The 288,358-nt window shown below is 43.2% G+C and overlaps 1 protein-coding gene and 1 pseudogene across 50 annotated transcripts; both read left to right on the top strand.

Annotated features, from left to right (window-relative positions):
* The first annotated feature begins 38,129 nt into the window (after positions 1 to 38,129).
* Positions 38,130 to 225,195, top strand: LOC126202976 (collagen alpha-2(IV) chain-like). 50 transcript variants are annotated; one of them, XM_049937169.1, is made up of 16 exons: positions 38,130 to 38,344; positions 161,215 to 161,350; positions 168,927 to 169,182; positions 173,428 to 175,661; positions 175,824 to 176,099; positions 181,542 to 181,604; positions 195,459 to 195,527; positions 198,573 to 198,662; positions 201,276 to 201,398; positions 203,601 to 204,320; positions 204,576 to 205,523; positions 206,034 to 206,132; positions 215,322 to 215,552; positions 216,762 to 216,842; positions 217,449 to 218,462; positions 223,158 to 225,195. In XM_049937169.1, exons 1-16 carry the CDS (start codon positions 38,312 to 38,314, stop codon positions 223,661 to 223,663), a joined length of 6,879 nt encoding a protein of 2,292 aa, XP_049793126.1. In that variant the 5' UTR covers positions 38,130 to 38,311; the 3' UTR covers positions 223,664 to 225,195. The 50 variants fall into 50 exon arrangements, with proteins under 50 accessions (XP_049793126.1, XP_049793127.1, XP_049793078.1 ...); XM_049937170.1 differs by lacking the exon at positions 216,762 to 216,842 and adding an exon at positions 217,065 to 217,145; XM_049937153.1 differs by having other exon boundaries at positions 38,131 to 38,344; positions 204,576 to 204,668; positions 204,924 to 205,013; positions 205,278 to 205,523; positions 215,322 to 218,462.
* LOC126204848 (5S ribosomal RNA) lies at positions 85,941 to 86,058 on the top strand (annotated as a pseudogene).
* Positions 225,196 to 288,358: the final 63,163 nt, after the last annotated feature.

Genomic DNA, 288,358 nt, shown 5'->3' on the forward strand with positions numbered 1-288,358 from the left:
AGCGTACTGGTCGACCTGCTGAGTGCAATGCAGCAGCGATTCTGAGTCGCATGGGCTCAAGAAGTCATTGGTAGGATTCAGGGGATGTGTGGGATCAGTTGTCTACAGGTCAAGCACAACCAGTAAACTCTTTTGTGGGTCGCGTGCACGGAATTGGCTCCTGATAGTGTTACGGCGTAAAGTCAGCGCAGGCACGCTAGTCGGGAACGATAGAGAAGGGATGGCTGTGAGAAGAGGTCAGCCAATCGCACGCTGACCGACCTCCCTCCAGGATGACAACGCGACAGCAGCGACCCATAGGTGAAGAGGACATAGCGCCGCGCCCAACTGGTGGCAGCCCACTTCGATAGCAGCTTCAACGTTAGCCACTTCGTTAGTTATCTCTATGTAGCACGGACTTGTGTTTGTCTATTCTGAATAAGACTGATTATTTTGCATGTCGCCCTTTGCTTGCGAGACATAACAAAGTTAAGTAATTGTACACTACTGGCCATTAAAATTGCTACACCAAGAAGAAAAGCAGATGATAAACGAGTACTCATTGGACAAATATATTATACTAGAACTGACATGTGATTACAATTTCACGCAGTTTGGGTGCATAGATCCTGAGAAATCAGTACCCAAAACAACCACCTCTGGCCGTAATAACGGCCTTGATACTCCTGGGCATTGAGTCAAACAGAGCTTGGATGGCGTGTACAGGTACAGCTGTCCATGCAGATTCAGCACGATACCACAGTTCATCAAGAGTAGTGACTGGCGTATTGTGACGAGCCAGTTGCTCGGCCACCATTGACCAGACGTTTTCAGTTGGTGAGAGATCTGGAGAATGTGCTGGTCAGGGCAGCAGTCGAACGTTTTCTGTATCCAGAAGATTATGATTCACTGTAATGTGTAAACGGTGGTGGGAACGAATTACTAACATCTGCCTGTTTTTAATTAAAAAACTTAAAAACTAATAAATGATCAGCATGGAGCCATATTTACAAAAAAAATGATGTCGATATGTAATGACCCATTCCATATCATTACGATTTATCGTGTAAGTGATCCATGGAACATGAAACTAAATAGCTAACTATTTGTATATTACAACGCATGGTACTGACTTACATACTTTGAAAGCCTCAGAATGAAATTCAAAAGTAAAATCAAGCATATGACCTCAGATGGTCATAGTAGACGCCCATTCCAGTTGTGCTATGTTTGGTTTTACTGAAAACCTGACAGTGCTACTGGCGAGAAATATTCCGGGAAAAGAAGCAAATAGGCTAGTGTAGGAAAGGTTGGCCTAATCTTACACAGGATGGGCTAGCATTACTAAAAACTTATGCATAACTTGTTAAAGCAAAATATCCATTTTAAGGGGTCTTAAGCGTTTGACACCACCCCCTTAATCACATTTATAGCATTCCACAAAGCTGTAAGATATTTAAAAAATTAGATTTCTTTTTTTCCGTGTAAGTTACTAATATTGGCCACACACTGAATGACGTATCGTAGGTAGGATTTCAAAGTGAGAAGAAGGGTGAACTACAGTGAGACTAATGCACTGACAATCTAATAAATCAAGAACTCTATTCTGCATGGAGGTATACCTCTGTGCAGTTCTGTTTCTTTGACATTTCAACGATCATATTCACTTCGTTGACGTGCACAAGTTAAAATAGCATGCTTTGCTTCTTTCATCATCGCAACCGTTTATGTGCTAGCAAGGAACACGTTGGTAAGTTTTCTGCAAACGTGAACACTAAAAATGTTGTGCATAAGAGCTGAAGGCTGAAAATGTTACGAAGAAGAAGCAATACCGATATCAGTAAACGAACAAGCTTTGGTTTCGGAGTTCCAGTTTCGTTTGCTATTGATACAAATACAGTAAAAGTGGATTTTACTTGATTATGAAAGCATTCCTTTCACACCACATCCTTCTCTTCTTGGTAACTCTAAATAAATCAACAAAAACTAGGTTCATTGCTGAGGCCAAATGTGTCGTATTACTAGAGGAACTACGCATTCAAGAACAGAAAAATATTAGAATTTGCCTTGTGGGGACTATGTTATTCATCTAAGCTCTATAATTTTAAGTATTTAAAACAACCGTTACGCGCACAGGGCAGAAATAATGAACAAGAAGCAATCGTAAACAGCAGTCTGTTGATGTTCTGGGCTGCTTAAAATGGCTGCAGGACCCGCCCACTCTGGCTTCAAAACAACAAACAGAGTAAGTCCGCAGTGCAACCTCCGTTCTTTTTTTACCTCCATGGTATTGCCCGTGGAGGTAAAAAAATAAAGTAGATGGCGCTGTAGAATTACGGTGTACGTTGTTTCGAAGGCAGAGAAGGCGGGACCATCTGCCATCTTAAATAGCTCAACACATTAGTAGACTGCCCCTACGATTGCTTCTTGTTCGTTATTTCTGTCGTGTGCACACAGCAGCTGTTTTAAATACTAAAAATTACAGTGCTTACATGAATATCATTGTGTCAAGAAAGTAGCTTAGATCGTTTTTCTCTTCTTAAAATGCATATTTACTCTAATAATACGACACATTTAGCCTCATTAATGAACTTGTTTTTTGTTGACATATTTACAATAACCAAGAAAAGAAGGATGTGGAGTGAAAGGAATGCTTTCATAATCAAGTTAAATCCACTTTTACTCTATTCATATCGATAGCAAATGAAACTGGAACTGCGAAACCAAAGCTTGTTTGCTTACTGGTACAGCGTTTTCCGTAATACTCGCTATTGAAACTGATGTTGTGTTCCCGAAAATGTTGTAAACATATTTTGTTAAATCTAGTTGGTTTCCAACTTCTCTTCTGAGAGCGTTTGCCCAGAGCGCTTTAAGAGTTGGACTGATAGGAAATCTAAACTCAAATGACAAAAATAAAAGCTCTACAGCGGAAACAAACAGAGCAATCATAATTCACATGCACGAAAGAGAACATTGCTTGAATGGTTCCACTTACGAATGAAATGTGATTTCATTAAACTTGAGTTTACTATCAGAACGATTAGTACGCCCATAAACAACGCAAGCTACTATTTTTTATGAAATAACTGCGTCTCCACAAAATCAAAGGGTCAGATGCTATTTGGGATATGGCCACGAAAGTCGAAAGAAATCTTCAACGGTCTAAACTGGGCATGGGCATATCAGAGGACGTCACGGGAAGGTATCACCGCGATGGACCATGGAAGTATAATTGCGTGAAACCAACTTTTTAGACAGTGTAAGATGATGGACGTCGCCTTCAAGTCTGTGACGTAGTGGCAACTCCCTTCTTCTTTTTACCTCCATGGTTTTGCCCACGTAATCTCCAATCAGTCTCGCAGCATTAGGATCTGTCTGACTAACTTCGTATTCTGTTGGATGGATTCAGGAGGTTAAAATAAAGGAGACACGGCGTTATCTGTGTCAAGCACACACGTGAGTAGAGGCCTGTCCGTCGTCTTGGAGAGTCTTAGAAGACTGTTTCTCCGTTAAAGCCCTCTGATAAACCCAGCCTCTCAGTGTTAGTGCACTGCATTTCGATTATGTACTTTTAAACACCATACTTTCGTGGATGAGTACTCATCACCCAACTTATACAGTATTTTAAATTCCAGTTTCCATTCATCGAGCGTGGTGTACATCACGGCAAAAAATCCGAACGTTTTATTTCTGTTTTAACTGAGATCGAAGACTAGCACTGCAACACCAATCCTGCACCAAGACTCGCCATTGAGGGTGAATCAGACTTCACTACTACGCACTAATACGACGTAAGAGCGTCTAAACTGTTCTGTAACCTCTTTGGATGGATTCAGACGTTAGTTCATGTTGAGACTAAGTATTGTTAACGTCTATTGTTTTATCATCTGATATATATATATATATATATATATATATATATATATATATATATATATATATACTCCTGGAAATGGAAAAAAGAACACATTGACACCAGTGTGTCAGACCCACCATACTTGCTCCGGACACTGCGAGAGGGCTGTACAAGCAATGATCACACGCACGGCACAGCGGACACACCAGGAACCGCGGTGTTGGCCGTCGAATGGCGCTAGCTGCGCAGCATTTGTGCACCGCCGCCGTCAGTGTCAGCCAGTTTGCCGTGGCATACGGAGCTCCATCGCAGTCTTTAACACTGGTAGCATGCCGCGACAGCGTGGACGTGAACCGTATGTGCAGTTGACGGACTTTGAGCGAGGGCGTATAGTGGGCATGCGGGAGGCCGGGTGGACGTACCGCCGAATTGCTCAACACGTGGGGCGTGAGGTCTCCACAGTACATCGATGTTGTCGCCAGTGGTCGGCGGAAGGTGCACGTGCCCGTCGACCTGGGACCGGACCGCAGCGACGCACGGATGCACGCCAAGACCGTAGGATCCTACGCAGTGCCGTAGGGGACCGCACCGCCACTTCCCAGCAAATTAGGGACACTGTTACTCCTGGGGTATCGGCGAGGACCATTCGCAACCGTCTCCATGAAGCTGGGCTACGGTCCCGTACACCGTTAGGCCGTCTTCCGCTCACGCCCCAACATCGTGCAGCCCGCCTCCAGTGGTGTCGCGACAGGCGTGAATGGAGGGACGAATGGAGACGTGTCGTCTTCAGCGATGAGAGTCGCTTCTGCCTTGGTGCCAATGATGGTCGTATGCGTGTTTGGCGCATGCAGGTGAGCGCCACAATCAGGACTGCATACGACCGAGGCATACAGGGCCAACACCCGGCATCATGGTGTGGGGAGCGATCTCCTACACTGGCCGTACACCACTGGTGATCGTCGAGGGGACACTGAATAGTGCACGGTTCATCCAAACCGTCATCGAACCCATCGTTCTACCATTCCTAGACCGGCAAGGGAACTTGCTGTTCCAACAGGACAATGCACGTCCGCATGTATCCCGTGCCACCCAACGTGCTCTAGAAGGTGTAAGTCAACTACCCTGGCCAGCAAGATCTCCGGATCTGTCCCCCATTGAGCATGTTTGGGACTGGATGAAGCGTCGTCTCACGCGGTCTGCACGTCCAACACGAACGCTGGTCCAACTGAGGCGCCAGGTGGAAATGGCATGGCAAGCCGTTCCACAGGACTACATCCAGCATCTCTACGATCGTCTCCATGGGAGAATAGCAGCCTGCATTGCTGCGAAAGGTGGATGTACACTGTACTAGTGCCGACATTGTGCATGCTCTGTTGCCTGTGTCTATGTGCCTGTGGTTCTGTCAATGTGATCATGTGATGTATCTGACCCCAGGAATGTGTCAATAAAGTTTCCCCTTCCTGGGACAATGAATTCACGGTGTTCTTATTTCAATTTCCAGGAGTGTATATATGTGTGTGTGTGTGTCTGTATGTGTATTAACAATAGTTTTATTATCTGATAATAGTGAACTTATTATTGACAAGGCGAAAATAATTTTTAATCGAATCATGAATTTTGTATTTACGAAGCAAAGTAGTTGGTAGAGGCATGTACAACGTATTTTAAGCAGCTTATTTAAGCGTCTTAATATATTTTCTTGTGAGTCAATAATTTCGTTTACTGCTTTTGTGGAGCTGCATATGCAATGTCTTTGTCGTTCAGTGTCGGATAACTGAATTTATTGATGGAAATTAAATTGAAGCACCTAATTACCGTAGTCATCCCTGCTATTATTCTAAAGTATTTTCTGCTCGTCTTGCAGTAAGAGAAATTGCAATATCAGTTTTCAAATTATCCCTTTGATTCAGTAATACGAGTATATGTATATCGAAGCCTGGAAGTATGTTACACCCAACTTGTTTGCCAAGAGACTACGTGGGATTATAGATATTCATTCCAATAACACCACAACTGAAGAGGCTAACATGAAATCGCAAAATCAGCTTTTTATTCCTTTCAATTTGTTTATGAAATTGTTTTTTGTGAGTCGTTAAAAATACCATCAACTTGTCTTCTAAGGTTTATAACAGGGGTGTTTTGGAGACTTTTCTTTATCATAAATAATTATAAAATAATTAAAAAAAATAGTTCCCAATGAAAGTCTGTGCAATGTCCAGGATTCTTTGGCAAATAAATTTATTGCCTTTTCTCTTACTTATTAAATATGGACTATGCCTTTAATCGGCAGAAGATTGTGTATAGCCTAACTGGTGACACTTTCATCACATACGTATTATTGTACCTCGGTCGAGAAACGCTGCTGTCTGCGGAGGTTAAGGGTAAAACTATTTGATGTGGTTATTTTATCTTCATTAACGTCACCTCCAGTTGGAAGTGTGTTGCCAGAAACTACGCTAAAGACGTGCTGTCGGCAGGACAATTACTTCGTACAAGGACGCCCCTGACAGTCGGGAGACGAGCGCAAAATGAGCGGGGGTGGGGGTGAGGGGGGGAGCTTGAATTAGCGGTGCGGCAGTTTCCATCAGAGTCACATTTTGCTGCGGTTGCTCGTGATCGTTGCGGGCCTTCGACCTGAAGGTTGGCACGCCGCGAAACGCAATCGCATTCCTTGCTGACACACTCAATACGTCATGCGCTAACTGCATCCGGCTCGTGTCATTTCTCTAGACAATAAATATACAGTAAGGAAATCAACAACAGGCACTATTAACGAGTTATGGAAGAGTACTTAGCATGAGGTTCCAATACTTATCTGGACAGATGTCGAAGTGATTGTCATAATTCGTTTACCCACACTGAACTAAGGTATATAAGCCTACATCCTGCAAAATAGCATCTTTCTTCAACGCCTACGCTACATGTTCTGTCCTTTTTCGTTGTTGTTGCTGTTGTTGTGATCTTCACTCTGAAGACTGATTTGATGCAAGTATCCATGCTGCTATATCCTGCACAAGTCTCTTCATCTCTGCATACCTACCACAACCTACATCTATTTGAACCTGCTTACTGTATTCATGCCTTGGTCGCCCTCTACAAATGTTACCCCCACGCTTCCCTCCATTACCAAATTGACAGTTCCTTTATGCTTACGGGGGTGCCGTACTAACAGACTCCCTCTTCCGGTTGGGTTTGCCATAAATATCTTTTGTTCCCAATCGGACTCAATCTTGCCTGAACTGTTTATCGTCCACATTTCACTTTCTTCTCATTAGTAATCAGCATTGCGATTGTAACTGTATCGGTCTTTTACTTACTTTTCTTTATTTTATTTCCTTACTAATGTTCTCCCGCTAATTATCTTCACTTCATTAGCAAAACTGCGTTCACAACGGACATATACCGTATATATTCAAGTGTCAAATGAGACACAAAATAAAACCATAGGAATTACTTTAGGTGCGACAAATAATTTTGCTTTCTGTAAATGTTGATATAGTCTTATTAACTCACATGCTTTTCAGAACGATTTCGTTGTGAAGTATTTTGACTATCGAATTACAAGTCACTTTCAACTCACTGTTAACGTAAACATCCTGGTAAAATCTAACAAGAATTTTACATACTCTTTAGCGTTTTGCATTAACATGACCAACAGGCACCTCTATATTCATGAGGGAACAGATTGAGATCGTAGTCTTTGTTACAATGACATAGGTTACAAACATGATCATGGAGCATACACAATTATTTGAAATCAGCTATGATTCCTTTGTAATTGTAGTACTGTGCAATTGATCTGCAAGCTAAAATGCCCTATGATATTTCATCATACGATGTTCGACACTGCATATACGATTGAACTGTATGTCCAGGACAATGTCCCATCCGCTCCATGATTATCCAGACAATCTGTTTCTACACGAACGGATTACAGAATTTTGTTTGGGAGACCCCCTCTGAACAGCACAAAGCTTCTTTGATAAGCCTCCACAATGGACGAATTTTATCTTGCAATTATGTGCTGTCCTCAAACAATAACTTGTGGCTCTTACTCTCTTCCAGTCTCATTCAAAGATGCAAAAGATTATTTGCAAGATATGGTATAGAATCTCAATGAAGACCATTTAAAATTCATAGCCGACTACCCCTGATCAAAGAAATGTGTTGGATTTGTATTCCAGTGGTGCCCTACACTGTGCAAAGTGCATTTCACATTAATATGTCAAATCCCTGTAAGATATATTCTCACTTAACAACATTCAATTCTCAACATCACCAACCTGTGCATTTATTTGTAAGGAGATTGGCGATTAAAACTTTTCAACAGCTGTATGAAAAAGTTCCAAAAATTACTCAGCAGTATGCAATTTGCAGTGTCACAGCCATTGCTGTGTACTGAACTCTGATGTGCAGAGAGCTGTTTCGGAAGGTCTGAAAATTGACTTTCTCTGTCTTAGTGATTTTCTTTACTAACGTGTCTCTTTATATAGACGTGATGAGTTCCATTGTCTCCCTGAAGTTTCATGCAGAGGAAGGATTCTTTGTAGAGTTCCAGAAAATTTTGTACGGAAGGAGTCACGACAGAAGTGGACAACAAATACTTTCCGTTTATTCTTTAGATAATATTACTTTTAATGACTACCTCTCTCGCGTAATAGGCGTGTGCGTGCTACTCGTAATTGGCGTTGATGCTATAATTGCATCTTTCTCGTTTTAACGGTTGTACGATTTTAACGGGATTAAAAATATAAGTGCCGTTAGTTGACGATAACTAACCTGGAGCGCTAACCTGTTAGCAGAAAATTACATACCATTAAAAATCGATTAATTCTTGATTGGACACACAAGTGTTGATGATTCAAACTCCCAGTTTGTTTTTTTTTTCTTGCGTTTTCGAAGAACGAGAAATTCGCTACGGCACAGTAAATGCTCAAAAATATGCAAAGCGTACCCTCACAGCTAACTCTGTTACAATTTCTCTTACGGTCATTATTCGTTGATATAAGCCATCGTAATACGCTGAAATAAACGTTTAGAAGATGCACTTCTTTTTCTCTGCGTCTCACCATTTTATCATTTGATTGAAGTTGTGACATTTCATTCAGTTGATAATAATTTTCTGTATTTCTATTCCAGCTCAACAATTGCTCTTGCTCTCTCTTCTTTCAATTCTCAAAATTTTCTCTGAGGTAAATGTTTTTCAGATAAGTTTTATGCCGAAGCAGAATCAAATGGTTCAAATGGCTCTGAGCACTATGGGACGTAACATCTGCGGTCATCAGTCCCCTAGAACTTAGAACTACTTAAACCTAACTAACCTAAGGACATTACACACATCCACGCCCGAGGCAGGATTCGAACCTGCGACCGTAGAGGTCACGCGGTTCCAGACTGAAGCGCCTAGAACCGCACGGCCACACCGGCCGGCTGAAGCAGAATCCCATACGGTAGATGTTTGTCTATAGTGATACTTAACAAGATTGCATCACTACTTCGTTTAACAAACAATAAGAAATTGAGTTTTGCAAGAGGGAATTTCTTCAAAATAATTTAGATGTTATAGTTCTTTTGCAGTTATTTGTTAATTCCTTTGTTGGTGTGATACTTCTGAATGATAAACATAACGTCACTTATAACAGCGTTACACAAAACGTACTTGTCGTTAAAGACTACCAAGACCCGTTTCATGGGATGTGCTTCAATGCAGTCCATTGTATTCGGCATGCCACTACTAAAGAACGCCCGTTGAACGTCAGCACGAGTTCTATCACTTGTTGACGGTAACTCGATCACATTTGTTGAATAAAAGCCCCAATGTAATAAATTGCAAGTTTAAATTGATACCCATCGTGGAAAATACATGATCAAACCATTAAGGGGGACTGTACGGTGCCAAAGAAGGCAAATGGCATCAAATCGGCGCGCAGAGACCAGGCAGCACAAGCTCGAGAGTGGTGCGAAAAATATCTATCACGGCATTATAGAAGCACGTAAGTGCGATGCCATCTTTATTGAATGCAGAATTGTCATCTTAACCGACTTCCAGGCTACAGACATGTTACTGGAACAACACTTTTCACAACGACTTAACAACTCTTTTGTCTATAAAATTTTGTAAGAAATCATATGACTGCAAAATCAGCACACATAAGTCATACTAATCTGAATCAGAGGTCACAGTGGTATCCACGGCTAGGAAGAAGATGCCCAAATGGCTAAACAAGGGGCAACTTCAGTCACACAATACCATCCAAAGGTACTTCACATCCATTCCCTAGAACGAAGTAAAATGACGATACGAATGAAGTGACATGAAAAATGCAGAATGAGCACAAAGGGAAAACTTAAGATATATATATTCTGTAGTACCGACCACTCTTTGGTATTTCAAGTGAAATGTTCAATTTTTGGAATGTAGTAATATGTCGCGACATGGACCCGTGGTCAAGGAGTAGCGTCTTTGATTAGTAAACGAAACGTCCACCGTCCCGCTTTCGAAACCCCCCTCTGAAACTTTGGTTAATAATCGGCATTGGCGGCCGAAGACTTCCGGCGCAAGAAGCCGCCCTCATTCTGTCAACGACTTTGTCAAAAGGGCACTCTTTTCTCCTTGGGTTGGGAAAGGCGAAAGAATCAGCAATAATCAACGGCATGAGGATGCAGAAGGTAAAGGAAACCACTGCTCCAAAGACATATAACGTGTATCCACAGGGCTTGTGGCCTGTAATTAAAAAAGTGTCATGATGATCCCTCCATTGGCAAAAGATTCCGGAATAGTCCCCATTCAGATCTCCGCAAGGATCTGTCAAGGAGGAGGTGACCGTGAGAAAAAGACCGAAAGGCATAGAAAGCATCGTGTTTGCTGATAAAAGACGTGATCACAGAGATCGTTCTGGAACCGTCGACCACTCGACCAAAGTGCATGCGAACTTAATGAGAGTGCTACCTCGCCCAGAAGAGTTTGTTTTCGCTGTGGTGGATCTGGGCATTTTCCCCGTGATTGCCATTCATGACGAAAGAAACTGGTGGATAGTTGACGTCAAGGGAAAACGGCAACGTAGATCTTGAGCTGCAGCGAGAGGAGGTGATAAGAATGGAGGTTATGACAAGACGTAGATTCCCTTTGCGTGTGCGCTGCTTAACAAAAAACCTATTTGTTCCTTGTTGGATTGTGGGAGAACCTTCTCTTATTCTCGATCATACTTCGATTTGAGGAATTGTTGCATAAGTAAATTTTCTTCATTGGCTTGGGTTTGTACGAGTTTACTGTAGAATTGATAATCTGTCATGCCAAGTAAGGTTATTCGTGGCTAAGGGTCTAAGTACAGAATTGTTACTGGCTTATGATTTTATTCAGGGCGCTGTATTGGTTTCAGATTGTGCTGGTGGCCAATTTTATTTTATGTTCTGGCCCCATAACTTATATAAGCTGTGTGAACATTGTAGTGTTCAAGGTTTTTATAGCATGTCCGATGAAGATACTGAAACAGCCCCGTGATACTTAACTTTTACTCCAGTTGCTTAGGAAGTTTCCGAGTGTCTTCAATGATAATCTAGGTGTAACAGATTAAAAAAAAGTATGGGACAGAGCACTCTGATCTGGTGACTGTGTGCTGCGAAAACTGAAGGTCCTGCAACAATTGATTGACCAGATGTTTCATGATACCCTGATTATGGCTCTAAGCACTATGGGACTTAGCATCTGAGGTCATCAGTCCCCTAGACTTAGAACTACTTAAACCTAACTAACCTAAGGAAATCACACACGTCCATGATCGAGGTAGGATTCGAACCTGCAGCCGCGTCGTTCGAGACTGTAGCGCCTAGAACCGCTTGGCGACCGCGGCCGGCACCCTGACTGTGTCCTCGACTTTGACTTATGCTTCGCTGATGTTTCTAGTTCCCAGAGCTATATGCGTGGGATATAGGCCAGTTGTAGATTATAGAGCTCTAAATCAAAGGTCATTTTGGAGTCGGTTCCCTTGACAGACCTTCACAATTGCTTCACTTGGTTCGCAGGGACGCCGTAACCTACCGTTTTACATTTCAGCAAAGCCTACCACCTAATTCCTGTGAATAGGTATTGGAAGCTTGTTACGACGTTTTTCACTGATTGGGACTTGATATGAGTTAAGTCGGTTTCCCTTAGGCTTATCTACCAGAGTGGCTGCATTTTGAAGTTTCTTGAACTCTGTTTTGGGAGATATTAAAATTAAATTTGTTAAAATGACCTAGATGATATTTTCAAATATATTTGTACATTTTCTGAGCATACTAAGAATGTCCACTAAGTATTAGGCTGTTTGCATAGTGCTGGTCTCACAGCAAAGCTATCTAATGTTAATCTGGCCAACGAGGAAATTTCCTTCCTTGGGCATTTAGTGTCGGCCAGTGTGCTAGAATAAATCAGGTGCAAACTAAGTAATCCACAAGTTCCTAGCACCAAAGTATAAGAAGGGAATCGACTGTTTTATAGGGATGGCGAATTTTTCTTTTAGGAAGTTCGTCCCTAGATTTGCTCAGTTGGCCGCATCTTTGACTCAGTTACGTTAGAAAGGGGAAGCATTTCAAGGATAGAAAGTCAGCAGGCAGCTTTTGACGTTCTGAAATCTAAGAATGTCGCTGGTCTGGCTACCCTGGATTTTAAGCGGGAGTTCATAGTCCACACCGACGTCTTTAATTCAGGCCTCCAGGCTGTTCTGTTACAGAAAAACGATGATAGACGTTCTGTCGTTTATGCCTCCAGATCTTTGTCTCATGCCGAGATAAAATATTATGTCTTCAACTTAGAGGCGCAGACGGTCCTCTTTGTAATAGAAAAGTTCAAGTTCTATCTTGTGCATCGAGGATTTTCCCGTGAAACGGATAGGCAGGCTTCAAGCTGGGTCCTTACTCGACAGTATAAAAAAGGTCACTTTGCCCGTTGGGCCTCCATATTTCAGCATTCCGTTTCTACATCAAACATATAAGAGAAAATCCAGTGGCTGATGCTCTAAGCAGCATGTTTGAAGATGATGTAGGCGAACTGGTTATCCTAAAGAAAACCGAAGGAGGGGTCTGGTTTCCTGTGGTATTAGCTGAGATAACCTCCTTGTTTGGTGATGTCAATGAAAGACCTTACCCTTCAGGAACTGAAACGGAGACTTGCCGCTGAGGAGGAACTGCCTGCTTACCAACCCCAAAAGCGTTTGCTCAGCTGTCTTAGCCGTAAGAAAAACAGTTAGAAAATCTGTCTTTCTTGGGAGTTATCGCCAGCAATTCTCAAACATTTTCAAGAGCCTGTACTCAGCAGCCACCTGGTGATCTATAAGAGAATCCAGAAGGTTAAGGAATGTCTCGCTAGGTCATCCCTGAACAAGGCACGAAGAGTTTGGTAAACCAGTGTGAAGCTTGTGAGTTTGGCAAGCCGAATTCCAACACATGCAAGGGTTTCCATTACTCCACACAGAGTGAGAGGTCAGAGGACTAGGCATTTATTGATTACGTAGGGCTGCTGCCTCGTACCCGCAAGGGCAATAAATGTATATTCTTCGTCATTAATGCATTTTCGCGTTTCTTATGGATGGAGGAGTAATAGCTGAACTTAGGATTAGACATATTACTAAAATCTTTTCCATATTTGAGCCGTCAAAGTCTCTCTTGAGTGACAATGGACCTGCTTTTTTCGAGGGAATTTAAGAATTTTGCTTTCAGAATCGGTATTTCATAGGACGACGACCATCCTTTATTACTCTCAGCCATTCTCACTGGGAGGGTGAACCGCAGTTTGAAGTCTGCTATAGAAATATTTCACTCTCGAGCCCGGTGGGATAGCTCTAGTCCTTTTTTGAACCTAGCGCTTAAAACTGCCACTGATGAGACCAATAAGACGATCATGGCATCTTTAATGTTTGCTTGTTCTGTTATTTTGCACTTGTCGAATCTTTGGTCAGTAAATAACCTCATTCCTAAGCAGGTGACCCCTGAAGTCATCTGGGCAAATATTGATATTGACCATGAGTATCAGAGGGAGGGGAACGATACAAACACACTATGCACTCCGTCAAATTGAATATAAGAAACATAGATTTTATTAAGAGTTTCAGTTGATACCAAAATTTCGAACCCACTTTTGCGGGTGATTGTAAGATTTTAAAAATCCTCACCACAGTTAGCTTTCTGGTCGACAGTCAGTCCACCAGTCACGTTGAGACTTCCTAGGTTTTATAATTTTGTAACCTCCTCTCAGGGTGTTTTGATTTAAGGGGGGGGGGGGGGATATTGAGCTTTGTTGGCTCTTATCACTACTGCATGTGGTCAGAGTCTTTGTCTGTTACCGACCAGGGGGGACGTGTGCATCGAATTTCTAGTCGTTTTAGTGTGTACTGGTATCGTGATGAGACAGTCTTGATCTGGCAGCCAAAAGGCAAGGCTCAGGTTGGCAACTTCAGTGCCGTCTTCACTCTGAGGAGACAAGCTGAGAGGGCACCTACAGAGCTGTGCATGGTAAAGTCCACAATATCGACGTCGGGCCTGCATGAGGTTCAGACAGGAGGTGAAGTGGGCAGCTCTACATCGGGCGAAGGAATAGCTGGGTCATAGGCTGTGACCAGTGAAAGACTGGTGTACCAGTGGCCACTTGGGACAGCCCCTGTTCAGTCAGAAGAACTAAACTTCGTGAACACGATCAAAACATTCCCCGTTGCTGTAAACTTGTGCCAGGAAACTATCTTCTGTCTATTAATTTGTCTTGTGATCACTGGTTGGAATTAAATGTTTGGGTTTCAAGGTTTAAACCATTCATTGATTAGTTTATGTACCGAGATGGATCAGAAGAATAGTTTTCTGCGTAACAGCTGGTCCGATCTAGCTCAGTGAGTGCGTCTGGTTTCAAGATTATTTTTTTAGTGTGCAGCCTTGAAACTCGTCTTATTTGACGCCCTACGTCTGCTTCGATCTATTTAATTAGGCTTCACTTATCTGTACTGTCTACCACAAGTTTCAGTCTGTATAACGCTTGTATCACGTATACCAGGACTTATTGTTGTCGGTTGGCTACTAAAAAGTTGATGGCTACTGCTGTCAGGTATGGGTACTTTCGTTTTAATTTGTTCTTGTTCTTATTTATGAAGTTAGAATTATTTACAGTTTCTTGAAAGGTTACTTTAAATACATTTGGTTGTGGACAATGTAATGCCCGCAGAACTGGTTGATTTTAATAAAATTGTTGTTTTTATACAAATTATGCTTATTTGATGGCCATGTTCTCCACTCCTCTAGCAGAACTCTCTGATCACAGTCCATGGGTAAACTAATTCCGAAAAGGAAAATTCGCCTGAATGTGCTGGTTGAGGAGGTTGGGAAAGGCACAGATTTAGATAGTCACATGATGCATTATAATGATGGCTTACAAGCTATCCATAAAAGTTATCCACGAGTCAAACCACCAGATAAGCGATAGGTTCCTGCCATTCAAATGGAAGGAACTGGTACAATGGCAGTTATTGATTCTGGGGCTGAGATACATTAATTCGACTGCCTTGTTCAGACAAATTTCTGAAAGCAAAAATGTGCCAGCATGGCCTGTTAGGACATGCAGAATCCTCAGTGCCACAGGCACATGAAGTAGAGCTGTTAACCGGCAGACCTGCCTTGAAGTGAAGTGTAAACAACCAGTAGTGTGTCACATCTTCCTTATTGTCGACAGTCTTACAACTAATTGTATCCTAGGTGTCGATTTCATTACAAAAAAGAACATAGTGATCGAAATCTCTGCCAGGACATTCGTTTTACAATATGGAGGCCATACCTTAAAGGTAAATATGTTAGCTCTAGCCAAAGGCCACGACCAATTCTGTATGCAAGTATAAGTGCAAGTGGTGGGGGTCAAACCCAGACCTTAAACTCTTGTATTGGCAGTGACGCAGAAACAACCATGGGAGAGAAAGTAGTTGAAGTGAGTCACATTTATGACCATCAGCCATATGATCTGCAAGGTGTTCTGACTGAATATTGCGACATTTCAGAGAAAAGACCTGGAGAGATTAATTGCAATGAGTGCAATCTATATATTATACCTGATGTACCATTCAATTTGCCATTCTACTCAAACACATGGGCAGAACGTCATGCCATCTCAAAAGTGATAAGAGGCTAAACATTAGTCTGGGGAAAAAGATATATCACCTGACAGACCTACTCCTCAAGACAAACACATGCACCCCATGCAATGCCTGAGGAACTGCTGTCCAACTATGGCACACAATTTACGAGTGACACTTGGAGAAACTCTTTCAGAGCAGAGGAATTAGAAAAATGCTGATTTCGAAGTACTATCCTGAAGGGAATCCTGTTGGGTAGTGTTTTCGATAGCTGTCTCAGTATACATGCATGCTGCAACACCTTGTGCAGACTAAATTGTTAGATTTCTTGGAAATGTTTGAGAGAAAATGAATCATTTGCTGAACACAACAACTGCTACGCACCATGTGAGTTCCTGTTTTCAAAAGCTTGTGTGAGATAGGTAGTCATGTATGAATAAGTAAGGCAGCCAATAACAAACTTAACTGTGAGAGTCAGTCAAAATAAATCCTCTTGTGATCAGAAAATCACTCAAATTTGTGGCTATGAAGTTGGTAACGTAATCCTGATTCACAACCACCTTAAACCTTCCCATACTGCTAATTAAATAAAGAAGTGGAAATTCTTACAGGTTGGGCCATTTGAGATTATACATGTGTCACATCAAGGATCATATTTATTGAGCTTTTCTGGCTTGGAGAGAATAAGAGGTTTGTATTTGTATCAGAATATGGAAACAAGTTATAAATAAACAAATTTGCGAGATATGTGTGATTTCTTACAGTTATATATAAATGATCTAATGTAAGTTGATATTATTTGTAGTTTCGCACAGCTTTATTTTTTATGTGTGTATTAGCAAGTAAGATGTTTTGTTCCCTTCATGCTGGAATAAGTATGTTTTATGTAAGTGGTTATGCAGCCATGCTGTTTAGTTGAACCAAACATTTTCAGAGGTAGCCTGTACTGTACAATTAAGATGCAGGGGGCAAACACACACACTTCTTATAGTTGTTGTACACACACAGCACTGATCAGCTGAAGTTGTGATTTATTTGTCAATGGTTAGCTATCTTCTCCTGATCCAACGTGATTGTGTCCTCTCATTCTTCTTGTAATTTTTGGGATAAACTCAGCCTGAGAAGGACATGATTGTATGGATCTAACTTGTAACCATGTAACAAAATAGTTAGAGTGGGTCTTCCTTCTAATAAAGAATGCTTTGTAAGCCAAGAGGTATAGGCATAGGTTCATTTTCCTTTGATTTATCATTCCAGTTCAGTCTGATTTATTAAGACAAAGATTAGACAAGTACATGTGTAATTTATCATGATTTTTGTTATGAAGAGAACGTTTCTATCAACAAACGTATGTTGGGGCCATGAAATTTATTTTATAAGTACTAACTGTGTCTCATGACACCATGTCATGCATATATTACTTTAGTATCAGTATATAGTGCAGGAAACCTATCTTATTTTGGACGAGTTGACTTGCCATGTGAGGTTTGTGGTCTGAAGACTCTCCGAAAGTATGTACCTGCCATTCAACTTGTACACACGTTTCCGCCATGCTGCATAGAGTCTGGAAGTGCTGTGTGCGTTTTTTGTTTCAACAAATTGGTCACATTGTGTTTAGCTAGCAGCTATCAAAGTTAAGTATAAAAATTATTGCAAGAGGCGACCTGTTAACTCAGATCTTCTTTGTGAACCAGAAAGTGACGTGGAAATAAGCCAAACTGCGTGTTCCTGGCAGCAGTCAATCTTCCATATAGTTAATGATTAAAAAGTATTCTACAGATCAATTTGATACTAAAGTAGGCCTGCCTTGTCGTAAGGTTTCCGTCCTCTACAAACTTTTAGAAGTATAATTGCACCCTTAGGTTAATCGCGTATTATGCATATTTTATTTTATCTTGTTTCGTCTCCTCTTGTCCCCGTTTTTATGCAAACTACAGTAGATAAGCAAGTATGCGTCCCCTTAGAGGTCATTGACACCAGTGTCTCCTCTTTGATTCCAAACAAGTATTTTATGTACATGTATGTTCTGTTACATTTACACTACAGTGAGCTTCATCACCTAACAAAAGTCCACTTTCCTGTTGACAATGTATCCTATAATCTTATTTTGCTGTTGTCAAGAATCCTGACAGCCTGATGTCAAACTGTGCTTGAAACAATGTATCTACACTCCTGGAAATTGAAATAAGAACACCGTGAATTCATTGTTCCAGGAAGGGGAAACTTTATTGACACATTCCTGGGGTCAGATACATCACATGATCACACTGACAGAACCACAGGCACATAGACACAGGCAACAGAGCATGCACAATGTCGGCACTAGTACAGTGTATATCCACCTTTCGCAGCAATGCAGGCTGCTATTCTCCCATGGAGACGATCGTAGAGATGCTGGATGTAGTCCTGTGGAACGGCTTGCCATGCCATTTCCACCTGGCGCCTCAGTTGGACCAGCGTTCGTGCTGGACGTGCAGACCGCGTGAGACGACGCTTCATCCAGTCCCAAACATGCTCAATGGGGGACAGATCCGGAGATCTTGCTGGCCAGGGTAGTTGACTTACACCTTCTAGAGCACGTTGGGTGGCACGGGATACATGCGGACGTGCATTGTCCTGTTGGAACAGCAAGTTCCCTTGCCGGTCTAGGAATGGTAGAGTGATGGGTTCGATGACGGTTTGGATGTACCGTGCACTATTCAGTGTCCCCTCGACGATCACCAGTGGTGTACGGCCAGTGTAGGAGATGGCTCCCCACACCATGATGCCGGGTGTTGGCCCTGTGTGCCTCGGTCGTATGCAGTCCTGATTGTGGCGCTCACCTGCACGGCGCCAAACACGCATACGACCATCATTGGCACCAAGGCAGAAGCGACTCTCATCGCTGAAGACGACACGTCTCCATTCGTCCCTCCATTCACGCCTGTCGCGACACCACTGGAGGCGGGCTGCACGATGTTGGGGCGTGAGCGGAAGACGGCCTAACGGTGTGCGGGACCGTAGCCCAGCTTCATGGAGACGGTTGCGAATGGTCCTCGCCGATACCCCAGGAGCAACAGTGTCCCTAATTTGCTGGGAAGTGGCGGTGCGGTCCCCTACGGCACTGCGTAGGATCCTACGGTCTTGGCGTGCATCCGTGCGTCGCTGCGGTCCGGTCCCAGGTCGACGGGCACGTGCACCTTCCGCCGACCACTGGCGACAACATCGATGTACTGTGGAGACCTCACGCCCCACGTGTTGAGCAATTCGGCGGTACGTCCACCCGGCCTCCCGCATGCCCACTATACGCCCTCGCTCAAAGTCCGTCAACTGCACATACGGTTCACGTCCACGCTGTCGCGGCATGCTACCAGTGTTAAAGACTGCGATGGAGCTCCGTATGCCACGGCAAACTGGCTGACACTGACGGCGGCGGAGCACAAATGCTGCGCAGCTAGCGCCATTCGACGGCCAACACCGCGGTTCCTGGTGTGTCCGCTGTGCCGTGCGTGTGATCATTGCTTGTACAGCCCTCTCGCAGTGTCCAGAGCAAGTATGGTGGGTCTGACACACCGGTGTCAATGTGTTCTTTTTTCCATTTCCAGGAGTGTAGATAAAACTACCGATGGCAGTTCCACTCTGCTTTGGGTTAGGATAGTTTTACCACAGCTACCAGACTAATGCCAGGATGAAGAAAAACCTTTCCATCTTCAAAGCAACTCTAGCATGCTACTACGTGGCATCGACAAAGCTGAATTTTGCTTTTGTTAAAATGTTATGTTTACCAAGTGTTTAAACTTGTAGAAAAAAATTGTAGCCACAGTATCGAAAACAAATGTATGAGACTGTGCTGAAAAGTAATGCCTCCGATTATTTTGTGAAAACTCTTAAATCTTTCTAAATAAAACAAACATCATTATGATCATACATCTTTATTTTTAATGTGTACATATTTGCAGTTCTCTTTCGCTAGATGGCTCCAAATTGTAGCACGTAACATGTCAGTGCATAATGTAACCCTGTTGGTGAGTGAGAAACAGGGTGCTGCTATCTAATTTCGAATTCAAAGAGATTTTACATCAAAAGTACACCCACTTCTTCCGCATAGCAATGTCAGACCACACTGCAACATTTGCAACATTCCGACCCCTTGACTTCATTGTCATCAGTCATCCTTCATACAGTCCTGACTTGGCCATATTCGATTTTCACACCTTCGAGGATTACATTTTGGGAGTGATGATAGTGCAAGCAGAGATCATGTTGTGGCTCCATCAATAATGTCAAACATTCTACAATGACGGTATCAACAAATTGGTCTCCTGTTTGGAGAAATTTGTTTGTTACTAGGGTGACTCAATTTGAGAAATGAATATATAAACATGAAGATTATAGATGTACAAGGTTAACAAAGTTTGTTTAATTTAAAAACCTTTACAGCTTTTAAGTAGAAAGTCGAAGGTCTACTTTTCAGCACAGCCTCCTAATTGAATGCCCTCATATCCAGCATGCACCCTAGGGTCGAAATATATGTACCTTCCTGTGTATTCATGTATTATGTACATTGTTCTATGTGTAATTTTGAAAAATTTGAGTGCAGATCATATCTACATCACACAAAAAGTGTTTTTGTACCGGTGTTTCCATTGCATTGAGAAACCTTTTAATTCACGTTTGACAAACTTTCTAACAAGGCTACGAAAAGCTGACAGTTTTAAGGACTGATATACTACAAAAAGAATAGTGCTGCCTTTCAATATAAATATTGGTCTTTTGATGTCTGTTCTTTGTGTTTGTGTCTGTCTGTGTGTGTGTGTGTGTGTGTGTGTGTGTGTGTGTGTGTATGTGTGTGTGTAATTTTGCTTCAGAATTTCAATTCTCATTGGCGGACCCTGCTCTCGACGCAAACGTCTTAGTCAATATGAACTTGAACAGCAGAAGCAGCAGTGAATATCCTCAAATATGATAGGAAACATAGCTCCTGAGTGGTAGAAGTGGAAAACATAGTTTACAGAAGTTAGCAAATTATGAGCGAAAACTTTCATCAGAGGCACCTAAAATTAGAGAGCAGACTTTCTGTAAAGTAATTAGCAGAACATAGTCCAACATGACCGTTTAAATCATTTTAGTAAGCAGAAACGTGAATACCATTGATCAAAATAAGACAAAAGTAATATAGTTCATGTCACAGAATTAGAAATAGACTTCAGGACACATAGCCCTGGTAACCAATAATGCTACAGTATATTAGCCCACAAAATAATTGTAATAAGAGTGATAATATTTTTATCAAAAGCTAAATTAAAGATACAAAGTGTTCAAGATATTTTCACATAAGAAATTGAGTCTACTAATACAAAATACTTTCTGAGTTGAAGTGGATGCACCCATGTACATCACTGATGCAAGATCACACTGATCTGTTAGTATGTCACTTAGTTAAATACCACTCAACAAATAAAAGTTATCTTCATTCGTCATGTGGTTTGATTGGTTCAACGCTAATACAATAACAATACAAAAGTTTCAAACTGAAAAAGTATAGGAACATATCTCAAATTTTCAACAAATCAAGATGTCCATTTTCAAGATGTGATCTCACTGTGGTCTGAACAGTCACACTACAACAAAAGTTACACCAAATTGTCTAATTGAAAAAATATACAAGTATATTTTAACATATGGCCGCTCTGTGGCCTTGATGAACACACAAATGGATGTGAGCATCCTTGAATAATGCGCAAAAGATACATAAAAAATTATCTAATAAAAAAAGAGTACATTTATTTTAGACAGGTAACTCCAAGTGTTCTGGTTCACAGCTTTTCATCTATTACTTAGGCATAGACATCTTACTTAAACATGGCCTCTCTGGCCTTATTTTTTAAGTGATTCAGAATTATATTAATATAGAGAACTGGCAAGTTAAGGTCCCTGTGTCCTTATAAAAAATGACCGAAACAATATAATACACAATAAGCATTAAGTTGACAGTGGTTATCCCAGTATAAAACATATGACAATTTATGGCCTCTGTGGCCTTACAGAAGGTTTAATAGAGTTACATGAGGAAGTAAAAATGGATGAGTTGTGACCTCCTGCCATCATGAAAATTTGTGTGAAGTGCTTATAGTCTCTAGAATCCTCTAATATACCCATCAACAAAAAAATCAAATGTATGAGTATGATCTCAAATAATTAACGATAAATAACAGTGCATAACATAGGTAAGGTGTTTTTTCGATTGAATCTGGCAAGACTGAATTCTCATCTTCATTTGTCTCATCACCAGACTACTTCAGCGTAGGAAAGGTTATTGAACAGACCCTGTTTGTACATACAAAAGGGCAAATGAGAGTCTCAGTTAACTTGTTTAGTAGCCTAACAATGTTCACAAATTTGCATCCAGTATTCATCTGTAACCTATTTGACGTCTTTATGTCATATGAACATCCTCCACAATGGTCTAGAGTCTGGCTTAGATAAAGTATCAGAGTTCCTTGGTCACCTTATCACATATTCTGCATGTGGATTCATTTTGTCATCTCCTCAATGATTCATATTTTTACATGTAACATATTAAGAGAGGTAGACTTACATTCTATAATTCTTCCCACCCCTTACTTACTACTGATGCTTGGTCTAGTTCCAATGTTATGGTATTTTCATATGAATTACATACGTTGTAACATATGTAGAACATTTATAATGGCAGAAAATTATAACCTGATGGCAGTTCATAAGAGCACTGGAAAGTAAATGTGACCTTGGGTGTTGTTTCAGATGTGATTGATGTATTGCATGATGATTTTGAAATAACCACTTTTTATTTGTACTTCTAGCACTTGAAGAAATAGAAACTCATCCACATTTTTCATATCTGGTATATTAAAGTGTTCACACAAAGACTTGATCCATAGTTTCCCGTTGTTCTATGAACTTTGTACCAAAGTGTGTTGTGAACTGCACTTCAGAACTGACGAAATACAAATGAGGTATTTGGAGTCAATTACAGAGTGTGTATAAATTATGTATTGTTCTAGAAACATACAGAATATTCGATGAATGAAATTAGTGGTGCACACATTTGTGCTTTTAAGATTAACACAAATGCAAGTAAATGGTATTTGCTAAAGTAACAGAATTTTTTTAAATACATATTTTATGTTAAGACATATATTCAACACAATGTAGAATGGTAAAGTAATATAAACAGCATCTCTTGTAAGCTATAATCCATTGATCACATAAAACAGAATTAAAAACAATGTTGTATTTCATATTTTTTAGTAAGTTTTATAGGAAGTCTAATTTTGGCAGCATAAGCATGCAGCATATCAAATTATTGATATGTACTCTGTTAACTTTAAGTAAAGCAGATTTCAGAAAAGTGCTAATATATTGTATAAATATCCAATAACGTGTATCAGATACTTCATCTCAGAAAATAGGTGAATCATAGCTGCTAATAAAACGGTATTGTAAGTTTGCGTAATCTGAAGAACTTACATTAAATCTTGTTTTCTTTTAACTGGTTATCACCAATCTCAGTCAACTTAATGCTCTACTAATCCCATGTAGTGAGAAATCTATTCATTGGATCACTACTTAATTTAAACAGCAGTATAAATGACAGTAGTATACATTCAGCCGGTTACCCATTATTTACACATTTCAATAGAATTGGCTGCAATTTTCTTTTAACATACTTGTGTAAACACTTTATGTTTGGCTAACCGAGTGCACTATTTTTCCAGAGTTAGCTCGCTAGTATTGCAATCATCCCTCCATAAATTTGGCCAGAGCTATTCCTTCTCAGTGCATCACTATATACACCATTATATAATCAACTCACTACAACAAACCACATGTTCCATACTACTTTCTGATAGCAAACATATGACAATCATTCATCAGTGCAAACTTTTACAAAGGAAACTCAGTTATAACTACAAGAAATGGAAGCAGTTACAGATACATACAGAATCAATAATCATTCAATACAATATTAAATTATCAGATGAAAGGTAATTCTCAAACATAATCAGTTCCATTTTCTCTCATCAGAAACAATCTACAAATATCCATGATTCAGCTAACATTCCACTCATTGAACCGATTCTATTCTCCTATAGATACATCTAACTGTCCAAGAAACCTTCAGTAATTTCTGTAGTTGACCACTGCTATTCAGAATTATTCTTGCTTTTGTATCTATCAATACCATTCCTCCTCGCTGAACAGAAGAGGGTGTACTTTTGACTCACAAAGTGTTTACAAAATCCCAACTATCTAAAGTATAGAACATAGACTGAAACTCCAAAGAAACTGGTATAGGCAAGGGTATTCAAATACAGAGATATGTAAACAGGCAGAATACAGCACTGTGGTTCAAAAATGGTTAAAATGGCTCTGAGCACTATGCGACTTAACTTCTGAGGTCATCAGTCGCCTAGAACTTAAAACTAACCTAAGGACATCACACACATCCATGCCCGAGGCAGGATACGATCCTGCGACCGTAGCGGTCGCTCGGTTCCAGACTGTAGCGCCTAGAACCGCACGGCCACTCCGGCCGGCAGCACTGTGGTCAGCGTCAATATCAGGTATCCGATAAAACATCGAATCTCCGACATCGCTGCGACTGGAAAAGGATCCTGCAAGATCAGAGCCAATGACGACGAAGAAAATCGTTCAACGTGACAGAAGTGCAACACTTCCGCAAGTTGCGCCAGATTTCAATGCCGGGCCATCCACAAGTGTCAGCGAGTAATACATTCAACGAAACATCATGGCAATGGCTTTTCAGAGCCAAAGGCCCACTCGTGTACCCTTAATTGCGGAATGGCACATTACTTCGTGCCTCACATGGGCGTGCCAAAACTGACATTGGACTGTCGCTGATTGGAAACATGTTGCCATCTCGGATGAGTCTCGTTTCAAATTGTATCGAGCAGATGGATGTGTATGGTTATGGAGACAGCCTCATGAATCCATGGCCCTGCATGTCAGCAGGGCACTGTTCAAGCTGGTGGAGGCTCTATAATGGTTTGGGGCGTGTGTAGTTGGAGTGATATGGAATCCCTGAAACGTGTAGAAACGACTCTGACTTTCTCTGATCACCTGTATCCATTCATGTTAATTGTGCCTTCCGACGGACTTGGGCAATTCCAGCAGGACAATGCGACACCCCACACGTCCATAATTGCTACAGAGTGGCTCCAGGAACACTCTTCTGAGTTTAAACACCTCTCTTGGCCATCAGACTTCCTAGACATGAACATTATTTAGCATATCGCAGATGCCTTGGAACATGATGTTCAGAAGGGATCGCCACCCCTGCAGGTTTCATGGTGTCAGTTCCCTCTAGCGCTACATCAGACATTAGTCGAGTCCATGCTACGTTGTGCTGCAGCATTTCTGCATGCTCGCGAGGGCCCTACACGATATTAGACAGGTGTATCATTTTCTTTGGCTCTTCAGTGTATTATCAGCAATAATAAACATATTATCATTATCCAAGTGTATTCTATTCGAGACATTATTATCCGCATCTTACTTTTTAAATAATTACGCATTACATATATTTTGCACTCCTCAACTTTTCGTGCTCCCAAGGATCTTCATCTGCATTGAGTTTGGATGCACAAATGATCCACTCTAGATGGTTCTAGATACATTGGGAAAAACTTGTATATTACTTAATGTATTTTACTGGATAATTTATGTGAGTTTGTCAACACTTTTTGTGCTACTATGGCACCCTTAGCTAATCCTCAGCACTTGTCATTCTTCAGTTGTTGGTCAGCTGCCTTTCTGACGTTCTTTAAAGTCAGTCTCACTACATCACTATGTCTCAACTCGGTCGTTCTTCAGTGTATTACACGCAGTCATAAACACGTTTTATTATCCAAGTGCATTCTATTCAGTTCGAATTTTATACCATGGAAGCTGATTCTTCAGTAACTGAATTAGTGGTACGGAAAATGAATCATATGATACCTCATTCATGACTTCCTCAAACTGCTGAATGTAGGAGCTCCATCACTTGTGGCATTTCTGACTTTCAAGTCTGCATAATTTCCCTAGTTCTTTCATCAACGTTCAGAAAGGTTTGACGCTGAATGATTCAGTGTGATGTAAAAACTTTGTAAATCAATTTATTAAAGAATATGAATACAACATACTTACTAGTAGCTCTCCTCACTGGTGCGAGTAGCACACATATGGAAGTCAGCTCAAAAGCAACCGAAACGTAGGAATATCCCTGGTTTGGCCATGGAAGAGGACAGAACAAATCCACTGCTGCAAGCTCTTTTAATCATTGTGGAATAATCGAAAACAAAGGAGTATGCTCAGACACTGTTGGTGGTTTCGCCCTTTGACAGTGCTTGCACAAACGAAGACCTTGCATATGCTTTTCTCCATATTCAAAAAATAATACGTTTCAGTAATTTTACGAAAATTCTTTCTTACACCAAAGTGTGCTTAACATATATTGTATCAAATCAACTTATTTATCAGTTTTTCAGGAGTAAAAACAACTAACTATGAGTTATTTCAAAATCTCTTCTTAAACTAGATATCATTTATAAAAAAGTAGAATTGTCAGATGACAACATTGCTGCGGTATTCCCACTTTACATTTACTTCTTTACAAGATGAATGCTTGTCTTGCTGCTCACCAAAGTCTTTAAGAGAAGTCGTAATGAAATTATCAACTCTGACAAATGAAGTCAAACAGACATTTATTCTGAAAGGTAACAGCCATAACATAAGAACTTTATGAGCATCTGACATGAAGGATGCAGCTCAATCTGTCGATAGCTTTCTTACAGATCAGTTGAAGACAGGACCTTAATATTCTGAAAGTTTTGCAATAATTCTTTTAATACCAATGGCCTATCATTTTATGGCACAACGATTGTATTAATATGCCTCAAATGCACAAGCAAACGGATACAATTCCCCTTATTGGGCACAACTGATAATATATTTTTATAAGAAATGACAGCAGGTTCAATCGCCTCTTGCTGCAACATCTTCTCAATTGCTGCTTCAACCTCCTTTTTGTAAATTACTGGTATATGATATGGCTCTAAGCTGATGTGAACATGCCTTAAGTGCATGTTGCTCAGAAAACTCTGAATAATGACGATGCAGTACGTTAAACAAATTTCGTTTCTCTATGTCATCTCCTTACTGAACACAGTCACTCTGATACTTTATCTCTTATTTTCTTCTTTGGAAATCTATTAATAGAATTACATTAGCGATACTCTCATTCACAATAGATCTTGACTCAAAGGACAACTTAGACCTAGTGAAAAACTTAAGGTAGTAGTTAAGACTTTTCTCGCCAGTCACACATTTATCAAAACATAAATTCGACATATATCCTTCACAATTCAACAACACTTCACCACAACCTCAAAAAGCCAACTCCTAAATATCATCAATAGTGAGCCTCAGCACAATCACTAAATTCACAGAAAACATCCTATCCTGAACCAGAAAATTATTACACACCTATCTCTTCAGCTCAACGCTTTCTCCAAGAATTTCCTCCTTCACCTTAGTCCACTGCAAAGGAACATTAGGACAATAAAATACACTTTGACATCTCTGACCTAACCATCTCAGCAACTCAAAATGATTGCATTAACATCAGTCTGAAGGACAGGACTCGCCACAGCCATTACGTCTTCCTGTCTCTAACAAGTAAAAGCTTCCTCACATCTTTGAATTCTTCAAATTTTCCCATTCATAGCTATAGTTCACTATATTTGCAGCATCTAGTTTGGCTTTAGATTGAAAATCTCAGTGACTTGCTGGTGGACTCTCAGCAGAAATGTTACTTCACGGACCAACTGATCATACCTCCATAATGTGTAGATTTGAATCTCTATCATTCCAATAATTGCCTCTGATGTTGCCTCTGCTACTTTTGTATTTACCAAAATCCTAATATTGTAACTATCCCTAGCTATCTTTCTACTGACATTCTCATTATGATCACTTATTTCATCCTGATACCTCCATGTGCCATTGATATACTTGCTGTGTCATTCATCATTTTATCTATGATCATAATTCATACTCTGTTGTGGCATTGGGTCAGAATAAACAAACTGATTACTTCTTCTACCACAACCATTCTCATCAATAATAACATACTCCGACTCCTGTATTAAGTTTTGGAAACATTCGTAGTCATTGTTCTTTCGATCAGCAGGAATAACTTGATGTTAAGTGTGAAGGAATTTTTATAAGACAGATGTGAATGAACACAGCAGGATTGTAAGGATTACATAAGAATTGATTTTTCAATACCATGTTTTTACACAATGATGCAGGGTTGCTAAAACCATAGATTAGAAGAGCATATTTAACTCTGTCTTGTACTGCTTCAGATCAATATGCAGACAATAACATATGCTTCCATTCTTCATAAGATTAAAAAAAAAGATTTAAACATAAAACACTATAGTAATCTTACAGTAATTACCTTATCTTCTTGTTTGTTTAACCACATATGTACAAAGAAAATAACTGTCTCTGTATATTGAAGCTTAAATCAGAAGATGCTGCCTGTTCCACAGATTGCAAACCTCTTCTCGAAGTTCTACCCATTTCTGATTCAGTTCACAGACTTCCTCCAGTAAATAATGATTTATAAACTGGACTATCTGCAAGACATGAGTAACAAACGAAAGCTATCCTACCGTGTTATCCTATTTTAGCAATGCAAATAACACACAGCAACAAAAAATACTGTTCAAGGCGTCCTTAACCTATACAATTATTCGCAATTAAATGTGACCAAACGTTTTTCATTAATCTTGTACACAGCTTACTAATCTAGTTTACTGTTATTGTTCGAAGCATTGTTCCCCAAAATGTTTTACATTTAGAGTAGTGTATATAACTTCCACTGATTCTCACAGATATAAGCAGTGATTCATTATTAAAATTTCCTGGAGGAGAAGAAAAGGTGTACCTTACAAATTTTAATGCCTAGCGTTCTGTGTTATCATTGTAAGTAACGATACTTTGTAATAAACTGCATGCACAGCAGATAACTGCTTCAGTGAAAATAAAGTTCCTTCCAAACACATATAAGCTTGATGTAACTGATAATATTACTTATTAAATAAAGAAACTGTATCTCTTTTGTAACCTGGACAAACAAAATTTGTTCCTTTATCAAGGCAGAGTCAACCAGCCGTATGTTGCCTGTAGAATGTGTATCTAGTAGTAGTGATCATTAAGTTCCACATTAAATTGCCCAGATTATGTATTTCCTCTTTACTGAGTGAATAAAGGCTAAGTAGGTAATATTATTACGCCTTCTGTCTGTCCTTCAGGTAAGTCTCACTACGGACACACCTGATTAGCACAACATACATTATGTGGCATCCAAAATGGTTTATCACAGCTCACTGAACAAACTTGTCATCACTGCTCTAACCCTAATTTCCATAAGCATTATTTACATTACGTCTAGTAGGAAAGACATAAAACATAATCGTCGATCAATTATTTCTTATAATACTTGACTGTTCGTATCTGGTAATACACCGTTTCCAGAAAACATTGTATGAATACGCTGAAACAACAGCTGGTCTGAAACTCTCAAAGCAAACACATCTTCTGAAATCTGAAAGCAAATTATTAAGGTAATAGAAATCCTTTCTGTCCGTACAATGCACATGATGTGAGAAGTGGTTATCACAAAACTATTGAGCTGAATACATAAGACCTTTTTTTTTTCTACAAAGCATCAGTGCAAGGCCAGAAGGTTAATCGTTGCCACCATCAAGGGAAATATATTTAATTTTATTAAATAGATAAAAGGGATGAAATGTAAATAAATATGATTCACTTTGGACTTGCGACTGTTAAACTACAAAGAAAACAGATACTTTATATGTATTACACAAGCCACGTGGTACATATACCGCCTTCATATAAAGACCTGCTCTTCAGGATGGTCGTAAAAACTAAGTGCTAATAGCCTTTGGTGAATGAAATTCCGGACTGATAAACACCATTACGATCCAGTACAGTATGTAGACAGAACGGAAACTGCCAACATTAGGCGTAACCATGAATACAACTCTACTATTCAGGCCTGCCGGGGTGGCCGAGCGGTTCTAGGCGCCACATTCTGGAACCGTGCGACCGCTACGGTCGCAGGTTCAAATCCTGCCTCGGGCATGGATGTGTGTGATGTCCTTAGGTTAGTTAGGTTTAAGCAGTTCTAAGTTCTAGGGGACTAATGACCTCAGATGTTAAGTCCCATAGTGCTTAGAGCCATTTGAACCATTTCTACTATTCATTCAGCTTCAGTAACAATGGAGTATTACTTTTCTAATATTACTCAACAAGTTCGTAATTATAGAAGAACATGATATTGCTTCGAGATTATATGCGTGGAGAAATTCTATGCAATACTTCATAAATAGAAACCGTTGACTGCTCTCATGTATCACTCCCACATCTTTTTCAGACTAATTCAATGCACCACATGACACACACGGGAAAGCACACCTTCATCTCAGAATAGAACAGAATGGAACAGGACGAAAAAGAAGGCTTCGTTCTGCATCAGACATGTAATCCATTCAGGTCGTAATATCGCTCTCAGTCCCTATTAGCGGAGCCTGCTCTTGGCGCAAAGATTTTAGCCAAGATCAAATAGTACAGTAGAAGCAGCTGTGAGTAAATGAAAAATCGATTATTGGGCGCAGGTATGACCGTAAATGTTTCTCGCAAGTAGTAGGCACGTAAAACATAATTTATGGAGCTGGAAAATCATAGCAGAAAACTTTCAACTTGTACAAAACGCACTTAGAATCTAGATGACTTACGTATTGATATTCTGTGCCAAACATGTTTGAATGAATGAAACTATTCAGCGGTGTGTTTACTGAGTGAAGCAACAGCTACAACGCGAGTAAGAATTTAGGTCTATAGACATCATACATATTCTGTACTTCAAAAGTTTCTTATGTTCATTGTATTTTCATCATTTTAAGCATCATCTATACCAACGTACATTTTTCAAACTTTCTACGTTTCATCTAATATACTATATGGTCTGGATTCTTTGCAGTCCAGCTACTGCGTCGTATTACTTATTAAAATTTCGAGAGAACCGAAAAAACTGTAGTAGTTTCGCTTTTGAAAGTTAAAAGACAACACCAAGCTTTAATAAGTTCCACTATCCTTCAGAAGTCTTCGCATTTTTGTGTATTTATGGCTTCTAGCGACAAAATTTATTACTTGCTCCTCCCATAACAGTATATACAAAAAGCGATCCCTTTCATAAACGCTCTACTTCAAGAAATCTTTCTAATCATCATGTATGATTTACAGAAAACTGCGTCAAACAGACATGCGAAAATGTGGAACTCATGTCCCGCTAAACAGTAATTTTGAAACTGTGTTGCTCTCTGGAAGTGAGGCGGAACGTAATATCAACTACTGGGAAAAAAACAAGAGAATACCTGCGACAGCGTAACGTTATGTACAGAGGGCTGAGATCTCTGGCAGATGAAATCTCAGCGGATATTCTAACGAGCCGTAATCCTGCGGGAGTACGTGACACAAGTATTAATGCCTGTAACTAAGCATGTTCCTAAGCATCGCAGAGTTCATATCAGTTCACCAACCAAAGACCCCGTTTCAGTGTTGCGAGAACATTGTGGTACACAGTCTGAGAAGTTACTTGCATCACTCTATGGCTGACTAAATAACACGATGTATCAAAAAAATTCATCCAACTTGACAAGAGTATAACTTCTACGTGAATAAAAACAGAAAGTTGGGGTTAATTTTAACTTACGTCTAGGTCTACAATTTTTTTTATTTTCAAGGGAACCGTCCGATTTTACTAGAGTATATGTTTTGCATATATGTACATACTTTTTATAGTTAGTTTAGGATCAAAGTTTTCATGTACCTTTCGCAAATGTTCAACGTGGTCTCTGCCTGACGCCCGATGAACATCCAGATGATCAAAGTTGCCCCACGCTTTTGCGAGCATGCCTGAAGTTACCGCACTCGCTGCTGTAGCTATGTGGCGTTGCAGTTTATGCAATACCTCAAAAAATATGTACAATATAAAATCCGTATGTCCCTTACGCTGATGCAGTGATACTCTCGAAGAAAATCACGTAGCAAAGATAGATAACTGAATTGCGCCTGTTGAAACGGAGACAGTAAAGCGCCTTTTGCTGCTCTGTTAGCACCATCTCACCTCGACAAACATTGAACAACGAGCAAGTGAACGAGCTGTCTGAACCAATACCAACACAAGATGGCAACTGGCAAATGGCGCCAAGGTAAACCTTCAATTTTGATTCGTAAATTAAAATTAGCCCCCTGGTTTCAATAAGAGACATTCAAGAAGTTTCTGTTTGAGGGCTTTGCTGCTGCTTATATGTAACATAACACTCCAATGCCGTTATGTGCCGGCCGCAGTGGCCGAGCGGTTCTAGGCGCTTCAGTCTGGAGCCGCGCGACTGCTACGGTCGCAGGTTCGAATCCTGCCTCGGGCATGGATGTGTGTGATGTCCTTAGGTTAGTTAGGTTTAAGTAGTTCTAAGTTCTAGGGGATTGATGACCTCAGATGTTAAGTCCCATAGTTCTCAGAGCCATTTTTTGCCGTTATGTAAGCACCGACATGGGGACAAGGGATTACTGTGCCGTTCGTGTCTTTCCGACATAGGTGCGATAAATGCGGAAACGTGAACTATGGCGACGTCATTACCTAATGCGTCCAAATAGGACCAAAGTGCTGTTTTCTTTTCTTATGTCGCGAAGGACAAACACCGGTAGACATCCAACGAAGAATAAAGAATGAGTATGGAGCAGCATGCCTGTCGAAAACCACAACTATGTTTGTCAGAAATATAACTGTTTACAGTCAAAAAGGACCTTGTGCACATGAACATCTTCGCCTCTGTGAGTGCTACGTATGCGAACATGCCTTTTTAACTCTGAATGGTTTTATTACTGGCAAACCCACGTATAAGGTGCTGTGGTTTATCCACCGTAATAGCAACATGCCATGAGGCACTAACTCATAATGGAAAACGTTTTATAGCAAAATATTTTCAAAACCAGAAGACATTTACAGCTGTCAAAGCGGTTTGTAGACAATGAAAACTCATTTATGCGGTGTTGGCTAGTGAAAGTTTTTCCCAGAGAAAACAAAGATCGCCCCTTCTAAGTCCTCAATATGAGAAAATTGAGTTTTCGTGAGATATCTGTAAGGGGAAGCAATATTCTGGTTAACTCTTCCAGGAACGTAAGGTCTTGGACTTTCTTAACAGTAAAGATTACTGTAATGCAGAACGGCTGTCTTGTAGCATCTGGCACTTTAGTTAGCTGAATACCTCCGTGACGCTTATTACATGTACCTGCAACGAAACATGCTGTTCTTGTTAGATGTTCTCTGTTGCCTCTATCAATCCAGTTCCAGACTGACGAGCAATATTCAAGTATTGGTGAAATGAGCTTTCCCTTTCTTGGATTATTTCAAACAATCTCAGTCTGTTCAAATGGTTCAAATGGCTCTGAGCACTATGGGACTCAACTGCTGAGGTCTTTACACCCCTAGAACTTAGAACTAGTTAAACCTAACTAACCTAAGGACATCACAAACATCCATGCCCGAGGCAGGATTCGAACCTGCGACCGTAGCGGTCTTGCGGTTCCAGACTGCAGCGCCTTTAACCGCACGGCCACTTCGGCCGGCAATCTCAGTCTGTCTTCTACGTTTCCTACGATTACTTTTATGTGGGCATTCCACTTCAAATCACTCCGTGCACATACTCCCAAATATTAAATGTACGTGCCTGTTTCCAGTGACTGTTCTGAAATCATTTAGTCATGTATTTACGCGTAATACTTTACATTTGTTTGCGTTGAGAATCAGTTGTGCCTCCCTGCAATATGTGTTGATCCTGTGCAATACTTTTTGCATTTCCCTAATATTTTCTAGCGTTGCGGTTTCTCTGTATAAAATAGCATCAATCCTACAAGTCCTCACGAAACTGTAGACGTTTTTGATTAGGTCATATATAGGTTTTGTGAAATACTCTTACGTCTGAAGATTTCTCTCCGTAAAGAATAACATACTAAGTTCTGCTTGCAAGGAACTCTTTAGTCTAATCACAAAGCTGGCGTCGTTTTCCGTACTCTCGTATTTTGTGCATTAGGGGAGGGTCTGGAACTGAATCGAATGCCCCTTGGAGGTCAAGGAACATGGAGTCAACCTCGTATGCCTGTACCTGCTACTTTCTAAGTCCAGTATATGAACAGAGCGTGTTGAGCTTCACACGATCATTGTTTTCTGAACCCACACTGATCGCTACAAAGAAATTTTTCGGTGTCCGGAAATGCAATGCGCGACCATCACAAATGTTTCAGAGTTCTACAGCAAACCGAAGACAAGGATAGAGATCTATAGCTTTGTGCGTTCGTTCGACAACCCTCCTTGAAAACGCTGATGGCCTTCGCTTTTTTTCCAATCACAAGATGAAATGGTCAGTTCTGTAGAGCTAAAGATAAATAATGTTAAGACAAACCCAATGTGCATAAAAAGTGGAAATTCATTTTTTCAAATTACCTGTAACAGAAAATATTACAAGATGTTGACCGATTTCTTGCCAGCCTTCTCTGTAGTAAAGGGGACGTAAACGAAGACACAACAGTAGAACTGGAAAACCTTTTGCAGTCTTCCTACGATTGCGACCTATGTGGCAGTTCAACACTACAAGCATGTCCACAAAGCGTCGACTGTATTCCTTTATCGTCTTACCTTTGGTCGTTTACGAATGTGAGGCCTGGAAAATGTCAGTAAAACCAGTACACAAGCTCAATGTTTGTCACCACCTATGCTTGAGGCGAATTTTGAAGACTAGATATCGCGACCACGTTTCAAACGATGATGTGTTGAGACGAAGCAGTCTACGCAGTCTGCACAAAATCGTTGCTGAAAGAAGACTGGAGTTTGCCGAGGCATGCTATACACGTGCAAGTTGAAAGAATCCTCAAATCAGTACCGTTGTGGATACCAAAGGGCGGATGCAGATGTAGAGGAAGACCTCGTAACACCTGGAAACGAACTTCTGCAGTCTTCAATGCATAGACATGAACTGGGAGGCAGCTGAAATCCCGGAACCTGATCTAGTTCGCTAGAGGAAATCTGTTGCCCGATATGCTACTTAGCATTGTAGGTACTGACAAAGAGAGACAGGACAAAAAAAAATATCAGTCAGTCGAAGCATTTCGATGCAACTATCAAAAATTATGGAGAAAATCGACTTAAAAGTTTTTTCGAGCGCCTTTAATTCCTTAAAACAAAGTCGTTTTTTCGATGGGTCACGAAGTTCTGTGGTAGAATGCTCGTTTGCCATGTGGGCAGATTGAGTTCGTTCCCTGGACACGACGAATTCCTACACAAATGTGCTTGTTGCGCGAGTATTTCTGTGAGGTGTAAAATGTTCAAAATGGTTCAAATGGCTCTGAGCACTATGGGACTCAACTGCTGAGGTCATTAGTCCCCTAGAACTTAGAACTAGTTAAACCTAACTAACCTAAGGACATCACAAACATCCATGCCCGAGGCAGGATTCGAACCTGCGACCGTAGCGGGCTTGCGGTTCCAGACTGCAGCGCCTTTAACCGCACGGCCACTTCGGCCGGCTGTAAAATGTATAAGGATGAAAAAAATTAATTTGTAATTAAAGAGTAGTCAGGTGCATTTTCTCTGGTGTTTCGACAGATATCTACAATTTCTGTTTTTTATATTGTAGCCGGAGTCAGTCCAAACAGTTACTGCTCGTCACGTGTTTCATGCAATGCGCAGTGTCGACAGAAAGCGTCAGTTGTTTCCCATCACAAACAAAATGGTTTTTAAATCGAAATATGACGTGCCAATTCGACAGCGAGAATAAACAGCAATCCAGCAGCTACTCACTATCGGTACATTGCTGGCAGTAGCAGCCAATCGGGGCGAGCGCAGTGCTGTCACTGGTAGAGTGCTGGTTATTCTTCAAGGTTTCTCTGCCCCTGTAAATATATAGCGATAAAACGAATACCACTCTAGAATGAGATTTTCACTCTCCAGCGGAGTGTGCGCTGATATGAAACTTCCTGGTAGATTAAAACTGTGTGCCGGACCGAGAGTCGAACTCGGGGCCTTTGACTTTCGCGGGCAAGTGCTCTACCAGCTGAGCTACCCAAGCACGACGTGGACGTGAGTGGTGTTTGGGTAGCTAAAATGGTATAGCACTTGCCCGCGAAAGGCAAAGATCCCGAGTTCGAGTCTCGGTCCGGAACAAAGTTTTAATCTGCCAGGAAGTTTCATATCAGCGCACATTCCGCTGCAGAGTGAAAATCTCATTCTGGAAACATCCCCCAGGCTGTGGCTAAGCCATGTCACCGCAATATCCTTTCTTTCAGGAGTGCTAGTTGTGCTAGGTTCGCAGAAGAGCTTCTGTAAAGTTTGGAAGGTAGGAGACGAGGTACTGGCAGAAGTAAAGCTGTGAGGACGCGCCGTGAGTCGTGCTTGTGTAGCTCAGATGGTAGAGCACTTGCCCGCGAGAGGCAAAGGTCCCGAGTTCGAGTCTCGGTCCGGCACACAGTTTCAATCTGCCAGGAAGTTGAATACCACTCTAGACTGATCTGGGACCGCTCTATCAAATAGACACGTACAATTCAGCTTTGAAAATCATTTTTTTTTCTGTAACTGGAAACAAACCAAAGCTTTACGTCGACACTGGGCATCACATGGAAACGTGGTGAGCAGTATTCATTTGGATTGACTGAAGGTACACATTGCAAAAACGATATTGCTAATATCTGCGGAAAAACATTAGCAAATGCGTCTGACAAGTGTTATGCAAACTTGGAAATAAGCGTCTTCCTCTTTTAAGTTCGTTCTTTCTCCGAACAGATATAGATTTCTATTCCAGAAAAAAATGACAGAGCCACGCCACCTCTCGAAAAATACATCTTACTTCGGTGTACGAACGACCCGCGGAAAACTTAAGGTAGAACTTTGAACATAGCTGCTAAGGTTCAGTGACCGTGTCAGAATTATATTAGAACAAATAAGCCATCGGCCACAAATATTAAGTCAAAATTGACCAGGTTTCGACGCTACTATGAGCGTCGTTTTCAGAATTAAATTAACTGTTCTAAAACATAATAGGTATATAAGACATTAATATTAGTTTGTTTAGTGTGTTCTGACTGGAAAGAGATGCAGTACTTACAAGTCACATTAAAAAAAAAAAGTCATGAAAAGGCTATCCGCTAAGGGCTGCTCGTACCTGAGTGAACACGGGTTGCAACATAACTCAGCTTTTCATGACGTCGCCTTTCGGGCTTAGATTTTTTTTTTTTTAGAATGTGACTTGTAAGTACTGCATCTCTTTCCAGTCAGTAAACACTTTAGTTTATTATGTTTCAGAACAGTTAGCTTAATTCTGAAGATGACGCTCATAGTAGCGTCGAAACCTGGTCAATTTTTACTTAATATTTGTTCTACTATAACTTAAGGTAGACCTTGAAAAATTTTGAGAGTTGCATAGAACTGCTTTGGGCGACTGATATTTGAGTTCTGAACTTCACGTAGCTTAAATATTTAAAAGTTACAAAAATTCGATTGTCGCGCCGTCTCCACGCAAGTCTAAGTCCAAGTAGGAACGTTTGGCTCCTCCTGCTTGATTCCTTGCTGTTCAGCGTTGTGTCTGTACACAGCATCGCCAGGGTTGACGACTGCAGTTGGCAGATACGATATGCCGTGCCCTGTACGCAGCACCCACCCATCCCTGTAGAGACATAGCAAACTACCGAGCCTGTTCACCTGCTGGTGTCTCGGAGCTAACTGAGCGACAGAGATGGCGACCGCGCCCGACACCTCGCAGCTCGTCCCTAGTTACCAGAAAACGAGGCAGCCTGCGGTAGCGGCGGTCGCGACCTTGAACCGGAAATCGGCTCCGGTGCTCCCGGGGGCGTCTGCGGGCGCCTCGGAGGGCGACGGCAGGGCCGAGCGCGGGCAAGAGGTGGAGCCGCGGCGGCGCGGCGGGAGGAGGAGAGAGAGATCCTCCGCGCGGAGATGCGCCGCTCCGCCAATGGGAGGGCGCGCCGGCGCGGGCGCACTTTATAAAGAGGCCGCGCGGCCGGCCGCACGTCTCCAGTGGTCCCCGCGGCGCCCGCCCCTCTCGCACTCGCACGCGCACACACGCCGCCCACGCACGCAGCCTCCACGCCGACAGCGCTCTCCGTCATCTCCAGCACACGCTCTGCACTCTCCGCCGGCGCGTCGTGGGCTCCAGCATGACTAGGAGGTGAAGACACACTCCCAGCGAGCACCGCCAAGCGACCACCGACCATGGAGCCGGTCAGCGCCGCCAAACTGTGGCTGGTGAGTACTCTGCTGGTAGCGGTGACAAACGCGGCTGCTCCACAAGTGAGCGAGCTTCACGTCGTTGGGGTTCCCGTGCCGAGGGCCAGTCGGAACTGGTGACAGCCATCGGTAGAAATTGATAGTTTTCTCTTACGTGCTAGCCAACTCGTAAAATAGTCGTCCAGGATTCTAATCCCACCTTGGGCCTTGCTCTGGGTTTTAAGCGAACTGCTACTGTGTTTACATTGGAAAATAACTCACATACCACGTTTGCTTCTAAACTCACATTAAATAGAGAATACGAACGAAAAACAAACAAAACCAATTTGTGAACAGTAAATACAAAGTGTGATGGATGTGTGTATAAATGACATAGTGGTTGAGAATATTTATTTCTCGTGTGAAAGTTATCGTCATGCCAATATTGAAACTTTTTTTCCTTTTTCCCAAAGTGGGAATATACTGCTAAATAATGATCTCAAAGCAATCCCTAAGAGACCAGTACAACATATTCTGTTAAAAGCTACACCACTAATAGTTGCAATCAATTTATAGAGCGCCTGTATCATCACATTACAACGCACGTCTGAAGGAACAGGCACTGTTCCGATGGTTATTGTACTGTGAAGATGCACTTTACAATCAGAGACATCATAGCCACCAATGGTGTGTTTATGTTTCGACATGTTGAAAATGATACTAAAATATTTGTCTCTGCCTGTACGGGAATCACGAAATGTGCGAGCATAAGAGTTGTGGACTCCGTGACATGTGGAACTTTGGGTCGGTCCTGGAGGCGTGCTTGGGCAGCCGAAGTGGTTAAGGTGACCGGTGAAGCTGACCTCAACCAATATTTGCGAAATGCGAATCCGTCTCGTAATAAAAGCTATAAATACCTCATCTAGAGATACATGCGCTAATAGTGTGATGCATATTAGGCAAAAAACGGAAAAAGTGGATGATTTTGCTACTGTTAATAATGCTGTATAAGCGAAATTTACCGGAGTGACAAACGTACAATGGGAACATCACGTTGCATGCAGTAAAGAACGTCTCTGCCCGAAAAATCTTGCCACAGACCTGCATTCGATCGTACTTTAGAACACATCTAGCAATTTCCTAAGGAAATGAATCCAGTACACAGGAAGAAGACATACCATGGTTAATTCCCTCAAAGTATTTGGTTTATTAGCGAAGTAATGATAGAAGTCGTCAAATAGTCTACACAGGGCAACTTATAGGACGGTGTATTAGACAGGAGGACTCATAGTGGTTGCGAAGAAACGCCTGGGACGGGCCTAGCAACGCAGGAGGTTGTCACTACTGACGAGAAGCTGATCTTATCTGATACCAACGTCTTTTAGTTATCAGTAAGATTACTGAAAAGAGTGACTAATACAACTCCAACTGGTTGTTCAAGCTGCGACAGTGTATAATCTCGCAAAATTAGCATATTCACTCCCAACTTACAAATAAGACGACAGTAGTAGAGTGCGACTCCAATGGAATTGTTGCGTCAAGCCTGGATGAAATTTTGACAACTGTCATCACAGATAAATGCGAGAGGCTGCTACACCTTTCGATGACCCTCAGTTGTAAAAATTTATCTGCACGAAAATAATCGATTACGTAATAAGTCATTCACGGAGTAACAGCCACCGAGCGTACTGCACATTTCAATTAAAACTTTCACAGGAAAGACGTAAAAAGTTTAGTCCTCAGTGACAGCTGATGTAGTATACTTCGACGTTCCTAGTCTACGATAGTTTGGAATGCATCTCTATAATTCTGAACATTTAAATGTTTCTTACGTTTCATTGCAAGCTAAATAATTGAGTGTAATTACAATAAATTAATTTATTTGTATATAAATTTTTGTGCCTTAAGATGTTTCTCTTCTTGCTTTATCTGCAAGGGATTGTGTGTTTTCTTATGTTGTACGTGCCAATGGGTTGTTATATACAATTTGCTGTGTGTGGACGCTTTCCATACAGTTTATTGTATTCTTCATGAAATCATGTGCTAGGCATAGGATTTTCTAAGAGCGAAGCCCAAAAAGCGACGAAAATACCCATGATAAGTTGAAGTAAACTGCATATTCGAACTCTAGTTCACTCATTAACCTTCCGACCTCATCATAAGTATTGGCGAACTGTGCAAAAAGAGGATGGAGCTGCGGTGCCCTCTTCTCCGTATACAAAGCTACATGAAAGGAGTAAGCTCCCAACCGGTCGGAACGGGATCCATCTCGACCTTGCTTTAAGATATTCGGTATTCCCTCCAGCTCCAAGGCCACGCAGATGGCTATGTGCTGGCATTCTGCGGACGCGTAGGACGCCTTCCTTAAGGAGCCAGCCGTACCAGGCGCCGCCGCAGCCTCAGTGGACACCGCCTGATAAGGCCGACTAATTGGGCGTAGCGTGCGGTACGGCTCCACGTACGCAATTTGCATGGCTACGCAGATTCTGCGATGGCACTGCTTCTCCTCCCCGCATCCCATCACCCTTTTCTCTTTCCTCGTTCTTTCTTTTCGGAGAGATCTTCAACAAGTTAATAAGTATTTATATATTCACTTCATATTTCTCTCAAAAAAGAGGGCTTAAGAAATAACGAGAAGCTTTTATACTGATGGAATATACGGGAGTTTGATTTACAAAGCTATCCGATACTGTCACAGACCCTAGAGAGTCTTTTTTGTCGCGTGAGTTCAGAAAAGTGACGTGATGTGTGCAACGAATCTGTCTCCTTATCCGTAGTACATATATGCACAAAAAATGCGACAGCCTAGAAATATAAGGACGACTTTGTTAAAAATAATTTTGAAAACAGGGACTTAATGACAGTTGTTATAATTTTTTGTGGTTGTTGGTGCAACTCTCCATGCTGCTCTGTCCTGTGTAGGCTTCTTCATCCTCAAGCACTTCTGAACCTGCTTATTGTATTCATCGCCTCTACAATTTTTCTACCCACACTTTCCTCCGATACGAAACCGAAGATTCCTTGATGTCTCGGAATGCGCCCTATACAACCGATTCCTTCTTTTACCTCCGTATTTTTGATGGATAATACTAGTGAAATGCAGGATGAAAGTATACTAATGCACAGTATGTCATAATGCTTGGCGTGAAAGAAACCTGTTCACGAATATAGTAGAAGCATGGAGTAAATTGTCAAAATCTGCGTAGCGTACCATTATGAAGTGAGTCAGAAGTAAATATACAAAGGTCCTCACTACTTGAATCAAAGATTTCATCAGACTTTTTACATAACTGCTCACTCGGCATTCCTCTATAGAGTATATACAGTTATACAGCGTGTAACAAAAAGGTACCTCCAGGCAGTGACTACACATAACTCACTTGAAGAAGAAGAAAATACATTAATGTGTATCTGGATGTGGTCTATATCGAAAATCCATATTCTACAACTCTACATGACATATCAGGCTTGGCAAAACGCAGGAACCTAACGCTTTATATTTCCACATGAAACTGTTTCTTTCATTCTTACCTCTGACTAAATTGTAATTTCCGTCGGCTTCTAAATATCAGTTCTGCAACAGTGGGATAGGAAGACGTGGACTAATTCCCTGGGCTCCAAGTTCTCTCAACCTAAACATACTAAACTATATGCATAGGGATATATGTATGATGTTGTATATCGAAATCTTCGTCTTTGTCTTCGTGTGTGTACTGTGAAGGATGCGAAACTACCCATATTACTCCAGGGATAAGCCACCTTATCCAGGATTCAAAGCGACGGTTAGTTTATGCATTTATCAATTCTAAAGTGAAGCCAAAAAATCCTTATGTCGTGTTATACGACTGCTACAAAGGATATTTTGTTTTTAATCGACCACAACTTGCTAATTTTTTTATTATTCTCTGAAAAATTTCGACCTCAAACTCTTCGTCTGGCATACTTTAATTCTTTGTTATGGCGTATACCACGTACCAACAGTTTTAAAATATGTTAAGTAACACAGTGTTAAATAGTAATTCAATACATTTTAAAGCTGTAAATGTGTGGTATACAACATAAAAATATTATGCGTCTTCCAGACGATAACTTTAATTTCGACACTCTTTGGAGAACAATAAAAATTATCTAGCAGCTTGTGATGGTTTCATATCAAAATGTCTCATGTAAGACTTTTTGAAAACGACATTTACGAAAGAGCTTCGTATATTATGCTTCTACATTGCGTTCCTGTATGTTTTACATGGTACATACACTGAGTTTCAAAGTCTTCGCATCACACGTATAGGGGTGATCACGTCATGGACAGCAACTTTTGTTGGAGGCAAAATGTTCACTGACACTTCCCGGTGACGCTAGACATGCTTTAGTATTCTCCGGCCCTTGTACGACGAGATGTCACCAAATTACTAGGTATCTACTAACCAGTTGTGCTGCGTACCACCGACCCCAGTAAATTGATGGAGTGATTGCCAACAAGAAAGATATCTAAGCGGAGAAAGATATTTTAGGAGCGAATCAGGAACGTTAATTTTGCTTGAACTGCCCACTTTCATACGGAGTAGTTGACTGGATTATAGGCAAATCACACACACACACGCACAGACACAGACACACAGACACCGCAGAGTGCCTATGCCTTGCAGCCTTTCACGGGCATAACCAATACAACAGGACGCCTAGCGTGGCCGGGTAGGGTCAGCTACCTGTTTGTCTATAACAAAATTTGTTCGCCATGAGGTAATCTATCCCAGCCAGACGTTTGACACAAAGACTTTGGAAGACATCGTATATTTCGAACTCCCGTAGATAATTAGTTACTGGACAGATGCTTATGTAACATAATCACTCCTCTGCGTGTGAGGAAAGTGTCCTGAAAGTTCATCGTAATTTTTTGTTGCATCCTGTAAATATACTGAGACCATAACAGCGGTCCGAATGATAGACGATTAGTTAAATGTATGGGTCGCAGCCTGAGGCAAATCCTTCAAATCAGCGCCACTTCGGCAGACTTGATATCAGCCCATCGCGTATGTTTCCCAACAGGTCCTTAGCTAACATCGCGCGACAGATCTTAATCCAGACATAGTAACTACAGGAAAGCTCGAGGTTGCAGCCAGGAATTATTTTGTATACCACTTTGCTTCCACTGTTTTTTTTTTCTCGGAGTTGGAGAAATTATTGCGAAAATCTTACAAAAAATTTACGATGCAAAATATTGTCTATCGCTGCCCACTAATTTCTCTCATCTTTCGGGCGACACGAGAATATCGCGGCGAATGAAGTGGATCTCTTCTGAGGAGATCCACGAATCGACCCTATTTTGCACTTATTAGTATGACCGGAGGCAGTGGACAGCCAGGACGTGTTCCAGTGATCGAAAAAGGTGGTAGTCAGAGAGAGTAACGTTAGGAGAATACAGCAGGTAGGGCAGAACTTCCCATTTCAACGTTTCCAAGTATCCAGAATGAGATTTTTCACTCTGCAGCGGAGTGTGTGGTGATATGAAACTTCCTGGCAGATTAAAACTGTGTGCAGGACCGAAACTCGAACTCGGGACCTTTGCCTTTCGCGGGCAAGTGCTCTACCGACTTTTTTTAAAAATTGTTCTGATTTTGTTCGATTTCGTTCGTTGCATTTGTTCGGTGCGGATGTCCCATGACACTCATTCAAGATCAGGGTTGAGCGGTTGACTCAGTTTTTTTTTTTATTACAGAGGGCAGCTAACCCTCTGACCGAACACGCTGAGCTACCGTCCCGGCGTCCAACTGAGCTACCCAAGCACGACTCACGCCTCGTCCTCACAGCTTTACTTCAGCCAGTACCTCGTCTCCTACTTTCCTAACTTCACAGAGCCTCTCCTGCTGTGAGGACGGCGCGTGTGTGTAGCTCAGTTGGTAGAGCACTTGCCCGCGAAAGGGAAAGGTCCCGAGTTCGAGTCTCGATTCGGCACACAGTTTTAATCTGCCAGGAAGTTTCGTTTCCAAGTATGTTCCGACGGTTTTTACAACATGTGGTCGATAACTGCCACGTTGCAAGTTCACCTTTTCATGTCTATCACTGTATTGAGGCAGTTTGTATTTCAGTACTCGGGTGATAATTTTCGTCGGTTTCAGTAGCTTTGGAAACCTTCTCTCTTCCACCACCATGCCGGTCTTCGGCGTCAGAATCACAGTTCTGGAAGCGTTCAAATCATTCACTGCGCGTTCTTTCACTAATAGGTGCATCACTATAGATTTTACCCACCGTTTTATAATCCTCGGCAACAAATTTCATCGTGTTAAAGCAGAAAATTATAGCTTCCCACAAATGACGAGAATTGGAGTCGTAAGTTGGCATATTCAATCGAGAATACGATTCAATCACAGATGGACTAATATTTTGATGGTGTTACGTTTAACAACGCCTAAGCTTATTGTATGACACTCACGGCCTACCACCTGCTTCTACTGCCATCTGCTGCGGAACGACGGAAGCAAGGTTGTAGACCTAATAGGAACGGAAGCCATTGTCTAAGTAAACAGGCACGCCGACCACTTAGTGATGGACAGTATGCAACAACTCATCACGATCCAGCCTCCATCGGAGATGGAGGTACCTCACTTGCAGTGCCTGCGTTCCAGACCCTTGATACGGAGAGACGCTGTTGGCGACGGAAGAGTGAGTGATGCCGCTGCTATGTCGGGCTGACCGCCGTCCTTGGCCAGGTCTCGCTAACGCGGCTCGCTCCCGCCGCTGACGGCGCGCCAATTCGCGCCGAGATGCGGCGGGGACGCGCCTCCTAAGTAGCCTGGCCGTCATCTCCGCAAACAGCCACAGACACGGCTAATCCCACCACCTCCGTTTCGGGAGCTTCATTTGCTTCCTTTGCTGCAAGAACAGAGACGAGGAACCGCTGCGGTGCGAGTACTTACATAAACCTACCAGAGGATGGATCACGGCTATATTTATACTTCTGCAGCGACTGTTTGCGCCGTTACTCGCCGGCATATTCTTTACCGTTGCTCTTCTGTTTTCTCTATGAGACAACATTTAAGGTATCAGAAAACCTCTATCCTCCTGAAGTTACGCATCGTAATTTTACATTTCCCACAGAAACTAGCAACTGATACACATTATGTGATCAGAAGTATCCGGACACCTGGCTGAAAATGATTTACAAGTTCGTGGCGCCCTCTATCGGTAATGCTGGAATTCAGCCTTGATGACAGCTTCCACTCTCGCAGGCATACGTTTAATCAGGTGCTAGAAGGTTTCTTGGGGAATGACAGCCCATTCATCACGGTTGGTGGGGTCTGGCAGGAAGTCGGGATTCCGAAACATCCCAAAGGTGTTCTGTAGGATTCAGGCCAGTCAGGGATGTTATCGTCAGGAATGTTATTGTCTGCACTCAAACTTTATTTGTGGTTCAAATGGTTCAAATGGCTCTGAGCACTATGGGACTTAACATCTATAGTCATCAGTCCCCTAGAACTTAGATCTACTTAAACCTAACTAACCTAAGGACAGCACACAACACCCAGTCATCACGAGGCAGAGAAACTGTATTTGTGCACTGTACACTCCCGCACACGGTTTTCATTCACAGTAGTATTAGTTTTACGTCATCGCTGATACTTTATGAGCTGGAAATCTTCTGCGTATAAGACAATCCGTGATTCTTTTACAAGCTGCGATAATGTCGCAAATGAAAGCAATGAACCACGAAGTGCAGACTTTGTTTCTTTAATCCTAGTCTCTGATCACAAAAACTGTCGTCAGGCTATTGGCCGCGCTCCATAATATATCTTCTTCAGATCTGATTAAAACAAACGGTACTTTATATTATCCTTACGTGATGAAACTGAAAGATAATATGACGCTGCGTGGCTTATGTACCACAATCAAGATTCTGAGGACAATTTTTGTGGCCATATACTGGAATTAGAGGAATAAATTCACTCCATGATCCTTCGCCATACAATCTCTTGTAAATATTTTGCTTTACATTTAAAACACAGTTCCATACCTTATGTATTATACTGTACTTTATGGTAACACTGTTGTTCCTTTTTGTTTTGTTAATTCTCGCCACACTGTTCAAAATGGCTCTGAGCACTATGGGACTCAACATCTATGGTCATCAGTCCCCTAGAACTTAGAACTACTTAAACCTAACTAACCTAAGGACAGCAGACAACACCCAGTCATCACGAGGCAGAGAAACGCCACACTGTATACAATATCAGTTTTTGTAGCAGCCGGAGTTCAAGCCTGGGTGCGAATGTGCGACAGGGTATTTAAAAGTGTTGTAGTTAGCCGGTATTATGAGTCAATAGAATCGTTTCCTTTAAAACATTGCGGCACACATTGTACGTTATACGCCTTTGCGCTGCGGAGCAAATATACCATACATATGAAATCACTTCGGTAATTTGTGTGACAAACCAAACGAATTACTTTCTAACGAGCCTCTGGATGTCAACGGTTCCCGTTATCAAAATACTCAACAAACAATCATGATTAATAACCGAAATACTCTAACTAGTGGCTGGTCGCATCTTGTTTCTATACACAAAATATCGTAAATATCTGTTATTTGATAAAGAACGTTTCCCATTTTCCATGTTTTTCCTTGTATAGCTCTTAGAGCAATACTCCCTTTTTCACCTGTTTTCCGAAACGTCCAGCAGCAATAACATCCTATAAATGTTAATACCAAAGCTATTACACGAAGAATGCCGCAACTTTCATTTATATTTCTGATTTCCTATAGCATGAAATTTTATTAAATAATACTCTAACTGGATTAATGTAACAAAATAGCATGTCCCGCTGAAAATTTTACTTTATTTTACCGTTCAATGAAATTTTAGAGAATATGGAAAACAAAATTGAGTTTTATGAGGCGCTACATGGCGAAAGTTCGGCTGCAACGTCGTAACGGTAGTGAGATGGATTACTCGTGAGAGTAAGTATACTGTAAATCGACCTGAATCAAGCCCTTCAGCCGCGATGATAAGTATTTCTGCCAAGGGACTGAATTAGTTTATTAAACATTTTGTAGAACGTGTATATCGTGAATGGAACATGCAAGAAACGGTTGGTTATTGTGCATTCCTCTAATTCGTGCCTTGTCAGCCTTTTATACAATACCAATGAATTCTACTTTGGCTAATGTCCTACCAGCTAGAAAAAAAGAGTGTTGTTGTTACAGAGCAGGAAATCATTAACACTAAACGGAAAAATTTTCAGTCAATTTATGGCAAAGTACTGTCCGGTTAATTCATAGAAAATTTTACTAAAGCATTGTGCGTCATTTACCTGATAAAGTCACAGTTTGCAAATCATGAACTCTAGAACAACAGGGCAGGATAAGAATAGAGCTCCAGCACATTACACGGTCAGCTGAAGACGCCAGGCGCCCTGCAGAGTGTGTCCTCCTTGGTCGGTTTACGAGGAGGCGCACCGGTAGACCTTGATCCCGTTCCGACCACTCCGTAAAGAACTCGGAACGTGTCGCTCGGGCTGGAAAGGTTTTTGCAGAGACTCTCTTTTGGTATGAGCCAAGTTTTGCCAAATTAATATGTTTACCAGTGGAAGGAAAAAAAATTTCATGTTCTGGAGGAGAGAGTTTGAAATCCCCATTCGGCCACTCTGGTTTAGTTTTGTGTCATTTCGTTCAGTCGCTTGATTGAATACTTGATTCCATGAAACCTGATCTGTTTTTCTGTCCCTATCTGAACGATTGATGATCAAAACAATGACGTGATTTGAAACTCCAACCATCGTTCATTTTATTATAACCAGAACTATCTATTCGAAAGAGTTCACACCACACGTGCGAGAAACCGGGAAATGCCCTTCAGTAACAACGGGATCAGACAGTTTGTTTCACTGTGTAAAGATCAGTTCTTATATGAGTTCAGTTGAATTTTCATCCAAAGGCTCTCCCCTTCAGTCCTCTATCCTGCTCCACCCGGCTACGTTCTCGATTACCCGACCAGGTTAAAATTTTGCCCGGCCATTTGTTATTAATTTTCTTTTCCGATGTGATATATTTCCTGCCTTGAGAAGACCAACGAAATTTATGTAAAAAGTGACGCTTAGAGAGAATATTGTAATAAATTAGCAGACACTTCAGGTAATATCTCCTGAAAGAGAAAAGTAGTTCAGTGACTACATAGGTCTTGTAGTTGAGAGGATGTGAGTTCAGGTCTACGTAGGACTATCGAAATTCTGATTTTTCGTAATTTCTGTTTGTCTCTCTACTGGAATGCTGGAATGGTTATTCCCCATCGTGTCGAACCGGACGGCATCCAATGTCGATGTGAGGCTGAACTGTAACCGTCCCTAGTTTTGCTACGATTTCCGTAAATACAGGCAGTCTATCACTCAGGATCAAGGCACCTCAGAAATACTCTTTACACCGAAAAGCAATTCGCAGAGGGTCAGAAAAAATTTACGAGGTCATTAAAGATGAAGTGCAATGTAGGAAAGCGTCCTTTTCGAAGCAACGCTCTCGGCAGCTGCCATAATCGATTTAGGGAAACCATAGCAAATTTAAAAATGAGATGAGTGACAGAAGTCAGAATATGACACAACTACGGCAGTGGGAACATCTGGTAAATATGGTACTGTAGTAATGCCGACAGAACGCTGCTCCTCAAAGAGGGTGGAACACACGCGTCACAAGTGACCACGAATACTAAGCAGATTAATACCCAAGGTTGCTTTCTGGCACGATAACACCTGATCACTCTCAGATGCGAACCGTGACGCTGTGAGTGGAGGATACAGAGCTCCCCCTCTTATACCCTCTACCAGCCACTCAGTGATTTTCATCGCTTCGGAACGGCGGAGAAATGCTTTGGTCACTGACAGTAGTAAAATATACGGATGGTCAACGTCATCTTAAACTGCGCCCGACGCTGACACCGTGTCCGTAGGCTTCAGTCTCTTACTGCGTTAGTAGGGCAAATGTTGGTCAGACATGGTAATTATAATTACATTCAAAGGAAACTGGAACCGGTTCCATATACATCTACACCTACACGGTGTGTGGCGGGTGGTACTTCCGGCACCAGTATCTGGTCCCCCATTTGTCGATAAACCACCGTATTAGCCCAAATTTTTCGGATTTTCTGGTTGTCGTCATTTCGCGAGAGACATGTACGGCAGCAAGTAATCGGTAGCCCAACCCTCTCTAGAAATTTCAGTAGTAAAGCGTTCAGTGATTCACAACACAATGCTTCCACGGTCCTCGGTGACTAATCGCAGATTTTAGTTTTAGTTAGCCTACCATGTAGCTTGAACAACTTGGGCAGGCTGCGCGGAGTAGCCGGCGCGATCTTGGGCGCCTTGTCACGATTCGTGCGGCTCGCCTCGTAGGAGGTTCGTGTCCTCCCTCTGGCATGGGTGTGTGTGCTGTCCTTAGGTTAAGTAGTGTGTAAGCTTAGGGACCGACGACCTCAGAACTTTGGTCCCATAGGAACTTAGCACAAATTTGCAAATTTCCAACTTGTGCAGGGTCGATTTCGGACATATCTCCCCTGCGCAAGTTTTTCGGAAAGGGCCGTCCGTGTTTTGAGCATGTGTTCTGAATTTTACACTGGGGCAGAAAGATACAGCTAAACATGGTAATGGTTGGGTGGCTGCTGCTATTATGAAGAGATACAGTGAAGGCCGTTGCAGGACTGGAGACTTTCAATAGCAATTGCTTATCGCACCTTTCAAGTAAACGAGCTGTACAACCGGGACATGGTCGTATTTCACCTCTAATACGTCATTTGTAGTGAGGACCAGGAATCATCGTAAACTAAAGAAGTGTGAGTCCGTCGCTGTATGGTTTAAAGGCCAAGGGGTGTGTGCAAAAATTAAAGTGATTGATGATCTAACATTTTATTATAGGAACTGAAATAAAGTTCGATGAACCCTCTGCCAGGCACTTAAATGTGATTTGCAGAGTATGCATGTAGATGTAGATGTACCTATCCTTTCCTTACCTGCCGTGAGAATCGAACGCAGTTCTTCCCTATGCACCGTTAGCAACGGCAAACGCTGGACTAGCGAGGGGGTCGTGGCCCACACTACAGTGCATTATCACAACTGTCGGCGGAGTGGCGTTTGCCCACGGCAGTCGTTGGCGCCTCAGCACGCTGCAACCTGGAAGGGGTATTCGTAACCACCAGTGCAGGCGTAAAGAGCAGGTGAAGGCGCCACGCGCCGCTGTCAGGCGGCGGCACGTCAGGAGCAGACGGGCGGCTGGGGGCGAACGGTGACGGGGGGCACACACACCGCACCGCGGCCGCGGAGATGCGCCAGTGACGCAAGAGCGTGCTGAGCATCGAGCAGCCGGCCGAGCGGAGCCGGGCTGCAGCCACTTTCACCGCCGCCCACGGCGCGCCTTGCGGCCGGGCCGGCCTTCAGACTCGCCTCGTCTGGAGAGCACTGCGCGCCTATGGCACGCTCGGCTAGACACACCGGAGACACATTTACATACACGCACCGACGGCAGCAGGGTAGAAATGCAGGAGTGCGGCACACTGAAACGTTTCGGCTTTCTGGAGCCCCAGTTTCTGTGATCACCCACGGCGTCAGCTTTGCTGTCGGCAAATTAATTGCAAATATACGGCTGATGAAACCATTAGTACATGATTCCGCACAATGTATGTTGACGGCAGTAGAAGCGTTTGGTCGTCAGCTTCTAATGCTGCTTATCTATATTTTCTCAACAGTGTTTCTCGAAAAGAAAGTTGCCTTTCCTCCTGGGATTCCCATGTGAGTTCCCCAAGCATCTTCGTATTACTTGCATATTGTTCAAAGCCACCAGTAACAAATCTAGCAGCCCACATCTGACTTGTTTCAATGTCTTCCTGGTACAGATCCAAAACACTCTAGCAATACTCAAGAACAGGTCGCACCAGTGTCCTATATGCAGTCTCCTTTACAGGTGAACCATTCTTTCCTAAAACTCTTCCAATAAACCGAAGTCTACCACTCGCCTTCCCTGCCACAGTTCCCTCATGCTCGTTCCACCTCATATCTCTTTGCAACGTTATGTCTAGATATTTAAATGACTTGAATATGTCAAGCAGGACGCTAGTAATACTGTATCCGAACATTACAGGTTTGATCTTCCTACTCATCCGCGTTATTTTACATTTATCCACATTTAGGGCTAGCTGCCACTCATCACACCAACTGGAAATTTTGCCTAAGTCATTTTGTATGTTCCTAAAGTCACTCAACGTCTACCACTTACTGTACACCACAGCATCAACAAACAGCTACAGGTTGCTGCCCATCCTGTCCACCAAATCATTTATGTACATAGAGAACAACAGTAGTCCTGTCACACTTCGCTTGGGCACTGCTGATGATGCCCTCGTCTCTGATGAACACTCGCCATCGAGGACAACATACTGGGTTCTATTATTTAAGAAGTCTTCGAGCCACTTGCGTATCGGTGAACTTATTCCATATGCTCGTATCTTCATCAACAACTAAAGGGATATGTCGTGTCCATCTGCAGACTTCTCACACAGGGTTAGTTTATACAGCTGGTTATATTGCCTCATAATGCATTTCTCCCTAATAAAATAAGTTGCCAACCATCTACAACAGTTAAAGGCAACTGTGGTCCTCTCTCTCTCTCTCCTTCTCTCTCTCTCTCTCTCTCTCTCTCTCTCTCTCAAAAACATACACTACATGCACAAAAATATAATGAAAAGGATAGTTGCCACTCACCATACAGCGGAGCTTCCAGCCAACAAGGCCTTTTTCCGAAACACACACACACAAAAGCCACAGTCTGTGGCAGCTGAAGTGACTGGCTCCAGTGCCTATCTGCGGCTCAGCATCTCTGCTACATGGTGAGTGGCTACCATCCTTTTCGTAATACTGTTACATTCCATCCTGCATTTCCGCGATTACTCTATACTGAACCTTAGGTCGACGAGAAGACACTACTAAGAGTTTAAGATATTATTCTAAACTGAACTTCATCTTCCGTTGATTATATACAGGGTGGTCAGAAACTGTCTGTTGCAGTATAGATTGTGGGGTGAAATAGCTGCTAAGAAAAGAATTCGATACGTCGTACCGAGCTCATTAGCATTTAAGTTAGCCAGTCGGACTGTTGCGCGCCCAAATTCCAGCAGCCCGCCAGAGACTATATCGTCAATCGTGTTCTTCGTTTGTTTTCCAAAAATAGAATAAGAGAGTGATACGAAAATTGGACATGGGGCTATAGTAAGGACCAAACACGACCCAAAGGCTGAAGTGTCTAGTACGCTAGCAACTCCACTATGAGAAAACTGACGCTAATTGTATCTGGTGGACCACTTGACCTCAAATTTGCGCGCACAATGACCTGATTGGCTAGCATCAACGGTAATTGACTCGGAAACGAAATAATGTATCGAATTTCTTCTCAACAAGTATTTCTCAACATAACCTACCCTGCAACATCCGGGCATTATTTGAAGTCTGTTTATGACCACCCTGTATAAATTCAAATTCAAATTACTTGTTTTGTTCAGCTGTTTAAGTATTTCTTCGTTTCGAGCTTGTTTTACTCATTGCCCGGCGGTTTTATTTTAGACCCAATAAAATAAAAGATACTGAAATAATTTAAAACTATTTGCTAATTTAAAAATTATAACTAATACAATCTTGATCAGGTCGTTTTTCCTTGTAGGTTTCATAACCTACATAATTTTAGATTGTTTCAGTAAATTTTATTTTTTATGTATGCAATAAAATCGCCTTACAGTGAGCAAAACATGCTCGAAACTAGTAGGAACATATTAAATTAAGAAATAACGAAATAATATGATAGCATACACAACAGCCACTATGTCCACTGTTAAATATTGTTACTTCTTCAAGAAGATCCGCATGTTCAGAACATTCAATACGAAATTTGGTTTTTGGAACCTTTGTGAAATATGTGCCCGCACACGAGCCTTAAATTGTTATCTGATTTTATTATATCTATTCTGTACAGGTACACCCCTTTGCAATTATTTATAGTCAGTACCTTATTAGTCATATTCTTCTGAATCAAGAGTACCAGAAACATTCACTGCATTAACAGTTCTTCGACTGTTTCCACCATAATCATTAGTGAAAATGGCCAATTTTTACCTTCTTTCTTGTCTCTGAAGAGGTCCGATAAACGAAATCGATTGCGAAGTCGGTTCAGCGGACTCCTAGATAACGACAACACCACCAAGTATCCACTGCAGAAGATAAAATCTGTTAATATTCCATAAAAATACAGAATACTCAATTGGTTTGTAAATCAGTTCCTAATGCCTCTAGTTAATTAAGTGCCCTTTCCTTGACTTCAGTCCGTCATTAAAGATATTGTTTCCTTTCCATTTAGTGCAGTACAGGGCGGCCAGAATCCAACTACCCGGAAATTGCGCACCAAATACCAATCTTGACAAACTACAAGTGCAGATAATTTTTAGGAGTAAAAATGATAGTGTTTTGAAACTATGATCGTTTAATTCCCACTTTAACAGTCCAACAGTGTTTCGATTTGGCTCCACTTCCTATCAGGCATGGATTTCTAGTGTTCGGGCTCACTTCGAATGATTTCCAATGCTGTCTTTACTGTTTAGACCACATTACCGTCAAATGCCGAAAACACTATTCTGGTAAGTTATATTTTGACCACCCTATGTATCTGTAAGAATAAATAAAAATGTGAGCTGACACGACGAACCATGAATGTTGCCGTTTCATGTAACATGCAAAATTATTTTTTGGGTTACAACCGTCATAGTCCTCTCCTTAAGAGAAGAGAAGATGATTCTTCAATATATTTCAAAGTCTTAGCGACATACTTCGTCGCTAAACCCCACAGCATCTCTTTAACTCCAAAGAGTCAATATCATTCTCTCTCTCTCTCTCTTTCTCTCCCCCTCCCTCCCTCCATCCCTCCCTCCCTCCCTATCCTCCTGGCCTCCTCCATCACTCTCTCGCCCTATGTTTGTTTCCACGCTATTTTAGTGCCCGCATCTCATATATACACGATTTGCGATTTAAGCATATTATGTTTTTGCGACCAGAAACATTTCCTGTCGGCATATCGTTAATTCAAGACAATGTGTGTCTGTGAATAGCGGAATTTTTTTCTTGTGGTGGAGTAAGGGAACCAGCCTTACGTTTGTCTAGTTGGGTGTGGTAAACCTAAATCTCTTTTTTCAGGATAACCCTTGTGTTTCCGCCTCACTGCAAGAGATACTCTTTTTCCTGTGTTAGTGGGCAGCATTCAGCGCCATACAGCAAAAAAGATTAGTTTATAATGTTGTATACTTAATTTCTGAGCGGCTTCTGAACTCCTTCGTTCTGTGTGTAGTCGGACTGCACATTTAGAATTAAATTTGACAAACGATTCACAGAACGTTAGCAATCTGGTAATTCATTACACACTGTAAAATCACTTTGTAATCTGCAGCCAGTTTTTTGTGTGTCACTGACTCGTCTGAACAAATAAAGGGTAATTTTTATACTAACTAGATGAAATACGTTATATGATAACGCCAATTACTCCGTATCGACATCACTAATGCGGTGACACAATACTTAAGGGGGGTAGGACGTCAAACGGGCCGACTTGAAGCAGGAGAGGCACCACAGGAGATTTTAATTTGCACTGTCTATACTTTTACAAATAAATTCATAAAACTTTGTCAGCATGACCGGGAAGGATTCATAATTCACACTCATAGCAGTGGAAGTTCGAAAACATAACGAAGTAATTTTTTTTACATGTGAAATTTCATCATTTTTTTCACTTACTAATGGCAGCATTTGTTGCTATAGGTACGCTTTTCTTCATAAGTAAGAGAGATTCTTCGATGAATTTTGCACAGCATACAAACCATACTTAAAGGTATACGAAAATCTAGAATTTTCCAAATCTATTAAAAACTGTGGTAAAAAATGAGGTAATTAACTATAAAATATGTGTTTTTCATAAAAAGGAAGTTTAAAATATAACAGCTCATTCGTTTTTTCATAAATTAAATAAATTCTAGAGTTTCATACACCTGTAAGTATGGTATGTATGCTGTGCAAAATTCATCGAAGAATCTCTCACTTATGAAGAAAAGTGTACCTATAGCAACAAATGCAGCCATTAGTAAGTGAAAAAAATAATGAAATTTCGCACGTGAAAAAGAAAATTATTTTGTTGTGTTTTCGAACTTCCACTGCAATGTGTGTGAATCCTGAATCCTTCCTGGTGATGCTGACAAAGTTTTATTAACTTACTTGTAAAAGTATAGACACTGGAAATTAAAATGTCGTGTGATGCCCCTCCTGCTCCAAGTCGGCCCGTTTGACGTCCTCCCCCCCCCCCCCCCCCCCCTTAAGACGGTGCACTCGCATTTTGAAGAAGTAGATTTCAAATTTCTTACGGCCATATTGATTTGTGCTTCTCGTGCTGCCAAAAAGCAGTGTATATGAACACTGCAAAGATCACGGCCGATTGTCAGTCAAATCCGTGTCTAGTCTGGATATACGTTTCATCTCTAATTACCTAGTTATCGACGGAGTGTTGCATTCCAATCTTGATTTTCCGCTTTGCCAAAACGGTCTATAGTCCGAAAACTGCAAAAATAGCACTTGCAAGAGCGAACGAAGAGCGGAAGTTAAGCCCGTCGCGGAATCGTGGTTCGCAGCGCAACGCCAAGTGCCAGCCGAGCAGCAGCTGCGTATTGATATTCAGCAGGAGATCGGTCGCCAATCGCACCTCCGGCATGCTGGAAAACATGTGCCTGGGACAGCCGAGGAGCGACAGTATCTGAATCTTCAATTAGGCGCTTTGTCTAACGCTACCCACAAGTGAAGTGGACTGTACAGTGAACGAAACTGTTACACCTAGTGCTGTTTCAGCTCACCAAAGATCCCCCGCCCCCTCCCCAACACAGTCCTTGAAAAAATTTTATGAGCTCAGTACTGATTCTCCCATTGCAACGAATGCAGCCTACTAGTGGTTTTTCAGTTCAAGATTCCCAGTAGTGCAGAACCTTTATAAATGCATATTAAGAAGTCAGCTTCACCACTGATCGTATTGTACATCATTGTTGGTAATTTGATTCTACAAAGGTTTATTTAATCAAAATTCAAATGTTTAAATGTGTGTGAAATCTTATGGGACTTAACTGCTAAGGTCATCAGTCCCTAAGCTTACACACAACCTAAATTATCCTAAGGACAAACACACACACCCACGCCCGAGGGAGGACTCGAACCTCCGCCGGGATCAGCCGCACAGTCCATGACTGCAGCGCCCCTCAACGCTCGGCTAATCCCGCGCTTATTTAATCAATAGATAATGTTGACGACATTTTGCAGAGTTTTCTCAGTCGTCAAGTTTTTAAAATCATCCACTTACGTCTTATAAAAATTCAAAAACAAATATTTTGTCCATGGCTGTCAAAAAGATTGTTTCCTATTAGTTCTTTTTGGAACTAATAAATATTACTGATATTCTCGAGCGTTACGTCCTATGAAATCACCAATATTCTACAAACCACCTCCTCGTTATTGTCGACCAACAATAACCCTCTCCTGAAAAGAAAAGCAGATGATTCTTCGTTATATTTCAAAGTTTTAGTGACATACTTCTCGCTAAACGCCACAGTATCTGTAACAAATTGGTTTACCTCTAAAGAGTCGACATCATTCTCTCTTCTTCCCTCCACTCCCCACATCCCCTCTCCCTCCTCCTGCCCTCTTTCATTACTCTCTCGCTCTATCTTTGTTTTCACACTATTTTAGTGCCCGTATCTCACACATATTCGGTATTATATTTTTGCGGCCACAAGTAGTTCCTGTCGGCGTATCGTTATTTCAACACAATGTCTGTCTGTCAGTACCAGGAACTTTGTCTTATGGCGGAGTAACGGAATCGGCTTTACGTTTGTCTTGTTGGATGTGTAAAATCTGTATCTCTTTTTCCAGGATAAGCCGTGTGTGACGACAACATTTATTTCACAGGCGAAATGGTTCCGCAAGAACCCACTCTACCACAACGCTGTTTTGCAGTCCAGCGCTCTACGCGATAGTCCACAGAAATAGGTCATAATAAACGTTCATCTAGATCAGAAATTGTCCAGGCTGAGCTGTAATTATCAGTGAAAAATTCGTGCTGGTGTCTCAACCATGCATTGAAGTCTCCGAAACAAGTTTGAAATTATTTGTAAAATCTTCGTTTCCGTCTCCTAGAATATCAATAAAATATCGGTGTGAAAAACTGTCATGGCTAATAAGCATAACTCTGCAACTACAGATATTTGTCGGAGACGCCAGTCATCCTTAAATGAAGGACGAATTCGCTGCCGCAGACTCCTTGGAAGCATTCCAGAGGTATATACGCATCCCCACAAAACAGTTACCTCAGATTATTTCTGCAGTCTTACGTCTTCAGGGATTATGTACAGTCACGGAAACATGCAACACTGTTATCGCATTGCGTCAACAAGCAGAAGGTCCCTCTTCAGACGCTGAGATGACGCACAGTAATATTTCAGTCCATCACTTTCTGGATATTACCGACGTATATTCACACTTTAAAAACTATTTCGTCGTTGATGAGGTAATCAGAATTACACATACTTCGCATGTAATTCGATATTTGCGTATAAACATCTGCGGTAAACTTGTGACCAAGAACCAATGCAGTAACAAATCGGAAACAGCACTTCAATTCCGGGTGCTGTTCCGAAGCCTTTTCCATCGTAAGTTACCGTTCTGATTCACGAGGTTCGTCACGCAGCCAAACGACAGACTATAGCAAGCGGCTGTAGTACTGCGAGAGTTTCTTCTCAGTACTCGATTTCTGTACCGTCACGAGATGGAACTGTGAGATGCCCTCAGACTGTGACGTATTTTGCCACATCCACGCAGAGTGTCACACAGAGAATAAAGGTAACATCGCAAAAAGCAGTAAAATGACAATATGTTTTTCCTTAGAGGTATATCACCAAGAGCGCATGTGAAAGTGTCTGTTACGTTTTTTAAATGAATTTTGCGTTTAATATGAGAGTGGTACCTTTTCGTTCCAAACAGAGCAAAGAACCACAGAGAGGACACTGGCAGTAACAAATGCTGCCTCCGTCTTGCACCTTGAAGTGCGTTCGTGAGTTGAATTGATTAAATGGTATAAGAATCCAAATAAAAATCGTTCGTTGAATTGTAGTCAGCAATGGTCTGTCTTGAGGAAGCCAGTGACAATTAACCTACGTGTGTAGACATTTGTACGAAATAATTCTCACGCCTGTCTAGAAACGGTAAGGAAGGGTAAATGGTTGAAATGGCTCTGAGCACTATGGGACTTAACTTCTAAGGTCATCAGTCCCCTAGAACTTAGAACTACTTAAACCTAACCAACCTAAGGATATCACACACATACATGCCCGAGGTAGGATTCGAACCTGCGACCGTGGCGGTCGCGCGGTTCCAAACTGTAGCGCCTCGAACCGCTCGGCCACCCCGGCCGGCGAAGGGTAAATAAATTGGAGTTTTGACTGCAGCGAAAAAAGGTAAAATATCTCGCAGTACTCCACTAGATAACGACCACGCGGTAAACCTTGCAATAGTGGATTTGATGAACACATAGTTTAAAAAGTCTAATGTTATCATGTGTCCTTCAAATTATGTGACTGTGAACGTTATCCATGAAAATTTAATACATCAACATATCGCTCCCAAAAGTTATACGGACGATTGTTTCCATCTTGTGTTGCAGTTTATCAAAGGTCAATATTGCATTCTTTTTCAAACCCTCCAAACATTGCCATGGCAATCAGTTTCGCATTGCCTTCTAGTAAGCATCAAACCAATGCGGCATTTGTCTTAGAAAAAGCTTTGTCTACGTAATTCCTCATGTAAGGGGTGCCGTACTTCTTCTCTTTAGGGGATCTTTAATCGTATTGTACTCTTTCTCCGCATTTTCAGCTGTGTTTGAAGGGTTTTGGACGCACTTCACCTCTATCATCTCCAGTGTAAGTGAGGGCACGTTTTTATTCAGTTGCTCATTTCTTAACTGTTGCAAATGAAGGAGAGGTTCTCCGTATAAACTTTTGCCATCTTTTTATGAATTTCCTTTGGTGAAATGGGTCCTAAACAAGCGATGTTATGATGGAAACTTTTCCCAGCTCCGATAGACGCCCGAAGTAAGCAACGTTACTATAGAACATTATTCCAGCCATTCGCTTTCCTGTTTATCCATCTGAACCAAACAAATATAATATTATTTTCAAAATTCGTTTATTCAAAACTATTGCTCATATGAAGTTGACGACTCGATTTATTGCACGATGTGTAGAAACATGTTAAACAAATAAACTTTATTGGCATCATCACCACCTCTGTGAGAATGAGCCCCTTGCCACTGAGTTGTCTCGGCTCGCACCGTTCGCTCGACAGAGACTGACACAGGCGATGAGCCTGGGATAGGCTGTTGTCCAGGCTCTGGTAGTCTGGAACAGTTGGCCTGCTGGCATCCACGGCGCTTCCTGCGTGGCGCAACCTGGTCACCGCCCCACTTTCGAAAAAAAGCGACCTCCGCAGGCGCGACCTGCCTCTGCAAGCAGGTGATATAACGCAGGTGGGAGTGCCGCTGGTGTCAAAGGATTGTCGCAGCCAAAGACGTAGCAGTGTTGCGAAAGTGAGTAGGCCATTCACGGTGCAGGTCGCAGGACGCCTACTTATCTAACAACAACCGTTTTTAAACATACGTCGTCAAACTGTCACGGTAGAAGTTTTCAGTCTGTCAATGAGGCGCCCAGGGATACGTCCAAAGAATCTCATCTCACCACAATAGGGAGTTAGAGTTCCGTTCCAAGGAAGGAAGAGTGGAAGGGAAGCTCGGAGTTAACGTCCCATCGATACCGGTGTCGTTACAGACGAAGAACAAGCTCGGGTTGTGTCAAGGATGGAGAAGGAAATCAGCCGTGCCATTCCTAATGAATCATCCCGGCATTTTCCTGAAATAATATAGGGAAATCACTGAAAACGTGAATCTCAATGGCCAGGCGCGGGTTTGAACCGTGATCCTTCCGAATGTGAGTCCAGTGTACCACTGCGCCACCTCGCTCGGCTAGCCCCGTTCCAATTCATAGTTTCAACTTGTTACAAACTTTCCAGTAATTCTGCGACAGTCACAGTATTAGTAACACCCGTGACGGTTTTCGGGATTTTGTAAATTTATATTCAGGAGTATACAGTTACTTTTAATTGTGTATGTTTGCCGAATGGAGCCATCGTCTTCTACCAGAAGTCAGTGCGTGCCAGGGGCCGTCGGAGAACGACGGCTAGTACAGTACTGAGGTACTCAAATTGAATTTTTGGTTGAGAACATATTTATCCTACTTTTACCCAAGGAAATGTAATCTACATAACTTAATATTATATAAAAGGCGACTGACACGCATGACTCTTATTTTGTTTTATATTGTAAACAGCAGCGAGAGTCTAGAAAAAGATAAACACAGCTGAACGGAATAAAGTCAGAGCTGACTGAAATACATAAGTGAATAATTTCGTAATAACACACTTCGCCTATCTTCATTTTCTTTCTTGTCTCTTCCTTATTTCGTCTTTACGGTAATTGTGTCGTTTAATATATAAAATCATACATGGCTGTTCTGTGTTAAACCTAAATAAACTCAAAGGCAAGAAAAAACAATGCACCATGAAGGAATTATCGCATGGATGGAAATCTGGATATGATGTAGATATACAGACAAACAAATGATTTCAGCTTCAGAAAACTTGGATGATTTATTCAACAGAAAGAGCTCCACAAATTGAAGAAGTCAATAATGTGTGTTGGTCCACCTGAGGCACCTATGAAAGCAAGTATTCTACTTGGCATTGACAGAGTTGGATATCCTCCTGCGGCATATGGTGCCAAATTCTGTTCAATTGGCGCGTTAGGTTGTCAAAATCCCGAGCTAGTTGCAGGGCCCTACCCATAATGGTCCAAATATTCTCAGTTCGGGAGATACTCAATGACCTCGAAATGTAAGTGCAGGATGGCTTGTCATGAAGGATAACGAAACAGGGTGTAGAATGTCGTCGACTTACCTCTGTGCCTCAAGGATGCCGAGGAAGATAATCAGAGAGGTGTTGTTATGAAATAAAATGGCACCCCAGACCATCACTCCTGGTTGCCAGGCCGTATGATGGACGACAGTCAGATTGCTATCCCACCGCTGTCCAAGGCGACTCCAGACACGATTTCGCTGGTCATCGCGGTTCATTTCGAAGTGGGACTCATCACTGAAGACAATTCTGCTACACTCAGTGACATTTCAGGCCAACGACGTGCCTGGTGACGCTTCGGACAGCGATGGGATATCAATCTGACTATCGGCCGCCACACGGTCCAACAACCGGGAGTGATGATCTGGAGCGCCACTTATTTTCACGGGGAGACCGCTTTGGTTGTCATACGCGGCACCTTTACAGCAAAGCGGTACATCAACGATAGCCTACGCTCCGTTTCGTTGCCCTTCATGGCAAGCTATCCTGAGCTTACATTTCAGCAATTTAATGCCCACACACGGTGAAAGTTTCTACTGTTTGTCTTCAGGCTTGCCAAACCCTACCTTTGCTAGCAAGATTGGCGGATCTCTCACCAGTTGAGAAAGTTTGGAGCACTGCAGGCAGGGTCCTCCAACTACCTCGGGATTTTGACGATTTAGCGCGTCAGTTGGACAGAATTTGGCACCATACCCCTCAGGAGGACATCAAATAATTTTATCAATCGATGCCAAGTCGAATAACTGCTTACATATGTGCATCACGTGGATCAGCGCGTTATTCACTTGCTTAATCTGTGAAGTTCTTTTTCCTGTATATATCACCCAATTTTTCTGAGATTCTAATCACTTGTTTGTCTGCGCTAAATGCGGAAGGATATGAACACTCGTTAGAGCACTGTGTACGGGTGTATAGTAGATGGTTCAAATGGCTCTGAGCACTATGGGACTCAACATCTTAGGTCATAAGTCCCCTAGAACTTAGTACTTAAACCTAACTAACCTAAGGACATCACACACACCCATGCCCGAGGCAGGATTCGAACCTGCGACCGTAGCAGTCCCGCGGTTCCGGACTGCAGCGCCAGAACCGCACGGCCACCGCGGCCGGCTGTATAGTAGAGGAACGGTTCGGAGAGAATAATTGTATCAGCATTACACTGCACCCTGCCATAACACAGCAGCTGTGAGACAATGGTTTATGGACAAAATCATTCCTGAAATGAACTGGCATGCCCAGAGTCCAGACCTGAAGTCAATACAACGCCTTTGGCATGCGTTACAGCGTGGACTTCGCTCCAGACCCCTGCGTCCAACGTTCCCCCATTCTCTTGAGAAAGAAAGGGCTGTAATTCGTCCAAAGACATTTCGACACCTCATTGTATACATCTCCACAAAGTTAGAGCACGTTTATCTTGACAGGAAATCCACAACTGTTATTTATCGTTAAAGATAAAATTCAATACAGTTGTAAAAATTGTTTGTTTCTAAGAAGGAAATCCCAACACGGTTTCGGAGCATTTGTCCCATCTTAAGGTGCACACTAAAATACGAATTCACAAAGGATGTATAACTGTGGCTGATAGATTAAAATATGTTAAAGTTGTGCATCCCTGGTACATGGCATGCAATAGAATATCCTCTTCAATCCTGTTTCTGTCAGGGAGACCATACGGATCCATGTGCGACGGGCCCCTAAGTCCAGAACGTCGTCCTCCTCTGCGAAAGGCTTTCTGGCAGATTTAGAATGGTAGAGGACATTTTGTTGCATACTAAGTACCAGGGATGCACTTTTTTAACATATTTCAACCTATATTAACCTCACTTAAGCATCCTTTGTAGGTTCACAGTCTAATGTGCACCCGAAGATGGGACATATGTCTCGAAACCGTGTCCTGTTTTCTTTTTTAGAAATAAGTAATTTTTACAAGTGTAGCGTTTTTCAGAGTTAAAGCTATCGTAAAGTCGAAGAGTGGACACAGTACATATTAATGGCCATTAATACGAGCCTAGATATTTTTGATCAGACAGTGTATGTAAAACACCGATCAGCCTGACAGTATGACGTAATTGTGCCAAAATAAATTTGGAAGTGCTTATACTGTAATCTTTTGAATATGCAAACTCTGTTGCTGTTACATGAAATAGAAATTAAAGAAAACTATGGACAAATTGCGAATGATCGAGTACTTCAGCAATCAGGAAAACGATCACGATTGTTGCCATTGGTGGACGGGACTATGGACAGCAGTTCAGCGGCGAAAAGTGATAAAGATGCCAGACGGTGCTTGGGGATTGCCGTACTCTTTGAGAAGTCACCTGGCGCACTTGTGAGACTTTATGTGTCTGGAGGCAACACCGAGATCGCAAAATGCGACAGACGCTCGCCTTCGCTGAAGGCCGCGACGGTTGGCGAATGCAGAGGAGCGGCTATCCAGGAAATGCGCGCCGACAAAGCGGAGCGTAGCAGAGCGTATTTCACGCAGCAGCGACTGTTGTTGTCTGTTCTAAAAATGAAACGATAAGCCCCTTGTTTCTTCACGAGTTCATACACAGTTTCTGCAAATCTCTCAGTAATCCAGGAAAATATTTAAACATTTTTCTTATTTTTTTAATTCCAGTTCTGGTAGATAAGCGTCTGTCTCCAGCCATAACAATACCACATCAGCAATGACTGGACTCAGAACTGAACTACTGCATGATTTCCGTAGGAGCTGCATTCACATTATGTCTCATGGCACATCTATAGCATATTTACGGTTTTTCAACATCTTCACTCCGCAAGCTACTTTAAGGTACGTGGTGGAGTGTACATCTTGCACCACTATCCTCTCTCTTTTCTTGTGGTTTTCCTACGGTCGATGTTTCACTTCCATACAATGTTGTGCTACAGACGTACATACTCAGATATTTCTTCAACAAATTGTGGGAAATGTGAGATACTGGGAGCCTTTTTTTAGCGAGGAATACTTTCACTGCCGCTGCTAGTCTGCTTCTTACTTTTAATTACTAAGGACACCACCTCAGCTGTATTTTTACATATTTGTTGTGTTACGACCTGTTTCGTTTCTTTTGACATGTTCAGGTTGACGAGTGGTGCTGAAGTCAAGAGATATATGGTCTGCTTCTCGTACGTAAACACTGATCATCTTCTTGGGTATTGTCTTTAGCATTACATTCGACAACCAGACTATCTAGCCCTGACTACAGCACATCTCCGCAATCTGAGCATGTCCAGAGAAACCGATCGCAACACAACAAATGTGTAATAACACATCTGAGGTGATTTTCTTTAATCAGCAGCGCGCTCAATATGATCAACATTATTTGCTTCCAGGACAGCAAAATTCCTCCACTCCATCTACTACTTGAGCCGGACCCGTCCAGACACGCATGCGTTAGTCCACCACTCCCGGTGTGCCAGCTAGCTGTGGCTCTTTAGGCGGCTTCCCACACCCGACTAGGTGAATACCGGCCTGGTACCCACGTCCTGTCTCTGTAACACGACTGGTATATGTTCAGATAACGATCGTACACTTTCACGTGGGATTCCACTAGGCACAGACCTTTGTGATACACGAATTCGGTCCCCGGTTGGGAGGGCAGGGGGTGGGAGGAGGAGGAGAAGGTTGGCAACAGGAAGAGTATCCGGCTACACTGTACCATTAACATTGCAAAACCAAGCAATTATCTTGCCGACCGCGTGATGATACAGGATAAAGGTCAGGAAACAGAAGAAAAATCTACTACTTGGTTCCCAGTTTCGATGTAAGTTAATCGTTAATCTTATTCTTCCACTCCTCATTACTTGCATCTATTTGTGGCTTCCTAGATATTCTCTGTTCGTTAGATTGTTCATTCTATTCAACAGGTTCTACAAAATGTTCAAATGTGTGTGAAATCTTATGGGACTTAACTGCTTAAGTCATCAGTCCCTAAGCTTAAACGCCGGCCGCGGTGGTCTAGCGGTTCTAGGCGCTCAGTCCGGAACCGCGCGACTGCTACGGTCGCAGGTTCGAATCCTGCCTCGGGCATGGATGTGTGTGATGTCATTAGGTTAGTTAGGTTTAAGTAGTTCTAAGTTCTAGGGGACTGATGACCACAGATGTTAAGTCCCATAGTGCTCAGAGCCAGCCTAAGCTTAAACACTACTTAACCCAAATTATCCTAAGGACAAACACACACACACTCATGCCCGAAGCAGGACTTGAATCTCCGCCGGGACCAGCCGCACAATCCATGACTGCAGCGCCCTAGACCGCTCGGCTAATCCCGCGCGGCCAACAGGTTCTACAGTTCTACCTTATTTTCGCCTAGAATAGTAATGCCATCGACGAAGCTGATGACCCATATCCTTTCGAATCGAAATTTAACCCCACTCCTGAACCTCTATTTCATTTTCCGTCATTCACTCTGCTTCTCTGTTAGTTCCCTTATTAACACAAAAATCCACATTCTATTTGTAACTGATCCTCGAGTTCAGTCTGCCATTATGCCAGAAGTCACTTTTGACCGCTGATTTTTTGTAGCAAATAGCCAGTTTCACCGTGGCTGGGCTTCCACGACCCACTGTAGACATACAAAGTGCCCGAAAGAGCAAGCGTTTACAGGCCAGAGGAAAGCAAGAACCAGTGGAAGCCTGTAGGCACATCGTTTCCCATAGTTTTGCTGTTATCGTGCCTGAGGACGTGGGTACGAGTAAAAGAAGGATTCTAAGACTAGAGCAACTGCATTCGGACTGTGACGGCAGAGGCACGGAGCTGACGGGCTGTTTTCTCCTGCGGTAAGTCGGCCGTGTTAATTGTCGGAGCCTGTGGGTGCAGCGTCACCGGGTGAAGCAACGCACGGAGAGAGGGGAACAGACTGGTCAAATTACAGCACTTAGAGGAGTCAGGCATTCCTTCGCATTCTGTGACACTGTTTTTCTATGATAAATGGTGCCAAGTACTGTTGCATGATGCGGCTGCGGGTGATTTACCGTAACAATAGCTTCTTGAGGTGATGGCGTAGACACAGAACTGCGACGAATACGTTGTGCTAATTCACAATAAAAATAACAATGAAATGAAGCAATCATTGATACCTGGGATCGTGCGGTGTTGTATGCAAGCACTATTATAATGGTATTACCGGGAAAGAGATGAACTGGTATAACAGTGATAACTGCTGCACACTAGTATGGCAGCAGTCTACTCCAAGGTAGCTAGCTTAAATAATGGCAGAGAAAGAAATTGTCACCAATTTGCCTAATACGGGAAAGGCTGTATTTGTTTGGACCTCTTCTTCGTCCCACAACTAGTTTCGGCTTTTTAAGCCATTATCGAACTTTTCAGTAAGGTACGAAGAAGGCAGCGTATTCACATATTTGCTACCATTTCTCTTTACAAATCTGGTTATTTATTTCTCACGCCTTACGTGCACTGGTTATCTGTTATGCCACGGACAATTCAATTTGTAAAGCAAAATGAATGAAATCACGTCATGTGAATACGCTGCCATTTTCATTTATACGGCACGTTGTTCCAGCTAAACACTCGATAATCGCTTAGAAACATAAGTGGGAACACGCTGCCTTCATTTAATAAATTCATGGGTTTGGTGCTCACTGTTAAGAAGAAAAAGGATAAGATAGTGACCTAAGATTTTGATCACTATGGAGAGTGCTAATGTGGCTATGGCTCTGTATCCGTCTTGTCCGCTGCTACTTAAGGGGTGAGGACATGTGACACTTTTGACGGCGATCCGTCCGTTGTGGATACGCTTGACCCAGAGGGCTTGTAAATGAAGTCGATTATTTGAAGCCTACCGATAGGTCGATGTTTTGGAAAACGCTCTCATCTGTTTGGTTGAAGTGACTCGTACAAAGACTATCGGTACTGTTTACGTAGATTTCAGAACCTCGTTTTCTTGTATGCAAAAGTCCTACCCCGCCCTACGTTTAGGACTGTACGCATTAAACGTAGCTAATGCCATAGGTGCCTGGTAAAGTGGGTTCTCGGGTAGGAAGCAGACAGATCTGTGATCTGATCAGCGATCAGATATTAATGACTTCCTCAAATGAAAGACGACAGGCTCTAGTCACACTAACAGCTTTTCACAGAACTATAATACGATCTTTCACAATAATCTTAATCTCTGGAAAAATGACAGCCTAACGCTGTGACCGAGCGGTTCTAGGCGCTTCAGTTTAGAACCGCGCTACTGCTACTGTAGCAGGTTCGAATCCTGCCTCGGGCATGGATGTGTGTGATGTCCTTAGGATAGTTAGGTTTAAGTACTTCTAAGTCTAGGGGACTGATGACCTTATGTGTCCCATAGTGCTTCGAGCGATTTGAATTTTTTTTTTTTTTTTTTTTTTTTTTGGAAAAATGATATTTTGTCGTGGATATAATGACTGACTTTTTAACTGTACACTTAATATTTATTTTTACACAATCACAGAGAAGCTTTACGTTGTTAACACGTTAGAGGTACCACTGGCCATCATCAGAACTGTGTACATGGCAAAACATAGAATTCATGTAGGTTGATTCTTACAAAGAAGAAGACAGCGACCAGCCACTATTAATACTGCTATTTATTTATGTAAATAGCGCCGTAACCGGTTTCGAACTGTCTTCTTCTTTTAAAGAATCAACCTACATTAATTGTACACATCCTCGTATCACTATGTCAGTTTAAGACAAAATAGCAAAACAGAATAACTATAACGAAATTTACTTTTGATAGCGATTGAAAGCAGCTTCATATTGTCATCGAGTAATGATAAGTTAAAGAAGATCTTCAAATTCTACAAACAGTCAACGTGAGTAGACGTTTTGACATCCTAGAAGAACGTGAAATTTATATGTCGGAAAGCTGCAATGTTGATAAACTTGTGAATGGACAAAATGGGTTCTCCACTGCCACTTACCTATTAAAATGGCTCTGAGGACTATGGGACTCAACTGCTGAGGTCATTAGTCCCCTAGAACTTAGAACTAGTTAAACCTAACTAACCTAAGGACATCACACACATCCATGCCCGAGGCAGGATTCGAACCTGCGACCGTAGCAGCTTACCTATTATTTTATATGCGAACTTGTATTTAGATTTTATTAAAAAGATTTTTTTAGTTACATGGTGTCTTTCAATAAAGCCATTTCCGTAAACTTTTCAACTCGGCGCCGAGACGTCGCGCACCTGTGTATAAGGAGAGCAATGATAGCACTCCTACAAAACTTGCTCCTTGCATTTCAGACATTATTTGGTGAGTCGTAGATGATGCTTTCGATCGATATAAAAAGTAATTTTCGTTTCACCTTCTTATGTTGTTCACCAAGCCTAGAGTTGACAAATTGTGGTAGATACTCTTCTCTCCTTCTTCTCCTGTTCTGGTGAGGGCCAATGGTGGCCGATACCGGTTAACATTATGAAACATTTTCTGTTATTTATAAGTCCATATTTATACAGATGGTTAAGGAACCTCAGCTGTCCAGTATGAAATGGCGAATCCAACACCTTCAGCTGTCTAAATTCCAAATTATTTTATTTAAGCAACCAATTTCAGGGCTATATTACGCCATCTTCAGGCCTTCTGGTCGACGTGTATGAAGTATTCCATGTCTGGTACAGTCAAACTATGGGCCTGCACTCAGTGGTTGGTATCCCTAGATTCTTTCTTAACACAGCGATCCCTTCGATCATCACTTGGGGACTCTTTTCTGTTATGGTGTCGACGAGAATACTAAGTGCACCCTTGCATTGGAAAGTGACCTGGATTCCCCGCCAGTCTGAGACAGTATTTCGCGGCTCCGAAAGCACAACTAGCGTCGAGCTTACTTCATTTTCGAATTCGTCTGTATCAGATGTGAATACATCGCCCTCGTCAGTTAAGGATTTCGTGTCATGTGATGTTATGCATAGCTCGGTCGTCAAACTGTATGACGTCACAATGCATCGCCACAAACCACACCAACACACAGCAGTTTATTGTGCTTTCACATGTCTACAAATGTGAAAATTAGCTAAGCTCGAAACTAGTAGTGCTTAATAGATCATAAATTAAAGAAAAAAAAACAGCCTGGTGGAACAACGCCTTTCTTCAAATTTACACTGTTCGATAATTGATTTCGTTGTGGTTTCCCATCTTCTGGTAATCACTATGGACTGAGCTTGCTGTGTTTTGCCTTCTAACTAGTCATTCAGTTTGTGAACTTATTTCTTATAGACTACTCGGAACTGCCATTTGATCCACCGGTCACCACCCCACGTGTTCTCTACCCTGAATAAGAAACTGAATGTACAAAGCTGACTCTCTTCACATTAGAGGCGCTCGCATGACAATGAAATGAGTTGTTGGTGCCACAGTGCCGACGCTGAATTTATGATACCGCAGTTGTTTTCGCCGTCATGCAGTTAACGTGAATGTTCAGTGAGCACGGCGCTGTCGACGTTTTCTCGTAAAATCTCGAGAAAGAATGTTTCTCACCCTCGTCGTTGTCGGGGTGATGAAGAACGAAATCTCCGTTAATGATTTGTCTTCTTCTCTCCCGCTCCTAACGGAGCTCAGTCAATGAAGCACAGGATTCATCACGCCAGAGCGGACACTACGCAACGCCACCGGTGAGCAACGCTTAGAAAAACCCGCAACTAACTGTCGGTTACGGTGAGAAGATGTGCTAAATGCTGTCCCCGCCCACAGCGCCAGGCGGAGAGAGTGAAAGCAACTACGCGGCCGTAATCGTATGTGGCGAGTCAGCCGGAGAGCATGATGTTCGAGACGCGCCCGCACTGCGATGGAGGGCCAAACAAGGTCGCCACATTTCGGCGGACTGCTTCACCTTTTGTCCTGTCCGGGATCTGGTTCGTAAAGTATGCGCTGGCCCGGCGGGACGAGGACGAGCTTTTGTTCCCCGCCCGGGCTTCCTTTTCTGTCGTCCGCCCATGTCGTAACCTAAACCGGCGGCAAAATTTACGAACCCAGCGTGGTCGCGATCGTGATGCTGTCGCGGTTTTTAAAGGAGGGCTATGTTGGGGTCACGGTGCCTCGTAAATAACGTCTGGGATGAAAATGAAAAGCTGATGCGTCAGCAGGAAATATGAAGCCATCTGGATAGGTAACCGGAACTAAACGAGGCCAATTTGTTCTTCCGCCGTAAACCCCTGCAACAGCCGTACCTATTTCTGAACATGTTTTGACGGAAATAGGTTTTCGAACGAGCTCGCACTACACAGGATAACCAAGTTTACTGAAATTAAATATGCTGAATTGTAAGTTAACAGAGAATCACTAATATGGGAAGAAAATCTAGGGACTATTACAAAAATAGCAAGCAAAATAGCGTAAAATATTTCTTTAAAGTCAGTACCGCCATTAAACTGTTGTTTATTTACAGTGTTACATTTACACTTACGCAATCATGGTTTCGGCTTCAAAGTGCCATTATCAAGTGTTTTAAGTGTTATACATTGCCTAAGACTGCATACTGTCATATTAAAATACACTATTAGACACATTGTCTAAGAGTCGATATTTCTGGTAGAGCCTACTGCTTTGTTCCATCACTGAGTATACCATCTTGACTGAATGAGATTCAGTCAAGATGAACGACCGAAGAACAAATTGGCAGAATGAGAGCCTCGTTTAGTTCCGGTTACCTTTTCAGATGGCTTCATATTTCCTGCTGACGCTTCAGATTTCCATTTTCATCCCAGACGTTATTTATCAGGCGCCGTGACCCCAATATAGCCCTCCTTTAAAAATCACGAAAGCATCACGATCGCGACTGAATGACATTCAGTCGAGATGGTGTATTCAGTGATGAAACAAAGCAGTAGGCTCTACCAGAAATATCGACTCTTAGACAATGTGTCTAATAGTGCATTTTAATACGACAGTACGCAATCTTAGGCAATGTATAACACTTAAAGCACTTGATAATGGCACTTTCAGTCGAAATCATGATTGTGTAACTGTAACACTGTAAATAATGGCGATACTCACTTGAAAGAAATATATTATTATTATGGCCCCACATTATGTAAGAATTATTAGCGTAAAATAGTCCCCTTCTTCGATATTTCTCGAAAGGGATCGTCGTTTCTGATTGGATCTCCTTCCAGAAGCCAGTGCCGACTTTTATGAGAGTAACAATGCTCTTTGTCGTCTCTAAACCATTCTCATGGCGGAAATGTGCTGGCGTCAAGACCCTGATCACCGGACTTTGCGCCAGAGTCCTGGACCAAATTTCAAAACTCTTCACGATGTCTCATCGAGTCAGGGCACGTGACACTGTTCAAGATGATCCATCTGCCTGTACGGATCTGAAGCTCCGTGGCTCCGTTGGTGCTATTCGAAAGGAGTAGGCTACATGCCAGCACGCTGTCCCTCAGCTCATCATCATAGTACACAAATAAGACACCACTCAATACACACAACCGTTGGAGTCAATTACACTCAACAGGTACACTTAAGCAAAAGCTCTTACATAAACTGCAAAAATGACTTCCCGTAAGCCATCAATATGGAGCTGAACATGAGACGATCATGGCCCCATTCACACCCATCTGCTCCGATCTGCCGCGCCCTTAGTTTCTCTGGTCACCTCAGAGTCAAGAATCAATGAAGTCGCGCAAGTGATTTCGCGGTTTAGAGGCCCTTTAATATGGTTTGTCTCTTACAAGCAGGCAGCAAGAAGAAAAAAAAAAAAGGGGATGTATCGAACGCTCTATGGACAACTTTGATGTTTTTGTTGATGATAATGATCATTAACATGACTGTAGTTACGATAATAACATTACCAGTGACTAACGACGAACGTCATTATTATCGACAGAAACAAGAAGTCACCATGCATGATAATGAAAGACTACTTACATTGTCAACCTCACTGTCCACTATATATTGCACAATCTGGTGTATTTTCTCAATATTTATTTGATTCTGACTGGCTGTTCCACCTCTTACGTGCCACTTGTACTGCGGACATTCTCATTAAAACATTGTGGCGTTGCCATGTGACACACGGGAGGAGAAATTTTTCTCGTCGGAACGGCCCAACAAATTAGTCAGGACCCACGAGTGTGTGTTGTTTTCACACAACTGCTTTCTCCAGTGGCGCAACGGCCAATAGGACCGCTTATAAAACGTTTCTTCCTATAGACATTTATTTGTCGGTGAAGTCCAAGTTAGTTACGACGAAACTCTCCCACTAGAGAAAGCTAACCTTTGGAAAAGTAGATTTAGAAATATCAGCACTTGTTATAATGCACATAACGAGTCGGTGGTAGTGAAGACAGACAAGATGAAAACTTCATAGGAGACTGCTTCAACACTTCGTTCCAGAAAGGGTAGTGCAGTATCCGCTAATTATATCCTGCATATACGTGAAATGAAGTTCACGGGTATACCAATAGGAGATTTAATTAGAGTGACTAATTTACTCTCATTTATTAATGTTATTTAATATACAGGTTATTTACAAATTTTGTACTTCTGACGACGGTCCGTTTATATCCGTGCAATAGTAACCTCATGGAAACAATACGCAGTTTTTTAAATATTTCTGGTGCAATTTTTATCGTAAAATACACAGCTATTTTCGGTGGGTAAATTGGTGTTTAACGTCCCAACAATGACAATATCTTGGAGACAGAAGAGAGGCACAGGGTGACGAGAAATAAGTAACAGTGTCATTTCCAAAGATAAATGCCATGTTTCCGTGCCGTGTACGCAAAAGCAGTAAATGATTCGTCAGAACATAATTGATGAAATTTAATTTGAGATTATAGCAGGTCAACGTGTAGCGGCTATTCTGATATGCAGCGTACTCTTCAATGCAAAATTTCAGCACGAAAGTAACTTCCGTATGAAGTGTGACTGTCAGGTAACGTAGCTCGATGAAACTTGGACCATACACAGAAAACTGCTACAGTATAGTACAGACGTGCGGTGGAGCTTGTGATTTTCGTTAAATTATATGGACTTATGCTGAATAAATATGTTGATAGTGGGTTGACCTGATATTTCTTCTACGCGTGTGTTGAAGACGTATCTATCAGCACATGAAAAAATGCGAAAATTTTTGTTTTAGAGGAGCTGAATGCGAATGAGGAGCGATACAAGATACAAGAGCTGGCTGGTGTCAGAGGGGGAGTTTGTAGTGTACAGTTTGTCCTCCTAGTTTCAAGAAAGGGTGCTACCGGGATGTAAGCAAGTAACGTTTATTCCCGTTTTTGGTCACATCATTACGCTAAGTGACGCGCCGGTCGAATTCCATGCCTAAGAATTCGGCGCTGTCAACTGAAAATGAGACAGATGGACAAAAAGTAAGTAAATTGTTTATTATTTCAAAAGTAATCGCAGTAACTATTAACAAATTTCTCCAGTTGTGAGACAAGGTGGTCAATGCCTTCATAGAAAACTGTCACCGACTGCTTACGGAATCATTGTACCATCCTTCGCTCGAAACAATTGGCGGCCACGAATGTCTTTCTTCAGGGCTCCAAAATACGGACGTAGCATGGGGAGAAATATGAACTGTATGGATGATGTATAAGAACTTCCCAGCGCAACTTCTGCAGCGTAGTCCAAAGAACAGGGACGTCAGCTAAAGGAATGTCATGATGACCTTTTTCTTTGACTCTCTCCATGCGATTTCCATATTTATGGACAGCTGAAAAAACAGTGATTCAGGAAGGCGCCTGTGAACAATCATGATTGCGTAGCCAACAGAAAACATTTTTCCATGAATGCAGTAACCGTCTTTATCACAGTGGGATAAACGTATTAACAGCTATGGAGATTACTTTTGAAATAATAAACAGTTTACTTACATTTTCCAATTTTCTCCTTTTCATGCCTGCCGCTGTCACCTAGCGGTTCTAGGCGCTTCAGTCCGGAACCGCGCTGCTGCTACGGTCGCAGGTTCGAATCCTGCATCGGGCATGGATTTGTGTGCTGTCCTTAGGTTAGTTATGTTTACGTAGTTCTACGTCTAGGGGACTGATGACCTCACATGTTAACTCCCATAGTGGTTAGAGCCATTTGAACCATTTGTTTTCGTTTGACTGCCCCTTGTATGTACACTACTGGCCATTAAAATTGCTACACCAAGAAGAAATGCAGATGATAAACAGGTATTCATTGGACAAACATATTATAATAGAACTGACATGTGATTACATTTTCACGCAGTTTGGGTGCATAGATCCCGAGAAATCAGTACCCAGAACAACCACCTCTGGCCGTAATAACGGCCTTAATACACCTGGGCATGGAGTCAAACAGAGCTTGGATGACGTGTACAGGTACAACTGTCCATGCAGCTTCAACACGATACCACAGTTCATTAAGAGTAGTGACTGGCGTATTGTGACGAGCCAGTTGCTTGGCCGCAATTGACCAAACGTTTTCAACTGGTGAGAGATCTGGAGAATGTGCTGGCCAGGGCAGCAGTCGAACATTTTGTGTACCCAGAATGGCCCATACAGGACCTGCAACATGCTGTCGTGCAATATCCTGCTGAAATGTAGGGTTTCACAGGGATAGCATGAAGGGTAGGGCCACGGGTCATAACATCTGAAATGTAACGTCCACTGTTCGAAGCGCCGTCAATGCGAACAAGAGGTGACGGAGACGTGTAACCAGTGGCACCCCATACCACCACGCCGGGTAATACGCCAGTATGGCGATGACGAATACACGCTTCCAATATGCGTTCGCCGCGATGTCGCCAAACACGGATGCGACCATCATGATGCTGTAAGCAGAACCTGGATTCATCCGAAAAATGACGTTTTGCCATTCGTGCAGCCAGGTTCGTGGTTGAGTACACCATCGCAGGCGCTCCTGTCTGTGATGCAGCGTCAAGGGTAACCACAGCCATTCTCTCCGAGCTGATAGACCATGCTGCTGCAAACGTCGTCGAACTGTTCGTGCAGAGGGTTTCCGTCTTGCAAACGTCCCCATCGGTTGACTCAGGGATCGAGACGTGCTGCACGATCCGTTACAGCCATGCGGATAAGATGCCCCTCATCTCGACTGCTAGTGATACGAGGCCGTTGGGATCCAGCATGGTTTCCGTATTACCCTCCTGAATTCACCGATTCCATATTCTGCTAACAGTCATTGTATCTCGACCAACGCGAGCAGCAATGTCACGATACGATAAACCGCAATCGCGATGGGCTACAATCCGACCTTTATCAAAGTCGGAAACGTGATGGTACGCATTTCTCCTCCATTACACGAGGCAACACAACAACGTTTCACCAGGCAACGCCGGTCAACTGCTGTTTGTGTATGAGAAATCGGTAGGAAACTTTCCTCTTGTCAGCACGCTGTAGGTGTCGCCACCGGCACCAACCTTGTATGAATGCTCTGAAAAGCTAATCATTTGCATATCACATATCACAGTATCATCTTCCTGTCGGTTAAATTTCGCGTCTGTGATACGTTATCTTCGTGGTGTAGCATTTTAATGGCCAGTAGTGTAACAGAGTCTCGCCAAAACAAATCCCGACCGTCAGTGGTGAGTTGATGATCTGGGAGTTTGAGCTTGGTGGTAAAGTGTGGGGTTAGGGAGAAGACTGGACACTGAAAATGTGCACTGTGCCCGCTTGTAAATTCCTACTTCGGTTTGATGCAACCTTCTTAGCAGCAGTGCCTTCCTTTTATCGTCCGAATTGGCCAGCTTGCCGTCGCCCTTTGCACTGTGGGCGGCAGCACCTTTGGCGAGTATGACCGGCGCGTCGTGACCGGAGCGGCAGATCGGCGCGTCGCGCCCGCCCGACCGTCCTTGTCGCATCTGGGTCTCCCGGACAGCGCCGCGGTTGCCTCAGCAGCCGAGTGGATGCGCCCCCGCCGGCCACAAAGGTCGCCGAAACGGGCCCGTGCGAAGTCGCGTTCTTATGCAAATCCCCGGCGATCCGCTGGGCGGTGCGAGTCCGATAACGACACTGCGGTCGCTCTGCGTAGGCGGTACAAGGCCGCGGGGTAGGCAAGATTCATTCTGCTAGGGGACCCGTGCGAATCCGGGCAGCGGCACGCAAAGGTCGCCCGGCTGGCGAAAACCTTGCGAAAGCCGGTTACATTATACATAAGGCTCGCTTTCTTTCAGCCTGGCCAGGACAACCCGCTGTCTCGAATAGGTAACGAGGCGAGGGCATTTAAAAGCTGCTCTCTCGTCTCTCACCACCTGGCTTCCAGGTTGTTCTTCTCTGCTGAATTTCAACTATTATCCATCATTGCTAATGGTCAGGTGTCATCGTAAACTGACACCACAATTCCGATCTACAAGAGTCTTATGCCACACATTTTATCTTTGACAGTATGCTTTCGATTTCTATTTCTCTCCAATTCTACCACTCTGTGCAATCAGATATTGAAAATACCGCTACAGTTGTAAGGTTGTTTTATTCAGAACACGACCTGTTCCGGGCTCTTATACGCCCATCTTCAGGTGTCGTGCTGAAAATAGCAAGAGACGCGAGATAATTTTTTTAGGTGCCGTAACCCCTAAGTCAATGCCAAAGTGGCAGCAGAAATGAAACTTCCTCGCAGATTAAAATTGTGTGGCGGACCGAAACTCTTGCCCGCGAAAGGGAAAGGTTCCGAGTTAGAGTCTCGGTCCGGCACAGTTTTAATCTGCGAGGAAGTTTCATATCAGCGCACACTCCGCTGCAAAGTGAGAATCTCATTCTGGAAACATCCCCCAGGCTGTGGCTAAGCCATGTCTCCGCAATATCCTTTCTTCCAGGAGTGCTAGTTCTGCAAGATTCGCAGAAGAGCTTCTGTGAAGTTTGGAAGGTAGGAGACGAGATACTGGCAGAAGTAAAGCTGTGAGGACGGGGCGTGAGTCCTGCTTGGGTAGCTCAGTCGGTAGAGCCGCGAAAGGCAAAGGTTCCGAGTTCGAGTCTCGGTCAGGTACACAGTTTTAATCTGTCAGGTAGTTTCATATCAGCGCACACTCCGCTGCAGAGTGAAAATCTCATTCTGGCGCCAAATAGTACTGCAGACGACTGCCTGGGTAAACAAATATGCAAAAATACCAGGAAACTTACACTTCGTGCTGTTTCTCCGAGCGCCGCGGTGGACGAGTACAAGACGCGTTATGCTACCAGCATATTTTTTCCATATTTCTTTACCCAGGCAGTCGTCTGTAGTTCTGTCTGGTGTCACTTTGGCATTCACTTAGGTTTTCAGCACCTAGCCCGAGCGGTGGTTTTTAAATTTATTAATATTTCTATGGAATCATTTTGTTTTTCATGTATGCTGCTGCATATAAAAATTATCTCCCGTCTCTTGCTATTGTCAGTACGACACCTGAAGATGGGCGTATAAGAGCCCGAAACCGGTCGTGTTCCAAATAAAAGAACCATACAACTGTAGCGGTATTTCTAACCTCTGAGATAATGCTCAGTTGCAGATGTTCCTCCGACAGGATTGTTTGCACTCTCTGCAAGTTTTTGAACGTCGTGCGCACCCACCTCCTCTTCCCACACACATTCTTCACCGCCGAAATATGTTCCCACTCGTCTCCTCAGATTCTTAGAACACATCCGGATATCTTATGCGTGTTTCCAGCTAGAGCAGCAAATTCTCTTCGGGTTCCCGCTTACCACGAAACCTGTTCCGATCCCGGGCCTCTATCTCTACAGGATATTCACAAATTCCGTTTACAAACTCCTAGGACTTATACAGTGGAGTGAGTACATGATATTTTGAACAGGAACCCATGTCTAGAGACTTACCGTTTCCGTGATACAGCCGTTTGAAAACATGTTTTCTAGGTAGGTACGCAACAGGGTAATCATGGTGGGAGGGAGTGGGGCGATGGCTACTTCGGATGTCTGATGTCATTTGACGTCTGTCCTAGCTCTTTGACCTCTGACCTGGTTCGAGCGTCATTCGCTTGACTGTGACGCCGGCCGCGGTGGCCGTGCGGTTCTAGGCGCTGCAGTCCGGAACCGCGGGACTGCTACGGTCGCTGGTTAGAATCCTGCCCGGGGCATGGATGTGTGTGATGTCCTTAGGTTTAAGTAGTTCTAAGTTGTAGGGGACTGATGACCTAAGATGTTAAGTCCCATAGTGCCCAGAGCCATTTGAACCTTTTTTTTATTTTTTTTTATTTTTTTTGACTGTGACGTTAGAGCAACATGGTTGAGTACACGTTTGAGGAACACACCGACATCACCCTTCCGAATGGCGAAGCTCAAAGTAATGGAAGTGCTCGTCGCCTTTATCAAGATCGTTCCCCACAACGTACGATTCCATTACTCACCGTATCCACCAGAATTACGCAACGGCTTCGAGGAAGGGTACCTTCACCATCAGCAGGCGTGACTATGGTGCTCCAATGAGACGCCGCACACCCGAATTGGAACTGGCATTACCCATCAACGTGTACACAAGCAATTTCTTTAGCTGTTAGTGAGCGGAAGTGTAGAACAAGTGATGTACTGTGTCACGGCTAATCAAGCGCTTGTAACAGCGGTGGCGTTACCAACATGTCTTCAAATTTCTGTAACACGGTACTTTTCCGGTAGCTCTCCGTGTATGCCCCCAATTTCAGTAATAGTTAACAATAAAAGGAAATTAAAAGGGCTAGTCAGATTCTAGTTGACATTATAAGGACTAGTTGTGTTAAAGAAGGAACCTAAGGAATCTGCAGTCATCAATTTTAAGTAACAGCGGCGTTCCAGTTCTGGTAATATGACAAAATCAAAGAAAGGATAAATCACAGTCGACGAACCAGGATTTTAACACTCCTCCTTTAGAGTACGACCTCAGCGTCGAAAACTCTGCTCCACTTCGTTTGGTATACGGAGGACATATATCACCTCTAGGTCATCCGTACGCTAAATTATTCGATATGATATTTCTTGCTGCGTCCCTTCGCTCAAAACCATTTTGTCGCTCCTAAGACCTCGATGTATAACCGGAATATTAAATGTTTCTTTGGATGTACTAAGAGTGCAAAATAAATCTTTGAGTCTATTAATTTATGGATAACACAGATGATCAAGGAAGGATTATAAATGTGGATAACTTAGCTTTAAGACGTTGATAGTCCACGTATTTTGGCAAATATAATCGCTTGATATTGTCTTCAGATTGACGCACGTATGTGAAATTGTACCTGCGAAAGAAGTGGACTGAAACAAAACGTCCAGGAATTAAAATTCCTAACGTCACATGCCAACAGGGAAATCTGTAGGCATTAGTCACACCTGCGTACTCGCGACTGGTTACTGGCAGGCGCCCTTACTTTCTGTCCGATCTGATCCAAACTCCACTCCCACCCTATAAATTTTTCATCTGTGTCTTAGTAATCCTTCTTTACATGCGATTGTGTGCTTATTGGATGAGAGAAGCGAAATGAACCGGCTGATGAACGATAAGGACAGAGCAATGTGTAGTAGTCACAGACTGTGTCACAAGGAAAATATGAAAAAACAGGTCGGTGACAAAGCCGTCAGAAACTCAGTGGCCTCTCAGAGATTAAGTGGCGTACTAAGACAATGGGCAATAGAAACTGAAACTGTGTTTCTCAGCCACTGTCTTCTTTGCTGTGGATTACAAACTCCACTACTTTACGCAGATAAAGCTTGTGGGGTTGTTAAAGATTCCCGCCCGACAATCGTGGTAGGCTACAGCAGGTTCGTCCTGCTTTTCTGTGGTTTCCCTAAATCACTGGGTTGAACATAAAGAAAGTTCTTTATGTAAGGCCACAATCAACTTCCTTCCACGTCCTTAAAAAGAGCAAGCTTGTACCCAGTCTTGGACATCAGGGTCAACTGAACATTTAGCTCTAAATGTAAACCTTCTCTCTCTCTCTCTCTCTCTCTCTCTCTCTCTCTCTCTCTGACACACACACACACACACACACACACACACACACATATATATATATATATATATATATATATATATATATATATATATATACACGCACACACTGAGAGCATCTTACTCATCTAGGCAACTCTCCACTGACATACAAACTCTAAACAGCAGACAGTTTCTCGGTACAAATAAACTTGGCAACAGTGGTTAGGTAATACTTTACGGCCACTGCTGATGATGATCACAGTGACAGAAACGTTGAGTTCTTCCAATGACTCGTCAACAGCTGATCAGTACGCCATGAAATTGTTTGATATGATACCAGTAGTGTTGGTGCACGTACGCTATCTAATCAGAGTTATGCGGATACCTGTTTGTGGACATTAATTTGGGGTGGATAGACTCTTAGCCTTTATGACGGGTTGAACTCTGCTCGGGACGCTTTCAATGAGGCGCCAGAATGTCCCCTTCTTCCTCTGTGGAAATATTGGACACTGAGGGCTGGGGCGAAGTCCACGTCATAACTCACCACATAGGTGTTTCATTCCTTCAGGTCGGGGCTCTGCGTATACTAGTGCATTTCAGGACTGCTTCTCGTGACGTCTCATGGTCAATCTGCTTTGTATAATGGTGTCAAGATACTTGTTTAATCAGCAGCGTATTTTCAGGATGTGATACACATTGCAGATTGCTCTCTTATCTATCTCATATTCTTTATTCACGATGTAATACAATTAGGAGTTCAAACTTTTCCAAAGACTTCAAATTCGCCACTGACTGTAGAAATTATTTATTTTCACTTTTGCACTTTCAGCCTTTGTGCATTATCAAGTGACATGATGCAAAAGACTGTGTTTCGGGGCATGTCTTTCAAAAAGATCTACATGGTTGTGAACCCAAACCACGAGCAATTAATCTGTCAATGCAGCGAAGATATCTCAGTATAACGTATTCGACAGCTGCTGCTGGATGTTACTACGCATTAGGTTTCAGGTATACGCATCACTGTTTTATAATGTTATTTCCCCACCTTCCGTAGATATATTGTTCTCACTGCCCTTATACAATGAACGTAAAGGAAGGTGGAGAGATGGCAGTATAAAAAACAGATGCGAATAGTTGAAGACTTTAGGCGTGGAAACGTCTAGAGGATGCGTCTATGTAGCATCAGATGTCGAATGGATGATGATGATACAACAATAAACAGGGCAGTCTAGACTGAGTCACATGCGGAGGCATTCATGGAGTAATTTTTCTCATCTATATTGGCTAACAGGCTGTGCAGGACATGCGCAATAACGGTAATTTGTATCTTCAACAATGCACTGTTTATTAGCCACTGAAGTATAAAGGTAGATTTAGAATTATTTAGTTTTATAAAGGCTTGGAGATACATTTCATTCACTAAGAAACTGGAAAAGGAACAGATTTCCTGTTGTTACTCTACTTAAGTTTTTGCGCCGCATGTCAGAGTATCAGAAACCGATATTGGTGAGGGTGAGTCGCAAATTAAACCAAAACTTGTTGAGATACAATTGATCTTGCCCAGTCAGTGCCATTTATTTGAAGTCAGTGGTTCATGTAGCTACCGTTCACTCTTGGAAATTTTCAACATCCTTAAGACCTTGCACCTTGCTCGGTAGCTTATTGACGATGTCTCCGGTTACGGCTCCGAGGATGTGGGATCTTTATCTGTCACCTGTCACTTCTTTCACCTGTGGTAAATGGACTATGCTAAGTTGACTGTGGATTCGAAATCCTCAATAATTTGTAGGCATTCCTATAAGGGTCTGGGTAAGGCAGTTCAGAGGTCGGAAGACCAAAAAGGCATACTACTGCAAACGCCATCGTGTCTAAAAAAGCAGTGACGTGCTCAAACTACGAGTGACGACAGCATCACGTAAGACGAAGAGAATGGGAAAGCGATTCTTGTGAATCTTCTTCAAGAGTGCGTCGCTCACTAAATATTCAGGTTAAGACTTGCCGCACGGGACGTAGAAACTGGAGTACGCCCGCCGCCCATTAAACCAAATATGTTCTCTTTCTGCAACAGTAACGTCAGAGCCAATGAAAAGGACTGTAAAGCTATGTCGGAAGCGAAGCGCATTTTACCCGGAACACCTGCAGGCACTTCAAAATACCACCGCTATATCTGTGCACGTAACGAGGCTCGACCCCATACGCTGCGCCGAGAATGTAAAGGTCGGCCGGCACTCAGCTCATTGCCAAAGTACCGCAGCTCACTGTTGCCACTTAACCGAATCTCGGCCTTGGAGAAGTATTAGCCGCAGACGTTCCCAGAAGCAATCATCGTGTCAAACAGCAGCATCTTGCCGGCAATCCGTCACGATCTCGTCAGCCACTCACGGCCGGCAGAAGAGCAGCGGGTCGACGGCGCGACCCACGAACCGTCGGCCAGTGCGGTCACGCGAAAGGTTAGCCGACCGCCGGCTGTTATTACGGGCGGCGTAATGAAGCTGCGGCCGTACGCCGCACTGGGGAACCACGCGCCGGATGTCGGCTGCGTCTGCCCGCCGCGGATGCGCAGCCCGCCGACACGACGCGAATACTCAAACTCCGGTTTAGCATTCCCGGGCGCAACCCCAACCGCCGTTCTCCGGGGTCGTGGACTGAGTGCGGAAGGACAAAGCCACCACAGATTCACGAGGACCACTGGCCGCTGAATTCGTTCCGCCGATGGACAGGCGAAATACCCTCAGACTTCAAGAAGAATATAATAATTCCAATCCCAAAGAAATCGGGTGTTGACAGATGTGAAAATTACCGAACTATCAGTTTAATGAGCCACTGCTGCAAAATACTAACGCGAATTCTTTACATACTAATGAAAAAACTGGTAGAAGCCGACCTCGGGGAAGATCAGTTTGGATTCCGTAGAAACGTTGGAACACGTGAGGCAAAACTGACCATACGACTTATCTTAGAAAATAGATTAACGAAAGGCAAACCTACGTTTCTAGAATTTGTAGACTTAGAGAAAGCTTTAGACAATGTTGACTGCAATACTCTTTTTCAAATTCTGAAGGTGGCAGGGGTAAAATACAGGGAGCGAAAGGCTATTTACAATTTGTACGGAAACCAGATGGCAGTTATAAGAGTTGAGGGGCACGAAATGGAAGCAGTGGTTGGGAAGGGAGTGAGACAGGGTTGTAGCCTCTCCCAGAAGTTATTCAATCTGTATATTGAGCAAGCAGTAAAGGAAACAAAAGAAAAATTTGGAGTAGGAATTAAAATCCATGGAGAAGAAATTAAAACTTTGTGGTTCGCCGATGACATTGTAATTCTGTCAGAGACAGCAAAGGACCTGGAAGAGCAGCTGAACGGAATGGACAGGGTATTGAAAGGAGGATAGGAGATGAACATCAAAAAGAGGAAAACGAGAATAATGGAATGTAGTCGAATTAAATCTGGTGATGCTGCGGGAATTAGATTAGGAAATGAGACGTTTAAAGTAGTAAATGAGTTTTGCTATTTGGAGAGCAAAATAACTGATGATGGTCGAAGTAGAGAGGATATAAAACGTAGACTGGCAATGGCAAGGAAAGCATTTCTGAAGAAGAGAAATTTACTAACATCGAGTATACATTTAAGTGTCAGGAAGTCGTTTCTGAAAGTATTTGTATGAAGTGTAGTCATGTATGGAAGTGAAACATGGACGATAAACAGTTTAGACAAGAATAGAATAGAAGCTTTCGAAATGTGGTGCTACAGAAGAATGCTGAAGATTGGATGGCTAGATCACATATCTAATGAGGAGGTATTGAATAGAATTGGAGAGAAGAGAAATTTGTGGCACAACTTGACTAGACGAAGGGATCGGTTGGTAGCGCATGTTCTGAGGCATCAAGGGATCACCAATTTAGTATTGGAGGGAAGCGTGGAGGGTAAAAATCGTAGAGGGAGACCAAGAGATGAATACACTAAACAGATTCAGAAGGATGTAGGTTGCAGTAGGTACTCCGAGATGAAGAACCCTGCACAGGATAGAGTAGCATGGAGAGCTGCACAAACCGGTTTCTGGACCGAAGACCACAACAACAACGATGGACACTTGGTTGTCACCAATCACGAGACTTTCAGTTGTTTTAAAAATGTTCCCGTAACAGCGATGATCTGCTAACCTCTGTATACCTGATACAGTAATCTGGAACGCATCATTTACGTACATAGTTTTTTTCTTGTTGGTCTCTGAAATAGCGCCCCAAACTTTTTACTATTGCACTGTTCAACACAATAAAAAAGTCATAGTACTAAAATGATTAACTTGGTTCAAATGGCTCTGAGCACTATGGGACTCAACTGCTGAGGTCATAAGTCCCCTAGAACTTAGAACTACTTAAACCTAACTAACCTAAGGACAACACACACATCCATGCCCGAGGCAGGATTCGAACCTGCGACCGTAGCGGTCGCGCGGTTCCAGACTGTAGCGCCAGAACCGCTCGGCCACCAGCGGCCGGCGATTAACTTGCTCACGCTGAATAATAAGGGGTGATTTGTAATCATTCAGCTTGAAGAAAGACAACTTCTCAGCCAACATCACGTTTGTAAAATCTTTATTTACAATGACAGATTTCAGTAAACAGAGTTACCATGATATGATATCAGTACACGTTGATACATGTTTAGCGAAACCGGTCGTCATAAATAAAAGAATTACAAATGCGGTCTTGGCCAAGAAGTTGTCTTTCTTCAAGTGGAATAAAACGACCTTCACCCAGCATTACTCGGGACTGAAGGAAAGTTCGCACCCATAAACAAGAGTTGTGGTGGCATTTCTTCTGGTTAATCTATGAAGTAGTTCCAATGGATCTACATTTACATCTACTTTGATACTCTGCAAATCTCATTTAAGTTCCTGGCAGAGGATTCATCGAAACACCACCACAATAATTCCCTATTATCCCAACCTCGTACAGTGCGCAGAAAAAAATGAACATCTATATGTTTCAGTGCGACCTCTGATTTCTCGTATTTTATTATGGTAGTCATTTCTCCTGATAGAGGTCGGCATCAACAAAATATTTTCGCACTCGGAGGAGAAAATTGGTCATTGAAATTTCGTGAGAAGATTCCGCCGCAATGAAAAACGCCTTTCTTTTAATGATGTCCAGCCCAAATCCTGTACCATTACAGTGACAGTCTCTCCCCTATTCCACGATAATACAAAACGTGCTGACCTTCTTTGAACTCTCTCGATATATTCCGTCAATCCTATCTGGTAAGGATCCCACACCGCACAGCAGTATTCTAAAAGAAGACGGGCAGTCGTTGTGTAGGCAGTCTCCTTAGCAGATCTGCTACATTTCCTAAGTTTCCTGCAAATAAAACACAGTCTTTGGTTAGCCTTCCCCACGACATTTTCTATGTGTTCCTTCCAATTTCAGTTGCTCGTAATTGTAATTCCTAGGTATTTAGTTGAATTTACGGCTTTCAGATTTGACTGATTTATCGTAAGTTTAACGAATTTCTTTTAGCACTCATGTACATGACCTCACACTTTTCGTTATTTAGGGTCAATTGTCAATTTTTTCACCATAAACATATCTTTTCTATTTCTTTTTGCAATTTTTTTATCTTCTGATGACTCTACTAGTCCATCAAAAACGAATCTAAGAGCACAGCTTAGGCTGCCGCGAGTAAACGACCACTAATAACTTTTACAACCATATTTTTGCACAAGTTTGGTGCTTCTTCCGGAATATATCGCGATTTCAGAGAGGTTTCGTAAGTTAGGGCAATGGGCTTGCCGCAGTGGATACACCGGTTCCCATCAGATCACCGAAGTTAAGCGCTGTCGGGCGTGGCCGGCACTTGGATGGGTGACCGTCCGGGCAGCCCTGTGCTGTTGCCATTTTTCGGGGTGCACTCAGTCTCGTGATGCCAATTTAGGAGATACTCGACCGAATAGTAGCGGCTCCGGTCAAAGAACACCATCGTAATGACCGGGAGAGCGGAGTGCTGACCACACGCACCTCGTATCCGCATCCTCATCTGAGGATGACGCGGCGGTCGGATGGTCCCGATGGTCCACTTGTAGCCTGAAGACGGAATGCTGTTTTTTTTGGTAAGTTAGACGTAAGCTCACAGTTTAAATTTATTTGTGTATTCCTCCAAATATCATGTCACTGTTGTCACATCAGTTCGCTTCGCGTTCTTGTGAAGTGAACATTTGACTCCACATAATCCACGAGTCGAGGGCGGTAGAAGGGGGAGGAGACGACTCGGATGCAACCTCCATTGCAGGTGTTTTATGAAGGTGACTCATTATGCAGGCGTCACGCCTCGGTTCATTTCGTGAGTGACACATAGCTGGCGGCCGGACGAAGATCCGTGCCTGTTTAGCCTGAGATACGGGCACAATTTAACACCTGGCGCGGATCGGACAGCAGCCGGGATGCGGCCTCCGTGGAATGCGAGGCCAGGCCGGCAGACAAGGGAGCGATTGCCCAACGGCCAGCGGCTCGGTCCCCCCGTCACCGCAGCCACCGAAGAAGACAGCGGCCGGCGACCTTGCGGTGCAGCGCCGCTCCAAAGGCCGAGATCGTGCGTCGCCCGTGCACCCGCGACGCTCCAATTATGAGTCCCGGCTGAAGCGACCTCCCGTAGCCTTCACCTTCTCTCCTGTCCCTTTCTTCTTTGTCTAGCAAACAGACAGTTCTGTGACGTGCGCCAGAAGGCGTGAATAAGACTATACAAATACTCAGGTCGAACACTCTCGAAACGTGAGTAGCCTAGTTAGTTACTTAGTCGGTTAGTTACATGTTTTAAAAATTATTTCCCCGATTTATATGGGAATAACGTGGAACAAATCGGCCTATAGCGCACGTATAATTCATTGTGACTGACTTGTAGCTATACGAAGTAAATTTATAGTGCACTAATTGCACAGTGGTTTAATGTTGTTGATATTTGCAGAAATTCTTCGTAAGTTGCTAATTCAGTGTTGTTTATTTTTTAGGTAAGCGTAACTATGCTTTGTAAAGTGTTGTGAAAGCCGAACGTTGTGACCTAACGGTTCTAGGCGCTTCAGTCCGGAACCGCGCTGCTTCTACGGTCGCAGGTTCGAATCCTGCCTCGTGCATGGATGTGTGTGCTGTCCTTAGGTTAGTTAGGTTTACTTAGTTCTAAGTCTAGGGGACTGATGACCTCAGATGTTTAGTCCCATAGTGCTCAGAATCATTTGAACTATTTTGTTGTGAAATATTAATATATTGCTTTTATTAAATTTATACGACTGTACAATTTATCTCCTGGACAAGAATAAGCATTACCCTTTTTTAGCAACTGAATTTTATTTTTGTTTCCATCAAACATTTGTCGCCTAATTGTTCTTTCCACTTCTCAACGGTGTGTGAAGCAAGTGATTTATTATTCTCCACTTAGTGAAGAATAATTCTTATTATTTGCGTGAAATATTAATGTTTATATATATATATATATATATATATATATATATATATATATATATATATATATATGATAAACTCAACATTAATATTTCACACAACTCTTATAATTGGTAAAACATACATAAATTTAAAGTGAAAATCTTCGTCTTCTACATTACGCATTATACTCATTTTTAATTCAAAATTTGGCTAAATAATATGGGCTCTCAACATTTTTTCACCAACAAATTGAAGATGTTTCTGAACAATTATAATGAGTGAGCAAGGTATATTTTTGTTCTAGTGTTGCAGCTGTTAATATCGTTATTGTTTTCAAGTTGCACTGAATGTTTTATGACCGGTTTTTTTAGGGAAGTAGTATTCAAATATCTAATTGTTTCGTGGAGTGCGAACAACATGCCTTTAATGGGTACCACATATGAAAGTGAAACGAGAGTGTTCAGGCAACATGACTGAGAACCTTTTCGAAAATGGTGGCTTTGTTGTAGCAAAATTCTGTTGGCTGGATTGATCGTAAGGTATTATGAGCTGGGAGACCACAACTACGATTTTTCGACCGACAGGAGTAACTATCTCCATTTGATGTCATTTCGGCAACCTGCATGTCTTTGAAATGAAGACGAGATGAAATGATTAGGACAACATAAATAACCACTTCTCGACCGAAGAAAACCTTCAAGCCAGTGAGGAATCGAAACCGGCAACCGGCTATCTAGAGGCAACCATAATTACTACTACACCGTGGGTTGCGAACACCCTGTAGCGTAATTGTGAGAACGGGTATTCGCTGTATACGGTGCCTGCCTCTATCTGATATTTCACGTAGTTATCATGAGATACTAAGACTTACAAACATTTTGCCTCGCTCAGTATGAGATGTTATATGAGTCTGTTGGAGCATCGCAATGCCTGCGGTCTGTGTTGGTGTGAGGAATCAGACAGGAGGTGTTGTGTACCGTACGGCACTGGCGCCAGATCCGCAAACGGGTGACGTCACACAAGGCCATCCGGCCTCCGCTGGAAGCGCTGAATCAGCAAGCACTCTCGCCGTTCCTCGTCTATCTGAGCTAAGTCTGTTAGTCCCAACTCTCGCTCCATGAACAACAACGCAATATTAGTTATTTCCAGAGATCGTGAGCGATGATACATTAAATGACTCGAGGCGTAGTTATACCACGTATTAGTGATTTTAAGCTCACACAAACGGCCATTCTGTTAATAGAATAGCGACTACGATGATACAAAGGATGCTGACGCAGCTGTTCAAGACAGAGCTTGTACTGAAGAAGAACAAAATCCGACAGTTACTTTAGACGAAATGGAGAATTGCAATAAGTGCTTCTTGAAGCCGAACCTGTCGAGTACCCACGTAAGGGCCTACCATTAATCGTGAAACATGCTGGACGGTAAAAACCTCATGGAATTAGTACCTGCGCTAAAATTTCTGCCCGCAATATTTTGGTGTTATCTTGGTCAGATGTCTGAGACATAGAAGACGCCGTCTCCAAGGCTGTTTCTTTCTGGAGAACGCAGCCCTCACATCTCAGAATATTAGCCTTGCTATATTGATTCTCTGCAGTCGAATAACCTATTCCTTTGTGGGACACATTATTTGACGTGTTGCCTGCTATCAAATGGCACATCGCGACTCAATACGAGAACATATTCCCTGTAGCAGGCATCATACCACCTACGATAAAGAGAGAAGTTGCTGCAGAGTCATAGAGAGAAGAGGGAGAGAGAGGGGGGAGAGGGAAGGAGGGACAAACAACAGACAGACTATAGATAATCCCCACATGTATATTAACCAGCTAGGCCCAAACCCACTAACGCTCCATATTCTCAGCTGAAACAGCATCGATGTGGCGAAAGCACGGAGATAAACAGGCTGCAGGAATGGAGTGCGAAGAAAAAATTTTTGTTTCCTCCTACAGGAAGAATAATCGTTAGGTCGCCACACGTTTATTGTAGAATAATGACGGACTACGTGATAGATTGTCGAAAATGCGAGGTGAATCTACATCGACGAGAAATGCTCGCCGGCCGATGTGGCCGAGTGGTTCTAGGCGTTTCAGTCTGGAACCGCGCGACCGCTAATGTGTGTGATGTCCTTAAGTTAGTTAGGTTTAAGTAGTTCTAAGTTCTAGGGGACTGATGACCTAATATGTTAAGGCCCATAGTGATCAGAGGCATTTGAACCATTTTGAACAAATGCTCGTTATGGTGAAAATGCCGAATTCTACTGTTCTTTCCAGGATAGTAAAACAACCCTTACACAGGAGAATTTACTGAACACAACTGCTAATTCTTACAAATACTGAAAGGATAACTTCTGATCTGTACACAGAAAAGAAATACATAATAATTTTAGCCCCAATACTACATTCCCTCCCTTTTTCGTTATTAGCTGTTGACCCTATGTCTCCAGAGTTCTAACTGTGGCGGATAACAAGGGCTTAATTTGGTAACAGGAAACATGTGGCACAAATTTTCAGCAAACAGCAACTTTTTTTGGAAATCTATTTATTCAAAACTTGCTAAAGTAGTAGGTAAGAAGGAGATTCCCTCTCATCTACTTTTTTTTGGGGCCCTTTGTATATTCGCCCTCTTACTCTTACTACACTGATACTATCCAGTTCTTTGACTACTCTTCTAAAATGGCTCTGAGCACTACGGGACTTAACTTGTAAGGTCATCAGTCCCCCAGAACTTAGAACTACTTAAACCTAACTAACCTAAGGATATCACACACATCCATGCCAGAGGCACGATTCGAACCTGCGATCGTAGCAGTCGCGCGGTTCCGGACTGAAGCGCCTAGAACCGCACGGCTACCGCGGCCGGCAACCAGCCTTCTCCTTTATTTCCTTTCGTGTGCACAATAAAGGAAGACCTCTCTGAAGGGCTTTGATAATGTAACACAGAAGGCAGCAAATTCGTTCAAAAACATGTAATTTGTCCCTAGACTGTTTAGCACCACATAGTGTCTTCAGTAATATAAAGAGCCCAAGGTAGGGGGTTAAGCTGTAGCGCAAGCAGAAAACCGGAAATTTCCGTTGCCACATCACATAAAAAGATGCCTTACAAAATATTGCGGCTTGCGAGTCAGTAAGCACGTAGCGAAGGTCAAGTTTTACTACCATGCCCGATACGTCACCACCGTAATTGTATTCATAATCGTCGCTGACTGCGTACGACCTCTCGCTCTTTTCCTGCCCACAGCAACATGACATTCCCTCTTCGACAATCGCACCTAGCACCAATCAGTCCAATCGTCATGTTGCTGGTGAACTGAGAACAAACTGCACCATGTTAAGAAGAATTATTAATTAATGAACTGGACAAGTAGCGGCAGATATAGCACGAACGATTTTAATTAGTGTAGTACTTAATATTTAGTCTCTGAGATGTCGAGAGACTGAGCACGTGCTCAGAATATAAACTGCATAGGAACCTGAACTAAAGTTTTAACTAATAAACTCAAGTACGGACCGAGTGACACGTGGGAAACATTGGCAAAATGCGGATGATTGGATGGAGCTAGAGCTGTCTTCTGCTACACAACCTTTACCTATGAAGTGATTGGTACGGCGCCGAGTTTGGAAAACAGCGTGTCAGTTTTTGTCTTCCCCAAACATTATGCCATTAAATTGTGAATTACACAGAAGTTGCCAATTTTGTTCGTCAATATTAATTATTACACGGTACAAGTCTGAAGTATTAGTACAGACTCTTACTGGGTCAATCAAGTCGCCGTCGAATGTAAGGCACACGTTTACAAAAAAAAAAGCAGATTTGATCTATTTCGGAAGTTGTTCTCTGTGAAATTTTAACAAGCACGGAAACAAATTTAAGTCAGTCATAAAAACTAATTACAAGTTTTTCTACTGTACCCATGATTCCAAACAGCATTTAAATGCTGTTTGGAATCCGGCTCTGTCTCTCATAAAAAACCAGAGGGATAAAATTAGTGCTACCTCACCTGTTGATTAATAGTCACTATCGATATTTCTGATGTTGGTTATCTTTGGTTGTGTGCGACATGCTGTTTATGAAGATTACATGTTCACAATGTGCCTTGGGTCATATCCAGTTGCAAAGCTATATATTTGCACCATATGCCAGATTTTGCACCCTGTCTCAGTAGATATTAGCTGTTATCGAACAAATAAAGGTCGTCACCCAATTCATTAAAAATTACGAGTAGTTGTCAATTCATTGGTACGTGCAAATACTACCACAGGAACGTGTAAATAGAAGCCATGGCACTTTCATTAGTGTCACCAACAAGCGACTGCGTTTCCACAAACAGAAAAAAATTGCAGTCAACAAGAAAACCGAGAAACTTCACCTCTTTTATCTTTGCTTACCACTTTATATGAAATTTGAGTCTCGTATTCAGTTCAAAGCGTACTAAATGTTTCAAATGGCTCTGAGCACTATGGGATTTAACTCCTGAGGTTATCAGTCCCCTAGAACTTAGAACTACTTAAACCTAACTAACCTAAGGACATCACACACATCCATGCCCGAGGCAGGATTCGAACCTGCGACCGTACCGGTCGCGCGGTTCCAGACTGTAGCGCCACTCCGGCCGGCTCAAAGCGTACTAAAAGTATAAACAATGTGATACGAGATATCCTAACGTTACACATAGTAGGTGTATTTTATTTTCAGTTATCATAGATCTTGGCGAACATGTTGCCATATATTATCATCTTTATTCGAGAATACCTTCTTTGTATCATGTTAATACTCTTTCGTCGCTAATCATAAAACGATGTATGCAGAGTGATTGAAAAATACTTTCACGCTCTTTGGGGACGGGTTCGTTATACCAAAACATGAAAAAAGTTAATATAAACATGTGCCCCAAAATCAATAGTTTGTTAATAAAACTTTATGTTCAATACGGCGGTTACAGAGTGTTGGCTTGATAGTTCCATCGACTCGGAAACCCATAATAAATGTACGGGTACAAAACGTTCTCTCGTCGCTTCTATATGAAGACGGTGTTGACAGGTTTCACAGGTTTCCATGACACTCCCACGAAGAGTTTCTGCATCCTTGGCTGTCTGCTGCATAAAGCAATTCATCAAGGTGCCACCAACAATAAAAAACTAACGTATTGAGGACTGGAGTACGTGCAGACTGCGATATGTCCTCCTATGCTCGCAACATTCGTCTGTACCTATCCATTTGTCACCGGAGGTATCATCCAGTGCATCTGCAATTATTCGACTAAAACGTGTAGGAGCTCCATTGTGCATAAACCACGTAAGTCTTTTTGTTTGCAGAGACATATTTTCTGGTAAGCCTTGGAGAGTGTTCTGAATAAAGTCATTGTGGACTGCACCTATAAGAAGACCTGGGAGAATGTATGCACCAGACGGTCGCCTTAAAATTCCAGACCACACACTGCTGATGTCTAACCTGAATTGCAGAACGACGATTTAGATCGTGATTTTTTCGCCGGCCGGTGTGGCCGAGCGGTTCTAGGCGCTACAGTCTGGAACCGCGCGACCGCTACGGTCGCAGGTTCGAATCCTGCCTCGGGCATGGATGTGTGTGATGTCCTTAGGTTAGTTAGGTTTAAGTAGTTCTAAGTTCTAGGGGACTGATGACCTCAGCAGTTAAGTCCCATAGTCCTTAGAGCCATTTTTTGTGAATTTTCGTTATTCCATCTCCTCCGAACGTTGCCTCGTTTTTAAATGAAACGAAATATTTTCTTTCTTTCGGACATATGTTAAAATGGACACTTTTTCTCATTTTAATCTAAGGAACTTCATGCTAACGTATGTAAATGCATTTTTGAATCACCATATATAAGACGATGCGATTAGTTACGAATAGTCCATATTCTTTGTGTTGAAAATGTGACAGGAGAGAGAGTAATGCTGTAACTTTTACAATCACGCAAGTACCTCTAACACGTTGTCAGCTTCAGAAATGAGCTCTGAGGGGACGAGTTTTTACTTATTGAAACTGAATGTGGAATCACTGTAAAACCAGCTGTTCGTCCCTTGTCGACCTTTCAATTGGCCCGTAGCGGCCTTGATGCGGTCCATGTTGAAGGAGCGCCCGCAAGCGTGGCCACAACATCTGTCTTTGTACCGCCAACATATTGCAAGATAGCCAAACGCCCACAACATTTGACGCTAATTGGCAGTGCCATTAAGTGGAGGCAGTGTAGGAACAAACGTGCAACTAGGCGAGATTGCTTGGAACCTGCGGCCTTAGCCGTGACTCATTTTGTGTTCGGCGGCCTTCTACCGCTTGTTCTTCGACAGAGCCATGTAGCGGACGCCAGCGAGTAACCGTAAAGTGGGTCAAGATTCACAGATGAGCTACATGTACGAGGCGCCCCTCTTTGTAAGTCTCTCTCTTCTGACTCAATTACGTAACTCACCTCTGTTCTGCACTACTGAAAGTTCAGATCTTTACATTTATTCCAATACGTTAATTACTTAATTTCTGTTCGATACTCAGCGAAGTGTAGCAAACCAAGATCAGCCTGGGGGGCTCCAATCATTAATCAGATATTCAGTGTGGAAAGGGATGCCTTAACGTTTATCGGTAGCAAACTGCGGCGGAGGAGCGAGAGAGAAAGAAGAAATGTATAAAATTATAACGGCTTTCCCCTTTCAGAAACACTTAATTTTTACCTACTTGTTTTAAGTGTCAAACATGTTTCAATGAAATTACGTCACCTTCGGATGGCACTCTTTATCTATAGACATGGAGAATTATTCCAAAAATAGTTTACAATAAAAATACATAGACTTACGAATTTTTCTTTAAATTCTGATATGCAGTGTTTCTAAGGCACTTAGTTTGACCAGTCATATACATTTTGGAATTTCATTTTTAATACGAAATACACACATATTTAAGACTAATTTGACAAATATATGGCCTAACTTCATTCTGTACTCGCAAAGGGGACACTTAAAATTTCTTTGGTGGTTGATTTGATTGGGAAAATTACGGTGGTTGTTTACTCTTAACTGGCTGGAGAAAGACGCAAAGTTCTATGTTTCTGTATTGGTGTTCAAACGGTAACTGTGTGCTCTATTGCAGCTATTAACATTTGGATATTTTAAAAATAGTTATTCATTCACCGATTTTTATAACATTAATAAATACTGAAGATTAACTTCTTCATAGTGGCATCTCTTAAGCGTTGTCCCATTACAAAGACCTGTCATTGGAAACCTATCTTGGGATGTGTTTATTCCTACATTCTGCTCAGAGGAGCGAGAGAGAAAGAAGAAATGTATAAAATTATAACGGCTTTCCCCTTTCAGAAACACATAATTTTACCTACTTGTTTTAAGTGTCAAACATGTTTCAATGAAATTACGTCACCTTCGGATGGCACTCTTTATCTATAGACATGGAAAATTATTCCAAAAAGTATCGTCTGCGTGTAGTAATACGTAATTTATTGCGATAGTTCCGCCTAATAACGTACTAATTGTTTTTCTTAAGGCTTTTCCTGCGAACTAGTTGTGAAATGTCAACAACATTTCGTAGACGCAGCTCCAGGTGCGACAAACACACTGCTGGCGCCTATACCTCTGTGTCTTTTCCACTTCTACTGGTATAAACAGGAGATTGCAATCGTAGCTCAGCAGCGTGTTCCTCGCACCTGAAGATATTGGCCACTTTGCGCCGATGAAGTGTTGATGTTGATTTCTCAACAATAGCCGGATGTTTGTCCGACAAACTTTCAATCAATTAAAGCCTTTTAATCAAATGTTATCACATTGGTTTCACATTGCTAAAACTTTACAAAAGTTTTACTCTTTTACAACTAATCAATGAAATACATACCTTGAGCAAAAACTGACGCATCCGTTACATCAGAAAACTACGAAAACCAACAACTGTATCAATATTTAGCGGCTCTACCCACACATACAATGAACGTAGCAGGTGCAGTGAAATTATACTAACCCTGATAAAGTTGAACTGCTCTGGTTTCTTCATAAAATTTTTGGTGAACTTAAGTATTTATTTTCATTAACTCTTCGTTGTTTAGTTTTAGTATGGACAAAAGAAACCTCTGTTTCCTACATCGTACGTCAACGCAGATTTTACAATTCATACATAAATAAAAAATCTAGTATCTCATTTGTCTTCAGAATTTACTCATGACCATTCACAGTCTCGAAACCTTCTCTGTTAACTGACTAATATTGTCAGTAGCGGGGATGCGACGAGAACATACTGCACACTAATGCAGTTTATGAACTGAACGTAAACTCTATAGTTCATTATGTATAAATCCTTGAGTATTATGACTTCTCGGAGCACATTTGATTACTGAACTAACACTTCGCAGGTTAAAATTTGTCTATGCATAAGTCAGAGCGAGCCAAGAAACTTACAGTTACACAAGACCATAGTCCTTGCGTACGACAAACAGTTCACGTTTTAGCATATGCTGTCAAATAATAGGGAACAGAGAGTTGAAGAGGATGTGGTAGAAAGGGAGAACGCTTTGAACATAAGAGTTGAATAGTCGTAGCAAACACGGAAATCAAGAAGAGAGGATTTGGCAGGCAGAGCTGTTAAATCATTCATCAGAAACCCGTGCTTGGCACCTTTCGTAATGCTACCACGAGGGTCTTGTGAGGGAAAAAACGAGGTTTAAGCAACAGAGAACACACTTTTTCTGATAACATCGTGAAGCGTTGTCTCAGAATGAGAATGTCCTTGCGTGCCACAGGGACAGAATCTTACACAATACACACTTTTGGCTTCGGCGTCGACGGACCGTGTGGTATCACTTCCGTATATCGTTTTCTGTTGCCAGTATGTCCTAAGCAGCTCTATATGGAATCCCAACGACTGCCTGGCTTACACGACAAGGGTGTTAACACTTATTCTTAGACACACTTTCAGACTAGTGATGCAACTCGATGAGGCCAATTTCCAGAAGCAGCACAGGCTGTCACCAAATTACAAGGAAGCTGACTGTCATTGCGATACGATAGTGTGTGCCTGGAATGCTGATTAAGACTGAAGTGCTTCTCTAACAACATTTTTGCCCTATCGCTACGGACAAGTACCGCTAAAGGCTACAGTACAGCAGTGTGATTGGGGCTAATTGTATCACCCGCATTGACGACTACAAACGGAATATTCGCTCTCAAAAACTGGAGATGAACTGCAACTGTTACTAGAAAATCAGTTCGCTTAGGAAATCCAGAGTTCCATTTCTCATCTGGCTTACAATGGTTAGGCTACCCGTGATTTTCTTAAATCGCTTCCTTTGAAAAGGGCACGACAGATTTAATTCGGCACCTTTTCGGGCTTCGAACTCGCGCTCGGTCTCTGAACGAGCTCGTCGTCAACAGTACGTTAAACTTTAGTCTTTTTTTTCTTTCCTATACTCCTAAGGTGACAGAGGGATACTTACAAAAAGTAATTTGATAGTGTGCTAATTTTGAAAGTGCGGGTAGGACAGACATGGAAGTACCATTCGAGAACCTTTCCCGGGAAGTAACGAGCTCAGAATGAACGTTAAATTGACGATTTGCATACATGAAATATTAGGTAGTAATTTGCATGTTACCATAAAGAATATAAGGAACTTAAGTTTGCTAGGTTTCATGGTTATAAGAGAATACATTGTTCCATTTATATGGTTCGGGTTTAAAACGACAAAACTTATCTGCTAAGGGACAAGAAGTATTGTAATTAAAGCAATCAATAGCATGACTTCTCCTGAAGTACTAAAACTATATGTCGCACTGGGACTCAAATCCGGAAACTTTTCTTTCTGGTTCTTACCGGCTTAGCTCTCCAGGTCTAGCCCACAGTCCACCATGCTGCCGGTACCTTTGTCCTATTCCCAAAACTTCGCAGAAGCTCTGCTGCATACCCTGTTGGACTACCAGCCCTGGAAGAAAGGATATTGTGCAGAAAAGGATTAGTTCCAGTCTAGAGGTTGTTTCCACGGTGAGTCTTTCGCTCTGCAGCAGTGTGGGGGCTAGTTTGAAATTTTCCGCCAGATTAAAACGGTGTATTTGGTTCCTTGACGTTCGCAGGTATTGTTGTTACTAACTGACCCGTTCAATCAGCTTCGAATTCGAGTCTGGCAAACAGTTGTAGTCAGCAGCGGAAGTTTCCAAATAGCACAGATTCCATTGCAGAGCGAAATGCTCATCCAGTGCCTTTACTTTATTTAAATGTCACATGAAGTTGCACCCTTAATACTGTGAAAAATACTGGTAAAGCGATAGTGTATTAGGGATATTGTCAGACAGAAGTCCAGATCAGCATTTAATTCTTGCTAGACGTTTTGTGCGTAACAGCAGCTCACCAGAACATATAGGGACTCACCTTTTACCTCTGCTGGAAAATATCATTTTCAGATCATGCCTTTGTATCCGTCAGATGACTATTGTGTCTGACAGAGCCAATATAGGAGGTTTTCTCCAGCATGGTGCCGAGGTACTGGTCTGTCACTAATTCTCTGAAATGGGTGGTGAGCGAAGCCTACAGATCCGGGATTTCACATGACGACCGGAATTGTCCGACACCCATTGCAGAGAAACTTGTGAAAGTACTTCCGGGGCCTAGCATCTTACGGAAGCTCTCTTACCGGGAGCAGCAAACGGCCAGTTAAAGTATCTACATTCTGCTCCTGATCCCGGTTGGCTGGAATGCCAAAAGGTTGAATAATTTTGTGGACAGTTTTGGCAGCTCACGAAACAGCGAGTCGGCCGCCAGCCCTCGTGAATTCCCACCTGGGGCTGTTACGGGGTGTATTTTGGCAGACGGTAGTCAATGATCAGTGAAGTGCGTCTCCCTGTGCGTAATGATTCCAAAGAATTCATAACCACAGTTATTGGCTTAGTCGTCTGTCTGTTTTTAAGGCGGGTGCTGCTGTCTACTGGGCGTAAATGGACCCAGTGGAAAGAGGCTGCGTAGCGGTTTTTGGAGTCATCGGGAGTCATCCGCTAACTGGAGTTGTTAGTTAAAGAACGAAGTGAACTTACCGAGGATTAGTAGAAGATAATAAATTCCGACTTGCTCCAAAGTAAATCGTCGGGTCTTAGTGTTGGTCCTTATCCATTTTGACTTGAAATTATGATCCCGTGTTCTTTACAGAAGAGACGGTGTACTGACCGTTAGCAGTGCTGGTTTTCAAATGGTTCAAATGGCTCTGAGCACTATGGGACTTTCTATCTGAGGTTATCAGTCCCCCAGACCTTAATCGTAACTAATCTTAGGACATCACACAGATCCATGCCCCAGTCAGGATTCGAACCTGCGACCGTAGCAGTCGCGCGGTTCCGGATTGAAGCGCCTAGAACCGCTCGGCCACCGCGGCCGGCGGTTTCCAAATCTAGTAGTCTAATGTGAGAGTCTTTTGAGAATAGTTCCATTGCTACACGGCATCGATGAGAGGTGTAGAATAAGCAGCCATTTTAATCCTGTCTTACAGGACAAAGCGAGCTGTGCGACCCCAATTTAGCTTAACAGGATATGTGCAGCAGAGCACAGAAATATTTGAGGTCCACCAACAAGCATTTCTGAACAAGTTTACGGAGAAATACGTTGTGTAATTTGTACCACCACACGACATGTCGTTAAGACTGCGTAGATCCGCCACTGAGCCTTCGCCAGACGCTGCGGAAACTCGGAGCCGACAGAGGAGAGGCAATGTTTCAGTCTCTGTCGCTGACCGGGATTCTAGTTACCCTTGTCGAGTAATACGCCAATGGTTTTGCCGTGTTGAAGCACCGGCCCCTGTCAGACTACCGAAGTTAAACGCTGTCGAGCGTGGCTAACACTCGGATAGGTGACCGTCCAGTCTGCCGAGCGCTGTTGGCAAGCGGGCTATGCACTCAGCCCTTGTGAGGTTAATTGAAGATCTACTTGATTAGGAAGTAGCGGCTCAGGTCACGAAATATTTTTTTTTTCCCTGCAGGATGCATCGTGCCGGCTTTTATGAAGGTTGTTGAGAATGGCGAATTTCAAGGTTGTATTCCGACTGGCGCGAAACGTTTTTCCTTAGTGTCATAAGCCTTTGATCACATAAGAGTCACTTGTCGTGCGTTGTAGGGCGATTAAAAGTTGCCGCTGATAGGCATGCATCGCCCCGTAGCGGACCCGGAACCCGTTAGCGCAGTTTGCATAATCGGCCAGCTCACTGCGGCTTACGACACAACAGAGCTGCCGGCTGCTCCTGAAACAGGGCGAAAGACGCGGCCCGGCGCGGCGCGCCGTGCTGAACTTGGCCCGAACGAGCGGCAGCCGGAACACGGCGAGGTCGGCCCGGGCTGCGGCGGCCTCGCTCTGCACTTGCCGCGAGCCGGTCGCTGTCAGCGGCGCTGCAGCTTCATCTTCGAGGGCTGGAACTTTAAGGGGCTCCGGAAAGGCTCAAAATCATGAAAAGTTCAATTTTTACTTTTTTGCGTTTTCTGAATCTGCAGAATAATTTATTCAATTCCGAAGACTACAACTATTTTTAAATTTTTTTTGAAATGTGTTCTACATGGGCGTGACCCACTGTGGCGCTGTTAAACTGCTGTCAAATGGTGTTATTATGCAATATTATGCAATATTATGCAATAATGGAGGTGATAAAACCTATTTTCAAAGACTTAGCAGCACCTGAACTGTTGAAAAAGTGTATTCACGGAAAAACTCAAAACCCCAATGAAAGTGTAAATAGTGTTACATGGTCGAGGATCCCCAAGACTGTATTTGTTGGAATAGAAACACTTCACTTTGGTGTGTATGATGCTGTTGCGACTTTCAATGATGGCAACATTGTAAGGTGCAAGGTATTTAGAAATATGGGAATGAAGATAGGTTCTAACATGGTACGAGCGATGCTTGCTTCAGACAAGCAACGCCTTCGGGCTGCAGACAGGGCTGTAAAGAGTCTAGAAATACAAGCAAGAGTAAACAGGAGGAGGAACAAGAGGAAGCTGGAGGAGGAGTTTGCAGAGGATGAAGATAATCCATCCTATGGGTCTGGAATGCACTAAAAAGTTAATCCAATCTTTGTCGCTCGATTCCCAAAACTTTTATTTTCTCATAGTAATTACATGTTTTCTAAGGATCTTCCAAACATATTTGTTTCAAACTTTCAGTAAATGTTACACAGTACCTTCTGCATAATTTAACACAGCCTTTTTCCAAAAACTGTATATTTTTGAATATATAAATAAAAAAATTGCAAAAAAATGTTGTGAATTTTCATTACAATTGAAAAAAAATCATCTTTAATAACTGAACTAAAATTTTGTAAAATCACTGTGCTAAGTTGTTGCCCATATTCCAATAAATAATCTGTAAAAAGTTCAACTTCCTACCTCAAATACTTTGTGAGGAAAGATGTAATTTATAAGCGTTATTTTAACATTGCAAGTATAGGGCGTTCCGGAGCCCCTTAATAGTGCCAGCTACTTATTTACAATGTATACACGCAGACTGAGGCGACGAATGAAATTTGGGACATGGACGGTATTCGAACCCACATGTCCTGCTCGCTAGGCACGTACGGTAACCACTATGCCACCCTCGCACAGTGGCTTTGTACAACTGCACTGTAGTCCCTAGCACGCCTCCCAATTAGAAATTCCAATTCATGCCTCAGCCCACTTGTCATTCGCCATAAACTAGAAGAACATTGCAGAAGCTCTCCAATCGTATAGGAATAGCACCTCAGCATCGAACCTAGCAGAGGATCCAATCCGAAACTCAGGCACAGGTGCTTTAACCAAATAATATGGTTCCAGAGACCTTTTCGAGTCTCGAACATCTATTCTGTTTGAATGTAGACTAAAGCGACGAATGAAAATTTATACCGAGCCCGGGATTCGAAGCCGGAGAGCAGGGCCGGCCGCGGTGGTCTCGCGGTTCTAGGCGCGCAGTCCGGAACCGTGCGACTGCTACGGTCGCAGGTTCGAATCCTGCCTCGGCCATGGATGTGTGTGATGTCCTTAGGTTGGTTAGGTTTAAGTAGTTCTAAGTTCTAGGGGACTGATGACCACAGCAGTTAAGTCCCATAGTGCTCAGAGCCACTTGAACCAAAAACATAATGGGTTTCGTAGGTCGATTGGCGATAGTCCTGAAAAGGGTTGATAGGTAGAATCTTCTAGAAGGAATTAAATGAGCAGTAACTCATTTTCATTATCGTTTATGTTGCCAGAATTTTGGATAAATAAGTAACTGACCGAACCCCGATAATCTGCTGGTATACGCAGAGAAGAGTGAGAGAGAGAAAAACCTATCCTATCGTACAGTGGTCGCTCAGTAAGTGATGCAACGCATTCTTTTCTCGGTCAATTTCAATTGAAATAAAGTGGAATTTGTTGTGGGACATCGTGGAAAATTCTCGCTTCGGCCCCTATGGTTCAAATGGTTCAAACGGCTCTGAGCACTGTGGGACTTAACATCTGAGGTCATCAGTCCCCTAGAATTTAGAACTACTTAAACCTAACTAACCTAAGGACATCATACACATCCATGTCCGAGGCAGGATTCGAACCTGCGACCGTAGCGGTCGCACGGTTAGAGACTGAAGCGCCTAGAACCGCTCGGCCACTCTGGCCGGCTCGGCCCCTATGCTTTCATGAAGTTCCGATATGTGGCAGCGCTATCGTAGCCTTCAAAATGGTGTCTGTAACGAAGGTGCTTTAAGAACAGAGAGCTGTCATTGAGTTTCTTTTGGCGGAAAACCAGAGCACAACAGATATTCATAGGCGCTTGCAGAATGTCTACAGAGTCCTGGCAGTGAACGAAAGTTTGGTGAGTCGTTGGGTGGGGCGTCTCTCATCGCCGCATTAAGGTCGTGTAAACCTGTCCGATCTCTCGCGTGCCGGCCGGCCACAAACAGCTATATCTCTTGCAATATTCGTTATTTGTCGCCACAAAAATGCGAATGAACTTCTCCTTCTCCATAACAATGCAGGGACTCACACAAGTCTGAGCACTAGAGGGGAGCTCACGAAACTTCATTGGACTGTTTATCATCATCCACCCTACAGGACGTCAACCAGTAGAGTGGTACAATGCGACCATGTAGGCATTCCCAGTATGGCGGCGTAGGTCGTCGCATTGAACGCAGCTTATGTTGAAAAATAGGATTTTGTAGGCAAAAGAGTGGGGAATAACATCGTGTTTGGAATCCTGAATAAAACCAACGAGCTTTCAGGAAAAAAAATGTGTTGCATTACTTTTTGAGAGCCCCTCGTAAATACTGAAATTATCGTTAAGATGTGCAGTCCAACTTCCTTACAAACAGAGGTCAGAGATAAGTTTGCGCCAGAGCGATGCATGTGTAACTGCGCTCGCCACATATACTAGGTGCATTCAAGTTCTAAGGCCTCCGATTTTTTTTCTAATTAACTACTCACCCGAAATAGATGAAACTGGCTTTACTTCTCGACGTAATCACCCTGCAGACGTACACATTTTACACAACGCTGACGCCATGATTCCATGGCAGCGGCGAAGGCTTCTTTAGGAGTCTGTTTTGACCACTGGAAAATCGCTGAGGCAATAGCAGCATGGCTGGTGAATGTGCGGCCACGGAGAGTGTCTTTCATTGTTGGAAAAAGCCAAAAGTCACTAGGAGCCAGGTCAGGTGAGTAGGGAGCATGAGGAATCAGTTCAAAGTTGTTATCACGAAGAAACTGTTGCGTAACGTTAGCTCGATGTGCGGGTACGTTGTCTTGGTGAAACAGCACACGCGCAGCCCTTCCCGGACGTTTTTGTTGCAGTGCAGGAAGGAATTTGTTCTTCAAAACATTTTCGTAGGATGCACCTGTTACCGTAGTGCCCTTTGGAACGCAATTGGTAACGATTACGCCCTCGCTGTCCCAGAACATGGACACCATCATTTTTTCAGCACTGGCGGTTACCCGAAATTTATTTGGTGGCGGTGAATCTGTGTGCTTCCATTGAGCTGACTGGCGCTTTGTTTCTGGATTGAAAAATGGCATCCACGTCTCATCCATTGTCACAACCGACGAAAAGAAAGTCCCATTCATGCTGTCGTTGCGCGTCAACATTGCTTGGCAACATGCCACACGGGCAGCCGTGTGGTCGTCCGTCAGCATTCGTCGCACCCACCTGGATGAAACTTTTCGCATTTTCAGGTCGTCATGCAGGATTGTGTGCACAGAACCTATAGAAATGTCAACTCTGGAGGCGATCTGCTCAACAGTCATTCGGCGATTCCCCAAAACAATTCTCTCCACTTTCTCGATCATGTCGTCAGACCGGCTTGTGCGAGCCCGAGGTTGTTTCGGTTTGTTGTCACACGATGTTCCGCCTTCATTAAACTGTCGCACCCACGAACGCACTTTCGATACATCCATAACTCCATCACCACATGTCTCCTTTAACTATCGATGAATTTCAATTGGTTTCACACCACGCAAATTCAGAAAACGAATGATTGCACGCTGTTCAAGTAAGGAAAACGTCGCCATTTTAAGTATTTAAAACAGTTCTCATTCTGGGCGCTGGCGGTAAAATTCCATCTGCCGTACGGTGCTGCCATCTCTGGGACGTATTGACAATGAACGCGGCCTCATTTTAAAACAATTCGCATGTTTCTATCTCTTTCCAGTCCGGAGAAAAAAAAATCGGAGGCCTTAGAACTTGAATGCACCTCGTACGTCGGCGGGAAAGGAGTAGGAAGGGAAGTGAGTGTCTGTAGCAGGTTTGCAGCGGGCAGTCGGCGACCTCCTGGGAACGCGAAGGCTGCCGTGAGAGCAGTGACCGGCGCGGGTGAGTGGCTGCCGCGGTTGCGAAATAAACTGGAGCAGCCGGCTGGCCACCTGTCCGGCCGCTCTTGATCTTGGCAGCGCCACGCCACGCCCCCGCGCTGGCCTCGCTCGCCGGCGCTCACCGCCGCTCCAGTCTCGGACTGCCCAAGGACGAGGGCAGAAAGCAGAAACGTAACACAGCCGCGCCCCTTCATTCAGCCAGCCGGCGGCCGCATTACGCGGCCGACAGTACGGACGCGTCCACCTCGCTTTTCCCATTCACCGTCTACTCGACAGATGCGTGTCAGGCAACTATCTACAGCCCTGCCCTGACTGGATGGGTTTCCAGAGGATTTGATATACACTGCCCAGATCCTGTGATCTATTCTGAAGGTGACGTCGGTTGGCCCGCCCAGTGACTTGATCCCACATTGAGTGATTTCTTTCCTTGAGTTACTCAAGCGCTAACGTAAGTCATCTGTAAATCATGAACAATGAAATGAAGCAGTACAGCATTTTTCCGTGTGATCATATACCACTGATGACCGTGAGAGCCCATCTGGGAATCGTTCAAATGGCTCTATGGGACTTAACATCTGAGATCATCAGTCCCCTAGGCTTAGAACTACTTAAACCTAACTAACCTAAGGACATCACACACATCGATGCCCGAGGCAGGATTCGAACCTGCAACCGTAGCGGTCGCGCGGCTCCAGACTGAAGCGCCTAGAACCGTTCGGCTACAACGGCCGGCTCCACCTGGGAATGTTCTGCCTCCGAGATGCAAGTTTTCTCAGTTGACACCACGCAGGGAAACCTGCATGTTTACGACGATGTAATTATGATGAGGACATCACAACAAACAGTACCAGAGGGGAGAAAATCTCCAACCCGGTTGGAAATCGAACCGGGTCCCTCAGCATGGCAGTCGGAAGCGCTGACGATTTCTGTGAAAATCACAATGCTTTGAAATATTTTTGTATGGGGTTACTCCACAGTTCAAATAAAAAAAAAACTGAACTCCTCTCGAACAGGCCATGAAGGCCCAACGGTACTGACAGGCCACCTTGTCACCCTCAGCCAACAGGCGTCACTGGGTGCGGATATGGAGAGGCTTGTGGTCAGCACACCGCTCTCCCAGCCGTAAGTCAGTTTCCGAGACCGGAGCCGCCACTTCTCAATGAAGTAGGTTCTCAGTTTGCCTCACAAGGGCTGAGTGCACCCCGCTTACCAACAGCGCTCAGCAGACCGGATGGCTAATACTTTAAAGACAATCTAAAAACTGCATATCTTTACTTTCCTCTAACAAACTTACAATACCGGAATTCTATTTTGGGTGAAATAATCCAAGTTAACTGCAACAGTGTTTGTGTACATGCAAAAGTATTGATGTTCTTGGAGGCTGTGTGCTTCAAAACATTCAAAAATATTAGACTGATGGCAGGTTTGGGATGTGAGCGCACTACGAGTACCTTAGGCAGGTCTTAGAAGATGCGTATTTGCCACCTCTTGCATCGAAATTATAGATGTGTGGAGACACCAAAAGTGTGTTAGTGACACATAAATGACAACATCGGTGCTGACCTATTTTAATTAATATTAAGACAACTACAGACAACGCACGAAGAGCCAAATGCTACAAGGAATTTTATGACCAGTGCCACAAGATGGTCAATGTAAAGACCGAAACTGGTTGTAACTTGATAAATTTTTTGACGGTAAATGACAGTGTAGCTATGTAAATATGTCGTCCATGGAGCTTCAATATTTTCTCTTTGATCTATAAAGTAAATGTCGTGTGACTAGGGCCTCCCGCCGGGTAGACCGTTCGCCGGGTGCAAGTCTTTCGATTTGACACCCTTTTGGCGATTTGCGCGTCGATGGGGATGAAATGATGAGGATTAGGACAACACAACACCCAGTCCCTAAGAGGAGAAAATCTCCGACCCAGCCGGGAATCGAACCTGGGCTCTTAGGATTGACATTCTGTCGCGCTGACCACTCAGCTACCGGGGGTGGACTCTTTGAAATATGATATGCTGTAAGGCACGACTGCAGCCGAGGTCGCTGGCGTACACTAGCCTAGTAACGTTCGACCTGGAAGTACCCAGTTCGTATCCTGATAGTGGAAAAGAAATGATCCGTCAGCAACGTTCCGTGGACGAGTGATGGAAGGCTAGTATCCTGATGTTCGTTTTTGTCAGATTGTGCCTAATTTCCTACATTAAATACCAAACCTCTCCAGATTGTCCAATCTAGGTAGGGTTTGTGACACTTTTGATGGAGATCCGCTCGTCGAATGATAACATTAATGTCAACAATTCATTCGGTTCGTCTCTATCCGCTTCATCAACAATAAAAACCCAATTTTCAAGATCCACTCTAACGTATGTCAGCTACCCCCAAGATACAGACTTAACACACAACATTCTAACATCGTGAAAGATTGATACTAACGTGTGCTAAGTAATGAAATTTGCAAATACAATGTTGTACCTTCCATTCAGGGTATGCCACCTAACGATGCCATACGACATAACTTTTCTGATCGACTCTATGCAGAGAAAAGAACTGGACATATTTCAGAACATTCCGACTTTGAAATCCATGTCCATTCGCAGGCAGTACAGGTTATTTTCCCAGACAAAAACTGGATACTCGCCGACTTTCGTTTAGTTTAGTGGACCAATATGCGTGCCTCGATAGCTCACTCAGCAGAGTATTTGCCCACGAAAGGAAAGATTCCAGATCCGGCACACAGTTTTAATCTGTCAAGAAGTTTCATAACATCGCACGCGCAGCTGCACAGTGAAAGGTTCATTCTGCAGACGGTCAGTGGTTCTTAACCTTAAAGGGAACGCTGAGTGTTGCATGTTCTGAAGAAAAGACAGATGAAACTGATTGTGTGTGTGTGTGTGTGTGTGTGTGTGTGAGAGAGAGAGAGAGAGAGAGAGAGAGAGGGAGGGAGGGAGGGAGAGAGAGAGAGACGTGGTGTGACTACGGTGAAGTTGATGACGAAACGCTCTGCAAGTCTGAAACGTCCTGCTTCTGGGTTCGCTTGTGATGCAAGGCGAATGGAATGCATTTTACGTTTGCTACAATGAATGCAATCTCGAGGCGGGTATATTCGTGTGATGACATAACGAAAATAAGAAGATGTTTTTTGCCTGTTATAAATCTAAAATCGCTTGTTAGGTGTCGTTCGTAAATAGCTATCAAAACAGACACGTTTCAAGATAAGAAATGGGCTATTTTAGCAGCTATATTAATACTCCATAAGACATGACAATCAGCGTATATACTAAGAGAAAACTGAAGTCGTATGTACGATAATAGTGTGCATAAAGTTTACACTAATCTGACACTGGCATGTGTCTATGACATCGCCGCGAGCTGTACTATATTCAGCAGTAGTGTAGCTGTTACAGTCGCTGGCCGGCGAAGTGCGGCTCATCGCTTCACTTTCCTTTGGTCAGTTCGTCAGGTTTGGCTAGCGTCTCCCTAACACACTCACAGATACCTAGCGTGCAACCTGCCTCATCGACGCTTTTGTATTCATTGGTATCTTAACCATACCTGTGGATGGACCGATGACCTCAGCAGTTTGGTCCCTTACGAATTCACACACACAGTTCCTGTGACGGCAACGGCTATTACGTATCGTCATTGGAGCAACAGCTATATCGATGTCGGAGATACCACGTGTCGCCAGAGAGCTACGTGACGTAGAATCCGGGGTCAAACACAAGTTACCAGAGCAGGACCACTAAGTCGTTAACAGGAACTAATACATCACACTAAGTGCATGTTTACAGAAGAGACACGAAAGTATATACGGAGGCGAACTGACTGTCTTGGCAGGAATTCCTACCATTCATGTATACGTAGGATGTTCTTGAAAATTTCAGTATTCCAAAAATACGTAACTCCAAGAACCTTCAGAAATTATAAATGATGATCATCGATAAACAGTTGCAGGGAGTGAGAAAGGAACCTGCAACCCATACTTCTCTGGGCTGCCACAGTAACCGCTACGGCACCATATACAACGCATAAGATGCTGCAATATTTGTATGTGGCACATATCCTTACAGGTGTGTATCTAGACTCATATAAGTGCATCTTATGCTATAACAGATGCATGAAACGGGTAATGACCCATGTCAGCTGTTTTCCAACAGCGTTGATAGCTGCTAGAAGGTACTGCCGTAACATCCACCCCAGGGTTTTGGTGCAGAGCTTACGGTGCCTGTTCCTTACAAAACGTCTCAATCTTAAAATTATTGTTGTTTTTCGAAATCACTCAAGGTAACAGTCTCGGGATTCTTACAGAAAGATAGATTCCTCATTTAGTTGAGTTTGCACAGAATCATTCCCTAGAAATGGAAAAAGCAAAAGTCACTAAAAACCATCTTAAACAAGCGACCATAAAGTTCGTATTATCACGGAAATTAAAGAACAGCGCCATGTTCTGAATTGTGGAATTATCATATACTCTTATTTTTTGCGCTGCTTAAGTTTTACCCCAGTCTCTTGAGAATGTGAAAGTTAAAGCTGCGATTTGTTTCCTGTTTCGAAAAGATTCGTGAAAGCTGACTGATATGGGTGTAGACAATGTCCACATATAAATATGGTTAAGTAGCATAGCCTACGAAATTTAACCTGGAAGATGAAACCAGGAGTGGTCGCCCATCTTAAATCGAGTAGCCACGCAAGTGAAGGTCCTAGTGCTTGGAAACCTGTGTACTTCTGTCGACCGCACAGTGGAGGATGTGCGAGTGAGTCATGGGTCACTGGTATGAATTATTTACAAGCTTTTGTCTATGTCGAATATCTCCGGTTGCTGAGGACAGTGTTTGCTCATATTGAGTGAGAACGGCACAGAAAGGAAGCAGTAGCAATAAAGGTTGCGGTTTTACTGGCTTGACCCTGTAATTTCTAAGCGCATGATCAAATGGGTAAGCTTTATGTGTGATTTTCTTTATCGCAGAGTGCAAATACCACAGCAAGCAGACGGCGTACCACGTCCTCAACCTAAAGGTGCAATGCATTAAAGACTCGTGAAAGGTCAAGTTGCGCGTTTCTTTGGAATTGTCATGTCGTACTGTTGACACATTATGACCTGTATAAAATGCAAATTTCTGTGGTCGGAAAGATCAAATTTGCTAAAAGTCTCCGGAAACAAGAGAAAAATTTCGAGTAGGAATTAAAGTCCATGGAGAAGAAAATTCTGAAGTTTGCCGATGACATTGTAATTCTGTCAGACACAGCAAAGGACCTGGAAGAGCAGTTGGACGGAATGGACGATATCTTGAAAGAGGGCTATAAAATGAACATCAACAAAAGCAAAAGGAGGATAATGAAATGTAGTCGAATCAAATAAGGTGATGCTGAGGAAATTAGATTAGGAAATGAGACACTTAAAATAGTAAATGTGTTTTGCCACTTGGGAAGCAAAATAAATATTGATGGTGGAAGTTAGGAGGATATAAAATGTAGACTGGCAATGGCAAGAAAAGCGTTTCTGAAGAAGAGAAGTTTGTTAACATCGAGTATAGATTTAAGTTCCAGGAAGTACTTTCTGAAAGTATTTGTATGTAGTGTAGCCACGTATGGAAGTGAAACATGGATGATGGGATGGGTAGATCACATAACTAATGAGGAAATACCGAACAGAGCTGGGGGAGAAGAGAAATTTGTGGGACAAACTGACTAGAAGAAAAGATCGGTTGGTATGATACATTCTGAGACATCAAGGGATCACCAATTTAGAATTGGAGGGCAGCGTGGGGGAAAAATCGTAGAAGGGAACCACGAGATGAATACATTAAGCAGATTTAGAAGGATGTAGGTTGCAGTAGAGGTGAAGAGGCTAGCTCAGGATGGAGCAACGTGGAGAGCTGCATCAAACCAGTATTTTGACTGAAGACACAACAACAACAACAACAGTTGTAAAAGCAAGAAAGTTACTGGGAAATGATCAAGAAAAAGGGATGTCTTGAGTTAAGCAAATGTAGAAATCTTTCCGGTACGGGCGTGAGGCCTGGAACAGCAGATTATTTTCTTTTATTTTTGTTTATGTATTGGTTTCTGCGGGACCATACGTACTAGAGTTATTTGGTCATGGAACAGGTGAGTACACGAATTAGAGGATGCTGACTAGAAAATTTATAGACAAAAGAAATTAAGCACTTAATAAACATGAGATAAGCGAGAGAGTTTACGATTAAGTAACACACTGCAGAGAAAAGTTCTCAACTACTGCGAAAACCATCTATAGAGAATGGGCGGAGCATGCCGGAAGAAAACTTTTTCACTTAAATTTTAAGACTTGTGGTTCATCACTCACTTTTTCAGTTTTGCTGGATATGTACTGAAAATTATACCTTCTGAATAGGCTCACCTTTCTGTACAACGCTTAAGGAATTGTTATCCAAGTACAAAACGTTTTTCCCGTGCATTGTTGCGGTTTCTTCTGTGTGAGTAAATATTGCCAATAATTTCAAGCTTGAGTATATGTACCTGGATGACAGAGAGATAATTGCTAGACACCTGAATCACGGCCTACACGAACTTCGCGAGCTGAAACCGCAAATCCGCCTGACCATCATTTTATTCGCTAAGACTTGGTGTGTTCACAGAACTTTCCCCGAATATGAATGCATAGGAGATAATAGAGTTAAAGAAAGCAAGCAACCAAGCCTTCGTACTGTAGTGTGAGAAACGATGGAGATTATTCCTGCAGCGAAAATAGCAGCATTCACTTTCTGTTTCAGTTCTCTTGCTGCCAAGAAACTTTTTTATCTACCATCAGTCCTAAGAATTTAAAATAGCCGATTTCACTGACTCTCTGATCATTTTAGTACTTTCAAATTCCGCCTTTACCCTGTTAGAAGCTATATACATTGCGTTTCGTTCCATTTAAGCGTTAATATTGTCACTAGAGGTTATGTGCTGATGTTACCAACTGAACTTTACCTAGATCGCTATTTTCCACGTCTGTCACAGTCGCTCTAGTGTCATCTGCCGTGATAATTGTTTTTAATCATCCGTCATGTTTACTGGCAAACATCTATCAAGAAAAGAGACGGACTCTGAACAGAACTATATGGCATACCCACTTCACATGACCCCAGTCAGATTTAAATCTCTTCCTTGTTATTTGACATTGCAGGGCAATCTTCTGCTTCCTTTTCTTTGCAAATATGAACTCAACCATTGTTGGCCTTTTTGCCTAGTCCCACAATGTTACAATTTACGTAAAAGCGTTCCGTGGTTCGTAAGACCAAATTTTTTTCTTAGATCAAAGAAAATGCCCACTGTCCTCAACCTGTCGTTTGGCTCTGCAAGTGCCTCACGCACTAACGCACATAGACGTAAACCTGAGGATCCCTCCTATCGTCGGCAGAAGCTACGGTCGCTTCAGCTGTCCGGCTCACAAGGACACCCACATCCCAAGGTCGGTCACATGGCGAGACTCTGCTGCTGCCTCTGCTACTACATACGTCCCAACCAGCTTTGGATTCCATCCCAACGCTCTTCACAGCCCGTGTAAAACTGTGCGCTATGTCATCCATTGACTGCGGAAGACTACACCTCTCTGCCAGCCACTCTTGGACAGTGTGGATCCAAACCGAAGACCGAAGGAGATGGGGTTCCTATTAACACTTACAGTGTCATGCCCTTAGTAATTACGTTGCCTCCAGTGTTGGAAAGGATGACACCTCTGCTTTCATCTTCCAGGTTAATTTTTGTACCCTAAGCTACTTAACCATATTTTAATCAAAACATCCTAGTGAGGACTGTCACACCCACACTACCAGGGTTGAATTAAAAGTAATCCCTCCACCTTCGTTAACTGGGTTCGGATGGGAATATTTTAATAAATCAAATGCAGAAATAATCCTTAGAATCTGATCTTTAATTACCAATATTCACTTTTCCACATAATCACTAGCCAATTGGATACATTTCTGCCAACGACAAATAAGTTTTCTGAAGCAGTCACGGAAGAAGTCGACACTCTGATTCCGCAACCACAGTCTCACAGTTCTACCGTAATGGTGTACTCACTTTTCGTCTCCTGTCACAATTGAATGGAGAGAGGCGTCACCTTCATTCTCGTAACGCGAGAGGTGTTCCTGGCAAATTTCAAGTCTGTGCGCTTTCATTTCAGTGGTCAGCTTCCGGGATACCCATCGTGCAAAGATCTTCCGATAGCCAAGAAAAGCAATAATGTGACCCATACGTTCTTGTGAAACGCCGATTGTGTTTGAAATTTTTCTCTGAGTGATACGAGGATCGTCCTGAATCAATCTGTCAACATGTTGCTTGTGAAACTCAGTGGTTGTTGTCACAGGACGTCAAACTCTCTTTGTCACGCAGGTCAGATGTTCCCTCCTAAACGTCTTTAATCTTACTAGCCCAACGACGCGCAGTACTCACATCAACACAATCATCATAAACTGCTTTCACTCTCTGATGAATCTCCTTTCGGGTAACACCTTCTGCTGTCAAGAATTCAACGACTGCACGTTGCTTAAATCGCATTGACCGACAGTCTTCGCAGGTTTCCATACTTTACTCTGTAACAACATTGCCGTTCAATGCTATGGCTTCGCGCCAACTGGAGCTGTAGAGAAGAGGCTATGGAACAAGCCAGTACCTGCCACATACCAAGGCTGCCAACTGTTGAAGATTTACGAAGATGGAGGCATTATTTTTCAGTCAACCCTCGTATTACCGCTACGGCAGTCCTCAATCGGATGCTGTGACTGAAATATTTCGGGCATGACAATCATTCCAACATTTAAGGCAATGTAACATTACGGGCGTGGCCCTCAAAGTGATAAGGTATTGGTGTCACACTGGAAAGCAATTATGCTGTAAATTCAACATTTAGGTTCCCAGGATGATTTTCTTGGAATCGATATGGCCAATTTCCTCTCCTGTTTTCGGCCAGAGTCTGGAACCGAGCGACCGCTACGGTCGCAGGTTCGAATCCTGCCTCGGGCATGGATGTGTGTGATGTCCTTAGGTTAGTTAGGTTTAAGTAGTTCTAAGTTATAGGGGACTGATGACCTCAGAAGTTAAGTTCCATAGTGCTCAGAGCCATTTGAACCATTTTTCGATCAGTCTGAGCGCTGTCTGCGTTTTCAGTGGAACGTTGGATGGTAATCTTCCCACTTTTTCTTTCCACCACCATTTCGCGAGCACCTAACTTTTTAGTGACGTAGATATATCTGCTGTAATCTGTCACTGTCGAAAGGTACTACAACGACTGCAAGTTAATAACTGGAGTACTCACCCTTTAAAGAACACGCTGTAGGTTGGCGAGTTTGTAGCGAATCAATTAAATGGAATGAACTTCTGGGCAAGAAAGGCAGTTTGGAGTAACGGTCGTGCTCTTCCAGCCATTTGGGACACTTATAGCAGAATGCTAAGTGATCTGCCTATTTGCGGTAGCGTCCTAGCTTCCCGCGCCCGGGTTCTCGGGTTCGATTCCCGGCGGGGTCGTCCGCAGCTCGTGGTCGTGCGGTAGCGTTCTCGCTTCCCACGCCCGCGTTCCCGGGTCCGATTCCCGGCGGGGTCAGGGATTTTCTCTGCCTCGTGATGACTGGGTGTTGTGTGATGTCCTTAGGTTAGTTAGGTTTAAGTATTTCTAAGTTCTAGCGGACTGATGACCATAGATGTTAAGTCACATAGTGCTCAGAGCCATCTGCCTATTTGTAAGGTACCAGCTTGCCCAGAAAAAAAGGCATCGTGGATGGGTGAACGTAATTTTTTTGGACAGATTCGTAACCGCTTGTCCAAAGTGCTGCGACAATACTTCCCTAAAGATAAAGCTGTCCATCAACTTCATCGTGACTGAAAAAAAGACGGGAAAAACTTTTTGATTTTTCTTTGTCATGCAACTTTTCTCCTAATCTACAGGAAGACGTATTTAGTACTTATATACAGCGTCACTAACGATAGCTTTGCCTCGTCACTAAATGACCGTTCCGCAGATTACGGAGAGAGAGTGGGCTGCTAGAACATCGTAATATTCTTGTTGTAAGCTCTTCATGAATTTAACAAAATCGACTACCACTCCATAAAATGAAAGCATTCCGTAACTTTCTACATAATACTTTCCATAAAGATGCGATACTATAATGTAGGTAAATATTTTTGGCTTACTGTGACGCAACGTAGACTGGAGTACTTTTAGGGCAAATGTTGTAATTTCCTATGCCCTTGGGTGGTTCAGAAATTAATATGCGGTAACAGTCTCTTTCAATTAATACTTGGTTTATTGTCTAGTAACCATAACGTTTTCCGACGTTATCATTATTCGCAAATCGTATTTCAATCGTCTACGCTGGCAGACTCTGCATTTCGATATCTTCAAGGACACGTTGATCTATTTCTAAAGAATGAGAACAAGTTCACAGTACCAATTTCCAAAGTATTGTATATTGCTGTAGAAAAGTTTTGATAGTGAAATATTTACTAGCAATAATTAAACACCTGTTCTTGGCGGAAGGGCATCTGATTAAGCGTATGTGCTGGCCTGTAAGGGAAGATTATTTACAGATTCATCCCGATGCATTAGTCGAACCTAATCATGTTACACGCAATTAAATAGGAATACACGACTAAACAGGAGGCACAAGAACCGACTAAGTTGCCTCATTTTGGCAAGAGAAAGTTGTCGAGATTTCACAACAAGGCGCGAAAAGTGCACGTCAGATAAATCTGAGCGTTTCCCTTAATGCAAGCCGCGTACGAGGAGAAGCACAACTGTCATAACGTAAAGGTCGTTTGCAGCCTTATCCGGGAAAGTAGGTTGCCGGTACAGGAGCGATCGAAACTCGCGGGAACATTCAACGTTCGTGCCGATGAAATCTCATCCTCGTGTCGAAGGTGCGTGAGCTGCTGCACTCGTCATAATATTGTGTTCGTGATGCACGACACGACCGGCGGACTTGAGTAAGCGCGATACATTTTTCAGGAACCTCTGCGGCAGTATTAATTTGAAGACCGTCGGTGTTAATAGCGTAGGTTTGAATTTACGAGTTCTTTCGCACCAAACTAAGAGAGGTGGCGCACTGAATAAGACACGGGTCCCTTTCCTTTCACGAGCAATAGGGGTCGGACACCCATCATGTCATTCATATTCAAGATTTATCTGGTGTTCAAAGTTCATTTTCAGTGATTGCCCGCAGTGTTCCTTCTGAAAGGACATAAGCAACATTCTTCCAAACCCTTCTCCACCCCGAGTTTGTCTTTCGTCTACAATGACCTCGTCGTCGATACGTGTTTCACAACACTACGGGCGACCAAAAAGCTTTATTACCTTTAAGAAAAGTTTTTTTTCCTCGTGTCTGCTGCAACACAGATATGCTAACATTAAATATAGAATGTAGTCATATATTTCATGATATGGTTGGCCAACAACCAAGATTAAAAATCAGTGAATTTTTTGAATATCAGTAACATGAAACATCCTGGCGGATTAAAACTGTGTGTCAGACCGAGACTCGAACTCGGGACCTTCGCCTTTCGTGGGCAAGTGCTCTGTCAACAGTGCTACTCAAGCATGACTCACGACCCGTCCCCACAGCTTCAGTTCTGCCAGTACCTCGTCTCCTCGAGCACTTGCACAAGAAAGGCAAAGATCCCGAGTTCGAGTCTCGGTCCGGCACACAGTTTTAATCTGTCAGGAAGTTTCATATCAGTGCACACTCCGCTGCAGATTGAAAATCTGAATACCTGGAGCTAGCCATACCGAGAGATTAGAAGAGGAGCCTTCACACAAATCTACCAGCCGGGAATGCAGATTCACTGAAAGTATGTCAAGAAAGTGAAATTCGCCCACAAAGGATGTCGCTAACGAAGCTCTCGGCTGACGAATTTTTGAGTAATGCTCGTCAGTTTGGAACCAATATAAATTTGAAAATGCCTTGAGTAGGTGCTGGGGAAAAAATCAAATTTAAATTAGTCACAATGTATTCATTACATTAAGAGTTTCGCAAACATCGTTTCATGTCATTACATCTTCATCGACTATACTTTCATCATCCATCCATTTAATTCAGCGAATGTAATTCAATAAACATGAAGGTCGATTAGGAGAAGAGATACATGAGAGGTTTCTTCGATCAACATAAAGCAGTCACAATAAATACTGGATAATCTTCAGTAGTAGTTTTCTTACGAAACAGCCATCTGTAAAGGATAACTCTAAAAATTCCAGAGCATACTCTCCAAGACTACTCCACACAGATTACTTCCTTGCACAAACCTCTAGATAAATGAACGCATTGATAAAAACAGAGGAACCAGGGTTTACTTAAGGAATATCCACACAAAAACAGCACTATCACATAGTGCACACTCTGCCTCATATCTCATGGCGAAGTGCTGACTATACAGTATGATTTGGCTATAGTGAAATCAACAGGTTTTCGAGGAATATCTGCCATCTTTGTCCTAGCTTGGTCCAATATCCGTCACTTGAGGGTAGTCTTGTGTATGGAACTGAACGGCTCCTGTGTCTTATGGAACGCCACAGCCAGACACATTACAGTTAACTAATTCCTGCATGTAACGACCGTCTGCAGCAAACTCAGAGTGTGTGGGAGGTTTAGAAACGAGTCCGAGGCAATGTGGGATAGAGCAGGAGCATCTGTCTGGGGAACTTAGCGACTCCTGTCAACCAAAACTTATAGGCGTCGCTAATTTTCTCGGCTCGGCGCCCACGCTCTCCAGTGGAGAAGCGGTCCAACAGGACCGGAGGAACGGCTTTAGCTACCCACGTGTGGTGCCGTGCGTAAATTGACGACACGAGTCCCTAGCTAAGCAATAAATTATTATGTTACGGCTAGGCACCAACCGTCGTTACTCCGAAGGTAGTATGGAATATTATGCCTTCAAGTTATATGGCTATTGTAGTACAGTTCAAATCGTAAAACGGCGATACTTACTAGCCACACATGATTATTGTGCTTGTACCTCTTGATAATATCATCTTGATACGCAGAACACACTGATCCACGTTGCGTGCCAATAAATGACTAATAAACACTGACATTTTAACATAATTAATTGAGCAAAGGAAAGGCTTAGACCACATTTCAGCTGTTTGAGGTCTCGTTTGTAAACAGAGTGGAGGTGATTAATTTCATTGGATAAAATGTCTTTTCCGATTTTTATCTCATCATGGCACCAATAATTATAGCTTTCAGGTCTTACAAAATCACATTTTTCGACTTATACTTTACTAAGAGCGTCTGATACCATAATACACGTACAACACAAAAGGGTTGCGTCGCTATGTGTTTATCGGCATCGACTGCATGGACAGTGTGTGATACTTTTTAAAGTAGTCCGGCAGACGCTATTGTTAGAGTATTTGCTTTACCGTACCACCAGAGCTCGTTTCTGCGAACGCAGTGATTTACTTATTCTGTGCTCTTATTTCATAAACTGCAAGTCACGTCTAGTTGTAACTTAACCATTAAACCACTTCCTTGAAATACTGATCTGCAAACTTACATTCTTCATAAAATCATTTCTACCTTCTCTTTGTTCACGTTCATTTAACTCACACAAAACTTCACGTGAGGGTGGTTGACTGAGTGAACAGTATGCATCATTCTTGTGTTTCTATTTGTCTACTGCCAACAGCAGCAAGTGGACGAGCTACATTCCCCCTGCTGCTGACACTGTGTGTTAGTACAAGAGAGTCGTAGTCAATTTTGTATTAGGTGTTTAATAACGTCAAGCTTACGTGAACGGTGCACTGTGATACGTTTTCGAAAAGGTCTTGAGGAGAGGAAGTGAATTATTGAATAATAAATATAAGGTGATAATTAAAAAAGACGTACTCCTGCTTCATATCTTCGTAACGAACAAAGGTACGAAGGTAGTTTGAAAAGTTCGTGGTATAAAATAGAACGAAACGACTTACCTCAGTGAAACATTTTATTTTTCAGTATAGTCTCCCTGTACGCTACTGCACTTGGGCCAGAAAAGTTGAAATTCCTTCACCTCATCCCGAAAATCAGGTCCACCTAACCTTAAAGCACCTGTCTACTTTCGTTCTCAGTTCTCAGTTTAAGGTGAATCTCAGTCCGCCGAGGAAAATTTTAAACTTGGGGTAGTGATGGAAGTCTGATAGAACTCGATCATGTGAATAAGGCGGATGTGGCAACAATTTACATCTTAGTTCACGTATTTTTGCCATGGTAACGACATTTGTGTTTGGGTGCACACTGTCTTGAGTGCACGCATTGTCTTGATGAAAGATGACTTTGTTCCTTCCCAAGCCTGGTCTTTTCCCGCGTACCTTTTTCTGTAGTTCTGCCACAACGTTTATTTAGTATCGTCGCGTGCTTATTTGATCAGTGGGAAGATAATCTATCAGCAGGTTTCCTTTCGCAACCCAGAAAACTGATGGCATGACTTTTACGGTCGACCGTATTTCCTTTACTTTCTTTGGTGGTGGTTAATCAACGAGTAAACTGCTATGCCTGCTTTTTGTCCTTTGGGTATGGTAGAGGACCCGAGTTTCACCTGCGGTCACAAACCAGCGCCAAAAATCTTGTTGATTGCTCTGAAAGCGGGTTAGACATTGTTTGGACTTTTCCATTCTGATGCGTTTCTGATCCTGCATTAAGAGACGTGGCACCCATTTAACACATAATTTTCTCACATCCGATTTCACTGTTAAAATATGATATGCCCGTTCAGATGACGTCCTTACAAATTCAGTAATTTTACGCATTTTCAGCTGGCGATCCTCCATGACCGTTATACGCAATTTTGCAATGATTTCTGGGTTAGTGGTACACCTTGGCCGTTCACCATGCTATTATCAGTTAAGCTTTCACGACCAAATTTAAATTCGTTTGTGCAGTGAACAACAGTTGATATGAAAGGGCAGAGTCCCTCACTGTCTTTTGAAAATCGGCATGGATTTCCTTTCGTTTTCATACCTTTCTATAGGAAGTACTTAATCACTGCTGGAATCACTACACGCGAACAACAACGGAGAGACGTCCGCCCTACAGATGTCTCCCAAGAGCACTGATACATCACGTGTTCACTCATAAAGAATGATCTACTGTGCGCAACAGAATTAGAGGCTCACTTTTTCGAAAACCCTTATTTGCGTTCCATGACGACGCATAACTTTGAGATTTGGCTCAAAGCTGCCTACAACCTTCCTCCGTGATAGTACATAAGTGTGGTGCCCTGCGACGTCACCTTCAGGCTCCACTTCGAACAGCAAGGTGTCAATATATGGGAAAAAATGCCAGAGTTCGGAAGTTTATTTGGTCTGTAAGGTGCTTTAACGATGTCAGATTGCCGCCAAATTTTGCTACAATTCCGCTCAACGTCACCGTAGACGTGTCACATAGTGAGAAGGTCGTCACAGCCCCTCTCATCCAACCCTTCTTTCGATGTCTCTGCGATGGAGGTCTGACGCGTGACACTCAGCGTTAAAATCACTCTGTTTTCTTCTACATGGCCGAGGAAAACATTTCAGACGCAAGGCGGCTCAGAAACGCCAAGAAAAGGCCTCAAGCGGTGGCATAAAGGGTGTGAATAAACCAATCCTTTCCCTGGGGCTTGATTCACACACATTTCGCGGTCTAAAATGGCAGTTCGCAGTGCGACAAGCAAAAGAAAGATGTTCTTGACAAGCTTTGACACCGTTGGAATTTTCAACCCTTCCCAAAGACACTGTAGTGTTGTATCCTCATTGAAAGGCTCTAAACACTATGGGACAACATCTGAGGTCATCAGTCGTCTAGAACTTAGAACTACTTAAACCTAACTAACCTAAGGACATCACACACATCCATGCCCGAGGCGGGATTCGAACCTGCGACCGTAGCAGCAGCGCGTTTCCTGACTGAAGCTCCTAGAACCGCTCGACCACAGCGGCCGGCCCATTTGAGAGAGGCCGCACTCCTCTGGAGTGCAACGTGACCGCAATTTTTGCTCTCGTGTACAGGTTGGAACCACTAAGGTCGGTTCGAACGATTCGACGCAATTTGAACGTGACCCGAGGCAGCAAATGTTACTTAAACCTTTTTAACCACTCTGTCTTTCGCCCTCCTGTGCATGAATAAAACGGTAAGAGGTCCTTCTAAAACCATCCAGTTCGGCAATACCCTCGGTGCCATCCACGAACATTTGTTGAGCACGTTAGAAACGTTGCTTCAGAAATTTCAACACCAAATCAGTTTGGTGGCTGCTCTAGCGCCTGAGGATGAGGCAACCCCTCTGACACCCCTTCAGTACGGTTTGCGTACCTTCAGGCCCCAGAGCACCCGCCAGAATGAATTAGAGTCAAAGTTCGTGACAGATACATTTGTAACGTGCGCAGAGAAGTTGCGTGGACGTTTGTGCGTGTAATGTGACTGCTCTTGACGAGCACTTAAACGCTATCGGAGAGGAAACGAAATGATTTTCGCTTTAGACTGTGACGGCTCTACCGCCAGTTGGCGCACGGGGCGTCACCGTACCCGAACGATCGGGATCGGTAACGTGTCATTTTCCGGATCCCACACTGGACAACCACCTCGGAGGAACAATAGCCACTTTGTCGCGCTGCCCGTCATTGTTCTGCGGCCGCAGTGCAGAGCGATGTGGGCCGAGGCTGTGGGGTCAGGACGCGACCACACGGGTCCTTAACGTAATTTGTCCGCGGTTAGAAAATTACGGGCGCATTACTTGCCACAGCGGTGACGCAACCGGCCCGGGTTTGTCGCACAGGGCTTTCACTCCCCGAGTGTTACGAACTGTTCTGCGCGGCGTGGCGTGGCACACCTCCGCAACGGCGTGTGGTGTGCTCTCTCGCGTCAGTTTCGCGCGGCCGAGATGCGATGGGTGCGAGATAGGCTGTGGGAAACACGTGTAAAGAGCGCCCGTTCTCAGCGCGCGCCGCTTCGGTAGGCATTCGGTAGTCAGGCCGTCTGTTCTCATCAGGCAATGGGCGGGCTCTCCGCATTTTACGACACTTCGTGGAAACAGCGCGTTCACATGAGGCTAATTAACGCTAAGGGCAATAGGAAACAGTAGGGTGGCGTCAAGGAAGCGAACAGGCGTCAGAAAATGACGCGTTCTCTCGGATAATTCGGAAGCTCAATTCCCAAGATATTCGTTATTTTTTCCATTAAAATGTAGCACAACATCATGTTTCTGCAAGTAATATATGCTACAAACACAGCCGCGGCACTTTTGATAATCAGTAGTTTGGTACAAGTAGGAGGTTCCACCGTTCTTGGCGCAGACAGGCCAATGCTAGCCGACCGAACACCGTGTCATCTTCAGCTGGATGCGGTATGGAGGGACGTGAGGTCAACACACCGTTCTATCGGCTATTGCCGGCATTTCAGATATTGGAGGTTCTACTTTTCTTTCAAGTACCGCCTCAACTGGCACCACGAGGCTGATTGAAACCCGTTACAGTACTCCCAACAAGGATAAAATTTTGGCGGTATCGGGAACTGATTCCAGACCTCCACATGGCGCTACATGTGATATTAGCATATAAAAGAACATTCCAAGGTTTCATCAGGTTACCTTCCTTTCAGAAGGCTGTTACACTCAGCGAGTGTTATATTGACTTGTTAATAATAGATTTCAGCTGTCAGTCGTCCTTTTTAAATTTTATTGGCAGATCTGGATTTCAGTTAGAAACTAGCCATTCTCAATGCACTATCATTTTTGTTGACAGAATCGTTAATAAACCCTTCAAGACATTTCACGTTCTTTTTCCCACTTTTGGACCATATCTAGATTCATTTTGCTCGTTCCGCTTTCTGTCCAGTTTTGTAACGTCTGCCGATCAGCTACTGCCCAATCCGCCTATGAGCTTTACTTGCTTACTTCATCCCTCGGTAATCGAGAGCGTATTAGAGAACGAGAGACAGACATAGAGTGAGAGGGAGAGACACAAAGTAAATGTAAACTGTTCGTCTGTAATGTTCTAACATATGAACCAAACAATCAGGCCCTGCAGACCTAAAGGCAAATAGCTTTTGTAGAATTCCCCCTTCCCCAGTTTTTCTGAACTTTACAGAGGCTCCGGTAGTGGTGCAGACACCAGGGAATATGGCACATTAACGTGTTGTTTGACGCGGTGCGGTTGTTAACGCATAGAACTCATATTCGGGAGGAATGGAGCTTAATTTACCATCTGACCATCCTGCTTTAGGTGTCGAGGCCCAGCCAGCCGTAGTGGCCGAGCGGTTCTAGGCGCTTCAGTCTGGAACCGCGCGGCCGTTACGGTCGTAGGTTCGAATCCTGCCTCGGGCATGGATGTTTGTGATGTCCTTAGGTTAGTTAGGTTTAGGTAGTTCTAAGTTCTAGGGGACTGATGACCTCAGATGTTAAGTCCCATAGTGCTCAGAGCCATTTTTTTGTCGAGGCTCAGTGATGGGATGGTTCCCTTCAAAACGTGGCCTATCTGCTTCCTCACAAATTCGAATTTTTTTTTTCTCCTCCAGTGGTCTCGACTTTATAGGACTCTGAGCTCGTGCCTTCCTTTGAGGTGATCCAGGGTTCCACACGTTCAAATGAGCCGCGAAAATACAGTGAGTGGCCGAGATGTGGGAAGACACAACGATACGAATCGGTCATCGGTTGCTGGGAACTACGCAGTTTATATGAACCAGTTCAGTTCTCGTACAAATTAGATTCTGATTCCCCACATTCAGACTGGTGTCATTGTGACTCACTGTAGACAATCGATCGCCCGGCAGTTCATGATTAGCATAAAATTGCTGGACGTTATATACAGTAGACACCTGAGCAGAGTTTAAGAATGGCGGAATAAGAGACAAGCTGAGACTGAACAGGTTGAAGAGAAGTTCAGAAGCAGAAGAATTGACCTACTGCATAAATGCTTGTAATTCTATAAGAAATACGAGGGTCATTCGGTAATTAAAGAGACAAGTTGATCTGGGGAAAAACCTGTTATAGGAAAAGTTTGGTACTTTTATTGCTTTAAACTGGCATCATTGGGATGAGCCCTGATAAGTTGATGTATCAGCATTGTTTTGTTTATAGCCTCAAAAACACATTTCAAGATAGCGAGTCCGCTTGCAACGTCCACATTAGTTGAAAAACGTTCTGTTATTTGTTTTTTTACTTTCTGAAGGCGAGAAACCAGTAAATATATACTGTAGAATGTCGAAAGTTTATGGTGAAGGTTATATGAATCGTGCAAAGTCTTACAAGTGGGTAGAGAAGTTCAAAAATGGTCGTTAGTCAGTGACTGATGAACACCGTTCTGGTCGACCAGTTGCAGTTTCAACTCCCTCACTTGAAAGTCGAATTGCTGACATTATTCGTGCCGACCGCTGTGTGACTGTGGAAATGACAGTTGATAAGGTTCAAGTTAATACTGGTACAGTTCGTAACATTATCTGTAGAAAGCTGAACTACCACAAAACATGTGCAACATGGGTCCCAAAGGATCTCACAAGGAAACAAGTTTAAGAGTGTGCATAGGGCTAAAGGAACGTTATAAAGGAGAAGGTGAGCACTTCCTCAATAAATTTTAACTTGTGATGAAACTTGCGTTCATGGAGTGGAACCACACCAACTCTCCAGCCAAGAAAAAATTCAAAACCCAAGCATCAGCAGAAAAAGTCGTGTTGACGGTGTTTTGGGATGCTCAAAGTCCTATTTTTTTGTGATTATCTCAAAGTGAACCCTACAATGAACAGCCAGTACTACTCGTATTTGCTTTTAAACAGGATGAATCCAGCTGTGACAGAGAGGGAGAGAGAGAGAGAGAGAGAGAGAGAGAGAGAGAGAGAGAGAGAGAGAGAGAGAGTCGTGGATCTCATAGGAGAGGTTTGATTCTCCAGCAAAACAACGCACGTCCTCATACTGTTCAACTAACCCGTGAAACCATCGGCAAAATGTACTGGAAAGTACTGTCTCATCCCTCTTACAGTCCTGACTTAGCACCTAGTCATTTCCCTTATTTGGTGCACTGAAGGAGGCATTACGTGGGAAGAAGTTCCAGGAGTACGAGTACGTGAAAACGTTTGTGGGAAATTGATTCAAACATCAAGATAAAGAGTTCTTTGCAGCCGGAATAAAAAACTTTTAGCCCGTTGGAACAAATGCATAAATGTTGAAGAGGATTGTGTTGAAAAGTAGAAAAAGTATTTTTTTGTAAAAATAAACCATTTTTTTCTCAATACAATTTTATCTCTTTAATTATTGAATAACCGTCGTAACTGTTTCGTCGTCGTGGAAGAGGGAGTTTCAAGTTCACACCAGGTTCTGCCACTTTATGTTTCCCATAGGTTTCCACAAATATTCTGGAACATGTGACATGACACTTCCTAATCAGAGGCTGTGTCTCCGTCGTCGTTGGTATATCAGACCCAATTTTTGCATCCAAAAATTAACGTTGCCTGTAGACTAATGTAGCTATGGGTTCTGTTTTCAAGAAAGTTATCGAAGATGAGCACGTTTTTCTTCACTATTAGTCGTACCTCCGATTTCAGTAGCTTTTCCACAGCGTTAGATATTATCGGCATAAACTTTCGCTAAATGACACATTAATATTTTAAAACGATCTACTAGTGTAGAAATGACTGGGTAGATGTACGTATAGGCAGTAAGCGCAGCAAACGTAGTTAGGTAGGTAAATACACGTTTTCCCAGACGGAATCTATAGTAAACGTTGCGTGTCAGTGAAGTAAGTCAGGTGCGCGTATGCTCTGGCTGGAGAGCGCTCCTCAACCAAATTACAGAGCCGGTGTGACGCGGCGTGTGAGTGAGTGAGATAACCAGAAAGGGAAAGTCAACTGCGGCGAATCTCCGCGGAGCAGCATCTCGCTTCTTGCGCATTCCGGGCCAAGGTCCCCAGCTTGCCTCAGGGCGCTGCGGGCTTGCCCACGTCGCAGGCGCACGCGTAAACGCGGCAGTTGCCGTCTTACACAGGACAACCGTAATCGAAGGACTAACCAGGAAATTCGGCTACTGAACCCCTCGTCTTACAAGAATTGTACTTCTGACCTGTCGTCCAAACTCTCATTCCGCATATCAACACACTTAACCTTCTACTGTCAATTTTGTCTAGCAAGTGAAATTAGTCACGTGCTATATGGTACAATATTTTAGGAAAGTATCAGACATTTGAAAATTAACTACATTATATATTATTTTAATAGGTCCATCGCTGTTAACGACAGGGGAGGCACAGAGCCACACTGTATTTTATTATGTCAAAGATTAAAGACTTCCTCAACCTGCGCTTTATCGACGTGGATTATTCCATACACCGGTTAGATTCTCGTGCGGGTTGGAGATTTTCTTCGTTCGAAGATTGGGTTTTTGAGTTGACCTAAACAATTTATCTCATTTTCATCGACGAGCTAGTCACCGAAGTGGCATCAAATAGAAAGATTTGCGCCATGCGGTTGAACAGCCCCAGCCCGTAACGTCTTACGATAAGTTCATTCCATACAACACACATGTTTGATTTCGATACACGAGATGTCTGCTTTACCAGGTCCAGTTGACGGAATGTGTATTCCAAAATCGATCACATACATTGTATGAACACTCAACATTGCATAAGTACAGCCTGGGGAAGCCTTCAGTATTTCACATGGTGAAAGCGGGTACCATTTGTTCAGAGGCACATGTGCCGTAGCGTTCGAGCCGCAGCGCGAACTGTGGTGGAAGAAATTTTTGAGCACGGAGAGGGAAGATGACGGCGAAGAATTGCTCATTACAGCCTTGTCTGGAAAATGGACAGCATTAAAACTCGAACTTATCTGTCTGTGTAACTTCAAAAAGTGGAGACCTTTCGTTTGAGTCGCATCATGGCCAAGGAAAAGAGTTTTAAATGTTGTGTGTCTATGTGTATCATATAGAGATATACTGTATAACACATACAATGAAAATGAAGAAAAAATAATAATAATAGCAATATAAATAATAGTAACTAAATACTATGAGTGATGCGTATAAGCGAAACATTACTAAGATTCAATGCGTTCGCTGTCTTCTTGTTCAACTTAACCCTTTCAGACTCTCTGGCTACAATTGTGTACATTAACCTTTACTGTGTCGTAGCGGGAACAGCAGTATTTTTTCCTGATGGAAACCTGAGGTACAAATTTGTGAATGTTCAACCGTGCTGCCAACTGTTGGGTATCACTTTGAAAATATCAGCAAGTCAATGTAGTACTGCCCAGAAGCTCCTGACCACCAGAATACACGGACGCTATATTATACACTGTAATTTAATATTGTTATTGTTATTTTGCATGGTAATTATTGAATGATTGTTTTCTATTTATTACAATATATAATTTTTCGTAATTAGTTGCTTTAGTACATAAAATGAAGCAAAGTGTAGGAAGAGTGTTTTGAAAACGGGTACATACGTTTTGTAAAATCTTGCATCTAAAATCATTAAAAAAATCACTTATGAGCATTAGCACATAAAGAAAAATTTTGTTTGCTACAGAAAAAATCCAGGTCTCAAATGGTCAATATAACGCCAAAGTGGAAGGAGCTAGTTATAACAAATAACGAATGATTCCCCCTCCCCTGCCTCGAAAAGGAAACTGTAAATAGTTATTTATTTGTTCCCAGTGAATTACATGATTATAAGACCAATTAGCGACTGTTGTAGAAATTTTGTGCAATCCATCTTTCTGTTACATTATGAAACAACACTCCTGAACAATCTGTGTTAACGAAGCTATACTTCCACACATATCTAAACTGCTGTTAGAGAATGTGGTTCCAGCTACTGAGCGAAAGGTTCTATTCATAAGACAAAAATATAATAATCTGTAAATGTCAAGTAGAACACAGCATGTTATTCATAACGGAGAGATATTTTCAGACGTAAAAACAACTTCGGGCAGACCACAGCCGTATTGTAGGACCATTACTGTTCATAATATATGTAAATGGCACAGTGTATATCGTCGGGAGCTCTACGAAGTGGTTCTTGGATGAGGCTGTTGTGTACAAAGAAGTTGCAACGCTGAAAGAGCGTGGCAGAGTGCAAGAATACCTGTAGGGGGCCGACGTTTCATGCTTAAATTGGCAGTTCATCTTCATCGTAAATAAATGTAACGTATTGTGCATAATTAGGCGAAAAGGTCGTTTATTTCATGATCATACGGATGCCGAACAATCGCTGAAGGTATTTGAGTCCATTAAATAACCCTACTTGTCAAAAGAGTAGTCACTCTAGTGCGCACACACAGGTGAATCGTTAAGCCTTTACAGATGGTACAGCGATCCATCCAAGCGCTCAACCACGCGCACACTGCCTCTACGCGAGCATAAAGCAGTAGCGATCTGTAAGACAATTATGTTTCAAGAGAACATTGAACAGAAACATAGGTAAATATAGAACGTGGCAGACTGGTAAAAACGGGCAACCGTGCGTGGCCTCACCCATGGCCATGCGATGTGTGAAGTTGCAGGATTTATTAGTGTTTCGCAACGGACTGTTCAAAGTATCTACAAGCAGTGGTGCAACACACGTGGCCTCGAAAAATGACCACATAATTGTGGCCGGAAAAAGATCATGGCTGAGATTCAGTGCTTGTGAGTCAAAATGGCTTCCAAACCCGACATAAATCGCTTCAGGCGGTGAACGAAGGTCTATCTACGTCTCTTAGCGAGAGAATATTGAGACGGGAAATGCATTGACCATTTGGCCGTTGCTCAAACAGGTACAAATGATGGCAACAGCAAATTTCATCTGGCTGGAAGAACATGGTAGTGGTTTTCTGAACACTTCTACGCCCTATTACATCTCGATTTGCCTGCAATATCACCTGACTTGAACTCCACAGAAAATATGTGGGAAGTGTTGGAACAGCGGGTATAATGCCGACGTCAGTATTCCAGCAATTTGATGTAACTACACGATCAGAACCTCAGCATGTGGCAAATCTGGATGCGAGGTATTTGCAAAAGCTCGTGGACTCACTTTTTAACCGAATACAGGCGATTATCAAGTCCAGGGGTCGTCTGGTGAGGTTATCTGGGTATAAGTACACGGGGGCAATTTAAAATGGATCAATTGCATCAAAGTAATTGCAGGGGATGTCAGATGTCAGAGTGAGATTCATTGGAAGAATATTGAGAAATTGCAGTCCACCCACGAAGGACTACAGACTCAAAATGTTTATCAGTTCAACTCGTTTTCACAGTTACGTCATGCACAATAGCCTTTATAACTTATTTGCCTCTGGATAAGTGAAAATGTAATAAAAGCTTGCATTTCCTCAGGTCTTCTACTAGATGACTCACACTGATGCAACTATCAGCTGAGAACATAGATAGGTTGTTGAACGTGACATGACTGTCGAAACGGCTTTAGCCATTAAACAATATACGTACATCAAAAGAAGTTTTGAATCACCTCGGTTCCGAGAGTTCGGGAACCTGTACAGGAAATAAGAGGTCAACACAAACATTGTTTCCACCCTTTTTATTGCTCATGAAAACCACACATAACATGTAGTACCACCGTACAGCGAGACCTTCAGATTGCTGTACACGCCGATACCTCTAATCCCCAGTAGCACATCCTCTCGCATTGATGCATGCCTGTATTAGTCGTGGCATATTATCCACAATTTCATCAAGGCACTGTTGGTCCAGATTGTCCCACTCCTCAACGGAGATTCAGCATAGATCCTTCAGAGTGCTTGGTGGGTCACGTCGTCCATATACAGCCCTTTCAAATCTATCCCAGGCATGTTCGATAGGGTTCATGTTAGGAGAACATGCTGGCTACTCTAGTCGAGCGGTGTCGTTATCCTGAAGGAAGTCATTCTCAAAATGTGCACGAAGGGAGTGCGAATTGTCGTCCATGATGACGAATGCCTCGCCAGTATACTTCCGATATGGTTGCACTCCGACGATTGTCTGGTTGAAGGCATATGCAACACTCATCGGTGAAGAGAGAATCATGAGCGGTCCATTTGGCATGTTGTTTGGAACCATCTGTACGCGCTGTATGGTGTCGTGGTTGCAAAGATGGACCTTGCCATGGACGTCGGGAGTGAAGTTGCGCATCATGCAGCCTATTGAGCACAGTTTGAGTCGTAACACGACGTCCTGTGGCTGCACGAGAAGCATTATTCAACATGGTGGCGTTGCTGTCAGGGTTCTTCCGAGCCATAATCCGCAGGTAGCGGTCATCACTGCAGCAGTAGCCATGGGCGGCCTGAGCGAGGCGTGTCATCGACATTTCCTGTCTCTCTGTTTCTCCTCCATGTCCGAACAACATCGCTTTGGTTCACTCCTTAAAGCCTGGACACTTCCCTTGTTGAGAGCCCTTCCTGGCACAAAGTCACAATGCGGACGCGATCAAACCGCGGTATTGACCGTCTAAGCATGGCGGAACTACAGACAACACGACCCGTGTACCTCTTTCCTGGTGGAATGACTGGAACTGATCGGCTGTTGGACCCCCTCCGTCTAATAGGCGCTGCTCATTCATGGCTGTTTACATCTTTGGGCGAGTATAGTGATGTCTCTGAACAGTCAAAGGGACTGTGTCTGTGATACAATATCCACAGTCAACGTCCATCTTCAGGACTTCTGGGAACCGGGGTGACGTCAAACATTTTTTGATGTGTGTACGTGAGCATTGGCTGACAACACCTGTAGTTAAATCTACTGTACCTCCGATGTTGTATATCAACAACATGGCAAATATGTACCCACGAAGAGGTAGCTTACATAACAATCCTTCGAACGATACTGAGTATTGCTTGTCAGTCTGGGACTCTTAACAGGTAGGACTGACAGATGAATGGAGAAGATTCAAAGGAGAGCAGTGCGTTTCGTCACAGGTTCCATCAGTAAGAGCGAAATCGTCACGGCGATGCTCATCCAACCCCTGTGGCATGCGCTACAAGAGAGGTGTCTTGATCACTGGCTCATTTATTTTGTGTACAACTTCATGTACGACGGTGAGGAGAGGTGAGCTACAGAGTGTTGTGGCAACTGTCGTCGTAGGAAAGCTGACAGGAGGAGAAATGATAAGCGAGCAATTTCACACAATAAACAGAAGATTTAATTAACTTGTACTTACCGAAGAATAAGAAGACTCATTACAAATAATGCAGCAAGATATAAGTCCAGCTATTACAATAGCAACAGGGATGAGGCTCTCTGAACAGAAGCACGAACGATCGTGTCAGAGCCGCTAACAGGCTGTGTCTGAGTAGTATCACGCATTGAAGAGGCCCCAGGTGCTAGTGGGCTGTGTGGTTGCTGCCGGCCATTCTATATCGCAGCAGCAGAGGGAGCTCGTAGCCCAAAGTCAGTGGAAGTTTGGCTTCTTGGACGTCCTCCATTGGGTTCGCAGGATCCCGCACTATAGCTATCGGCGTCAGACGGAAAGTTGCAATCCCGTTGCCATCTTTGACACCAGTAGGATGATATTGACACGTGATGCCACAGTTTACTGTTAAAATTTCGAGAGGGGTGCGTTCCAGTATATTACTTCCTCATTCGTATATTCCGCGAAAAGACCGTGGAGGTAAAGTTAAAGAGATCTCAGCTCAGTTGGAGGTTTACCGACAACCGTTCTCCCCGATCAGCAATCCCGACTATGTCAGGAAAGGGAGGAAGCGAATGTGGTACTCAAAGTTCCCTTCCACATATATAGTATGGTGGTTTGCGGAGTATAGGTGTTGGCGTAAACATCTCAAAGCAGAGAAAACATTAGTCAGCGGTGGTATGTAGAGCTGGTGGAATGTGAAGAAAGACCGACCACCGCGAGATTCAGTTGCAGCCTCGGCAGGCCGCAGTACATCATTAGCCAGTTAACGGCAGGACTCGGGCAACCGGGGGCACTGCCGCCTGCGCCCGTAGTCTGCGGGACTGGTCACGCGCGCAGACACGGCCGCTGACGTCACCGCAGGCAGCATCCCGTTGCTGGCGCTTTCGTGATAGGCTGGCGGCCCCCGCAAAGGGCACGGCTCGCATCTCCACCTCGCAGAGCACGAGAGGTCATAACACAAGCGGAGATGCGCCCGTCCCGTTTTGTTCCTTCTGCTCCAGCTGTCGAGTGGACACGACCGAGACCTGACCCACAAGTACATCAAACTTTGTAACTGAGGAGAGACTTCAGGAATGACCTATTGCAAAGGGTTCATGTATTCCCGTTATGCACTCTGCTATTATCCGCAACGACTTGGCGAGTGCGTACAACTACACCATTCCGATGCTCTGTGTCCGTTAGCACCGCCTATTTAAGGAGTCTGCCGATACTCATAAGCGTGTCATCGTAAAAATATTCATATAGGCAGTTAAAATCGGGGTCAGGATGAAATACAAAAAAAGTAACATTAGTGAGAAATTTTCTACAGGTTTTTCCTGTCTATTCTGACACAGATCCAAGATAAACACACATTTCCAAGAAATACCAGTAATGCCCGTTCATGCCATACGATCATTTCATTTCATTTCATTTCAGTATCACGCTAATAACAGAAAGAGCATACATAAGCTGGGGTTGGACAAAGATAGGTCAGAAAATAGGCCGAGCTCTCGTTCAAGGAAGCAATCTAGAATTTGCCTCAAGTGGACATACAGCTAAATCACGATGATCGACCTGGTTATCAACCATGCTCTTCCTCAGTGAAAGTCCAGTAACTTAACTCGTAGCCACGTCTTTTGATAATAAAGGACGGAAATCTCAGGGAAGAAAGAAATTGTGTTGGTCTGTAGGTAGGGCAACAAAAACTAGTGGCAACGTGACATTCCGAAAAGAAATTTGCATTTCTAAAAATCGCTATAGGAAATTTCAATATATACAGTATACTGTATCAGAAAATAAGTTGTAACAACGATAAGTAATTACAGTGGTCGGTATACTTTGGCAGAACTCAGAAACATAACAAGAGGCCAAAAGGAAGCCGTTTGATATTAGGTATTCCTTCAAGTTGTACAAAGAGAACCGCGTTTTCTACAAACATTAAGAAGACAAATGGCATCATTACACATTTATACAATTGACGTAGCAACGGATGTATCAGAATTTGTAGTAGAAAAATAAACTTACGAACGGCGATGATTTTAACAATCATGATTATTTGTCAAGGCTTTACGAAACTCAGACATTTTAATCTCAGTTGCAGATGCACCTAATCTGAGACTTACTTCTAAGTATTTGTCTAAACATAAGAGAAAGCAATCTGACACTGTATTTCTGTTTCCTGAGAAAATCTTTATCGATTTGGCGGCACATTCTGGTTGATATTGTAGTTGGTTGATATCAATGTAATATTTTGTTTCAGTTCTTTTAAAGTGAATACCATTAGCGTAGGATCTGACGAAATTAATGATATTCAGGAACACTTCCCTAAAAGTCATTAGTACGCCAAGAAATGGCAATAGCATAATCAATTTCGTCTTTATAGTGTGTACATTACTCACACAGATAGACAAGGTTTTATTAAATCAGTAACTTATTTCATTTAAGAGCTACAGCTGAAGTCTGGAGAAGAGGTGACATTATATTCGGCAAGCGGTTTGACGTGTCAGAAGCATTGCTGTCAATAAGAGGGACTAACACAATTTACTATAATGTGGAAAGTGAAATATTCATTCCGGAAACAATGCAGAGGGTGAGAATGAGCGATATGGCGTTGTAATTAAACCAATGGTCTCGTATTCGGAAGCAACACTTTCTCAGAGCGTCTGCTAGTTACATAGAAATAATAGCACAGAGTGCCTTTTCGATGCACAGGGAAATATGGGATGCAGAAATTACAGATAATGTTTAGACAAAAATTCGTCTTCCGTTTTTTATTTGGTCAAATTTAGTCAATAATTGACTTCAAAGTTTTTGTTCATACTTACGACCTGCGGAAAGTGCATGTGGGAGGAGCAAACACCCGCACAGAAGACTTCCCAGTTCGTATTGACATTACTTGACAGACACGTAGAAGTAACTATTTTGATATTGCAGCGACCATGAATAAAGACACGAAGGAATTATTTACATTAGCCGCCGATGGGCATTGATTTAAATCAATGGGGAAAGCTGAAAATTTGTTCCAGACAAAGATTCGAACCTGGGTCTCCTGCTTAGTGGGCCCGGTAGGTGGAGGGGGGGGGGGGGTATTAGTATTTAACATCCCGTCGACAACTAGGTCATTAGACACGGAAGACAGAGTCGGATTAGGGAAGGATGAGGAAGAAAATCGGCCGTGTCCTTTCAAAGGAATCGTCCCGTATTTGTCTTAAGGGATTTAGGGAAATCAGGATGGCCGGACGCGGATGTGAACAGTCGTCCTCCCGAATGGGAGTCTAGTGTGCTAACCAATGCGGTACCTCACTCGGGTCCTGCTTACTAGACAGATGAGCTACGCCATCCAGACACAGAGGTCAACACAACCGAACGAACTACCCTAACTGGATGCAGCGAATAATGAGGCTAATGAGCAGGGACACTTCATTTGTTGTGTGTGAATTAGATGAGAATTTGGGGCTGACTGGAGGTGCGCAAGGGTGGTACATACAGTTGCGCTGACGACTATATGGATGGCGTTGTAGTCAGACCATCTGCCTAGTAAGTAGGAGACCTGGGTTCGAAACCAGGTATGCTAAAAATTTTCAACTTTCCCCGTTAACTTAAATAAATGCCCGCTAGCAGCTAATGTCATTAATTCCTTTGTCTCCTTATGCCACATTACCCTGACGACTTATGAAAGGTGGCTGTCTCAACCAAGTTTGGAGCAAGTCTGCTTTTTCTGTTTCATTTCTTTCACTGCTATGATTTTTCGCACATTTCGTGACCACCACGCTTAGTTTGGACAAAGCTGCTGCATGACATATTAACATGTGATACTTTTATATTTTAATTAGTTAATTGTATGTCCCTCCGACTTTTTCTTTGTGAGCTGCAGAATAGCAGTGATAGTCCTGTAAACACTATTTTGGTTCAAAAGTAATTCATAACTCTTCAGTTCTTCTCAGCGTTTTCTGTACGTCGTTTAATTTTCTGCACACGTAGGAATGGTACTCTCTATATATGAGATAAGTGATATCGAAACATGGTGCCTGACGACAGCGGTGAGTGATCATGCAGTAAATACTGAAATTAATTTGAAATGAGTTTTAAATTAATTACGATACTTTCTGCCTGAACTGTGTGAATAACAGCAAATTAAACCACAGAGATTACACTTCATAGTAATAGTACAGAACTTAAAGTCAGTCGCTGAAAATACCTCCCCAAAAAAGTTTTTTCCCGATTCAATTTGAAGAAGAGTCATTAAGGATGAGCGCTGGGCAGGTAAGAAGCTGAGGGCCTATTTCCAGGCTGCGGGCGCAGAACGTATGAGGTCAGCAGGAGGGGAAGTTGGCACAGCGCGTGAAAACGGCGTTTAGTTCGCAATGCCGCTTCGGACGGCTGGCCAAGGCCGGCGCAGATCCCTATCCCTACCCCGGGCCGCGCATTATCTCGCTCTCGACTTTTAACGGCCGCCTCAGCAACTCCACTTCCCCCTGTTAATAGTCTCAGCTTCGCGTGCTGTGTCCGTCAGCGCTTTTGTGCGTTTTTATCTCCCACAGCAGCGCGCTAGTGGTCATCAGAGGTGTGGATGATGTACGAGTACTCGCGGAACACCCGCCGGAGACGTTGTATCAATTCCGCGAAGATCTAAAAATATTATGTGAGCATCCGAGATCTCTGACGTTTGTCATAACTTATTTGTAACAACTGAGGTAATAAAAGTCATGGGATACCGCCTAATATAGTGTTGGACCTCATTCTGCCCGGTGTTGTGCAGCAACTCGATGAGGCATGCACTGAGCAAGTCACTGCAAGTCCACCGCATGAACACTGAACCACGCTCCCACCTCCACCCCCCCCCCCCTCCTCCTCGCCTCCTCGCGAAATTGTTGCCAGTGCAGAATTTTGTGCACAAACTAGCCTCTCGATTTAGTTCCAGAAACGTTCGGTGGGATTCATGCCGAAAGACCTTTCTGGCCAAATAATTATCTCGAATGTCCGGCCCCGGTAGCTGAGTGGTCAGCGTGACAGAATGTCAATCCTAAGGGCCCGGGTCCGATTCCCGGCTGGGTCGGAGATTTTCTCCGCTCAGGGGCTGGATGTTGTGTTGTCCTAATCATCATCATTGCAACCCCATCGACGCACAAGCCGCTGAAGTGGCGTCAAATCGAAAGACTTGCACCTGGCGAACGGTCTACCCGACAGGAGGTCCTACTCACAAGACAATTATTTTGTTTATTTTCTTGAATTGTCCAGAATGTTCTCCGAACCAGTCACGAACAACTGTGACTCGCAGACATAGCGAATTATCATTCATAAAAGGTCCATTGTTCTTTGGGAACCAGAAGTCAATGAATGGCTGACATTGGTCTCCAAGTAGCCGAACATAGCCATTTCCGACCCAAAGATAGGTTCAGTTGGAGCTGAGGACTAAGTCCATCCCTTGTAAACACTGTCCATACAATTATGGAGCCGGTACAGTCTGCCCAATGCCTTAGTGTCAACTTGGGTCCATGTCTTCGTAGGGTTGACGCCACACTCGAACCCAACCATTCTCTCTTATCAGTTGAAATTCATCCGACCAGCCCACGTATTTCAAGTCGTCTAAAGTCCAACCGATATTGTCACGAGCCCAGGAGAGGCACTACAGGCGTTTTCGAGCTGCTCGCAAAGTCACCCGCATTGGTCGTCTGCTGCCATAGCCCTTTAACGCCAAATTTTCCACACTACCCTACAGCAACGGACTTGGAAGAGCAGTTGAAAGGAATGGACAGTGTCTCAAAGGAGGATATAAGATGAATATCAACAAAAGCAAAACGAGGATAATGGAATGTAGTCGAATTAAGTTGGGTGATGCTGAGGGATTTAGATTAGGAAATGAGACACTTAAAGTAGTAAAGGAGTTTTGCTATTTAGGGAGAAAAATAAGTGATGATGGTCGAAGTAGAGGGGATATAAAATGTAGGTTGGCAATGGCAAGGAAAGCGTTTCAGAAGAAGAGAAATTTGTTAACATCGAGTATAGATTTAAGTGTCTGGAAGTCGTTTCTGAAAGTATCTGTATGGAGTGTAGCCATGTATGGAAGTGAAACATGGACGATAAATAGTTTGGACAAGAAGAGAATAGAATCTTTCGAAATGTGGTGCTACAGAAGAATGCTGAAGATTAGATGGGTAGATCACATAACTAATGAGGAGGTATTGAATAGAATTGGGGAGAAGAGGAGTTTGTGGCACAACTTTACTAGAAGAAGGGATCGGTTACTAGGACATGTTCTGAGGCATCAAGGGATCACCAATTTAGTATTGGAGGGCTGCGTGGAGGGTACAAATCGTCGAGGAAGACCAACAGATGAATACACTAAGCAGATTGAGAAGGATGTAGGCTGCAGTACGTACTGGGAGATGGAGCAGCTTGCACAGGATGGAGTAGCATAGAGAGCTGCGTCAAACCAGTCTCAGGACTGAAGACCACAACAACAACCCTAACGGATACGTTCGTCCTACGTCACACAGTGATTTCTGCGTTTATTTCACGCAATGTTGCTTGTTCCGTTAGCACTGACAACTCAACGCAAACGTCGCTGCTCTAAATCATTAAGGGAAGGCCGTCGGCCACTGCGTTGTCCGTGGTGAGAGGTAATGCCTCAAATTTTGTATTCTTGGTACACTCTTGACACTACGGATCTCGGAAAATTGAATCCCCTAACGAATTTCGAAATGGAATGTTCAATGCGACTAGCTCCAACTACCAGCCCGCATTCAAAGTCTGTTAGTTCCAGTCGTATGGCCATAATCTATACTTTTTCACATGACTCACCTGAGTACAAATGACAGTTCGCCAGTGCACCGCCCTTTTATACTTTGTGTAAGCGATACTATCGCTACCTTTATAAGTGCATATCGTTAGTCCATATCTTTTGTCAGCTCACTGTATAGTGAAATCAGATTTATCGAAAATAGTACGGAGAAAAAGATCTACAAACAAAACATTCATTATGGTGCTGAGATTGTCAAATCTGTTGTAAACTACGTAAATGCAAAGAATTGTGACATCTGGAATAACTATAAATGAAAACAAGTTTTGTGGACTGAACAAGCCGAATTTTTCCACCCGTTCATGTACGAGGAACATCACCGAGGTCTTCTAACAGCTATGAAGTATTGTTGTGATTCCGTAATGGTTTGGACCATCATATCGTCATTTCCTACGATTTATGGTCACAATGAAACGGAACATAGCTAATATCTTCTAAATTAACATATGTATCTGTATACATTTCTCTATACAAGTTTTCTTCGTACACGGAACTGTATTTTCCAAAAATATAATTAATCCTTTCACACAAGGTGAAAACTTGTAAGATCGGTTAGAACAGCGTCAGAATGAAATACCTCGCGTTTGTTAGACCCCATAAATGAGGGAGATGGACAATATCTAATCACTATCAACAGCATCGAAAAAGACAATGACACGTTACCACCTCCCAACTTTCTCAAAGAATCTAAACAGTTTTCTTGCGTGGAAGGAGATCAAATGTCACTGACCACCATCAACATTTATAAACGTAGATCCTATTTAGGTTTCACGCCGGCCAGCACACCAAAGACGACTTCTAAGCTGAGCTGTTGTTCGGATTACTTTGTCCAAACTATTCAGTCGCCAATGAGGGATAGATGAAAAGGGGAACGGAAATGTATAGTAATTTATTGACGATAGGAGTAAAGAGCCAGACGTGCAGTTGTACGTTATGTAACGACATAAAACAATAAGATATTATTTGCATACAACGGTATTCTGTTGTATTTCTTTCTTAGATTTCATTGCCTTGAAAGTAGTCGTGTAAAGTTTTTATTGCGTATTCGGTTCTACAGTGGCCTTTCGCTGTAAGAATAACTATTTAGTGCGTATCACTTTTCTGAATTATAGCTACTAAGTAGATTAACTTAGTACATGTGAATCATTGGCTGTTGCTATAGAATATACCAGTCAATAGTTATTTTACTGCAATTAACTGTAAATTTCCGTGTCTGAGTGGTCATTAAAAGTCTCTTATATCATCAGTTATCACTTTTTTTTCTTAGTGTTCACTGGTTTGGGATTTATTGGCACCTGTCCGGGTAAAAATCTTCCTTAAAGTGCGCACGACAGTATTCTCCTTAGACAGTTGTTGTTCGATTATCTTGTCTATTCTTTAGAAAACAATACAAAACTTCATTAAACACTTTATATTTAAAGGAAGTCGACCTAAAGCGTTGGGAAAAGTGTATAAAAAGTACAGATCATTTGTGTCTCCCTGACCTACGATAACTCGACTGCACTCCTGATAAATTGATCGGATTAAAACATACTATATTGTGAACATTATATTGGCATTCGCCTATTTATTTAAAAACTGATAATTTTGAATTTTTTAGTGGGAGAATGTATGTTTTGAAAAGAATTGTTTTCTTTAATTATACCTACCGACATGACGCAGTGGTTGAGAGAGTGAACTTTTATTCTGAGACAGTAGTTGTGAAATCACCCTGTAACCACCGGTTTCCCTGCGTCACTTGAGACAAATGCTGGGATAATTCCTTCAACAAGGAATGGAACGTCTCTCTGTCAAACTACCCAACATATATTAACGCGATACGTTTTTAAATAGACATAAGAAGTGGAAAAAATTCGCGGAATCTGCACCATAACACTATTTCCCCAAAATACACACACACACACACACACACACACACACACACACACACACACACACGCACACACAGAGAGAGAGAGAGCTTCGTGCGATTTCTGCAGGTGAAATTAATTTTAATACTTGGATTTCTTTGCTTGAGTAGTTGGAAGCTTGCCAGCTGCTCGAAAATAATTCGAGGACAAGCTTTTAATTGGTGGATGACTTCGGAATTTATCACCATCAGTTGGCGTTTCAAGTTGTAACTCTTCCAATCTTGTCGTTGGCAATTTCGTGTTAATGAGATATTCGTTTAAAAACGAAATAAAAATAAATTACTGAGGCAGCTGCGTCCTAATTCCTTTCCATGATCATAAAACGAAAAATAAGCAGTACCAGAGACAGTGAGGCTGACATCTAAACTTTTATCGGTATTCCAAACAAGACGAGTGTATTGACGTCTGTCTAGTTATCATAACGGGAATGGTCGCGTACTTGAACATTAAGCAGCTACTAAGGACGAAAATAAGACGACAAGATGTATTGAAAGTAACAGATAGAGAGAATTTTCTCTGTATCAGCAACAGTTCCCAAACGATTTGGATTGCCCTACAGAACACATTTTACTCAGGTAGCGACGATTATGTTAGAGAATAAGACAAAACCCGCATAAAGCGAACACGCTACAGATTTTATATGACTCCTTACTTAATGTCTGAAGACCACTAAAATGTAAATTACTAAATTACGATTTTGGTTGTCCTCTGCTCGAAGCTGTGTTTCACGCTTCACTGCGTTGCATTTGACACTATTTCGGTCAGACTGGATGTTTACACAAAAAACGAAGGTAACGTTCTTGACTTTGAATGCGGAGTCCTTGTTCTTTTTTGCAGCCACCTTCAGAACATTGGAAATTTGTGGTAAGATCCTGCGGAGACAAAACTACTGATTTCATCGGTCCCTAGACTTGCAAACCAGTTACTCTAACTTAAACTGACTTACGCTAAGAACAACACACACACCCGTGATCGAGGGATGACTCGAACCTTCGACGGGAGGAGCAACCCGGACCATTACAAGGCGGCCAAGACCGCGCAGGTGCCCCGCGCGGCGCAGCCACCATTAGCATCCTTCAGAGAATTATGTTGTTTCTTTTATTTTTGTCAGCGGTAACAACACAAGTATATAGTGTCCTTCATGTAAATACACGTTTTGCATTCTAATGCTTGTATTCGCAGTCTCGATAGTGTTAATTCATATGTTCATTAGACATATCCCTGTGAGTGTGAGCGCGCGGATGTGTGTGAGTGAGCGTGTGTGTGTGTGTGTGTGTGTGTGTGTGTGTGTGTGTGTGTGTGTGTGTGTTAGTATGCACGTATGTGAGGTAGTAGGATAGTTACAAGTGGAAAAACTTAGAAGATGCTGGTTCATCAGGGTAAGCGTCCAAGGGTTCAGCTTTCTTCACATCCGTTCGTACCTATTATAATGTTTGAATTTAGACACGAGGTTTCTACCTCATCGTATACCAGTTTCACATCTGCCGGTCTCAGACGAGCTTAGTGTTTCTGACCCGTAACTATCGGCAATCTGCATGTAGGCGAGAAATAAACCTTGGAGCTGAGCAGCGATGTTTTCCTTGATGTGGTGGCGAGATGGGCACTCGTTACATAAGCTTGGCAGAGGAATCACTGGCGTGTCCGCGATCTCTTTCGAGATAGAGGGAGCGAGAGAGAGATCGATAGCCTTATCGGCTATGCAGTGCGAGATCCGACCGCTGGAGAAAGCTGCCGAACAATAGCGGGCGACCTGCTCTGCCTCCTGGCCTGGTAACCCATGTAACGCCTTCACTTTCGTTTCACTGCAGCTGCCCCACATACAACACCATATTATTTTGCTGCACTCATCCACTGTAGTCCACCCGTATGGACGGAAATAAATATTCTGAAGCCATGTCAGACGTTGGAAAAAAAAAATGGGAACACCGCGAGAAATGTATACTTGAACCAGCATGCAGATGTTAGCTTAGCCTGCAGGTTGCGCTTGACCGCGAAAGGCACCTGTCTGTGCAATGGCGTGAATACGTTGCAAGCAAAAATAGTGGTCAGAACAGTAGTCTGTATAGTTGTGAGAGAGCTAGGTGGGCTGGATCTCTAACACAAATCTGTGTTCTCTTCCATTACCCATTATTTTTCCTTCTTAAATACAAAAGTCTTGCTATTTTATATTTTTTCCGAATTTATAATATGTCATGATGGTATAATTTGTCATAATCTCCTTTCTATCTTCCTAAATTGCTATCTTCTGTACATAAATTTTTAATTTTAAGTATTTCTATACCTAAATTACTTTTAACTCCATAAGTATTTAAAGCTGCAATATTCTTCAACCTCACTAACCTTAACTACAAACCAAGTATTTCATATTTTGTATACATATAATTTCATATTGTGAAAGTACGACCTGGCTTAGTAAGAAGGTGACAGGTCATTTGTAAATGGCAGCAAACAAAACAAAAAATTAAAAAAAAATATTTGTGAGTGTTACATGTCGGAACTAAGTGGATTCGAACATGGGCAAATATTGGCTCTAGTATTGTGGGTGCTATCTTAACCAAGATAGACAAAGTGATGTTTCAAGAGGTACCTTATCGAATGGCTCTGAGCACTATGGGACTTAACATCTATGGTCATCAGTCCCCTAGAACTTAGAACTACTTAAACCGAACTAACCTAAGGACAGCACACAACACCCAGCCATCACGAGGCAGAGAAAATCCCTGACCCCGCCGGGAATCGAACCCGGGAACCCGGGCGTGGGAAGCGAGAACGCTACCGCACGACCACGAGATGCGGGCTACCTTATCGAAGATTTCTATTGCGTACAGGGAACGCGGTAAACAACATCCGTTAATTCGCGACTAGAACAAAAGTAGGTGTTTCGTTATAGCGAAAGGTAGTCATGGAAAAGGCTTGTGTCGAAAAGTAAGACGCCGTTCAGCTGAATGACGCTGTCTCCACCCCTGTAAGCACTAAAATCGCTCGCAGCGAGCTCGAAAAACTGTGTACTACAGGGCGAGCCAGAATTTCAAAACTACAGATCAGTTATGCAAATACCAGTAACAGGAAAACGTAGTGCCGAAATCATAAAACACGGATTGCAGAGCAACCGGAGGATATCATTTGGTCGGATGAGACTTGTTTCAGTTCCCAACCTCTGGCCGAGTTTACGTCCCAAGGCTCAAATATAGCGGGGTTCCGGCGATGATTTGGCCGTCCATATCGTGTTGTCTCATGGGCGCGATAATTATGACTCCGCAAGGTCGCATTACTGCCAACGACTATGTGGCCATTTTGGCTGATCAGGTTCACCCCATGGTACACAGATTTTTGTCCCAAATGGTGATACTGTATTCCAAGACAGGGCCTCTGTTCCCATAACTCGTATCGTTCACGCCTGGTTTTGTGAGCACGAGGATGAGTTGTGTCATCTCTCCTAGACACCATAGTTACCAGATATCAGTATCATTGAGCATTTGGTACCTCCTTTGGAGAGAACGCTGTGTGATCAGTATCTACCTCCATCACCAGTACTTGAACTTGCAACTATTTTGCAATAAAGGGTTGAGGTTCCCTTAAAAACATAGACGATCTTTATTTACCATTCCGAGACAGCTGGAAGCTGTTGTAAATGGTAATACTCCGTATTAGAGATGGCAAAGTGTTGTCCGCCCCGATAGCTAAGTGGTCAGCGTGAAGGGTTGCAATCCTACTGGCCCGGGTTCGATTCCCGGCTGGGTCGGAGATTTTCCCCGTTCAGAGACTGGGTGTTGTGCTGTGTTCGTCATCATTTCATCCCCATCCCGCGCGCAGGTCGCCCAATGTGGCGTCAAATGCAGTTGCAAAGCGATTTAGAAAAGATTGCTGTGTGGTGTGGCAGGTGGCAGTTGACGCTAAATAACGAAAAGTGTGAGGTGATCCACATGAGTTCCAAAACAATTCCGTTGGAATTCGATTGCTCGATAAATAGTACAATTCTCAAGGCTGTCAATTCAACTAAGTACCTCGGTGTTAAAATTACGAACAACTTCAGTTGGAAAGACCACATGGATAATATTGTAGGGAAGGCGAGCCAAAGGTTGCGTTTCATTGGCAGGACACTTACAAGATGCAACAAGTCCACTAAAGAGACAGCTTACACTACACTCGTTCGTCCTCTGTTAGAATATTGCTGCGCGGTGTGGGATCCTTACCAGGTGGGATTGACGGAGGACATCGAAAGGGTGCAAAAAAGGGCAGCTCGTTTTGTATTATCACGTAATAGGGGAGAGAGTGTTGCATATATGATACGCGAGTTGGGATGGAGGTCATTAAAGCAAAGACGTTTTTCGTCGCGGCGACATCTATTTACGAAATTTCGGTCACCAACTTTCTCTTCCGAATGCGAAAATATTTTGTTGAGCCCAACCTACATAGGCAGGAATGATCATCAAAATAAAATAAGAGAAATCAGAGCTCGAACAGAAAGGTGTTCGTTTTTCCCGCGCGCTGTTCGGGAGTGGAATGGTAGAGAGATAGTATGATTGTGGTTCGATGAACCCTCTGCCAGCACTTAAATGTGAACTGCAGAGTAATCATGTAGACGTAGATGTAGACAAGGCGGCCGGACCTGACACACAAGGGGCCTCTCGGCCAACGACGCCCAACGCTCATTTCCATTTCCATGGCAAAGTGTTTTGCTTTAGTTGTTCCCATGTTCTTGTACACCTCCTGAATGTATTAGACTAGAGCGTTTTCAAACAGCAAACGACACATTTTCGAACTAAGCTTTACTAGAATGAGGCTCACGGTCAATTCAGTCAGTACGTTGAACAATCAGAACTTGTGCAGACAAAGGTGATGTGGGAAGACAGGGCTGGTTGTGATGATAAAATACAGGTGGGGGCAGGCAACCACAGTAAGTTGTAGCAACGATGAGATCGAGCACAACGGATCTACTTATGAGGGGATATTGTTATTCTCGTCCAAACTGCGGATTCTCATTCAAGAGCCTCTAGTACCGACGACAGTAGTGCGCCGTCCATCATAAAGCTGAATACATCAAAGATTAAAGCACAATTTCGAGCCAAGAGGTTGCTACTATCTTTACGAACTGTAAAGCCTCTCTCATTTCCGTTTCGCCAAGGCTAGTATCGTTAACACAACAAGGACTTAACATTTACGTGCATAACGTATGAAATTAACACATTTGATACTCTCCTTATTGCACATCTTGGACTTCAATCATTTCATTAGAATAATATACCATACGAGGGCTGTAAAAAAATAACTGGATAACCATATACAAGCTATGAGACGTTATGCAACTGCATTTCGAACTCTAAAAGCACGAAACGTTTGTCCGGGTTATGCTAAAATTACAGTAGATGACAAATATACAGTACACAATAATATAGACTTAGGTGTAATATGAAGCAGGTATTTCAAATGAACTGAACACATAAGCAACAGCAACTTATAAAGTGAAGAAACTATAATTCTAGGATATGAGAATCGTTGAAACTGATTGACGGATCCAGTAGCATGAAAGAATACAACCATAGTGTTCTTTAGCTACTATCGGAAATAAGAAAATGGTTAAACAAGTTCTGCTTTTATGAATGATATTTTTGAAGTCTGTGTCACAACATAATTAAGTTGTAAATAAATTACTGCTCGAACAACCACAGTCTTCATTTTAATTCCAGTCTAGCGATAGTATGCATAAACCACGCAAATTTCCTGGTATCAAATTCAGTAAGAACTGATACGCTTTTAGAAATATGAATATTCTTAAGATGTCATTCCAAATTAAATAACAACACTCAAAAGAGTTTGCTACACATCAAGTACGGTAATGTATGGCAGGAATCAACTAAATCAACTGAAATCACTGTGCACTATTTTCAGTTACCTCGTTGGTGGTATGCTTTGCAGTAACATGGATAACACTTTGATACACTCTTCCTCTTTTTTCACATTCGTTGATCTAGGCTAGCGGGAAGTTCACATTGAGTGTCACACAAAATCCGAGGGACAGCTAGAAGTACTCCAAGGCCGAAAACTTTGACTCGTCATGTAAAAGTTGACCGACTCAAAATATTACAGCTTTCGCTAAACGCAAGCCCCAGTGTTTTGATATATAAGAGTTAGAATTCGGTTTCTAATGGTACACTGAGAACTGAGTACTATTGTGTGAACTGCATCCTGTCTAAGAGGCGTATTTTCTCCCTTCAGATAATATTGTGAAATCGTCTCCGGTTTTAGTTGTTTATTGTTATTTCAGTGCGTGGTAGCATAGAGAGGTATTTTAGATACCATGCCATATACCTTTTTTTCAGTATGTACCTTCTGCTAGTTAAATAACGTTCTCACGAAAGAGAAAGAGTTTCTGTTTCCGAACAACCACCTAGTCTTTCACATGCACGCTGAGATACATTAATGAAAAGACTGTACTCTTCCAGTTATCGTCTCAGTGTTATGTAAGTACTTATTTTGGTTTAATGCATTTTTTTATATCATAAATATTTTGTTGTAAAAATAGTAAAAAATCCGTTCACAAAAATACGCTACAAATTTGCCAGTTACCTTTTAATGTAGGCATGTAATATAATAGTTCTTCGCAAGAATCGATGCATGTGAAATATGAGCACTGCACTTCAGAGGAGAAATTCCAGGTCCGATTCCGACACGATCGAAATTTTCCGATAGGTCCGAGGCCCCTAGCGTGAAATGTTAACGAAATTCACTGTCTGTGAACTTTAGAAGGACTCTGTACTCAATCCCAAATGTCAGCGCGGTCTCCTCTGCTGTTGCATAATACATTGATTTGGAGCACGTTGCAGCGAGGGTGCATCCTCTGTCAATACCGAGAAGGTCGCGATGATTCACAGAAGTTCGCACTGTACAGAGTCCTTAGAAAACGTTACGAGGGTTTGTCTTTGGCTGCCACAAGTTAATGAGTGGTTTCAATAGAATATGGACCATTTAGCTTACGTCAGTCCTCGACAGTTGGTTCCAAGGAAACCATAAATTAAGTGTCCAGACATAAGATGCCCTCAAAGTTTGTATTTTCGATTATGGTGACTAACCAATGGAAAATAAGATTTTTTAACAACGTCTGTATTTTGGATTCTATTTGAGTTTATAATGAATAATTACGTTAGCTGTAATTCTAACCTGGTTAGACATGGAAATTCGGAAAACTAGGTACAAATCATAAATTCGAGGCAGAAATGTTATAGTCATTGTGCAATGACGTCACTATATGAAACGTAATCCCACGAAACGACGTATTTTCAGATGCTGTAGTGATATGGTAAGGACACACACACACACACACACACACACACACACATACACACACACACACACACACAAAGAAACACACACAAACTCGTTCTCCGTTCTCTCCCTCTTTCACTCACCGTAAATGTATGCGTTTCTGACAATCACTTTATATTTTCAGCTTAGGAGCACTATTGACATCCTCGAGATACAGATGTTTTTGATTCTTATAGTGTTATAGGCAAAAAGTGTGTCACTGACGTTAAAAAGAGAGATCACTTTGCTTAAACTGCTTACTGTCAATAAATATAGCTGCTCCTGCTCTTATGCAACCAAACAAACAGTCTTGTCGTGCTATACCTAACACGCTAGGGGCGATCTTTTTACAAGCAGGAGACCGCGAAAGATTTTCATCTGAAAAATAGTAACTAAATGTAATTTCCAGATATCCTACATTATAATTCGCATTATATCGAATCTGTGCTGAAGGTAAAAATTAGTTTGTCGAGTAAAAAGTCTGCGAAAAACTTACGTAACACAGTCGCATGAAGCGACCCTCAAACAGTTACGTAACACAGGGCTAACGTAATACACCGTTAAGCGCTCACAGGATTCTATGACAGCGAAGCTGTAGTGTGAAATTTCGTTTATACAGGAACGTGTTCTTGCTAGACTGTGATTTACTCTTTCTACTCTACTTGTGACAATTAGACCATTTTGGAGCAAACAGCGACAATTTTCATAATCCTACAAGTAAAATAATCTTTGTGGGATGAAGCATTCTCACTGTAATCATTGTGCACTGAAGATAATGAATGAATTTCTATGAGGAATTAGCTTAGTTTTATTTCATTACGATAAATAACAGACAAAAGCCGAGGATCAAATGTAGTCTTTGAAGAAGGACTGAATAGATACCAACGTATGAGGAATCGAAACATCGTGCATTCTACGAAATACTTTGTTCTATTTTACGCAAGGCGAACCTTCCAACTTGATGCCATATTGAGCCCCTGCGCGTCCGTCACGTCGAGTTGAAATTTATACCGTAGATTATTTTGAAACAGTTCTGCGCTTGTCCTGAAAGAAAAGATGAAATGTTCAAGATCTCAGCCTAATTTAGAGGACGGATCTTTTCTGCTAAATACTAGGGAGCTGAGATTGCGATAAAGGGTTCGCAGTTAAGAACTTACGGAGGAGATTTTCAGCTTCAGCTTTTGCGTTTATGGAAAACTTCCCGATAATTTCGATCGGAATCATTTCAATTGAGCTCTTTTTAATCTTTTTCTGGGACAATCTATCCAGACAAAAATATGGTCACCTACTGTTGAAATGCACATTTGTTAAGGAGAGTGAAGTCGATATCTTTCTCGACGTGTATCACAGTGCGTAGTGCCAGTGACTGCGATGAGTGCATATAAGGTGCAGTGTCAGTACACCACCAATTGAGCTGCCGATATGAATTTTTCCATTCATCATTTTAAAAAAATTAAAAATAAAACAATAATAATAATAATAAAACTTATAAATGTTCAATAAATGTTCAGCATGTGGGCATATTTACAAATTAATTAGCGACATAAATCCAACATGTGTCGTTCCACGTCATTACGATTTATCGTGCAAATACTTCACGGAACATGAAACTAACTGACTTCGCCACAGAACTGAGCCCTTACACCACGAAACATTGTTGAGATGTTTGCGGCTTTTAGGCTTGAGCATATCCGCAAAATCAAATGCTCAGGAACTAAACGCCACTACCAGCCTTTCCCTTCATTTAATAACTTCTGGCGAAAAGATTTTCTTACAGCGGCAAGATTCGAAGGGACTAACTCAGTATAGACCATTACCAAACTACCTGGCGTTAGTTAACGCGGCTGTGGATACATGTAATCTCAGAAATTGATTAATTATCCGTCACACAGATATATGTACTAAATCAGTCTCTACTCATACAACAGACGGGAAAATCAAACGCAACAAAATACATTGGAGGCTGACGTAGTATAAGAGCAATGTTTGTGACCGCCAAGCAAAATATAGATATGCTTAACTGAGCTGCTATACACGAGGTAAATTAACTGCGGTTTCTAGTTTCTGGCTCTCGACGACACAGCTGTATCTATACCGACCAAGGGCATTTACTTTTGGTCGTAATAAAAAAGAATATCCGGTTGAATACAGCCTCAACTGCAAACACGGTGTACGGAATTCGCATCAAAACTGTGCAGCACTCACTTCACAGACTGGTAGCAACATACATTGTAAAATAATTGCATCTCTGACATACGGAGTGGCGATTTTGTCGGGGGTGCTAACGGGTATGAGTGCAGATATTTCTTTTGGTGACAGAGCGAAGTACTTAACGACACTGGATCGCTATTTACGTCGTTTGCAAATTAATAGTTGTAACCACTTTAAGCCGTTTTTGGCTGGTTAGATCTCCAAGTACACGTGGCGGCAGCAAGCTTTTAATGATTGTTTTCCGCTAGGCAGCAGTCAGGTGTTGAAGTGTGGACGCAGAATGGTTAGTCTATAGTCACAGACACAGTCCACAGTGGTGCAGAACGACCGTGCAGAAAGCATCAGGTAGCAAAGTTTATTACGTGTTTACGGGAAGACTGTTCGACGCACAGAAAAAAGGCCAACACATAGATGTGTGTACAGCAGTCAGGTGTTGAAGTGTGGACGCAGAATGGTTAGTCTATAGTCACAGACACAGTCCACAGTGGTGCAGAACGACCGTGCAGAAAGCATCAGGTAGCAAAGTTTATTACGTGTTTACGGGAAGACTGTTCGACGCACAGAAAAAAGGCCAACACATAGATGTGTGTACACATTAAGGTACCACATATAAAAACATCTACAGTCATACCCGTTACACCCTGCATTCTTTAAGCAGCTACGCAGAGAACAAGTAATGTAATTGCATCACGGTAGCCAAAGGCTTTAATTTGATGCCTACGATACTAGTTGTGTTAGTTATCAGGCTAAGATAGTGACACTGTTCGGCGAATAGGTTTAGACCAAGAGGAATCACTTGTTAATAATTTGAAGGGTACAGCAACGGGAATTTTTAATTTAAAGTTTCCGATAAAGATTGAGATATTAAGAGCAATCACTAGAATGATTTGCCCGTTTAGCAGTAACTAACAAGTAATTGAAGATATGACGTCTTGAAGGCATAGCGGACACTATTAACATTATGAAGAAAGATAGACACTACTCGAGTCATTTTTAATCACATTACTGTGTTTGCACAGAAACTGTATGGCTACAACAATGCCGATATACACGGTGGTGGCAAAAGTCATGGGATACGTCCTAATATCGTGTCGGTGTCTACCTTGGTTACAGGTCATCTTCAGATTAATATCAGATTACTAACTATTCGCATCAAGAAGACTCTCAGCCTGAAGTAGCTGTTTCGACTGAAACTGAATGGTGTCGGCCCATAAAGACAGATTTCTGGGCGCAGCTAACCTAGTCCACTTTAACTAATAGACGATACTGTACTTGTAAACCCAACTATATTATTAGTTACAAATACTGTGAAGTGTTTCTCCTCTGTTGTTGTTGTTGTGGTCTTCAGTCCTGAGACTGGTTTGATGCAGCTCTCCATGCTACTCTATCCTGTGCAAGCTTCTTCATCTCCCAGTACCTACTGCAGCCTACATCCTTCTGAATCTGCTTAGTGTATTCATCTCTTGGTCTCCCTCTACGATTTTTACCCTCCACGCTGCCCTCCAATACTAAATTGATGATCCCTCGATGTCTCAGAATATGTTCTACCAACAGATCCCTTCTTCTAGTAAAGTTGTGCCACAAGCACCTCTTCTCCCCAATTCTATTCAATACCTCCTCATTAGTTATGTGATCTACCCATCTAATCTTCAGCATTCTTCTGTAGCACCACATTACGAAAGCTTCTATTCTCTTCTTGTCCAAACTATTTATCGTCCACGTTTCACTTCCATACATGGCTACACTCAATACAAATACTTTCAGAAATGACTTCCTGACATTTAAATCTATACTCGATGTTAACAAATTTTTCTTCTTCATAATAGTATGACAGTATTTGCACAGAAACAGTATGTCTACAACGACGCCGCTATACAATGAGGTGACAAAAATCATGGGATACCTCCGAATATCGTGTCGGATCTCCTTTTGCGCGGCGTAGTACAGCAGATCAACGAGGCATGGGGTCTACAAGTCTCTTAAAAAGTTTCCTGTAGAAATAGTGAACCATACTGCCTCTACAGCCGTCCATAATTGCGAAATTATTGCTGGTGTAGGATTTTGTCCGCGAACTGACTTCTTGATTATGTCATATAAATGTTTAACGAGATTCATGTCGAGGGATCTAGGTGACCGAACCATTCACTCGGACTGTCCAGAATGTTCTTCGAACCAATCGCGAACAACCGTGGCCCGGTGACATGGCGCACTGTCATCCACAAAAATTCCATCGTTGTTTTGTTTTGGGACATAAAGTCGATGTATGGCTTAAAATGGTCTCCAAGTAGCCGAAAATTCAGAAGACCCAGTCCATTCCATGTAAACACAGCCCACACCATTATGGAGCCACCATCAGCTGGCACAGTGCCTTGTCGACAGAGTCCATGGCTTCGTGAGGTTTGCACTGTTGTGGCGTAACAAGCTCGCTACGCCACACTGAGAAGGAAGCCGAAAGGCACGCGTACACACACGCCGACTGGCGTCAAGTCTGGAACAGGATACGTTATGACTGCTATAAAGAAAATACGTAGCTGTGGAATATACTTAACTTTTAATGCTTCCTTTGGTACATCTCTCTTGACTATACAAATAAGACTCGTAAGATACATGCACTGTGACAATTGGCGCCTTGCTAAGTCGTAGCCATTAACTTAGCTGAAGGCTATTCTAACTGTCTCTCGGCAAATGAGAGCAAAGGCTTCGTCAGTATAGTCGCTAGCAACGTCGTCGTACAACTGGGGCGAGTGCTAGTAAGTCTCTCGAGACCTGCCGTGTGGTGGCGCTCGGTCTGCGATCACACAGTGGCGACACGCGGGTCCGACATGTACTAATGGACCGCGGCCGATTTAAGCTACCACCCAGCTAGTGTGGTGTCTGGCGGTGACACCACATGCACCACAGTCGAACCCTATCTTCAGTTCTTAACAACTGAAATCGTGACTCATCTGATCAAACCCCAGTTTTCCAGTTTTTCCAGTCCAGCCACCATCAGCTTGCACAGTGCCTTGTCGACAGAGTCCATGGCTTCGTGAGGTTTGCACCACAGTCGAACCCTATCTTCAGTTCTTAACAACTGAAATCGTGACTGATCTGATCAAACCCCAGTTTTCCAGTTTTTCCAGTCCAGCCACCATCAGCTTGCACAGTGCCTTGTCGACAGAGTCCATGGCTTCGTGAGGTTTGCACCACAGTCGAACCCTATCTTCAGTTCTTAACAACTGAAATCGTGACTCATCTGATCAAACCCCAGTTTTCCAGTTTTTCCAGTCCAGCCACCATCAGCTTGCACAGTGCCTTGTCGACAGAGTCCATGGCTTCGTGAGGTTTGCACCACAGTCGAACCCTATCTTCAGTTCTTAACAACTGAAATCGTGACTCATCTGATCAAACCCCAGTTTTCCAGTCATCTAGGGTCCAACTGATATGGTCACGAGCCCAGGAAAGGCGCATCAGGCGATGTCGTGCTGTTAGCGAAGGCACTAGCGTCGGTCGTCTGCTGACAAAGCCCCTTAACGCCTAACTACGCCGCACTGTCGTAACGGATAAGTTCATTGTTCGTCCCACATTGATTTCTGCGGCTGTTTCACGCAGTGTTTCTGGTTTTTTAGCTCTGACTACTCGACACAAACGGTGCTACTCTCGGTCGTTAAGTGAAGGCCGACGACCACTGCGCTGGCTAAGGAATTCTCGGCACAGTCTTGACACTGTGGGACTCGTAATGTTGAATTCCCTAACGATTTCTGTAATGTCCCATGCGTCTAGCTACAACTTACCACATTGCTCTCGTCGTGCGGCCATAATCACGTCGATGTCCTTTCCACATGAATCACCTGAGTACAAATGACAGCTCCGCCAATGCACTTCCCTTTTATACCTTCTGTACGCGATATTACCACCGTCTGTATATGGCTTCTATCCCCTTAGTACATTTGGAAATAGTATTAACAGCTAACGTTGGTAGCGACGGGAAACAAGTAAATATCGATCGAAGTTACACTCTGCCTTCCGACTTTTTTCAAAACAGCTACTCCCGTAAGAGAGTCTTCTTAGAGCGAGCGATTGAGAGATATGGATCTGAAGACGACGGTAACCGGTATTCCGAGTTTCTTCAGCAACAAAAGCAGTCCGCGTGGGTGGAACTGGGGCCTCGGGTGATGGACACCAGAGGCAGACATGAGAAACTCTGTTCGCATTCCACTCTCACTGCAACAATGGAGGGACGGGCCGGTCATTACCCTAATGAAGCACTCCCCTGCAGATCAATGCCGCCCACTTGTGCGCGGCAGTTATTTATGCACGCAGGCGAAAAAATCGCGACCCGCGCTGGCAGGTGGGGAATGAGAACCGGCGCCTCCCCAAACAGTGGAATCTGGAGCGCGAAATGAGGCGCCGCGCTTTCAAGTTCCGTTGGTATCAGGAACTAAGGAACACTTAAAGAGGAGTACCAAATGAAAGATTAACACGACAGCGGTTCCGTTATTAACCGTTATTTAACCGCGTGACATTTACGTCTGGAATGACAACTGAAAATTTGCGACAGGATCTGAGCTCAAATGTGGTTCAAATGGCTCTAAGCACTATGGGACTTAACATCTGAGGTCATCAGTCCCCACTTAAAACTACCTAACCTAAAGACATTACACACATCCATACCCGAGGCAGGATTCGAACCTGCGACCGCAGCAGCAGCGCGGTTCCGGACTGAAGCGCCTAGAACTGCTCGGACACAGCGGCCGGCTAGCTCAAATGTGGATTTTCTGCTTTTCATGGGTAGTCGTCTGTGTAAGCACGTCTCGTGGCTCCGCCCATTCCTTAATGTCACTCTGTGTTCGCTCCTATCTGACAAACGCTAAGAAGCTGACTTTCCACCGTCATGTTTCAGTATTGTCCAAGACGCCGGCCCTCATACGAGCTTAAGTGGTGAAGTAACTTGCATGGATGGTTTTACATACGTCCTGTTGACCTGCACTAATGTCCAGAAAATCGTTCTACCAACATTAATTTATAGTCGCCTCAGTTTTCTCAGCTGAACTATTAGAAAAATATTCAGAAGAAGGAATGATTTTGAAAATGCAATTGCCCACTATCCTAGTCTTCTTGTGCTGTATTTCTTGTCAGCAACTGGTAAGTGAGAGAACAAAATTAACGCACGCAATGAATGGAGTTCATAGTTGGTCACAGTCTCGTCTGGTATCCATTTCTTCAATTTTGTACCTTCCATGGTGTGAACCATGATGGAATCAACAGCTGATACAGAATAGGAAAAACATGTATTTTTTGTACTTTTATTCCTCTCTTCTTCTTTTTCTTTTACCATTCACGTGTATTTATAAGTATCAAATTTACATGCTGTCGATTTTACAGCCACCTTAAGGCAACTAGCATTGACACAGGTATCGACATAAACCCGCAGTCTATGTTATCTGGGGATTGAGTGCTCTTTCTGCTTCAGTAGAATGCGTAATTATTACACTATGCCAGGTTTTAGGAAAGCCAGCTGTCTTCCACATTGTTTTGATACAGGGAAAAACAGTTTTGTCACGTTCTCAGTCAGAAAACGACACTGACTGAGGACTGATGCCTGCTTCCTTGTTAGGTGCCCGGAGATGGAGCAATTTGGTTCTGAAATTGATAGTTTGTAAATTTGACGTCAATACATGCATCTGAGTGGAAAAGGTCAACGCTATCAGTACTACACTCCTGGAAATGGAAAAAAGAACACATTGACACCGGGGTGTCAGACCCACCATACTTGCTCCGGACACTGCGAGAGGGCTGTACAAGCAATGATCACACGCACGGCACAGCGGACACACCAGGAACCGCGGTGTTGGCCGTCGAATGGCGCTAGCTGCGCAGCATTTGTGCACCGCCGCCGTCAGTGTCAGCCAGTTTGCCGTGGCATACGGAGCTCCATCGCAGTCTTTAACACTGGTAGCATGCCGCGACAGCGTGGACGTGAACCGTATGTGCAGTTGACGGACTTTGAGCGAGGGCGTATAGTGGGCATGCGGGAGGCCGGGTGGACGTACCGCCGAATTGCTCAACACGTGGGGCGTGAGGTCTCCACAGTACATCGATGTTGTCGCCAGTGGTCGGCGGAAGGTGCACGTGCCCGTCGACCTGGGACCGGACCGCAGCGACGCGCAGATGCACGCCAAGACCGTAGGATCCTACGCAGTGCCGTAGGGGACCGCACCGCCACGTCCCAGCAAATTAGGGACACTGTTGCTCCTGGGGTATCGGCGAGGACCATTCGCAACCGTCTCCATGAAGCTGGGCTACGGTCCCGCACACCGTTAGGCCGTCTTCCGCTCACGCCCCAACATCGTGCAGCCCGCCTCCAGTGGTGTCGCGACAGGCGTGAATGGAGGGACGAATGGAGACGTGTCGTCTTCAGCGATGAGAGTCGCTTCTGCCTTGGTGCCAATGATGGTCGTATGCGTGTTTGGCGCCGTGCAGGTGAGCACCACAATCAAGACTGCATACGACTGAGGCACACAGGGCCAACACCCGGCATCATGGTGTGGGGAGCGATCTCCTACACTGGCCGTACACCACTGGTGATCGTCGAGGGGACACTGAATAGTGCACGGTACATCCAAACCGTCATCGAACCCATCGTTCTACCATTCCTAGACCGGCAAGGGAATTTGCTGTTCCAACAGGACAATGCACGTCCGCATGTATCCCGTGCCACCCAACGTGCTCTAGATGGTGTAAGTCAACTACCCTGGCCAGCAACCATAAAAAAATAGGATAAAACTTACAAATTCAATTTTTTTTCTATACTTCCTAATCACAAGTACGCGAGGACAAGAACGTGCGGACAGAGAGATGTGTTTAGTAATACAAAAATATCTGGACACTATTTTAATTACATTATCCCCTCCCTCCCCCCCCCCTCCAAATCGTTCAAATGGCTCTGAGCACTATGTGACTCAACTGCTGAGGTCATAAGTCCCCTAGAACTTAGAACTACTTAAACCTAACTAACCTAAGGACATCACACACATCCATACCCGAGGCAGGATTCGAACCCGCGACCGTAGCGGTCGCGCGGTTCCGGACTGTAGCGCCTAGTACCGCTTGGCCACTCCGGCCGCCCCCCCCCCCCCTCCCCCAGATATCTTCGGTACTGATCTGTGACATTTTAGAGTAGCATTCCGCATATAAAGCTGGCCATCGCGGGCCCTTTAAGCACTTATATTGGATTAAATATAATTATTTAAATCTTATCCTGCAGTCTTGACAAAATTGCAACAGAGTGAACCGTAATACTTTCAAATGTTATCCACAGACATTCGCCTCAAACGACAGTGGAGCTGTGAGTCTGGACACAAAGAGCCAACATGTCTTCCTTGCCCTACACACAGGATCAGACGGACAGCCGGTGGCGTACTGTTTAGAGTTCATCTCAAGGCCAATCTGATAGCTCGGCGCTGGCCTTCAGCTAAATGTGCTGCGTTATCCCAACGGTATCCTACTGCTACCGCTGCTGCTGTGTGGCTCCACTCTCTACAGCGTTTCCGCACGAAAGGGCGCATGCACTCAAACCAGGCGTAAGATAAAACATCTACCAAAAAAATTACATTTGCACTCATACCTGGCATAAGACGAAACATCTCCAAGAAGAATCGTATTTGAAGCAATACCTACACCCAGATGCAAGACACAAGCACCACTAAAACATTTTCTATTAAGTGAGCACAATTCGCTTGGTTCACACAGACTCTCATCCCTATAGTAAGCAGATTTAACATATTCTGACGTCAACTAGGAACAGCACTTTTCGCTTGTATGTGCGCCCATCCCATTCTTTGGCGTCTAATGTACTTTAGATTCACCATTTGCTTTCAAAATGGTTCAAATGGCTCTGAGCACTATGCGACTTAACATCTGAGGTCATCAGTCGCCTAGAACGTAGAACTAATTAAACCTAACGAACCTAAGGACATCACACACATCAATGCCCGAGGCAGGATTCGAACCTGCGACCGTAGCGGTCGCCCGGTTCCAGACTGTAGCGCCTAGAACCGCACGGCCACTCCGGCCGGCCCATTTGCTTTCCTCAAATTCTTTACGGTGACAACCTTAGTGGCTACCAGATGTCACCATTCTGGTGGCGAATGAGTGAGTGGATAAGCGTGAAAATGACTGCAAGCGAACTGGCATCCAAAGCTCATGAAATATTGACCGAAATGACATGCAAAGGAAGAGCAAGTAAATTTAAGAAGAACTAAAGTTACTGGGAGAATCAGTTGGGCTTCGGATAAAACTTAAAGACGCAAGTTATGATGACGTTTTGCTTCTATATGGGAAAACATACAGAAGCTCGTGATATCTACATTAAGTCTCTAGAGCAAGGTTAAAAAAATTTAAGAGGAACAAAACATGCACAGTCCGAAGTGTGGGACTAAATTACAGAGACCGATAAGTGATTTTCAAATATTTAGCGGAAAAAAAGGAAGACAGAAGGACTAATAAAAGTGAAACGATTGTATATTTCTGTTAACAGTGCCTTACGTAGGTAACAAATTGCAGCTTATTATCACACTTATTTAACTTGGGTTTCAAAGAATCGATTAATCAAGCGAAAGAAAATTTCAGAAGAGGGTTAGAAACGCAGGGAAACTGATAAAAATGTCAAAATTCACATACGTTATGGTGGAATGTAAGGAAGACTAAAGGGATAATTTAACTTCATCAGCAGTCCACTTAAAAAAGGAATTGTAGTCAGAGTGAAAAAGGTGAAACCGATCGATAGTAACAGAAAGGACAACAGCAAATTACCAGGTATCAAAACTGGCAAGACACGTACTGAAAGGAACGTAGGAATTTTCCTGCCTTGGCAGCAAGATTATGCACCACGGTCGAATCGAGAAACACATCACGAGCAAATTTGCGCAGACGAAAATAGCTCCTCTGCTATGAAACATCGGCAGAGGAATGAGGAAGAATATGACAAAGACACCATTCTCCACACACACACACACACACACACACACACACACACACACACACACACACACAGAAGTATGCAACATACACGTCTCATGACACATCATGGAATGGAAGTGGAAGCTAAAACAAAAGGACCGTGAGAGGAAGAAACTGGAAACTATCTACTTGTGGCATTACGAAAAGAGGTTAGACATAAAGTACGTAGCTGATGTACGAAGTGAAGAGAGGCTACTTATGTGTGGCACTACGAAAAGACGTTAAAAAATAAGTATACAGATAAAGTACGAAGTGGATGCTAACTACAAAGCACTACAGTGGATAGAAATGTATGTAGAACCCTTACTAGGAAACTGAAAGATTAGTGGAACATCTTCTACGGTGCCATGACATACTAATAGGGACAATAGAAGGAGTAGTAGAAAGGTAAAATTTTAGTGGCAGTTGAAAGTTAGGTAATTTAATAGAGATAATCAAGAATAACGGGGGTAGTGATGTGAAAATAATAGCAACAGAGAGAAGGCGATCTAAGGCAGCCGCGGACTAATCGAAAGTTTGATGACTCTGAGAAAAGCAACTTTTTGCGCACCTCCGTAGACCGAAGCCCATTTGATCTGTTGCCATCAGATACGCTTTTCTCACAGCAAAATGTGATGACAAAATGTGAATCTCTCATTGTGGCTTCCATATATATGCAGGATATACAATCCTCGACCACTTGTGCTTTCGGATGTCACAATTCAAAATTTATCGATAATGACTCCACTAACATGCGTTGCATGAATTAGGATCTCAGTGCTGTTAGCAGTTTTGAGAGCAAGGAAAAACAGAGCCTTTCTCGTCATTTGCTGCGCACCGCTTGTTTATCCAATGAAGTATAAGCAAACACCGAAAAAAATCTTTTATTGAGATTATCTTGCCAGCAATCTTCTCACCGACGTGAAAATATTACCAATTAGTAGCAGTCCCGATACTACTGGTGGGTGTTATGTAATCCTTACGAAACTCCATTTCGTGAAACACGCGCCGCTGAAGTGCGAGACTTAATAAGTAATTCTATTTATGAAAGTGACTTTCAAAAGTGATTAATTACTGCAAATGGAAGTTTATTAGCGAAACGGCTCCACTCACTGAGAATCGTCGACACGTTAATCTGAAAATCCTATAAAAATATTGAAATGGTACCTTGATACCAAAACTATGCAATCATGTAACCAGTCATTCGTGAATTTAAACATACTTTTTCACGAACATATCTTATAAAGTTCATACAGCTATTCATTAAGTGGATGATATGTTAAGACATTTTTAATAGCAACAAATTAGCTTTTATCACGTAACTCGAATTTCACTAAAGTCCCAGAAAAATCTGTCTGTTCGTTCATAAACATTACGTAACTTGTTTTTCGCTAGGTATTCATATGATTTCGTATTTATAGTTATAGCACATTTTACCTGCAAAGGGAACAAGAATTTTGTATACCAAATGTCATTTAATTCTCAAGTACGTCAACTATAGCAATTTTTCGTGTTTTTCAAAGGTTGATCTACCTCCGTTGCTTGCGATTGGTCCTCTCCTCGCGTGTCTGGCATAGTTAAGAAAGGAAGGTGCTATCATAATCTGTAGGTTTTGACATTAGACATAGTAGGGAGCACTGCCAACGTGTTCCTTTTGGTCTAGAACAGAAGACTAGTTAATTCGTACCAGTTTGTCTAAAGAAACATTACTAACAGGCATGATATGTTTTGTCACTGCAGCCTCTACCATCTCAGTTACAGCGATACTTTAGAAGACTGAGGGAGATATAAAGAATGTTTCGTTTAAGCTGAATATTTTTAAACATTTTTAAACCGAATTTTATCATACACATAACAACATTATAAGTGAAACGCTATAACGCTCTATTTTTAATATTTTCATGAAGTTTCAAGTGTCGTATCACTTGGAAGATGTTGCGCACAACTAAGCAATCGCATGGCATTTATCCTAGATATTCCATGCTATTTGTGACAGACGTTAAGCTAAACGAGCTCGAAACGCAACATATTAGAACGGAATACAACAAACAGTTTTTGTGATAATTTACCGTGTAAATTCAGTCAGAACACACTACTGGCGGTTAAATTGCTACACCAAGAATAAATGCAGATGATATACGGGTATTCATTGGACAAATATATTATACTAGAACTGACGTGTTATTACATTTTCACGCAATTTGGGTGCATAGATCCTGAAAAATCAATATCCAGAACAACCACCTCTGGCCGTAATAACAGCCTTGATACACCTGGGCATTGAGTCAAACAGAGCTTGGATGTCGTGTACAGGTACAGCTGCCCATGCAGATTCAACACGACACCACAGTTCATCAAGAGTAGTGACTGGCGTATTGTGAGGATCCAGATGCTCGGCCACCATTGACCAGACGTTTTCAATTGGTCAGAGATCTAGAGAATGTTCTGGCCAGGGCAACAGTCGAACACTGTGTGTACCCAGAAAGGCCCGTACAGGACCTGCAACATGCGGTCGTGCATTATCCTGCTGAAATACAGAGTGTCGCAGGGAACAAATGAAGGGTAGAGCTACGGGTCGTAACACATCTGAAATGTAACGTCCACTGTTCAAAGTGCCGTTAATGCGAACAAGAGGTGACCGAGACATGTAACCAATGGCACCCCACACCATCACGCTGGGTGATACGCCAGTATGGCGACGACAAATACACGCTTCCAATGTGCGTTCACCGCGATGTCGCCAAACACGGATGCGACCATCATGATGCTGTAAACAGAACCTGGATTTATCCGAAAAAATGACGTTTTGCCAGTCGCGTACCCACGTTCGTCGTTGAGTACACCATCACAGGCCCTCCTGTCTGTGATGCAGCGTCGAGGGTAACCGCAGCCATCCGAGCTGATAGTCCATGCTGCTGCAAAAATCGTCGAACTGTTCGTGCAGATGGTTGTTATCTTGCAAACGTCCCCATCTGTTGACTCAGGGATCGAGACGTGGCTGCACGATCCGTTACAGCCATGCGGATAAGATGCCTGTCATCTCGACCGCTAGTGATACGAGGCCGTTGGGATCCAGCACGGCGTTCCGTATAACCCTCTTGAAACCACTGATTCCATATTCTGCTAACAGTCATTGGATCTCGACCAACGAGAGCAGCAATGTCGCGATACGATAAACCGCAATCGCGATAGGCTACAATCCGACCTTTATCAAAGTCGGAAACGTGATGGTACGCATTTCTCCTCCTTACACGAGGCATCACAACAAAGTTTCACCAGGCAACGCCGGTCAACTGCTGTTTGTGTATGAGAAATCGATTGGAAACTTTCCTCATATCAGCACGTTGTAGGTGTCGCCACCGGCGCCAACCTTGTGTGAATGCTCTGAAAAGCTTATCATTTGCATATTACATCATCTTCTTCCTGTCGGTTAAATTTCGCGTCTGTAGCACGTCATCTTCGTGGTGTAGCAATTTTAATGGCCAGTAGTGTACATATAGCCTGAGTATATCTTTTTACCCGTACTATGATGCGTGTTATCACCTGCTGATACAAAGGCATTACATGTTAATTGATTATTTCTTTTTCCACAGGTGCTGATAGTGACGGCTCTGCTATCAGCCACGCACGCACAGGACGCCAGAAGAGACGGAGATGGCGGCAAAGAAGTCATAGTCGACATCGAAAACGAGGACAAGACGCAGTATCACGAGCAGAACTTTAATAATAGTGAGTTATAGTCACAGCTCTGTTTCTTGTTGGGGGATGGTGGGGATGGGAGATGAGGAGTGTACCTCCAAGTGCACGTAGCTTGATTCGGAAGACGATCCCATCCACGAGGGTGCTTCAGAAAGTGAGTTACACATTACTATGGCAGATCTAGTACACTACACGTCAACGTGACACAGATACGCTACACTGTTTTTCAACACAGTCACCAAGTAAGTCTCTGCAAACAAGGGACGGAACGTTGTACCAATCGTTCAGTACCTTGGCGATGGAAATCCGTTGAACAGTCCAGAGCCATTCGAGAACCACTGTGTGAACGCCTTCATCCGCCCCCTCCCGCTATCCCCCACACAGCTGTTCAGCTAACCGAAAAGATAGAAATCGCATGGTTCAAGAAATGGACATCACGATCAGCATCACTAATGTCTATGCGGCATCGGTCAATTTGTTGGCACCGTTTCGTTACGACTAGACTTGGCACTGCATTTGGTCCGTGTTCCGACAGAATTTGACGGTGGATCTGAGTGTATTTTAGATATTTTGCCCGCAAGGATCGTACTGTTCTGCACACTTCAGCTTTGGAGTACGTTTTCAGATGTCACGCCATTGTACTCCCACACTGTACCACACCTGCTATCCCTACCGCAGCGGAAATAAGTCTGCAGGAAACTCGGAAAATGTACTCTCCTCTGAAAATGCGATACACTTGTTGTGAAATTGTCTGAGCGTGGGACGACATGTGAACTTACTTTCTGAAGTCACTACATACATAACAGACGTTAGATTACACGCCGAACTGATATCATGACTTAGTTTAGTAAATCAGTCTATGCTGCAAAGTGAACAGTCCTCGGAATACGTCTAGACAGAACTAGAATCAAGTAGCTGCATAAACTGCCTGTTTGCTTGTCAAACAAATCATTCTTACTTGAGGACAAATTTCATCTTTCATCTAACTGTACGATCTACTCTCAAAGAAACGAGCCGACGATTACATGAATATTCGCAAAGTGATTGGCAAATACGAATAGTATCATTTAGAAAGAGCCCTTGATCCCTTTCATCTCGTAAAGGAAGCAAAAGAATTCCGTGGTAGGTAATCACAATGTTAACGACCAGATGCTCCTTTTGCCCCTTATACGACGTAAAGGGAAACGTATACACACTGTTACTCAAAACTTAAGTAAGACAGTAACTTTCGCATGCATGATTTGTCACTGCCAAGTAACATTGAGGATATCCGGAAAGTAGGAATGAATATTAAAGTGCTGTAAAAGATACAAAATTTATTGAAAATGTATTTTTTGTACAACAGATTAAGTAACTTCTCCCTTTTATGTGTGAAAAATTATATCCCACATATGACACCCAAAGCCGCGCTGCACCGAGTAATGCGTTCATTGAAGTTCTCGATGTCGTTAATAACCCGTTTAATTTCATCCTTCAATAGGTGTATTGTTTGTGGTTCGTTCACGTACACTTTTCATTTCGCATATCACAACAAAAAGGTCACGTGGTGTAAGATCACATGATCTGGTAGGTCATTCCTGGTTGCCACAAAAAGCGATAATTTTTGGAGGAAACTTTTCACTCAGCAGAGCAATCGTTTCATGCAATGTGTGACATATCGCGCCCTCTTGTTGATACAAAAGATAGTCATTTCATTAAAAAGAGGGAAAAAACAATCAGAAGGCATGTTTTGGTAACGGTCGCCGTTCAAGTGACGGCAGCTCCCTCATCTTTTTCAGAAAAATTACGGGCCGATCACGCCTCCTACCCAGAACCTACACCGCACAGTCGTGCGTTGTGGATCCATCTCATCTTGCACAATCACTCGCGGTTTTTGTTACCTCAATTTCTGCAGTTCTGCTTATTGACGTACCCTCTGAGGTGGTTGAGCGCCTCATCTGAGAAAATTATTCTTTTTGTGAAGTTCTCGTTGTCCGCCTGTCGAGCCAAGACGCACTGAGCAAATTGATCTCTCTTTCCATGATCTGCAAGCTCCAACTCTTGTGTAAGCTGAATCTTGTACGCAAGCGTTTTCAGATCTTTCAAGCAGTGAAATTGTTGACAAATTCAGTTTTTGAGCTCGTCGGCGAACCAATTTTTTGGAGCTTACGATCACATCGTGCCGCTTAACAGCAATGTGTTCTTTTTCTCAAACAGAACGCGGTCGTCCTATTTTCTTAACGTTTGAAAGAGAGCTCGTGGTCTCAAACTTCCGGATCAACTTCCGAACTGATGATTCGGTTGCAGCAGCATTATGTCCGAGTGTCACACGCAATTCACGATCGGTTACCGCGGGACTTTCACTTTTTTAATGACTTTTATATCACTTGGATATGTCGCTCACTTGTCATCTGCCGCATGACAAAAATAAACATCAGACAACAATTCTCACCACAAAAAGCTCTCAGGCTACTAATAGGAAGTATCGCAGATAAAAAACACAAGAAAACCACGGCTGCCAACCGTCATATGACAAAATAGCGCAAAGTTCAAATTCGACCTTACTTACCGGACATGCGTTAGCTCTCTGGAGCTTCAGTATACATCGAAAGTATTCCTACGGTGTAGTACAACAGACAACTAAAAGAAATTGGCAATGAAATACAACTAAAAGAAGTATGCAATGAAACGGACAGAAATGACACCTTTTTTCGAAGACAACAAGTACACTGAAGTCACCGCGATTCATGATAGCATCCTGAAGATTGCAAAAGGCGGGACATGGTTTTTAATTGGGTGTGTGATCACCACGAACAGCAATCCTTGCTCTGCAACGTGCTCCCACGCAGGTCACACGGTTGGTAAGAAGTTCTTGTGGCTAGGCTTTATATTTGTCCATCAGCGAGGTCGAAAACTGTTGGATGACAGTTTGTGGTTCAAATGGTTCAAATGGCTCTGAACACTATGGGACTTAACATCTGAGGTCATTAGTCCCCTAGAACTTACAAGGGAACCTCCCCATCGCACCCCTCTCAGATTTAGTTATATGTTGGCACAGTGGATAGGTCTTGAAAAACTGAACACAGCTCAATCGAGAAAACAGGAAGAAGTTGTGTGGAACTATGAAAAAAATAAGCAAAATATACAAACTGAGTAGTCCATGCGCAACATAGGCAACATCACAGAAGTTTGTGAGCCCACGAGTGCCGTGGTCCCGTGGTTAGCGTGAGCAGCTGTGGAGTGAGAGGTCCTTGGTTCAATTCTTCCCCTGAGTGAAAAACTTTTCTTTCTTTATTTTCGCAAAGTTATGATCTGTCCGTTCGTTCATTGACGTCTCTGTTCACTGTAATTAGTTTAGTGTCTGTGTTTTGCGACCGCATCGCAAAACCGCGCGATTACTAGACGAAAGGACGTGCCTCTCCAATGGGAACCGAAAACATTTGATCGCAACGTCATAGGTCAACCGATTCCTCCACAGGAAAACACGTCTGATATATTCCATACGACACGTGTGACGGCATGTGCGTCACATGACAGGAATATGTTGTCGACCCACCTAACTTGTACACTTGGCGAATGGGTAAAAAGATTCTTCTACCTTGCCCGATTTAGGTTTTCTTGTGGATGTGATAATCACTCCCAAAAAAGTGATGAAAACATAAGAGTTTGTCACATAAACTGTAACAAATGAATACAACAGTTTCACAGTCGCACAGTTTTCCCTGTATTCTGTCAATACATGTTTTTAACGTTTTCATATTTTTCCATGTGTAGACCGCCAAATCCTGCATAAGTCCAAGCAAATCTGAACATCTACTGGAATTTTGGAGTGCGAAAATGATTTTGTGTGAGTGCCTGAACTTTGATAACTGTCTGAAAACAAAAAATTAAAATTTTCACGCCAGGGAAGACCTGAACTAAGGACCTCTTGTTCCGCAGCTTCTCACGCTAACCACGGGACCACGGCGTTCCTAAGCGCTGATTATCCTTGATGTTGCCTATCTTGCAGATGTACTACTCAGTTTGTATATTTTGCTAATTTTTTTCATAGTTCCACACAACTTCTTCCTGTTTTCTCGATTGATCTGTGTTCAGTTTCTCAAGGCCTATCCACTGTGCCAACTTATAACTAAATGTGAGGGGGGTACGATGGGGAGGTTCCCTTGTTAGAACTACTTAAACCTAACTAACCTACGGACATCACACACATCCATGCCCGGGAAGGATTCGAACCTGCGAGCGTAGCGGTCGCGCGGTTCCAAACTGTAGCGCCTAGAACCGCCGGCACAGTTTATGCATATGGATGTTGTGCAATACGTTGCTCCAACGCCTCCCATAGGTACTCAATCGGATTTATGTCGGAGATAACGGGTAGGCCAGTCCAGTCGCTGAATATCCTCTCGTTCCAATAGCTCCTCTACTTGCACTATTCGATGTGTTTGTGCATCGTTATCTGTAAAAACAAAGATAGGACCGACTGCACCTCTGAAAATACGTAAATGGGGAAGAAGCACAGCGTCGTAGTAACGTAGAGCTGTGAGTGTACCGTGTTCGAAGACTTGGAGATCAGTACTCCCGTGCAACACTATGCCTCCCCACACCATAAACGCTGGACCACCGAAACTATCACGTTCGACACCGTTCCTTGTGCACTGTGTGTTCCCAACTCTTGACATGTGAGGATACATCCAGCATGGAGCACATGTGCTATGCATTGCGAAGAAGCATTGCAGCACGTGCACGTGAATCAACAAGCATCCAGCATTTGACAACCGCCATGGTGGAGGAATGGGAGGAATGGAAAACCCCACCACTAGCCCTTTTCGTCCTTGTAGTCAGCATTGGAGCACAATACAGGATATACGTTGCCGTTCGTACTGATCACACATTCTATTAAGAAATATGTCCGGCCTTTTGTGATGTCTAGGGGGCCATCATAAATCGCGGTTGCTTCAGTAATGAAAGTATGACTTCTGATCGTCTCATTTCGTATTTCTTTCAGTTACCTTCTGTACTATACTGCAGCAGTGCTTTCCTTGTATGGTCCAGGTTCCATCGAGCTATGTTACTTGGCAGTGACAAGCATGATAAAATTAGTTCCGTCCTTAAGTTTTGCACTCCAGTGTAGTATGAAGAACGCGATACCCACAACACAACGCACTTATTCGCCTATTTACATCAACATAAAATTACTGCATTTTAGTTCATTTACATCTGAGAAAACATATTTGTACACAAGCTGAATCACTTAAAAGTTGTACCAGTTTCGTTTCATTAATCTTTCAAGATATCGAAAGGAGATTTTCTGCACATTATGGAAGGCAGAAGAGCCAGTAATTCAGATGGAAGTTCAGTACATTTAACTCTTGTTTCAACAGAGGTATTCAAGGACGTATAAAAATACGTTTATCTCAATTAAACTGTCCGGGATGTCTCCAGGCAAATCTTCGCTGATCATCAGGGCTCAGTTCGAGGCGGTACTCATCACTGAAGACAATTCTACTCCAGTAAATGAGATTCCAGGACGTGTCTGGACACGCCCTGGAGAACGATGGGATACCAACCTGACTGCCATCCTCCGTATGGCCCGACAAACAGGAGCTGTGGTCTAGGGTGCCATTTCTTTTCATAGCAGAACCTCTTTGGTTGTCATTCGCGGCACCCTTACAGCACAGAGGTACTTCGACGATATTCAACGTCCCATTTTGTTGCTCTTCATGGCAAGCCATTATGCGTACATTTACGGAAAGCAGTGCCCGCCCACGCACCGCGAGAGTTTCTACTTGTCTTCGTGCCTGCCAAACCCTACCTTGGCCAGCAAGAGTCCAGCATCACTCCCCAACTGAGAACGTTTGGAGCATAATGGACAGGGTCCTCCAACCAGCTCGGAAATTTGACGATCTAACATCCCAGTTGGACAGAATTTGGCACGATATCTCTGAGGGGCCGCCAAACAACTTTATCTACCAGTGCCAAGCCGAATAACTGATCGCGTAAGGTGCAGATGTGGACAAAAGCTTTATACACTTGCTCAATTTGTCAAGCGCTTTCAGTTGAATGAATAATCCGATTTTTCTGAAGTTGTAATCATTTTTTGTCTACAAGCATATAACATCTACTGATTTATGTCCCATTCGGATTATTCCCTTTTTATCTTCGAATGTATATTATTGAACGGCTAACACGAGGTATGGTTGTAGTTTTATGGTGCGTATCCAAAAGGCATAAAAAAGTAAGGTGCTACTCGTTAAAAACTGTAACACACTATGTCAAGTAAATCAAGTACTTTTTTATTTTATGCGCCTTGTTCCGGAGGACCAAAAGAGGAGCAAATCTCCACGGTCATGGAACAAATCATTACATGGAATTAACATTAGAAAAGTTAATTATAGATCAAGTAAAATTCACACAAATCCTATGGAGACGACAAGCTGCTGAGTATGTACTAACATAACCAACAATGTGAGACAGGAATTTGAGTTTTGCAGGAACTCCTGAACAGAACAGACTGAGTAGGCTTAAGGAAACTCTTCAGTTTAGATTACTGCTAAGATTTCCATCTGTTGTGTTATCTTATCGAAAATGGATGCAGCAGAATACTGTGTGTGTGTGTGTGTGTGTGTGTGTGTGTGTGTGTGTGTGTGTGTGTGTGTGAAATCTTATGGGACTTAACTGCTAAGGTCACCAGTCCCTAAGCTTACACACTACTTAACCTAAATTATCCTAAGGACAAACACACACACTCATGCCCGAGGGAGGACTCGAACCTCCGCCGGGACCAGCCGCACAGTCCATGACTGCAGCGCCTTAGAGCGATCGGCTAATCCCGCGCGGCAGCAGAATACTACACGCCTTTCTGGACAATAGTCAAGCAGGTGGCATCCAGATGAAAATTGGATTTCTGCCCTGTATTAACTGGATGGAAGCTCCTAATCCCAGAGAATAATCTCACATTCTTAACAACAAACGTCATTAATGAAAATATATATTGAGAGACAACAGAAACTAATTGTATATCTTGAAGCAGCATAACTCATGGTGGGTAAATTAACCACGTTATATTCATCTAGCATCTGAGAACGAGAGCACTTGCGACTACCAACAAAATTTACACACAGCTTCAAACAAGTACGAAACTTCTTTTCGATATTCCCCACAAAATGATGAAATGGAAAAAGGTTATTGCTTACTACATTTTTTTTCTATTTGTGCAGTAGGCATGACGTTTTCACGTATTATTCCTAACTATCGACTCTATTCCTGTCAAATCTGAAAGACAGTATCCTCATACACCATTAAATTTACCTGCAAGATTATATCATTGTATGACAGACAGTTTAGAAGTTAAGACGTTTCCTACATAGGGTTTCGATGCTTTAGCGAGTCGAGTATTACGGTTTACTGGTATGTGCTAATATGTATCCGGAATAAAGAATGAGCATCATTCCCTTGGATATCTCTCTCTCTCTCTCTCTCTCTCTCTCTCTCTCTCTCTTATTAAACCTCATACACCAGAACCAGTATCCTTCCGCAGTGCTCTCTTTCCTGGTACATCTATTCGGTGCTTACGCGCCAGAAACATGCGATCAATGTATCTGAATGTGCGGGTTTACTCTTGTGTGCTCAGCAGGTGCTTACGAGTATGGATACGAGGTGGGCCCGGACGGGCAGTTCCACCACGAGAACCGCGGACCGGATGGCGTGGTATACGGCTGCTACGGGTACGTGGACCCAGACGGCAAGCTGCGAGCCACGCATTACGTGTCGGACGCCTGGGGTTACCGCGTCGTGCAGCCGGGAAGGCCTGTGGAGATCTTCCTCCACCCACACGACGAAGGACACGACCACGGCGGCGGTGAGGAGCACGGCCACGAGGGACACGGGTATGTTTTCTTCTCTTCCATCATCATTGTCTTCGTCTTTTCATAAACATCGTTATCTTCGTCTACTTCCTTTCATCATATCCTTTTCTTAATAATCCATTCCATTATTATCATCACCTTTACCTCGTCTTTTCATCACAAATTTTGTCTTAACCATTACAATTTTTATAATCATCGTTCTCTTCACCTCCTCCTTTTCATCATCATCACCATCATCATCACTTTTCCTTATTTTTTTACCATTATCTTCATTATCATCATACTCTTCATATTTTGTTTTATCGTCACCTTTTTCTTAATCATTTAATCATCATCATCATCTTTGCATTCTTCTTCTCATCAACTACAGCATCTTTGGATTCTTCTCCTCAGCAGCATTATAATATTCTTAATCGTATCAGTAGCTTCTTCATCATCATTTCATTCTAATTATCATTAACGTTGTCTTCTTTTTACATAAGAATCCATCATTGTCTGTGTCTTTATCTTATGATCATCTTGTTATAAATCATCATTGTTCATTTCAAAAGTCATTATGTTTCCCTTTTTATCTCTACTATCATCATTAACCTCTTCTTAGTTATCATATTCACTTCCATTGCTATCACTTTCATCGTCTTTGCCATAATCATCTTCTCAATCATCACTGCCATACTCTTACTCTTCTTCTTCACATTATTACGTTCTACGTAGTCAGCATCGTTGTCAAAATCATCATATCCTCTTCTTAGTTATCATCTTCATTTTCATTGTTATCATCATTTTCATCATCTTTGTCGTAATCATCTTCTCAATCATAATTGCCATAATCTTGCTCTTTTTCTTCTCATCTTTACATTCCACTTAATCAGCATCGTTGTCAACATATTTTTCATTTTCTTTTTTTCTTCTTCCTTTTTTACATATCATTTCTAACGTATCTCAAAAAAAGGAATAGATAAATCGGGTTTAACGTGTCGTCCATTGAGTGGTTTATTAGATCCATAATCGCTAAAAGGGATGAAGAAAGTAATCAACTATGCCTTTTATTGATGGAATCACCGCAACATTCCTAAGAAAATGCAGGAGAAACCTTTATGCATACGGCTTAAAGGGTAGTTCAAGCTCGCTCCTCCCGAATTCGACTCTTGTGTCTCTTGACCGCTGAACCACGTCTCGTGGGACGGGCCACAAAAGACCCTTCTTCGCTTTATCTTCACATCAACCAGTTGTGTACCGAGCACGGTGTTGCACATCCTGGATCAGAAATGGTCAAGTTTCAGTCCGGATGTTATGTTTTCTGTAATTTTCCTAAATCACTTCAAACAAATGGCGTTATGGTAAGTATTCCACCTCTTGCTAACTAAGAAGCCGATGTAATGATAGTCACTTACCTACCTTATCATTTTTGTTTCAATTAAATTTTCTCATTCTGCTACCGAACGTATTGTCTAGTCCAGTTTTCTGGGAATTAAGATCGTCTGCTTCCCGACTTGTTGTGGCACCATGCAAATTGACGTGTCAGCAGCCTGACATTGCATTGCATTAACCTTCGATCCTTTTCCTCAGAGAGCTGAGAGACCCAAAATCGCCGAAGGAAACATGGCCTGGAGTGAGATTGGTTTTGCTACTGCATGTCTTCATTGTTTTTCCTTTTTTTCTTTATTGTTTTTTTCATATTTGACAAGTGCTGCAATCAGGACAAAGAAAGCAAGGAGCAATATGGTTATGAAGCACATGGGTATGTCTCCTGTGGTCCGCGCTTGTCTCTAGTTCTAACGTTAAAAATCTACATCCAGAAAGCGAAAATTGGACAAATACTCTGCATACCCTGTTACCAAATACGTAAAGATCGACATTAGAGTCCTCAGAGTCAAATACATACGAATTTACCATTTTAGAATGTATCTGACACGCGATGGGCAAATATGAGTAATATACAGTATGTTCAAGAACAAAGAGGGAAAAATAACAATAGAAGACAAAGCATAAACTTATGGGATTAAAAATGATAAGAGGTAGCAATGCAAACTTTTTTGTTTTTCTTTAGTTTCTCTGCTTAGGGCGCTCTAAATCGTGCTCATCAGCGCCCTTAAAAATTATCATGTGAACGTCGTTAACACACACAAGCCGTAAACTAAATAAAATTATGTTTGATCTTTCTCACTGTTTCTCACATTATCACACACAGTCACTCTCCAGCGCACAAAACCGAAAACTATTAGCATAGTCCATCTGTTAAAATACGAATACAGGCCCAGAAAAGACACAAACGGAAATGGTGGCTGTCTGATCACTTACATCTACATCTACAGCTACATGCATAGTTTGCAAACCTCTGTGAAATACGTGGCAGAAGATGTACAGCATGGTGACACATGTTAGGTCTTCATTCTGTTCCATTCGCGTATGGAGGGCAGGGTGAATGCTTTAATGCCCCTGTAAGTGCCGTGATTAGTTCAGTCTTGTCTTCTCCGTCGGCCAGCCGGAGTGGCCGAGCGGTTCTAGGCGCTACAGTCTGGAACCGCGCGACCGCTACGGTCGCAGGTTCGAATCCTGCCTCGGGCATGGATGTGTCTGATGTCCTTAGGTTGGTTAGGTTTAAGTAGTTCTAAGTTCTAGGGAACTGATGACCTTAGAAGTTAAGTCCCATAGTGCTCAGAGCCATTTGAACTATTTTTTTCTTCTCCGTCCCTATGGAAGTAATAAACACGTCTGCAGTTTTTTCACTTAAATCATAACTAGACGAGCCGAAAATCCTCTACACACACTGCTAACTCCTGCCCAACAGTTGACGGTCAGACGGATTGAAATTAAGGATTAAAGATATCGGTGATAGGATTCACTGCTGACATTCTTCTCCTCTGTGAAAATTAGGAAGAATAACAAGGCGCGTCCAGTGTCAGGAATTGTCTACTGAGGACATAATACGGATACAAAGTAAACTAAAGAAGTAAAGAGGAGTAGGAGAAACAACTTTCGTGAAAAATTAACTTCAAAACTGAGTATCATGTAGGAGATGAAGTGACTGAATTTCGATTGTTCAGAAGCAAAACATCGCACAAAGGTCGCAGCAAGGAGCAGGTAGGAAGTAACTAAGTAAATTTGAAGGGAGTAGGCAAAAAATTAGTAGCAAATATAGTCTCTAATTTGAGAAAGAAATTTGTGAAAAGGTGCTGCGGAAACACTCTATAAGAAAGTGGAGCACGTGCAGTAGAAAAACCGGAAAAGAAGGGAATCAAAGTTAAATGTACTGATAACTCAAGAAATCAAGAGTTTCTCCTCAAAATCGGCGAACAATGACATATACGGAAAACCCTAGCTAATAGAAGGATGACAGGACTTTTGTAAAGACATCGGAAGATAACTTACATGGGCCTACAAGGGAAGCCAGAGATCGGAACAAATGGGGACGTTGTCTGTAAGCACCACTCTCAGGTAAAGAGATTAGGTCCTAGCAGCTGATCTAACACACTGATATTTATGAAAACATCGAGATGTATAATGTTTCCGAAGCGAAATTTATGTCAAAGATTAGGAACGTAACAATACTCGTACAAAATGATTATGTTTATGCACCTATACATAAGACTGTAAGGAATCGGTATGGTGTGGCATTCTCTTCTACGTCAATCACAGCCTCCAAATATTCCATGATTTAATCATCAGGAGGTCTATTGTGACATGCGCACAAACGGCGATGTAGAGTATTTCTGCTGACTACAGACTAGCGAACGATGGTAGTCAGTAGTAGAGGCAAAGCGATTCATAGGAATTTCTCGTGTCCATTACTGTTTTTCTTTTACTATTTCGTGCAGGAAAACCACATCAACACACTGAACTAAATTCAGCAACTACATCCTAATCTTCAAAAGACAGCTGTTTCACAGTACCTTTCAGTAAAAGTACCATCAAAATCTCTAAGAGTGTCAACAAAAAGGCTGTTTCTCTTTTTAAACCTTCACAGTATATAACCGCATTTTCAGCGCAAACTCCGGTGTTAACACTCGCAAATGTATTAGGTGCTTAAACACTCATGCAAGCTTTGGCTCTACATGTAATATGTACTCAAACATTTCCTACACTATAATAGATATTTGACATCAAAATGCACACAACAAATGAAAAACAGATGTAAGTGAACCTGCTTGATACCATAATAAAGTAATCTAAAACATGATAATATCAATATGGTTAATGACCTTTCTCCTTCTATATAGTTACAGCAATATGTATTTCAATGAAATTTTTCTGGTTTATTTCCAGGCACGGTCATGGTCATGGGCACCATGGAGTTGTGACACCGTGGAACAAGCTCTACTTCCCTAAAGGATGTGGCGGAGTCCGGCCACCAGGGCAGCCTGGTGGTGGACCTTTCCCAGGTCCTGGAGGTGGACCAGTAGAAGGAGCTGGCACAGGAACAGAAGGGGGAGCTATTCTCCCAGGACAAAGACCACCTGTAGGAGGTCCACCAGGAGCACCAGGATACCCAGGTGCACCAGGCTATCCAGGAGGAACAGGGGGACCTGGTGGGCCAGGAGGACCAGGTGGGCCTGGAGGACCAATAGGACCAGGAGGACCTACAGGACCAGGTGGTCCAGTAGGACCAGGAGGTCCAGTTGGACCAGGAGGACCAACAGGCCCAGCACCACCAGGGGCACCAGGAGGCCCTGGAGGACCAGGAGGACCAGGAGGACCAGGTGGACCAGGAGGACCACCAGGTATAGGAGGACCAACAGGGCCTGGAGGACCAGTTAGCCCAGGAATACCAGGAAGACCAGGAGCACCAGGAACACCAGGAGGGCCAGGAGGACCAGGTGGACCAGGAGGTCCAGGAGGACCAGGAGGACCACCGGGTATAGGAGGACCAACAGGTCCTGGAGGACCAGTTAGACCAGGAATACCAGGAAGACCAGGAGCACCAGGAACACCAGGAGGTCCAGGAGGACCAGGTGGACCAGGAGGTCCAGGAGGACCAGGAGGACCTCCAGGTATAGGAGGACCAACAGGTCCTGGAGGACCAGTTCAACCAGGAATACCAGGAAGACCAGGAGCACCAGGAACACCAGGAGGTCCAGGAGGACCAGGTGGACCAGGAGGTCCAGGAGGACCAGGAGGACCTCCAGGTATAGGAGGACCAACAGGTCCTGGAGGACCAGTTCAACCAGGAATACCAGGAAGACCAGGAGCACCAGGAACACCAGGAGGGCCAGGAGGACCTGGAGGACCTGGAGGACCAGGTGGACCAGGAGGACCACCAGGTATAGGAGGACCAACAGGGCCTGGAGGACCAGTTAGACCAGGAATACCAGGAAGGCCAGGAGCACCAGGAACACCAGGAGGGCCAGGAGGACCTGGAGGACCTGGAGGACCAGGTGGACCAGGAGGACCACCAGGTATAGGAGGACCAACAGGGCCTGGAGGACCAGTTAGACCAGGAATACCAGGAAGACCAGGAGCACCAGGAACACCAGGAGGACCTGGAGGACCTGGAGGTCCTGGAGGACCAGGAGGACCAGGAGGACCACCGGGTATTGGAGGACCTACAGGGCCAGGGGGGCCAGGTATACCAGGAAGACCAGGAGCACCAGGAACACCAGGAGGACCTGGAGGACCTGGAGGACCAGGTGGGCCAGGGGGCCCTCCATTCCCAGGAGGACCAACTGGGCCAGGAGGACCAGGAATACCAGGTATACCAGGAGCACCAGGAGCACCAGGAGGGCCAGGTGGCCCCGGTGGGCCAGGTGGACCAGGAGGGCCACCAGGAATAGGAGGACCTACAGGCCCTGGAGGACCAGTTAGACCCGGAATACCAGGAAGACCAGGAGCACCAGGCACACCAGGAGGACCAGGAGGTCCAGGAGGCCCAGGAGGACCAGGTGGACCAGGAGGACCACCAGGAATAGGAGGACCTACAGGACCAGGTGGACCAGTTAGACCAGGAATACCAGGAGCACCAGGCACACCAGGAGGACCAGGAGGTCCAGGAGGCCCAGGAGGTCCAGGTGGGCCAGGAGGACCACCAGGTATTGGAGGACCTACAGGGCCAGGAGGACCAGGAATACCAGGTAGACCAGGAGCACCAGGAACACCAGGAGGACCTGGAGGACCTGGAGGTCCAGGAGGGCCAGGAGGTCCACCAGGAACTGGAGGACCAACAGGCCCTGGAGGACCAGGAATACCAGGCCGGCCAGGAGCACCAGGGGCTCCAGGTGGTCCAGGTGGACCAGGTGGACCAGGAGGACCTCCAGGAATAGGGGGACCTACAGGACCAGGGGGACCAGGAATACCAGGAAGGCCAGGAGCGCCAGGAACACCAGGAGGACCAGGTGGACCTGGAGGTCCAGGAGGTCCAGGAGGTCCACCAGGAACAGGAGGACCAACAGGCCCTGGAGGACCAGGAATACCAGGCAGGCCAGGAGCACCAGGGGCTCCAGGTGGTCCAGGTGGACCAGGTGGACCAGGAGGACCACCAGTTCCTGGAATTCCTGGAGGCCCAGGTGAGACAATTATTACAAATAGCAATGTAAACATATAAAAATGTGATTTACTGAAATTTTCGTTTTGTAAAGATAATTTATATTTGAAAGTATTTGAAGTAGTCTCTGTGTGGTCCTATCTTTCAACGCATTAATATAGAAAACGTTTTCTTTTTGTTTAAGGATACCCAGGATACCCTGGGGGCTATCCTACTGGACCAGGTACTTTCCCTGGGGCGCCTGGTTTACCAGGTGTACCAGGAGCTCCAGGGCAACCTGGAGGCCCAGGATATCCTGGAGGACGACCACCTACAGGACCCATTGGTTTCCCAGGTACTCCAGGAGCCCCAGGACAACCTGGAGCACCAGGACAACCCGGAGCACCAGGGTTCCCTGGACAGAGGCCACCGACTGGACCAGGAGGTTATCCTGGCGCCCCTGGAATCCCAGGACAACCAGGTAAGTGATTTCTGTACTATTGTTAATCATTTGCATGCTTGGCCCCTTATTATAGGATTTCATATCGCTTGGTCAACATGAAGAATACTACACAGTTTGTGTATCTGAATATAAGTAATCTAGCTATGGTCAACAACGGTAGACAAATTTTCATACCTTTTTAAATATCTTACATAATTTTTGGCTGAATACCAAGTTATATGGGACAGATTCTCAACAGTTTGGGCTATTCTGTAAATGTGCTCTTTACTTCTGTTGAATTTGTGTGACATCATACCAAATATCAAGTGTGTTTACACACTGTGTCTAGTAATTAGTGTGTAGATCAATCAAAGATGTAAATGAAACACTTCGTAACTATTAGTTAATCTGTTAAGCATTTGTACAATGACTCTATTTCTCTTCAATTTATCAAGTATGAAATAATCCTCTCGTAGTGCTATCGGCTCTTGCGCCTGTTTGGATTGCTACTAATCATTATCAGGTGCAAATAGTCATGGTTCAGACTCGTATGCGTCATGTTGATTAGTGACAATTAATAATAAGGAGTTTAAAAGCAACTGACACCGACATAACATAAATATCTGAAAACTGTTGGGCACCAGCTACTGAATATATCACGTAATATTTTGGAGAAATTGGAGAGAAGGAGAGGGAAATGGTAGCAGAAAGTAGGCACAAGCAGCAAGTATACAGGGTACAACAAAAAGGTATGGCCAGACTTTCAAGAAACATTCCTCACACGTAGAAGAATAAAATATATTATATGGACATGGATCCGGGAACGTTTTATTTCCATGTTAGAGTTCATTTTCTGCTTCTCTTCATAACCACATAATCATAGGAGCACAAAAGCAGAACTTACCTGCAAAAGATAAAACTGTTTTTTTTTTTTTTTTACGTGAAATGTGAAATGTTCAACATTCCCTCTGGGTTACCGTACGAAACACTTTCCCAAATGAATTTTTCAAAATGTCCTCCGTTAGCAAACGACACATGCGTCAACCGACAGTTGCGCTGACTTTCTGATGCGCTGCTGTATCCCTGGAGAATTGCGTATTGTTTCATAGCCTTCCACAATATGGGCATGAAGACTCTTCACTTTGTACAGAGGTTTTGTACTTGGAAGTTCTCAAATGCCCCCATGAATAAAAGTCTGTTCTAGAGTGTTTAGGGCTGGAGAATGCAGAGGCCCAGGAATTTGTCCACCACCACCTACCCATCTGTCAGAGAACATGCGGCTCTAACAGTGACCAACAATACTTGTCCAAATTTTGACAGAATATATTTGTCGATGACGTGATTCTCCAGAGCAGGCAAAACCAAACAAAAGCACTCCGTCTTCAAGCCACAAGTGGCTCATCGGGATCATCCGACCGCCGTGTCATCCTCAGCTGAGGATGCGGATAGGAGGGGCGTGTGGTCAGCACACCGCTTTCCCAGTCGTTATGATGGTTTTCTGCGACCGGAGCCGATACTATTCGGTCGAGTAGCTCCTCATTTAGCATCACGAGGCTGAGTGCACCCCGAAAAATGGCAACAGCGCGTGGCCGCCTGGACGGTGACTCATCCAAGTGCCGGCCACGCCCAACCGCGCTTAACTTCGGTGATCTGACGGGAACTGGTGTATCCACTGCAGCAAGGCTTTTGCCTCTCCAGAGCAGGGGCAGCCAAAAATTCGGCCCATAAGCTGTGCCCTGGCTCTCGTGCCATACTGCTCAGCTTGTCTGCGTACTTTCCCCACTGCCACGCCACGCTGTATTAGCAGGAGGAGGGGAATGACGAGTAAACGGCAAATGCGCTGACTTTAGCTGGCAACGTAACAGCGTTGCATACGATTCGATTTAATATTCATATTTCTCAGCAACACAGAACACAAACGAAGCAAATTTTTAGTCTTATTTAATTATTGTTGGCGAATTCATGATGTAATTTTTATCTAGAACAAACCGTCGGTATATGAGCGTAAGCAAGATAACTTTACAGATTTTGGCAGTAAGGTCTCCACGTAATTTCGTTTCATAATCGAATAAACATCTTTCGCATACACGCAGTGTTTCCGTAAGAGCGTGCAAATATGTAACAGGACATAAGAATGATCCACTGGTTAATTTGAGGCAATGAACCTGGGGTCGAAGAAACCGGCTTAAGGATATAGGGAAGGAAACTTGTCTACCGCTTCGTCTAGCATTACTGTTTTCCAGCTTATTTATATCTAACATGCGTACAAGTTTACACATACTGTGTTGCTTATTTACATGTAAATTCTCTATTTCCCGCAAGGAAATAAGGAGAACGAACCTGATTAGTAGGAAGTCATGATGCAGGTTTGTTCACTTTAGTCATCCATGAGGAGGCCGAGTCGTATAGTATTTACATTGTCCATGACAGAACGTGCTATGAATCAACGACAGACCCAATCATTACTCAGAGCTATTCGGAAACACACTGTACAATACACTGGAGCAGTACCGGTATAGTATTTCCTGGTTGCTGGATTGGAAGAGGAGGTCCTACTCCATAGTCACCTGACCTGGATCCCCTTGGTTATTTCCTATGCGGATATCTAAAGTCATTTGTGTATGAGACCCCAGTGAATACGGAGATGGTATTAGTTGCCAGAATTGTACCTGTCTCTGATGTGATCAAAAACACGCCAGGGATATTTCTCATGGTGCATCAGAATCTTGTTCGCCGATTTCATGCTTGCATTGATGTTGGCCGTCACTTTCAGCACATTTTGTAGGACACAGTACAAATGGTACGTTCATTGAATCAGTGATTATATTTGCAGTTAACAGTAACTAATGTAAATATAAAAAGTACACAGTAACGTGATTTTATTCCTGCGTACCACAAATAGTTCAGTGAAGCATCCTCTATGTCCTGTTAAATTTTTGCACTCTCTTACGGAAACACCCTGTATATTTGTTGATCGAAATGTTGTAGAACTTTTGAAACATCATTATGGATACTTAGAACCCCTACCTTAGGAAAACTACCTGGGAAGTTTTAACGTTAAATGATTTGTCTTTCAAATGGGAATTACGTTGCAGGTCAATCAGTTACATTTGCGAGTGCAAAGGGGTCTTTTCACTGAAACGGCAAACGATCTCTAAAATAGCTCGAAACTAAATGTAAGATTTGCACTGAACTTAAAACGCTTAGGTAACTATTGTAATTGTTTCAAGTCCACAATGAATTATTCAGAGCCGGCCGGAGTGGCCGAGCGGTTCTAGGAGCTACAGTCTGGAACCGCGCGACCGCTACGTTCGCAGGTTCGAATCCTGCCTCGTGCATGGATGTGTGTGCTGTCCTTAGGTTAGTTAGGTTTCAGTAGTTGTAAGTTCTAGGGGACTGATGACCTCAGAAGTTAAGTCCCATAGTGCTCAGAGCCATTTGAACCATTTATTCAGACCTCATGTTGTTTCTCTTTTTTTAATGCCAGTGATTTTAGGAAACTGGACTTTGTTTCTGTCGTTGCTAGATTTTTCACTTCTACAATGCGATTTCCTTTCTAAATGCGGTCCCATCAAATCAGAAACAAGTCGTTCCTCACCCTGCGCTGTCTTACTGTGGACTGCGGGCAGCTAAAGTCCACTTAAAATGCAAAGCTGTAATTAATTCCGGATGTTTTAATTTTCGTTCTTGTACTTCTTTTTCTTTCAGAAATTCAATAGCGGGCTTTAAACTGAATAATCGTTTCAGGCATGCTCCTTCAGGTAACCAACGTACTTTGCCTCCATACTCTTTGTTTAGTTCCATCGAAAACTGTTGCAACTGATAGTGGAATAATGTGTGCGACTTCAGAAATTTTACTATTCGTACCGTCAATTTTTTCACGTGTTCCATGCCTACAAATTTAGCACAAGTGCTTCTTGATGTACAGAACAATGAATCTAATATGTCGATCGTTATTAAGTTTTTGTTTTTCCATTGTCAGAACCATTAGATTCTTCCTGCAGGGTTTTGTAATGTCGTTTCACAGCATATTTGTATTGCTCGTAGATTATGCGACCGCATTATAGATGTGGAGACTTCTCATTCCTCTCTTCTGTCATTCCCATTCATTTTTAGAGACTTGTGAAGCTAGATCGCTAGACTGCCTCTTTTTGTGCAAACGGCCACTGCAGCTGTGAACGTCCTTCATACCAGAAACAAATAAAGAAGAATAAACGGCGCTGACACCATGATTCTGCTGAACTGAAATAATTTGCGCCTAGCGCAAAATGGGGCACCGCAACACTAAACACTAATTGAAATGCCGCGTTACACCAAGTAATTCCGGGAAAGAACAAGCATCTGGCTCGCGTGTGTTTTGACATGCTGTGGCCAGCCCTGCTCCAGAGATACACAGCACGTCAGGGTTTCAATGTGAAGGAAGGTTAATGCATGTACCCTTATTAATGGGCGGTATTTTGAACATTTCATTTAGAAAATTGTATCACACCATAACCATAGGTTATTTTGAACAGTTCATGTAGCAAAACTTTTCATGTAATGCTGGCACACCCTTTTCTGCATGTTTCCCACGATTAATTTCATCATGAAGGGAAGTAGAAAATGAACTCTTACATGGAAATAAAGCATTGCCAGACTCATGTCAATATAACATGTGTTCTTCCTCTGTGTGTGAGAAATTTTTCTGAAATTTTGGCCTCAGCTTCTTGTTACACCCTGTATTAACGTGGTTTTTTTTCTGTCACAAATCCTGCTGTGTCAGAAGCGACGCCATCATTTAAGTAAGTTCCGTAATTTTTTATTTCTCTATTAAATTTTAATTGCAGCTCCGAGAGGTGCTGAATGACATTTTAAACGCTTAGTGTGTGACACAAAAATCTTCTGATTATTTGACCAGGTCGCGATATTCAATGTTGCAGCCATTATGTCAACTAACACATGTGACGTCCACCAACATTCACTAGTGAAATTATGATAAATGATCTGTCGCAGTTTGAGAAATATGGTGGTGCCTACAGTTGCAAATCTAAAAAAAGGAAAATCATGTGTATAATCATATGTAGTTGTCAGTCGCACAGAAAGCAATTCAGTTCTTCGATCTTTTGCCGGAAAACGTAAACTGAAAGTTATCAAAGCAAATTTAAATCCAGCCTAACATCATCTCTTCTCGGTAACTCTTTCTGTTCCATAGATTCAATTTATTAAATGACTTTAGAATCTATAGCTAAAAGAACTACGTTTAAATGTATACCACTTACGTCAGAAGCGTTAAAGGTAAATAAGTTAATTCTTATTAAATTTAATAATTTAAGCCAAGGTGCTATTTAGTTACCTGCAAATGGCCATCTTGTACCAATACTCGTAAATAAATAATGTAAACTGATTTCTTCCTCACTGTTTCAATAAGACCATGCAAATGCTATGTGAAATGGGTAACTAACAAAATCGCAAAGTGCTAATGCGGACGTTGTTTCCCCCCAGGATACCCGGGAGCACCAGGCCAGAGGCCGCCGTCAGGGCCAGGAGTATATCCAGGCGGACCAGGTAACGTGACCAGCAATTCGAGACGTTCTCATACTGAGTGTAGTTAATAAGTAATGCCAACAACTGAGTCGGTGACTTCGGAAACCACGTGATTTCACAGTTTTCCATAACACGCTTTATGGCATTATTGGGCTTGTCTAGGATCTACATTTTGTGTGTAGAAATCACGATAGTCGAGTGACTCGTCTCGAAAGTGTAGGACCAAGAACATTGTGATGACAACAGAAGCAACATAAGTCAGCTACTCGTGTACTTGCTCCCTCAGTGGGTAGATGGCAGCACTACACTGAGGCTTTGCGCTGCTTACATGTTTTGACGTGCCTTAGTGTACGAAGTGTGGCTAGAAAAAAACCGGACTAGTACTGGTGAAACAATAAAACGAATGCAATAAGGCTGAAAGTCGCGTGGCCTGTCACGTGACTCTCGCTCCGCCTACTGCTCGAGTTTCATCTGCCTCCTGCACTCAGTCTGCCCGTGGCGTCTGTTTTAAGTAGTTGACGTTTTGTCTGTGCGTCGGAAAATGTTGAGTGTACAGAAAGAACAGCGTGTTAACATCGAATTTTGTTTCAAACTAGGAAAATCTGCAAGTGAAATGTTTGTAATGTTACAACAAGTGTACGGCGCTGATTGTTTATCGCGAACACAAGTGTTTTAGTGGTTTAAACGATTTAAAGATGGCCGCGAAGACACCAGCGATGACACTCGCACTGGCAGACCATTGTCAGCAAAAACTGATGCAAACATTGAAAAAATCGGTAAACTTGTTCGACAAGATCGCCGTTTAACAATCAGAGCAGTGTCTGAGATAACAGGAGTTGACAAGGAAAGTGTTAGGCAGATTCTTCATGAAAGTTTCAACATGAACAAAGTGTGTTCAAAAATGGTTCCAAAGTGTCTCACAATTGAATAGAAGGAACGCCGAAGAATGATTTGTTCTGACATCCTGGAAAACATTGAAAGTGATCCCACCTTCTTACAAAATGTTATTACTTGCGATGAATCGCGGTTTTTTACTTACGATCCCGAAACTAAACGCCAATCGATGCATTGGAAAACTCCTGGTTCTCCACGACAAAAAAAAGCACGAATGTCAAAATCGAAATTCAAGGCAATGATGATTGTTTTCTTTTTTTGACATCAAAGGGATTGTGCACATTGATTGGGTACCAGAGGGACAAACAGTGAATCAGCATTACTGCATTAGCGTCCTGGCTACCCTACGTGAGCGAGTACGGAGAAAACGGAACGATTTGTAGAGAAAAAAGTCATGGATCCTTCACCAAGACAATGCCCCAGCTCACAGTGCGTTGTCAGTGAAGACGTTTTTGGCAAAACACAACATTCCCATCTTAGATCATCCACCCTACTCACCTGATTTGGCCCCCTGTGACTTTTTTCTTTTCCCTAAAGTCAAGTCAGCTTTGAAAGGAACTAGATTTGAGACTGTTGAAGCAGTAAAAGAAAAAGCGACGGAAGTAATGTATGGACTTACCGAAAATGATCTGCAGCATTGCTATGAACAGTGGAAAATTCGTATGGAGCGGTGTAGAGACCGAGTAGGAGAGTACATTGAAGGAGATAACATGAAATTGTAAATAATTGTAAATAAATGTTTTTTCCAGCATCAGTCCGGTTTTTTTCTAGCCGCACCTCGTATGCTCGTGCTGCCGTCTGCTCAACTTCCGAGGGCTTCCTTATTCAGCCGTTTAGTTAACAGTATGTGTTGTTGTGAGATAGTTGTGAGATATTTTAAAATGATTTGCACTGGAAGAAGAGACGCTTCAACAAGATACATTATTTTCCCAGTAGATGCTATTCCATTTTGGTAAGAAGAAGAGAGATCTGTAGAAACACCTACATCTACATCTACATGGATACTCTGCAAATCACATTTAAGTGCCTGGCAGAGGATTCATCGAACGACCTTCACAGTTCTCTATTATTCCAATCTCGTACAGCGCGCTGAAAGAACGAACACCTATAACTTTCCGTAGGAGCTCTGATTTCCCTTATTTTATCGTGGTGATCGTTTCTCCCTAGGTATGTCGGGTTCACGAAATATTTTCCCATTCTGAGGAGAAAGTTGGTGATTGGAATTTCGTGAGAAGATTCCGTCGCAGCGAAAAACGACTTTCTTTTAATGACGTCCAGCCCAAATCCTGTATCATTTCAGTGACACTCTCTCCCATGTTTTGCAATAATATAAAACGTGCTGCCCTTCTTTGAACTTTTTCGATGTACTCCGTCAGTTCTATCTGGTAAGGATCCCACACCGCGCAGCAGTATTCTAAAAGATGACGGACGCGCGTAGTGCAGACAGTCTCTTTAGTAGATGTGTCACATTTTCTAAGTGTCCTGCCAATAAAACACAGACTTTGGTTAGCCTTCCCCACAACATTTTCTATGTGTACCTTCCAATTTAAGTTGTTCGTAATTGTAATTTCTAGGTATTTAGTTGAATTTACGGCCTTTAGATTTCATTGATTTATCGTGTAATCGAAGTTTAACGAATTCCTTTTAGCACTCATGTGGACGACCTCACACTGGTGTCCTTAGGTTAGTTAGGTTTAAGTAGTTCTAAGTTCTAGGGGACTGATGACCACAGATGTTAAGTCCCATAGTGCTCAGAGCCATTTGAACGAAACTGCTTGTGACGTTTTTCAGTATCACGCAACACATAATTGTAATAACAGATAAAATGTTAACCTTTCCTTTATATAGGGTCAACTGACACTTTTCGCACCATTCCGATATTTCTTCTAAATCATTTTGCAATTTGTTTTGATCTTCTGATGACTTTATTAGTCGACAGACGACAGCGTCATCTGCAAACACTCTAAGACGGCTGCTCAGATTGTCGCCCAAATCGTTTATATAGATAAGGAACAGTGTGCTCCCTGCCGCCGTTGGATAAGCAGCTGCAGCAGCAAGTCGTATACTCCTAGCTCACTCATTTCTTACATAGTTTAATTCTTAATTTCTTTGAGTGTTTTTGGTACTTGCTTTGTTTGATACATAAATTTCGGGCGTATTATAGTATTTGCGAGTTGTAGCATCGCGTTTTAGTACCTGAATAGTGTAAATTCGCGTAGTCGTTTGTCTTTTGTTTTTGTTTTGAACGGCCAGTGTCGGTTGGTCACAGTCAGTGTGCTCCCTGCCGCCGTTGGATAAGCAGCTGCAGCAGCAAGTCGTATACTCCTAGCTCACTCATTTCTTACATAGTTTAATTCTTAATTTCTTTGAGTGTTTTTGGTACTTGCATTGTTTGATACATAAATTTCGGGCGTATTATAGTATTTGCGAGTTGTAGCATCGCGTTTTAGTACCTGAATAGTGTAAAATCGCGTAGTCTCCTTCCGCTGCCGAGCAGTGTGTCAGCAGTGCGTTAGTAGCAGCATTACTGCATTTACTAGGCAATCTTGTATTTTAATAACCGTTTAAATTTTGTCGATTTGTTTGCGCTCTCTGTAGATTAGTTCAGTCGTTCTTTGCAAAACAGTTTTTAGCATGGATAGGGACTGCAACTGCTGTGTTCGGATGCAGGCTGAGTTGGCATCCCTTCGCTCCCAGCTTCAGGCAGTGTTGGCTTCGGTCACACAGCTTGAGGCTGTTGCCAATGGGCATCACTGTGGGGGTCCGGATGGGGGTTTGTCGGGGACGGCCAGCTCGTCCCACGCATCCCCCGATCGGACTAAGACTGTGGTTGCCCGGGATACTGCCCACATTGAGGCTGATCCCTCACCTGTGGTAGAGTGGGAGGTAGTCTCAAGGTGTGGCAGGGGGCGAAAGACATTCCGGAGGGCTGAACGGAAGGCCTCTCCAGTTTGTCTGACGAACCAGTTTCAGGTTCTGTCTCAGGCTGATACTGATCTTCGGCCTGACATGGCTGCTTGTCCTGTTCCAGAGGTTGCCCCTCAGTCTGCAAGATCCGGGCGGTCGCAGAGGGTGGGCTTACTGGTAGTTGGGAGCTCCAACGTCAGGCGCGTAATGGGGCCCCTTAGAGAAATGGCAGCAAGAGAGGGGAAGAAAACCAATGTGCACTCCGTGTGCATACCGGGGGGAGTCATTCCAGATGTGGAAAGGGTCCTTCCGGATGCCATGAAGGGTACAGGGTGCACCCATCTGCAGGTGGTCGCTCATGTCGGCACCAATGATGTGTGTCGCTATGGATCGGAGGAAATCCTCTCTGGCTTCCGACGGCTATCTGATTTGGTGAAGACTGCCAGTCTCGCTAGCGGGATGAAAGCAGAGCTCACCATCTGCAGCATCGTCGACAGGACTGACTGCGGACCTTTGGTACAGAGCCGAGTGGAGGGTCTGAATCAGAGGCTGAGACGGTTCTGCGACAGTGTGGGCTGCAGATTCCTCGACTTGCGCCATAGGGTGGTGGGGTTTCGGGTTCCGCTGGATAGGTCAGGAGTCCACTACACGCAGCAAGCGGCTACACGGGTAGCAGGGGTTGTGTGGCGTGGACTGGGCGGTTTTTTAGGTTAGATGGCCTCGGGCAAGTACAGAAAGGGCAACAGCCTCAAAGGGTGCGGAGCAAAGTCAGGACATGCGGGGACCAAGCAGCAATCGGTATTGTAATTGTAAACTGTCGAAGCTGCGTTGGTAAAGTACCGGAACTTCAAGCGCTGATAGAAAGCACCGAAGCTGAAATCGTTATAGGTACAGAGAGCTGGCTTAAGCCAGAGATAAATTCTGCCGAAATTTTTACAGAGGTACAGACGGTGTTTAGGAAGGATAGATTGCATGCAACCGGTGGTGGAGTGTTTGTCGCTGTTAGTAGTAGTTTATCCTGTAGTGAAGTAGAAGTGGATAGTTCCTGTGAATTATTATGGGTGGAGGTTACACTCAACAACCGAGCAGGGTTAATAATTGGCTCCTTTTACCGACCTCCCGACTCAGCAGCGTTAGTGGCAGAACAACTGAGAGAAAATTTGGAATACATTTCGCATAAATTTCCTCAGCATGTTATAGTCTTAGGTGGAGATTTCACTTTACCAGATATAGACTGGGACACTCAGATGTTTAGGACGGGTGGTAGGGACAGAGCATCGAGTGACATTATACTGAGTGCACTATCCGAAAATTACCTCGAGCAATTAAACAGAGAACCGACTCGTGGAGATAACATCTTGGACCTACTGATAACAAACAGACCCGAACTTCTCGACTCTGTAAGTGCAGAACAGGGACTCAGTGATCATAAGGCCGTTGTAGCATCCCTGAATATGGAAGTTAATAGGAATATAAAAAAAGGGAGGAAGGTTTATCTGTTTAGCAAGAGTAATAGAAGGCAGATTTCAGACCACCTAACAGATCAAAATGAAAATTTCTGTTCCGACACTGATAATGTTGAGTGTTTATGGAAAAAGTTCAAGGCAATCGTAAAATGCGTTTTAGACAGGTACGTGCCGAGTAAAACTGTGAGGGACGGGAAAAACCCACCGTGGTACAACAACAAAGTTAGGAAACTACTGCGAAAGCAAAGAGGGCTTCACTCCAAGTTTAAACGCAGCCAAAACCTCTCAGACAAACAGAAGCTAAGCGATGTCAAAGTTAGCGTAAGGAGGGCTATGCGAGAAGCGTTCAGTGAATTCGAAAGTAAAATTCTATGTACAGACTTGACAGAAAATCCTAGCAAGTTCTGGTCTTACGTTAAATCAGTAAGTGGCTCGAAACAGCATATCCAGACACTCCGGGATGATGGCATTGAAACAGAGGATGACACGCGTAAAGCTGAAATACTAAACACCTTTTTCCAAAGCTGTTTCACAGAGGAAGACCGCACTGCAGTTCCTTCTCTAAATCCTCGCACAAACGAAAAAATGGCTGACATCGAAATAAGTGTCCAAGGAATAGAAAAGCAACTGGAATCACTCAACAGAGGAAAGTCCACTGGACCTGACGGGATACCAATTCGATTCTACACAGAGTACGCGAAAGAACTTGGCCCCCTTCTAACAGCCGTGTACCGCAAGTCTCTAGAGGAACGGAGGGTTCCAAATGATTGGAAAAGGGCACAGGTAGTCCCAGTCTTCAAGAAGGGTCGTCGAGCAGATGCGCGAAACTATAGACCTATATCTCTGACGTCGATCTGTTGTAGAATTTTAGAACATGTTTTTTGCTCGAGTATCATGTCGTTTTTGGAAACCCAGAATCTACTATGTAGGAATCAACATGGATTCCGGAAACAGCGATCGTGTGAGACCCAACTCGCGTTATTTGTTCATGAGACCCAGAAAATATTAGATACAGGCTCCCAGGTAGATGCTATTTTTCTTGACTTCCGGAAGGCGTTCGATACAGTTCCGCACTGTCGCCTGATAAACAAAGTAAGAGCCTACGGAATATCAGACCAGCTGTGTGGCTGGATTGAAGATTTTTTAGCAAACAGAACACAGCATGTTGTTATCAATGGAGAGACGTCTACAGACGTTAAGGTAACCTCTGGCGTGCCACAGGGAAGTGTTATGGGACCATTGCTTTTCACAGTATATATAAATGACGTAGTAGATAGTGTCGGAAGTTCCATGCGGCTTTTCGCGGATGATGCTGTAGTATACAGAGAAGTTGCAGCATTAGAAAATTGTAGCGAAATGCAGGAAGATCTGCAGCGGATAGGCACTTGGTGCAGGGAGTGGCAACTGTCCCTTAACATAGACAAATGTAATGTATTGCGAATACATAGAAAGAAGGATCCTTTATTGTATGATTATATGATAGCGGAACAAACACTGGTAGCAGTTACTTCTGTAAAATATCTGGGAGTATGCGTGCGGAACGATTTGAAGTGGAATGATCATATAAAATTAATTGTTGGTAAGGCGGGTACCAGGTTGAGATTCATTGGGAGAGTGCTTAGAAAATGTAGTCCATCAACAAAGGAGGTGGCTTACAAAACACTCGTTCGACCTATACTTGAGTATTGTTCATCAGTGTGGGATCCGTACCAGATCGGGTTGACGGAGGAGATAGAGAAGATCCAAAGAAGAGCGGCGCGTTTCGTCACAGGGTTATTTGGTAACCGTGATAGCGTTACGGAGATGTTTAATAAACTCAAGTGGCAGACTCTGCAAGAGAGGCGCTCTGCATCGCGGTGTAGCTTGCTCGCCAGGTTTCGAGAGGATGCGTTTCTGGATGAGGTATCGAGTATATTGCTTCCCCCTACTTATACCTCCCGAGGAGATCACGAATGTAAAATTAGAGAGATTAGAGCGCGCACGGAGGCTTTCAGACAGTCGTTCTTCCCGCGAGCCATACGCGACTGGAACAGGAAAGGGAGGTAATGACAGTGGCACGTAAAGTGCCCTCCGCCACACACCGTTGGGTGGCTTGCGGAGTATGAATGTAGATGTAGATGTAGATGCAAAGAGCCTATTACGCTACCTTGGCGAACGCCAGAAATCACTTCTGTTGTACTCGACGACTTTCCGTCAATTAATACGAACTGTGACCTCTCTGGCAGGAAGTCACATAACCGAGACGGTATTCCATAAGCACGCAATTTCACTACAAGCTGCTTGTGTGGTACAATGTCAAAAGCCTTCCGGAAATCCAGAAATACGGAATCGATCTGAAATCCATTGTCAGTAGCACTCATGCGAGCGAAGAGCTAGTTGCGTATAACAACAACGATGTTTTCTAAACCCATGTTGACTGTGTGTCAATAGACCGTTTTCTTCGAGGTAATTCATTACCTTCGAACACAATATACGTTCCAGAATCCTACTGCATATCGATGTTAATGATATGGGCTTGTAATTAAGTGGATTACTCCTACTACCTTTCTTTAATATTGGTGTGACCTGTGCAACTTTCCAGTCTTTGGCTACGGATCTTTCGTCGGGCGAACGGTTGTATATGATTGTTAAGTATGAAGCTAATGCATCAGCATACTCCGAAAGAAACCTAATTGGTAACGTGTATACGTTACACGAGAGTATAAAGCAACATAATCAATTATGAAGTACATTCTGTTCAAAATTACTTTAGGGTTGACAACTACAGATGTTGAAAAAAATATGGAAACACAGCGACAAATGCATGCTTGAACATAAATCCAGATAGTAGCCAAGCCGGTTGTACCTGACCGCAAACGGCGCCTGTGGAGTATTTTAAACACGTTGCAAGTGTCACATGTGGTCGCAACAGTGTTGTATGTAGTGACTTCGAACGTGGACGAGCTGTTGTTGCTCGCATCCGGAATGGTTCCGTAACCAAGACAGCCTTCAGTACGAAGATTTATACCGCATACGCGAAAAACCTCACAACGCGGACTAAAGTGTGTGCTCAGGGATCGTGACAGGCGTTCATTGAAGAGGGTTGTGACGAAAAGTAAGAGGACAAAAGCTACAAAAGTCACTGGTTTCACGAACCATGTCAGCACCAAAACGAAGAGGAAGAGGGCTCCAAAAGGCGGGAACTGCTGGGCAAGGTGGAAATCTAAATCCATATCTGAGTGATGCAAATCGCCTTAACAGGAAATCATTGTGCGGAAGCTATATAACTTGGTCTATGGAGCTATGGAAGATAGGCGGTTGATCTGATGTATCATTTATTTCACACTATTCCCTCATTTTCTTGAGCTTACGTCCCAAGAATGAATCATGACGAGGGTTCTGTGGAAATTTCGGCAGCCATATCGTGGTATTTGGCTCTAAGCACTATGGGACTTAACATCTGAGGAGATGAGTCCCCTAGACTTATAACTACTTAAACCTAAATAACCTAAGGACCTCACTAAAGTACATGCCCGAGGCAGGATTCGAACCTGCGACCGTAGCAGTTGAGCGGTTCCGGACCGAAGCACCTAGAACCACTCGGCCACAGCGGCCGGCTATCGGGGTGTTTCATGTGCCCCAAGGATAACTTGTAAGGTCGCATAAATGCCAAGGACTAAGTGACTATTTTGGCTGATCCCATGGTACAATTTTTGTTCTCAAATAGTGACGCTGTATTCCAACACGACAAGGTTCGTTTTCACACCACTCGCATCGTCCAAGACAGTTTTTTTTTTTTTTTTTTTAGCTCGAGGATGACTTGTTGCATCTCCGCTGGCCACCAGTCACGATATCTCATTATTATTCAGCTTTTGTCGTCTGTTTAGGAGAGAATGGTGCGTGATCAATATCCAAGTCCATCATCGTTACTTAAACTTACCACTGTTTTGCAGGAAGAATGATATAAACTTACATTGAAAAGCGTACAGGAGTTGTATTTACCCATTACGAGACGATTGGAAACTTCTTTGAACGCCAATGGTCTTCCTTCACCGTATTGGGCATGGTAATGTATTGTGTTTTTGGTGTTTCCATATTTTGTCCACCGCTTGTACAAATTTAGTAGCGGAGTGAGGCTGACGAGCACATATTCAATGAAACCGATGATACCTGTAGATGCGACGATCATCTGCGGTTGCCAGACCTTCATCTAAATGTTCTAAACGCGTGTGAAATCTTATGGGACAACTGCTAAGGTCATCAGTCCCTAAGCTTACACACTACTTAACCTAAATTATCCTAGGGACAAACACACATGCCCATGCCCGAGGGAGGACTCGAACCTCCGCCGGGACCAGCCGCACAGACCTTCATCCGCACCCCTACATTTCCCGCTTGCACTACGTTGCAAGTGGTGCTTCAAGCAGTCTGATGTCTCTGGGATCGTCGTTATTCGCTGAGATTTTGTTCATTTTTATTTCTTACACTTGAAGGGTTAACATTTTATCTGTTATTACAATTATTAGTTGCGTGTTGCGTGATACTGAAAAGCGTCACAAGCAATTTCGTTCAAATGGCTCTGAGAACTATGGGACTTAACTTCTGAGGTCATCAGTCCCCTAGAACTTACAACCGACCTAAGGACATCACACACATCCATGCCCGAGGCGGGATTCGAACCTGCGACCGTAGCGGTAGCGCGGTTCCAAACTGTAGCGCCTAGAACCGCTCGGCCACCCCGGCTGGCAGCAATTTCGTAAGAAGCTATTCAGGGAAAAGTTAGACATCGCTCTCTTGGTCAGGGCACTGCCATTAAGTGGTTTGTCGAGCAAAATGGTTCGCGCGTTACGTGCCTACACTGTCAACAATTGTTCTCGATAATGTTCCTACGTGTTCTTTCGTTGCTGAAAAGACGGCCACCATGCCAAAGCGAAAATATGAGATTATTGGCTTCAGTGCCGAAACGCCGAAGTAAGTGATAAGCTTAAGAAGCTCGAGCTTATGGGATTAATCCGTCTTCTAAACGACGGATCCCCACCTTAATGCTGCCACAATGGCACTGTCATTCCAGCCCAACGTAGTTTAAGTGCCTGGCACAGTTGAATTACATTTTCGTAATAACTGAGTCTGAATGAAGTTCATCTCAACTACTCAGTCTTACCCTTATTCTTCTTTCGCGTGTATCCCTTACCTACATCGGGTCAGCATGTTCATTATTGGATTTGGCAGTATTAGTAGCCGAGCGTGGCCTTCTGGTGTTCCTGTCGCCGTCCATTTTCGTCCGAAATCCTAGTTGTGTATCCCAACAGACTACGTCTAGTGTTTCCTCAAGTGAAAGAGTGGGAACGTTTTCTAAATGTTTGCGAATTGTATAATGGAGCGATTTGTGGATACCAGACTGGTAGTTACGTAGCTGGATGTGGAAAACTGGCTAAAAACAACTTCCTCACTGGCCGGTACACGGGCCCTTGTCGTTAATCCGCCGGGTGGGTATTCCATCCGAGGTCGTCGCATCTCCCCGAATTCCGAAAGTGGAGAGTTAACGCACGCGGCTTTCCGGGCAGGTGCTCTCATCACACTAAAGAAATTGCTCTCACTGTCCGCATTACAACTGTTGAAAAACTGAAGACGTGTAATTTGTATCACTCTTCTTCTTCCTGCCGAACCCTTAAGTCTCTTCAGCTCAATTACCAGGCGTAATTTTTTTGTTACGCTGCAAAAATGTAGAAATTTTGCTCAGAGAACATATTGATGGATTAATTACAAACATTGCACTCTATTTCATGCAATAAAACCAAACAGGCCGTCCCTGAGGTTTTCACGCTACGCGCAAGCGCAGCATCACGCATCATGTTTAACTCATATTATCTCGTGTTAGGGATCTCAGGCAGAATTTCGGTTTGGAGAAAATGAAAATTTGACACATTCTTAATAATTCGCACGCATAATGTGTTCACCGAAATTCAGTAACAAAATAAGTTTCCCGCATGTCGAAAATTCAGTAACGAGTTTGAACGAGTTGAATGAAATGTAAGAATACGCGTGTGTTCTGTACAGGACGTGGTCTCTCTTCTCCACGTCTTCACATGTTCAGTCCTAGAGTAATTTTGAACATACTGTAAGTGTCAGTAATAAAATTCGAATCCCTACACGTCTGGATTTTGATCACTGGAGGAAAGCCTACTGCAAAACATATCCTGCAGTGTTGAATATCCATCGAGTACACACATGGAATTTCTGTACTATTCACAACACAGCGAACCTGTATCTATCGTGAAGGTCGTTCATGCTTTAGTGTAGAATTCATTCAGCTTCCGTAAGCTGTAGAAACTTCAGCACACCATGCCTCCTTGATCTGTTCCAGTGAACAACAGAGGTTGGAGGATCCCAAGAAGTTGTTGGCTACATATCCCACAAACCGCAATATTTATGAAAATGTCTTCCAGTAGTCACTATAGATGTTGATGTTTCTTGAATTTAGCTCTCTCACATGACGATTTTTGCATCATTTCTCCTACTGTAGACAATTTTCGTTGCGTTGCTTTGTATGTTATCTTACTTATATCCAGTGTTTTCATAAAAGTTTTGAAAATGTCATGTGTTCTGTAACATATACATTTTTGTTTTTCATGTGAAAAATACAATTACCTACTTTGATGATGAAACATACTTTTTCCTCATAGTATGGCTAGTTCTTTGTATAATTACAGTTTATTTCATGCGGAAACAACTAAGTTTTTCCGTATTTTGATTTTGGAAACTGCAATTGAAACTGAATTCAGAAATTTAACGCACCGTTGTGGTTCCATGTATAACAGGATAATATTTAAAGAAAACTGAAATTTGTTCTTGATTTGGAACGAATATAAGGTTTTCCCCTCTCCAATGAGATTACAAAAACGTGAAACATTTCTGTTCTGTTATCACCAATTCAGTTACAACCAGGAGAGGACCTACTGGAGAGAACTTTTTGTTAGAGAGTCAGCGCTTGTAGTATCTTTGCAAAACCAAGAGTTCGGCTCAGCAAGCGAACTTTTGACGTCAAATCCTATGTTTTCCATATCGCTGACTTCTAGGCAGAGCACAGACAATACATAGTTTACCAGTACATTTGATTACAGTGGGGTAGATCATTGATGGCAGAAACAAACAATACCATCCAAGCTTGCGCCTGCTGGTAGGATGTCAGGAGTTTCGATCAAAATAGGTAATCAACGAGTGAAGAGAAAAGCAGTTTGTAGTTACCTTGGTATAAATGTCAATTGGAAACAGAACATTCCGACGCAAGCAGAAATCGTCTGCTAAAGAGGCGTTTAAATCCTCAGCAAAGTACACGCAATCGGCTAAAGAAGCTTTCAGCTGTCTCCAAGCATAATACGAACACACCACAATGCAACTCTTCAAAAATGGTTCAAATGGCTCTGAGCACTATGGGACTCAACTGCTGAGGTCATTAGTCCCCTAGAACTTAGAACTAGTTAAACCTAACTAACCTAAAGACATCACAAACATCCATGCCCGAGGCAGGATTCGAACCTGCGACCGTAGCGGTCTTGCGGTTCCAGACTGCAGCGCCTTTAACCGCACGGCCACTTCGGCCGGCACAATGCAACTCTCTTTGCTATAACAGGTTATGGGCAAAGTGTATGGGCTCACATAGCCATAATGGTGAAAATAACACGGTACCTTCGGCGACCACAGAGTATATTCCTGTGCCTCGAAGACGCGTACAGAACACCAACAGAGACGCTTCTGGCATTGCTAAACATATGACCAGTAAACCTAGCAGTAAGAAAGACTAGCTCAAAAATCTCTAACGAAAGAGATACTGCCTACAAGAAGAAGGAAATAAAGGAGTGTGTCGTTCTCCCAGTACCGTCTGATTTGATGCTGTTACACTCTATTACCTTTATTTTACCTTTGTTAATATTCCTATCGTTCCAGTATAAGTTTCGTTCAACCGACGTTCCAGTTCCTTTACCGTCACCGACGAATTGGAGTACGTAGACAAATTTTAGTATCTATTACTTACGGACGGCTTACAACCGAGTATGACAGAGCTGAGGGCACCGTTCTTTGCAGAGACCGCTCACATTAACATATTTTTCTTATTACTATTCCTCTTTCTCTCTCTCTATCTCTCTTCCTCATCTGCTTTACCTATTCTATTTTCCTTTGTAGCACAGTATTATTTTGAAATATCCAGTATGTTACTAGATGGTAATTAATAAGCAAAACATGAGCTATTGTATAACCTACAAAACAGAAGAAAAAGAAACAATAAATAAATAAGTAACTTTGTATGTGGTTTATGACGCACTGCCTCAAACAATGATCGTAGCCAGTATGCGACCTCACGATTAATTGGTGGAGCTCGTCACGATAGCAAAAAATGTCTCTACGTCTGAGCGGGAGTGTAGAGAGGTGCCAACAGCACAACCACGCTAGACTGAGACTCGTCCCTAAGGAATCAAAATAGTCACTCTGTGATATGACCAGGAGCGAAATTATGAGGCAGCGTCAAACATTTCTGACCCTTCTGCTTGATATGTAGGAGGTTATCATTTGTTATCATTTAATCTTGTGATACTGTTAGACCACCTTTCTAATTACGATGTTCATGCCGCAGGATACCCAGGCGGAGTTCCAGGAGGATACCCAGGATACCCCGGCGCTCCAGGGCTTCCAGGAGCACCAGGTAATGACAGACCGCTATGATCGTACATGCTTGCTCGTGTCACCCCACGATGTACTACCGACTACTAATGCTCCTCGTCGCCTTACATCTGACCCTTACACTCAGTACTTGTCCACACATATCTAAGAAAGGATGACGACTTCCTCCCTAGTCTCACGTCAATATAGATATGGCTGTTTTAATAATTTCATACGTTGTAGCTGGCTTCCGTTTCTGTCGAACAGTCACGATTTCACTTATCTCTGTGGGTACTCATACGGATAATAGGATAATCCAGTGAAGGCAGTTTAATTTTAGAACAAGAGTAATGATGACGTAAATATTTTTCTGTATTTCGTGAAGACTGATAAAAATGAAATATAGATGATTATGTTGAAAGTTAAAAGTAGTATAATCTTGGAAAAGCTCTTAACAAGATACAGATTTCTAAGAATAATTAAATGAATAGTCAGGGAATGGAAGTTCAGCATCTCTATTGGTTTCATCGTCTTACAGTCACACAACTGTCACACTAAAATAGTATGTGGAAAGTCCCATTTGATACATACATAGACATGATTAATACGACTTGAACTGGGTCAGTAAAATGATAAAATTATTAATTACATTTACATAGCTACCCGACAAATATAAGTAATTTATTGGTGCAATGCAGCTTACAATGTGGTATCTGTACGAAAAAGTCATATCCAGTCTTTCTAACTCTCGTAGACTGAATTGTGGTTTCAGTATAGATTATTTTAATTTTATAGGTGGAGCGGAGAGGAAGAGGTGTAAGTGGAAAGGCTGACAAGTATTCATCATTGGGTTATTACGATCGCTCGGTAGAGTGTATTACTGTCACAGGCTGCCGAGATTTAAGTCAGTTGGTATAATTACAGCGCTAACGTAATCATCTTCTTAAGTTCTTAAAGCAACGTTACCTGACATCGTAATCGGACCAAGCTATACTCCAGTAAAATTGCTAAATTTCTTCTCAGCACGTGAAACGATGTTGGTTAGTACCGTTCTGACTCACAAGATCTTTTTCAAACTTTCATTAACATACGAAGAGCGTTGCCGTCATTGAGAAAGTCTCTAACCAGACCTTGACTTTACTGTCGACGGACGTTCATCTCTAATACTTCTTCTGCGGCTTCAAGGCTACTTTTTAGTTCCCTTCATAGAAATAGCATTATTTGCCAACTGTTCAGATTGTTTTCACCTACTGATTCATCAGTCAGACACGTTACCACATTTACTCAGTAAGTTTGAGTGGAATTTCCGAGAGCTTTAAGATGCGCTGCATTGTACAGTGGATGTATTCGCTAACATGAACAATGAAGAGACAAAAAAATCTGGTACACATGCCTAATATCGTGTAGGGCCCTCGCGAACACGCAGAAGTGCCGCAGTACGACGTGGCATGGACTCTACTAATGTCTGAAGTAGTGCTGGATTGAATTGACAGCATGAATCCTGCAGGGCTGTCCATAAATTGTAATAGTACACGATGAGGGAGATGTCTTCTGAACAGCACGTTGCAAGGCATCCCACATATCCCCAAAAATGTTCATGTCCTGGGACTTTGGTGGCCAGCAGAAGTGTTTAAACTCAGGAGAGTGTTCTTGGAGCCACTCTGTACCAATTCTGGATATGTGGGGTGTCACATTGTCCTGCTGGAAATGCCCTAGTCCGTCGGAATGCACAACGGACATGAATGGATGCAGGTGATCAGAAAGGATGCTTACGTACGTGTCACCTGTCAGACTCGTATCTAGACGTATCAGGGGGTCATATATCAGTCCAGCTGCATATGCCCCACACCATTACAGAGCCTCCACCAACTTCAACAGTCCCTTGCTGATGTGCAGAGTCCATGGATTCGTGAGGTTGTCTCCATACCCGATACAATTTGAAACGATACTGGTCCGACGAGGCAGCATGATTCCAGTCATCAACAGTCCAATGTCGGTGTTGACGGGCCAGGGCGAGGAGTAAATCTTTGTGTCGTGCAGTCATCAAGAGTACACGAATGGGCCTTCGGGTCCGAAAGCCCATATCGCTGATTTTCGTTAAATGGTTTCCACGCTGACACTCGTTGATGGTCCAGCACTGAAATCCGCAGCAGTTTGCGGAAGGGTTGCGCTTCTGTCACTCTGAACGATTCTCTTCAGTCGTCGTTGTTCCCGTACTTTCAGAATGTTTTTCCGGCCTCAGCGATGTCGTAGATTTGATGTTTTACCGGATTTCTGATATTCACGGTACACTCGTGAAATGGTCGTACGGGAAAATCCCCAGTTCATCGCTATCTCGGAGTTGTTGAGTCCCATCGCTCTTGCGCCGACTATAACACTACGTTCAAAGTCACTTAAATCCTGATAACCTGTTTGAAACGCTTGTAGGGAAGTTGATGGGCAGGTTGTATTGAGACATAAATTTAAGAAAAAAATTCGATACGTTCTGCCGTTTCTAAGTGATTTAACTTTGAAATTAGCCAGTCGGGGCGTCGATCGCTCGTATTCAAACGGGCTGCCAGGAGAGGTGTTGACCTACTAGTGCTTTGTTTGGTCAGCTGAAACTTTAATTTGCTCCCGCGGCTACCGTATTGGCTAACTTCAGTGCTAAATAACTTGGAAACGGTGCAACGTATTGAACTTTTTTCTTAACATTTAAGTCTCAGTGCAACCTGTCCTGCAACATTCCCACAAGCGTTTCAGACATTTTCTGAGCACCCTGTAGATGTCATATAGAACTAAATGATAGACGAACACCAGAAACTCATAGTGTGAGTTTAACAAACACAAATGTATAGAATTAACGTAAATGACTGTTCGTGACTATCTGCGTAGCTCCTTTCCTGCATTTCCTTCATTGTGGCGCTAGATTCGGATGAAATGTATTCACAGTTCCTTATTATGTTGTTTTTATCTCCAACAGATGTCTGCGCTCCATACCGTTTCGCCCTTTTGTCGTGCTTTTTTATGAATCATGAACGTTTTTAATGCTATAAAAATACAGTTCGCTTCCTGAAGCTATAATGACTGACTCACCTCGGCGTTTCAGGTTACCCAGGAGGACCGGGACAGAAGCCTCCCACAGGACCTGGCGGATACCCCGGAGCACCAGGACAACCAGGAGCACCAGGCCTTCCAGGTCAGTACAGGACAACCCCAGGGCACACTTCCAATACACCACGACCTCCACCTGTAAAACTGACGTGCACAAGCCTCGACTGTCACCTGGAGCAGCGATTCCACTTGACTAGGAGGGCGATTTTGTGTTCAAATGATGTGGAAAGTTAAGGAAATAAAATAAATTTCTTCCTCCTAGAACATCAACATGAAACGTTCCTGTCGTCCGTGCCTATGAACTTCCATTGCGTCGCGCTCAATCATACACGCAGCCGCGGAGAGAATCCACGAGCTACTTATGATACGCAAAGTGCAAAAAATTTCGCAACACTCCTCGGATTTAATTGGAAACGTCTATTGGCAGAACTGGATGATTCTCTTTACTGCTACACATGTAAAAACCAATAATTTTGAGTCACATTAGAAGTGCACCAAGGTTCGGCCTTATCAGCACTGCTGTTCATTCTTGTGACGGACACTGTCTCAGCAAATCTGCACATGACACTACCATGGACACTTCTCTGTGCTTAGTCATGTTGGCTGAGGAGAACAAGTGCCAAAGACAAAAATGGATCGACCGACTTTCGCGATACGGCCTGCTGCTCATCTTAAAGAAAACTGAGTACATGGCATCTGATCGATGAGAAGTTGGGACCAACAGCGCTGACGGAGATCTACTAGGACTAATAAAATCAAAGTACCTCGGTTCTAAAACCTGTAACGATGTCAAGAGTACAGACGAGGTCAATGCAAAGATGCAGGCAGCGTATGAAGTGGTGAAAGACAAAAGGATCATGGGTCATCTAAAGTCAAAGATCTACCAGACTGCCATCCATCCCATCGCTCTCTACAGCGCAGACTGTTGACCAATTCCAAAAGAAGCAGAACGACATCTGGGAGTCATGGAGACGAAGTTGCTTAGACAGATTGGTGACATCACGTTTCGAGCTGTACTATCACGAAACGTTTTGAGGTCGTGCCGAGTGTGAAGAAATTGCGAGAAAGCTGTCTGTGATGGTTCGGACATGTGCAGTGCGCAGAGGACGAAACTACAACAAATTCAGCGAAGACAGTGGAACTGCACTCTGAAGGTTGTAAGTTTTCATCCAGATATGGCTCACGTTCGAACAAAATGGAGAGAGCGAATCCAGTCAGCGAACAAACGCTAAGGGAAAATAAGAAGACTGCTATACACGCAAAGTCAGTCTAAATAAGGGTCGCCTACCTCATTTTGAGCAGCGAGATAGCGTTCAACTTCCCATCACTCTAAGGGCAATAAGAAAGCTCTGTAGCAATTCAATTACCTTCTGGCAGGATTCCGAGATCCGACCACTCGACTGAAATATTGTCCCCGCTAACGGATCAGTACACCGCAACCAACTGGTCCCTAACAACTCCCGTCGGTAGTCTCCACGTAACAAAACAACAATAGACTCCAGTGTCAGTAAAGGAGAAAGTCGCACAAAAATTAACGCTGGTCATGTCCGTCACTCCTACCAGCACTACCTCTATCTAGCCAATGGCTCCGGGCTGTGCTCTGAGGACTGTTTTTATCAAAGAGGCCACGCTCACTGACCCGCAACACTAGCCTAGAAAAACCGGGAAGTGCCTCAGCAGAATTCGACACCCGCGCTCGGGAACGCATTTTCATTTTGCAGGCTTTTCGTGCCGGCAAATCAACCCCTCTCATCACGGGGGAATACTAGCTCCAGAATTGGGAAATGCTAAACACTTCAGCAGACGAACCCTGCCCAAGAGAGCCACGACTTGACACCTCAAATCCACGAGCGCCAACGGACGAGTCTTCCATTTCGCGAGCTTCCCAGAACGAATCGTCAATATTCAGGAATATGACAGTAATGGTCACTGGAAGCAGTGACCTCTAGTAAACATGGGCTTTAAAACGGGTACCTTAAGAGTTTTAGACCACCTCTTCATCTTCAATACTGCGAAACAAATCTCCTCTACTGTAAGCTCTTTGCTTTCCATATTTTGGTAAGAGGTAGTATGGACCAAGACAAGAAAAATTGTCCAGTACACATGGGCTCTAAAATACATTTCTTAAAAGCTATGAGCACTTGTTCAGTAGAAGGGATGAATTTCACTGCCGATAGCTCTTAATGTACGCACTATAGAGCCCATACTTACTGGATTTTTTCCTTGTTTTGGTTCATACTATCATCTCAAAAAATATATAGAGAAAAGAGCTTGCAGTGGAAGACATTTGTTTCACACTGTCACACCTCTTAATATTGACCATTCCTCCTGCAACACACCTTATTATTACTATCATATACTATTATTCCTGTTCCAAACTCATCTTTCGTGTCTTCAATAGACTCATGACAGCTAATCAGCTCTAGTGGTAAGTTGCATGACTGTATTACACTATTATCGACGGAACATCTTACTAGATATTCATTGCATTTTTGCTACATATGGTAAATGCTTGTCTGTGTACTTTATACTCTTAGAACTTCACCTAGTATCACATTACGCATTCAAAAGCTTTCCTTGTATCCACGAGTATTCTGATTATCCTTCCACAAATTACTAAGGGTAAAGTGAGAAATTCCTGCTGTTGACCAAAGACAGTACCAGAAAACTAAGGATTTTCTCCCTCCTACTGACGCAGGTGTACCAGGACAGCCGGGACAGAGGCCTCCATCAGGACCTGGAGGATATCCAGGAGGATATCCAGGCGGATCCCCAGGCTACCCGGGAGCTCCAGGAGGTCCAGGCGCACCAGGAACACCAGGTAAGCTGAGAAATAGCAGTAGAATTACGTAACGAAATGTAAGGCGTGTGACATAGGGAAATGATGCAGCATTTTTAATTCTAAGGTTTTCTGGACGGGGTCGTTTGATGACTGTCGTTGTTATAGTCCTCAAGCGAATAATATGGTCAGACTAAATAAGCGATAAAGTAATAAATAAAGGTTTGATGCAGTTCTCCGCGCTACGATATCCTGTGTAAACTTCTTCATGTCCTGCAACCTACATCCATCTGAACCTGTTTGCTGTATTCGTCCCTTGATCTCCTTCTATAATTTTTACCCTGCACACTATCCTTCATTACTAAACTGATGATTCCTTGATGCCTCAGGATGTGTCCTATGAACTGTGCTCTACTATAATTAAGTTTTACCATAAATTTCTGTATTTCCCCAATTCGATTCAGAACCTTCTCATTAGACACTCAATCTACCCATCTAAGCTTCAGCATTCTTCTGCAGCACCACATTTCAAAAGCTTCTGTTCTCTTCTTTTCTGAACAGCTTATCGTCTACGTTTCACTTTCGCTGATGGTTGCACTCCAGACAAACAGCTCCAGAAAAGATCTCCTAACACTAAAAGTCCTATTTTTTAGAAATGGATTTCTTTCTATTGTCAGTCTCCATTTAATATCATCTCTACTTCGTTCAACATCAGTTACTTTTTTCCCTCACATTCTCCTGATTTAATTTGAATAAATTTCATTACCCCTATTTTACTTTTTTTAATGTTCATTTTCCAGCCTCTTTTCAACAGCTCTTCCAGGTCCACTGCTGCCTCTGACAGAATTACAGTGTCATCGGGAGATTTTAAAGGTTTCATTTCTTCCACATGAACTATAATTTCCTCTCCATGTCTCTCCTTGGTTTCTTGTACTGATTCCTGAATGTATGTGTTGTGTCGTTATTTTTTTCTTTTTCTTTTAAATTTGTTTTGAATGTATGTGGATGCAAAAAAAATTATAACGCCCTTATAACTTCAATGCGCCAAAAATCGTACAGAAGCCAATCAGTCCAGTGTAAATGAGACGCTTGTCAAATGCAGTTGGTTTGTTTATGATGCCTCCGAAACACATGTTTTCATTATGTTATGCGTTATGAAAATTTCAAAAAAATTTCACTGTACGAAAAGCTACTGTAACCTCAAACAGGGTAAAGTGAGTAATTCCTGCTCTTAACACAAAGACAGTACGAGAAAACTAAGGATCTCCCCACTTCTACTGACGCAGGTGTACCAAGACAGCCGGACAGAGGCCTCCATCTGCAGGTTTTTTTTTTTGGGTGGGGGGGGGGGGAATATTCAATGAATTGTCGCAGAATTGATCGGTTAATGCTGTTAATAATAATAAGAAACTGAATCAGCGAGGAACAGTTAACAAAATCTAAATTTCATTTACAAAACTAAAGGCCATCATAATTGCTTTCCCATTTACGTTTCCTTGACTGTCAATAATACAATGACTGTCACAAGTAAATGCACAACAAAACATAAGTAACAAATAAAAAAAGAAAATATTTTCCTATGTGATTTGTTCATAGAAAGCTAATGTAACTGATGTTTAATATGCAGAAATAACAATACCAAATAATACTTTTTAGAGTAACAAATTGCAGGAATCCGAGGTCTGATGTGTTCGACTCGTTCAGAACTACAACACAACACAGATCAGGCCACGCAACTGATCACAGAGTTCTTAACATTCAGACTAGTTTGTATACAGAGCCTGTGATACACCAAGACATTAAACCACCCGGTTCACTCCGCTGCCAGGGCGCCCATATTATGATTGTTCTCACAGCAAATATAAGACATCGTTCAGTCCCTCCTCTGACCGACTGCGCATTTCCTAATAGTAATACGTTTCTGGACCAGTTAATTAGACCATTTTTTTCTTGTTTCGATAAGACACTCTGCATATACGTTTTACACACTATGTATTTTTATGCAGAGTACTGCAAATGGAAATGGTACAGAACACGACATTACAAAGAAAAATTCAATTTCTTTAACAAAACTTGTTTTTCATTTTGCTATACAGTTTTTCAACTAGGAGTAAATTAAATTCACACACCACAAAAGAAGAAAAAATTATTCTGTTTAAAAATAAATAAAACTACAAAGAGTACAATTATAACAAGTTGCAACATGATGATGTGTTTGAAAATTATGTTTACTTTTGTCAATAGGTGTGCCAGGTAAGCCTGGAACACCAGGGACACCAGGCTACCCTGGAGGTCCGGGTTATCCAGGGGGAAGACCGCCAGCAGGAGGAGAACCAGGAGGATACCCAGGTGGACCAGGTGCACCAGGAGCACCAGGCTACCCAGGAGCACCAGGATTACCAGGAGGAAGGCCACCATCGGGAGGAGGACCAACTGCACCAGGAGGCTACCCAGGTCAACCAGGTAGACCAGGAACACCAGGAACACCTGGAGCACCTGGATTACCAGGGACACCAGGAGGACCAGGATATCCAGGAGGAAGACCACCTACAGGTGGTGGACCCACAGCACCAGGAGGATACCCAGGTGGTCCAGGTGCACCAGGAGCACCAGGCTACCCAGGGGCACCAGGAGCACCTGGGGTACCAGGATTGCCAGGAGGAAGGCCACCATCAGGAGGAGGACCAACTGCACCAGGTGGCTACCCAGGTCAACCAGGTAGACCAGGAACACCAGGAACACCTGGAGCACCTGGATTACCAGGGACACCAGGAGGACCAGGATATCCAGGAGGAAGACCACCTACAGGTGGTGGACCCACAGCACCAGGAGGATACCCAGGTGGTCCAGGTGCACCAGGAGCACCTGGCTACCCAGGGGCACCAGGAGCTCCTGGGGTACCAGGATTGCCAGGAGGAAGGCCACCATCAGGAGGAGGACCAACTGCACCAGGAGGCTATCCAGGTCAACCAGGTAGACCAGGAACACCAGGAACACCTGGAGCACCTGGATTACCAGGGACACCAGGAGGACCAGGATATCCAGGAGGAAGACCACCTACAGGTGGTGGACCCACAGCACCAGGAGGATACCCAGGTGGTCCAGGTGCACCAGGAGCACCAGGCTACCCAGGGGGACCAGGAGCACCTGGTATACCAGGATTGCCAGGAGGAAGGCCACCATCAGGAGGAGGACCAACTGCACCAGGTGGATATCCAGGACAACCAGGTAGACCAGGAACACCAGGAACACCTGGAGCACCTGGATTACCAGGGACACCAGGAGGACCAGGATATCCAGGAGGAAGACCACCTACAGGTGGTGGACCCACAGCACCAGGAGGATACCCAGGTGGTCCAGGTGCACCAGGAGCACCTGGCTACCCAGGGGCACCAGGAGCTCCTGGGGTACCAGGATTGCCAGGAGGAAGGCCACCATCAGGAGGAGGACCAACTGCACCAGGAGGCTATCCAGGTCAACCAGGTAGACCAGGAACACCAGGAACACCTGGAGCACCTGGATTACCAGGGACACCAGGAGGACCAGGATATCCAGGAGGTAGACCACCTACAGGTGGTGGACCCACAGCACCAGGAGGATACCCAGGTGGTCCAGGTGCACCAGGAGCACCAGGCTACCCAGGGGCACCAGGAGCACCTGGGGTACCAGGATTGCCAGGAGGAAGGCCACCATCAGGAGGAGGACCAACTGCACCAGGTGGCTACCCAGGTCAACCAGGTAGACCAGGAACACCAGGAACACCTGGAGCACCTGGATTACCAGGGACACCAGGAGGACCAGGATATCCAGGAGGAAGACCACCTACAGGTGGTGGACCCACAGCACCAGGAGGATACCCAGGTGGTCCAGGTGCACCAGGAGCACCAGGCTACCCAGGGGCACCAGGAGCACCTGGGGTACCAGGATTGCCAGGAGGAAGGCCACCATCAGGAGGAGGACCAACTGCACCAGGTGGCTACCCAGGTCAACCAGGTAGACCAGGAACACCAGGAACACCTGGAGCACCTGGATTACCAGGGACACCAGGAGGACCAGGATATCCAGGAGGAAGACCACCTACAGGTGGTGGACCCACAGCACCAGGAGGATACCCAGGTGGTCCAGGTGCACCAGGAGCACCAGGCTACCCAGGGGCACCAGGAGCACCTGGGGTACCAGGATTGCCAGGAGGAAGGCCACCATCAGGAGGGGGGCCAACAGCACCAGGTGGCTACCCAGGTCAACCAGGTAGACCAGGAACACCAGGAACACCTGGAGCACCTGGATTACCAGGGACACCAGGAGGACCAGGATATCCAGGAGGAAGACCACCTACAGGTGGTGGACCCACAGCACCAGGAGGATACCCAAGTGGTCCAGGTGCACCAGGAGCACCTGGCTACCCAGGGGCACCAGGAGCACCTGGGGTACCAGGATTACCTGGAGGAAGGCCACCATCAGGAGGAGGACCAACTGCACCAGGAGGCTATCCAGGTCAACCAGGTAGACCAGGATCACCAGGAACACCGGGAGCACCTGGATTACCAGGGACACCAGGAGGACCAGGATATCCAGGAGGAAGACCACCTACAGGTGGTGGACCCACAGCACCAGGAGGATACCCAGGTGGTCCAGGTGCACCAGGAGCACCAGGCTACCCAGGGGCACCAGGGGCACCTGGGGTACCAGGATTACCTGGAGGAAGGCCACCAACAGGAGGAGGACCAACTGCACCAGGAGGATACCCAGGTGGCCCAGGCATTCCAGGAGCTCCAGGTGAGTAATTTCCATATAACTCAGAAATATTTGTAGTATTTAATAGCATCGTAGCTCTTGAGGGCTTGCTTGACCCTTGTTAATGTCTAGTTTAGATGGAGTGTAGCCAATAACAGTTGCAGTATTTATAATGCATTATTCTCAGGCATATTCATGCTATTTTTATCTTGTAGTTTCATTGTGTAGACTCGTTCCGTAGGAGGCTGGTTGCGTAATTACATTTGATTCGCTGTATAAATCAAAATTTTGAGTACTAGGTAAGAATGGAAACATGTAGCTGCACAGCAATTTACGTTATGGTAATTTTCTTAGATCAGTCAATTGCAAAGTCTACTGGAGCTTTCAATATTTTTTTCGATTGGCGTCCTGGGCTTTGCAGGTAGTATTGTTGCCCATTGAAGTTGTGGTCGAAGGTTCGATTTTCACAGCAGTTGTACATAAATTGCAGTAGTTTACAGTAAAAACTCCTTTTTGACGCTGCATATTAATTTTTATTTTATTTATTCACCCAGCAGTGTTTCGCCTTTTTATAAACGCATTTTCAGTGGGTGTCTTGTTATATTATACGATTTTTTCGTTGTCACTTATTGGTTACAGATTTAAAACAGTTCATGTAATTTGCGTGGTAGAATGGAAACTTACGTACAGATCAGCGTCTAATTGATTATTAGCAAATCGAGAAGCTTCTTCTCATGTGGAAAGTCGAGTGAAAGTCTCATTTGCTTCGGGCAGTGACTGTCTGTTCGTAACATAACACTTTAACTGCCCTTTTCTGCGTTTTCTGTGTCGTTTATAAAAGTGTTCGCTAGAGCACCTTACACTGGATATCCAAGAAGATTGTCTACCAATGGACTCTGCAGTGTCAGGAGTCAATAAACAATACCAACACAATCACAAACAACACAAAAAACTCCTCAGAAACAACCACACAATGACAGAACAACAACGACACAAAGAACACATCACAACGAGAAAAAAGATTCAAGATGGTACACAACGACATATAAGCACAGACTCTCACAAAAACTAACTACATTTTTGAAAGAAAAGGCTTAAACATAGCATGCAAAACAGACAACGCCGTCGAAAAACATATTCCAAAAATAACAAGACACATACCTCTACCAGAAGGCTGGAAACTGCTATGCAACATACGTCATGGAAGGTATGTGGGAAAACCAGTACAACCTTTGACGCGTGGTACAAAGAATACACCACAGCATGGAAATGTGGGACGAGCCACTTAATCTTTTGCTGACTGGCTGGCTGGTTGGCTAATTTGGTGGAAGAGACCAAACTGTGAGGTCATCGCTCTCATCGGTTTAGGAATCGGCCGTGCCATTTCAAAGGAACCATCCCGTAATTTGCCTCAAGCGATTTAGGGAAACCATGGAAAACCCAAATCAGGATGGCTGGATGCAGGATTGAATCGACGTCCTCCCGAATGCGAGTCAATCTTTGCAAAACATTTAATAGATTTGAATCACAGGAGAGAAAGAAATGAAAATTAGAAATAAAAAATGAAAGACACCTGCTAATTTTGGAAGAAAATTATCATATGTACAAAACAAAGACAGAAAAGAAGGTACCATTAAAATACAAAGGGAATATGACTTACGGCGCACTGTTTACAATAGCTGATTACATAACAGGCAAACATCCAAATCCATGTTAATAAATACCATTCCTCTCATAGGTGTAAAATCTGTATAGCCACACACACACATACACATACATACACATACAACCAAACTTACATCAACACAGACTGTCAAACAAAAAACAAATGGAAGCATAAACAGGGTATTCGGCAACAGTTACAAAAACAAGTGACACTCTAGACACAAAAAATGACAGTTTTGTTACGAAAACTCAGTGGCTACACAGAAAATTGGAGGCTTTCAACCGGTTTCCCACATGAGGGAAAGCTGCTTGGTTTTCAGTTAATTAATTAGACGCTGATCTGTAATTACTTTTTCCATTTTATTATGCAACTTCCATAAACTGTTTTAAATCTATAACTAATAAGTGACAACGAAAAAAATCATGTAATATTCCAGGACGCCCACTGAAGATGCCTTGTTAAAATGGCGAAACGCGTCTGCATGCCTAAGTAAAATAAAAAACTAATGTGGAGAACGTAAAATGCGCTTTTACTGTAAAATGCTGCATTTTAACTTCTGATTTTCTGTTTATGATGAGTACGTAAGGTTGGTCGAACAAATAAATTAGTGGGTTGGCTAATTTGTAAAACTGAGTGTCCAAATGATCGAAAAATTTCAGTTCAGTTTGTATTTTTTGCTGTTACAGTAAATCACAAACAAGAACAACTATGTGAAATAACGTGTTCTATTTATTTACAGCCATTTTGAGCATTATTCCTCTACACTGAAGTGACAAAGGCCATGGGATACCTCCTAATATGGTGACGAAACTAATTTATCCTAGCGTAGTGCACCAACTCGTCGTGGCATGGACCCGACAAGTCGTTGCAATTCCCCTGTAGAAATATTGGGCCATAACCGACCATAATTTTGCAACTGTTGGCGGTGCAGGACTTTGTGCACGAATGTCCTCTCCATTATGTCCCATAATTGTTAGATGTGATTCATGTCGGGCGATCTGGGTGGCCAAATCATTCGCTCAAACTGTCCAGAATGATCTTCAAACTAATTGCGGAGAATTGTGGCTCAGTGAGATTGCGCATTGTCATCCATAAAAATGTAATCATTCTTGGGGAACATGTAGTGCATGAATTGCTGAAAATGGTCTCCAGCTAGCCTAACGTAACTGTTTCCATTTAATGATCACTTCAGTTGGACCAAAGGAACCAATCCATTCCATATAAATACTGCCCACACCGTTATGGACCCACCATCGGCTTGTTCAAAAGGTTCAAATGTGTGTGAATTCCTGAGGGACCAAACTGCTGAGGTCATCGGTCCCTAGACTTACACACTACTTAAACTAACTTATGCTAAGAACAACACACACGCCCATGCCCGAGGGAGGACTCGAACCTCCGGCGGGAGGGCCGCGCAATCCGTGACATGGCGTCTCTAACCGCTCGGCCACTCCGCGCGGCCAACATCAGCTTGCACAGTGACTTGTTGACAACTTTTATCCATGGCTTCGTGGGATCTGCGCTACACTCGAACCCTACCATTAGCTATTACCAACTGAAATCGTGATTCGCATGACCACGGTACGGTTTTCCTGTCGTCTATGGTCCGACCAATATGGTCACGAGCCCAGGAGAGGCGCTGCAGGCGATGTCGTGGTATTAGCAATGACGCTCGCGTCGGTCGTCTGCTATTGTAGAGCCCATTAACGCCACATTTCGCCTCACTGCCCTAAGGTCCATTTCCTGGTGGGCCACGGCCCGTACCCGGTACACGTAAACCGCATGAGACTAACTAACGATGAAATATGCATTTTCGGAGAAACTGGGCCACCAGAACATGTCACACTGCTCTGCTACACGCTAGCACAAGAGAGACGTATACAGAACGACAGTGACATCCCCAGAATAATACGTGATCGCGATGCTTGGAACACAATAAATAGCGCAAGCGATATTGTATCGAACATACTGCACGAAAAATGCAAGCGCCGAAACTCAAATGGAAGGAGGTGCATGCAAGCACAAACGACACTAAAAACCACACAAGAGGACCCAAGCACGGCCACAGATCCCGAAGCTGAGTTAGGCTTGGCTCAAATGGCTCTGATCACTATGGGACTTAACATCTGAAGTCATCAGTCCCCTAGACTTAGAACTACTTAAACCTCACTAACCTAAGGACAGTACATACATCCGTGCCCAAGGCAGGATGCGAACCTGCGACCGTAGCAGCGGCGCGGTTCCGGACTGACGCACCTAGAATCGCTCGGCCACAACGGCCGGCCAAACCGAGTTAGGAACAAATACACGAAGTGAGCATGACGCAAAAGGCATCAGCACGTGAAGGACCCAAACCAAAGGCACATGACACTGCATGCCATACCACAGTAACAAGCAACACAACAAGCAGTAGCAATCATAAAACAAACATCGACGCTACATAGTAAGACCCTAGTAATAACGCAACGTCGCTTGGGAGTAGGAGACTCGGAGATCTTCTGCTCCCAGGCTCCTCCTCCTCAACGATACACTACATATTTATACTCTCTTCTCTATTTGCAGTTACAATCAATGAATTTTATATATCAACTGTATTTTCTGTTCAAATTATGTATAAAATTAAAAATGTAATGTATTAAGTTATTTAAAGAATAACGCATTCAAGTAGCAGTGAACTACATTCTATTTCTACTAACAAATTTACAACCATAAGTGTATTCGTCATGTAAAGTTAAAATTCCTGTATTCCATGTATCAAATGCTCAATCAGTATTTAATCTATATAATACCAGGTGTATGCATCTAAGGTATCGTACAGAATATACCACAACTACCAACAATAAGACAAACAACTGCTGAAGATCATATATGGTGTCCTGACTTGCAACACTTCCAGTACTATACCAATACTCACAAGCACAATAAACATACATAAGCACAAACCATTTCATATGAAAATAGCTCAACGTTCTACGGAGACGCTCTCACCTGAAGTAGGTAGAAATAGGCTATTATCAACCAACAAGCTACTTAGGCTGTATTACACATCCAAACATAGTATTTCACTTCGCTCTACATATTGCAACTTATTTTCACCGCACTTATTGTATTACTTTTTTTTATTTTTATTTAATATTTTCATTGTATAAATTATATTCTTATCAACTAGGCAGAAACAAGTCATATAAAACCATGTCTCAGCACCCAAGGTCACTAATGTACACTGACGTGGTGGCGGTAGTCTCCGAAGTAGCTGGTTCGAACCCTGTTGATGTAAGAAATTTGCATCGCCAGGATTTGACAGGTAACGGGAGATAAGATACATCCATTAAGTTCCTCGTCAAAAGGCCTTGCGTTAATGACCTGGATTAAATTACAAACCTCTTCACAGCGCCTCATGGGATGGGAGCACGTGTCATTAACGTGGTGATCCATCCGTCGGATAGGAACATTAAGTTCTGCGTCCCCATCTGCGGCGTTACAGCCGTTCAGCAGAGCCACCCAAGATATACTTGGCAAACCATGAGAGGTTACAGGAAGACCGAGGCAGGCCAGCTGTACTAGGACTTCTACGGTGACAGCAAAGCTTTTGAGTATGTGATTGTCCAAATAAAGAAAAATAGTTTGGATTCAGTACCTGCAGCGAGTAAATTTGAATCAAGATGGAACACCAATTGTGGCACTTTAATTCGTAGATGAACGCCATTATGAGACTACGGTCTGCTCTCGGACATTACTTTCAGAGGCAATGAAGCCATAGTCTGTGTAACACGCCACTTATAGCGACTGCTAGACGTAGAATTTTTAAAAATAAGTACACAGTCGAGGAACGGCTACAAAAACAAACATTAAAAAATGATTTTCTTTGGCCTTCAGTGGTACTCGAACAATTAACAGTTGCAGCACCTGTTTTTACATGACGAAAAAGATAGCGATCGTTAGCTGCGGATAAAGTGTGAGTCTGATGCCACCATATGTAGAACGTAAGAGAGATTGATAATATTATTAATATAAAAATAATACAGTGTGAAAAATGTACGTTTGAAATATGATTAAAATTACGTAACTGACAATAGTCTTAAACATTTCCGTTAGTATGGGAATAGCACATGAACGCGTATTATAACTCGTCTCATGCGCTTTGCACTGACCTGAACTTTTCTGACTGCAAGAATGTAAATTTAATTTAACTGCGAGAATGTAAAATGTCAATAACTTTAAACCAAGCCAGAACTGCATGAATTTACGTAACCAAAAAATTGAATCTGATGCAATATTATTGATCTGAAATTGGCCCTGGTAATAAAATAAAACTTGTTCAGTTTGAAAATAATGGTCCCTGTGCTTAATCCCCGAAATAATAAAATTTCTTACCTGTATCTGCGCAACGGGAACTTCCTTCGCACTCTTCTCTATTGGTATTATAAATCGTAAAGTTACCAAAGAGCTACTGCGCAAGGCTGTTGCTTAGCATACATTTTAATTAGATCGAATAATACTGAGACAATAACTTCCTGAGAAAAATAGATAAAAATGACATGGATCTGGGAACTGGTATTGACTTGGGATAACTAGCAATATAACACTAACTGTAAAACTAGTATTTTGACTCTTTGAAAATTAATAATGCTCACAATTAACACACTCAATAAACCGATTATATATTAACAATTAGCTTTACAAAATCATTGGATGTAAGTGCTATACATTGTCTCAGTCATCACTTAAGAATACGTGCATTGCATTACTAACAAAACAACTATCTTTACATTAATTATTTCGAGCTTCTGCTTAGATTCCTTTTACAGTTAGCAAACATCATAGGATCATGCAGATAAATAAATCATTACTGGCCGTAGCGAGTAAGTACATACCGAAGAGCCAAAGAAACTGGTACACCGGCCTAATATCGTGTATGGCTTCCCTCCCCCCCCCCCCCCCCAAGAACCCCCAGAAGTGCCGCAAGGCGACGTGCCATGGACTCGACTGATGTCTGAAGTAGTGCTGGAGGGAACTGACGCCATGAACTCCGCATGGTTGTCCGTAAATCCGTGAGAGTACGAGGGAGTGGAGATCTCTTCTGAACAGCACGTCGCAAGGCATCCCAGACATGCTCAGTAATGTTCATGTCTGGGGAGTTTGGTGGCCAGCGAAACTGTTTAAACTCAGAAGAGTAGCGATTCTGGACGGGTGGAGTGTCGTATTGTCCTGTTGGAATATACCAAGTCCGTCGGATAGCACAATGGACATGAATGGATGCAGGTGATCAGACAGGATGCTTACGTACGTGTAACCCGTCAGAGTCGTATCTAAACGTATCAGTGGTCTCTTATCCCTCCAGCGGGACACGTACCACATCATTACAGAGTCTCCACAACTTTGAACAGTCCCCTGCTGACATGCAGGGTCCATTGATCCATGACATTGTCTCCATACCTGTACACATCCATCCGGTCGCTACAATTTGAAACGAGGCTCGTCCGACCAGGCAACATGTTTCCAGTCATCGGCAGTCCAGTGTCGGTGGTGTCTGGCCCAGGGGAGGTGTAAAGTTTTGCGTCGTGCAGTCATCAAGAGTACACGAGCAGGCCTTCGCCTCCGAAAGCCCATATCGCTGATGTTTCGTTGAATGGTTCGCATGCTGACACTTGCTGATGGCCCAGCATTGAAATCTGCAGCAATTTGCGGAAGAGTTGCACTTCTATCACGTTGAACGACTCTCTTCAGTCATCGTTTGTCCTGCTCTTGCAGGATCTTTTTCCGGCATCAACGATATCGGGGATTTGATGATTTACCAGATATATTCTTGAAATGGAAAATCCCTATGTCATCGATACCTCAGAGATGGTGTGCCCCATCGCTCGTGCGCCAACTATAACACTACATTCGAACTCACTTAAATCTTGATAACCTGCCATTGTAGCAGCAGTAACCGATCTAACAACTGTGCCAAACACTTGTCTTATATAGGCGTTGCCGATCGCAGCGCCGCATTCTGCCTGTTTACATATCTCTGTATTTAAATACGCGCGCCTATACCAGTTTCCTTGGCCCCAGATGTGTGTATCCAGCACACATCAGATACAACACGTCTTTACAATTGAGAGTCCTCCACACTTCACTCCACCTAGAGTTAATCTAACACATTGCCGATAACACCTCGAAACAGCGACGCTGTTGAGCAGCGACGCTACTACACAATCGATACTATATTGATTTACCCTGCGTATGGTATATACCTTTCAAGTGTACGAGCTACTGTAAGGAAAAGCCATGCAAGTGTAATTTGCGGAATTACCAACTACAGATTTATGTGTGGAGGAGCACTCTCTTTTTTGCCCCCTAGAATATGGCGAAGCATATAAAGGTGCCCCAAGCTCTGGGGACAAAGCCAGGTGGAAGTTTCAGTCCATGGTGCGAGCGTTCGCTTGTGTCGCCAGATTATACTAAATCAAAAGAATTCCAACATGTCGTCGGTACAGGACCAGCAACTTGGATACCATAAATTCTTTGTTGTAATTCCGTCATAGTTGCATTTTATCAAGCTGGAGGCTGGTTTCGAATACCAAGTTCGTTTTCAAAACCTGTGCCTGGATTAGAAATGAACCTCGTAGTTCGAAACCAGTAGCCAGCATAATAAAACTCAACTTGACGGAATTACAATAAAGAATTTATGCTAAATTAGCTGAGTGTTTTGATTGCATTTTGATTGTCCACTTCCTTATTAAAGAAACACATATCAGAAGCGCTGTATGTATAATTTTAATTAAAGTATAATATGTATCTAATAATCTTTCGCCTGAGATATGAGACATCTAACTAAAACTGAAGCGTAACGAAGGCTCAGACGTATATTCAATGTCATTTGATATTATAGTAGTATTAACAAAGATTTGTAGTAATTTCTTTGTACACAACGTAACTACTAACAGTACACGCGACATATTTTCCACTCGCTGTTATTAATTCTTTATCAGTCTTAAAAGAATGTTTTTTTGTTCTTTTATTGTTATCTAAGTTTAAGTACATCTGTAAACAGCATCAACCAAGATCAATGAGTTACAAAGGGAATTCTTCATAAACAGTTTTCCATGAGTTAACTGATCTATTAGCTCTGCTTTCTGCGTTGTTACGCCTTTACTGGTATCATGATATTTCTAATAATTGTGAAAATATCATCGACTACAATGCAAAGAGAGTTTTCTAAGGGCTTCTACCTCAGTTACCGAGCATAATTTGATTATGTGTTTACCTACTCATGTAATACGAGAGGAGAGTATCTGTAGGTTTATGATAATGTTTTCGTAGTTTTATTGCACTACAAAAGTCAGCTATACAAATAACTTAGGTCAAACTTTACTGTTATTTGTTACACAGCCTGTGTTAACACAACGATAGGAAATAAACACATAACACCATAACATCCCTGTCATTCATCGGTAACATAAAAATATTAAAACATTGTACTACCTATAATAATTTATAAACAAACTATGCCAAGAAAAAACGTAAAAAATTAATGCATATATCACAGTACGCCCTAATGAAATTATTCTTCGCTCCAGGCTATCCAGGAGCCCCAGGAGTACCGACAGGACCAGGAACTGGCCAACCACAACCAGGACAACCGGGAGCACCAGGTGCTCCTGGACTACCAGGCAGGCCTGGAACACCAGGTCAACCAGGCACACCGGGCTACCCAGGAGGGCCAGGATATCCAGGCCAACCAGGAATATCAACAGGACCAGGTGGAAGACCACCATCTGGAGGGTACCCAGGAGGACCAACTGGCCCAGGTGCACCAGGACAGCCAGGAGCACCAGGACTACCAGGGCAGCCTGGATACCCAGGACAGCCAGGAGTACCATCAGGACCAGGAGGAAGACCACCCACTGGAGGTTACCCGGGAGTACCGACAGGACCAGGTGGAAGACCACCAACTGGAGGGTACCCAGGAGGACCAACTGGTCCAGGAGCACCAGGACAGCCAGGAGCACCAGGACTACCAGGGCAGCCTGGATACCCAGGACAGCCAGGAGTACCATCAGGGCCAGGAGGAAGACCACCCACTGGAGGTTACCCAGGAGTACCATCAGCACCAGGTGGAAGACCACCTACTGGAGGTTATCCAGGAGGAGCAACTGGACCTGGATTACCAGGAGGACCAGGATTACCAGGGCAACCTGGACGACCTGGCACACCAGGTCAACCAGGAACACCAGGATACCCTGGAGGACCAGGATACCCAGGCCAACCAGGAATACCAACAGGACCAGGAGCAAGACCACCAACAGGAGGGTACCCAGGAGGACCAACTGGTCCAGGAGCACCAGGAGAGCCAGGAGCACCAGGACAGCCAGGAGCACCAGGATTACCAGGGCAACCAGGTGCACCTGGTTACCCTGGAGGTAGACCACCATCACCAGGCTATCCAGGAGGTCCAGGATTACCAGGCACACCAGGACAACCAGGAGTACCAGGACAACCAGGATATCCAGGAGGACCATCAGTACCTGGTGGCCGACCACCAACTGGAGGTTACCCTGGAGGACCAACTGGGCCAGGAGGACCTGGTTTACCGGGTCAACCAGGACGACCTGGTGCGCCAGGACAACCAGGAACGCCAGGCTACCCAGGAGGACCAGGATATCCTGGCCAACCAGGAATACCAACAGGACCAGGAGGAAGACCACCAACAGGAGGATACCCAGGAGCACCAAGTGGTCCAGGAGCACCAGGACAGCCGGGAGCACCAGGAATACCAGGACAGCCTGGATACCCAGGACAGCCAGGAGTTCCAACAGGCCCAGGTGGAAGACCTCCTACTGGAGGATACCCAGGGGCACCAGGAGGACCAACAGGTCCTGGAGGTCCAGGATTACCAGGCCAACCAGGACGACCTGGCACACCAGGTCAGCCAGGATACCCAGGTCAACCAGGAATACCAACAGGACCAGGAGGAAGACCACCAACAGGAGGATACCCAGGAGCACCAAGTGGTCCAGGAGCACCAGGACAGCCAGGAGCACCAGGAATACCAGGACAGCCTGGATACCCAGGACAGCCAGGAGTTCCAACAGGCCCAGGTGGAAGACCTCCAACTGGAGGATACCCAGGGGCACCAGGAGGACCAACAGGTCCTGGAGGTCCAGGATTACCAGGCCAACCAGGACGACCTGGCACACCAGGTCAGCCAGGAACACCAGGATACCCAGGCGGATCAGGATACCCAGGTCAACCAGGAATACCAACAGGACCAGGAGGAAGACCACCAACAGGAGGATACCCAGGAGCACCAAGTGGTCCAGGAGCACCAGGACAGCCAGGAGCACCAGGAATACCAGGACAGCCTGGATACCCAGGACAGCCAGGAGTTCCAACAGGCCCAGGTGGAAGGCCACCTACTGGAGGCTACCCTGGAGCACCAGGAGGACCTGGAGTACCAGGAGGGCCAGGATTACCAGGCCGACCTGGACAACCTGGTACACCAGGACAACCAGGAACACCAGGCTATCCTGGTGGACCAGGATATCCTGGCCAACCAGGAATACCAACAGGACCAGGTGGAAGACCACCAACTGGTGGGTACCCAGGAGGACCAACTGGCCCAGGAGCACCAGGACAGCCAGGAGCACCAGGAATATCAGGACAGCCTGGATACCCAGGACAGCCAGGAGTTACAACAGGCCCAGGTGGAAGACCACCTACTGGAGGTTACCCAGGAGCACCAGGAGGACCAACAGGTCCTGGACTGCCAGGAGGTCCAGGATTACCAGGCCAACCTGGACGACCTGGCGCACCTGGTCAGCCAGGAACACCAGGATACCCAGGAGGACCAGGATACCCAGGTCAACCAGGAATACCAACAGGACCAGGAGGAAGACCACCAACAGGAGGATACCCAGGAGGACCAACTGGTCCTGGAGCACCAGGACAGCCAGGAGCACCAGGCCTACCAGGTTCACCAGGTTACCCTGGAGGTAGACCACCATCACCAGGCTACCCAGGAGGTCCAGGATTACCAGGTGCTCCAGGACAGCCAGGAGTACCGGGACAACCAGGATATCCAGGAGGGCCATCAGGGCCTGGTGGTAGACCACCCACAGGAGGGTATCCTGGAGGACCATCTGGGCCAGGAGGACCAGGATTACCAGGCCAACCAGGACGACCTGGCGTACCAGGTCAGCCAGGAACACCAGGACAGCCAGGAGGACCAGGATATCCAGGCCAACCAGGAATACCCACAGGACCAGGTGGAAGACCACCAACTGGTGGTTTCCCAGGAGGACCAACTGGTCCAGGAGCTCCAGGACAACCAGGAGCACCAGGACAGCCAGGTGCACCAGGAGTACCAGGACAGCCAGGATACCCAGGACAGCCAGGACTGCCAGGAGGACCAGGTGGAAGACCACCCACCGGTGGATATCCAGGAGCACCAGGTGGGCCAACAGGACCTGGTGGACGGCCACCTACCGGTGGCTACCCTGGAACACCAGGTGTACCAGGTTACCCAGGATATCCAACAGGACCTGAGGGACCAACAGGACCTGGAGGCAGGCCTCCACCTGGATATCCAGGAGGGCCTGGAGCACCTGGGGCTCCAGGTACTCCTGGAGCACCAGGACTCCCTGGACAACCTGGAACACCAGGGTACCCAGGAGCACCAGGAGGGCCTAGTGGAGGACAACCGCCTTCTACTACTCCAGGTATGACTATTTCTTGTACCTCCAAATAGAATATAACTGTATTTATTAGAGTTACTTATATCCTCAAAATGGCTCTGAGCACTATGGGACTTAACATCTGTGGTCATCAGTCCCCTAGAACTGAGAACTACTTAAACCTAACTAACCTAAGGACATCACACACATCCATGCCCGAGGCAGGATTCGAACCTGCGACCGTAGCGGTCACGCGGTTCCAGACTGAAGCGCCTTTAACCGCATGGCCACACCGGCCGGCATATATCCTCAAAATAATTGAATTCATGTACATAAAGTAATACAGTTACTTAAGTTTGCCTACCATTACAGTAATTGCTCTTTTCTATGACACAGGAGAGTGAAAAATAATTTCACCCCGAGGAGTAACAAAGTGCGACAGGGATGACAAATAGGTACAGATAATAGTTTTCGATTGATTTAATCGATAAAATGTGCTTATTAAACGTCAAAATCGTTTCTAGTACATAAATCATTACTTCTGTATTCGTTAAAATAGTGTACACTGCACAATATGAGCTGTACTTGCTCCTTTGGATAATACGGGGAAACTGTAACATATATACACAAGTAATTCGGGACTAATTATCTGAACCCCTAAAGGCCAGTTGCTCTACTAAACATAGAGGAGTCATTGTTCCAACACTTTCCTCCTCAAGGCTGTCTGGTTCAGTTTCTCTTCGCTGCTCTGTTATGGCAGTACCAGGTGCATGTCAGTATATTAGAAGTAAGAAAAGGCCGATTACAGTTTCATGATAGTTTGTTTACTCATGGTCTCACAGTTATATTCTCCCTCATCAATTTACGCTTTAGAAGTTTCTCTATTTTCATATCGAAACTCTACTTTCCCCCGATCTGTTGCGCCTCCCATATCCTTCTTATTGGTTTCCTACCATCTCTGCTTAGCTAGTTCATGTCGTCGCATTCAATCAGTTTTCGGGAAGTAAGACTTAGCGACGATTAGATTGGCTGTTTTCAAAACATGTTCATAGTAGCGGCGAAGATATATCCAGTTTCTGTCGGCAATTATGGCTGGTGACTTGATCTAATGCGACAATGCCTATCTTGCCATGTAAGATCACTGAACATTTTTCTGTGCAACATGACGCTCAATCTCTTACCCACTTATATTGAAAGACGATTTAACATTTGTGTGTCACACAATAGCCAAGTTACATTAGAACACATGCTGGTTCGAGTGTAGATAGCACATTGCTACTGATGTGGCCATCTCTTTGTACATCTAACTCAAGGTAGTGTAATGCGACCACATTTACCTGATTTTATCTTTTGTGCGTTCAAGAGAGAAAAAGTTTTCAAGAACTCAGTGTCTGTGATATTCAGTATCATGCACCAAGGCTGGAGAAGCGTACTTCTTTATATAAATGTTTTAAGAACAACAAAATCCATTTGTTTTGCTCGCGATGCTATTCCTCTAATACTTTCCGAGATTTCTCAGGGTTACACCCAAGATAACCCAGTTTGCATTCTCCTTCCCTGGATCTAGCTAAAGAACCACGTAATTGTCGCAGCTCACCTAATTAGCTCTTGTAGAAATAGTCTTGGTAATTGACTACTAACCCAAGCCAAATGCCAATTGACATATTAGTCACGCTGGACTATTTTAAATATATATAACTATTTCTATAGCACTAGTGATTGTAATAATGACTATTTTACGTAAACAGGTGGTTTGATCCTGCTATGATGATGAAAATTTTCTATCTGTGTGGTAGCTAACTGACTCGAATGAAGGTAGGTTTCCATGAAGGGCACGATATGCTTCGGTCACAGCAGTAAGAAGAAAGTGATAAGGTACTGGACGCGCGGCGTTTCTGATGCCCGACCGGCCATCCAGGTTTACGGTTTGCGTAGTTTCCCTCAGTCACAAACGTCAGATGCTGCCGTGCATCCTTTACAAGGGGCACGGCCGATTCCCTTCCTTAGCCTTCCCAAATCAGAATTATTTTCTCTCTCTAACGACATCGTCTTCAAAGAGATGTGTAACCCTAAACGTCCTTCCTTTCGAACGACCCCTTTATTGTTCCAACACTACCACAGGCAGCGAGGCCCTACAGCACATGAGACATTTCACACGGTCGCACAAATAGTAATCGAGTGGAAACAGTTCAAGAGAACGAGATGGCCGCGAATCACGACCTCTATTCATTACTGACCAAACGTCTGATGTATGTGTTCACTAGCAAGTCTTGTTAAGGGGGGTAGGACGTCTTCGTAAGTTAGAGAGATTCTTCGATGAATTTTGCACAGCATACATACCGTACTTACAGGTGTATGAAACTCTAGAATTTATTTAATTTATGAAAAAAAGGAATGAGCTGTTGTATTTTTAACTTCATGTTTTGAAGAAACACAAATTTTGTAGTTAATTACCTCAATTTTTACCACAGTTTTTAATAGATTTGGAAAGTTCTAGAGTTCTATATGGTTTGTATGCTGTGCAAAATTCATCGAAGACTCTCTCTTACTTATGAAGAAAAGTGTACCTATAGCAACAAATGCTGCCATTAGTAAGTGAAAAAAATGATATTTCACATGTAAAAAAATTATTTCGTTATGTTTCACCACTTCCACTGCTAAGTGTGTGAATTCTGAATCCTTCCTGGTCATGCTGACAAAGTTTTATAAATTTGTTTGTAAAAGTATAGACAGTGGAAATTAAAATGTCCTGTGGTGCCTCTCCTGCTCCAAGTCGGCCCGTTTGACGTCCTACCCCTCTTTAGTGAACTGATAAAGTTGATAAAGTTGGAGCTTGTAAAGTTTGGAAGGTAGGAGATGAGGTACTGGCAGAAGTAAAGCTGTGAGGACGGGACGTGAGTCGTGCTTGGGTAGCTCAGATGGTAGAGCACTTGCCCTCGAAAGTCAAAGGTCCCGAGTTCGAGTCTCGGTTCGGCACACAGTTTTAATGTGCCAGGAAGTTTCATCAATATTGTGCAAACCAGGCTTTACTACTAAAATTATGTAACTAGACGACAAAACTTTTCTCCAGAAATAACACGAAAATAACAGCAACACTTTGCACCAAAAATGTTGACGAAAGAGTTTCCTCACAGTTAGCAGGTGAAATACGCCACTGGTCCGCCTCACCCAGTGGTCCAACCATTCCGTCTTTCCTTACGAGATCTAGACAATTACGCTTTTTTTTAATTTTAAGACAACTATATTTGTTCGCTTTCTCCTTCTCTGATAATACACTACTGGCCATTAAAATTGCTACACCTAGAAGAAATTCACATGATAAACGGGTATTCATTGAACAAATATAATTTACCTGAAATGACATGTGACTACATTTTCACGCAATTTGGGTGCATAGATCCTGAGAAATCAGTACCCAGAACAACGACCTCTGGCCGTAATAACCGCCTTGATACGCCTAGGCATCGAGTCAAATAGAGCTTGGATGGCGTGTACAGGTACAGCCGCCCATGCAGCTTCAACACGATACCACAGTTCATCAAGAGTAGTGACTGGCGTATTGTGACGAGCCAGTTGCTCGGCCACCATTGACCAGACGTTTTCAATTGGTCGGAGATCTGGAGAATGTACTAGCCAGGGCAGCAGTCGAACATTTTCTGTATCCAGAAAAGCCCGTACAGGACCTGCAACATGCGATCCTGCATTATCCTGCTGAAATGTAGGGTTTCGCAGGGATCGAATGAAGGGTAGAGCCACGGGTCGTAACACTCTGAAGGTAGCATCCACTGTTCAAAGTGCCGCCAGTGCGAACAAGAGGTGACCGAGACGTGTAACCAATGGCAACACATACCATCATGCCGGGTGATACGCCAGTATGGGGAAGACAAATACACGCTTCCAATGTGCGTTCACCGCGATGTCGCCAAACACGGATGCGACCATCATAATGCTGTAAATAGAACCTAGATTCATCCGAAAAAAATGACGTTTTGCCATTCGCGCACCCAGGTTCGTCGTTGAGTACACCATCGCAGACGCTCCTGTCTGTGATGCAGCGTCAAGGATAGCCGCAGCCAAGGTCTCCGACTGATAGTCCATGCTGCTGAAAACGTCGTCGAACTGTTCAAGGAGATGGTTGTTGTCTTGCAAACGTCCCCATCTGTTGACTCAGGGATCGAGAGGTGGCTGCACGATCAGTTACAGCCATGCCTGTCATCTCGACTGCTAGTGATAAGAGGCCGTTGGAATCCAGTACGGCGTTCCGTATTACTCTCCTGAACCCACCGATTCCATATTCTGCTAACAGTCATTGGATCTCGACCAAAGCGAGCAGCAATGTCGCGACACGATAAACCGCAATCGCGCTAGCCTACAATCCGACCTCTAACAAAGTCGGAAACGTGATGGTAGTCATTTCTCCTCCTTACACGAGTCATGACAACAACATTTCACCACGCAACGCCGGTCAACTGCTTTTTTTTTGTGTGAGAAATCGGTTGGAAACTTTCCTCATGTCAACACGTTGTAGGTGTCGCCACCGGCGCCAGCCTTGTGTGAATGCTCTGAAAAGCTAATCATTTGCATATCACAGCATCTTCTTCCTGTCTGTTAAATTTCGCGTCTGTAGTAAGTCATCTTCGTGGTGTAGCAATTTTAATGGCCAGTAGTGTATCAGATGTAACTAGTGACATGGTGTGCTACGTTTGGTTGTGACTGCATGTACCTGTGTGTGTCTCGCAGGAGGCGGAGCGCCCCCTGTGCAGCTGGTGCCCTACCCGCTGCCCATCGTGCCAGTCCCGGGCCTGTGCCCGTGCTACCTGGTCGAGCCCAGCGCCAACGGTACGTCTGGCAACGTGAGCCTGCCGCCCACGCCTCCACCCTACAGGCCGCCGCCGCCCTACAGCCCGCCCCCGCAGCAGCAGGGCGGCCTGCCGCCCTACGCCTTCATCGGCTTCATCCCAGTCATCTTCTACCCGTACTGCCCGGGCAACGGCAGCGACCCCAGCCAGACGCTGCAGCCCATGTTCCCCTCGGCGGTGCTCGCGCCCTACCCCTGCTCGCAGTGCGGATCGGGCAGTGGGGAGCAGCTGCCGCCACCCACGCTGGCGCGCTTCGACCCCTCGTCCAGCTTCGGGCGCGTGCTGGACCTCGCCAACATCCCGCTCACCTCTGTCGTCAGGGCGCCGCACCGGCGAGTCATGAAGCGCAGGCATCGAGTGCTCCCTGCCACGGCACCGGCGCTCTGAGACTGACAGCCCGTACAGAATCGCCCTCGCCTGTCCTGAAGAAGACCACTTCCGTTGCCTTCGAAACGCTACCGTGCCTCCAGCTCCAGTGACCTACCAGACAGCGTGCACTGGGACACGAAACTACAAAAAACTGTTGTATATCTATTCCACATATACGTAACAAGGGTGTTATACACTTTGCGATAGTTCTCGAACTCGTATCTAGGCGCCAGTTTCCTTTGTTGATCACGTCCCGACCTTACCAGAGGGTGCCAACATTTTACAAAATGTCTGCAGGCTTTTGTGGAGTTGTCACTGAAGTTAAAATCTTCTGGGTTATAGTGTCCTAGCAGTAGTAGACACCAAAAGAGCCTGAGGAAGATCCCAGCAGAGGGGTCGAAACGTCGAATATTTTAGAAGAAACATGACGCGGCCTATTAACCCAGATTTTAACTTCATTTTACAAAAAGTTCTTCACATATTTGTTCCAGTGACTTCCTCCACCTTGCGTGGTCTGCCCAAAATTAATCTGGACCGCGATCTCCTGTCTGCTACTAATTTTTCAGAACATTCTGTATATGACTTATTGGAACATTTTTGAGATGTTATGTTAACATCGGGGTATGCAGTGAAGGTAGAAACAATTATGATTACAAAGAAAGCAAAGCCTATAAAAGTTAGAGCCAGTACGTGAATACAATATGAAGTAAAACCGCATTGCTGTCTAGATAAAAAGATGTTCTCTTGGAAGGAGGCATGCAGTGAGCATACTCGGCGAAACGGAAGCGGTAATTGTCGACAGGCAGGCTAGATTCTCGGTCTCTACTCCTGTCGCTACTGATCTATTTGCTCTCGTACCTACATTCTTCGTTCCACCCCTCATCCACGCCTCGCATCCTTTCTAGACTAACACATCACCTACAAAGATCCCACATGAGAGAGCTTTCTGGATCAGTCGCGGCGACGGAGGACTCGCCTACTGCTGTCCCTGTCACAGGAGCAGTGGTGGCCGGATGGGTCTGGGCGTCTGAGTAGGAGAACCTCGCGCTGTGCTCACTTCGCTATACGGCGACGATGCTGCAGGAAATGCTCACTGCTAATCACTATTTATATGCGTACGTGAAAACGCTCCGTTGTGGGCTTCGGCGCCTCGAAAGTTTCCCTACTTCGCAGCTACCTTTGCCTCTCGCTACACATGCTCCGCTCCAACGCACTACATTATGAAGATCACATGCCCAGGTCCATCCTCACGTAACACCGTCAGAGAGTGCCTATTGTATTTAAAAACATTTTCTAATCCTTAAATTATATTCTACACATGCCAATAATTATTTTTGTACAATGAGAAAATACTTTATAAGCAAGTATTTTAACATGTAGAAACTTTGTTTCAACAATTAATGAGACGGATGCCGCTTGTTTTTAAGTTAAGATTTCATTGACTCTACAGGTGTATGAATAAATTGTCCGTATATACGAGTCTCGCATTTTTATGAGACGTACAAAACTGTAAACACAACAAATTTAAATACAGTCTTTTTATAAAATTAGTGTACGCATTTATTTTGAATATACCCCTGTCACGCCTGCAGTAATCATAACAATTAAATGGCCATCCTCTCTCGCAGTTGCGTAGCGTTTCTGGATCGTAATGAGAAGCTCGGCGATTAGGATGCCAATTTGAATGTGAGTGTATGCTTTAATTGTGCCGTTATGTGTGTCCTATATGGATTACCAATTAAACTACATATAAACATGCATATACGTTGGTACTATGCATCTCATATAGTTTGAATACGCAATCAGCAATAAGCCTCTGGGATCAATCACAATATTCAAGTATCACTGAGTATCTGCCAGGAGATATGTAACTGCACGACCGCAAGAATCTAGCCGTGATGAAGGCAGTTTGCAGATTTATTAGAAAAATACTTGTTTTCTCCCTAGTCCTCAACATTTCAACTAATTTGATGCTATTCTCATCGTTACCTATCTTGAGCTAATTTTTGTCATGTATAATTTATTTTTCAAGTCTTTGCCTATTCTTACTACTTTTCCCCTTTACTCCTTCTCCATCGCCTAGTTAACTATTGAAACTTCCTGACAGATTAAAACTATGTGCCAGGCTTCTGCTCGAAGATGGGACCTTTCCTTTCACGGGCAAGTGCTCTATCGACAAAGCTATCTATGCACGACTCGCCGTCACAGGCTTACTCCCCACACTAGCTCATCTGCTACTTTCCAAACTTCACAGAAATTCTCCTGCACACCTTAACAGTTCCTTGGTGTCACAGCAGATGTTTCAGTAACCTCTCCCTCTTCTGCTAAGAACCATTCGCAGCGATCGTTTTCATTTTATTCTTTATGTATGCACTTCATTTTTAACATAGTTCGGCAGCACGATTTTTCAGATGCTTCCAGTTTCTTCTTCTCCGAATCTTTGATGGTCCACTTTTGATTTCCTTACAATGCTGTGCGCCAGATGTACGTTTTCAGGAAGTTCTTTCTTCTCTCTTACCGACATCTGATACCAATACAATTATTTTATTGAAGAATGCTTTCCTGACTGTCCCAATATACTTCTCAATTATTTATAACGACTTGCAGTTAATTAACGAAAGAGGTCGCTTACAGAAAAGTTCTTGAGTATTTTTCGTCGTTGTGAGACCCGTAGCAAGTTCGATTGACGGAAGACACAGAAAAAATTCAAAGAAGTGCTTCACGATTTCTTACTGTTTGTTTACACAGCGAGAGAGGGCCTCGGGATGTTTAATAATCTGCGGTGAACGATGCTACAAGAAATGCCGGCCGTAATGGATCCCGTAATTTAATACTCTAAATTCGTTGTACTCTAGATTGCAAAATACGCTGAATCTTAACTTCAAATTGTAGAATGTTCTACAAATTAAATTTAAAAAAAGTAACACATCAGATGACACTTGTTGTCTAAAGATTAAGTACGCTATCATATTTATAAAGGTACACATGCAGATACAGAATGAAAATAGTGCCCACAGCCCAGTAAAAATTTTCAGATTCTGATCATCGTTCCTTACTGAGTGTACTGGAGGAAGTGCCCTTGAAATTACTTTGTAACTCTTTCGGGTTGTGTAATCTGTTGTAATCATGGCTGTCGAAAGTCGAACAGCTTCTGTAAAGAATCAGCTGTGTATATCTATGCACTGTATCGTTCTCCGACAGCGTTGTTGACATTATTATTTGTGTTCTAAGTTTTCGTTACCTTACCCAGTACCTGCCCTCAGTAGAATTTACAGGGTGTTTCAAAAATGACCGGTATATTTGAAACGGCAATAAAAACTAAACGAGCAGCGATAGAAATACACCGTTTGTTGCAATATGCTTGGGACAACAGTACATTTTCAGGCGGACAAACTTTCGAAATTACAGTAGTTACAATTTTCAACAACAGATGGCGCTGCAAGTGATGTGAACGATATAGAAGACAACGCAGTCTGTGGGTGCGCCATTCTGTACGTCGTCTTTCTGCTGTAAGCGTGTGCTGTTCACAACGTGCAAGTGTGCTGTAGACAACATGGTTTATTCCTTAGAACAGAGGATTTTTCTGGTGTTGGAATTCCACCGCCTAGAAGACAATGTTGTTGCAAGAAGACAAAGTTTTCAACGCAGGTTTAATGTAACCAAAGGACCGAAAAGCGATATAATAAAGGATCTGTTTGAAAAATTTCAACGGACTGGGAACGTGACGGATGAATGTGCTGGAAAGGTAGGGCGACCGCGTACGGCAACCACAGAGGGCAACGCGCAGCTAGTGCAGCAGGTGATCCAACAGTAGCCTCGGGTTTCCGTTCGCCGTGTTGCAGCTGCGGTCCAAATGACGCCAACGTCCACGTATCGTCTCATGCGCCAGAGTTTACACCTCTATCCATACAAAATTCAAACGCGGCAACCCCTCAGCGCCGCTACCATTGCTGCACGAGAGACATTCGCTAACGATATAGTGCACAGGATTGATGACGGCGATATGCATGTGGGCAGCATTTGGTTTACTGACGAAGCTTATTTTTACCTGGACGGCTTCGTCGATAAACAGAACTGGCGCATATGGGGAACCGGAAAGCCCCATGTTGCAGTCCCATCGTCCCTGCATCCTCAAAAAGTACTGGTCTGGGCCGCCATTTCTTCCAAAGGAATCATTGACCCATTTTTCAGATCCGAAACGATTACTGCATCACGCTATCTGGACATTCTTCGTGAATTTGTGGCGGTACAAACTGCCTTAGACGACACTGCGAACACCTCGTGGTTTGTGCAAGATGGTGCCCGGCCACATCGCACGGCCGACGTCTTTAATTTCCTGAATGAATATTTCGATGATCGTGTGATTGCTTTGGGCTATCCGAAACATACAGGAGGCGGCGTGGATTGGCCTCCCTATTCGCCAGACATGAACCCCTGTGACTTCTTTCTGTGGGGACACGTGAAAGACTAGGTGTACCGCCAGAATCCAGAAACAATTGAACAGCTGAAGCAGTACATCTCATCTGCATGTGAAGCCATTCCGCCAGACACGTTGTCAAAGGTTTCGGGTAATTTCATTCAGAGACTACGCCATATTATTGCTACGCATGGTGGATATGTGGAAAATATCGTACTATAGAGTTTCCCAGACCGCAGCGCCATCTGTTGTTGAAAATTGTAACTACTGTAATTTCGAAAGTTTGTCTGCTTGAAAATGTACTGTTGTCCCAAGCATATTGCAACAAACGGTGTATTTCTATCGCTGCTCGTTTAGGTTTTATTGCCGTTTCAAATATACCGGTCATTTTTGAAACACCCTGTAAGAGACAAAATGACATTAAATTACGTTGTCAACAGCAATAACCGGAAATGTTTGAAATGTTTTGTTTACATATAAGACACGCATTCCGTATCACACAGCTCTGCACTGATGTTCAGTTACTCTCAGTGTAATGCATTCAGCAAGCTAGCAGGGGCAACAAACCGAATAGTCTGTAACTGTCTACAGCAGATGAAGGTTTTCTTAGTTCAAAACGTTCAGCAAATCACAATGACAACGCATTAGATTCAGACAAATATTGAAATTAATTCAGTTTGTTTTTAAATTTTATGATGCATTTCTGAGAGAAACCTCCATCAACAGGTAGTACAGTTTTGAGTACATATTCGATGTTCTCTGTCATGTAAGTTCAATTTAATTCAGATTCTTGGTATGATACTCTTTCCCGAAGAACAGCAGTTATAAATTAGAATTAAAGATTTAATGGTTACGGTAATTTATATATTATGCATATAACGTTATAAAGAATGTTCACGGATCAGTCCCTTAAACTGCTAAATCTTATTGGTAGGGTTCGGACTTGGGCTGTATATTACAGCGCAGTATACACTACTGGCCATTAAAATTGCTACACCAAGAAGAAATGCAGATGATAAACGGCTATTCATTGGACACATATATTATACTAGAACTGACATGTGATTACATTTTCACGCAATTTGGGTCCATAGATCCTGAGAAATCAGTACCCAGAGCAACCACCTCTGGCCGTAATAACGGCCTTAATACGCCTGGGCATTGAGTCAAACAGAGCCCATGCAGCTTCAACACGATATCACAGTTCATCAAGAGTAGTGACGCGTATTGTGACGAGCCAGTTGCTCGGCCACCATTGACCAGACGTTTTCAATTGGTCAGAGATCTGGAGAATGTACTAGCCAGGGCAGCAGTCGAACATTTTCTGTATCCAGAAAAGCCCGCACAGGACCTGCAACATGCGATCCTGCATTATCCTGCTGAAATGTAGGGTTTCGTAGGGATCGAATGAAGGGTAGAGCCACGGGTCGTAACACTCTGAAGGTAGCATCCACTGTTCAAAGTGCCGCCAGTGCGAACAAGAGGTGACCGAGACGTGTAACCAATGGCAACACATACCATCATGCCGGGTGATACGCCAGTATGGGGAAGACAAATACACGCTTCCAATGTGCGTTCACCGCGATGTCGCCAAACACGGATGCGACCATCATAATGCTGTAAATAGAACCTAGATTCATCCGAAAAAAATGACGTTTTGCCATTCGCGCACCCAGGTTCGTCGTTGAGTACACCATCGCAGGCGCTCCTGTCTGTGATGCAGCGTCAAGGATAACCGCAGCCAAGGTCTCCGACTGATAGTCCATGCTGCTGAAAACGTCGTCGAACTGTTCAAGGAGATGGTTGTTGTCTTGCAAACGTCCCCATCTGTTGACTCAGGGATCGAGAGGTGGTTGCACGATCAGTTACAGCCATGCCTGTCATCTCGACTGCTAGTGATAAGAGGCCGTTGGAATCCAGTACGGCGTTCCGTATTACCCTCCTGAACCCACCGATTCCATATTCTGCTAATAGTCATTGGATCTCGACCAACGCGAGCAGCAATGTCGCGATACGATAAGCCGCAATCGCGATAGGCAACAATCCGACCTCTATCAAAGTCGGAAACGTGATGGTATGCATTTCTCCTCCTTACACGAGGCATCACAACAACGTTTCACTAGGCAACGCCGGTCAATTGCTGTTTGTGTATGAGAAATGGGTTGGAAACTTTCCTTATGTCAGCACGTTGTAGGTGTCGGCACCGGCGCCAACCTTACATGAGTGCTCTGAAAAACTAATCATTTGCATATCACAGCATCTTCTTCCCGTCGGTTAAATTTCGCGTCTGTAGCACGTCATATTCGTGGTGTAGCAGTTTTAATGGCCAGTAGTGTATTAACGCATATACCCCCTTATTACTCTTTATGTGATACAAACTCCAGATGACTGTTTTACGCCCGTGTTTTATCTCATACGCACCTGAAGCATCCAAAATTGTCATCTCCAAGAACGGAGAAGACTGTTTTGAGTACATATGATATGGTTTCAATGAGATTAATAATTAGTTTGTTGGGGGATTTTTGTCTCTCCTCAAGAAGTGAATTTCCACCTCCGATACAGCAACTTAATGGAATAGATTTTCGTATCGTATTCAACCTTAGTACGGCAGTAGTAATATGTACGCTCAGCTTTTAGCATGTAGTCAAACTTCTCAGCACTAGAGAGATTATGAGTATTGTAAAGAAAACATATATAATACAAACTGCTTCAGAGCAGGGTAGCACGCAAATAAATCATTTGTAACGTTTGACATTGAATTAAGAACTTTTGGAGGACAAAATGCAGTTGCAGTTTGACGCACACATCTCCACGATGTTTCTCATTCCAATTTCTTTGGACAGTACTTACCGTGATGTTAATACGACACACACTTTCTAGCTTCTGGCATACTTTACTTTCTGAAAATGTTCCCATTAGAACAGGAATATGCCGTACCTGCCAAGATTTCCTTCAGCTAAAGTTAACACAACTATAAGCAGATAATAAAAAGAGTTACCTAACTGTCTTCTTCCTTTTGAGATTAGCTTCTGTACTTAATACGAGTATATTCAATAATTTTCTTAATAACCATGGTCCATATTCCTCATGAAAAGGATAAAGGAAGTACCTGTTCTGCAGACACTGTGGACCAATAACTTATTTTAATCTTAATTCATCTTTTACGTTTTGGCCACAGATGCAAAAACAAACATTTTAAACCAAGCATTCCGATCACACACGTACAAAAGAAACATAAGAAAGTAAAAAACATGAAATGGGATAAGGTTACTACATATCTGTTTATAGTTCACAAATAAAAATCGTGAAGTGTGTCATATGTAAATTCATTTTAAGAAATATACGCATTGTCCACGTCTTTTCATCATGACGCTGTTAGCGCTGTCAACGTGTCTTCATAATGCGACAGACGTTTGCACTTGATTTATATAGTAACTGTAGGCACTACTGTTTATATCTTTATATGCAGCTCTTCTATTATTTTCGAAAATTAGGCATTCACAGGTAGTGCTGACTTTTTTATTTAATTTCGAAAGCAATGCACCACCACACCAAGAATGCCCTCCCTCTCTCTTTCTCTCTCCCTCTCTCTCATCTATTTATCCGCAGAGAAACTACTATTTGTATACTATTTTTTATCAGTAATAAAAGGGTGTGTGGTTTGCGGAGGTTTTTATGCTGGGAGGAGAGGACCTGTTAACAAGCTCTGGCTTCCTCGCACAGCTCTGCCGCTGTGCGTGTGATTTGTAATTGCTACAGAGCGCTTCCGAAAAGTAGGAATGACTTCACCATATACCGTCATCCTCCTTCTGTCAGGAGTTGCAGGTAGCGCCCGCACCGGCTGAGGAACTGCTTCGACACACATTTCAAGATAAAGAAACTGACAATACAAAACCACATTCAATCACATTGCTAAGGTGGGCAATGGCCGTATATAAAACACTATTGGCCAAGGATTCCGAAGTTCGCCAGTTCAAAACTGTGGAGACCAATAATCAAGAAGAGCTGTATAAATGGAATATTGTCTACTACCATAAGAGTGTTCCGTGATATTTTATACCTTTCTTCACGTTTTATGTTCTAGTTTTTATGATTTTAGATGGGTGTTTCGAGGGGGGGGGGGGGATACCAATGTTCACCCATTATACAGACTATTACTGCAGGGGGTACAGGCTCCTTCTCCCATAAGTACCATACGTGTATTTCACGTTTAATATTAAGTGAGTGCCGTACGAATCTATCGAATGTAAAAAAAAAAAAAAATCCTCAAATGGAAGTCACATGATCAAGAGAGAGATTATTATGACACCACTGACACTAATTCAGTACAGTTACCAACCTTTGTTTCACGTTTCGTAACGGATGAGTGTCTCACGAACCTAATAACCGTTTGTATTTTATACAGAATCAGAATTTTTGTCTTAAACGGAGACAGCGTAGTTCAGAAATTTATTGAACGAGATTTTCACTCTGCAGCGGAGTGTGCGCTGATATGAAACTTCCTGGCAGATTAAAACTCTACCACGGTAGAGCACTTGCCGGCGAAAGGCTAAGGTCCCGAGTTCGAGTCTCGGACCGGCAGACAGTTTTAATCTGCCAGGAAGTTTCAAGAGATTTTTTTTTTTACGAAATGACTGATAGAATCAAACTTGAGGATTATAGTAACCAATTAACCGGTTTTAGCTTAAGATGTAGACGAACTTTTTCGTTTAATTGTTAAAGAGAGGTCCCCAGCAATGCGATCGACTTCTTGAAACTATCTATACGGTGAGGCAGGTTAAGATCCCAGATATCACACACGGAAGTCATTCACCCTGGTGGGTCCTCGTTTGCGAGTAATTGACGAAAAACAATTCGGAACTTTGTGTGATAATAGAGTTAAAAAAGTCGCGTTACTTAGAGTGGGTGCGTAGTATGCTGTATGGATCAACAGAGTCACATGCAGGGGGAGGGTAGGGGTGCCCTTGTAGGTTCGAATCTCGTCAGATGTACATTTTTTTATTGTTAAACTTTTATAGAAATTACTCCGATCATTTTTTGATGCAATTAATTAGTTTAAATGTGATTTATTATTTTCACTCCTTTGTTACATCATTTTAATCGCCGTACGAGCTTTTTCATTTCTTTCATTTTCTCTTTATATCATTGTTTTACCAAACGTAATTTTTGTGAATATGAATTTAATTATATTTGTCTACTATAATATTCAATTACTTGAAAATTCCTGTCCATCAGTTAGAAAGAAAAGCCCGAAATAATCTGTTTGAATCTGTGCAATGGTGTAAAAAATGTATTTTTGTTACCAGATGTGCCATTTTTTCGCACGGTTGTCTTCATACAGACAGTTAAAACATAATCTAAGTACGTGTTGCATTATGGGCAGAATAACGCAGATGAAAATTTAAATAATAGAGGGATCTGTAAGTAAAACGAAATTCAAACAAAATGAGAAACAGATGTAACGAACGCAATAATGTGAACGAAACAAAAAACAAAAGAAATTAAATTGAAATTAATACATAACATTAGTTAAAAATACACAAACAAAGCCTTCAAATGCATAAAAAAATGATAGGAAGAAAAATTAAGAGCGAATGGAGAAGTTCATATTACGATTAAAATTATGTGACGAAGGAATGGAATTAAAAAATTACACTTACATCAGTTAACTGAATAAAAATGATGATCAACTACATTTTCATAAAGGTTTAAAAATTTTAAAAAACCTTCCTGCACCCGACGAGGTTCGAACCCACAAACTCCTATTTGTGACGCAGATATCTTATCCGTCATCCCATGCAACCCGACTATGGAACGGAACTTTTTTATCGCTACTGAGCCTCACACAAAATTACAATTTATTTTTCGTAAGTTACCCGCAAACATGTGAATGGCTGCAGTGTGTGATACAACGGATCGTAACATACATCACCGTATAGATAGTTTCAAAAATTCGATCGCACTGCTGAGGACCTCTTCTTGTTAGATCTTAATAATGGTGCATGAAAACCGTTATTTGGTTTCTAAGAGTCCTAAATTCTGTCATCTGTTACCGAGGAAATCAACGTATAAATGTTTCAACTGATAAAAACTGTAACTGAAATTGGCCTATAAAGTGACTTGTTCAATAAAGACGTTCGAATAATGATGCTTATTGGCACAAATAATGTTTCATTGACATGATGCAAAGTATTGTGACATGGCTGTATAGAGCGCCCTGTTCACAGTATTGTTTGATAGCTATGGTTGGCAGCTGCTGGCTAAAGAAACGCTATCAGCTCAATCCGTTCTTCTTCCAGAACCAGGGAGTACATATGGTAATATAAAGTGCATACGAAACACGGTTTGTACACTTTGACTTTCGGTTCCCTTGGTCATACTCGTATATGGCAAAAGTTTTTAGTATTCAAGGAAATATTGTACGTGCTGCAGCATTTGGCAATCTTTGCGAACCAAAAATCTGTTGTTAAGTATTGTCCTATGTCCTTTCTTGTCAGCGGTTGAGTACTACTGTGTTTAGGTATCCTGTAAGGAAAAAAAGTTTCGATTGCATTAAATATTTATGCATTCGTTATCTTCGTGATTTAGTTTTAAATTAAAAACGAGCAACGTTGTCATTCCAAAGGTTGTCAGGACTGCAGGGCTTACTTATACCGCTTTTCTCTCCTCGCTGCGGCAGTCCATAAAAAGGACAGAGCTAATTCGCAACGCACCAAGCACCCTTCTCCGAAAAGGAGAAGTAAAACAGGAAAAAACTATAGTTACCGTGTCTGGATGAGCAAAGCATCGTTTTTTTCTCCTCTTGCATTAACGTTGTGCAGCTGTACTCGTGGTTTAAAAGCTTTCCACTCGAATTATCAGAACATGTTCATTCATTACCTAATTGCTGGGACCAGTTTACACAAAAATATTTCTACTAGCGCACGTGTTTCACAGATGAAGTTCATTCAAAGTCAAACAATCAAAAGAAAACAGAAAGACAGCAGTTTAGGAATGAACAACATTTCAATTGTGATGGTGTTTTCTAAATGCGTTTGGAAGTGAACTAGTCTTTCTTATAATAATGTGAAGAAAACAGTATATCCTTGTAGAAGTTACAGGTCATTGTGCAGGACAATGAATCATTTTGATAAAAATTGCAGAGACTCAGTGTTAAAATATATGATTAGACTGCATTATTAAGGTAAATAATGATGAAAGAATACCTCTGACTTCCTCCACCATTTGAAAGTAGATATTTGTGTGACTGCTGTGTCCTGCTTTCTGCCTGCGTACTGCAACAAGAACACCTTGATGGAATCTTAGACTCGGCGAATACGTTACGCACTTTCTAGCTTATGTAAGGTTATCTAAATTTGCTATATGTCATCAATATATTCATCCTCGATCTACGCGAAGAACAAGACATGGCTTTCTGCGTTTCTCTGATAAAACTACTAGATGCTATAAATTGTGTCTTATAACACAGAACGTTTAGACAGAGAGAGAGAAGGAAAAATGGGTTGGTGGTGGGAGGGGGGAGGGCGTAAGAGAGGAAAGAGAGAAAAAGCGGGCGAAATGACGCTCAGTACCAAGAAAAAAATACAATCGAATATACTGAAGGTTGTTAACAAGTGAAAACTAAGAGAATGGGAAGTTTTGCAGCGACAAGGTTGAAATTGAATCCAAGTGCGAAACGGACGTAGAATGCCATAGTGCTTACTAACATAGGGTGCCATGGGAGAGACATACACGTAAGGATAAGAAGATCGGTAAAAATCATCAGCGGTGACAAGAAAATTCGCGCAACAATTTACTGCAGAAAGAGCTTCTTTTTTATTTTCCCATTCATTGCCTTCATATAAGTGTCATCTATGTACAAATGACTGTCTATATGGCCATTTTATGAATTATCTATAAAATTCAAGAGAATATTAGATAACAAACAAAAATTTAAACAGAGACAGCAATGTTTAGACCTAATACGTTACGCACTTTGTAGCTTATGTCAGGTTATCTAAATTCACCATATGTCTTCAATATATTAATCCTCGATCTGCGCAGGGATCAAGACACTGCACACAATTTATAGTTCAATTGAAGATGATAAAATGCTGCGTTGCATAGGAAGAGCTTCTGGAGCAGCCGGCTGGTCTTTACTTGAGGATGAATCATCTGGAAAAGGCTATCGAATACATTTACCGTATCATAGAAGTCTTGGGCAATTCTGCATTTCCATGATTACGGATATGTTGCATAAAGTAACGGCTCTTGTACTGCACTTTAGCACACTTTCTTAGGGGGATACAGGGTGATGACCACCTTTAAGGTTGCATTTGGGTTACGATATTAATCAATGAACTCGTATTGTAGATCGTGTAGTATATTCTAACTACAATTTTGAAACCATTGTAGTGTAAAAAATTGCGAGCCGTCGTTTATATTTTCAGTAAAATATAGTTAGTATACACGAAGAGTATGGCTCAAATGGCTCTGAGCACTATGCGACTTAACTTCTGAGGTCATCAGTCGCCTAGAACTTAGAACTAATAAAACCTAACTAACCTAAGGACATCACACACATCCATGCCCGAGGCAGGATTCGAACCTGCGACCGGAGCGGTCGCTCGGCTCCAGACTGTAGCGCCCAGAACCGCACGGCCACTCCGGCCGGCCGCGAAGAGTAATTCCACAATTTATTTCCCCAGTTATAGATTACTTAAGGCCTCTTCCTTTAAATAGCGCGTCTCTCTTGACATGCCCTGATCCGGATTGGTTATCACGAGGTGTATAACACAGATACAACGTATTTAAAGAAACACATGAACAGTACAACTAGGACTGGCAGACGTCCGGTTTTGGCAGAAACAACGCGGAAATTTCCCGCCTTGTTCCGGGTACAATGCAAACCTTTAATCGTACCTCAAAGTTCCGATTTTGAGAGGCATAATGACATATTTTTTATCTTATAGTACCAAATTTTACGATGCAGACCATGTTTTTCATGCTGGGGCTTGCATTTGATGGCAGTTGAGACGCTTGTGACGAGCAGCAGAACTGCGTTGTGGGTTTCCATATCACGCAAGAAGGCACATGGTTTCGCTTATTTCGGGAGCAATTAGATATTCAAACCAGCACACACTGGGACAGAAGATTCCAAGTGTATCGCTTAGTTTTGGAAAAAGAATTTCCAGAACTGCGGCCAGTTTCAGAAAGTCAAATAAAGCAAGGTATACTTCACGTGTTTGAAGACCTGGAGAAGGATTTTACATTCCACAAGGCGACGTGCTTGATGTTATGCAACATTTTAGTAGTGTTAGCCACAAACGCAGACGCTTAACATCAGTTCACACAGGCTGATGAAAGGTCTCTACAGGGAGGACTTCGTTGAAGCAGATAAGGTATGTAGTAGGTGCATGATAATTCCTAATTTTCATGGTAATGATAGGCGCTATTAATAGTGGGTGTTTTTCGATTCAGATGACTGCGTCTGAGCTTACATTCCCGTTTAACACAGTTATACATCATCTTAGCTATGCTAGCACTGAGTGCAATGTGAAAATATCGTCTCAGTTATTCCCGGGTTCGACAACTCACGTGTAGCAACACAAAATGTGATACATTAATTACTGGTGTTTTTGGACCAAATAGCATCAATAATTTAACTCAAAAGTTAAAGGACTACAAATTTTTTGGTGTGGCGCTTGACACTTCCAACATAGGTGATGAAAAGTGTTATCCTATTTGTGTAAGCTACTTTGATGTTCAAACAGGTGTGTCCCACAGAATTCTAGATTTCTGTGTGGGCTCTGGTGATTCTGCATCACCAGTATCCGAATGGGTCTTAAAAAGAATGCCAAAACATTAGCCGCATTTCTCCAAGGTTTCAAGTTTTACTGCGGGCTGCACAAATGGGAAGAAAAACTCAGTATGTGTTCACTTAACATAGAAAAATCGTGCTATAATGAAATCAAACAGCCGTGCACATATAGTCCAAGGCTGCTGTAAATCTTGTATGAATGCTATGCCCATAGATATTGAAATGTTGGCAATTAAGTCTTTCAACTGTTTCTCAAATTCAACTAAAAGGGTTTCACAGTTGAAATATTTCTTTCAGTTTGTTGATGTGGAATACAATGCTTTGTTGAGAAATGTACAACAAGTTTGTTAAACCTAAAGCTTGTAGTATAAAGGTGGTTGAAAAATCATCCTGCAGATGTTTCGTCCTTTTCTAGTGTAAATGATTGCCCCAGCTTCTTTACAAAGAACTTGATACATGTGTCTGGTTCAGGAAAACAACTTATTTTAGTGATATTCTATCTTCATTTTTCTTTGCAATTAACGGACATATTTTCCAGTGGTGTACTCAACTTTTATAAAATGAACTGGCAGTTGGTGAAGCATACCGTAAGTTGGAGTAAATAAAAATGGAGTTGGAATATAGGATAAAGCATCTGTTTCTTGGTTATAAGGTGCAACAGCTGCAGATAAACCGGAGGAACTTATCCAAGATGAAAAACAAACACAACTGATAGAATGCAGATATATGTATCAAGTGTGTGTGTGTGAAATATTTAAATAAATGGTTTGATTTTGATGACAGTAACTTTCTCTCCTTAGTAGATTGCATACCACTTTTAAAAACATGTGTTTCAAAATATTTTGAAATTAACCGAATCGCGTTGCATCGTTGATTTCCCTAGTGTAGGCAATATGTATTCAGAGATTGCTATGGTTTGTTATTTGTTTTGTGGGGAAGGGAAACAACATTTGTAACCAAAGTCAGCCACTACGACAGGACCACAGAGATGCGTCTGCACTACAGAATTAATTTGGGCAACACAAATGTGCAGTGTTATAGTCTTAGTTAAATTCATTTTGAGTATATTTTCTTCACATGTATCCAAGAAGAGATTTTTCTCCATTATGAACATTAACTGGGGAATGAGCAAAACAGATGCTAAGTTGAGCTAGTAAAAATGAATTGTACACTTACTTCAATTATGGCTAAAGTTGCAGTGCTTTTAAAGACTTTGCTACCCAATGAAAAAATGTTGAGAACTGCACGCTGCTCTGAAAAATACTCCTGTTAATTTTGTTGAGTGTGCTATGAAAAAAATCTGCAGTAAATATATTTTTTTTAAATGTCAGTGTCGATACATGTGTTACTATTTTCCATCACTGAAAGCTGCCAACCGTAAGCACAACACATCAAGTTGACGAAAATTGGACAGCGGAGCAGATAAATGCTAAGCCCTATCAAACGAGTGTGGCTGCATGGTGCGCAATCGTGTAGCGGACATAACCTTCGTAAACTAAACGCTAGTGGAAAAGCTAAATATTTACGAAAGTTGGTGAAACGAGAATTTGAATCAACTTGAATCGAAGACGCCCAAAAGCTCAAAAACGCACACAATCTCTTTATTGAGCAATATCAATGCTCTGTTTCTGATCAACATCCTAAATATTCTAACTATACACCTGGAGCACGTCAGCAAGAATCTGCCTAACACACTTGCAGCCTGTTGGGTAAACAAACTGCTATAACAGACCGTCCTGCTCCACGACTTGGTGGGTCAGGATGTAATAAAAATGAAAAATAAATTTACAAGATGTGAATTTGGTGCCGAAGTATGTGGACTGCCTATGGTGAGCAAGTCATTGAATTTACTGACAACCAACTGGCCGAAAAAAGCTTGTCTGAATTAAGGATCACCACAATCTTCGTTTAGGGATAGAAGGTAAGAAGCATGTAAAAAAGTCGAAACATGGCGTAAAGATCAAAAATGTAAAATCCTACAAAAGATACTGAAATAAATAAAATAGTCAGGTGCTTACCTGGGGAAAGAATAGAGCGATCCTTCCCTTCCTTTCCCCAGTTCCTGGGGAACCTCGAATTGCAGAGGATGATGAGGGTGTTAGAGCCCCATGAAATTGATTTACAATTTTTGCAAGACAAAGATAAACGCTGACCTCCAACTACTCAACCCTGAATGAACACGTGACAGTTCCTTCCAGAATAACAACACAAGACAATGTTGCACAAGTTCACAACAAACCTCAGGTTAAAAGCCGAATTTTTTCATCCACGAAATATGCGGAATGTGACTTTTGTGAAAACGTCTTACCTACCATTAAGTTCTTGCCCTTTTCGGTTACTTACAGGATGTTACAGGAGATATTTATTTCATATTCATTCAATTGTCTGGGAGTGCGTAACGTTATAAGCTTAAGAATAAATAGCTTCGAGTAGTGCGTTAGTATGTTAGAAGCATCAGAAAGAATAGTTTCGAGCGTAAATACAGGAATGAGAGTGCTTCTGGAGTATATCATTAATCTGCCACGTAAACTGTAATATTGTATCGAGGTCAGTTACCATGTTACAAGCCGATACTCACCTAGCCCATGGTGAGAAATGATGGCAAGTACGATTTATAGATTTAAACTCGAATACTTTCATTGTATGAAGGAAGTCCGAAGGAGAAGCCTGTTCCTCTAAAAGGTTACTTAAATGTTCTTTGTCTCATTTCAAAATGGTTTTTATATTAAAATTATTTAATAATACCTAACCAGATATGTAAACAGATAGCTGTAAGGTAGGACAGTGTTGTTGACCGAAGCTACTCAGACGTTATCGGAAGCTGTATCAGACTATCTGTTCAACTATCTGGCTCATGCAGTCGGCTACAACTCTGAATGTAGGTTTACAATGTTAAGAGTGCCCATTTCATTAAATTTGATTAAAAAATAAAGGGAAACAATTAAAAATTCGTTTCAGTGTTGTTATTTAATATCTTAATCCCATGATTTGTATGAATACGATTATGGTCTAGCTACGACAACTCGCAAACTGTGTGTGTGCGTGTCCTGGAGGTACAGCACACTGATTGTGGGCGAGCGTGTTCAATTTCCATCTTCTTGGGTCCTTTATGGGCTCGGGATAGTGGCTGATCAAACTGTATGTAGAGCAAAAAGCAAACAACGGCGGTATTTCAATCGCACTTTATTTATTTTTCCGTAAGGTACCAGTTACGGCAGTCCACCGATTCCATCCTCAGGCCTCTGTACATTAGAACATCTACAGGTACACAATGTAGAGTATGTCTAGTATGTAACACAAGATAATAATACAGATACATAGCAAGAACGGCAGCGGTCGCTCACTACAAAATGTAGCATAAAGGGATTTAAGAGTTAACTTCACACACAAATTACACTGTAACAGGACATGTTCACATGCTGGGTGTCATTAGTAAACCAACACATTAAACACATCCTATCAACCAGAGAGGCAAATCATTTCAAACCCATTGTTACAGCGTTTAAATATGATTGTATGGTTACCATTTCCCTTGGGAAATACAAAGTGTCATACAAATGGCATGTTTTCTGGAAACAACGATGAAAATCAATCGATGTAGAAACTTGAGCTACGGGGTATGCATTTAACGCCGAGACGAACGTAAATCATGTCCTGGTAGAGATACAAATAAAAAAAATGCCATAAAATAAGCAAAAATGAATAATAACTGTTTGAAATACGGCTGTTATTTGGTTTTTGCTCTACACACTGTTCCCTTTCCCTCCGTGATCATCCAGAGGGAGCAAAGTCGCAGTTGCAACAGCGAGCACAGTTTGCATGCATCTAACAGATTTGTTCAGCTTCTGCTGAATCTACCATCTAGCACGACACATTTCAGAGACCTTTGTGAACAGACGCTCGTATCACCTACCCATCACACGAGCTCTGGTGAGTCGACATTGTTGTACCTTGAATGAATGCTTATCAAACGTTTTTTAAGTGCGCAGCGGAAATGAAACGACAAATTTCTTTAAGCGTTTAATGCATATTCTCCATCAAAACACATTATTATGTTACGGCCCGCTGTTCAAAGGAATAGACTAATCAAACAGGAGGGAGGTTCCAACTCACTCACCACCCACACACACACCGACAAATAGAAAGAGAGAAGGAAGAATTCGGGTGGGGGGGGGGGTGAAGAGGGGGGAAGGGCAAGAGGGGCAAAAGAGTAAAAGCTGTCCAAATGACATTCAGTACTAAGAAACAAGATACAACCGAATATACCGCAGCTTGTTAACAAACGAATACTAAGAGAATGACGTATTTGGAGAAAGAAGTATGAAGATGAATCCAAGTGCTAAACGAACATAGGATGCCATACTGCTTAATAACCAACATAGGATACCATGGGAGAGACATATATGTAAGGATAAGAAGATCGATAAAAATAGAAAGCGCTAACAAAAAATGCGCGCAACGATTTACAGCGGAAAGATTTTTTTTTTTGTTTTTCCATTTATTGCTTTCATACAAGTATCATTCATGAACAGATTACTGGCTATACAGCCGTTTTATGAATGATCTATAAAATTCAATAGAATATCGGTTAACAAAAGAAAATGTAAACAGACACAACACTGTTTAGAACTAATTTTCAGCAGTCACTGAAATCTTAATTATTATATATTGCTAAATGTGCAAAACTATAGCGAGATGTTTTGCCACTAAAATTTAAAAGATTTTGCGCCTTGCAAGAACTTGTGGGATCTACTCCTATAATCACATTATTTTTTGAACGGTGCGTAAGAATTACCTAGTAAGTTAAGAGCAACTGTTACGTTCGGCTGGCCGCAGTGACCGAGCGGTTCTAGGCGCTACAGTCTGGAACAGCGCGACCGCTATGGTCGCAGATTCGAATCCTGCCTCGGGCATGGATGTGTGTGATGTCCTTAGGTTAGTTAGGTTGAAGTAGTTCTAAGTTCTAGGGGACTGACGACCTCATAAGTTAAGTCCCATAGTGCTCAGAGTCATTTGAACCATTTGTTACGTTCAACCGCATACATTGTACTGCAACGGGTCGGACGGCTAGCTCGAATTGTTGCCGCTAACGGCCCGGCCGCTACTAGTTACCCCACACCGAGGGGTAATAGGTAGTATTGTGTCAGCTTTTCCAAAAGGTGTTAGTCAAGTCCAAATGGTTCAAATGGCTCTGAGCACTATGGGACTTAACATCTGAACTTAGAACTACTGAAGCCTAACTAACATAAGGACATCACACACATCCATGCCCGAGGCAGGATTCGAACCTGCGACCGTAGCGGTCGCGCGGTTCCAGACTGAAGCGCCTAGAACCGCTCGGCCACAACGGCCGGCGTTAATCAAGTGAAACGATAAATTATAGCTATGACAAAAATTCTAATGTGGCCCGATGGATGTATGTAGAGGTGTCTTTCATGCTGGTTGGTAAAACTTTGTTGTCTAATCCAGTTTTCTGTTGATTTCTGCTATCTTTTGTTTGAGATTATTCGTATTTCCATATCACAAAGCAATACGAAACTTTACGTTCCTTGATTTTCATAAGAGCGCATCACTGGATAGGCAATTAAGGAATATCCAATCAGATAAGCGACGTCTTTTCAAGGGAATCGAGATATTCCGTTACTGGCCGGGATTGAGCAACGGTAAGGAAATAAAATCGGGTACGTCTCATGGGGATACTACACGATCGATTATGTTCGCAATACATTACTTATCTATATTTTCGCAATAAAGAAAGGTATCTCAAAGTGACACACAAAAAATCATCATTTTATTGCTTCATTAACTTTTGTTTTAATTGTAAACACCTTTTTCCGTTCAGTGCTAGTGCCATGGTTGTAATCTTGAAATGTGTAGTGTCAAAAACTCGCGTGATGCACAGTGGCAGTATGTAGTGAGTGTATTCTCCCAGAAACGAATGTAAAACGACTCTTAATCCACTTGGCACGCTTCTGCCAGCGTAGTAACGTTTAAATTGGAAGTAAAATTGAATAAAAGAAGAAACTGAAGTTTTTTTTTTTTTTTTTTTTTTTTTTTTAGCACATTGCTCGACGAAACCAAATGTAGTCAAGGCGGTTGAACGAAGCACTTCGGCATTGTCACGTGAGAAGTCACAAATGCGTCTAAATACGCTTTCTTACTTTGTACTGTAAGCACAGAGACTGATAAGTAGAAATAAGTTCAGAGACAAATGGGTTCAAATGGCTCTGAGCACTATGGGACTTAACATCTGAGGTCATCAGTCCCCTAGAACTTAGAACTACTTAAACCTAACTAACCTAAGGACAGCACACACATCCATGCCCAAGGCAGGATTCGAACCTGCGACCGTAGCGGTCGCCTAGAACCGCTCTGCCACAACGGCCGGCTTCAGAGACAGGTGAGACGGTCTGCTATTAACGCTAAATTAAAGTACAATCGCAAGACGGAAGAAAGAGAGCCAATGGACATGTGACGATTGCTGAATGACTTTTTGCATAACACATTTAAAACCCTGTCATTCTATCTCCAAGTGTCGGTTGTAATTAAGACTCGAGCGTTGGCTCTTTCTCCTTTTAGGAATTGTTCGCAACTATGACTGAATTACTACATTCGTGACCAGTACTTTACTTTTTACGCTATCTCAAAGAAATAAATTAAAATGGGCAGGTATGTTACTACGACTACTTCCCTTTTCCTTCAAAAAATGGTTCAAATGGCTCTGAGCACTATGGGACTCAACTGCAGAGGTCATTAGTCCCCTAGAACTTAGAACTAGTTAAACCTAACTAACCTAAGGACATCACAAACATCCATGCCCGAGGCAGGATTCGAACCTGCGACCGTAGCGGTCTTGCGGTTCCAGACTGAAGCGCCTTTAACCGCACGGCCACTTCGGCCGGCCCCTTTTTCTTCTGGCTTACTGTTTGCTGAGCACTTAAGCGATTGTAGTAGTCCATTTTGTGTTCGTTTCTTTCATGCACTGATACGACAATACCACGTAATCACTGAACAATGCCAGAGATATACAAATTAATACAAAGATATTATTTCGCAGTTGACTTCAGAGATTGATTGAAGGTGTGAGATCTGTTTAACGATAAACAGCACATGATTTGCGGTATTGTTTCACCGGAATTTGTTACGATCTTGTTTCTCGCTTCCACTCGTGAAATCTGACAAGCGCGGACAAAGACGCTGCTTCGCAAGAAACCAAAATTCAAGCGCTGAGAGTCACTGCCGTAACTTTAGATCGAAAATTTGACATCTGAAGCCCACATTAGCGTCACATCTTACACATGTTAGAGCTAAGACTTCTCAATTGAAGCCCACATTAGCGTCACATCTTACACATGTTAGAGCTAAGACTTCTCAATTCCTGCGTACTGTTATGATTAAAGGCTCTATATGTAATAACGGCTTTATTTATTTATCAAAGCTTTGTTCCTCGTTCAAAAACGTATTTGTTGACGCCACTCAGTTGTTGCCCGACGAGCCCAATAACCAGAATATCGAGTCGTAATTAATAAATACTAACAGAAGAAAAAGGGACAGAGATCTCTTCAACATAAAATTTGGATGAAGTTAATTCATTTCTAGAAACAAGGACCTCGACAAATGTTAATATTCATCAATTCATGAGACTAAAATATAATACTGAATATCTTTATTTTATATTTTCAGTTATGGTGCCGAACCAGTACATTTGTCGTTATCGAGACATATATCCACTAAAATCTGCTTCCCTTAGGGAACATGAAATAAAATCATTTTTTAAAAACTGTGTCATATTTTATCATGTTAAATAATTGTCTCATTTATAAAGAATTATCAAATATTTGTACGACACTAGGAATATGTCATTCTGAAGTGGAAGGCAAATTGTTCTGAAATTCTTGAGAGAGATTAGAACTGTGGACGGACGCGAAATTTAACCTGAAACTCGGCCCTTCGCGAGAAAAACTCTACTGACTGAATTCGCGAAGCCCAACTCACGACCCGTTTCTAAACTTTATTTAATCCTGAAAGACAAGCACCCAGCTTAGAATCCCTGTCTGGAACACAGTACAGCTGTGAGGATAGGTGATGAACGGTGTGTGGGCAGCAGGGTCAAGAAGAGCATTGTTCTCGAAAGACAAACGCGTGATTTTGAGTCCTGGTGCAGTACATTCTTACAGTCTATCAAATAGTTTCGTCTGTAAGCTATGCCGGATTTGCTATTTCACCTTCCTCCCCCATGAAACTATCGTACTATTACGTAGAGCTGTAGCTGAGCTATACTCCAACGGTATGAGCACGTTACGTTACAGCTCGGGACATCTCGGCCTCTGCTCGTGCCTTCTATCGCCCCACGATGTAGCTACTTCTCTTGGTACTATTTCTACGAGGTGGTTTTTTTTTTCCTCCTTTTTATCTTGTCATTTCAATCCCCAAAAGGAGTACTGTCTTCTGGATGATGCATCTTAGCGCTGCGATCCCAACGATTACAATCATTTCGGAACTGTAGAATAAATTACTTACAAAATAATAAAACAATTTTGATTCATTATGGATCTTAATGACAATAATAACAATTGTGAAATAGTATCTTCTAGGGTGTAGGTCATATCTGAAAAGAGCAACTAATAAATAAATAAAAGAGTTCAATCACGTTTCAGTCTAATTCTCGAGGTTTTTCCTGTTCCGTGATATAGCGACGTCCGTACAATAAGTCTTGCAGCTGTGGTTTATTCTCCAGATGCAGTTACAGTCTGTTTAATATGACTTATTCCGTTTATCACGCATTCAGTTACTAATTAATTTTCTTTGTGGTATCATCTGAAAGCTGCAAACTTGTTTTCAAGCTGATCAAACGATGGCAAATTTCTGTTATTTTAACATTGCATTTCCTAGGAGGAATAAGTCAATATTCAGGAACATGACAGGAAAGCCCATTCGAAGCATAAAACGCCGTATAGAAATATGAGTTATTCCGAGTGGTTTCCGAGACAGAACACATTTAATTTATATTTGTTTTCCGGTTAGTGATACACAAGTATGTGTTACACCCATCTAATGTCTTTGATGTTTTATTCTAGCCCAACCTACCTCGTTGCTTTTAACCTCTTAGTTCGGTGTGTCTTTCTGACATTAAACTAGCCCGCTGAAGGCACAGCTGTACATCGTGTGTTGTGAGTGAAGTAGTGCGATGGACAGAGAGAGTATGACAGAGAAGCATTGGTTAACCGTGTTTATGTATACGCTTGCTAAAATGCCATACATATACAGTGTTGAAGGATACGCAGATACGGTGTATGTTTACGGCATCTGCAATGGTGGTGCTCCTGTTGTTGCCGTAGAATACATTCGTAGTTTTTCGACACGTGTAATTCCTGAAGCAGAAGTGTTCACCAGAGTTTCCACCACGCTGCATGAAACAGGTATTCTTGTAAGTTCTCATTTTTCTTCTGAACGTGTAGTTTAACAAACTGTGCTGAAACAGCAGTACATTTTTGAAATCATGCAGCGTAGTTCCACTATTAGCACACAGCGAAATACAGTCGTAGTTTTTCGACACGTGTAATTCCTGAAGCAGAAGTGTTCACCAGAGTTTCCACCATACTGCATGAAACAGGTATTCTTGTAAGTTCTCAGTTTTCTTCTGAACGTGTAGTTTAACAAACTGTGCTGAAATAGCAGTACATTTTTGAAATCATGCAGCGTAGTTCCACTATTAGCACACAGAGACTTTCTGCAGGTGTCAGTGTTCCATAAAACATGTATAGCAAATATTAATTCAGGTCAATTTGTAGCCATTACACATATAGCGTGTCCACAACCTTCATGTTTGCGACAGTACCAAACGACTTGATTTTCACTGGCTAAATGACAGTGTGCTGAACAACGCAGAAAGTAAGTAAGAATGTGCATTAAATGTGTTCTATCACGGAAACCAATGGTAAGACGATACTACAGTGTATTGGAGATGATTTTCTTGTCAGTTACGACGATTCGAACGTAAGGACACTAAAACATCCAATCCCCGAGCGAAGAAAATCTCCGTCCCGGCTGGGAATCGCACCCGGGTCCGTTCGATTAGTAAGAGGAGCAAGAGATTAGAGTTTAACGTCCCGTCAACAACGAAAGTCACTAGAGACGGAGCACAGGGAAGGAAATCGGCCGTGCCTTTTCAAAGAAACAATCTTGGCATTTGCCTGAAGTGGTTTACGGAGCCGGCTGGAGTGGCCGAGCGGCTCTAGGCGCTACAGTCTCGAACAGCGCGACCGCTACGGTCGCAGGTTCGAATCCTGCCTCAGGCATGGATGTGTGTGATATCCTTAGGTTTTTTAGGTTTAAGTAGTTCTAAGTTCTAGGGGACTGACGACCTCAGAAGTTAAGTCCCATAGTGCTGAGAGCCATTTGAACCATTTTGATTTACGGAAGTCATGGAAAACCTAAATCAGGATGGCCGAACTCGGGTTTGAGTCGTCGTCCTCCCGAATGCGAGTCCAGTGTTAACCACTGTGTCAACTCGCTCGGTTTCAGTTAGCAATTTGCCTCTCTGATCCTGCAGTTACTGAGATGGACTCCATATGTAGTCTTTCTTTGCTTCAAATAATCGTTCTTGTCACGTCCCTTAATACTGACCATTCCTCCTAGGGCGCTGTGTATGTGATCAACGATCGAAATTATCATTTGCAGCCCACATGATAAACCATTATATTCTCTAATAACAAATCAGATATAATTTATTCTAGTCTTGAGTTCAGACTCAAGTCATATTTTCTGAAAGACAATATTTTCGCCTTTCGTGTTGCCTTTACTTAAACATCAGCACAAGTGTTTAAATCTCCCTAGGTACAGTATGAGAACTCATAACGCAAATTTGTTCTAATGCAACAGGAGTTTGTTCGATGGTAGCATTTAATCTTGTTTCCTCCTGTGTTTCACAAAACGGGCAGATTTTAAACAGAGCTATTGTATATTGCTGTCGTGGCTAGTCCGTAGTTGCTCGGGCATCATTTGCGCTAAACACCGCGCGAATCAAATGTCACGTGATTGTTCGAGCAAAGCTGTATCAAGTTCTGCGACGGGTCGGGGAAATATCGAGCCCCCTCTAATGCTAGTGTCTGTCAGGTCTACTGTTTCTTTACAAATCTCGATAAATACATGTCAGAGCGTAAAATATTAAAAGTAGCACTTAATCGTGATACACACTGTTGGCGTCATGCAGAGGCAGACTGTAAACTGTGACGTCACCGTAAACCCTCTCGTCATACCGCACTGCATTGAAGTATTTGGACACAAGGTGCACACCTGTTTAACTTATACGCAGGTATGAATGTAATCGAGATTTTCCATATATTAGCCTATTATTAAGCTTTGTATTAGCTAGCGATTTTCTTGCATTGTCAATGTCAATAAAATTCTCCAACAGCCGTGCAACTTACGATGTTATTTTATTCTGATAGCTACCAGTTCAGCATTTCACTATGCTACCTTCAGGCCCCATATGCATCTCCCAAAATAAACGAAACGGTCATATAGTGCCATAAATCCCTGGATCTAGTGACTTCAGTCGTTTCACTAATGCTTCATTCGAAGACTTGATAGCAACTCAACTGTTGGAGAATTTTGTTGACCATGACAATTGCTTAACCAGCCGATGTCTCCTGTCCATGATGGGTCAACAGAAATTTTTTTTTTCTATGGTCGTTGAAATGCTAGTGTAAAGCCTCCGAATGACAACCTCTTTCAGCATCTTGGATGGCACTGCTTTTTTTTTCTGGGGAAAGATACCCACACAGGCTTAGACCACATAGATTTGTAGTACAGAGAAACTTTCTATACTCTTTAACTGTGTTATCAGGTTTTCCTTTTTTCTATTGTGGAAAGTTAGGTTACAACTTTTTTCTATTGTATTCAGTTTTTCTCTTTGTTCACTATCTGTTCGCTGATAAGTGTGTGTTATTACGGAACAAATTACAGCAAAGTCATGACAGAACATAATGTTTTACAAAGTCGCATCCTTTCCAATATCTTCGAATGACAAGTTAGTTCACCGTCCTTTCATAACCACTTAGTGTTGACAGTCAGAAAAAGAGCCCTGAATCACTTTTTGAGCGTGTTTTAGTTTCAGTAGCTCAGCACTATGTCGAGGGAGACGATCCCGTAAATCTGCATTCTTTTGTCTAAGGTTTTTCATTCCTGTTTCCATAATTTCTGATTGTTCGCGTTAGAACACAAAGTCCCATTCACAGGAGTCCTTGTTTTCGCGGTTAACGTTTTGTCTAGTACTAATGTCTTCATTAGCTCGTAATATTATCACCTGTAAAATATTGTCTACTTCTGTACGGTAGCTTCGTCTTTGTGCCCAAATATTTCTCTCGTCATTAGGCTCATTACTACGCCGTAAATCAACACTGGGAGATGGTAGACTTAGAGCTACGTTTCGAAGGAATATTCAACAGTCCACTTTTCAAATCCCCTTTATAACCCGAATCAGTGAGACGTGTTGAATAAGCACGAGGATTTGAAATTGAAAACAAATCTACACGTGTACAAACATTTATCCATTTTCGTTTCATCTCATTGTTTCTAGGAAATGTATGAAGCTTAACTCGTAACTAAGTTATTTTGTCTGCTGTGATTAGTACAACTGGCGATCAAGCGGCAAATCATTATTTTTCACTTAAAAACTTACTCTAAAATATCCCCCAGTACACTGATAATTACAGCATCATTCTACTCAATCGCTAGTCACTAATAAAAATTCACAGTGCCATAAACAACGTTGCTTTCTCTCGTAAACGCAATCACAACACAATACGTTATGGCAATTGTAGGCTGCTGAGTACTGGTTGGGTTGACTCTGACGTCAGCAGTGCGGCTTGCCAATGCGCATGCACCTCGTGATCCCTAACGTGTATTCCAGCATCCACAGAGATGCAAGTCACCGTTTTTGTAGAGCATTCAATGAAACTGATTGAGGATCACTGTAAGTAAATAAATATATAACATACCGCGCACTACTTCATGTAACGTTCTCGGCTTAGTTAAGTTTTTCACTTCTTTTGCGATTAAATAGAGCTACCAATCGTCGTAACAACTGCTAATCTTTAAAGATTAGTTTGTCCTTAATACTGATGGTTGAGCTCCGTGGCTTGTAGTAATTTACGTAATTTTATATACTCCAAGACGCTTTTCGTTTTTTTTTCACCCCATCTTTAATTGACGGAATACATTAGCAGCTTCATCAATACGACGTTTCTGTCGACTGCATATTGCACACTGCAGCTTTTACCTGTGCCACGGTCGAACACTTTTACATCGCTTTCATTGCCGGGAGAGTTTTTACGGATTGAAGAGGTCGCTCTGACTGCTGGGAGAGTTTTTACGGATTGAAGCAGTAGCTTATTTAGGTCGTCGCTGTACGCCAAATAGCAAATTTGTCGTGGTAGCCGTCAGAAAAAGCAGATTGTCGTTTTTCGCTACTTTTATTCTGTGACCTGTAGCTCCTGTTTGGCATTATACGCAATTCTTTTAGCTAATACGGCACAGCACTCTCCATGTCACCGATTAATGCGTTAATCAGAAATTACGCATAACGTCAAGTTACAATTCACTTATGAATTTCTGAACAACTTCTGAAGTCAGTGACATTTACAGACTTAATATTGACGAGCTTAAAATTTTATGTATCAGTCAGTTTACAGTCACACAGAGGCTTCTGTAGTCAGTTGTGTTTATAGACAATACTTCCACCCTCAAAACTATATAAACCATTCAATTTTTAATCATACAGAGATAACAGAGATATGTGTAAAGTTTCAAGGCTTGCAGTATTAAACCTACGACTTCAGAAGTAAACTTAAGAATTTTTACAATTGCAGCCTGACTTTGTATGTAATTTTCGGAGTAAAAAGATGCATTTTTGGGCCACAATGCGAATAATGCGCTGTATCAGTGTATTAGTGGAACTGAAAGAGTGTTTGGTATGCATATAAACGCGAAATAAGATCTACAGATCACAGACCAAACGTGCACATAAGTATTAATTGAACGAAAACATACAACTTGAGAAACGTGGTAGCTGAACGAATCGTTGTTTTGGACATGGAAAAGATGTAGGGTAATCGTAAACTCTGCCCACAGACCCTGGTGGGTCTACTGGTTACCGACCGAGCGCCGTGTCATCCTCTGGCAATGGCGTCATTGGACGTGGTACGGAGAGGCGTTGAGTCAGCACACCACACTCCAGGCCTTTCTCGGTTTTCGTGACCTGGAGCTACTACTATTCGGTCAAGCAGCTGGCATCATGAGGCTGAGCGCACTCCGTTCCAGTCCTACCAGGAAAAATAACAGGCAGTAGCGATAAACGAAAACTTGCCTTCAGACTGCATTTTCGCCGCACTGGCCACTCAGCTACGTAGACGGAGTAGCTACGTTGCAGCGTCCAAAAATTCAGCTGAATAAAACTTGGCATTGACGAAGGTATTAACTTATTACTCCCATTTCAGGTAGATGAAAACCATTCGCGCCTCTTGGTAAAAATAAACGGCATAAAAAGCGGCTGGTTGTATTTTCTTAAGCGATTTCAGGCGAGTCTTTTGTTAATTCTGATCATGGAAACAACAGTTCTTGTGAGACACTGTAACTCGATTGTCAACAGTCTGATCGATCTACTTACTTTCTTAACAAGTCAATTGTGTATATTGTGAGTAGCAACGTGACCCAACCTGAGAAACACGTGACTTGATTACCGTTTTTGATTAGTAGCTTTCATCCAGAACGAAATAGTAACAGAGCGAGGTGGTACGTTGGTACACACCCAGGACTCGCACAACGGCGGAGTTCCCTAATGGTCATCTACTCAATACATTAAAATTCCTCTTCAGGCTATTTCCTGCATCGCACCTACGACAAAGAGCTGCTTATTTTTGTGCCCCTTTCTCAATCTTCTTAGTTGTTAATTCATCTTAACTACATTGTTCTATAACCATCATAAAAAATGTCCTCCAAACCCTCTCACCACACTAGCGATTATGACAATCAGAATTAACTGTCGAATTATTCCGGCTTAATAGACTATGTGGAACAGTGTGAAAGGGACCATGTCGCCACACTTGGCGCTATTACTGTTTTTGTACAATGTTTGTGTCAACCTTTCGACGCCTGGCCTCAGAATCATGACTGAGTAGCATGAAATGACAGTTTTCGATATGAGCACTGACTACAAAGACGTAGACATACAGGGTGATGCCTTTGAGAGGTCAGGAAAGTACAACGTCATGTTTATAAAGTTAATCTCTGAGTCGTTTTCTGCAATGTAATTAAAATGGTGGGAGTTAACAAGACAAGCCAACAGCCTTTAGTTCACAGCACAAAAATCACCAGATGTCAGAGACATATTGCACAGAGCTGACACAAATTAGCGCTCATAGTGTGTCTCGACTGTTAAGTGAAAATTATCGCTAAGCCACAACAGCGCGCTCAGGGTGTCGTATGGTATGCGAAATTTTCCAGTGATGCAGAGACTGAGAATAAAAAGTTTGTGTCGTCAATTACCTTTCACACCCTGTGGTTCCTCAATTACAGCAAGATGGGATATTTGACACCAGCATCTATCTACAAAACGGCGGTCCAACGCAGTGGCCTCTCACAGTTAAACGAGATACTCAGTTATCGCTGATGCAGCTGTGGTGGACCTATTTCATGCCCTCCTAATAACCGACATAACGTCCAGAGATTTCTTTTTATGAGGCTACGTCAATAGCGTGTGCACGAATACCACAGAATCTGACGACCTACGGAGGCAGATTCCAGCGGCCTTCCAGGAAATCACTCCAGAAACGTTGTGCGCCAAATGGCGCAACATGGACGCGAGGTATGATATGCGCCGCATTCCCAATGGCGAACATGTTACGGCAAGCTGAAAAAGACAGGGTGGGGGCGGGGGGGGGGGGGGGGGGAGAGGTATGCACGTGCGTGTGATAAACACCTTCCGTCGAAAATTTCTCTCCTTCATACCTGTGCTACGTTACCACACATGACGTGTCTGATCTCATTTGTATTAAGATTGCACTACACGCGAGGTGCCTATTTGTTTCCACCGTCCTGAGTGGAAGTTCTAATTAATGTTTACCAACAGTGTTCTATAGTTGTCCCCTGCGCAGGAAACAGCACGTAGGTCTTGAATCCGTTATCTGGAGACTATAATAAACTTTTAGCAACAAACTGATATTTTATAAATAATTAAATTTCCAATTAGTTTGTTTGTATGGGATCTCACTCGCTTTTTATTAGCTGAATAAGAGACACTGCACAATTATATTCTACTTTATGAATCACAAATAGTCTCCAATCTTCACACTTACATAAAAAAATAAAACAATGAACTGCGCATATACGTAATCACTGTCAAATTGTTCTCAATTACATGTCCACATCACCAGAAAAACTGACACCTACCACGGCAGCTATCATGTCTGTCCTCCGACTGCCGAATCAGCAGAAGTTTATCATTTCGGCGAGCAACTTCCGAACATAGCAGCCAATCGTGGAGGAGGACTAAAATTTAGGCTATCTTTCTCGCGAGACCCGTTCCGAACAAACCGTCTGTCATCGGTACCTCTCACCACAATACTTGCCACTGTTGCCTTCTTAACTGCTCTAAGAAGAGCTTCTTATAGCCGATTATGAGGGCTCTAAAGCCAGAAATATTACAATGTTGAGTGCTGATATTCTGTGACGCAAACATCAGGCAAAAACTCCAGGCTCTCCTACACGTGTATGTACCGTTAACAAGCAATGAATTTGCTTAGTTTCTTGTATATACTGTATTACTTCTCTGACATCCCAAGCGGATCATCCAGCATATCTTCGCACCATGATGGGGAAGCTCGTTGGTCAGCATGGATTAGAACGTGGAATTAATTGGGGATTTCAAACAGAAAGTAGACTAAGTACGTTTTGCTGAATGCTGCACAACACTTCAAGGTGACACAGGCCCATGACATTATGCTTAAACATAGTCACAAAGTCTCTGTAAACAAGAATCGGAACTTTCTATCGGTCGTTCATTTCCTCGATGATAGAAATCCGCTCCCTGGTGACGGAGCCGTTTGAGAACCACTGTGTGAATGTCCTCATCGTTGGAAAAATTTCTTTCCCCCCTCCTTCACCCTCGCCCCAACCCCCGATGTTCTTTCAGCTCACTGAAAATCTAAAAAATTCTCATTGTTCAATATCTGGACTCCCCCATCAACTTCTTTCTTGTCTGTGCGGCCCTGGCCAAATTGTTCGCCCCATTTAACTACGGTTGGACGTGACGCTGTATTTGGTCCAACTACTCACAAAATTTCACGCTGAATTTTTGTGCTGTTTGGACTGTTTGTCCAAGAGAATCGTACTGCCCCTTTACTGCCGCGCGTTGTAGCCGCGCGGTCTGGGCGCCTTCTCATGGTCGGAGCGGCTCCAACCCCCGTCGGAGATTAGAGAGCCCTCTCGAGCATGGGTGTGTGTTGTTCTTAGAGTAAGTTAGTTTAAGTTAGATTAAATAGTCCGTAATCTTCGGGACCGATGACCTCAGCAGTTTGGTCTCATAAGACCTTACCACAAATTTCCAAAAATTGCCCCTTTACTTACTTTTCCATTTCACTCTCGCATCATGATATATCTAATATCCGTACTGCAGTAGAACTGTGTCTGCAGGAAGTCCGGAACACGTACTCTCTTCTGGCAATGTGCCGCGCTTGTTGTAGAGTGGTCCTAGCGTGGGACGACACTGGTAATTTATTTTCTGAACTACCTACGTAAGAATGGACCGATGCGCTCTTTGACAGGACCTCAGACTTATGTTAGGCGGCAACGCGTGGTTAAGTGCTAGCTTTCACTTCAGAAATGATCGTTATTTACAGAACCATGATATATGCTTATAATATGGTTTCTGAGAGATACGTTACGACTTTAAAGGAACTACCTATTAATATTCACTGGAGTTAATTCATTTTTTGTCCCACAAAATCTCCTCTTTGAATATACTGAGTATGTTTCACCAGTTGGTCGCAAACGATATGTATTAGGCAGTCATAAATACGAGGGTTGGAACTTTAATAGTGGTAACTATTTACTGACAGCTCGTACAAAATAGATACGTGTTTCAAAGTTTTACTGACCTAAGTGGTCACCAGCATTGTGTATAACCCGTTGTCAGCGATGTGGAAGTCGTATACAGGGTGAGTCACCTAACATTACCACTGGATATATTTCGTAAACCACATCAAATACTGAGGAATCGCTTCCACAGACCGAACGTGAGGAGAGGGGCTAGTGTAATTGGTTAATACAAACCATAAAAAAATGCACGGAAGTATGTTTTTAACACAAACCTACGTTTTTTTAAATGGAACCCCGTTAGTTTTGTTAGCACATATGAACATATAAACAAATACGTAATCAGTGCCGTTTGTTGCATTGTAAAATGTTAATTACATCCGGAGATATTGTAACCTAAAGTTGACGCTTGAGTACCACTCCTCCGCTGTTCGATCGTGTGTATCGGAGAGCACCAAATTACGTAGGGATCCAAAGGGAACGGTGATGGACCTTAGGTACAGAAGAGACTGGAACAGCACATTACGTCCACATACTAACACCTTTTTATTGGTCTTTTTCACTGACGCACATGTACATTACCATGAGGGGTGAGGTACACATTCTACGGGCGTTTCATAGGACGTGGAGGACGCATAAATTGGCCAGCCCGTTCTCCTGATCTTACATCTCTGGACTTCTTTCTGTAGGATACGTTAAAGGAGAATGTGTACCGTGATGTGCCTACAACCCCAGAGGATATCAAACAACATATTGTGGCAGCCTGCGGCGACATTACACCAGATGTACTGCGGCGTGTACGACATTCATTACGCCAGAGATTGCAATTGTGTGCAGCAAATGATGGCCACCACATTGAACATCTATTGGCCTGACATGTCGGGACACACTCTATTCCACTCCGTAATTGAAAACGGAAACCACGTGTGTACGTGTACCTCATCCCTGACGGTAATGTACATGTGCGTCAGTGAAAAAGACCAATAAAAATGTGTTAGCATGTGGACGTAATGAGCTGTTCCAGTCTCTTCTGTACCTAAGGTCCATCACCGTTCCCTTTGGATCCCTACGACATTCGGTGCTCTCCCATACACACGATCGAACAGCGGAGGAATGGTACTCAAGCGTCAACTTTATGTTACAATATCTCCGGATGTAATTAACATTTTACAATGCAACAAACGGCACTGATTACATATTTATTTATATTTTCAGATGTGCTAAGAAAACTGACGGGGTTCCATTTAAAAAAACGTAGGTTTGTGTTAAAAAACATACTTCCACGCATTTTTTTATGGTTTGTATCAACCAGTTACACTAGCCCCTCTCCTCACGTTCGGTGAGCGGAATCGATTCGTCAGTATTTGATGTGGTTTACGAAATATATCCAGCGGTAATGTTGGGTGACTCACCCTGTATACTCTTAGCACTGCCAGTTGTGTAGACAGTTCGAGCGGCGCGGTCTATTGCCCGACGAATTTGTAGCAGTTCTGAAACGAATGCCGTGAAGTGTTTCCTTCAGTTTAGAAATCGAGTTGAACTTACGTGGGCTTAAAACTTTCGCTGCGGCATCGGTGCAGGCGTGCAACTCTCCAGCGCGGCCCGGCAAGTGCGAGTGCGGGCTGGTAAACGTGCGAGTGCGGGCAGGTAATACTCTGAAACAGCAGGTACCGCTGGGAGCCGACGCTCCTAAGCACACCTGAGCTACAGGCTGACGTCACGACCTTGTAAGATCTGTAGGATCATGTTCTATACTGACTTAATGATGACACCTTAGATGCATTACTTCAAATAGGCTTCGACTGTGTTGGTTCAAATGGCTCTGAGCATTATGCGACTTAACGTCTAAGGTCATCAGTCGCCTAGAACTTAGAACTAATTAAACCGAACTAACCTAAGGACATCACACACATCCTAGCCCGAGGCAGGATTCGAACCTGCGACCGTAGCTGTCGCTCGGTTCCAGACTGTAGCGCCCAGAACCGCACGCCCACTCCGGCCGGCTTCGACTGTATTGTGGTCATGTTTTAAAGTCTGCTTGCTATCTGACACCTGTAGGGGTCACAGGCGTCATTCAAATGTTCGTGATTTGTTGACAATGTAACAAAAAATACAGTTTGGATTCCAAAACGCATATTCTTAAGAAGGAAAGAAAGGAACAAGGAAACTGGATTCATTTGAAATTATATTTACTTCAAATGCGCATTTTTAATATTGACTGATAGAGGTTGTCAATTTACATAGTAGCATGTTTGCTCCTGCTGTGAGAGAATTAGCCGTCTACATTTATCATAGACGCCCAGGGGACGCCCGGATGTGTAGAAATTAGTAAGCGAGACACTTTTCCTGCTCCTTTTCACATTGGAAGGTCCATTAACCGCCATTACGAACAATATACGTTCGATAACTGACCACACAAAACACAAGTTTACACGCTTTGATACTAGCTTAGACGCTGCAGCTAGACTGAGTAATCCGACAGTGAGCGCGGACGCTTGTCAGCGTCCGCCGCACTGGCTCGTGGCTTGCTGTGACGCTTACAAGCGTCAGCCGCAGCGAAAGTGTTAATAAGGACTGGCCAGACAGAATGCGGCCTGGCCGTCCGGCCTATGGCCTTGAACCGCAGCCGGCAGGCCGCACTGTTGAATCGCTCGTTATTGTATGGCGGCCGTCTCACAGAATGCGGCTTTGACGCACCGGCATACGGCCTGCCGCACCGGCCGCCGCCGGGTGGTCACAGATTACAGATTCGCCGCAAGCCGGAGCGGCTACTTGCCTCTGTTGGCTCACTCAACTGCTCTGTCGTCACACTGGGGGCAGCGGCGTGAGGCGGTTTTTGTCTTGCAGCTCGTAGTGCATGCATCATGGACACAGAAAGAGGTGAGACAATACAACTTTTTGTATGATACTCGCGATCCTGATTTGGAGGTAGAATACTTTTGCCCTCGATATACTCTTGATAGAAAGCTGAATTCTCAGAAATTGTGTTGCCACTGTGACGTCCATAATTTCCAGTATCATCTGTTGTAAACTCGTGGTATGGATCAACGATCGCCAGGAGAACCAGCGGAAAGAATTGTTTGTAACAGAAGAACTGGGATCCACTATCCTTCAGGCATTTTAACCTGATATGCTTTCCGTCTATGCTTGCAAAGCAGTTCAGAAAACCCAAAGTTCTAGCAATCCTTCTTCAGATTTCTTCCACATCTCTGTTGTAGGAGTAAGTAAATACTTGGGCTGTAGAACAGTCCATATTGCCTGGCACACTTGTTTCACAATTTCTGAGACTGTTGAACGTCCTAACCGAAAAGAAAAAGCTATGGTCTGGTGACTGTCGCCTGTAGTCAAGCATCTGGAAAAGATTAAAATAAATTATGCCGATAGAACGAATAGATAAGTTAACGACCAAAGATATGTTCGTTTAAATTCAATGACAATGTTATGAATACAATGAAACAAAACAATCTATTAAGTAGAAAGTTCTCTCTAGCGGGACATACGGAACTAGATGTTACTATCGTTTTGCTGTATTCGTAAACACTGCAGATAAATTTATCACTCCACTCGTAACTACGTTGTGGGATAGCACTTTCTTCCGCCGAATCTTTTATATGATACAGCAAAACTGAAATGGAATAAATTATATGACTTCTGTTTGAAGCACAAAGAGGCCACAAATGGTAAAACTTGCCTCAAACAAATGTCTAGTCTGTGTCTTGTATCGATTGGCTTTCTCCAGTTTGTTGTGCACTTCTCACAAGGGAGCCTCCCCATCGCACCCCCCTCAGATTTAGTTATAAGTTGGCACAGTGGATAGGCCTTGAAAAACTGAACACAGATCAATCGAGAAAACAGGAAGAAGTTGTGTGGAACTATGAAAAAAATAAGCGAAATATACAAACTGAGTAGTCCATGTGCAAGATAGGCAACATCAATGACAGTATGAGCTCAGGTGCGTCGAGGTCCTGTGGTTATTGTGAGCAGCTGCGGAACGAGAAGTCCTTGGTTCAAGTCTTCCCTCGAGTGAAAATTTTACTTTCTTTATTTTCGCAAAGTTATGATCTGTCCGTTCGTTCATTGACGTCTGTGTTCACTGTAATAAGTTTGGTGTCTGTGTTTTGCGACCGCACCGCAAAACCGTGCGAATAGTAGACGAAAGGATGTGCCTCTCCAGTGCCTCTCTACTAATCGCACGGGTTTGCGGTGCCGTTGCAAAACACAGACACCAAACTTATTACAGTGAACACAGACGTCAATGAACCAACGGGCAGATCATAACTTTGCGAAAATAAAGAAAGTAAAATTTTCACCCGAGGGAAGACTTGATCCAAGGACCTCTCGTTCCGCAGCTGCTCACGCTCACCACGGGACCACGGCGCTCCTGCGCGCACACTGTCCTTAATGTTGCCTATCTGGCACATGAACTACTCAGTTTGTATATTTTGTTTATTTTTTTCATAGTTCCACACAACTTCTTCCTGTTTTATCGATTGATCTGTGTTCAGTTTTTCAAGGCCTATCCACTGTGCCAACTTATAACTAAATCTGAGGGGGGTGCGATTGGGAGGTTCCCTTGTCAGTGCTACCCTTTTATCAGGCGATGCAGTTCCTCGAAACATTCTCGCGACATACGAAAATATTTGAAGAAGCTATCTTCGTCAGACACTAGATCAATACACAGACGATGGTATTCTCCTAAGCTTTCTCTCTTGCTGTTAATGACGTGCACCCAACATCTCCTCTTCTTGGTGCCATTTCGTATCGCTAGTGCGAGCTACTCGTTTCTGCACTTAACTCGCACAAAGATAACGTGTCCAGCTTGAAGCTTCCAAATCGTCTAACGCCAAGACAATCGCGCTACGCATGCAAGCTGAATAATGGGGTTGGGCCCCTTCCACAACGTTAACAGCTGCCGCAGCAAGAGTCGCTGCGGCCGGCCGTTGCCTGTGTGGCGTCCCTGGCCGCTGACTGCGCCGTCCGTCTCAGCGGCAGGCCGGATTCTGTCTGGCCAGGCCTTAAGGCAGGTGAGTGCAGCATGCGGTATAGAACTTAGCAGCCCCATCAGTCAAACAAATCAGTAACATCTAGCACTGTACGTGCTTGAGCATTGTCCTGCAAAGTGACGGTCAGGTCCTGCAGAAAGTATCGTCACTTCTGTCTCTATGCTGTTCATTTTTGGAACACAACCTACGACCAATTTAGAGACATAAGTGATGATACTTTCTGCAGGACCTGACCGTCACTTTGCAGGACAATGCTCAGGCACGTAAAGTGCTAGATGTTACTGATTTGTTTGACTGATGGGGCTGCTAAGTTCTATACCATGCACTGCACTCACCTGACTTAAGCCCTCGTGAATTCAGCTCGATTTCGAAACTGAAGGAAACACTTCACGGCGTTCGCTTCAGAACTGCTACAAATCCGTCGGGCAATAGCACGCGCCGCTCGAACTGTCTACACAACTGGCAGTGCTAAGAGTATATACGACTTCCACATCGCTGACAACGGGTTATACACAATGCTGGTGACCGCTTAGAAGGTCAGTAAAACTTTGAAACACGTATCTATTTTGTACGAGCTGTCAGTAAATAATTGCCACTATTAACGTTCCAACCCTTGTACAAACATTTCATATATAAATGCCTCAGATGTTGTGAGATGGCTACTGTTTTTGGGATTGGGACAACTAATGCAAACACTAACATTAAACCCTGATTTGGTGAAATTATGCGTATTTACAAACTCGTGGCCTAATAATCAATTTTGTACCTCTGACTTCGAAAATGAAAAACTGAGAGTAAACAAGTAGCTCACACTTAAACCGTCGGCACACGTCTCGCACTTTTGAACGTCAGCTTTGAGCGTCCCGAGTTCAACGTTCTGCTGAACTCTCAGAAACGATGCGATTTGTGCATATGGTACGTGGGCCCCAACGCGGTTACGCAATAGCAACGCGCTCCAGCGGCAGTTATCGGCTGTATATGACTAAAAAATCATACTGTTTACGAAATGGACGGTCCTAGAATTCCTGTATGTGCCCTATCAAAACGTACCTTTCTTCCATTGTCCATATGATATATTGTTCTGTCTGTAGTATTCATAGCCGGCCGAAGTGGCCGCGCGGTTCTGGCGCTGCAGTCTGGAACCGCGAGACCGCTACAGTCGCAGGTTCGAATCCTGCCTCGGGCATGGATGTGTGTGATGTCCTTAGGTTAGTTAGGTTTAACTAGTTCTAGGTTCTAGGGGACTAATGACCTCAGCAGTTGAGTCCCATAGTGCTCAGAGCCATTTGAACCATTTTTTGTAGTATTCATAAATAAAAACTTAAACATCCGTGAACGTGCTATATGGGAAAAAGGAAAGTACCATGTCCACTCAACGACAACAGCGGCTTATGAAAGTTCCATGACTAAACAGTGCGATACAAGTTTACAATAGTTTTTCATATGACATAAAAGTTGTTTCATCATTCTTCAGTTTATAGTAAAAGCCTAAGGTCATTCTTACTTGGTCACTGCTCCTATTCAGTAGCAGGATCTTTACAACATATGAAGTACAAAACTTAAAAGAAGAAAGGGCAAAATATCTTACTCCCGGTAGTGCAAGCCGTCCTGTAGGTTAAGCCAATCGAATGAACTCACTACTCAAAAAGAGCGCACTTATATTTACATGACATCGAATATTATACTAATAGTAAAGCAATAGGAAAGTATCAAGAGCTATTAAAAACGCGAAGTTCAACGTATGTATACGAGTACACGCATATATAGTGGGACGCGAATCTCCAACACTTCAAACGTTTACTTCTAAATGTACGACGCTACGAACTGCTAACTTACCACAATTGTGGAGTGGATATAACTAGGGTTTTACTATCTCGTGAGAGCTTTAATCGTGGCTATATTACTAAGTGCTATTTAATTATGACAAACTGTACCAAGAACGATATGGTTATGATTTTCAATGTCACATTGTCTTCAAACGGCATACTCGCATAATACGCTTCGCGTGTTACAATAATTCTTTAACCGTGAATATGAGGTTCTCGGCATTTTATTAACGAGTCGTACAATTAACGACGGGTTTTTGAGAGATCCTCAGTTCGATGGTTATCAGGAACGGGCTATATACATGTGGGCTTCAACTGAAAGCCAATATGGTGGCTCGCGATTCTGTACTGAATGGAGATGGCGAGCATCTGACATAGGTGGCGTTCTGCCATCTCATTTGTCAACCTTCAAACGCACGTTCATAATATCTGACATGCTAGATATCGCTCTTCAGAAGGACTCTCCAACGTACTATGAAGCCAGAAACTGGACACGCTCAACGTTCGAATGCACGGTCCGTGCGCCGACGGCTTTACAATAAATTGCGCATCGAACGAACTTCAGGCATAGCACGGACAACTGAAAACACAAGAGAGTGAAAATCACTAGTAAGACCCTATCATCAAATTTCAGAAGTGTAATAGGACTCCACTTGTAGTCAAACCACTGTGTAATTAGGATCTTAGCCCTTTTTTCTAATCGCAGCACTCGAATATGGAAGTTTGATAACCATTGAAAATGATTCTTCTTCTCATTTAGAAATGACACGATTTGAAAGAATTGAATATACATGAATCATTATCTACTGATGAACATATCGGTACAAAACGCTATGTATGTAGAAAATCGGACACAGCATTTTTTCACCCAGAAACCGACGACCACCTTACTTTTAAAAAAAAATGGCTCTGAGCACTATGGGACTTAGGTCATCAGTTCCTTGAGCTTAGAACTACTTGAACCTAACTAAACTAAGGACATCACACACATCCATGCCCGAGGCAGGATTCGAACCTGCGACCGTAGCGGTCCCGTGGTTCCAGACTGTAGCGCCTAGAACTACTCGGCCACTCCAGCCGGCCACCTTACTTTAAAACTGAATATTTACATTCATCAAAACAGGATAGCTACTGATAATAATGAGCAGAAACTAATGGTGAATCGAGTTCTTGGTGTTTTCTCAAAGCACAACAATCAAAAAGACAGAAAGGAGGTTCCTTACAGTGTGTGACTACGAAATAGCGGAAGACAAAGCACGCACCAGAAATATTCATAATACTCGATAAATAACTTAGTAAAACGGAAATAAGTAACAGCAAGTAAAGTTGTTACAGTGACTTCAGAACAAGCAAACAGAGGACACAAGCCATTCACTTTTCAGTCGACAATTCCAACTTTCACAAAGATTTAAGTATGTGTGCATGACTCTAAGAAAAGCATAGAATAACTTAAATTGAAGAGGAGGGTGACGAAATTGACTGAATGTTGTATCAGACTGTATCCATAGAATACGATTCTGTAACTAGCTTCAAGCTTACCGAAAGCACAAAGACTCGTAAGTTTACAATACCACGACCTGAGCCTCAGCTCACCTTCGCAATTCATCGCAAATTTTACACGCAAAATTAGTGAAAGTATGCCGTGGGACACAAATACCATGCGAATGAGTTGACTGAAAAACCATGCCTACAAATAACCACTTCGAATAAATGTAATGCTCTCACCAACAACTGCAAACAGGCCGCGCCGCATCTTACCCCCAGCCGTAAAAACACGAATCCCGGAACAAGTGTGATTTCGAAGTTACCAGCAAGCATGCCCTTTTAATTGCCAGCACTGTTATTGGCTGAAAGCGCGCCAAAATACCTGAGTGAGACAGAACTCAAAGAATCTACCTCTGTATTTAGATACTGGATACCGTAAGCCTTGGCCGGCCGATGTGGCCGTGCGGTTAAAGGCGCTTCAGTCTGGAACCGCGTGACCGCTACGGTCGCAGGTTCGAATCCTGCCTCGGGCATGGATGTGTGTGATGTCCTTAGGTTAGTTAGGTTTAATTAGTTCTAAGTTCTAGGCGACTGATGACCTCAGAAGTTAAGTCGCATAATGCTCAGAACCATTTGAACCATTTTTGAACCGTAAGCCTTTCCAAAGTATTAGCAAAAAACAGCACGGCAAATTATTGACAGAAAAACTACTTGAAAACTGAAAATTCCATTCAGAAGACAACTTTCTATGTGTGTTATAAATGGCTCTGAGCACTATGGGACTCAACAGCTGTCATCAGTCCCCTAGAACTTAGAACTACTTAAACCTCACTAACCTAAGGACATCACACACATCCATGCCCGAGGCAGGATTCGAACTTGCGACCGTAGCAGTCGCGCGGTTCCGGACTGAAGCGCCTAGAACCGCTCGACCACTGCGGCCGGCTACATGTGTTAGAGAAATCATGCCGACGTATATATGTTCATACCCATTAACCGGCATCGACAACGCGTCAGCGATCAAGAGACAAAATAAATACACCTTAGAACAATATACGCATTCAGGCAGCGTTTCATATCGACAGCTTATTCCTTGTAAGTGCGTTATCAGTCATTGATTTAGAGCATAGAGCGCCAGGGTAGGCGTAGCAGCGTTATGACTTGTGTGTGAGGAAAAATGTCGCTGTTAGACTGAGATTAATATGTGGAAAGCCATCAGGCAAAGCAGAGATATGCAAACGAGTGCCAATTTGAGTTGTCGACGTTAAAGTCCGTTATTACCACCTCTTATGTGATTTCTAACAGCGGTGAATAACGAGTTTCCAAGACAGGGTTTGCCGTAGTTTCACATTTTTAATTTTAAATGTCGTGGTGTTTATGACAGTGATGCGTGTGTGGAAGCAGTAAACATAACAGCGTCATACGCAGCAAATGAGCACGCAATGTGAGCAGGCAACGTGAGTTTAGCACGCGATGACCGCCATCTCGTCTGCTAGGCCTTTAAGGCCCGTATACTCTCCTCTATATAGCAGCGGTGCTCACTCTTGAATCCTGCCTAGTCGTCGAATATGGGGTGTCTAGGTAACCTGCTTTCTCGGATCGCTAGACAACAATTCAAGCAAATCGTATTAATGCGTTTCATTACGAAAAGTAAATGACAATACTTGATGACTTTGAGAATTACATAGATGTGTCGCAGGCAAAGGACACCATCCGAAATAAACAAGGTTCTCCAGTAAAACAATTCTAATAGAAGTGAAGTAATACAGTTGACGCATCTATTCAGGTCGCTAGTCTTTTATTTTCATAAAATAATAAAATATTTCTTGAAAACGTAAATAAGTAAACTTTTTCAACATCAGTTTTTTTCCAGATCATATATCATACCAATTTGTTTTTATTTTTGTCATTTTTTAATTTTTTTTTATTTGTTGAGAACAAATAGGACGCCCTCCAGGCGAAAAATAATGATGTCTAATTACCATCAATAACAAGCAAAACTAACGGAATTAAAGAAAACGCCCTCTTGCCAGAACAAACAAACTGGCATCCGCGTTCCGCCAACTTGTGGGTAGACGCACACTGAAACCCAACGCAGGTAGGTATGTTCCACGCACGTCTTCACGAAGAATACTGCATTTTGACGGTAGATTGGACCCAGTCCTGGTATTATAAAATCACAGCGAAATCACCTTCTCATACCTGGGACACCCCAACTGCAGGGGGGGATCGAAGAGGGCACTACCCAAAAAGTTGGCATAGTACTGACGGTATCGCGGATGCTGCACGAGAAAAGTAAAACGATCTTGCAGGAACGTCCAAAAATCGAGAACACTTTTATCAAGTTCATGGAACAAATAAGAGATCGAGAGGCCTTTTATCCAGATCACAGCGTTGGTCTTCGTATGTGGGAAATGTCTCATCTGGGAACAGATGTGATTTCGGTGTAAGGGCATGGGTAGCCGTACATAGTAGAAAAGCCAAGCATCTTCTGAATCAGCTACCACACCTCTGCAGAAGATCCACACAATAGCCGATGTTCGTCAGTATCAAGCGTGTGACAGTGAGGGTACAGCGGTGAATCTGTCATTTTTGTGGCATGTAGACGAAGTTGTGTCATGTATTTTCCATTAACGACCAGATACCAGGTCTCACGAGCGCTCGCGTCGAGAAGGACATGGTGCACAGAACGCCAAACCACGGACCATGCGACCGTAGGATATCGGCTTTCCACAACATTCCGAGTATGAGTTCTCATCATTAGGTGGTAAACATCATGTGCCGTAGTGTTCCTGGTACTAGGGCCGGCCGGTGTGGCCGTGCGGTTCTAGGCGCTTCAGTCTGGAACCGCGTGACCGCTACGGTCGCAGGTTCGAATCCTGCCTCGGTCATGGATGTGTGTAATGTCCTTAGGTTAGTTAGGTTTAAGTAGTTCAAAGTTCTAGGGGACTGATGACCACAGATGTTAAGTCCCATAGTGCTCAGAGCCATCTGAACCAACCTGGTACTAGGCAAGTCGGCATGGACATAACTGTATTCGATGAAAAAGGTCCTGACATGTAAGAGAGAGGGAGAAATATGGGCTACTGCAGCAGGTGCCACTCGAGAGGGAGGGGCCAGTTCGTCAATCAGGCTTCCCGGTAATCCGGGTCGTACTTACATAAAGGGCTGCTGCTCTCGCTTCGACGTTGACAATGCCGAGGCCGCCATCTCGAGGAGGAAGTGTCAGCGTGTCGTAGAGGACTTTAAAGATAAGACCCTCGCTTACAAAGTAACAAAACGCCATTGTTTTTGGCATGGGTAAAATCTGTGCTAAATGGGGTAGTCGCGAGGCTAGATGAGTGATAATAAAATCCACCCGCTGTAACATGTCCAATGCTCTCAGGAGGTTGCAGCGAATGTTCGTGCGGAAAGCTTGAAGCAGGCATTTTTAGTTAAATGAGATCGTGCGCTGTATATCACGCGTGAAGGTGATCCCCAAACATTTGAGCTTGTCCACTAATGGCAATGGAGCCACACTCTCTGCTGGAAGACCTCTACCGACGAACATAGCACTATATTTCGTCAGGTTCACACGGCTGCCCGCAGCAGTCCCGTACTGGTTTATCCATGCCAGTGCCTCTTGCACTTCATCCTCCAATAGAACCAAGTACACCAATTAATCTGCATAGGCGTGGTAGATGAATGTATGCCCCCCTCATAGTTATCCCTTTCAGCCGGCTCCTCATACCATGTAACAATGGCTCGAGGACGATGGCGAAAAGGAGTATCGACAGCAGACATCCTTGACGGACCGACCCCATGATATTAATAGGTCCCGCCACATGGCCATTGACCAGCACTCGCGACGTGGCACCTCGGCGGAACCGCAAGACGATATGTATATATCTGTGGGGGAAGGCCATCCGTAGGAGTAAGTTTTCTAGAAAGTCATGACTCACTCTATCAAAGGCGTGGTCGAAGTCCTCTGTCACTACGACACCGCGACTGCGCCAGGTCGTGGCCAGGGCTATGACGTCACGGTAATCGCTGAGCGCCGACTGAATGCTACTGTCATCACCAAAGCACGTTTGATCCAGAGAAATGATTTGAGGGATGACGCGCCGAAGGTGGGAGGCAAGAATCCGGGTAAAAGTCTTGAAGTTACACTTTAACATAGTCAACGGCCGATAATGTCCAACCGTGCGACCTCCCGATGGCTTGGGGACCGGTATAAGCAAGCCTTCTGTGAAGTCTGGTGGGAGCAGAAGGGCAGGGTTCATCAGCTCTTGATACATCGCAGTCCAGCGTGAGCCCATGTTGTCGTGGAATGTGCGGTAAAACTCCAGCGGAAACCCATCGGGACCTGGAGCTTTGTTCGCCACACCCTTATGAAGAGCATCAGTGACATCATCAGACGTAATTGTCACTGTGAGAATCTCCGCAGCAGCCCCGTCAAGGGTATCTGTCAAGGAACAGAGGACATCAATCGTTACCGCCATGCTATGGTCCTCTGCTGCCTAGAACTTTGTAGTGATCCACAAAGGCGTTTACGATGTTATTCTGGGACGTCAGTCGACGACCATTTGACACGTCGAGGGCGCTGACCAGCTTTCTCCGCCACCGCTGCTTCTCTTGGATAATATGATGCACGGACGGGGGTTCTCCTAGCACACAATCGTGACATCTTAAGCGTACTATTGCGCCTTCAAGGCGGTGACGCATAAGAGAAATTATCTTCGCCTTAATCCGTTGAATTTCAACCTGTCGTTGAACAGAGGGAACATGGTTTGAGAGTTCCCGGAGAGTTGTGAAACAGTTTTCGATGGTATGTCGTTGCCACAGCATTTTGTCAAGACGACTTGCTGAATGGCTGGTGACGTACGTATATCCAGATAGATCACCATGCACGCGGTCACAAGTATCGGTGAGGTTCAGTTCATGCACGAGCAGCTTGAGTTCCTGGCACGAGCTGAAATGGGGATGTGGGTCCTTCTGCGATAACACAAAATAGAAGACGCGGCCAAGAATAATATGTTCGTAGCGGCCTACAAACAAAGGAGCGACTTGTTCTGAATAGAAAGGTGACCGTTCTCGTCGCTTGGCCCCGCCCGAGATAGCGTAAACATTGATGATTCGGACACCGTGGAAAGTCACAGCAAGACCCCTAGCAGATGGTAGGTAAATCACGTCGTCTATCTCAATGCCCTCCTTTAACAGAATAGCTGCGCCATTGCCATCGTCAGCACACGGCGTGAGGAAGGAAATATAGCTATAGATATTAGGCGACGTCGCTAGGCGAACTTCCTGCAGAAGGGCAACATCGAGGTCCGACGCTCTCAACATTTCACGGAGCAATTGTAGTTTGACGGGGATGCCAATGATGTTGATATTGATGGAGCCAATCCTGTAAGCTTTTGCAGAATTGGGACTACTGGGACACTCATGGAGGCACGTAGAGCAGCAGCGAACAGGAACGTTGTCCCAGCAGGCTGCACATTCCCAGCCAGGAACCCTGTCGATTAGTAGTCGTGGGTTGGAGCAACAGCATTCGCTGCTGTCACAGCGGTGGGCGTTTTGTCGTCTACATCGTCAAACCACGTAAAGGTGTGTGGATGGTGTGCCTCCAGTGGAGTACCTGTGGAGTCCGAAAGCGGCGTCACGTCGGCGGTGGAAGAGTGGTGCTGGCTCAACTGCTGTTCAACGTCCATAGGTACAGCACCTGGTGCATGCGAAGATGGTTGTACCTCCGACGGGGAGAAGACTTGTCCTTCCACCGCGCAATCGTCCATAGGGGAAACATCTTGATAGTTGTGATAGTCATCGTCTTGACAATGCGTCCTGCAGGTGTCAGACGGGGCGTTCCGCGGTTTCCGACGTCTCTTCGGCGTCCGTTGCTTGCGGACGTGATCATCACTGTCCGAAGACGCCTTATGATCCGCATGGTCAGGCACAAAACCATCGGTAGGCACAGCCATGGAGTCAAGGGCGATCCCCTGCACTAGAGGTTGCTCACCACTGCACAAGACGGGACGAGGAGACAAGGGCGTCGGTCGGTCCACAACAACCTGAAGCATTACCGGAGACCACGATGTGTCAGTAGTAGGAGCCACTGGTGATCGCGGTTGGGGGTCATTATGGAGAACTTCGACAAACGTCAGCGGTAGCGTCGTCGGAGCGGTAGTGGCCGGCAGGTCCACAGGCGGTAACTATGTGATTCTGCATTGCAGACAGCTCGAACGGAGGTGTCCTTCTTTGCCACATCCCGAGCATGTCTTCGGCTGGCTATCATAAATTATAACTGCACGGCAGCCACCAATATATAAGTAGGACGGCACATGTTTGGTTAGCTCTATGCGCATCTGTCGGACTCCATTGAAAACGGGTTATGTAGCGAACTGAACCAACTTTTCAGCTGTATGACTAATCGCCTTTCCATATGAAGGCACCTCGAAATGGAGTTAAAATACACGGATCGTCCGCAATCGAAGTTCCACAGTTAAGTCACCAATGTGTAATAAAACTCGTATCTATCGGTTACTGTGTCATTAACTGAAGGGAAGAACTTCAGCTCCAATGATCAGAAAAATCTGTCTACAACATTGTCTCCTCAAAGCCACTAAGCAGTATCAAGATACAGCAGGAAGGTGGTCATTGTACGTTTCAACAATGAAGGCCTTGAACTTGATTGGCTGGTTGATTTGGAGGAAGGGACCAGACAGCGAGGTCATCGCTCAAGGCCTTGAACTGTCGTTGTGCATTAACATTTGAGCGGATGTGGTTGATAATTTTTTAGTTCCTAGAAATTACATGATGGATTCTTGTTCGAATTTTCACAGCCAAACGAAGAGCGGGAAATGGGCAAATAGGGTATTAAATTGACCAGCGTGAAATATAGCTTTGCTAAAGAATTTTCTTGAAAGTAATCAGGATAAATAAGAGAAACTAAATTAATAATTTGGTATTTCACGAAGAGCTGCTGCTAATTACAGAAATGAAACGCCGAAAAGTCAGTCTCATCAAGGCCTGGCTATTTTGTGCATAAAAGTTGAACTGATGTGGTATTTAACTGCCGGAAATGTTACCTTCGAACCAAGTACTAAATTTAAGACATTTCGAGCAAAAGACACGCTAGGAACCAAATGAGCGGTCAAAAAGTTCATCTCTTCGAGGCGTACGTATTTTGCGGACAAAGAGTAGCTTTGTTGTGATAACTGATTTTCGAAACGGCTTTCTTCCAGTCAAGTAATAAATTCATGACATTTCGGGAACAGAATGAGTTAGGGAAGCAAATAGAATGCCAGGAAGATCGCGATTACTGAACCAAACTAGAAAATGACAAAACAAATTTAAAAAAAATAAAGAGTCAAACTTTTTGTGAAAGGATTTAAGCAAAAGTATGAAATAAAACAGAATAGAGAAAAATTTGAGGCGCCTTTGAATAATGCTCCTAACCACGCATATCAGATGAGGTGCCGACCGATAATTTAAACTTCATTGTTTAACTTAGAATCTTAAGCACTGAAGAGCCTAAGAAACTGGTACACCTGTCTAATATCGTGTAGGACCCCACAAAGCACGCAGAACTGCCGGAAACACGGCGTGGCATGGGCTCGACTAATGTCTGAAGTAGTACTGGAGGGAATTGACAACATTAATCCTGCAGAGTTGTCCATAAATCCGTAAGCGTACGAAGGGAGGGGATCGCTTCTGAACAGCACGTCGCTAGACATTCCACATATGCTCTATAATGTTCATGGCTGGGGAGTTTGGTGGCTTAAACTCAGAAGAGTGTTCCTGCAGCCACTCTGTAGAAATTTTGGATGTGTGGCGTGTCGCATTGCCATGCTGGAACTCCGCAGGTCCGTCAGAATACACAATGGATATGAATGAATGCAGGTGATCAGACAGGATGTTTACTTACGTGTCACCTGGCACAGTCGTATCGAGACGTATTAGTTGTCCCATATCACTACAACTGCACACGTCCCACACCATTACAGACCCTCCACGAGCTTCAACAGTTGCCTGTTGACATGCAGGGACCATCGATTCATCAGGCTGTCTCCATACCCGTACACGTCCAACCGCTAGATACAGCTTGAAACGAGATTCGTCCGACCATGCAACATGTTTCCAATCATCAACAGTCCAATGTCGGTGTTGAGGGTCCCAGGCGAGGAGTAAAGCTTTGTGTCGTGCAGTCATCAAGCGTACAAAAACGGACTTCGACTCCGAAAGCCCATATCGATGATGTTTCGTTGACTCGTTCGCACGCTGACACTTGTTGATGGCCCAGCACTGAAATCTGCAGCAATTTATGGAAGGGTTGCACTTCTGTCTGTTCAGTCGTCGTTGGCCCCGTTCTTTCAGGATTTTTTCCGGCCGGTGTGATGTCGGAGATTTGATGTTTTACCAGTTTCCTGATAATCACGGTACCCTCGTTAAATCGCCGCACGGGAAAATCCCTCCTTCATCGTTACCTTAGAGATGCTGTGCCCCATCGGTCGTGCGCCAACTATAACACCACGTTCAGACTCACTTAAATCTTGATATTATGCGATTGTAGCACCAGTAACCGACCTAACAACTGCCTCAGACACTTGTTCTCATATATGGGCGTGGCCGACCGCAATGCCGTACTCTGCCTGTTTACATATCTCAATATTTGAATACGCATATCTGTACCAGTTTCTTTGGCGCTTCAGTGTTGTTTTTGAGTGCTAGCGGGTATTCGTGTGGTGACCAATGTAGATCTTGTTGTCTGCTGTTGTGTGGCCTTGCCATACACTGCTGGCCATTAAAATTGCTACACGAGGAAGAAATGCAGATGATATCTGGTATTCATTGGACAAATATATTATACTAGAACTGACATGTGATTATATTTTCACGCAATTTGGGTGCATAGATCCTGAGAAATCAATACCAAGAACAACCACCTCTGGCCGAAATAACGGCCTTGAATCGCCTGGGCATTGAGTCAAACAGAGCTTGGGTGGCTGCCCATGCAGCTTCAACACGATACCACAGTTCATCAAGAGTAGTGACTGGCGTATTGTGACGAGCCAGTTGCTCGGCCACCATTGACCAGACGTTTTCAGTTGGTCAGAGATTTGTAGAATGTGCTGGCCAGGGCAGTAGTCGAACATTTTCTGTATCCAGAAAGGCCCGTACAGGACCTGCAACATGCGGTCGTGCATTATCCTGCTGAAATGTAGGGTTTCGCAGGGATCGAATGAAGGGTAGAGCCACGGGTCGTAACACATCTGAAATGTAGCGTCCACTGTTCAAAGTGCCGTCAATGCGAACAAGAGGTGATCGAGACGTGTTACCAATGGCACCCCATACCATCACGCCGGGTGATACGCCAGTATGGCGATGACGAACGAATACACGCTTCCAATGTGCGTTCACCGCGATGTCGCCAAACACGGATGCTACCATCATCATGCTGTAAACAGAACCTGGATTCATTCGAAAAAATGACGTTTTGCCCTTCGTGCACCCAGGTTCGTCGTTGAGTACACCATCGCTGGCGCTCCTGTCTGTAATGCAGCGTCAAGGGTAATCGCAGTCGTGGTTTCCGAGCTGATAGTCCATGCTGCTGCAAACGTCGTTGAACTGTTCGTGCAAATGGTTCTTGTCTTGCAAACGTCCCCATCTGTTGACTCAGGGATCGAGACGTGGCTGCACGATCCGTTATAGCCATGCGAATAAAATGCCTGTCATCTCGACTGCTAGTGATACGAGGCCGTTGGCATCCATCACGGCGTTCCATATTACCCTCCTGAACCCACCGGTTCCATATTCTGCTAACAGTCATTGGATCTCGACCAACGCGAGCAGCAATGTCGCGACACGATAAACCGCAATCGCGATAGGCTACAATCGGACCTTTATCAAAGTCGGAAACGTGATTTTACGCATTTCTCCTCCTTACACGAGGCATCACAACAACGTTTCACCAGGCAATGCCGGCCATCTGCTTTTTGTGTATGAGAAATCGGTTGAAAACTTTCCTCATGTCAGCACGTTGTAGGTGTCGCCACTGACGCCAATATTGTGTAAATGCTCTGAAAAGCTAATCATTTGCATATTACAGCATCTTCTTCCTGTCTGTAGCACATCTTCGTGGTGTAGCAATTTTAATGGCCAGTAGTGTACTTCTATTGTCTATGGCTGAAGGTGTAAAACGTTCCAACAATTTTTCAGTCTCAGAATTTTTTTCAATAGAGAAGCATTCAAATGTCATGAAAGAGAATGTGTACTCTCAATCGGCACATCATTTGCTGTACATGATATGGCACATCATTCAAAAGGGTGTCAAATGTTTCTCTAGTATACTTTGTTTCTTGCTTTTAGCGAAGTCATTCCACGAAATATTTGACCTTTTTTTAAATTTTTGTAGAGCTATCCGTATAACAAGAAGATACAGATAACACGTCTAAAGCGTATAAATGTGAAAAGGAAGTTTCTCGTGTACAGCGTTGACAAGGGGCCGCACTATACTGATGCTCGCGAGCCGGGCTGTGCCCAACGCTGATCTGCACCGTTGGTTCAAACAAATCGGGTTTCATCTACCTGCCGCGAGCTGCACTGCTCACTCACTCGCCAATGTGTCGCCTTATAATTGCTTAGCTTCAACCTGCAGTCCGCATCTCGTGGTTGTGCGGTAGCGTTCTCGCTTCCCACGCCCGGGTTCCCGGGTTCGATTCCCGGCGGGGTCAGGGATTTTCTCTGCCTCGTGATGACTTGGTGTTGTGTGCTGTCCTTAGGTTTGTTAGGTTTAAGTAGTTCTGAGTTCTAGGGGACTGATGACCATAGATGTTAAGTCCCACAGTGCTCAGAGCCATTTGAACCTTTAACCTGCAAAAGGCAAGCGAGAGCTGTTACTAGCCACAATTGGCAGCCTGCGCTGTTGAGCAACTTGGCGGACAAACATCATATGTTACGGTTTGAGGTGCCGACAGATTCCCTTTACGATTCCGTAGTTTTGGTACCAGGGCTAATGCCATTCTATTAGGGGACTCCGCATGCCACATTTCACCCTGTGTAGCTTCAAATCAGACGGAGAAAATAGAAGAAACGAAGAAAAAATTACACTAATTACGCAGAATTTAGTAATGGTCTGAAGATGTATTTGGATTGTTTAGATGAGACATCACTGAACACAGCTTCACGTCCGAATCGATAAATGGTATTTGATTCTGTGAGATAGATACAAAAAGTAACTTTTCACTGACAACCCTCTTGTCCGAGTAAAAGACTGGTTTGTCAGAGGCTACACATTACTGAACCAGCAGCTAGACAATATTCCTCAGACTTAAAAAATGCTTTTCGTGATGTACGCTTGGCTTATTCCTCCCTTGTAAAAATAGTTGAAACCTGGAAAGAAACTGAATGGTTAAAAAAACTTCAATAAAAATTGCGTAACCTAAGTTTGGAAAACTGCAAAACATGCTTACTAATAACGTATAACGGAATATACTCCATTAACTTGTTGATTGAAGTTCTACGTCCTGCGAATGAAGTTAACCAGCGCACTCCCCTACAGAAAAGTTGCCAGCAGATCGCACTGTCGCTGTGTGTGGCTGGCTGCTTACCGCTGTTGAGAAGGCGCTCCCCGTGAGTGTGCAGTACGTCCCTAAGCCACATTTTAAGTCAGTCATCCTGAAGGGTTACCAACAAAACACAACGTATTTCAAATTCTATACGCACAAGATAACAAAAACATAAAAACAGTTCTCGAATGCTATGATGATACAGTGTTTGGAGTGCTGTACCATCGAGATTCGTTCCCGCCACGTGACACATGGAATGTAAGTAGCTGTAGGTTGTTATAATGTTTAGATATGGTAAAGAATTTTATATTTTGTTGTTACAGCTGTAATACTGAAAGAAATGTTTGTGCTTATTTCTGTTTTGCGATACGAGCAGGGGTGTGGCAGTGGCGGAAGGAAAGGTCTTCACGGTGTCACATAGTCAGAGTTACCGGCCATCAGAAACGTGACAACGACGGTCGAGTTCCAAAGAAGACGCCCCGAAGCGACTCGCCCAACCTTGCCGTAATAATGGAAAAAAGAAGAACCTTACAAACTGAAAAAGATTTTATATGGAACTGATACTGAAAAGGTCGAGCGAGTTCATGTTCAGCTTTAGTCACGAATGGGTGCAAACTTACTCATCGACGTTGTTAATGCTTGATACGTGGCTATTTATAACTGTACGATTTCACTGTAATAAGGCGGATAATAAGTGAAGTTATTAATTTTGAAGTGTTCAGTAGAAACGTTTATATGAAGATAATCGTTACGAATTGAGTCTGAGTGGAACATATTGTTGATTAAGTGAAGTTGATTTTTTTAAAGTTGAAGTGAGCTTAATGAAACGGGAGATCAAATTATAGGGGATAATGCTATCCTTGGAATATTGAATGCACGGACGTGATATTTTATGGACTATACCTCACGGCGTTTAGGATGCTGAGATTTTCTTTAGCAGGCGTATAAAAGATAAATACAAATTGATAACATTGCAGGAACGAAGGTTTAGCAAATTACGGGCGAAATAATTTTTCAAGTGGCAGTTATAAATCGACATACAAAGATCATCTTTGTACTTTAAGTGCAGCTACGGCGGACCACTATATTAAAGTAGTTGGATATTGTAAGTTGCGTTAAATGCAATTTTAAAGTGTAAAGTCATACCAGTTATGGAAAAGTGTTAGTTGTAACTAGCCCAAAAGCTAATTAATCTTTAAAAGTGAGACTTCGTGAGTCTGTTTTTTAGTGACAAATCATCATTAACTGTTCCAACGTTAAATGTCATTAGGACCAAAGATCAATTGCTGTGGAAACTTGACAGAAAGTGAATATGTTTGGGTTGCTATATCGACATAATAAAAAAGACCGTGATAACGAAATTTTTATAATCATGGATACTACAAAAGCTGCTACTACCAATACGCTTAGTCTGTTGACGATCGACCGTTGAAACTGAAACAGCATATTGATTATATCTTCGGAACAACACAGTGTACGGCAGCTACAGCGTGTGCTTTGCTTTATTGCAGTAGCATATCGTAACTGACAGGTAGCACCTTTTCGTCACCGAGAAAGAAAAGTTGCCGTGCCACTGTAACACATAAACACCTTTATAATATTTGCACAAATTCGCTCTAGAGTTAGTGAGAAATGCAATACCACCAGTACGCGTAAAATAGAAATTAATTGTATCACCGAAACAACAGCCACAAGTCAGTACACAAACGGTTAGTGTCACGACGCAGTACATTGCCCTTGACTTACAGAATTCATTACGATTTGAAACCCCACGTGCTACAGAAGGACATCTAAACGTCATAACAAGTGTTCACAGTTTTACAAATAAAAAGCGTTATATCTGTAATTATGTTATTATAACTATCAATTTATGAACCTGGTTCGTTTGTTAATCTATTAAGTGACCAACATCTTTAAAACTAGTCGTGTCTTTCAGTATAAGTCGTAATTTCCCCAGAAATAACGTAGAACTTACGAGCAACATGTTCCTGACTAAAAAGTGATTACTGATCTGCTAAAATCAAGGTTTTTAATCGGCTTTGATGTTTTCGAAGAAAACACCAACATAGCCTTTGCCTTCTAAATAACAAATTTTATATGCGTACAATCGAAATGAATGCTCACTTATCCATCCACTTATCACAGCATAATGTCCTGATTGGAGGACTGTGGCATGTTGTTCTTCATTTACGTCAAATTCTTAGTCTTCTTCTTCTGAAGGAACATTGTCATTACTTACTATTTACATTCATTTCACAAATTCCGAAAACATAACTCTACGTTTTCAATAAGCTGGGACGCAAATCAAACTAAAGTACACTTCAAGACTGAACTTTCGTTAATGAAAGAAAGAAGGAAGAAAGGAAGATTACAATTTAACTTCCCGTCGACATCGAGATCATTAGAATGTTTCGAAGATGGAGAGCGAAATCGGCCGTGTCCTTTCAATCTGAACAGCTGGACACTGATTTGAACCATCATGCTCCCCAATGATAGTCCATTTTGCTAATACTGCGCCACCTCGCTCGGTTTAGTTAATGAAACGGAAATGCTAATTTGCTATCCATGTACTCAATATTGATACAACACAATTTAGATTGGTACTTACAGATGAAATAAGCACATTCAGCGCCAAATCCGACGTTTTTCATAGATAAACAAACCATCAATTGACACGGTCTACTACTTAGAAAGTCAAAATTTCACTTTGAGATTAGTTCACTTACAACCTGGACAAACAAATTTTTGAATTATATTCTCATTTGTCGTCTGAGACTTCTGTTAAAAAAATATCTTTTCTATTCACCACATTGTTCCTATTAACCCCGGTTTACGGTATTTGCTTAACGTTTGCAGTATAAAGTCCTGGGGTGTTTTGCTAAGATTATCCCTTAGTTTTTGCGCTCGTGGAATTTGTCAGAAGTTTATATATCGTGCTCACTTTTTATTTGCATCAACGATCGTTTGACAAAAAAGCTTACTCTATTGACGCATATATATTTACAATGAGTTTTCATTAGCGGAGAATAAATGGCAATAGCAACATTACAAAGATCGTATTACTATATGTTTTGGCTTTTCGTGCAGAGATATTACTGGCGTTGAGAGTTATGTTATTAATTTATTTCCTGGCATTGTAATTCGCTGAAATTTACGTTTTTTCCTTTAGGAAGTCAATAAAGTTTTGTAAATATTATTTGTTCTTTAGTTCCGTTTGTTCACGAACAAATTCGTCTGGATACTCGTTTGCTTGCATATGAAACTCGAGTTGTGACGGAATATTTGCTGTAGTTCCTTTGGGTGCACGATGTAGAATTTTCATTGCATTTTCTATTCGCTCTGTTTGTCGCCTAAGAGCGTATAAAACATGGATTATTTACATTCACAATTTCTAGTATGTTCCTTGTAGCTAATTGTGAGGTTCCTACCTGTTAGTCCAATGTGAGGTTGGCTACAATCATCGCATTAAATTTTATATATTCCAGGAAGGTAATCAGTCTACATTTTACATACACTTACCCAACAATGAACACAAAAGAGAGAGAATATAAAATGAAATGAAATTTCTATGTCACATATCGAAAGGAACTATTATGAATATACTGCAAGATCTCGAGATTTATATTCACACAAATGCGTATCCAGACGAAATTCTTAATGAATAAATGGAATTAAAGCACAAACATCATTGAAACGCCCTACTAAACCCGCAGGACAGGACATGTAGTTTAAGTTGTGGAAAGGAGCCAAAATAAGCGGCTGTCAGTTACACTCGAACATACAACCTTTTATTTGATCAAACATGACAAGTGCCAAGAAATTAAAAAAAAAAAAAAGCAGCTTCAGTTTTGGAACTTAATTAGCGGGTGAATGCGCCGTACAATCCCATGCCTTAAGAGCAAGACCACTTCAATTTAAAAATGGCTGAAAGCCAATAACTTAAAGCTCAAACAAAATCATAAATTTAAAAGGCAAAGTCTTATCTTAAAACTTCCTTAATTAGGCTGAAGGCCCAAAGAATCTGACACTTTAATAGCAAACAACTTAAATTCAAAATCGGCTGAAAGCTCAACACCTAAGACTCAATAACATTAAGTTTAAAAATGCCAAAGGCTTTATGTAAAACAGTTCTTAAATTAGGCTGAAGGCCCAAACCATCTGACGCCTTAAGGGCAAAACAACCTTAATCTAAAAATCGGCTAGAAGCCATGCAAGGACAAACAACCAGAACAAACAAGAAAAGGCAGTACACGCAAGGGCGCTTAGAAGTTTCGAGGGTCGCCCTGGAATTGAAACACCAACGCTCGCTTAGGTGAGACAGGCAGTCGGCCCAACCATTGTCGATCCGACGACAACCCAACCGACAGACAGTCAGTGGACCCACCGACAAGATAACCTCCGTTTCACCTGATCAGGCTGGCCGAAGTGGCCGTGCGGTTCTAGGCGCTGCAGTCTGGAACCGCGAGACCGCTACGGTCGCAGGTTCGAATCCTGCCTCGGGCATGGATGTGTGTGATGTCCTTAGGTTAGTTGCGTTTAACTAGTTTTAAGTTCTAGGGGACTAATGACCTTAGAAGTTGAGTCCCATACTGCTCAGAGCCATTTGAACCACCTGATCAGAACACAACAGGGATTTCAAGGGAACAACATAGAAGGTACTGGCGCTCACAACCAGTTATTCATTGAGCTATCAAACTACACACATTGCTGGACAGTGACAACACTATTAGGAAAATACACTGCCTGAATTTACGTCAACGGTCAGGGCAAGTAGCCGGAACGTTAAAGGCCAGAAGGCAGAAGATTCTGCTGGTACACTTCAGTTCAAATAACCAAGTACATTTAAACTCCACCGGAGGGTGGCTAAAATTTGCCAACTTGAAAACACACGTTGTTGCTGCAGGAATATCCGAATGGCCGACAACGAACTCCAAACGACACAATGTGGACAGTCGTGACTTGCTGGTAGATTAAATCAAAACTCAACTTTCATGTCCAGGATCTGTGAGCCACGAACCTCGTAGCAATGTGAACAGCACCAAACACTCTGACACCATATAGAGGCTGGCAGTAGGCCCAGCAAATCTATGCACCGCGGATATTTTCGCGCTGCTCCACGCCAACCGACCAACTGCCCAGGCCCGGAAATGGGGAAAGGACCAAATACACGTCGGCTGATGAGACGACCAACCGAACGACCAACCAACGGTCGTCCCGCTCCAACCTCCGTCCGTCGGACAGTTCATGTGTGTCGCCAGCAGTCGGCGAGCACTGGTTGTCAGCGCCTCACCAGCGCTCCGTCCCCGACGTCCTGCTGCTGCATTCCGTCTGCACTGCTGGCCCGTCCCGAACTGACTGCCAGACACACGACAACCTGGAAATACTATCGATCGCTCCAGAGGTGATACGACAGTGCACTTATCGATACACACTGCTGCTGCCACACATGGGCAAGTGAGGCAGGAAATTAGTGACGCCAGTAAATGGAATAAGAAAAAGAGGCGGCAGTACCGTAAGAGAAGATGACAAACAGTAAATGGGATAAACTCGAGCCGTGCGCAGCTCAATCATTTAGAAAATTTTATTGAATTCCGAAAGGGAGAAGGGTGAATTTCAGTGCATCATGACACCAGGAAGCAAACTGAAAACAGCACAACTCTCAGCACAAATAAGATCTTTGCACAATATATGAAGACATACACCAATGATCTATGTAATGTAGGTATTATCATCGATTTTCCACTAAGGAAAACTCATTGTCAACACATATCTGTCAATAGAGTAAGCTTTTCTGTCAAACGAACATTGGTGTAAATAAGAAGTGAGCACCATAAGTAAATTTCTGACAAATTCCACCAGCAGAAAAACTAAGAAATAATCTCACCAAAGCACTCCAAGATACTATGTTGCAACATCGAAAACGTAAAGCAATTATTTGCCAACATAGATGCAAGTCATTCAGCATTTACTTTTATAACTTTACGCAAAAAATTTTAACATCATTAATATTGCAGGATCACTTGCAAATGTAATAGGCGAAACGGGACTCATCGTATGTAGGTAAAGAGTTACTAAAATCTTTGTGCAGCAGCATCTATAAAAATACATACTATCACATTAACTGACTTCTTAATCCATGCTGCGGATCCATCGGAAAAGAAACGTATGTACTCTTATTTCTTCCACTTCAGTTCATTTAATTCTAGTTCTCTAATTTCCTCCCCTTCAATTCATTTAATTCTAGTACACTCCATTGCATTTGTTTTAATTTCTTAGAAGTTCGTTTAATAACCTCTTTTTCAAGATACAATCCCTTCCATTAAACTCTACCGACTCTGAGACAACCATAACATCATCAACAACACTTTAAGTTTTTGTTTATTCTCCCCGTACTTTAATTTATTTTCTAAATTGCTCCTTAGTGTCTTTTATTGCTTGTTCAATGTAAATATAGAATGACATGGATGATAGGCTACAGGCATGGTTCACGCCCTTCGCGATAACTGCCTCCCTTTCATGTCCTTCGATCCATAGAACTGGAATCTGATTTATTACTAGATGCACAGTACATAAACTTTTGCTAGCTGTAGTTTATCCGTGATCATTCAAGAATTCCAAAGAGTGCATTCCACCCAACGTTGTGAAAATTTTATACCCTAGTGAGAGGTTGCAATAATGAGTCTTAAGAGATGAAAGAAATGCGGACGTAACCGTTCATTCTACCGACGCATGACATAGACCTTTTACGGCACATAAGTAAGAAAAAGTATCTGAAGACTTCCCAAGAAGAATACCGCGGACACAGCAAATAGTCCTTCTGCGGTCTACAAGTCTATAAGTCAAAACATGACTGTTTGATAGAGCAGAATAAATCATTATGTATAGCTCATAGACTCCAAATATAGTCTGCAAGTCGGCTGGAAATGGTGTAAAACCAATACTTTCCCTGTGAACTCTCTAGAGTGTCGTTATGAATGTTGCATGTGATAAACATCCCAGATCGACTCCACCTAAAGGGACTGTCGGGCGCGTAAAAAGTCTTTCCGACAAATTACCCTCATCAAAGCTCTCCACACTGCAATAATATCGGCTCCTTGTATCATGAATAATAACGAGGGGCATGAATTTGTTTTTTTAATAACTATCAGCTTTGCAATAATCACTCACCGTGCTGACGAGTTTCGGTCATGCCTCACGTACAGTGCAGTGTCACGCCATTGGACAGTAGAAAAGTGAAGAGAGATGCGGAGTGATCAATCATGGTGAAAAACTTGTATTCTGATGAAAGGGGGCAATTCTGGAACATGTTGGGTGATCAGAAACAACTTGGTATCATAAGTGGTAATTTCCAGGTGGATCAGTAGCGGCTTGGTTATCTCTCTCTTGATGTAGAGCTGAAATTTTCAATGTCACGGACGTATTTTATACGGGTATTCTGAGCGCCTACGTGCTGCACAGTGACTTTATTCTTCGTAATTTGCAGATGAATGATTACACGACAAGGAGGGATTCAGTAAAGACAGGTTTGATCACATTTCAGCATATTTATGAGATTATTCGGCAGGACTGGTTTCTGCTACTCGATCATTAACACCTCTGCTTCTTGTCGAGTCGCTATCGACACAGTGATGTACATACTAATACTTTCACACAACCATACCTCATCAGAAGCTCTAGTACCCTAGTTTCAATATTTTTATTTTTATTTCTTTATTTAGCGTACGGCTAATACAGACATATCATAAAATTAAATTACATACGTATATGTACATATTTAAACACAAGAAACTTAAGTGGCTTTACAACTGAAGATCCAGTCCTTCCAGCACACTGCATCTGGAGTTGCGAGCAGGAAATCCTCTTCAGCACCGTCATACGCTTGAACCCTGCATTCACTGACAATGTGGTGAACAGTTTGGTATGGAACCCCGCAGTCACAAGCTGAAATAGGCAGCTTCTTCCACTTAAAGAGAGCATCCCTGCATCGGCCATGGACGGTACGGATTAATTTCAGGGTAGTCCAGGTCTTGCGTGGTAGGTCGAATCCACTTGGAAGTTTAGCACCTGAGATGATGTTACGCAGGCGCACATCTGTCTCTGCTTCCCACCGACCTTCAGATACTTCAACGGGTTTGAAATCCTTTGAAACCATGTCAGCAGCATCGCACAGAGTTGGATGGCGTGATTTCAGTCTCTTACGATTTAAAATTGGCAGGCCGCTATGCTCGGGTAGGTTAGAATTCCTGGAGATCTTGTGGAATTCCCTCGTAAGGGCAGTACATCTGCGTAGGTCAGGAGGCATTATACCCGTTAACAGTTGAAGCCAATAAACTGGAGTAGATCCGATTGCGCCAGATACTATGCGTATTGTCGTATTCACTTGGGTGTCAAGAAGCCTTCTATGATGACTGTTCATCCAAACAGAAGCACAATATTCAGCACTTGAGTACACCAAACACAGAGCTGAAGATCTCACGTTGGTTGCTGAAGATCCCCAGGCAGTTCCGCATAACTTATGGAGGACGTTGTTTTGAGTCCTCAACTTTTGAGCTAAGTTGAGAAGGTGTTGTTTGAAGCATAGTGTACGGTCCAGGATGACACAAAGATGTTTTGAGTTCCAATTATAACGAAGAATTCTGCCTCTCAAACTTACTTAGAGTTTTCCATTCGCCAACCTATTATTTAAATAGAAGCAACACACTTCTTTTTTACTTACACCGGGTTGGAGTCTCCAGAGGAGAGGAAACTAAACAACGGATAGCCCCAAGGACCAGTTCTCTCACCATTACTGTTCAACCTATACGTATCTGATCTACCTGATACTTCGTCCAAAAATTTCTGCTATCCCGATGACCTGGCTCTAGCTGTACACCAGGAAATGAAGACAACAGAAGAGATTCTAACCAATGACCTCTATGTATTAGTTTCCATAAATCATGCTTAAGTCACCAGGGAATGTTAACGGGAGAAAGCGTGAATGAGTTAGCTACGCAGTTGACTATATTGTTAACTCAGTGCTGCTGCATGAAACTCTCACATGCAAACGGTAATGCAGAGGCCAAAGTTATACTTTTGATGACTAAAAATATAGCCGGATGATATCATTTAATGTTGATGACTGGCACCATAATTAACGTTCTCAGCCTACAGTGAGCCTTTAATATACTCACCTTACTGTTTCTCTAATCTGCGGTAGTTTATCTGGTTTATGAGTGACGAATTTAGGTATAGGAGAAAACTAACGAAAGCATTTGTTCTTAACATGCAAATCTAGTCTTTTAAAGGATGCGGTATCATTGTGGAAATATATTTAGATCCTCTATGTGGCAATCACCAAACTCTCTTTATTGTTTTTTTTTTTTTTAATGGCATCCGTCCATCCTTGAGGGATGATGGTGTAGCATGCTTGGTTCAGAGTCTGCAGCGTCTGCTGTGGCTAAACAGTCCCACTCGAGAGTGGCAGTCCTTACTGCAGTTTGGACATGTGAAATTTGAGGGACTTCGAACAGAAGCCGCTCTGTCTCTTCGCTTTGTCCTCTTCCTGATTTGTTCCTGTGTGCGTTCGTCCTCTGAGAGCTTGACGCCGTTGCGCACAGTTACTCGCCACTTGACACGGTCATCTGCAATGCTTTCCCAGCGACTTGGATTGATTCTGGTCTTGGTCAGGTCTCTCTTGCAGACATCCTTGAAACGAAGATGCGGTCGTCCCACTGGCCTCACACCTTCCTGAAGTTCGCCGTACAGCAGCTGTTTCGGTATCCGCTCAGGATCCATGCGCCTGACATGTCCCAACCATCTTAGACGTCGATGACTCAGGAGTGCAAAGATGCTGGTTGTGCTTGCACGATGAAAGACTTCGGTGTTGGGTACTCTATCTCTCCAAGAGATCTGAAGGATCTTCCGGAGACAGCGGAGATGGAAGCTGTTGAGTCGAGATTCATGCCTAGAAAGAGTTGTCCATGTCTCACAGCTATAGAGAAGGGTGCTTATAACACAAGCGTTGTAGACTTTTAATTTAGTTTTTGTGGTAAGCAGTCCGTTGTTCCCTACTCTGTTTTTCAATCTAGCCATGACAGATGATGCCTTTGCGATTCTGTTAGTAAGTTCAGTGTCCATGGACAAGTTGCTACATATTGTGGATCCCAAGTAGGTAAAGTCATCAACTACCTGGAGAGGATTGCCATCAATGCTAATGGATGGAAGGTTGGTAGTGCTCTGCGCCATGATCTTAGTCTTTTGAAGGCTGATGAGTAGACCAAACTTTTCACAGGCATTTGATAATTTGTTGATTATATACTGCAGCTCATCTTCTGTGTTCGCTACTAGAGCTGCATCGTCCGCATATAACAACTCACGGATAACGACTGTATTTACTTTGGTCTTGGCCTTGAGGCGAGCAATGTTGAAAATATTTCCATCAGACCTCGTATGTAGATACACTCCCTCCTCACAGTCTTCAAAGGCAAATCTGAGTAGAAGGGAAAAGAAAATCCCAAACAATGTAGGAGCTAACACACACCCCTGTTTCACACTGCTATTAACAGGGAATGCTTCTGATGTTTTACCGTTGAAGCAAATTGTTGCTTGTGTTTTCTCATGGAAAGAGACAATTATCTGCAGTAGTTTAGGTGGGCATCCAATCTTCTGCAACAGTTTGAAAAGCCCATTTCTGCTCACTAAATCAAACGCTTTAACAAGGTCAATGAAAGCAATATAAAGTGGACTCTGCTGCTCACGACATTTCTCTTGTAGCTGTCTTAAGGAGAAGATCAAATCTACGGTTGATCGGCCGGGCCTGAAGCCACACTGAGATTCTGGGTAGATTCTGGAAGCTAAGATCTGTAATCGCATTAGGATGACTCTTGCATAAGCTTTCCCGGCTACACTTAGTAATGAAATGCCTCGGTAATTGTTACAGTCACTTCTGTTCCCTTTCTGTTTATCTAGAGTAACTATCCTCGAAATCCACATACTCATCGGGACATAACCTTCTTCCCAGCTGGTTGTGATAAGTGAATATAAATGTTTGAGAAGAACAGACTTGTTATACTTAATAACCTCTTTAGGGGTCCCATCTTCACCTGGGGCCTTTCCGTTAGCAAGAGAATCTATTTCTCTACTAAGTTCTTCCATAGTAGGCATTGCAGCTAGTTCTTCCATAACTGGCATTTGTTTGATGGCGTCACATGCATCCTTGCTAACTTCATTCTCGACTGCATACAACTCGAGGTAGTGTTCAACCCAGCGTTCCATTTGTTTGCCTTCATCAGTAATGACTTCACCCGTCTTGGACTTCAGAGGAGCTGTTTTTCTGACAGTTGGTCCAATTGCTTTCTTAATACCATCGTACATTGCCTTAGCATTCCCAGAGTCGGCCGCTTTCTGTATACCTACACATAAATTCAGCCAGTAGTTATTTGCGCATCTCCTGAATGTTTGCTGTGCCCTGTTCTTTGCTTTTCGTAGGTCATCTCGAGATCTTTCATTTGGGTTTCTTTTGTACGCAAGCAGGGCTTTCCGTTTAGCCTCAGTGACTGGTTCCATTTCTTTCAAATTTTGCTCGTACCAGTCCTTATTTCTTTTTCTTTTTATTCCATAGGCCAATACTGCTGAGTTGTAGATTGCACCCGAGAGTTTTGCCCATTTCTTATCAACATTCCTTTCTGCTTTCTCGTTTCCTGGGAAAGCACTTTCAAAATTACTGGCAAAATCCTGCTTTCTTTGTGTGTCATGAACATGATCTGTGTTGATACGGAGATGACCTCTCGGTTTAGCGTGGTGACATTTCTTAGGAGTGAGCCTCAATGTGCACGCCACTAGAGCGTGGTCTGTGTTGCAATCAGCACTGTGAAAACTTCGTGTCAGTAGCACATTTTTGAGACCAGTACGCCTAGCTATGACTAAGTCAAGTTGATGCCAGTGATGAGAGCGCGGGTGTCTCCAAGACACCTTGTGCTGATCCTTAAGCTGGAAATATGTGTTTGTGATGCAGAGTCCATAAAAGCAGCAAACTTCAAGCAGTCTCTGGCCATTTTCATTCATTTTTCCCACCCCATGATGTCCCAGGCAATTCGGCCATATGTCGTTATCTGATCCAACTCTAGCATTAAAGTACCCTAGAACATACAGTGTCTCGGTGCTAGGTACCTTGGCTATTCTGTCACTGAGTAAATCATAAAACAGATCCTTCTCTTCCATGCTGGATGATAAGGTAGGAGCGTACACATTTAAGATGTTGACAGTGCCACTTGAGGAGCATATTTTCAAATCAATAATTCGCTCTGTTCCACCGGATGGTGGCACAGTACAGTCCAGGAGGGCGTTTTTAACAGCAAATCCTACGCCATGAAGTCTTGGCTCGTCTTGAGACTTCCCTTGCCAGAAGAATGTGTAATTATCCTCCCTGATAGAGCCCGCATCTGGAAGCCGCGTCTCCTGCAGTCCCGCAATGTCTACATTCAAACGATGGAGCTCTCTGTCAATTACGGCAGTCTTACGGATGAAATCAACCTCTTGGGCATCGTCAATGTACCTAGGACACATTGTC

The sequence above is a fragment of the Schistocerca nitens genome, chromosome 9 (genome assembly GCF_023898315.1).
Source record: "Schistocerca nitens isolate TAMUIC-IGC-003100 chromosome 9, iqSchNite1.1, whole genome shotgun sequence".
NCBI lineage: Eukaryota > Metazoa > Arthropoda > Insecta > Orthoptera > Acrididae > Schistocerca > Schistocerca nitens.

Coding starts and splice junctions, on each gene's coding strand:
- LOC126202976 (XM_049937119.1), top strand. CDS start 38,312: ATGGAGCCGGTCAGCGCCGCCAAACTGTGGCTG. Junction 195,528..198,572: donor AGGGCTTCCAGGAGCACCAG/GTAATGACAGAC, acceptor TCGGCGTTTCAG/GTTACCCAGGAGGACCGGGA. Junction 198,663..201,275: donor AGGAGCACCAGGCCTTCCAG/GTCAGTACAGGA, acceptor CTACTGACGCAG/GTGTACCAGGACAGCCGGGA.